General features: G+C 44.4%; 1 protein-coding gene across 1 annotated transcript; it reads left to right on the top strand.

The window, feature by feature from the left end:
- Positions 1-59,468: 59,468 nt before the first annotated feature.
- Positions 59,469-205,150, top strand: INSR (insulin receptor). Its single transcript, XM_073659848.1, has 21 exons — positions 59,469-60,209; positions 128,362-128,913; positions 152,177-152,498; positions 157,250-157,398; positions 165,866-166,010; positions 167,330-167,544; positions 168,859-168,985; positions 171,558-171,811; positions 171,927-172,094; positions 180,919-181,120; positions 185,525-185,799; positions 186,143-186,285; positions 186,371-186,530; positions 186,689-186,788; positions 189,075-189,142; positions 190,370-190,599; positions 192,371-192,481; positions 192,727-192,886; positions 193,620-193,749; positions 194,042-194,176; positions 203,176-205,150. Exons 1-21 carry the CDS (start codon positions 60,080-60,082, stop codon positions 203,501-203,503), a joined length of 4,104 nt encoding a protein of 1,367 aa, XP_073515949.1. The 5' UTR covers positions 59,469-60,079; the 3' UTR covers positions 203,504-205,150.
- The last annotated feature ends 83,208 nt before the right edge of the window (positions 205,151-288,358 follow it).

Below are 288,358 nucleotides of genomic sequence, written 5' to 3'. Positions count from 1 at the left end.
ACAATTTAAATTAAAAAGCTTAGAGCTGCCTCCACCACAGGGGGGCTCGCTCGACCCACCAGCGGACAGGCACCAGTATTGGGAGAGGGGGGCTGGCCGTCAGGGTTCACGGCGGCTCTGGCACAAACCCGGCGACGCGGAGGTGGCACGGGCAGGAGCGGACTGAACGTGTCGGCTTCTCACTTTTTGGATTTTAGAAGGGCATGACATGCCTATATCTGTGTCTCCCCCTCCTTTTACTCCTCCACCTCTTTTCTTTTCGCATGACTATATGTACTTGTCACTTTTCCATGTGTTAGTTGTGTCTTCTGAGCAGTTTGTCAGCTTTTGGACACCTTTGAAGGTGTTTTCTATGTGTTTCTATGTGTTTTTGTTTGCCTGCCATTGGTTTTAACGGTGTTCGAAGGTGTTCGACGAACAGTTCGACGAACAGTTCGGCGAACACACGGGTGTTCGACGAACCGAACCGAACTCGAACACTACGGGGGTGGCTCAACACTACTCTTCATACAGAAAACGATGGGAAAATATTTCTGCCAGGAACCCTTCAATCCATATTAATGAAGATTCTGAGGTATAATGTTTATGCAAGTTTTTCCTGGTAGTGCTACAGCAAGAAACATAATACTAAAAAGCATGTCCGTATCTAAACAATGCAATTGCATGAACTACATATAATTTTTTGTGAGATAATACTCTCTTTAACATTAACCAATAGACATTAAAAAATGAAAGGGGTATCCACATCTTAAACTATTATGATGTATGCACAAAATATGACACAAATGCTTGATAGGTGATGGTCCTGGGATACCTCGTCACATCAGCTGCATAAAAGTCATAGGAGAGAGCACTCTGCTGTCCTTATTTTTTATTATTTTACACATACAGCTCTGGCAAAAATTTAGAGACCACTGCAAAATTTTCATTTTCTCAGATTTTTCTTTTTTATAGGTATATTTTTGAGTAAAATGTACATTGTTGTTTTATTCTATAAACTACTGACAACATGTCTCCGAAATTCAAAGATAAAAATTTTGTATTTATTTGCAGCAAATGATAAATCGTCAAAATAATAAAAAAGAAACAGTGCTTTCAGACCTCAAATAATGCAGAGAAAACAAGTTATTCATTTAGAAACAACAATACTCATGTTTTAACTCAGGAAGAGTTCAGAAATCAATATTTGGTGGAATAACCATGATTTTTAATCACAGCTTTCATGAGTCTTGGCATGCTTTCCACCAGTCTTTCACACTGCTTTTGGGTGACCTTATGCCACTCCTGGCACAAAAGTTTAAGCAGCCCTTCTTTGTTTGATGGCTTGTGACTATCCATCTTCCTCTTGATTACATTCCAGAGGTTTTCAATGGGGTTCAGGTCTGGAGATTGTGCTGGCCATGACAGGGTCTTGATGTGGTGCACCTTCATCCACACATTGATTGACCTAGCTGTGTGGCATGGGGCATTGTCCTGCTGGAAAAAACAGTCCTCAGAGTTGGGGAACATTGACTGTGCAGAAGGAAGCAAGTGTTTTTCAAGGATAACCTTGTATGCGGCTTGATTCATACTGTTATGATCTGCAACATAAACTAAGGAAAGAATGGGAAAAGTTGTCCCTACAGTAAGACTAAGCTGAATCCCTACGATGTAGCGGGAAGCCTGTTCCTTGTGAACAGACCTGCCTTCATCCTTGGCTAGTCTGAACGGAGACCCTTAGAATAAAGAGAGGAGTCCCTAAAAGAACTAAGGACTGGGGCAAAAAATGGGACACCTCCTAACAGAAGTTGTCGCAGAGCAAAAAGACAAACTGACAAAAAGTACTAGAGGTCCCAGAGGACCAAGTAAACTAGACAGAGATAGGCACCGAAGCACCTGGCTAAAGAGACAGGCAAAAAACACTGAAGTCCAGCAAAGCCAGAAGGGCGGAGCTGGAAAATATAGGCAGCTTGTCACGTGACCGCAAAACACAAGATAGCAAAAACTAACAGGAGGGTTCTAACAGTACCCCCTCTTCTATGAGGATCCTCTGGATCCTCCAGGCCCAGGCCTATCAGGAAATCTCCTGTGGAAAGCTTTAACAAGCCTAGGAGCAGAGACATCATCAGTCCTTACCCAGGAGTTGTCTGCAGGACCGAAACCCTTCCAGGAGACAAGATACTGTAATTTCCCTCTATGCCATCTTGAATTCAAAATACGAGAAATATCATATTCACCGTCTTCCACCACAGGAGGAACTGTGACAGTGGCGTCCCTATTAGAAACGTCAGCCTTTTTCAACAAGGAAACATGAAACACAGGATTAATCTTCCAGGAAGTAGAGACATCCAACCTGACAGCAGATGGGTTAACAACCTGAAGCACTTTAAATGGACCCACAAACTTAGGACCCAGTTTTTTAGAGGGAATCCTCAACCGAAAGTTCCTTGAGGACAACCAAACCATGTCACCCACAGTAAACAAATCCTCTTTACGTTTTCTGTCAAAATACTTCTTGGACTTCTTGTTAGCCTCTTGCAGGTTACAACGTTCATTAGTCCAAACTCTCTCCAAATCACCGGAAAAATTCTCCTGCTCCGGCACCGTCGACCCCAATTTGGAGAACGAACCAAAAGACGGATGTTTCCCAGTGCAACAAAAAAAAGGAGAACACCCAGCAGAGGTGGCTGTATGATTGTTAAGAGCAAATTCTGCGAGAGGCGGAAACTCAGACCACACCTCTTGATTGTCTGCCACAAAACAACGCAAAAACTGTTCAACATCCTGGTTCTTTCTTTAAGTCTGTCCATTAGACTCAGGATGATAACCAGACAAAAATGACAAATGGACTCCCAACCTGTCACAAAAAGCACGCCAAAAGCGAGCCACAAACGGAGGTCCTCTATCAGAAACAATATCCGTGGGAACGCCATGGAGCTTGACAATCTCCTTAACAAATGCATTAGCAAGTGTCTTGGCGCAGGGCAACTTAATGAATGGAACCAAATGACACATCTTACTAAAACGGCCTACGACCACCCAGATGACAGTAAAACCCTCAGACACAGGAAGATCAGTAATAAAATCCATAGTGAGATGCGTCCAAGGCGCAATAGGAACCTTCAGACGGCAAAGCATCCCCGCAGCAGGAGTATGTGAAGCCTTTGACCTAGCATACACAGTACACTGACGCACCCACTTGATGACTTCCTTCTGCCATCCAGGCCACCAAAAACTGCGACTGATAAGTCTCTTAGTCTCCGAAACTCCTGGATGACCTGCCAACTGAGACTCATGACACTCCACAAACAAATCTCTCCTAAAGGCTCTAGGCACGAACAACCTCCCATGGGGAGTGTTAGATGGAGCATCATCTGGAGCATTCAGAATCCCATTCTCCAAATCGGAGTCCAATGCCGCCACCACAACTCCTTTCTGCAAAATGCTCTGCTCCTCCTCGGCACCGACCGTAGGAGAGAAGCTGCGAGATAAAGCATCGGCTTTAACGTTCTTAGTACCAGGGATATAGGTAACAGAAAAATGAAACCGAGAAAAAAAAAGTGCCCACCTAGCTTGACGGGCATTCAAGCGCTTGGCAGCATCCAGATAGATCAAATTCTTATGATCTGTGAAAACCTGAATATGAAATCTAGCGCCTTCCAATAAATGACGCCAGTGTTCAAACGCAAGTTTAATAGCCAGCAACTCCTGATTTCCAACATCATAATTCAGTTCGGTTTCCGAAATTTTTTTCGAAAAGAAGGCACAAGATGTACTCCACCCTTGTTCTCCTGAGACAAAACTGCTCCGACCCCCACTGATGAAGCATCGACCTCGACCAAAAAAGGTTTGGTCTCATCAGGCTGTATAAGGATAGGGGCAGAACTGAACCTCTCTTTGAGATACTCAAACGCTTCAATGGCCTCAGTAGTCCACTGGGTCGTATTCGCACCTTACCTGGTGAGATCGGTTAGAGGTTTAACAATTACAGAAAAATTCTTAATGAATTTCCTGTAATAATTGGCAAAACCCCAAAACCTCTGTATAGATTTCAAACCAATAGGCCTAGGCCATTCCTGCACAGCCTGAACCTTCACAGGGTCCATCTCAAAGCCCTCGCTGGAGACAATGTAGCCCAAAAAACTAATTTTCTGCACAGCGAACTCACATTTCTCCAGCTTAGCAAAGAGTGAATTATCACTCAATAACTGCAAAACTTCACGTACACTCAGCCAATGGGACTCTAAATCTGGTGAATAAATCAAAATGTCATCCAAATACACAACCACATTCTTACCAATCAAAGGTCTCAGGATGTCATTAATAAGGTTCTGAAAAAATGCAGGTGCATTGGTAAGACCGAAGGGCATCACCAGATTCTCAAAATGACCTACCGGAGTGTTAAAAGCAGTTTTCCATTCATCACCCTCCTTCACACGTAACAAATTGTATGCCCCTCGGAGATCAATTTTTGAGAACCACTTGGCTCCCACTAACTGGTTAAACAAGTCAGGAATTAACGGCAATGGGTAGGAATTGCGTACTGTAATCTTATTAATTTCACGAAAATCCAGACATGGACGTAAACCGCCATCCTTTTTTTTAACAAAGAAGAATCCGACTGCCACAGGCGACTTAGAAGGTCTAATGTGACCAGCAGCCAGGCTAGTCTGTATGTACTCCTCCAAGGCCTTTCTTTCAGGGATAGTCAGATTAAACAAGCGACTTTTGGGAAGAGTAGCACCTGGAACAAACTCAATGGCGCAATCATAATCCCTATGAGGAGGTAAAACTTGCGACTCCTCCTCCGAAAAAACCCTCCAAAAATCTTGAATAGGTACTGGTAATTCCCCTTTTTCCACAGCCGCAATGCGACCATTACAACATTTATCATAGCACTTCGGACTCCAAGACTTAATCACATTAGTAGACCAGTCCAACAAAGGATTGTGCAGTTTTAACCAAGGCAATCCTAGAACAACTGGAGAGGGCAAATGATCCAAAACAACCAAGTCCAAAATTTCTTGGTGAACACCATTGATAGTGAGAGGAAATGCAGCAGTCTTGTGAGTAATACATTTCAAAGGAGTGTTATCAATTGCAACCACAGAAATAGGAGATGACAAAGGTTTGGATTTCAATTTAAGTTTTTCCAAAAACCCTTTATCAATCACATTAAGTGTTGAACCACAATCCACCAATACCTGAAATTCAATCAAATGTCCCTGCAGAGTAGTACACCCAGAAAGGAACACTCCTGCAGAGCGTAAACAAGCTATACGGGCGTAACTGACCTTTTTTTTTTCTTTACTTAAACGACGCTCACAGTACTTAATCAAATGATCAGCTTTACCACAATAAAGACACAAACCTTCAGCGAATCTCCGATCTCTTTCTTGAGAGCGGAGTGACATCGCCCCAACCTCCATTGGTTCTCCGCTGTCAGAGCAGATTTTCTGGAAACTAGGAACTGAAGTTACAGGAGTTTTTACATCATTGACCCTGGACCTTATTCTCCTGTCCACACGAACAGCTAACTGCATAGCTTCCGGCAGTGTCTCAGGTGCAGGGAATGCAATTAGCAAATCCTTAACCCTTTCACTCAGACCTGCAAGAAATAAACTTTTCAGCGCCGAATCATTCCACTTAACTTCTGAAGCCCACCTTCTAAAGTGTGTGCAATAATTTTCAACATCATCAGACCCCTGATTCAAACGTCTAAGTTCTGATTCAGCAGATGAGATTCGATCAGGATCGTCATATAATAGCCTCATAGCAGAAAAAAATTCTTCAACAGAACTTAAACACAGATCATTAGGCTGGAGAGAAAAGGCCCAACCCTGTGGTTCTTTGCGCAAAAGTGACACAATAAAACCAATGCGCTGTGATTCAAAATATAACAAACAAGCATTTTTAAAGGAAAAAAAATCTTGCTGTTTACCATTAAAAACATCAGGCAGTCCAACCTTCGGTTCCACAAAATGCGCTCCAGGACAGCTACTCACGTGTTGCTGAAGCTCGGCCACCTCCAGAGACAATCTCTGCAGGCGTTGAGCCAGCTCCTGGACGGAGACCATACTGATCCCCGAATTTCTTTCCTTTTAGTTTTTTTTTTTTTGGGCTGGACTTACTGTTATGATCTGCAACATAAACTAAGGAAAGAATGGGAAAAGCTGTCCCTACAGTAAGACTAAGCTGAATCCCTATGATGTAGCGGGCAGCCTGTTCCTTGTGAACAGACCCGCCTTCGTCCTCGGCTAGTCTGAATGGAGACCTATAGAATAAAGGGAGGGGTCCCTAAAATAACTAAGGACTGGGGCAAAAAATGGGACACCTCCTAACAGAAGTTGTTGCAGAGCAAAAAGACAAACTGACAAAAAGTACTAGAGGTCCCAGAGGACCAAGCAAACTAGACAGAGATAGGCACCGAAGCACCTGGCTAGAGAGACAGGCAAAAAACATTGAAGTCCAGCAAAGCCAGAAGGGTGGAGCTGGAAAATATAGGCAGCTGGTCAAGTCACCACAAAACACAAGATAGCAAAAACTAACAGGAGGGTTCTAACACATACGTCCTTCGCAAAGATTAACCTGCCCAATTCCAGCCTTGCTGAAGCATCCCCTGATCATCACCTATCCTCCACCAAATTTCACAGTGGGTGCAAGACACTGTGGCTTGTATGCAGGGCCGGCATCACCACCCGGCGCACCCGGGCAAGTGCCGGGGTCCTGGACTAACAGGGGTTCCCACTGGCCATCTGGGACAATGCTGCTTTCGCTGAGTAGCGTCTAAAATGGAGTTGCTCCCGGGAGGTGATGATGTGATTGGAAGGGACGGCGCCTCCTCCAGTTCAGTGCCCACCAATACCAGGAAGCAGCGTGGTACTGCTGTATATGAGGTGAAGCTTCACTACAGATTCTGGGAGGACTGAGGAGAGCTGCATAAGTGGTCAGTATGGAGACAGGGATTATGTATTTTAGATTTTATGTATAGGACTAAGTGTAAATGGTTTGATACCTTGTTTTGGGGCATAAAATAGTGGATCAGTATATTATTATTATATTATTATTATTATCAGGTTATTACATGGGGGTTGCATGTAGTTGGTCTTGCACACGGAATGTGCACAGTTCTGCAGATTGTGGGGGCTTACATAAGTAAGGCGGTGATGTTGGAGGTCTTGCACACGGAAGGTAGTGATGCACACATGTGCTGCATGTTGTGGGGCCTTTCACAGGGAAGGGGTTGTCCACTACTAGGAAAACCCCTGTTCATAACCCACGTTTGACCCCAATAAAATAAAAAAGCTTATACTCGCCTCTCCTGCTTTCGCCGTTGCAGCGGTGTCGGCACTAGCGGTCTCTGGGCTCCCGTGCAGTTGTACTGACACGTGACCCCGGCGCCCAGTCAGGGCTGGCGTCACTGTCCCCACCTTCGTACAAACTGAACATGAAAAAGAAGTCAGAGATCAGCCACTTCCTCTTGATGTTCGATTTGTCCGAAGGTGGGACAGAGACGCCAGCCCTGACTGGGCGCTGGGGTCACATGTCACAACGACCGCACAAGAGCACAGAGACCACTAGTGCCGACACTGCTGAAATGGCATCAGAGCTGAGTATAAGCTTTTTTTATTTTATCGGGGCCAAGCGTGGGGTATGAGAAGGGGTTGTCCTAGTAGCGGACAACCCCTTCAATGTAGCATGTTGTGGGTCTTGCACAGGGAAGGGGGGGTGATGTTGTATGTCAATGGTCTTGCACATGAAATGTGCTGATGCTTCATGCACAGGGCTGCCTGCATGTTGTGGGGCTTGCACAGTGAAGGAGGTGATGCATGCATGGAACTGCATGTTGTAGGGGATTGCATAGGGAAGTGATGTTGCATGTTGGGGGCTTGCTTATGTAAGAGGGTGATGTTGAGGGTCTAGCACAGGGATTGGGGTGATGCATGCATGTGCTGCACACCATCCATACTGTCAGCGCTTTGAACACAGCATACTTTATGCTGCGTCCAAAGCGCTGCACGCAGGTGAATCCACATGTGTTCATTGAACCATGCGGATTCACCGCAATCAATACATTGCACTGATATAATTTCTCTTGCGGAGACTAACGTCTTCGCAAGAGAAATTGACATGCTGCGGTCTAGAGAGATGCGCTGCATGTCCGTGGGTGATCTGCAGGAGCACGGAGACGCATAGTGGGCATGGGATTTCTTGAAATCCCATCCACTTTGCATGTAATGTTGAACTCTGCGGTTTGCACGCAGCGTAAGTGTGCTGCGTCCAATCTGCAGCGTTTACTAACCGTGTGCACATACCCTTAATGTTGCATGTTGGGGCCTTGCATATGTAAGGGAGTGATGTTGCATTTCATTTCTTTTGCATGTGGAATTTGACTGATGCTGCATGCACAGGGCTGCATGCTTGGGGGCTTACACAGTTAAGGGGTGCATCTTGAATTATAATATCTTATAGGGGCCCACTGAGACTCTTTCGCCCGGGGCCCACAAAAACCTGGAGCCGGCCCTGGCTGAATGTTGGGGGGCTTACACAGTTAAGGGCTGCATCTTGAATCATAATATCTGTTATAGGGGCCCACAAAAACCTGGAGCCGACCCAGCTTGTATGCCTCTTCAGGTCTCCGTCTAACCATTAGATGACCAGGTGTTGGGCAAAGCTGAAAATTAGACTCATCAGAGAAGATTACCTTACTCCAGTCCTCTATGGCTCAATCCTTATGGTCTTTGGCACACTTCAGCCTGGCTCTCCTTTGCTTCTCATTGATGAAAGGCTTTTTTCTAGCTTTACATGACATGAGGCCTGTTGCGAACTGTTCTTGCCGTGCACTTCACCACAGCTGCCATTTGCCATTCCTTTTGTAGGTCACTTGATGTCATCCTGCGGTTGCTGAGTGACATTCGAATAAGATGACGTCATCCCGGCCAGTGGAGAGTCGCTTTCGCCCTCTGCCGGTCTGTACCTTTGTTGTCCCCAATGTCTGATGCTTGACCTTGTTGTAATGGACTGCCGTCTTCGAAATTTTAAGGATGGAGCCAACATGACGCTCAGGCTGCGTGCCCACGATGCATTTTTCAAGCGTTTCCGCAGGGGCAATTCCGCCGAGGAAACACTTAAAAAACGCTTGGCAGAAGGTCTGCCATGTTTCCCAATGAAAATCCGCATGTGCTGTGCACATGTTGGGGAAATTTCCGCTGCGGATTATCATTGCGGAAAAATCCGCAGCACTACCATTCATTTTGCGGAATAGCAGCGTTTTAGCCGCCATTGACTTGCATTGGACCCCATAACATCTGCATGACAACATGTACACATGTGGATATTATGCGGTTCAATGCGCGGATGGTACCCGGGTCTGGAGAGGAGGAGACTCTCCTCAAGACACGGGTACCATAGTACCTGTAGTTAAAAAATAATTAAAATAAAAAATAAACATATACTTACCTTCTGATGGCCCCCTGTCTGCTCCCGGCGGTGCTGCCGGCTCTTTGGCTGCTCGCAGTGGTAAAAGGATCTTCCATGACGTCATTTAGTCATGTGACAGGTCACGCGACCGCCGACGTCAGTGGTCGTGTGACCTGTCACATGACTAAATGACGTCATGGAAGGTCCTTTTACACCACCATGAGCTGCCGAAGACACCGGAGAAGGAGACTGGGGGCTATCGGAAGGTGAGTATAATGGTTTTTTTTTATTTTTCACCATTTTTATTCTTTTTTTTACTATTGATGCTATATTTGCAGCATCGTAACTTGGTTACACCATATAAATCCATGCCGATTGCATGGATTTATATAGTGTGACCAATTTTCAAGCACTTTCCAAGTGATGCTAAAATCGCTTGGAAAAGCGCTTGACAACCTGCATGCAAAATCGCATGTTCAAAACGCTTCACTTACGCTTCTACCTGGCAGAAAAAACGCATGCAAAATCCGCATCCGTTTTTTCTGCCAGGGAGATGCAGAAACGCTCCGCAGCATTTCTGCATCGTGGGCACTTAGCCTCACTGTATCCCTCTGCTAGTAAAGCCAGAATTGAGCCCTTTTTTTCCTCACTCAAGACTTTTCTTTTCAACTTCTTTGCCATGGTTAAAAGTTATTGTTTTCATTTAAATTACTTTTGGGCTATTCCTAGCACTTGTTTTGCCATCCAGCTTGTTTTATTGCAAGAGGATTGTGAAGACCACAGCAGTGTTTTTTTTTCCCTCGTTACATAAGATTTGGTTCAGGTGATCACCTAATCAGAAGCACATTAAGTAGAATGAGGTGTACTTTGGTTGGAATTCAACTGACACTGGAATGGAATGGCTGTCAGACATGTAGAGATGGTGATTTTTCGAAAACTGTGCAGTGGTCTCTTAATTTTTTCCAGAGCTGTATATAGTTAGATATAAAATCCCCCTACTGTTTTTTTCACACCATTTTCACTTTCAATCTCCTGAGAAATTAAAATGCTGGTAACATCTGCCAGAGTCCATAAAATCAAATGATCGTTTCATTTACACAAAATATCCCCTAGAATTTGTGGAGGAACATAGGATGTTAAAAAATATGGAGCACTTTTTAATTATCCACTTAGATGCTGCAGTCAATAGAGACTTGGGCTTTCATGGTTGATGCTGCCAATAGGCTCTCTGCTTCTGGTACCCTATTGGCACCCCTAAACGCAATCACAGAGTGCCAATTGGAAGGCATGGCACCAAGTAGCTTAAAGTAACCAGCCAAGCCTGCTGTCCTAGTACTTTCAAACAGTCAAGGCTTAATAGGAGAATGCTGGAACAACAAAAGCATTACAGTGTATTACACTGAAGATTGAATGATCAGGCATTCAAGTCATATGGTACCAATAAAACAGTTTGCTCTACAAAAAATAACATCCCTTACACACACAGCTCTAGGAAGTTTGATGAAAATAAAAGTAAAACATTATGGGTCTCTAAATATAGGCACACAGACCCAATTTTATTAAGTGTTTGATTTTCAAAAGTAGTAAAACATCAAAAAATTAAATGCGATATCATAGTCATACTGACCTGCAAAATGAACATGTCATGTTTTTTACCCCACAGAAAATGTCGTAAAAATGACACCTAAAAACATAATGGTAAAATTGGTGTTTTTTTTCCATTCCACCACACAAAGATTGCTTTTTATTAATACATTATATTGTAAATTAAATAATGGTGTTAAAATTCTGACAAAAAAATTGTATAGCTGAAAATGGAAGCAAAAAAAAGACTAGCTGAGGCACGAAATATTTTTCTGGCATGTCAACTTTTTTTAAATAAAAGTTGCATACATGGGGACACCAAGGACTACCATGTGGCCAGAGTGACCGTGGGAACAGACTGTGGTGCCCAGTCCCACGAGATAGGGGTGGTCAAGGACCTGATACATCCCGTCATATTGGGATGCGATTTTTCCTTGTTTTGGGACATGTGGGAAAAGAGTCGCTTGGACAAAAGCCAGGTCCGTGGGGAAGAACCCCAGTCGAAATCACAAGTGGATGAGTTCCCCCTGTGTGTTCCTGCTGAGGACGAGACGGTGACTGAGGAGGTCGACCTCCCTGAGTTAGAAGTGTCTGGAGAGAAATTGTGGACTGCTCAAATTCGGGACCTGACCTTAAAGGGGGCATTTGAATAGGTTACTGTCTGTAACGAGGTTGCTCAAGAGCCTGGAGCAGACACCAGGTTCCCACACTTTGCAGTTAATGGGGAGTTATTGTATTGGGTGACCAAACTAAGGGGTAGTGAGATAGTGGAACAGCTGTTAGTTACAGAACCATACCGACGGAGGGTATTAGATATGGCCCATTCGCATGTCCTGGGGGGACACCTGGGGGTCGAAAAAACTCAGGAGAGGATAATGAAGAGGTTCTATTGGCCAGGGTGTTACCGTGAGATCCTAGACTATTGTAGGTCCTGTTCCACCTGCTAGATAACCGCTCCTTCTTCCCACTTCCGTAGCCCCCTAGTCCCACTACCTGTGATAGAGGTCCCCTTTGAGAGGATTGCCATGGACCTAGTGGGTCCCTTAGTTAAATCGGCATGGGGTCACCAATACATCCTGGTGGTCATGGACTATGCGACCCCGTACCCAGAAGCGGTACCACTAAGGAACTCGTTGAGTAGGAGTATAGCCCGGGAACTTGTCCATATATTTGCCAGGACCGGACTGCCAAAGGAGATATTGACCGACCAAGGAACCCCATTCATGAGCAAGGTGATGAAGGAGCTGTGTAAGGTCCTCCAGATTGCCTAGATGCGAACCTCAGTTTACTATCTGCAGACGGGCGGCCTAGTGGAGCGCTTTAATAAAACCTTAAAGGTGATGCTCAATAAAGTCATTGAGAAGGATGGTCGAGACTGGGACTGCCTGCTGACGTTCTTGCTCTTCTCTGTAAGGGAGGTTCCACAAGCCTTTACTGGTTTCTCCCTGTTTGAGCTACTGTATGGCCGACATCCGCTAGGGCTCCTGGATATTGCCAAGGAAACCTGGGAAGCCGAGGTTACGCCCCAACTGGAGCATCATAGAGCATGTCACCCAGGTACAGGAGAGAATGGCGAAAGTGATGACTATTGTGAAAGCGCATCTCCTCCAGGTACAGAAGGCCCAGGCAAGGGTGTATAACCGGTCAGCGAGGCTGAGGTAGTTCCAGCCTGGGGACCGTGTTCTGGTGCTTATCCCCACATTCGAGAGCAAGTTCCTGGCCAAGTGGAAAGGCCCGTATGAGGTGGTGGAGAAACTCGGCGAAGTTAATTATAAAATCCACGAGCCAGGCCGAAGAAAACTGCACCAGATATATCATGTGAAGTTGCTCAAGTCGTGGCGAGATCGGGAACCCGTGGGAGCTCCTTGCCTGGGAGCCAGTCCCGAAGCCAAGGTGGAGGATGTCACAATAGCAGAGACTCTATTGCCGGCCTAGAAGCAACAGTGTCGAGAACTACTTCAGGGAAACCGTGACCTGTTCTCGGAGTTGTCAGGCGTACGCAAGTGGTGGAGCATGATATGTTAACAGAGTCGCATATAAGGGTAAACCTGAAGCCCTATAGGATTCTTGAAGCACGTTGTGAGGTGATCTCAACCGAAGTGAAGAGGATGTTAGACCTCGGCGTGATAGAGGAATCAAAGAGCAGATGTTCGAGTCCCATTGTTCTCGTGCCAAAGCCCGACGGGGAGTGGAGATTTTGCAATTACTACCGCAGGTTGAATGAGGTATCCAAGTGTGACGCATACCCGATGCCCCACGTCGATGAACTCAATGAGAGGCTTGGACCTGCGAGGTACATTACCACCCTCGTCCAGAGGGACAAGGAGAAGACGGCTTTCTTGACACCTGATGGGTGTTTCCAATATACTAGAATGCCTTTTGGGCGTCAGTGGACCCCAGCCACCTTCCAGAGGGCCATGGATCGGATCCTAGCCCCACATAAGAAGTATGCTGCAGCCTACCTTGATGACATTGTGGTCTTTAGCCCAGACTGAGCTAGTCATCTACCAAAGGTACAGGCAATTTTGGATGCTCTGAGGAAGGCGGGGTTTACTATAAATCCAAAAAAATGTGCCATTGGGAAGGAAGAGGCCAAGTACTTTTTTGTTGAGAGAGGTGAAATTAAGTCGCAAGTAAATAAGGTCAAGGCAATCCATAATTGGCTGCAACAGCTCTCCAAGAAGCAAATGAGAGCTTTCTTGGAATTGTGGGATATTACCCTCGGTTTATCCCAAATTTTGCCATGGTGGCCGCACCACTGACAGATCTTCTGAAAGGCACCAAATCTATGATGGCCGAATGGACGGATGAAACGGAGATGGAGTTCCAACAGCTGAAGCTGGCCCTATGTAAGCAGCCGGTCCTGGTCGCACCAGACTTTAATAAAGAATTCATGGTCCACACAGATGCTTCAGAAGTTGGCTTAGGAGCCGTGCTGTCCAAAGACATAAATGGGGAGGAACATCTCATCCTGTATATGAGCCGGAAGCTCTCTTCCTGCGAGAAAAACTACGCTATAGTAGAGAAATAGTGCTTATTCATAAAATGGGCCGTAGATACGCTGAGATATTACCTACTCGGCTGGAAGTTTAAACTTGTGTCAGAAAATGCCCCTTTGAGGTGGCTAAGGGAGAAGAAGGGTAAGAATGCCCGAGTGACTAGGTGGTTCTTAGGTCTCCAGGACTTTAGTTTTCACCTGGAGTATAAGCCCGGGAAGTTACACGGTAACGCGGATGCCTTCTCTAGAATTCCCTGTTTGGTGTCTGAAGGTGCCCAAACCCCCGGGTTTGGGCAGAGATGGGTAATATGTGACAGAGTCACTGGTGATGTATGTGAGGGGAGATATGTGTCACGGGTGTATCAGAGGTGACAGACAGTCGCCCAGCAGTTGGTTGCAGGAGATCTCTACGTTTGGCATTACAGACATCATCTTACATGAGAGGCTGTCTCTAACACCTAGCGACTACCTCCCTCTGGTAATTAGCTCCCTGGCCTCGGTGTATATATACCTGGTGTGTCTGAGAGGGAGGCGCCGGCTATATTAATTTCTACTTGTGAAGGCTTAGCAAGAGCAGTACTTTGTCCTCTCTGGAGCTTGAGGCCGAGTTCACATTTATCTGGAGTCGTCTAAAGCTAAGCATTCTCCCCCTGGTTATCTACCCTTGTTGTCTATAGAGTTTAGTGGAGATCGACTAGTGCTCATCTCCTCCCATCCCTAGCCTTAGCCATATGCCCGGGAAAGACAGGGTGAGGCACGCGTGTGGCAATTGCTGAAGAGGCAATATAGGGACGGTAGTTGGGACAGGGTGACACTAGACCAGACTAGGATAGCAGATCTCCACTTCCCCCTTTCCGTAGTGTTTCCCTCTTCCTTCTGTGTTGCATAAGTCTTTCCCATACCTGGCGTGACAATATGTTTCACTGCGGTTACTAGCTTCAGTGAACTGAAATCTAGAAGTTGTCTCCAGTATGTTCGGTGCTCAAGAGGTTAATCGGTCATTTTGTGGGATGGGTTTTTATGAGGTGTGAGATGGGCGGGACGCCTGCTCACCATATCTCTACCTCAAGGGTGTGGCTGGGGAGTTAAATGCCCAGCCACTGTTTTTTTTTTTATCTAGTGTGGTCTGGAGAAGGGAGTCTCCAGACTGTGTGTGTGGAAGCCAGAGAGCTCCACAGAAGGACTTTCTGATGAAACCTTATTGTGCTACCGAGAGCGGGTGAAACCCCGCTCGCCTATGAACTGTACTATACTTTATCTTTTTGTTTTCCTGTTATCCCGGAGAGGCCATGTTTATTTTGTGGAATTTTTGCTATGTATTAATAAACCAGCAGGAAGTTAACCAAAGAAGTGTTTCCTGTGTCTGCCTCTGTGAGAGCGAAGCAAGTAGCTTTACCACAGTGGGTAAACACATATGGCAAGTAACAGGTGTGGGCAATATGAAAATCACACCTGAAACCAGATAAAAGGGGAGAAGTTACAAAGAGATAAGCAGAGTGCACTACGGATAAATATAGTTCAAATAGTCATTTGCGTGCTATATCTAGTAGTTAACCAAAGATGCAGCATACGAGAGAAGAAGGAAAAAGAACTACATAATGATAAGCACACCTGAAATTTCATAAGGAATTAATTTAATTTTATTGGGAAAAAAATACGACAAACAAAAAACATTTAAAACTGATCACCATGTTAGCACCTGATTCTACGTGAAATATACAATAATCAATTTGATATGCTCTAATTAGTATTATAAGTAATCACCAAGAGAGTCCCATGATTACACAATGGAGTCCCAGCACCACCAATATATAATAATCAAAAAACACTATCAGAGTCAAAGTATATAGACAGTATGATAATACGGACAATATATAGGCTAAAATGCATATATCAATATCATGAATCCATAAGGCTATCCCATAGATGGTATAAAGGACACCAGATAACTCATTTGGTAAAACATAATAAATAAAGCCTGAATAGGTATACCATATGCTAGATATTTTTTTGGGACTAAATATCTAACAAAGGGAAGAAGTTGACTCAATTTTTGCATTGTATGTCTGTGTGTGCCATACTAAGCATGGATAACAGAAAGAGAAGAGAACTGTCTGAGGACTTGAGAACCAAAATTGTTGAAAAATATCAACAATCTCAAGGTTACAACTTCATCTCCAGAGATCTTTAAGTTCCTTTGTTCACAACAAAATCAAGAAGTTTACAACCCATTGCACTGTAGCTAATCTCCCTGGACATGGACAGCAGAGAAAAAATTGATGAAAGATTGCAACTAGTGATGAGCGAACCTGTGGATGTTCGGGTTCAAGAGGTTTGGCTGGACTTTTTAAAAAGTCTGGTTCGGTATTCGAACTGTACCCCGAAGCTCCAACCCCATATAAGTCAATTAGAACCCAAACTTCAATGCTGTAAAATGGCTGTGAAAAGGTCATAGTAAGGAGTAGGGGGGCTCGAAAAGGAAGAAAAATGGGGGTAAGAGCAGGACAATTGCCCTCCAAACAAATGTGGATAGGGAAATGACTTAAAGGTAGTAGCATCGGCGTCTCGCCTCCTGCCGGGCAGAGATGCCGTTCCCCTCACCGCTGCGGCCCCGGTCCGGCGTCTTCCTGCTCTCCTGCTGCTGAGGCGCGCACTGCGCACAGCTTCCCAGGCACTGTGCTTAGGGCGCGCGCGCGCTCCCTCCCTCTTAAAGGGGCCGCGGGCGCCTTCCTAAAGAGTCCCTGGCCAATGGCCGGAGGACTGCCCCTACATTAAGCACCTCCTCCAAAAAGGAGGTGCCTGTGCAAGGTTGTTGTTTGTGTGTTAACACTTTCCTCAGCCCTCAGGTCCTTTGCCTGCCAGTCTGTCTAACAGTCCTGTCTGCCAGTCTGTCTAACAGTCCTGCCCACAAGTCTGTCTAAGAGTCCTGCCCGCCAGTCTGTCTAACAGCCGTGCCCACCAGCCTGTCTACCCGGAGCATCTGCCAGTTACCTGCCGTGCCCGCCAGCCTGCCTACCCGGAGCACCTGCCAGTTACCTGCCATGCCCGCCAGCCGGCCTACCCGGAGCACCTGCCAGTTACCTGCCGTGCCCGCCAGCCGGCCTACCCGGGGCACCTGCAAAGTTATCTGCCATACCCGCCTGCTCGTTTACCCAGAGTACCCGTCTGGCTATCCGCTGTACTCGCCTGCTTGTCTGCCCGGATCACCTGCCAGCCTACCTGCCGTGCTCATCCGCTGTACCGGTCAGCTCCTGTCATCTGACCCGTGGGAGTTGTAAAGATGTGCGGTTGTGGATTTTAATAATCACCTAGGCAGGTTATCGAGGCAAATAGTTTTATTCCTTCCGACATCGGTGAACAGCAATTCCAGGTAAATGTCCAACAGGCAATTCTCTTAGTCCTCGATTTTCCAACCAGGGATCAGTAGTTCCACTGCCCCGTACCAGGTGATACCCACTGTCCCCCAACTTTTGGTTGGCCCACAGCTTTTTGTATCTCCCGCCGATATATTGGCAGTCACAGCATATGCTCCTTTGGATGACGGATATCACGACTGCAGCCCGTGATTCCACCCAGCTCTCCGTCCTACTAGCAATGAATCTTCTCTTTCTCCTGCACAGGGTTCAGCCCCCTGAATCGGCAGAAGAGCTCACCCCTACCTCCCCCAGCTAATTGTGCCTTAGTGGAGATATTTTCTCAGGTGGAACCCATCCCCTGGGTTTGCATGTGAGACTACCTGTGGTGACGGAGAGAACAATGGCCCAAGGTCTTGGAGATATGGTCGGTGAATGGAATAGATACCCGAGGTTGAACTGATGAGCAAACAAATCGCTAACAAGACACAGCAAGCAAATTTCTAACAAAATACAAAAATAAGATCGATGAAAATGGGTGCTCAGTGCTGGAAAAGTATTTAGTAAGTGGCCAGGTCCTCACAGGAGTCACCTGCTCTCACACAAGTCAGTCCCAGAGTGGCACCTGGTTCACCTGCCCGGTCCCTCCCTCGTTCACGGAGTCGACTAAGCCGCCGTGTGACCTGGGTCGGTCTGAGTAGGCACTTAGTTACGCCCCTCTGGTCCCTCCTTACATCAAAGCACAGAGGTTCCACCACCCGGATCCGTAACAGTTTGCACAGGCCATGGAATCCGGTGGCTCCCAGGCTCCTTCGCTTTCTGACTTGTACCAGGAGGTCTCTCGTCAGAGATCCCAACAGGAGACTATCCTGTCCTATCTGCGGACAGTCAACTCCCGCCTGGACACGCTGTCTACTCCGGCGGTGCCCGTCTCTAATCGAGCGGCAGCCACTCCGGCGGCACCCACTCCGGCGGCACCTCTACCCTGTGGCGCTGTGGCACCCGGCTTTGGACCCCGGCTTTCTGCGCCTCCACGTTTCGATGGTGACCCTGTCCTATGGTGGAGCTTCATAAATCAGTGCACGCTGCACTTTGAACTTCTGGCACACCAGTTCATCTCCGACCGGGCCAAGGTGGCATTCATCATGTCTCACCTCACCGGAGAGGCGTTGGCGTGGCTTAACCCTCTGTGGGAGAGAGGGGATCCTTTGGTGTCCGATCTCCAGGCTTTCCTCGCGGCTTTCCGGAAGGTGTTCGATGAACCTAGACGAAGATCTTCTACTGCCTCCTCACTTCTCCGACTCCATCAAGGGAGTCTTTCTGTGGGACGGTATGCCGTGAGTTTCCGCACCCTCGCATCTGAACTGGCCTGCAATAATGAGACACTGGTGTCCACCTTTTGGAAGGGCCTTTCTGGACGGATCAAGGATGAGCTAGCCGGCCGAGACATACCTTCCACCCTGGACGACCTGGTGTCATTAGCTACCCGGATCGACATCCGCTTTCTGGAACGTGCTAAGGAGACGACCCGGGAGAGAAGACTTCCGCGTCTCGCTCCAACCTTATAAAGGCCTGTCTCACAACCAGCAATCCCCCGGGTGTCTTCTCCAGAGCCCATGCAAATTGACCAAGCCAAGATGGTCAAGTCTCGCCAGGAGACACGCCGCGCCGAGGGGAGTTGCTTCTACTGTGGCAGTATAGAGCATCTGATCCATTCCTGCACGGAGAGACCGGGAAACTCCAGTGTCTAGGACCGCTCGGAGAGGTCGTCCTAGGCAAGAGTTCTTCCTCTCCATCCTTGACTCCATCCGTTTCTGTCACCAGTGGTGAGACCCGCTTCTTTGAGACTGCCTTTCTGGATTCTGGAGCCGCAGGGAATCTCATTCAACAGGCCGTTGTGGAGCGTTATCAGATTCCTGCCATACGTCTGGCTGAACCTTTGGCAGTTTCCTCAGTGGATGGGAAGCTTCTTCCGGAAACCATCTTGCTGGTTACTGAGCCTGTAACTCTTCAGGTGGGAATGCTGCACTCGGAGAAGATATCCTTTCATGTGCTGTCCTGTCTCTCATCCCCTCTTGCCTGGTCTGCCCTGGTTACAGAGACATGAGCCCGTCCTGAATTGGAGATCTGGTGAAGTGCTCCGTTGGGGTCAGGAATGCCATGAATCCTGTCTGGTTCCGATTCGTCCTGCTCGACCCCCGTCTACGCCGGCTAACCTACCTGGCCTGCTGGCACCCTACTGGTCCTATGTGGACATCTTTGACAAAAAGGAGGCTGAGACACTACCACCTCATAGACCGTATGATTGCCCCATCGACCTAATACCGGGTGCTTCACCTCCTCGTGGACGAATCTACCCCTTGTCGTTGGCCGAGACCTGTGCTATGTCTGAGTACATTGAGGAGAATCTTGCTAGGGGATTTATCCGGAAATCCACCTCTCCGGCATCCTCTGGAGCAGGATTCTTCTTCGTCAAGAAAAAAGACGGCTCGCTTCGTCCTTGAATTGACTATAGGGGTCTAAACCAGATTACCATCAAAAATAAGTACCCCCTGCCTCTCATCTCGGAGTTGTTAGACCGCCTAAAAGGCGCGAAGATCTCTACCAAGCTCGATCTTTGGTGGGCATACAATCTGGTCCGGATTCGCCAGGAAGACTAGTGGAAGACGGCATTCAACACCCGGGACGGTCACTACGAATACCGCGTGATGCCCTTCGGTCTCTGTAATGCTCCAGCCGTCTTCCAGGAGCTAGTTCACGACATCTTTTGAGATTTCCTGTATTCCTGCGTGGTGGTATACTTGGACGACATCTTGGTGTTCTCCCTGGATCTGCCCTCACACCGGAGGGATGTTCGTCAGGTTCTGCTGAGGCTCCAGAAGAATCGCCTGTATGCTAAATACGAGAAATGCCTTTTTGAGCAGACCTCCTTGCTGTTTCTTGGTTACATCATTTCTGAAACCGGTCTGCGGATGGATCCCGAGAAGGTGTCTGTCGTCTTAAAGTGGCCCCGACCCCGACCGGAGGGATTGAAGGCGATTCAACGGTTTCTGGGTTTCGCGAACTATTACCGCCTCTTCATTCCTCATTTTCCCTCCCGGACTGCTCCCATCTCTGCTCTCATCCGTAAAGGAGCAAATCCCAGGGAGTGGTCTTCTAAGGAGGAGAAAGCCTTCCTCTCCCTAAAACAAGCCTTCTCCTCAACTCCAGTGCTACACCGTCCGGATTGCAACAAGCAGTTCTTCCTGGAGGTCGATGCCTCCTCCTCCGGGGCCGGAGCAGTGCTCACCCAGAAATCCTCGTCCGGGAGAATGGTAACCTGCGGCTTCTTCTCCAAGCTCTTCTCCTCATCCGAGAGCTGCTGGCCATCAAATTAGCGCTGGAGGAGTGGCGCTACTTGCTGGAGGGGGCTCTGCACCCGGTGGTCATCTACACTGACCATAAAAACCTCACTTATTTGCAGAATGCCCAAAGACTAAACCTGCGTCAGGCCAGATGGTCACTATTCTTTGCTCGATTCTGCTTTACTCTTCACTACCGCCCGGCAGACAAGAACATTAAAGCCGATGCATTATGCCGTTCATTTTTGTCTACCGACCAGGAGGAGGAGCCTCTACATATCATTGACCCCTCCAAAATAATGACTGTTGCTCCATTTGACCTGTCTCATCTACCTCCTGGTAAGACCTTTGTAGCGGTTCAGGATCGGAAGAAGGTTTTACTGAGGGGTCATTCATCCAAACTGGCTGGTCACGCCGGCCACAGGAAGACATTTCTGCTCAATGCCCGACATTATTGGTGGCCCACCCTGCGCAAGGATGTTGCGGAATTTGTCACAGCTTGTTCCTCTTGTGCCCGTTACAAGATACCTAGGCACTTCCCAGCCAGCCGTCTTCTTCCTATTCCCGTGCCTTCTGCTCCGTGGCTACATATTGCAATGGACTTCAACACGGATCTCCCTGTTTCTGCCGGTTGTACTGCCTTTTTGTGGTCGCTGACCGCTTTTCTAAGATGGCCCACTTCTTTCCCCTGCCTGGTCTTCCGTCTGCACCCGTGCAGGCTAAGGACTTCATCCATCACATCTTCCATCTTCACGGCTTACCCCTCCACATTGTCTAGGATCGCAGAGTTCAATTCACTTCGCGCTTCTGGAGAGCCACGTGCAAGCTGCTGGATGTCTCCTTGGATTTTTCTTCGGCCTATCATCCTCAGTCCAATGGCCAAGTGGAACGCATCAATCAAATCCTCACCAGCTTTCTTCAACACTTTGTCAACGCTCACCATAGCGATTGGGTTGAGCTCCTGCCATGGGCTGAGTTTTCCTATAACAACCATGAGAGCGAGTCTTCTGCTAAAACTTCGTTTTTTGTGGTCTATGGTCAACACCCCCGGATTCCGTTTCCCGTCTCCTCTTCAGTGGACAATTCTGCCGCGGAGTCTCTTGTCAGTGAATTTTCTGCAATTTGGGAAGACACTAGATCTGCGCTTCTTCAGTCCTCGGAGCGGATGAAGAAGCATGCTGATAAGAGACGTCTGGATCCACCTCTATTCCGTCCGGGAGACAAGGTCTGGCTTTCTTCCAAATATGTTCATCTCAAGATACCTTCCTATAAGTTGGGTCCACGGTTCATCGGTCCGTTCGCGGTTCTGAACCAAATTAATATGGTGGCTTACAAGCTGAAGCTCATGGCCTCCTTATGGATTCCCAACTCCTTTCATGTGTCTCTCCTCAAACCGGTTGCCCTTAATTCTTTCTCTGACGATCCAGGTACTCCAGCTCCAGTCTCCGCTGAGGACGTCTTTGAGGTAGAAAACATTTTGGCCACCAAGAAAAATTTCTCGCGGGCTTAAAGAAGAGGGGGCGTAAAGGGGGAGTACTGTAGCATCGGCGTTTCTTCCTCCTGCCGGGCAGAGACGCCGTTCCCCTCACCGCCGCGGCCCTGGTCCAGCGTCTTCCGGTTCTCCTGGTGCTAAGGCGCGCACTGTACGCAGCTTCCCAGGCATTGTGCTTAGGGTGCGCTCCCTCCCTCTTAAAGGGGCCGCGCGTGCCGTCCTAAAGAGTCCCCGACCAATGGCCGGAGGACTGCCCCTATATTAAGCACCTCCTCCAAAATGGAGGTGCCTGTGCAAGGTTGTTGTTTGTGTGCTAACACTCTCCTCAGCCCTCAGGTCCCTTGCCTGCCAGTCTGTCTAACAGTCCTGCCCGCCAGTCTGTCTAACAGCCGAGCCCCCCAGCCTGCCTACCCGGAGCGCCTGCCAGTTACCTGCCGTGCCCGCCAGCCTGCCTACCCGGAGCACCTGCCAGTTACCTGCCGTGCCCGCCAGCCGGCCTACCCGGAGCACCTGCCAGTTACCTGCCGTGCCCGCCAGCCGGCCTACCTGGACCACCTGCTAAGTTACCTGCCATACCACCTGCTCGTTTACCCGGAGTACCCATCTGGCTATCCGCTGTACCCGCCTGCTTGTCTACCCGGATCACCTGCCAGCCTACCTGCCGTGCTCATCCGCTGTACCGGTCAGCTCCTGTCATCTGACCCGTGGGAGTCACCTGCTCTCACACAAGGTCGGTCCCAGAGTGGCACCTGGTTCACCTGCCCGGTCCCTCCCTGGTTCACGGAGTCGACTAAGCCGCCGTGTGACCTGGGTCGGTCCGAGTAGGCACTTAGTTACGCCCATCTGGTCCCTACTTGCATCAAAGCACAGATGTTCCACCACCCGGATCCATAACAAAGGTGTTGTGTCACCATAGCAATCATGGTAAAATAGGAAGTAAATGTATAACATAAACATTTTAACAGTGCCCTCACTGAGGCTTGCTACTGCCAGGGCACAGTACCCCTACAAAAGCAGCTTACAAATTTCACCCACAGAGCATGGGGTAGAGTACCCTCACTGTTCCAAAATGTCAGGTACAGTAGCGTACATTACAAATGCCGCCGATGAAAAGCTGTTAGTGTGATCTTGTATCGAGCTGGCGGTCCGCCGTTAGGCTTCCTTTTGGCAGTCCAGTTAAAAATTTCACCCACAGAGCATGTTTTCACATTTCCCCCACAGAGCCAAACTTTTATCTTCAGTAGAGCAGCCGCAGATTAAAAGCTCGTAGTTTGATTCTGGATATAGCTGGCAGTCCGCCGCGAGGCTTGCTATTGGTAGTCTCAGCCCCTTTGCGTTGGGACACCTCCCCAATGCTGTTGCCTTAGGGTCCCGGGGGGGGGGGGGGTCCTGCGATGCTCTTCTACGGTATCTAAAAATATAAGAATGTTATCAAAATAAACAACAACAAATCGATCCAAGAAATCTCAAAAAACATCATTAATGAAGTTCTGAAAGGTGGCAGGGGCGTTGCTAAGGCCGAAAGGCATAACTGGGTATTCAAAATGTCCATATCTAGTTCTAAAGGCGGTATTCCACACATCTCCCAGGCAAATTCGTATGAGATTATAAGCCCCTCTTACATTGAGTTTGGTAAAAATCTTGGCAGAAAGTAATCTCTCCAGCAACTCAGGAATTAAGTGGAGTGGGTGGCGATTTTTAACGGTAATCTTATTTATTTCTCTGTAATCAATACATGGCTGCAGGGTTGAGTCCTTTTTTTCTACAAAAAACAAGGGTGCTGCAGCTGGCGAAGAAGAAGGCTGAATGAAGCCTTTCTCTAAGTTTTCATCTAGGTACCCTTTTAGTACCTTCAATTCTGGTTCAGAAAGATTGTAAATTCGTCCAAACGGAATGGATGCTCCAGAAAGCAATTCAATGGGACAGTCGTAAGAACGATGAGGAGACAGTTGATCGGCTTTCTTCTTACCGTAGACCTCACTGAACTGCTGGTACTGGGATAGTAGTTTATCAGAATTTTGATGATAAATCTCGGATACTTGAATTTGTTTGAGAACAGGTAAATTAGCATGGGAATTGTTCTTACAGTACTCAGAGGGAAAGGTAATGGTCCTCAATGCCCAGTTGATAGAAGGGTTATGGGATGAAATCCAGGGAATTCCTAGAATAACTGGAAATTTTGGAGAGGAAATAAGATGAAAACTAACAGCTTCATGATGATTTGGTTCAATACGATTTCAAGTTCAATTGTCTCGTGAGTACCAGGTCCAGAAAATAAAGGTGATCCAGCCACAGTTTCCATATCAATTGGCATGGATTTAGTTCTACTTGCAATGTTATTATCGAGTGTAAATTGTAAGTCCATGAAATTCCCTCCTGCTCCAGAATCTAACATGGCAGAACATTGTATTTTTTGGCTCCTGATTATGACCTGAATGGGAACGACAAAATGAGACAATGGTGATTGCTCTTTGCCTTTATCCTGCATTACGGATGAGATGGTCTGCATAACTGGATCTAGTTGTTCAAAAAGGTCCAGATTGCTTGCAGTTTTGGCATTTGTGAAAGCTATAGTCCTTTTATTAGGACAATTAATGGCAAAATGTCCAGAGCCACCACAATAGAGGCATACATTTTCAGTACGTCACCTCCCCTTCTCTACTGCAGAGAGATGTTTTCGGAGTAAATTTGCATAGGTTCAGGCATACTATCCATTTCCTGTTGTTTTTTTTAATGCTGATTGAGTAATGGAATAGTTAGGGTTATTTTCAAATACCCGCAGTCTTCCCTTTCTTCGTTCAGTGAGTCTCTGATCAATTCGGATGTATAATTGAATAAAGTCCTCTAAATTATCAGGAGTCTCGACCCTTGGAAGTTCATGCTTTATTAGCTCTGATAATCCTCGTTGTAATTGACTCCTCTGGGCAGCTAAATTTCATGTGGGGTCTGCCACCCAGTGGCGGAATTCTGAGGTATATTTAGCTACAGAGCGTGGCTCTTGTCATAGATTATGCAACTTGGTTTCAGTGGTAGCACAACGATTCGGGTCATCAAACACTTGATCCATAGCTGTGATGAAAGAAACTAAGTCATTTATGAGGTCACAATTATTTTCCACATAAGGTGAGGCCAATGTAAGAGCGTCATCAGTCAGGAAATTAATGATGAACAGAACCTTTTTCCTGTCACTGGTAAATGGAGAAGGTTGCATCTGGAAGTAGATACGACATTGATTAAGAAATCCACGGTAATGATAATGATCCCCACTGAACTTTGCGGACAGTGGCATGCGTGCGTTTGATTCTGGACCAGAGTTGCACCAATCCAAAAGTTGCCTATGCAACTCAATAATTTTTTTTTGCTGACCCAACACCTGAGTTTGCAACTTAGAAATTTTTTTTTGGTATGTGGCAACAAATTCCGGAGGTTTGTCAACTTGTTGTCTCAGGGTGGCTGCAACAGACTCCATATTGTGTGCAAGATTATTCTGAGAGGAACTGACCTGGTTTGGAGTAGTGGTATTGCAACCACTAGGAGCAGCACCAGCAGGCAGCGTAGTCAGGAAAAGCGAGGAGTCGATACACAGGAATAGCAATATAGTCTTGAAGGATTTAGCATGTTGCGTAGTCAGGAAAAGCCAGAAGTCTATACACAGGAATAGCAGTATAATCTTGAAGGATTTAGCAGGTTGCGTAGTCAAGAAAAGCCAGGAGTCGATACACAGGGACAGCAGTTTAATCTTGTATGAGGCAGCAGGTGAAGGGAGAGATTGACTAAAGGCTGGGAAGCTCAATAATCTCGCAAGGAAGGAGGTGCCAGGCCAGGTTTAAATAGGGTGTTCAATCAGGATGAAGCTAATCAGGAACAATATAGGGTGGAGTTGCTCAGGAACATCACAGGTACTAGAATCTAGGGTAGCCAGGAACAGTCCAGCAAGAGCTGCTAGGTTCGAGTCCTGACACCCACAGAGCATGTTTTCACATTTCCCCCAAAGAAGCTGATTAAAAATTTCACACCCAGACAATGGGGCACAGTACCCACACAGGCAGGGCTGCACAGTACACACAGCGGCTTTTACCACACAGGCAGGGTTGCGCAGCATACACAGCAGCTTTTACCACAGTACCCCCACAGGCAGGGTTGCACAGTACACACAGCGGCTTTTACGACAGTACACCCACAGGCAGTGTTGCAGAGTACACACGTGTAATGGAGAATCCGGGTTCTATTCCAGAGAGGCAACCTGCTAAACGGGTACCCCATGCAAGGAAGGCAGCAGTCAAGCAAATTAATCACTTCTCAACTGAGTCAGCAGTTGATTTGATGTAGCGAGACAAAATAGCCATCCATGACAATTTAGAGGCTCTGTAATTGGAATGAGTAGTTAAATCATTTAGTGAGCATTAGGCCAGGCCACAAAGTTAGAGTAAAAAAATTTTTAAGCCCACTACAGGCAGGGTTGCAGAGAATACACGTGTAACGGAGAATGAGGGTTCTATTCCAGAGAGGCAGCCTGCTAAACGGGTACCACATACAAAGAGGGCATCAGTCAAGCAAATTAACCACTTCTCAACTGAGTCAGCAGTTGATGTAGAGGGGCACAGTACTTCCACAGATATGGGTTAAAGAATACACACAACGGCTTTTGGCACAGTACTCCCACACATGTGGGTTAAAGAATACACACAGCAGATTTTGGCACAGTAATCCCACAGATATGGGTTAAAGAATACACACAGCAGCTTTTGATACGGTACTATCACAGACATGGGCGCAGAGTACGTGTAGAGAGTGTTTTCTGAAAACTGCACACACGAAAAACCTAATACTGGCCCTCACTACAGCTGTGTCCCTACACTAAGCAGAGCAGAAATCAAAATTAGGAATATTGAACCAGAAGTAACAGGTCCAAGTGGAGGAGGAAGTGGACGTGGCAGTATAGGTGGAAGAGGCAGGGCAGAACAGTGGCTCAGTGGCTATAACTGTAGCTGTGCAGCACTGGGGTCCTGGGTTCAAATACAACCAAGGACAACATCTACAAGGAGTTTGTATGTTCTCCCTGTGTTTGTGTGGGTTTCCTCTGGGTACTCCAAAGACATACTGATAGGAAAATTACATTGTGAGCCCTAATGGGGACAGTGCTGATAATGTCTAGAAAGCGCTGTGGAATTAATGGCGCTATATAAGTGAGTAAAATAAATAAAGAGTCAAGGGAGGAGTAATCCAACACTGTTTTTTTGGCTAAACCAGAAGGCATAGGTTCAAGTGGAAGAAGAGGTGAATGTGGCGGCATGGGTGGAAGAGGCAAGGGAAGAGTAATCCAACTTATTTTTGTATTTTTTTTTCTTTTTTTCATAGTTTTTTTTTATTTATTTTTGTTACGGAACTGACTTAAAACAACCTAGAATCTACAAAACTAAAACTAGCAATCTAGAAGCAGGAGGCATAGATCCAAGTGGAAGAAGAGGTGGATGTGGTGGTAAGGATGGAAGTGGAAGGAAGGAGTAATTCTTTTTTTTTTTTTTGTATTTTTCTTCTTTTTTTCATTTTTTTGTACATTTTTTTTTCATGGAACTGACTTAAAACAACCTAGATTTAACAAAACTAAAACTAGCTATCTAGAACCACAAGGCATAGGTCCAAGTGGAGGAAGAGGTGGACATGGCGGTATCGATGGAAGAGGCAAAGGAGGAGTAATCTAACCTTTTTTTTGTTATTTATTTATTTATTTCAGTTTTTTGTGTGGTTTATTGATATTTTTGTTATGGAACTGACTTAAAACAACCTAGATTTAACCAAACTAAAACTAGCTATCCAGAACCACGAGGCATAGGTCCAAATGGAGGAAGAGGTGGACCTGGCAGTATGGATGGAAGAGGCAAGGGAGTAGTAATCCAACACTCTTTGTTTTTAGGTTATTTAGGGAACTGACTTCAAAGAACATAGAATGAATCCAAAATAAACTAAAAAGCTACAACCAGAGGGCAAAGGTCCAACTTTAGGAGGAAGAGGTAGAGGTGGCAGTGTAGGTGGAAGAGGCGGAGGAGGAGGAGGTAGCCAACACAGTTTTTGGGGTTTTTTATTTGAGGAGAATGCCCTCAAATGAAACGAATGGCAAGCAGAGTTGAAGACTGGCTGGGTGCGGCTGGTATAGTTGTCTAGTCATCCAAAGGTATGGACAAGTCCTGTGGGATCCACACCTGCTTCATTTTAAGGAATGTTAGCTTCCTCACGTTGGATGTGGACAGGCAGATGCGCCTGTCTGTGATGACACCCCCTGTTGTGCGAAACATACGTTAAGACAGTACAATTACCGCAGGGCAGGCCAGCACCTCTAAGGCATAAAGGGCAAGTTCAGGCCATGTGTCCAATTTGGAGACCCAGAAGTTAAATGGGGCAGACCCATCAGTTAGTACATGGAGATGTGTGGACAGGTACTCTTCCACCATGTTGTTATAATGCTGCCTCCTGATAATATGGACCATATCAGATAGTGGTGCCGGATGTTGTGGTGTGCTCATAAAGTTTTGCCACATTTTGCAATGATAACTCTGCCTTCTGAGGTGCTGGCGGTGCACCAGCTGCGTTGGCGACTTCCTCCTCCGCCTCTACCTTGTTGTTCCACTGAGCCCCCGCTGTCAGGTGGAAAAGCCATTAGTAGTTTCTCTACCAGCGTGTGCTTGTACTCATGCCTGTATTCTTGCATCTTGCGATCTCTCTCCAGTGATGCCAATAATGATGGTATGTCATCCTTGTAGCGGGGATCCAGCAGGGTGACCCCGTAATCTGCAATGATAACAATACGGACAACTCGGCGGTCGTTGCGCAGGCACTGCAGCATGTATTGGCTCAAGTATGCCAGGCTGCCCAGGCAACAACAAGCTATCCTCGGTGGGAGGTGTATAGTCTGGGTACTCTGTATCCCCCCAGCCACGCTCCAGTGATGCCCATGAGCTGATCTGAGTGTCAGCTCATGGGCTATTCGTCCTCCTCATCATCATCATCCTCCCAAACTGTCCCCTGACTGGACAGTTTGGTACCTGGCCATTGTTAGGACAGTAACCCACCCTCCGAGCCATGTGTGGATGACAGGCCTGATAACGCTGTGAGTTGGCCCTGCTCCTCTTCCTCCCTTGGCACCACCTCATCCATCATGGCCTGAATTGTTTACTCCCAAAGGCGGGGGGTGCAGAGTACACTCAGCGGCTTAAAGGCACAGTACTCTCATAGGCGGGGTTGCAGAGTACACACACAGTGGCTTTTGACACAGTGCTCCCACACATATGGGTTGCAGAGTACACACAGCGGCTTTTACTATGGTACTCCTACAGATATGAGTTTCAGAGTGCACACACTGGCTTTTAGCACAGTACTTCCACAGATATGGGTTGCAGAATACACACAGCTGCTTAAAGGCACAGTACTCCCACAGATATGGGTTGCAGAGTACACACATCGGCTTTTAGCACAGTACTCCCACAGATATAGATTGCAGAGCACACACAGCGGCTTTTTTGCAGAGTGCACAGTCAGAATCTGTCCCTGACTCCAGCTGCGTCCTATCCCTACACTAATAAGAGCATAAAGGCGGCGGCATTCGTGATCCGGCCTTTATACAGGCCAGGTTACATGATGCGCCGTCCAATCACAGCCATGCAGAGGCGTAGCTATTGATTTGGTTCAGGGGGGGCGAAACTTCTGAGTGGGCCCCTAACCAGGTAACCCCTATTACAAATAACTTTTTTAAATCCAACACTTTGAACACATTTTATAAGTGGTCATAAACTTGTAAATAACTCATGAAAGAATAAAGGTACGTTATTCTTTCATGAGTTATTGTTATTAAAAACAAGCTTCTGTCATTAAAATTGGTGGTAATATAATGAGTCTACAATATTTTATATACTTATATCTTACCTGCTCATTTCAGTCCTAGGGGTGAGATCCTCATATTCAGTCATGGGTGGCGCCGCCCATGCATTTGGCATTTAGTCCGATTGGCTAACCTGTAAACTGGTGCATCCCGATGGGCCCCCGGAACCAGAGAGAGGTGTTTTCTATTAAAAAGTTCCCCTGCAACTCTGCCATAAACTCTGCCCCTCTCCCTGTGTGAGAGCATAGGGGAGAAGATTGCCGGGGCTCCCTGCTCAGGAGAGGATGGAGGCTGCAGCTTCAGCAGCCAATGATAAGAGCAGGCCTGCAGGAGAGGAGGGCAGGGAGAGAAGAGCTCAGGGGACAGCAGGAAGATGGAGGTTGTACAGCTCCACATCCACTGCTTCTGGTTACACAGGACACAGCAGGAGAGGAAGCACAGGAGGGTCTTCTGCAACTTATGAAACAGCAGAGTGGTAATTATCTGTTTATATGTGTATGTGCCTGAATATATGGTATGTGTGTATGTGCATACATAGTATATATGGCTGTGTATATGTGTATGTACATGTGTGTATAGGTAGTATATGTGCCTGTGTATATAGAGTATATATGTGTATGTGCGGTGAACAGGCAGAGCGGAGCAAAACCGCAGGTGCGGTGAACAAGCAGAGCAGAGCGGAACCGCCAGAGCGGTGAACAAGCAGAGCAGAACAGAACCGTAGGTGCGGTAAACAAGCGGAACAGAACGGAACCGCCGGAGTGGTGAACAAGCAGCGCAGAACAGAGCAGAAGGTGAAGGCAGACAGGACAGGGCTCTGTTCACATGGAACAGACTGGAAAATACAGGAAGATAGTTACAACACAGGAGGTAGATACAGAGGCAGGGAAAGGGGACAAGCAGAACCAGATACACACAAGGTACTTGCAATGAAGTAGCGAGTGGACACAAAACTCACAAACAGAAGTGCAGAGACAACGAGTTGGAGTTAGGTGCAGGTTCAGACACTGCAGGAAAAGGGAAGGTACGGACATAGAGAGAAACAAGTAACAGGCTAGGACACTGTTCAGACAGGAACTGAACCGGGAACAAGATACAGGAGCGAGCCTGGGAACTCAGCCCCCAGGGTGGCGGAAACAGACTAGAAGTCAGAGATACAGGTATCGGCCTTGGGTACTCAGCCCCCAGGGTGGCGGAAACAGACAAGAAGTCAGAGATACAGGTAGCGGCCCTGGGTACTCAGTTCCCAGAGTGGCAGAACAGACTAGATACAGGACAGGACCTGGCAACTCAGTTGCAAAAGACAAACTGAGTGAAAGTGTTGCTCAGGCACCTCCTACTGGGTGGAGGGGGTTTAAGTATCCAGTGACTCACAGCAATAGGCTGGGGACGCATTAGGACTGTGCACACAATAACTATAAGAAACTGGCAGAAGCCGCGCCGACGCCCTAAGCAGTCAGACAAGAGACATGAACACAGCAGATACTGAAACAAAATGTGCAGCCTGGACTGACAGGTAAGATTGCGGTCTTGCATGGTGGGAGGTGGTGCACCATGCAAGCACGCCGCCAGGGATGTTACAGTGTGTATGTGCCTGTGTATATATGCAGTATATATGACTGTATATATGTAGTATATGTGTATACAGTGCTGGCCAAAAGTATTGGCACCCCTGAAATTCTGTCAGATAATACTCAGTTTCTTCCTGAAAATGATTGCAATCACAAATTCTTTGGTATTATTCTCTTCATTTAATTTGTCTTCAATGAAAACAACACAAAAAGAATTGTCCTAAAGCCAAATTGGATATAATTCCACACCAAACCTAAAAAAGGGGGTAGACAAAAGTATTGGCACTGTTTGAAAAATCATGTGATGCTTCTCTAATTCGTGCAATTAACAGCACCTGTAACTTACCTGTGGCACCTAACAGGTGTTGGCAATAACTAAATCACACTTGCTGCCAGTTAACATGGATTAAAGTTGACTCAACCTCTGTCCTGTGTCCTTGTGTGTACCACATTGAGCATGGAGAAAAGAAAGAAGACCAAAGAACTGTCTGAGGACTTGAGAAACCAAATTGTGAGGAAGCATGAGCAATCTCAAGGCTACAAGTCCATCTCCAAAGACCTGAATGTTCCTGTGTCTTCCGTGCGCAGTGTCATCAAGAAATTTAAAGCCCATGACACTGTGGCTAACCTCCCTAGATGTGGACGGAAAAGAAAAATTGACGAGAGATTTCAACGCAAGATTGTGCGGATGGTGGATAAAGAACCTCGACTAACATCCAAACAAGTTCAAGCTGCCCTGCAGTCCGAGGGTACAACAGTGTCAACCCGTACTATCCGTCAGCGTCTGAATTAAAAGGGACTGTATGGTAGGATACCCAGGAAGACCCCACTTCTTACCCCAAGACATAAAAAAGCCAGGCTGGAGTTTGCCAAAACTTACCTGAGAAAGCCTAAAACGTTTTGGAAGAATGTTCTCTGGTCAGGTGAGACAAAAGAAGAGCTTTTTGGGAAAAAGCATCAACATTGAGTGTACAGGAAAAAAAAGAGGCATTCAAAGAAAAGAACACGGTCCCTACAGTCAAACATGGCGGAGGTTCCCTGATGTTTTGGGGTTGCTTTGCTGCCTCTGGCACTGGACTGCTTGACTGTGTGCATGGCATTATGAAGTCTGAAGACTACCAACAAATTTTGCAGCATAATGTAGGGCCCAGTGTGAGAAAGCTGGGTCTCCCTCAGAGGTCATGGGTAGTGTTGAGCGATACCTTCCGATATCAGGAAATATCGTATCGGATTGGATCGGGCCGATACCCAAAAAGTATCGGATATCGCCGATTCCGATACCGGAAACCAATGCAAGTCAATGGGACACAAATATCGGAATGAAAATAAACCCTTTCTTTCCTTGTAGGTTAATTCTACATGAAGTAAAACAACTAAGAATAATGTAGAATGACATGAAAAGCCGGCAATTCATCAGCGGCATACACCGGTACCCGACAATTTACAACAGAAAGAATAGAGCTTCACACATAGATTAGATAGATAGAAACATGTCAGTCACATATATATGAAGTACAGTGACAGTGTTGCTTACTGTACTTGTCATTTAGTGTAAAGGATTTATTAAAAAAAATATTAGTGTTTTCGTGCACCGTCTCTTTAAAAAAGCCGGCCGGCAATTCAGCAGCGGTACCCGACAATTTATAACAGACAGAATAGAGCTTCACACATAGATTAGATAGATAGAAACATGTCAGCCACATATATAAGAAGTACAGTGACAGTGTTGCTTACTGTACTTGTCATTTAGTGTAAAGGATTTATTTAAAAAAATAATAGTGTTTTCATGCACCGTCTCTTTAAGAAAGCCGGCCGGCAATTCAGCATCTGTACCCGACAATTTATAACAGACAGAATAGAGAATCACACATAGATTAGATAGATAGAAACATGTCAGTCACATATATATGAAGTACAGTGACAGTGTTGCTTACTGTACTTGTCATTTAGTGTTAAAATAAAGGATTTATTTAAAAAAAAATTGGCGTGGGGTTCCCCTTAATTTTAGGCTCTAGCGGAGGTTAAGCAGACAGCTGGGGCAAATGTTTGAAGCCTGGGAAGGGGGTAATACCCACGGAGCTTCCCAGGCTACTAATATCAGCCCCCAGCTGAATACCTAGCCTTTACTAGCTATTAAAATGGGGGAACCCCCCCAAAAAAATGACGTGGGGTCCCCCCTAATTTAATAGCTAGCAAAGGCTAGGCAGACAGCTGGGGGCTGATATTAATAGCCCAGGAAGGGAGCCATGAATATTGGCCCCCTCCCAGGCTAGAAACACCAGCCGTCAGCCGCCCCAGAAATGGCGCATCCATAGGATGCGCCAATTCTGGTACTTAGCCTCGCTCTTCCACGCTGCCCTGGTGCGGTGGCAGGGGGTAATAGGGTTGGGGTTCATGTCAGCGCCAGCTGCCATGAAGCCCAGGTTAGTAATGATGGGCGTCTATAAGACACCCCCATTACTAACCTACAAAGTGTTAAAAAGAAAAAACACACTACACCCAGAAAAAAATAATTTATTTGAAATAAAACACACAATTTTATTTAATTCTTAGTTTACTAAAAATAATAGTTACCTGTCCACGTTCCTGCGCTGATCTCCCATGCACAGCTGTCACATCTGGAGATGGTGACAGCTGTGCATGGCTGCTGTAAGCTCACGCTGCCGGGAACACGTCCGCTCCCGGCAGCGGGAGCCACTGACTGAGGTCACCGGAGTGCATTCAGGCAGCGCAGCTCCGGAGACCTCCTTTACGGCACTGCTGTACCGTGGGAATTTCTCACGATACAGCAGGGCCGTAAAGGAGCTAACCGGAGCAGTGCTGCCTGAACTCCGGTGAACCCTTACGGCCCCGTCATTCTAGCGGCGGCAGCGGTTCAGAGCGGTCACATTCTATGTGGCTGCTCTGAACTGGAGATCTTCGTGGGACACTCGTGGACTGCTACGGAGGGGTAAGGATAAGGTTGTGGTTTATTATTTTATATTTTATTACAGGAGATCGATGGCTTCGGGGAATTAGGTGTCCTGGTGAGTATAGGTGTAGTTTTTTATTTTTTACTTTATTTTAGGTGGCGATCGGCGGGGACAGGTAATGTATGAACTAATTTATTGTAGGTAACCACTGGCCACCAATGACATGTATTTAACATTTATTGGGGACACAGTAGGGCAATTTAAATAGCAGGATCAGGCTGATGGGAACTACTGCTCCCATCGAGCTGATCCTGCTGGCAGGAGTGGACGGGGGACAGACATAGGCCGATGGGAGTAGTAGTGTCACATCGGCCTATGTCTGCCTGCACGCACACACACCGCACACACCCGCACACATCGCACAGACACCGCGCACACCCGCACAAACATCGCGCACACACACGCACAGACACCCCGCACACACACTAATCATGACGGGCTGATGGTCTGGGAGGTGAGGCTGACCTGTGCGGCCGTGGGAAAGTTCATGTGAGTTCATGCAGTCAAGCATGAACTCACATGAACCCTCTGAGGGCAACGCGGCAACTTCAAATGAACAGCTGATCGGCATCAGCTGATACCTCAGCTGTTCATTTGAAATAACCGGCGGGAAAGCGCAGCACAGAACGGGAAAGCCGGCGGTGAAGTCTTTTCACTGCCGGCTTCCCCGCCCGGGTCCTTCACTCCCCGCTTCTTGGAGCTGCGCTCCCTGCCCGGTCCTAACTTACGATCGGGATGGGAGGTGGCGAGGGGAGCGGAGGATCGGGGTGGGAGGCTGCGGGGAAGCAGTATGGGGCTGTGTGATTGTTTAAAAGCCGGCGGCTTTTTACCGCCCGCCGGCTTTTAAACAATCAGGAGAATTCTCCCCCGCTGGGATGGCATTCTGATGACAGGCTGGATCGCGCTGCCATCCAGCTTGTTATCCTTCACAGACACTGCAGAGCGCAGGCATTATGGGAACTTCCGATTCCGGTATCCGATATTGTAAAAGTATCGGAATTAAGTATCGGAATTCCGATACCGCGAATATCGGCCGATACCCGATATTACAGTATCGGAATGCTCAACACTAGTCATGGGTCTTCCAGCAGGACAATGACCCAAAACTCACTTCCAAAAGCACTATAAAATGGTTTGAGAGAAAGCACTGGAGACTTTTAAGGTGGCCAGCAATGAGTCCAGACCTGAATCCCATAGAACACCTGTGGAGAGATCTCAAAATGGCAGTTTGGAGAAGGCAGCCTTCTAATATCAGGGACCTGGAGCAGTTTGCCAAAGAAGAATGGTCTACAATTCCAGCGGAGCATTGTAAGAAACTCATTGATGGTTACCTGAAGCGGTTGTTCGCAGTTATTTTGGATAAAGGTTGTGCAACCAAGTATTAGGCTGAGGGTGCCAATACTTTTGTCCGGCCCTTTTTTGGAGTTTTGTGTGAAATGATCAATGATTTGATTTTTGCTTCATTCTCTTTTGTGTTTTTTCCTTGTAAGCAAATTAAATGAAGATACTAATAATACTAAAGAATTTGTGATTGCAATCATTTTCAGGAAGAAACTGAGTATTATCTGACAGAATTGCAGGGGTGCCAATACTTTTGGCCAGCACTGTATGTGCCTGTGTGTATATGCCTGTGCGTATATAGTATATGTGTGCGTGTGTATACTGTATATATGGTGTGTGTGCATCTGCCCGTATATATGTGTATATATTCCTGTGTGTATGCGCCTGTATATGTGTGTACTTGCCTGTATATAGTGGGTATTGAAAGTATTCAGACCCCTTTAATTTTTTCACTCTTTGTTTCATTGCAGCCATTTGGTAAATTCTAAAAAGTTAACTTTTTCTCATTAAAGTACACTCTGCACCCCATCTTGACTGAAAAAAAACAGAAATGTAGAAATTTTTGCAAGTTTATTAAAAAAGAAAAACTGAAATATCACATGGTCATAAGTATTCAGACCCTTTGCTCAGACACTCATATTTAAGTCACATGCTGCCCATTGTCTTGTGATCCTCCTTGAGATGGTTCTACTCCTTCATTTGAGTCCAGCTGTGTTTAATTAAACTGATAGGACTTGATTTGGAAAGGCACACACCTGTCTATATAAGACCTCACAGCTCACAGTGCATGTCAGCCCAAATGAGAATCATGAGCTCAAAGGAACTGCCCAAGGAGCTCAGAGACAGAATTGTGGCAAGGCACAGATCTGACCAAGGTTACAAAAGAATATGTGAACTACTCAAGGTTCCTAAGAGCACAGTGGCCTCCATAATCCTTAAATGGAAGAAGTTTGTGACCACAGAAGTCTGGCCCAGCCAGAGCCCTGACCTAAACCCAATTGAGCATCTCTGGAGAGACCTGAAAATGGCTGTCCACCAACGTTCACCATCCATCCTGACGGAAACAGAGAGGATCTGCAAGGAACAATGGCAGAGGATCCCCAAATCCAGGTGTGAAAAACTTATTGCATCATTCCCAAGAAGACTCATGGCTGTACTAGGTCAAAACGGTGCTTCTACTCAATACTGAGCAAAGGGTCTGAATACTTCTGACCATGTGATATTTCAGTTTTTCTTTTTTAATAAATTTGGAAAAATTTCTACATTTCTGTTTTTTTCAGTCAAGATGGGGTGCAGAGTGTACGCTAATGAGAAAAAAAATGAACTTTTTAGAATTTACCAAATGGCTGCAATGAAACAAAGCGTGAAAAATGTAAAGGGGTCTGAATACTTTCCGTACCCACTGTATGTGTGTAACTGCCTGTATAGTTGGTATGTGTGTATCTGCCTGTGATAAATCTTCTTAGCGGTGTGGCTTACTTGTTTATTATGTATTTTGGTCAGTCATAATTGTGTGCATGCTGTATCTGTATATTTTGTCTGATGTATGTGTTCATTGGTGTGTCCTGCACTTCTGTGATGTGTGTGGAGTAGTGATGAGCGAGCGCGTTAGTTTAACCCTTTAAACGAGCATGCTCGGGTACTCGCTGAGTAGTTTCGGCATGCTCGACATTTCAGTTGCAGCCGCCACGGCTCGTTTAAAGGGTTAAACGTGCACGCTCACTTATCACTAGTGTGGAGTACTTGTAAGATGTGTGCGGCTTATTCTTGTGATCTTTGTGACGTGCACTGTGCTTGTGTGACATCTCTCATGTCTGTGCTGTGCTTATGTGATGTGTCTGATGTGTGTGCTGTACTCATGTTACATGTCTGCTGTTTAATTGCATGACATGTGCATTTTTATGTGTGTGTCTAACATGTTTTTATTCTATCAAATAATGTTACTTAAAAGGAATTTCTGTTTTAATTCTTTTAATGCCCTTAGGCTTGCCCTAGGGAAAAATAGGTAAATCAGGGATACTCCTCCTCCTCAGGGTCAGCAATTCCTCTTTGCTACTGCCCTGGTCTTTGTTTTCAGGCTGCAGTCGTAATGTCATGACAAAAACACATGGAGCTAATCATTGGAGCTCAGGACAGAGCAGGAGCAGAGAGAGACATCAATAGACTAGGTGAAAATGAGTAACTCTGATTTTATTATTTTTTTCCCTAGCACATGCCGATGAGTAAAAGCAAAAATTAAAATTAAAGTCCCCTTTAAGAGGGGGGGAGTCCCCTTTAAGAGGGGGGGGACCCATACACAATTCTTGCACAGGGGCCCTTTGGTCTCAGTGTCCGCCCCTGATATAATCACATGCACACTATATAAAAAAAATTCTCCTTCTCCATTCTGTCAGTCCGTGGAAATCGGACTGTAGTCAGATGTCACCCGAGTGCAGTTCGATATTTTCCACAGACTCATTGACTGCATGGCCAAGTGAATATCTGATGAAACTCGGGATGCAGCGATTTTTTTTTTTTTTTTTTTTTTTTTTTTTTTTTTTTTTCTTCCCTCAGTCTATGTCTGAGGAAAAAATTGGACATGTGCATGGCTCCATGGACTAACATTGGTCCGAGTTCGCTCCGATGTTTTGTAGGATCACATTCGTACACCGCAAATACACTCGTCTGCCCATGCCCTAACAGGACTACATCAATTTTAAAAATATTTGGCATTGAGAATATGAACAATCCACCTAGTGGTGGAAATAAAAAAAGATGCCTTCTGGGTAGAGAGGCGTTCTGGATGTTCACATTGGATACAATTTATCCAAAAGGTATGAATTCAGAAGAAAACTGATCCATATTAAGTATCATTGCTATTTCAGTGATGTTTTACTACAAATAATATGGCTTTATTTCTGCTATTTTTGTTTCTGATGAAAAATCTTGTTTTTAAATATCTGTAATCAGAGTATTAATAGGGTTAAGTCCACACCGGTTTTTCATTGTCATAGATGTTAACCCCTGCCTTTACACACTTTTATGCCACGATTAGGTATACTTGCTTGCATCCGAAACTAGTCTGTTTTTTTCTGCTATTTTTTTCACTTGGATTAAGAAGTTTTTAATTATATCAATAAAAAGCATAATTTTAACCATTTGAAGTTGGAACAATCTTTATGGATTAAAATGACACATTTTTTCCATACCTACTTATGTGTTATTAGTTGCAGTTAGTAATATTTGTATCATTTTCAGAAGTGAAGCATTAAGGAAAACAAGTCAAAAGAGGCCAGTTTTTAGTCTCCTAAATATTCAGTTTTTTTTTTTTTGTTTGAAATACAAAACACGATTCCAGAGATATGGTCTTTTTTATTTAGTGCTAAATTTTCTTGTCTTTACAAAGAGGTATTGCTCACAGTGTTCTCTAGGGGCTTGTCTTTATGCCACTCTGCATTATTACCTTTTGAGCAATGCCTCCTTGGTAAAGATCATAAAGATTACCACTAAATAAAAAGGCCAATATCTCTAAAACCATACATCAGATTGAAAAAATAAACTAAACGTAATACTCAGGGAAGCAGCAGGAATAAAAAGAGCAAAAATTAGATACTTTTAAAATGATGAAAGGTCCTCTTTAAATCCGGTAACGTATAGGATAAACCATGCTGAATGTCATATTATAAATGTACTTCCCTAAAGCCCCTTTAGCCATCATGCCCTGTAAAATTCATTAAAAACAAAGAACAAAAAAAACAGGTAGAGCAAAGTCATTGTGACCAGCAATGCCTCAGGATATACAAACAATCGCATTCTGTAAACCTTCGTTTGCTAAACATCAGGAGAACTATTTCACTTTGCAGTAATTGCTTCCTAAGTACAGCTAAAACATCATAAAATTCACTTGTAACTAATGTGCATAAAAAGTCCAGCAAGTGTTCCTGTGCGCTGCTTACACTACCCACTGATTTCACCACCATTCGATACTAATATAATGCAGATGGATGGTAGATACGTCGTTTAGATGGATTAACATAACTGCATTAACAAGTATCAACATTTGTGTCCCATGTTATTCAAATAGTAAAATGCTTTTTAGCACTGTATCTACATGTGGAGATCAAATGCCATAATGTAAGCAATGTAAGTAAAAAAAAAAAAATACCCCCCCCCTTCCAATATTAGTTCTTTCTTTCATTACTGGAAATAGCTGTAGTGACACAATTTATGATTAATATGTACAAGTGACACATTTTTTGAGCAGAAAACATAATTTTGTTTATCTACATGAATGTTCACCACAACATTTATCTCTAATTTTGGTCATTGTTTGGGTCCCATGGATAAAATTTAGCAAGTTTCCTAAGAAATATAAAAAAAATAATAGTAATTAGTTCGCTATTAACTACATGCTGAACTGAAACATAAGGAAACGTGTAGGAATGCATACCCCTTAGCGCAAAATTACATACGAGTGCTGGGTTCCACAAGTGTAGAGCGGGATCAGTAAAAATGTTATGTTAGAAGAAGGGGGGAGGAGTAAAAGAACAAAAATGAAAAATTGGCCAGTCCTTAAGGGGTTAAACATTACTGCTCGAAAAAAAAAAATGATGCTTTATTTCATGTGATTTTACTGTGATTGCTGCAGTTTTTTTTTTGCAAAGTAGCAGATTTAGGGAATGTATCTACAATTGCTCTTATGCCAAAATGTAACATGTCCTAGAATTTTGCTGTAAAGTGGTGCACCTCTATTAGAGGCGTGTGATGGAAAAATAAGGCATAAAAGTCTTGTTGAAAAAAGACAAAATAAAAAATGCAAAAACAATTGATAAATGGGGCATTTATTGATTGAATTCTGGGGCATTTTGAATAGAAAATCTTCCTTCAGTTTCAGCTGACTCACCCAACACTTTACAAAAAGAAGACCGATATCTAGACCTGCTATTTATCATATAGTGTATGTCATTGACCACCAGGTCTCATGCCTAGCTAGTCAACCATTGTATTCACTAGTTTATGGCTTATTACGGGGGTTTTACCATGATCAAAATGTATCACTTATCATCAATAGGTGTCCAATCAGTGAGAGTCCAACCACTGTGACCCCACAGTTGAAGAGAACAAGGGTCCCCAAGTCACCTGTGTAGGTGGAACAGTAGTGCACATGCATGAGACTGCCGAAGATAACCTAGCTCTGTAATTGGCTATCTTCGTCAGTCTCATAGAACGGTGGTCATGCTTGCACACTACATTTACATCATGGACTTTGAGACCCTTATTCTCATGATCTCCATCCTCCTCGATCAGGCACTTATTGCTTATTAAATAGGTGATACGTTTTAATTTTGGGAAAACAAATTTATTGAGTGAGTTCATATATGTGTATGCCCTGTATGAATAAGGTTAAAATCACACGATGAGTTTTTAGGCTATGTGCCCACGATGCAGAAATGCTCAGGATTTTTTCCTGAGCGTTTCTGCATCTCCCTGGCAGAAAAAAACGCATGCGGATTGTACATGTGTTTTCCTGCCAGGGACATGCGGAAATGGAGCGTTATCACTGACATTTCCGCATGCGGATTGACAAGCGCTTTCCAAGCGATTAGCATCACTTGGAAAGTGCTTGTGACAACTAGGTCACACTATATAAATCCATGCAAACGGCATGGATTTATATAGTGTGACCCGAGAGAGTGGTTAAAATAAAAAAAATAAATGTATACTTACCCTCCGATGGCCCCCGGTGTCCTGCTTTACACTCCGTTCTCCCTTGCCGACAGCGGTGGATTGAAAGACCTGCCGACGTCAGCGTCGCGTGACCCGTCACATGACTCTGACGTCAGCGCAGGTCCTTCAATCCACGTCAAAGTGCCGAGAAGCAAGCAGGAGCGCAGCGCGGGCCGCCAGAAGGTAAGTATACATTTATTTTTTATTTTATTCTTTTTTTTACAGATTTTTTAATGGTACCTGGGTGTGGAGGAGACTCTCCTCTCCTCTATACCTGGGTACCATCCGCACATTAGATCGCGTGGATTATGCATCTACATATACAGTGATGCTTAATCCATGCAGTCTACTGCAAGTCAATGGCGGCGAAGACGCAGCACTTCCGCAAAATAATTGGTAGTGCTGCGTTTTTTTCCGCAATGATAATCCGCAGCGGAAATTTCCGCAGCATGTGCACAGCACATGCGGATTATCATTGGGGAACATAGCAGGCCTTCTACCATGCGTTTTTAATGCGTTTCGGCAGCGTTTCCGCAGCTGCAGAAACGCATTAAAAATGCATCGTGGGCACACAGCCTTGAAGAGCTTTTGCCTCTGTGTAAAAAACGCAGTGACTTACAGGTACAGAGAAATGGATGGGATTTATAGAAATCTCATGCCCACTGTGCTTTTTTCACTCTGTGTGGAATAATCAGTGGTGCGTTTTTGAAATCCTCAACATGTAAATTTCACTTGTGGATGCGTTGAGTTTCATGTGCAGATTTACCCCACAGACTTGTATTGGAGGATGAAAATCTGCAGGTAAAAAATCATGTGCATTTTTAGTTAGTTTCCACCGAGGAAACGCACTAAAAATGCATGTAATCCACACATGACTGTATCAATAAAGTTTTTTCAAAGCCAAATACCAGGAGGTATAAAACATCAAAGCAGCTTAATGTAAAACATGCGAAAGAGACAAAAATTGCAGTGTCAAAAAAGGCATTAAGTGTCTGCTGACTCATTAATAATGTGGATGACATATACTTGAGGTGCTATATAAAAAAAAATCCATTTGCATTGTGATGAAGTTAATAACTGTAGCATTTCTGTAACTTTGAGACATGGTCCCATCAGGTCAACTCTTGTCTATATTCTCTAATTAGAGGTGTGTGATCTGTAAAACGACATTGAATGGTTAAACATAGCTTTTTTTGCCAATTGTTGGACAGCTGCAATCTGTGAAGAACAACCTCCCTGAGGGCTCATTCGCATGTCCGATGTTCTCGTTAGAGTGCTATCCATGGTTTTCATAGATAGACCTCACACCTGTGATAGTCTTGGGGCCAGTCACATGTCTGTGATTTTTCCGTCAGTGTTGGATCAAAATCGGCAATGCAAGTCTATGGGTCCGTGAAAAAAATGGGAAAACACTCAGATCATTTTCACATAAGAAGAAGGTGTAGAAACGTTTCCTTTTGCTTCCCTGTACGAGAAAAACTGATGATACTAATTAAGCTTTCTGATCAAACTCTCTGATCAAAAAAATAGTTTTTTCTCCTGTAAAATACTGACGTCTGAATGAGCCCTAGTAATGAGTTAGTGGCAACTTGATCTGCCAGGAACTCAGTCTGACAGATCTTTTCGGACTATTTTTTATGGCATTTGCTCCTTTCTAAGTTGAAAAAATATCTAATGTTAAATTAACACCATGCTTGTGGTGTACTGTCAGCATGAAAGATGGGAACATTTTCCAGAGTAAAAGCCAACATGCCTATAGACTTCAGTGGGCAAAAATATATGCCAAAAAGATATCTTGGCAGAAAATAGCCTAAAGTTTAATGAAAAGTGCTTTGGACTGCACTTTTTTCAATACAACTGTGTGTGTATGTATATATACAGTGTGTGTGTATATATACAGTGTGTGTGTATGTGTATATATATATATATATACAGTACAGACCAAAAGTTTGGACACGCCTTCTCATTTAAAGATTTTTCTGTATTTTCATGACTATGAAAATTGTACATTCACACTGAAGGCATCAAAACTATAAATTAACACATGTGGAATTATATACTTAACAAAAAAGTGTGAAACAACTGAAAATATGTCTTATATTCTATGTTCTTCAAAGTAGCCACCTTTTGCTTTGATGACTGCTTTGCACACTCTTGGCATTCTCTTGATGAGCTTCAAGAGGTAGTCACCGGAAATGGTTTTCACTTCACAGGTGTGCCCTGTCAGGTTTAATAAGTGGGATTTCTTGCCTTATAAATGGGGTTGGGACCATCAGTTGTGTTGTGCAGAACTCTGGTGGATACACAGCTGATAGTCCTACTGAATAAGCTGTTAAAATTTGTATTATGGCAAGAAAAAAGCAGTTAAGTAAAGAAAAACGAGTGGCCATCATTACTTTAAAAAATGAAGGTCAGTCAGTCCGAAAAATTGGGAAAACTTTGAAAGTGTCCGAAAGTGCAGTTGCAAAAACCATCAAGCGCTACAAAGAAACTGTCTCACATGAGGACCGCCCCAGGAAAGGAAGACCAAGAGTCACCTCTGCTTCTGAGGATAAGTTTATCTGAGTCACCAGCCTCAGAAATCGCAGGTTAACAGCAGCTCAGATTAGAGACCAGGTCAATGCCACACAGAGTTCTAGCAGCAGACACATCTCTACAACAACTGTTAAAAGGAGACTTTGTGCAGCAGGTCTTCATGGTAAAATAGCTACTAGGAAACCACTGCTAAGGACAGGCAACAAGCAGAAGAGACTTGTTTGGGCTAAAGAACACAAGAAATGGACATTAGACCAGTGGAAATCTGTGCTTTGGTCTGATGAGTCCAAATTTGAGATCTTTGGTTCCAACCACCGTGTCTTTGTGTGACGCAGAAAAGGTGAACGGATGGACTCTACATGCCTGGTTCCCACTGTGAAGCATGGAGGAGGAGGTGTGATGGTGTGGGGGTGCTTTGCTGGTGACACTGTTGGGGATTTATTGAAATTGAAGGCATACTGAACCAGCATGGCTACCACAGCATCTTGCAGCGGCATGTTATTCCATCCGGTTTGCGTTTAGTTGGACCATCATTTATTTTTCAACAGAACAATGACCCCAAACACACCTCCAGGCTGTGTAAGGGCTATTTGACCAAGAAGGAGAGTGATGGGGTGCTACGCCAGATGACCTGGCCTCTACAGTCACCAGACCTGAACCCAATCGAGATGGTTTGGGGTGAGCTGGACCGCAGAGTGAAGGCAAAAGGGCCAACAAGTGCTAAGCATCTCTGGGAACTCCTTCAAGATTGTTAAAAGACCATTTCCGGTGACTACCTCTTGAAGCTCATCAAGAGAATGCCAAGAGTGTGCAAAGCAGTCATCAAAGCAAAAGGTGGCTACTTTGAAGAACCTAGAATATGACATATTTTCAGTTGTTTCACACTTGTTTGTTAAGTATATAATTCCACATGTGTTAGTTCATAGTTTTGATGCCTTCAGTGTGAATGTACAATTTTCATAGTTATGAAAATACAGAAAAATCTTTAAATGACAAGGTGTGTCCAAACTTTTGGTCTGTACTGTGTGTATATATATATATATATATATATAAATAAATTACGGTACGTTATTTTTCTTATGAAAATAATATTGAACTGTATAATTGCAGATATCTGTATAAAAAAATGTTTCATTCTAACCATTTCATTGGTTTATAGAGGTTCAGTTGTCCATTAGAGAGCATGCTGATATTCCCTCAAAATATATCATACCTAGTAGGAGAACTATCGTGATTTGCATTGCCCCACACTTACTTGTAATGTACTACTAAGAGGTGAGAATCATGTTGGGGTATAAATAATAATTGTACTAAATGAAGAAACATATTTCCATTGCTTGGAATTAATTACAAATTGTTACAATTATTTTTGACAAACATAAGACATGTCTTCTTATTATCCCATTTTTTTCCCATTTGAGGTTTTTAATCCCTACCTTACAATTTGTTGGCTGACATAGCTGTATGAGGGTTTGTTTTTTTTGCGGACAAGTTGTATTTTCAACCAATTGATTCAACATATATTCTAATGATACAGAGAAAACATCTTTGTTGATGGAACTGACATTAGGCCACCAATCTCACATCACCGTTACACAGATAGGAATGCCCCGCATCAAACATGGGTCACTTAACTCTGGCCCAAATGGGTTCTGGGAATCAAAGTGGGCAAATGACCAAGTTTCACAGATTTGAATAAGTAACTTGTCTTTTTAAAGGGTTTAATAGCTTTAGGCCACTGTTCTTACATCAGAGACACACAGATTTGAATGCCCCGCATCTAACATGGGTCACTCCAGCTTGACCCAAACGGGTTTTGGGCAGCAAAGCTGGCATCAAAGTGGCCAAATGACCAGTTTTCACAGATCTGAATAAGTAACTGTAACGGGGCCGGGAGGTGGAACCTCTGAGCTGCAATACAAGGGGGAAGTCCTTGTAAGCAAGCGGGAGACTCCCAGGGAAGGCAAACAGGTAGCCACAGCAAGTGACGGGGACAGTCTCTGGGTAAGCAGGCAGGTGGTCACGCCAAGTGACGGGGACAGTCTCTGTGTAGACAGGCAGGTGGTCACGGCAAGTGACGGGGACAGTCTCTGGGTAGACAGACGAGGCGGATACCTGACAGGTAACTGGCGGGCGCTCCCAGGTGAGCGGGCTGACGGAGACAGCAGGTAACAGGCAGGTAACTGGTGGACGCTCCCAGGTGAGCGGTCTGACAGACGAGGCAGGTGACAGGCAGGTAACTGGTGGACGCTCCCAGGTGAGCGGTCTGACATACGAGGCAGGTAACTGGTGGATAACCGGCTCGCAGGCAGGACGAGAAGTCAGGCTAGCAGCGGGATCTGAGGGCTGAAGCACAGGAAGACACAGTGCAAACAACTTTGCTCGGGCACCTCCATTTTGGAGGAGGTGCCTTATATATGGAAGATCCTCCGGCAATTGGCCGGGGACTCCTTAGGACGGCGCGCGCGGCCCCTTTGAGAGGGAGCGCGCGCGCCCTAAGCACAGTGCCTGGGAAGCAGCGCGTGCTGCCAGCAGCGCGGGAGGAGGACGCCGAGCACGGAGCAGAGAGGTGAGGGGAACGGCGTCTCTGCCTAGCAGGGGGCAGAGACGCCGATGCTACAGTACCCCCCCCTTTAGGCTCCCCCTTTCTTAGGCCAGAGAGAAATTTATCAAGGATGAGCGGGGCATGGATGTTCTCCCAGGGCTCCCATGTTCTCTCCTCAGGACCAAACCCCTTCCAATCCACTAGAAAAAAGGTCTTTCCTCTTACCCTCTTGATGGCCAGAATGCTCTCTACCTCAAACTCGTCTTCAGCGGAGACCGGAGCAGGAGGCGTACCTGTAGACTTGGAAAAAGAGTTAAGTACCACGGGTTTGAGGAGAGATACATGGAAGGAGTTGGGGATCCGCAAGTTGGCCGGGAGTTTCAATTTATAGGCCACCGGGTTGATTTGCTTGATAACTTCCAGTGGGCCGATGAACCGGGGCCCTAACTTGTAGGAAGGAATCTTGAGCCGGACATATTTGGACGAGAGCCAGACTTTATCTCCAGGACGGAATTGGGGCGGATCCAGACGTCTCTTGTCAGCCTGTTTCTTCATCCGCTCGGAGGACTGAAGAAGTGCGGATCAGGTACTCTCCCAAATGGAGGAGAATTTGCTAACAAGAGACTCCGCGGCCGGGTTGTCCACGGAGGTGGAGACGGGAAACGGGATCCGGGGATTTTGACCGTAGACTGTAAAAAACGGGGATTTGGAAGAGGATTCACTCTCGTGATTATTATAGGAGAATTCGGCCCACGGTAAAAGATCCACCCAGTCGGAATGGTGGGCATTAACAAAGTGCCGGAGGTAACTGGTTAAAATTTGGTTGATCCGCTCTACTTGACCATTGGACTGTGGGTGATAAGCAGAAGAGAAGTCCAAGGTGACCCCCAGCAGTTTACACATGGCTCTCCAGAAGCGAGAGGTGAACTGGACCCCTCAATCGGACACGATGTGGAGAGGAAGACCATGGAGACGGAAAATATGATGAATAAAGTCCTTAGCCAACCAACTCAGATGCAGACGGAAGACCCGGCAGGGGAATGAAGTGAGCCATCTTAGAGAAGCGGTCAGCGACCACCCAAATGACCGTACAACCAGCAGAGACAGGGAGATCCGTTATAAAGTCCATGGCTATATGCTGCCACGGGGCAGCAGGTACGGGAAGAGGCAGAAGGCGGCCGGCTGGCAGATGTCTAGGAACCTTGTTGCGAGCGCAGGACGCACAGGCCGAGACAAAGTCTATTACCTCCTTGCGCAGGGTAGGCCACCAGTAATGCCGGGTAATAAGCTGGAGGGTCTTCTTTTGGCCAGCATGGCCGGCTAGCTTAGACAAATGTCCCCAGAGCAGAACCTTCTCACGATCAGGTACTGTCACGAACGTCTTACCGGGTGGAAGACGATTCAGATCCACGGGGGCCACCTGCATTACCTTGGCGGGGTCGATGATGTGCTTTGGCTCCTCCTCAAGATCGGAGGACAGAAAGGATCGGGACAAGGCATCGGCTTTGATATTTTTGTCTGCCGGGCAGAAATGAAGAATGAAATCAAAGCGGGCGAAGAACAAGGACCACCGGGCCTGGTGCGGGTTAAGTCTTTGGGCACTCTGGAGGTAAGCCAAGTTTTTGTGGTCCGTATAAATTATTACCGGATGAAGAGCCCCCTTGAGCAAGTAACGCCACTCCTCCAGTGCCAACTTAACGGCTAACAATTCTCGGTCTCCTATAGAATAATTGCGCTCAGACGAGGAGAAGAGATTGGAGAAGAAGCAGCAGGTTACCATTCTCCCGGATGGCGACTTTTGGGTGAGTACTGCTCCGGCTCCGGAGGAGGAAGCATCTACTTCTAAGAAGAATTGTTTGTTGCAGTCCGGACGGTGCAGCACAGAAGCGGAGGAGAAAGCTTGTTTCAAAGAAAGGAAGGCCTCCTCTGCCTCGGGCGGCCATTCTTTGGGACTAGCGCCCTTAAGGGTGAGCGCGGAGATAGGGGCAGTCCGGGAAGAGAAGTGCGGAATGAAGAGGCGGTAGTAGTTGGCGAAGCCCAGGAAAAGCTGAATAGCCTTCAACCCCTCCGGTCGGGGCCACTTCAGGATGGCAGAAAGTTTCTCAGGATCCATTCGTAGGCCGGTCTGGGAGATGACGTAGCCCAGAAATGGAAGCGAGGTCTGCTCAAAGAGGCACTTCTCAAATTTTGCGTAGAGGTGGTTTTGCCTGAGCCTGAGCAGGACTTGACGAACGTCCCTTCGGTGTGTGGGAAGATCCGGAGAGAAGATCAAGATGTCGTCCATGTACACCACCACGCAGGAGTAGTGAAGGTCACGGAAGATGTCATTGACCAACTCTTGAAAGACGGCGGGAGCATTACAGAGGCCGAAGGGCATTACGAGGTATTCATAGTGGCCGTCCCGGTGTTGAATGCCGTCTTCCATTCATCCCCCTGACGGATACGGACCAGGTTATACGCCCCACGGAGATCCAGCTTGGTGAAGATTCTGGCACCCCTCAGATGGTCAAATAATTCAGGAATGAGCGGAAGGGGGTATTTATTCTTCACCGTGATCCGGTTAAGACCTCTATGGTCAATACAGGGACGGAGTGAACCATCCTTTTTTTTTAACGAAGAAGAAGCCTGCTCCCGCCGGGGAGGTAGATTTCCGGATGATAAATCCCCGGGCCAGATTTTCCTCGATATATTCAGACATGGCCCGGGTCTCGGCAGCGGACAACGGGTAAATACGCCCACGGGGTAGAGTAGCGCCGGGTACCAGGTCGATTGGGCAATCGTATGGTCTATGAGGGGGTAATGTCTCAGCTTCTTTCTTGTTGAAAACATCAGCATAAGGCCAATAAGGGACCGGTAGGCCGGGTAGATTGGCTGGAGAAGGAGAGGGATGAGCAGGATGAACAGGAACTAAACAAGTCTTATGGCAGTCCTGCCCCCAGCATAGGACTTCTCCGGTCTGCCAATTCAGCACGGGTGCATGTCTCTGGAGCCAAGGTAGGCCTAACAAAAGGGCGTGAGAGAGTCCAGGTAGAACATGGAAGAAGATGCTCTCAGAGTGCAGCATTCCCACCTGCAGAGTTATGGGTTCGGTGATGAGTTGGATGGTTTGCGGTAAGAGGCCCCCATCCACGGAGGCGACAGATAAGGGTTCAGCCAGAGGTTTAGTGGGAATGTGGTATTTCTCTACCAGTGACCGAGAAATGAGATTTCCGGCAGCTCCAGAATCAAGTTGAGCTAGTTCAAAGTAACGGTTCTCCCCGCAGATGACAGAGACCGACAGCATCAGAGATGGAGAGGGTTTACTCTTGTCTAGGACGACCTCTCTGAGCGATCCTAGACACAGGCGTTTCCCGGCCTCTCTGGGCAGGCACGGATCCGGTGCTCCTTACTGCCACAGTAGAAACAGCTCCCCTCGGCACGGCGTGACTCTTGACGGGTTTTGACCATCTTGGTCTGGTCGACCTGCATGGGCTCTGGCGAGTGCGCCCGGGGAATTACAGATGAAGAGACGGGTCTCTGGAAAGTAGGAGCAAGGCGGGGAAACTTCCTCTCATGGGTGACCTCTTTGGTACGCTCCTGGAACCGGATGTCAATCCGGGTGGCAAGTGTCACCAAGTCATCCAGGGTGGTTGGAATGTCCCGACCGGCAAGTTCATCTTTAATCCGACCGGATAGGCCCTCCCAGAAGACGGCCACCAGGGCCTCGTTATCCCAGGCAAGCTCGGAAGCAAAGTTACGGAACCGTATGGCATATTGGCCCACGGTGAGACTCCCTTGGCGGAGGCATAGCAGAGAGGAGGCAGAAGAGGTCTTTCGTCCTGGTTCGTCGAAGACTTTCCGGAAAGCCGTGAGAAAGGCTGGCAAGTTGGACACCAGGGGGTCTCCTCTCTCCCATAGAGGATTTAGCCAGGCCAGTGCCTCCCCAGTGAGATGGGACATGATGAAGGCCACCTTGGCCCGGTCGGTGGTGAACTGGTGTGCCAAAAGTTCGAAGTGCAGGGTGCACTGGTTAATGAAGCCCCGTGCCAGGCCGGGGTCTCCACCAAAACGAGGCGGGGTGGAAAGGCGGGGACCGGGAAGGGATGCCATGGTATTGATGGGCAGCGACGCTGCCGGGGTAGTAGTTGTGCAAGTGGAAGCAGCTCCCGATGAGGCAGTCAGTGTGTCCAGGCGGGAGTTAACACTACGCAGGTGACTCAGGATGGACTCCTGTTGGGACCTCTGACGGGATAGTTCATGGCATAGGTCCGAGAGTGAGGGAGCTTGGGTGCCACCGGGTTTCATGGCCCGAGCAAACTGTAACGGGGCCGGGAGGTAGAACCTCTGAGCTGCAATACAAGGGGGAAGTCCTTGTAAGGAAGCGGGTGACTCCCAGGTAAGGCAAGCAGGTAGCCACAGCAAGTGACAGGAACAGTCTCTGGGTAAGCAGGCAGGTGGTCACGCCAAGTGACGGAGACAGTCTCTGGGTAGACAGGCAGGTGGTCACGGCAAGTGACGGGGACAGTCTCTGGGTAGACAGGTAACTGGCGGGCGCTCCCAAGTGAGCGGGTTGACGGAGACAGCAGGTAACAGGCAGGTAACTGGTGGACGCTCCCAGGTGAGCGGTCTGACAGACGAGGCAGGTGACAGGCAGGTAACTGGTGGACGCTCCCAGGCGAGCGGTCTGACAGACAAGGCAGGTGACAGGCAGGTAACTGGTGGACGCTCCCAGGTGAGCGGGCAGACAGACGAGGCGGATACCTGACAGGTAACTGGCGGGCGCTCCCAGGTGAGCGGGCTGACTGAGACAGCAGGTAACAGGCAGGTAACTGGTGGACGTTCCCAGGTGAGCGGTCGACAGACGAGGCAGGTGACAGGCAGGTAACTGGTGGACGCTCCCAGGTGAGCGGGCAGACAGACGAGGCGGATACCTGACAGGCAACTGGCGGGCGCTCCCAGGTGAGCGGGCTGACGGATATAGCAGGTAACAGGCAGGTAACTGGTGGACGCTCCCAGGTGAGCGGTCTGACAGATGAGGCAAGTGACAGGCAGGTAACTGATGGACGCTCCCAGGCGAGCGGTCTGACAAACAAGGCAGGTGACAGGCAGGTAACTGGTGGACGCTCCCAGGTGAGCGGGCAGACAGACGAGGCGGATACCTGACAGGTAACTGGCGGGCGCTCCCAGGTGAGCGGGCTGACGGAGACAGCAGGTAACAGGCAGGTAACTGGTGGACGCTCCCAGGTGAGCGGTCTGACAGACGAGGCAGGTGACAGGCAGGTAACTGGTGGACGCTCCCAGGTGAGCGGGCTGACTGAGACAGCAGGTAACTGGTGGACGCTCCCAGGTGAGCGGTCTGACAGACGAGGCAGGTGACAGGCAGGTAACTGGTGGACGCTCCCAGGTGAGCGGTCTGACAGACGAGGCAGGTGACAGGCAGGTAACTGGCGGATAACAGGCTAGTAGGCAGGACGAGAAGTCAGGCTAGCAGCGGGACCTGAGGGCTGAAGCACAGGAAGACACAGTGCAAACAACTTTGCTCGGGCACCTCCATTTTGGAGGAGGTGCCTTATATATGGGAGATCCTCCGGCAATTGGCCGGGGACTCCTTAGGACGGCGCGCGCGGCCCGTTTAAGAGAGAGGGAGCGCGCGCGCCCTAAGCACAGTGCCTGGGAAGCAGCGCGCGCTGCCAGCAGCGCGGGAGGAGGACGCCGAGCACGGAGCAGAGAGGTGAGGGGAACGGCGTCTCTGCCTAGCAGGGGGCAGAGACGCCGATGCTACAGTAACTAGTGTTTTAAAACTAAAATATGACTCTGGGCTATTAATATAAACTTACCAACATATAGATTCCCTTTATCAAAAACAGTTCAATCCCTGCTGGCCTAAATGAGTTTGTCATTAATCAAAAAGGAAAGCAGTCATTGTTCAGTGATTTGAATATATATATATATATTAAAAGGATTTTAATTCTATTCCTAAAATATTAAGGTTTTCTATATTTATAGAATAGGGGCTAACTTAATTGTTGCTGGGAGTCATACCATTGTGACCCCCACCTGATTCCAAGATTGGGGCTTTGGAAACTGAAAACTGTTATCCACAGTCCAGTATTAGTGGAGGTGCACGTTTGATCTTAACTCCATTAATTGTCTATGGGACTGCCGAAGAAAGTCAAGCATAGCGCACAGTATTTATTGACTCTAAGGCTATGTTCACACATTGTGTTTTTGCAGCATTTTTTATGCAAATTGAAAGTTTCTTTTTACGGTACAATTTTTCATGCATCACTCATATAACATTAGTTCACAGCTGCGCTTCAAACATGAATCCAGCTTTAGTGTTCAGAATAGTCACTATTTTTTCTGACATAAAAAACACCCTTTTTTTAAGTCAATCCTTTTGTTTCTCCTCACTCCAAGGATAGTTTAATTGCATAAGTGATAATTAAAGGACTGGGTACTTTGTACGTTAATAACCGAGCCTCAGTGTTTAATTTTTTTTTTTTGTGAAAATATCTGAAATTTGATTAAACTTTAGAAAAATTATCAAATTGCAAACTTTCAATGCTTATATCCTTAAACCAGATAGTCATACCGCAGAAAATAACTAATAAATAACATTTCCTGTATGTCTACTGTATGTCAGCATCATTTTTCAAACGTCCTATTTTGCTACGATGTTAATAGGGATAAAATTTTGCAGCAATCTTTCATTTTTTTTCAAGGAAATTTACAAATCCAATTTTTTACAGACCTATTCGGTTTTGAAAGGACTTTGAGGGACCTATTTATCCGAAAACCCCTAGAAGTTATACCATCTGCACCCCTCAAGTTATTCTAAATTTCTAGCAATTTGTTAACCCTTCACGTTATATACAGGAATGAAGAAAAAGTGGAATGAATAAATTAAAAATTACATTTTTTTTCCACTGAAATATTGCTTAAGCTGCAAATTTGTTATTTTCACAAGGGATAATAAGAGAAAATGGACCCTAAAATGTATTACACAATTTCTCCTTCAGGTGGCAACATTATATATGTGGTTAAAAACTGCTGTTTGGGTCATGGTCGGTATCGGAAAAGAAGAGGTGCTATTTGGTGTTTGGAGTGTTAATTTGGCTGAAATAGATTACAGACACCATATTGCATTGAAGAGCCCCTGAGGTATCAAAATAGAAAAAAAAAACACTAGTGACACTATTTTGGAAACTCCCCTCAAGGAATTCATCTAAGGATGTGTTGAGCATTTTGCACCCATAGGTGCTTTTCAGAACTTTGTAATATTTGGATGTGGTAACAAAATATTTCATTTTTTTTTTTCACAAAAAAAAATGTTTTAGCCCCGAGTTTGTAATATTCACAAGGGGTAACAGGAGAAAAATAGACCCCAAAAGATGTTGCACAATTACTCTTGAATGTAGAAATATGCCATATGTGGTCAAAAACTGTTCAGAAATGGAAGAGCACTATTTGATTTATGGAGCTTCTGACATACCAAAACAGCTGAATCCTCTCGCAAAAGACCACTGGAAACTAGACCCCTCATGAAAATTATCTAGGGATGTATTGAGATTTTTTAACCCACAGGTGATTCAAGAAACGTTTTGTGAAAACAATAAAAAATTTTCCCACTAAAACACTGTTTTAGCACTAAATTTATAATTTTCATGAGGGTTAATATGAGAAAATGGACAACATAATTTGTTATGCTATTTAATTTTTGGAATGCAAATTTGGACACCATGTTGAATTTGCAGACCCGCTGAGGTACCAAAAGGGCAGAAACATCCACAAGTGACCTCATTTGGCAAACTGAACCCCATAAGGAATTCATCTGCGGGAGTGATGAGCATTTTTATCCCACAAACTACAAAACAGAGTTTTATACGATTGGGCCATGAAAACTAAAAAAAGTATTGTTTTTCACTAAAATGTTATTTAGCCTCAAAGGTTTAATTTACACAGGAGAAAATGGAGAGGTTAATTTGTTATGCAATTTTTACTGAATGTGACAGGACCCTATCTGTGGCTGTACACTGCTGTTTGAGCACACGGCAGGGATCGGATGGGAAGGAGCGATTAGCTATTAGAATGCTGTTTATGTTTGCATAGATTGTGGATGCCATTAGCCAAGCCCCTAGGTGCCAGATCAGTGGAACCCCCCCATGTAACCCCATATTGGAAACTTCACTACTTAAGGAACTCATCTAGGGGTGTAGTGAGCTTTTTTAACCCACTGGTGCCTCACAGAATTTTATAACGTTGAGATGTGTAAACATAACATTTTAGTGGTGAAAATATATTTTTTTAATTAGCTGTAAATTTGTCAGTTACACAAGGGTTAATAGGTGAAACTGGACCCTACAATTTACTGCACAATTTCTCCTGAACGCGGTGATGCCCCATATGTCGTCAGAAACTACAAATTAGGCCACACGTCAGTGCTGATAAGGTAGGAGCGCTGTTTGGCTTTCAGAGTGTAGATTTTCCTGGATTATTTTGCAAGAGTCATTTGCGGAGCCCCGAAGGTGCCAGAACACCAGAAATACACCAAAGTGACCCCAATTTAGAAATTACACCTTTCAGTGAATCCATCTACAGTTGCAGTGACTATTTTAGCCCCACAGCTGTTTTTTCATGCTGTAACATCCACGCCATGCTTTTTTATGGAGAAATGCAAATATGCCAGTTTAGTGCCCATATATTGTGCCCCCATACATTGTGCGCAGCTTGTGCTTCTGGTGTCATACACCCCATAAATTGTTAACTGGGCTCTGCCCACTACAGTAATGCCAAACATGTGGTCACCTACGACAGTTTAGGCACAGTAGGGCTCAGAATGAGGGGGCATTTGGATTTTGGAGAGCAGATTTCACTGGATTGTATATGAGGGGGTGGGAGCTGTGTCGCTTTTCCAGAGCCTTTGTTCTATCAATAAAGTGGGAACCCCCTATATTTCCAATGATGGATGACGGATCTGAGTCCGAGACAGGGGCCAGACAGAGTCCAAAGTGACTTAATTTGCCTCATTACAGTGAATTGCGTTTTTTGGGAATTTACACAGAAACCCCGATGTAAGCTTTCAGCGCAGATCACAGGATAAATGTGAACCGAGCCTTAGGCTATGTGCCCACGATGCAGAAATGAAGCGGAAAATTTCCGCTTCATTTCTGCATGTCCTTGCCTGGGAAAACGCGTGCGGAACTTGACACGCGTTTTTCGCCCGTTTTGCACATGCGGAATTGCCTTGCGTTTTTCTAATGCATTGAGAAGGCAATTCCACATGCGTAAACGCACAAATAATGGTCATGCTGCCGAATTTTCCGCACATCAAAAACGCTGCGGAAAATTTCGCAGCATGGGCAATGAAGTTGTGGATTTACATTGGGGAAGGATTACCAAGCGTTTTACAATCGTTTACGCTGCGAAAATTCCGCAGCAAAAACGCTTGAAAAACGCATCATGGGTATGCACCCTTATTCTGATTTTTTTGGGAGGCAGAATGAACAAATAAACAGCAGTTCAACAAGTGTTTTTATATTTACACGGTTCACAATGTGCTATAAGTGATAACATGGTTTTATTGTTTGGGTTGGTGCAATTATAGCGATACCAGATTTATATTGGTATTTTTTATGTTTTTCTGCTATCACACAATAAAAATGCTTTTTTATTAAAAAAAAAAAAAGTTTCTTCATTGCCATATTCTGAGAGCTGTAACTTTTTATTTTTTTGGCCAACAAGGCTGTATAGGGGCTTATTTTTTGTTTGGACGAGTTGAAGGGTTTTTTTTTATTACCATTATGAGGTAAAGTTTTTTAATTGCTTTTTATTCAGACACAGAATGAACAAAAAACAGCAATTCAGTTATTGTTTTTATATTTTATTTTTTGCGCGGTTCAATGTGTGGTAAAGGTGATAAGACTGAATTGTTCGTCGGGGCGATACGATTACAGCTATACCAGATTTATATTGTTTTTTCATGCTTTTCTGCTTTTGCAGACTAAAAACAGTATTTTACAAAAATGAATTTGTTTTTGCATTGCCATATTCTGAGAGCTGTAACTTTTTTTATTTTTTTTTCCAAAAGAGCCATATTAGGGCTTGATTTTGGGGGACGATTTCACATGTTTATTAATATCATTTTTTTTTACATATTACTTTTGATCCTTTGTTTTAATTTTTTTCTGTCAGTATGCTGAATAAGCGTCATTTTTGGCGTGTTTTTTAATTACGGTAATTGTTTTTATCTCTCCATACGGAATAAATAATGTCACACTTTTATAATTCAGGTCGTTCCGGACGCGACAATACCAATTATGTGTTAGGCTATGTGCCCACGATGCAGAAATGCTCCGGATTTTTCCTGAGCGTTTCTGCATCTCCCTGGCAGAAAAAACGCATGCGGATTGTACATGCGGATTGTCCATGCGGATTGTCCATGCGGATTGTACATGCAGATTGTACATGCGTTTTTCCTGCCAGGGACATATGGATGTGAAGCGTTCTTCACTTGCATTTCTGCATGCGGGTTGTCAAGCGCTTTTCCAAGCGATTTTAGCATCACTTGGAAAGTGCTTGACAACTTGGTCACACTATATAAATCCATGCAACCGGCATGGATTAATATAGTGTGACCGTAAAAGAATGGTAAAAAATAAATCTATACTTACCTTCTGATGGCCCCCGGAGTCTCTATTCAATGCGTCTCTGCTTGCCGGCAGCTCGCGGTAGACTAAAGGACCTGCCGATGTCAATGGTCGCGTGACCCGTCATATGACTAAATGACGTCACCGCAGGTCCTTCAGTCCACCGCGATCTGCCGGCAAGCCAGGACAAAGACACCGTTTATTTTATTCTTTTATTTACAGGTTCTATGGTACCCGGGTCCGGAGGAGAGTCTCCTCTTCTCCAGACGCGGGTACCATCCACACATTGAAACCCATGTAATCCGCATGTACAGATCCAGTAATGCGGATTGCATGCGTTCCAATGCAAGTCAATGGCGGCGAAAACGCTGCGTTTCCGCAAAATAATTGGTAGTGCTGCGTTTTTTTCCGCAATGATAATCCGCAGCGGAAATTTCTGCAGCATGTGCACAGCACATGCGGATTATCAGTGGGGAACATGGCAGGCCTTCTACCAAGCGTTTTTTAAGCGTTTCTGCAGCGGAATTGCCTTAGTCTTTTGTTTATTTTTGTTTTTACACAAAAGCTGCATTTTTAGTGGCGAAACAGCATTTTGTGATTTTTATTCGCTTCTTTTTGTGTACTATTTTTTTTTTTATATATATTTTAGTTAGTAAAAAAATAAGTCCAACTGTGGGACTTGAATATTTTTCATTTTGATCTATGATCTCATACACTGCAGTACTTGTGACTGCAGTGCATGAGACCTGTCAGTTCTTCACTGACTAAGCCTTTTCTAGCAGGATCTAACAGACCACAGTACCCTGAGATCATCACATGACCTTGAGATGCGATAGCAACTATCAGCACCCGTAATAACAATCGCAGGGAACCGATAGTATTAGGCTATGTACCCACAATGCAGAAATGCTCAGGATTTTTTCCTGAGCGTTTCTGCATCTCCCTGGCAGAAAAAAACGCATGCGGATTGTACATGCAGATTGTACATGCGTTTTCCTGCCAGGGACAAGCGGATGTGAAGCATTCTTCACTTGCATTTCTGCATGCGGATTGTACATGCGTTTTCCTGCCAGGGACATGTGGATGTGAAGCGTTTTTCACATGCATTTCCGCATGCGGGTTATCAAGCGCTTTCCAGGCGATTTTAGCATCACTTGGAAAGTGCTTGTCAACTTGGTCACACTATATAAATCCATGCAAACAGCATGGATTTATATAGTGTGACCGAGAGAATGTCAAAAAATAAAAAATTAAAAGTATACTTACCCTCTACCCCTTTTAAACATTTAGATGCCACTGTCACAATTGACCACGGCATCTAAGAGGTTAATCGGACCCTTTGACGCCAGCTATGATGCCCAGAACCCGTTTGGCCCAGGCTAAAATGACCTGTGTTTGATACGATGCATGCCTACCTGTGTAACAGTGATGTGAGATCAGTGACCCAAAGTCATTTAACCCTTTAAAAACACCAGTTATTCAAATCTGTGGAAATTGGTCATCTGTCCACTTTGATGCCAGTTCTGATGCCCAGAACTCATTTGGGTCAAGCTAGAGTGACCTGAATTTGATGTGGGACATCCCTATGTGTGTAATGCTTGTGTGACATCAGTGGCCCAAAGTCATTTAACCCTATTAAAACACCAGTTACTTATTCAAATCTGTGGAAATTGGTCATCTGTCCACTTTGATACCAGTTCTGATGCCCAGAACCCGTTTGGGCCCAGCTGGAGAGACTTGCGTTGGTTGCCTTTTGCACTGGCGTATTGTTGGTAACAATTGTTTACCCTTCTAGTTGTCGTCCGTGCACGGCATCGCCTGTTAAGCGGTTGTCACTGACGTACAACTAGCGCAGAGATTTCTCTGTATAGTGAATAGTTCACTAATACGCGTGTGTGCAGAAGAATATAGCAGTGCCATTAGTAGTCTAGAAGGAGGAGCGCTGGTGTAATTACTATTCAAGTTGACTATTTTATCAATGTGATTTTTCTCCGATCGTTATTAAACCTGTAAAAAAAAAAGAAAAAGCTGCAAATAAGAAAGTGCAGAATAAGGAAGCAAGTGGTGATGTAGCCGAGGCCAGGAGCCATTCCAGCAGGGGCGGCTCCACGCCACATGTTCCACCAGCTCCCCTCCTCTCCCAGCTGACTAACAGCTCTTGTTTACTGGTTGGATACTGGTCGGAAAGGGGGTGAGAGACTTCGCAAGAACTAGTAATACATGTCTGGCTTGTGAGACAATTTCCTCGCCAGGGCGCATTTTGTGGCGTTTGCTGCCGTCGGGCGAGGCCACCTTGCCGGAGCCCAGTGTGGAGCGTCCCGGCTGCCTCCTCCCGGCCGGAGACGCTGCCGGAGCGCACCAGGCCCAGCTAAGAATTCACACGCAGCCCCCGCATTGTTGACCCTCTGACAATTTCAGCCTGGGAGACGAATACTAATAAAAAGCTGCATTTCTCATTCCTGCTCCAGGAAGTTATTTTTCCGCCATATTTTTTTGGATTAAAAACAAACAAAAAAAAAATCCTGTATTTTTCTGGAAGGAAATAAAAGACCGTGAGTGATCGGCTATAAGCCGAGGATCTGGGGACAGGTCCCCACTATAGTCATGCTGCCACATCATGCGGAGAACCGCATTGTAACATAGGGCCGCTGCTGGAGCCATTATCAGGGCGCACAGTGATCGCTGGAGGACACGACCCGTCTGCGGGAGGACCCGAGCTGCACGCAGGGAGAAGGCTTGGCATGGGACAGGATGTCATGGGGGGTGTGGGGCACCCCAATAATAACCCCGCTCCAAGGAGACCAAGCTGCTCCACTCTCTTGGCACTCTTCACCTTCATTCTGATTCTTTGCGGTCAAAGCAGTGGAAAAAGTGAGTACGCTGTGAGCTGTCATGTGCTGTATACTGTTCTGGAAGCGTATGGTATGGCGGGGTTTCTACACGGCTCGTGTGGTAGAGTAATGGCCGAGCCTTACACAATTGCTCTTGCTCTGAGCTTTTATGTCGCTCAGGCCTGGCCTATACTCCGCACACCACGGCCTCGCATACAAAGCCTCGCTGAGGTATCAGCATAGGAGGCGGCGCGGCCAAAATGGAGGCTGCGTGTGAGGTGCTCGGCACCAGGCCGCGCTGCTAGTTTCGGTCGAGATGGTAAACAGCGGGGGAGGGGTCGACGCTGCTGCTGCCGGGGAGGGACACTGCTGCTGCCGGGGAGGGACACTGCTGCTGCCGGGGAGGGACACTGCTACTGCTGCTGCTGCTGCTGCCGGGGAGGGACACTGCTACTGCTACTGCTGCTGCCGGGGAGGGACACTGCTACTGCTACTGCTGCTGCTGCTGCCGGGGAGGGACACTGCTGCTGCCGGGGAGGGACACTGCTACTGCTACTGCTGCTGCCGGGGAGGGACACTGCTACTGCTGCTGCTGCCGGGGAGGGACACTGCTACTGCTGCTGCTGCTGCCGGGGAGGGACGCTGCTGCTGCCGGGGAGGGACACTGCTACTGCTGCTGCCGGGGAGGGACACTGCTACTGCTGCTGCTGCTGCCGGGGAGGGACGCTGCTTCTGCTGCTGCTGCCGCCGCCGCCGCCGCCCCTGACACTATCACTGCGGACGGCCACAGCTTGTTTACGCTCCTGGCCTCGTTAATGTTTACATTGCGCTATGTGCGTGACTGACATGGCTTCCCAATCGGTAACGGAGCTCTGTCGCCGCCAGCCCCGTAGTCGTGCGTGTCGCCGCCAATGTGACGAAGGCCAGTAGTTGATAAAATGAGCCGGTGTGGGGCTCATATAGCCTATAGGAGGCCAGGTGGGGGCTCATACTGTAATCAGGGGGCTGTGTGAGGGCTCATACTGTATATACAGGCTATGTGGGTGCTCACATTGTATACAGGGGACTGTGGGAATCATATGGTATGTAAGGGGGATGTCATGCGGGTGTCTCGTACGGTATGTAAGGGGGATGTCATGCGGGTGTCTCGTACGGTATGTAAGGGGGATGTCATGCGGGTGTCTCGTACGGTATGTAAGGGGGATGTCATGCGGGTGTCTCGTACGGTATGTAAGGGGGATGTCATGCGGGTGTCTCGTACGGTATGTAAGGGGGATGTCACGCGGGTATGTAGTGGGGGGGATGTCGCGCGGGTGTCTCGTACGGTATGCAGTGGGGGGATGTCGCGCGGGTGTCTCGTACGGTATGCAGTGGGGGGATGTCGCGCGGGTGTCTCGTACGGTATGCAGTGGGGGGATGTCGCGCGGGTGTCTCGTACGGTATGCAGTGGGGGGATGTCGCGCGGGTGTCTCGTACGGTATGCAGTGGGGGGATGTCGCGCGGGTGTCTCGTACGGTATGCAGTGGGGGGATGTCGCGCACGGTATGCAAGGGAGGATGTCGCGCACGGTATGCAAGGGAGGATGTCGCGCACGGTATGCAAGGGAGGATGTCGCGCACGGTATGCAAGGGGGGATGGCGCGCGGGTGTCGCGCACGGTATGCAAGGGGGGATGGCGCGCGGGTGTCGCGCACGGTATGCAAGGGGGGATGGCGCGCGGGTGTCTCGCACGGTATGCAAGGGAGGATGTCGCGCACGGTATGCAAGGGAGGATGTCGCGCACGGTATGCAGTGGGGGGGATGTCGCGCGGGTGTCTCGCACGGTATGCAAGGGAGGATGTCGCGCGGGTGTCTCGCACGGTATGCAAGGGAGGATGTCGCGCGGGTGTCTCGCACGGTATGCAAGGGAGGATGTCGCGCGGGTGTCTCGCACGGTATGCAAGGGAGGATGTCGCGCGGGTGTCTCGCACGGTATGCAAGGGAGGATGTCGCGCGGGTGTCTCGCACGGTATGCAAGGGAGGATGTCGCGCGGGTGTCTCGCACGGTATGCAAGGGAGGATGTCGCGCGGGTGTCTCGCACGGTATGCAAGGGAGGATGTCGCGCGGGTGTCTCGCACGGTATGCAAGGGAGGATGTCGCGCGGGTGTCTCGCACGGTATGCAAGGGAGGATGTCGCGCGGGTGTCTCGCACGGTATGCAAGGGAGGATGTCGCGCGGGTGTCTCGCACGGTATGCAAGGGAGGATGTCGCGCGGGTGTCTCGCACGGTATGCAAGGGAGGATGTCGCGCGGGTGTCTCGCACGGTATGCAAGGGAGGATGTCGCGCACGGTATGCAAGGGAGGATGTCGCGCACGGTATGCAAGGGAGGATGTCGCGCGGGTGTCTCGCACGGTATGCAAGGGAGGATGTCGCGCGGGTGTCTCGCACGGTATGCAAGGGAGGATGTCGCGCGGGTGTCTCGCACGGTATGCAAGGGAGGATGTCGCGCGGGTGTCTCGCACGGTATGCAAGGGAGGATGTCGCGCGGGTGTCTCGCACGGTATGCAAGGGAGGATGTCGCGCGGGTGTCTCGCACGGTATGCAAGGGAGGATGTCGCGCGGGTGTCTCGCACGGTATGCAAGGGAGGATGTCGCGCGGGTGTCTCGCACGGTATGCAAGGGAGGATGTCGCGCACGGTATGCAAGGGAGGATGTCTCGCACGGTATGCAAGGGAGGATGTCGCGCGGGTGTCTCGCACGGTATGCAAGGGAGGATGTCGCGCGGGTGTCTCGCACGGTATGCAAGGGAGGATGTCGCGCGGGTGTCTCGCACGGTATGCAAGGGAGGATGTCGCGCGGGTGTCTCGCACGGTATGCAAGGGAGGATGTCGCGCGGGTGTCTCGCACGGTATGCAAGGGAGGATGTCGCGCGGGTGTCTCGCACGGTATGCAGTGGGGGGATGTCGCGCGGGTGTCTCGCACGGTATGCAGTGGGGGGATGTCGCGCACGGTATGCAGTGGGGGGATGTCGCGCGGGTGTCTCGCACGGTATGCAGTGGGGGGATGTCGCGCGGGTGTCTCGCACGGTATGCAGTGGGGGGGATGTCTCGCACGGTATGCAGTGGGGGGGATGTCGCGCGGGTGTCTCGTACGGTATGCAGTGGGGGGGATGTCGCGCGGGTGTCTCGTACGGTATGCAGTGGGGGGGATGTCGCGCGGGTGTCTCGTACGGTATGCAGTGGGGGGGATGTCGCGCGGGTGTCTCGTACGGTATGCAGTGGGGGGATGTCGCGCACGGTATGCAAGGGAGGATGTCGCGCACGGTATGCAAGGGAGGATGTCGCGCACGGTATGCAAGGGGGGATGGCGCGCGGGTGTCGCGCACGGTATGCAAGGGGGGATGGCGCGCGGGTGTCGCGCACGGTATGCAAGGGGGGATGGCGCGCGGGTGTCGCGCACGGTATGCAAGGGGGGATGGCGCGCGGGTGTCGCGCACGGTATGCAAGGGGGGGATGGCGCGCGGGTGTCTCGCACGGTATGTAAGGGGGGGGATGTCGCGCGGGTGTCTCGTACGGTATGTAAGGGGGGGATGTCACGCGGGTGTCTCGTACGGTATGTAAGGGGGATGTCTGCATACTTAATATTGCTCAATATTAAGTGATAAAACTAATATTAATACAAAATAATTATAATTAATATTGAGCACAAATAATTTCAGCCTATTCATTCGGCCTCCACAACAGTCTCTCATGTGGCTCCTTGGGAAAATTTATTGCCCACCCCTGTACTAAAGTCATCATTTGCTTAAAATAAAAAAAATCTTTGTGTATGTCCAGGGCATGGACAGAGTCAGAAAATTCCATGAGTGATTGGTGTTCATGCGCTCCAAACCCTGCCAACAGCCGTGTACAAACAACAAATATAGCAGATATCTGCACAGATGATTTCCCAACTTGTTGATAAATTATTTCAACACATTGTCATATGAGACCAATGTTATTGAGGCAATTGTTTCTTCATTGCCTTATAATTTCTGTAACTTGTGTAAGGCTGGAATCACACATGCACTTTTTCTTGCAGCTTTTTGGGCCAAAGCCAGAAGTAGATATACAAAAATCTTCTTGATGTTTTTTTCCACTCCAGGCTTTGGTTTCAGAATTTTCCCCTAAAATTACATGCGTGATGCCAGCCTAAGTTTATAGTAAGTTATCTGTTCATAATAGCAGGAAATCAAAGAAGATCTGTAACCAGATTTCGAAGTAGATTTCTGTCTGCACTTATTAATTGCTCATTTTGAGATTAGGGAGGTAAATATTCAGCCTTTCTGACAGTTGCATGCAAAGTAAGTACCATACATCAGGATCATCAAGTCCATAGGATCCATTTAAGAATGTATGCGGTCTATATTGTCTGGTGACAGTTCTGCTTTAAAAGGAACCTGTCATCTCCAGAAACCTTATTTACCTGTGGACCTGTCTGCCTGTAAATGGCGTTTAAATCCTGTGTAGCCAACTTACCGGAAGCGCTGTTGATTTTCTGTGTTCACGTATTGTTTTGTTGTAAGCTTGCATCAATAAATAAAAAAAAAATAAATATATATATATATATATATATATATATATATATATATTAAAAAAAATTTGGTTGTTTCCTTGTTGGCTTTGTGATTCCTGTATAACTCCCAATACTTATAGGACCCCTTTAGGTTTACCGGAAGTGTAGTGAGTGGAGACTGTACCAGCCCCCTACATCGCCCTGATAATTTGGAGGCGAGCAGTTGCGTTTTCTCCCTGTAGCCGCTGTTACCGTAAGCCCGCCTTATATGATTAAAATGATATTTACCAGCAAATTACCAATATTTAAAAAAAATTAACTTTTTAAAGGGGTTGTCCACTGCCGTATAGATCAGAGTGTGATTGAAATGTGGTGCATCTACTGGTTGGCAGCTCTCCCGAGCCGAGCGTGACAGCTGCATAGAGATACATGAAGCTGTCACGCTTGGGTCGGGAGAGCTGCCAGCCAGTCCGTACACTGCATTTCAATCCTACTATTTATACGGCAGTCTGACTCTACCCTTAGGCTGCGTGCCCACGTTGCGTATTACAAGCGTATATGCTGCGGAATTTCCGCAGCGTAAACACTTGTAAAACGCATGTATATCCGCACCCCATGGTCCCCAATGGCATTCCGCAATGTCAATGCCCATGCTGCAGATTTTTCCGCAGCGTATATGTTGCGGTCAAAAATCCGCAGCATGTTCATTAATTTTGCGTTTCCGCATGTGGAATCAATGTGCGGATGGTACCCAAGTCTGGATGAGAGGAGACTCTCATCCAGACCTGGGTACCAAAGAACCTGTAAAAAAAAAAAAAAAGAATAAAATAAAGTTTATACTTATCTTCTGATGTTTTCCCTCCGTCGCGCTGTTGTGTGAAGGACCTGCCACGTCATTGAGTCATGTGACCCATCACATGACTCAATGACGTCACCGCAGGTCCTGCACACCACAGCGTGAGCAGCTCAAGACTCCGGACGGGGCAGAGAATGCATCGGAAGGTGAGTATAAACTTTATTTTTTACCATTCTGATTCTTTTTTTTTAACTATTACTTGGTCACACTATATAAATCCATGCCGGTTGCATGGATTTTATATACTGTGAACAAGTTGTCAAGCACTTTTCCAAGTGATGCTTAAATCACTTGGAGAAGTGCTTGATAACCCCCATGCGGAAATGCATGCAAAGACGCTGCAAAGACGCCTCACAAACGCTTCTACCTGGCGGGAAAACCGCATGTAAAATCCTCATGCGATTTTCCCGCCAGGGAGAAGCGTAAAAAATATGCTTCAGTTCCGCAACGTGGGCACATAAGCCTTATACTCCACTGCAGTGCCTGTGCTATTTCAGATGTATCGGCATTGGCTCTCCCTGCCACCAATCTCCTTCAGACAAATCTGACATCGAGTGGATATGAGAGCAGTTACAGCAATTGCTTCCTCTGGGTGTCAATTGGGTCTGAAGGAGGGCACAGTGACTTAACCGCTGATTGCGTGACATAACGATTTCACGTGATCCCTGGGAGAGCCAGTGCTGACACTACTGGAACTGCATCGAAACATACTGATTGAGAAGGGGTTATCTGAGTATTGGAGAACCTCCATTAAAAAGGAAGGTTGTAAAAACTGTTATATTAATAAAAAAAAATTCTTTAATCCCTTCACGTCCTATCTTTAATGCGGCACCACATTCGCAGTGATCGCATTAAGGTGCCTTCTGAATCTTGCAGCAGGGCATTGGGAGTCGTTGTCCCGGTGGGTGGCACCGCTCCTTCCCCCTCCCCAGCCCTTGCAACTACAATCGCTGTGATTGGCTGCTCAATTCTGAACAGCCAATCAGTGTTTCAGGCAATGCAATAGGCGGGACATCAGTGTTTCAGGCAATGATCGGTGCTTTAGCCTAACAACGACTGCGTCACCAGGGCCAGATCTAATCGGTGTGATTGGACTATGACGCCCATCTCGCCAATCAGAGTGCACAGAGGCGATCTGACCTCAGCTTGACCGCACTGCACTTCCTCATTCTAGCTTTGGATGTGTGCAGGGTGGTCATACATCTGTTCTGTCGCGCTGTGCTGGGCATTGTGGTGCCACTGACTTCTTAAAGTCTGTGCCAGCGCTTCTGCTGGTGCTGCTGTTGAAAAAAATATTCCTGATCTTTCCTAATCCACCCCAATCCCCCTTTTTTTCCCCTTCTGCCGCCGAGCGCTGATCAGTACCTGATCACCCAATTTTTTGGCAGTTTTTTTTTTTTTGTGTGTACTGCAGCCGCTGAGCGCTGATCAGCATCCGTGCTCACTGTTTTCCAGAAACTTTTTTTGTTCCTGCATATATACAGTATATACAGTACAGACCAAAAGTTTGGACACACCTCATTTAAAGATTTTTCTGTATTTTCATGACTATGAAAATTGTACATTCACACTGAAGGCATCAAAACCATGAATTAACACATGTGGAATTATATACTTAACAAAAAAGTGTGAAACAACTGAAAATATGTCTTATATTCTATGTTCTTCAAAGTAGCCACCTTTTGCTTTGATGACTGCTTTGTACACTACACTAGCAGTCGAGCACTGGTCGGTGACATACATTATTGATTGTTCTCCAAATTGTTTTCTTTTTTTTTTTTCTGTGTGAAAAAATAATAAAAAAAAAAAAATAATTTAGTTAATAGGAAACTGTTGTAATCGGCGTGTAGTCAGGGTTAGTGTCAGTTGCGGACGCTCAGTAATTATTTATTTTTTTTGAATGACGTCCGTTTAGTAAGTTTGTTTTTTATTTTACCAAATTTTTATATTTTTCTTTTTTTCTTCTGTTTAGATTCTTTTTTCTTTTTTTTTTCTTCTAAATAAATAAATAAAAAAAATAAAAAAAAAATTTACACCAACACTCACACAGACATCCAAATAAAATTTGGTACACACAAACGCCACATACGTGAAAAGATGTCCTAATTGCTGTATTCAGCAGAGTAAGCATCAGGGCTGTGGAGGTGGAGTCAGAGCCCATTTTGGTGGAGTCGATATAAAATGGACCGATTCCAACTTCTAAAATATATAATAAATCGGGTACAGTAGTTCAATTCAGTTTGTGGGGAATATTTTTCCACAAGAATTTGGTAAAGTTATGAAATGTCTTATTCCTGATCTAAGGGTCTAGACTTTTCGCTGAGATTAATCTGTGTTACAGTAAATTTATCACTTAAATATGAGCCATGTATGAGGGAGTTGGTGTCATAGAAATTGAGGAGTCGGAGGTTTGGCTTACCGACTCCACTGCCCTAGGAAGAATACGCCTTGACTCTGACACTGAGGGTATATTCCACCTTCCTTCATTTTTCCTTCTTCGCCTCTGATACTAAACCACCATGAAGACTCCCCAGGACAGAAAATGAACCAGCGCCCACCGTTACCGACCCCGCATGTACTTCCCCACCCCCTCCAAGATTATGAACCACAGATTCCTGATTTTGTGGCGCAATCGGGAATCAAATTTGACACCACCAGCCTCACAGAAAGACTTTTTCAAACTATTTTTCTCTAAGGATTTTGTAAACCTCATGGTGACCCAGACAAATTTGTACTCCCAGCATTTTTTGGCACAAAACTACCCTTCATCATTTTCTAACTGGACCCCTGTAGACGCAGTAGAAGTGATAACGTTTTGGGACCTGGTCCTTCACATGGGATGAGTGAAGAAGCCAAAACTTCAGCATTATTGAAGTGTTGATGTTTTATACAACAGTCCAGTATTCCACATGGAGATGTCCTCCCCGAGACCCCACCTTTGACTGACTTTTCAAAGTTTGGCCGGTCATTGATCACTTCAGCAACAAGTTTGAGGTGTACGTTTCCCAAAGGGACATCTGCGTGGATGAGTCTCTAATACACTTGAAGGGGAGGCTCATGTTTCCGCAATACCTGCCCAGTAAGAGGGCCATGTACGGAATTAAACTCTACAGTCATGGCCAAAAGTATTGAGAATGAGACAAATAGTAATTTTTCCAAAGTTTACTGCTTCATTTTTTGTAATGGCAATTTGCATATACTCCTGAATGTCAAAGAGTGATCAGCTTAACAGCAATTACTGTACTTGCGAAGTCAATATTTGCCCAGAAAATGAACTTTAACCCCCAAAACACATTTCAACATCATTGCAGTCCTGCCTTAAAAGGAGCAGCTAACATCGTTTTAGTGATTGATCCATTAACACAGGTGTGGGTGTTGATGAGGACAGGGCTGGCGATCAATCAGTCATGATTAAGTAAGAATGACATCACTGGACACTTTAAAAGGAGGCTGGTTCTTGGTATCATTGTTTCTCTTCAGTTAACCATGGTTATCTCTAAAGAAACACGTGCAGCCATCATTGCACTGCACAAAAATGGCCTAACAGGGAAGAGTATCGCAGCTACAAAGATTGCACCTCAGTCAACAATCTATTGCATCATCAAGAACTTCAAGGAGAGAGCTTCCATTGTTGTCAAAAAGGCTCCAGGGCGCCCAAGAAAGACCAGCAAACGCCAGGACTGTATCTTAAAACTGTTTCAGCTGCGGGATCGGACTACCAGCAGTGCCGAGCTTGCTCAGGAATGGCAGCAGGCTGGTGTGAGTGCTTCTGCACGCACTGTGAGGCGGAGACTCTTTGAGCAAGGGCTGGTTTCAAGGAGGGCAGCAAAGAAGCCACTTCTCTCCAGAAAAAACATCAGGGACCGACTGATATTCTGCAAAAGGTACAGGGAGTGGACTGCTGAGGACTGGGGCAAAGTCATTTTCTCTGATGAATCCCCTTTTCGATTGTTTGGGACATCTGGAAAACAGCTTATTCGGAGAAGAAGAGGTGAGCGCTACCACCAGTCTTGTCTCATGCCAACTGTAAAGCATCCTGAAACCATTCATGTGTGGGGTTGCTTCTCAGCCAAGGGAATCGGCTCACTCACAGTCTTGACTAAAAACACAGCCATGAATAAAGAATGGTACCAGAATGTCCTCCAAGAGCAACTTCTCCCAACCGTCCAAGAGCAGTTTGGCGCCCAACAATGCCTTTTCCAGCATGATGGAGCATCTTGCCATAAAGCAAAGGTGATAACTAAATGGCTCATGGAACAAAACATAGAGATTTTGGGTCCATGGCCTGGAAACTCCCCAGATCTTAATCCCATTGAGAACTTGTGGTCAATCATCAAGAGACGGGTGGACAAATAAAAACCAACAAATTCTGGCAAAATGCAAGCATTGATTATGCAAGAATGGACTGCTATCAGTCAGAATTTGGTCCAAAAGTTGATTGAGAGCATGCCATGGAGAATTACAGAGGTCTTGAAGAAGAAGGGGCAACACTGCAAATATTGACTTGCTGCATTAACTCATTCTAACTGTCAATATAACCTATTGGTACTCATAATGATTGCAATTATATTTCTGTATGTGATATAAACATCAGACAAACACTAATAAAAACCAGAGGCCAGCAGATCATGTGAAAATATAATTTTGGTGTCATTCTCAAAACTTTTGGCCATGACTGTACTAGCTGTGCAAGAGTACCTCAGGGTACACACACAGGTTTAGAGTTTATGAAGGGAAGAACACCTGGATTGAACCCCCTGAATGTCCCCCTGTCCTGTGAGTGAGTTGGAAAATTGTGTGGGATTTAGTGCACCCACTGTTGGATCAAGGTTATCACCTCTATGTAGATAACTTTTATACCAGCATCACACTCTTCAAGTCCCTCTCTGCACGAGCTACCACAGCATGCTGTACTGTCCGCAAAAATCAGAGAGGCCTCCCTAAGACGCTAATTCGGCAGCTGCTCAGAGAGGGAGATAGCAGAGCCCAATGTAGCAACAACATGCTGGTGGTCAAGTAGAAGGACAAGAGGAATGTCCTTTCCTTGACCACTATAGATGGTGATGGCAGCACCCCACTACTGTATGAAGGACATAGGTCACCAAACCAGACTGTGTTCTGGGGTACAACAAGAACATGGGAGTTGATCTCTGATCAAGTCCTCCAGCTGTACAGTGCCATGAGAAAAGCCAAGCTCTGGTACAAGAAGCTGACCTTGCACATCGTACAGATGGCAATGAACAACGCTTACGTGCTATCATGGTGTGCAGGCCAGTCCGGAACATGTCTTCAGTTACAGGAGGTAGTAATCAAGGCCCTAATCTTTGGAGATCAGGAAGGAGCGAGCGCCATTACTTCTGGAACTGAATGTGCACGTATCGTACCAGGCGAACATTTTCCCGGTGAGGTCCCTCAAACCACAAAGAAAGGAAGGTCGCAAAAGAGGTGCCGAGTGTGTTTATAGAAGGGGGATACGCAAGGACCAGGGCTGTGGAGTTGGTAAGCCAAACCTCCGACTCCCTCATACATGGCTCATTTTTAAGTGATAAATTTACTGTAGCTCAGATTCATCTCAGCTAAAAGTCTAGACCCTTAGATCAGGAATAGGACAGACATTTATAGGACATTTCATAACTTTCCCAAATTCTTATGAAAAAAATATTCCCCACAAACTGCATTGAATTACTGTACCCAATTTATTATATATTTTAGTTGGTCCATTTTATACAGTCTCCATAAAAATGGCTCCAACTCCACCACTCCGACTCCACAGCCCTGAAAAGGACACCACTTATCAATGCGACACCTGCCCCGACAAACCTGGCCTGTGTATAAAAGAATGCTTTAAGCTGTGCCACACATCCATGGACTACTAAAATTAATTTCTGAATTGCACAACTCGCGTATGCCAACCTAATGCAGTGTACACTACATTAGTGTATGCCACTACATTTTAAAATTCACTTTTTAGATCAATTCCAAAATGGGGTCACTTGTGGGGGGTTTCCACTGTTTAGGCACATCAGGGGCTCTCCAATCGTGACATTATGTCAATCACCCAAAAAGTAGTTTTCTCCCACATATGGGATATCAGCGTGCTCAGGAGAAATTGTACAACAAATTTTGGGGTCTATTTTCTCTTGTTAGCCTTGTGAAAATAAAAAAATTTGGGTCTAAAGTAAAATTTTTGTGAAAAAACGGTAAATAATCATTTTTTCTTTCCACATTGCTTCAGTTCCTGTGAAAAACAAGTTTATTAACCCTCCAGGAATGTAATTTTGAGCACCTTGAGGGGTGCAGTTTTTAGAATGGTGTCACTTTTGGGTATTTTCTGTCATATAGACCTCTCAAAGTGACTTTAAATGTGTTGTGGTCCCTAAAAAAATAAAAAAAATGGTTTTGTAAATTTTGTTGAAAAAAATGAGAAATCGCTGGTCAACTTTTAACCCTTTATAACTTCCTATAAAAAAAAAATTATGTTTCAAAAATTGTGCTGTTGTGGTAAATGTTATTTATTAACTATTTTGTGTGACATAACTCTCTGGTTTAAGGGCATAAAAATTTGTCTTTTAAAATTGTGAAATTTTCAAATTTTTGCCAAATTTCCATTTTTTTTTTCCACAAATTAACGCAAGTGATATCGAACAAATGTTCCCACTGTCATGAAGTACAATATGTCACGAAAAAACATTCTCAGAATCACTGGGAACCGTTGAAGCGTTCCAGAGTAATTACCTCATAAAGTGACAGTGGTCAGAATTGTAAAAACTGGCCTGGTCAGGAAGGTGAAAACAGGCTCGGGGGGTGAAGGGGTTAAAAGCAAATTATTTGGCAAAAATAAAAATAAACTGGTGCAAAGTATTTACTGCTTTTTATTGATAGAAATACATTGATATGTGTTAAAGCAGTCTTACTATTTCTCCTAGTCAGACATACCAGGAGCGCACATTCAGATGCTAGTAGCTCAGTTTCTATTATAAAGGGTAGGGCTGCTGCATGTGACATTTGAAACATCGCTGTCACCTGACATATTGTCACTGTCAACTGCTGTGGTGACCTATCACTGAGCTATATGGCAGACTGCTACAGCAACCAGACAAAATTTTGAATAGGAACTTGCCATCACATAGAAAAACCCATAGTGGCAAGCCTGTGAGATTGCTGGACTGATGCCATATGATCTTAATCCCTTGTAGGATTAAATGCATCTCTCCGAGCACTGGTGACCTGTTTGTTTATATGAGCAGAGTAGATCGGTTCCTTTAAAAGATGGCACACAGAATCGACATATAAAAAGCACCGTAAACTATGGAGAATGTGGACAATCTATGGGATTAGGAAAAACTGACCAAGTACTGAACTTGTATATAATCAGCTGTATCATAAGCATGTGTGCTATTATCTATACCTGTGGTCTCTGACTTTTCTTACCTCGAGAGCCACATTTAAGTCAGAAAAATCGCGATGGTCTACATTCAACGGGACCCCTCCCACTTACACTATAGTGAATGATACCAAGAGCCCCACAGTCCCAATATAATGACAAAGCTTCCCCACAGAAAGTATACCAAAACCTTGTGCTCCACTTCCTTAGGCTTTATTCACACACATCAGTATTTTTAATCAGTATTCGTATGCCAAAACTATGAGTGTCTCCAAAACACAGAACAGTTGTCAGCGTTTCAATTATAGTTTTTCTCTGTAAGTTTTGATCCTGATTTTGGCATACAAATGCTGATGCCAAATACTGACGTGTGAATGAGGCTTTATAGGCAGTATGATTTCATCCAAGAGTTCCCACTTTACCCCCTTTCTGTATTCTTGAATCAGCACGTTCACCACACTATTGCACCCAACGTCAAGCAATCCCTCTAAGGCCATGTTCCGTATTTGACCTCAGTATGTGTAAGCCAAAACCAGGAGTGAGTGATAAATACAGAAGTGGTGAGGTGTTTCTATTACACTTTTCCTCTGATTGTTCCACTCCTGATTTTGGCTTACACATGCTGATATAAAAAACTGATCAAATACTCAACGTGCGCACTTGGCTTAAGGGCAGGTAAAGACAAATGCTCTTTTTCGTTCTGACCAAATCAGTCCGATTATGCTAATCACACTGATCAGAGTGAGATCCGATTTTCTCGGAGATGGAGAAACTATTTTGTCTCTCCATCTTCTCAATTCTGTCAGTTCTTGAAAATTGGACCGCACTCAGATGTCTGATATGCTCTCCCCCACCCTTTCCCATGAACCCATAGAAATGAATGTCGAGTGCTATTCGATTCTCAGAGGCAAATCATGCATGCTGCTATTGGCATGTGCACGGCCCCATAGTATAACGTGGGTGCAAGTGCTATCCATCAAAACCACGGCTAGCACTCGTTTGATTAAAATGGTCGTCTGCTCGAGCCCTAACTGTCAGTAAACCTTAGATCGGATGATACTATATTTACTCCCCCTCCACACCAGTATATACACTTCCAGATTTGCTCTTCTGTGTGGAGCAACTAAAAAAAAAGTCACCAACCAGACACATTCTCTTTGGGGTATGTGCACATGGTGTCTCACCGCCTGCGGCCCCGACGCTACAGGGAAGCCGCCAGCAGCTTCCGCTCAATATGCTAATGAGCAGCACCATATATTTTTTTTTTCCACATGCAGACTTTCCCCTTAGAGATTAGGTCTATGGGGAAAGCCTACATGTGGACCCGCAGGAGAAATTGACATGCTGCGGTCTGGAAAGACGCGCCACATGTCAGTGTCCGCAGGTGTGCAGAGACGCATAGTGGACATGGGATTTGTACAAATGCCAACCACTATGCTGTAACATCTGGCGGATTGGACGCAGCACAAGTGCACTGTGTCCAATCCGCAGCAAATACCAATCGTGTGCACGTACCCTAAACCTAGTGCTAGCACACTAAGCTGGCAGATAGCCATGAGCTACACAACATGGACCCGCGAGCCATAGGTAGGGAACCCCTGATCTATACTGTTATGTATCCTGGCGGGACTGATGTTTAGGTTGTCTGGACACTAGTTTCAAGCAATGTCACACAACCCATAATGACTATCAATCTGTGCTGAGTTAGATTATGTTTAACCCCTTTACCCCCATGAGTTGCACGTTAATGACCAGGCCAGTTTTTACAATTCTGACCACTGTCACTTTGAGGTAATTACTCTGGAACGCTTCAACAGATTCCCCTGATTATGAGATTGTTTTTTTGTGACATATTGTACTTCATGATAGTGGTAAAATTTCTTCGATATGAGTTGTGTTTCTTTGTGAAAAAAATGGAAATTTGGCAAAAATGTCTCAATTTTCAAAATTTTAATTTTTATGCCCTTAAATTAGAGAGATATCTTATACAAAATAGTTAATAAATAACATTTCCCACATATCTACTTTACATCAGCACAATTTTGTAACCAAATTTTTTTTTTTTTTATTAGTGAGCTATAAGGGCTAAAAGTTGATCAGAGATTTCTCATTTTAACAACAAAATTTACAAAACCATTTTTTTAGGGACTACATCTTATTTGAAGTGACTTTGAGGGGCCTTTATGACAGAAAATACCCAAAAGTGACACCATTCTAAAAACTGCACCCCTCAAGGTGCTCAAAACCACATTCAAGAAGTTTATTAACCCTTCAGGTGCTTCACAGGAATTTTTGGAATGTGGATTAAAACAATGAACATTTAACTTTTCTTCACAAAAATGTTACCTTAGACCCAATTTTTTTTATTTTAGCAAGGGTAACAAGAAAAAATGGAACCCAAATTTTTTTGTGTAATTTCTCCTGAGTACGCCAATACCCCATATGTGGGGAAGATGCAGTGTTTCGGCGCACGGCAGAGTTCAGAAGGGGAAGGAGAACTGTGTGACTTTTTGAACGCAAAATTGGCTGGAATTGAGAGCGGATGCCATGTCGCGTTAGGGGAGCCCCTGATGTGTCTAAATAGTGGAAACCCCCCACAAGCGACCCCGTTTTGGAAACTAGACTCTTCAAGGATTTTATCAAGGGGTATAGTGAACATTTTGAACCCAGAGGTACAACACAGAATTTGATAACATTAGGTCATCATATTGAATAAGTTGTCATTAGTCTTGAGCACAAGTGTTCACTACTTGTTTGCATCAGGTACTCGGGTATGCACCATGTATCATGGGTGCTTGAGTCCCCTCCCGCATGTTTTACGGTTATTAGACACCCATTAGACATTATAACAGCCGCGAAAGATATGGGGCGGAGACTCGAGCATGTCACTCGAGCACCCGCTATACTCGGTGCATACCCGAGCACACGATGCAAACCCAAGTAGCGAGCACTTGCACTCAACACTAGTCGCCATATTGTCGTCATTTATTTTTTTTTCTTTACTTTACTTTTGAAAAAATGCTAACCCTAACCTTAGCACAACCCTAGCATTTAATTTTTACGCCGTTCCCCGTGTGGTATAAGTGATTAGATTACTTTATTCTTTGGACGTTTTATTGGTACCATTTTCGGGCACGTGACATTTTTTGATCGCTTTCTATTCCGATTTTTGAGAGGCAGAATAAACAAAAAACAGCAATTCTGGAATTGTGTTTTTTTTTATTTTATTTTTTTATGCCGTTCCGCGTGTGGTAAAATTGATAAGGTAGCTTTATTCTTCGGGTCAGTATGTGTACAGCGGTACCACATTTATATAGTTTTTTTTTTGTTTGGTTTTTTGGCTCTTTTACACAGTTAACTATTTTCTAGAAAAAAATATTTTTTCTATCGCTTTATTCTGAGAGCTATAACTTTTTTATTTTTCAGCTGATGGCCTGTTTTTTGCAGGACAAGATGTTTTCAGCGGTACCATTTTTTTTTTTTTTTTTTTTTTACATCCGTCTTTTTTATCACGTTTTATTCCATTGTTTGTTTGGCGGTATCATGATAAAGCATCGTTTTTTTTTGTTTGTTTGTTTTTTACCGCGTTCACTAAAGGGGTTAACTAGTGGGACAGTTATACAGGTCAGGTCGTTCTGGATGCGGTGACACCAAATATGAGTACTTTTAGTGTTTTGGTTTTTTTTAAGAATATTTATTTATGGGTACCGTATATTTTTTTGGATTATTTTCATATATATATATATTTTTTTTTTTAATTTTTACAATTTTCACTTTCTGATACTTTTTTTTTTTTTTTTTTACTTTGACTTTCACTTTTTGCAGTCTGATCACCTGTATAGCACAGAGATGCAGCAGCATCTCTATGCTATCCAGGCTGTCAGCTTCACAGGCAGAAGTTAATTTGATCGTGTACTACGCATGATCAAAGCAACTTCCTGCTGTCTGGTGACCCGGATGTCATCATGATGACATAGGGTCACCATGACAACCATCGGGACGCGGCACAGACAGCATGGGACGCCGGAGAAGTGATAAGTAAGCGGCGCTTACCTCCCCTTGCTCCCGGAAAGCTGTGATCGACTTCAATCGCAGCATTTCGGGGGTTAATGTGCCAGGAGCGGTGCGCCACCGCTCCTTGCACATTGTCACAGCTGACACCTGGCGGCGATCGCGTCTGCACAGCCTCTGTGCGGGCATAATCGCCAGGGTGTATTAATACGTATCTGGCCCAGGGCACAGATACGTATTAATATGCCCCACGTCAGAAAGGGGTTCAACTAGAAAAACGATTGTCTGGAACTAATAATTGTAGTATTCTGCCGTGCACTATACAATTCCTGTGTTTAAAGCTAAAAATAAAAAGTAAAAACCCAGAACATTTAGGCTGTGTGCACACGATGCGTTTTTTATGCGTTTCCGCAGCGTTTCTGCAGCTGCGGAAACGCATTAAAAACACATGGTAGAAGAGCAACAATGTTCCCCAATGATAATCCGCATGTGCTGTGCCCATGATGCGGATTTTTCCGCAGCGTTTATGCTGCGCTCAAAAATCCTCAGCATGTCCATTAATTTTGCGGAAACGCGGCGTTTTCGCCGCCATTGACTTGCATTAGAACGCGCCAATTCCGCAAGACTGCATCTGTACTTGCGTTATTGATGCGTTCTAATGTGCGGATGGTACCCGGGTGTGGAGGAGAGGAGACTCTCCTCCACACCCAGGTACCATTAAAAAGCTGTAAAAACAAGAATAAAATAAAAAATAAAGATATATTCACCTTCTGACGGCCCCCGGTCTCCTTCCCTCTGCTCGCGTGCAAGACTGAAGGACCTTCGGTGACGTCACAGTCATGTGACCGCAGGCCCTTCAGCGCAGTGTCTCGCGATATTCCGGCAGCCAGGAACAAGCCAGGAACGAACGCGGCCGCACACGCCTGGCCATCGGAGGGTATAGCTTTATTTTTTTATTTTTAAACATTCTTATACGGTCACACTATATAAATCCATGCCGGTTGCATGGATTTATATAGTGTGAACTAGTTGTCAAGCACTTTCAAGGTGATGCTAAAATCGCTTGGAAAGTGCTTGACAACCCGCATGCGGAAACGCATGTGAATCCGCATGTATTCCGCAGGAAAAACGCATGTACAATCCCCATGTACAATCCGCATGCGTTTTTCTGCCAGGGAGATGCAGAAATGATGCAGAAATTTTCTGCATCGTGTGCACATACCCTTTCAAATGAATAGGGGAAGAAATGCATGCAAAACTGTGAGTATATAGCAGTAGTTTTCCTTCCAACACCTGTTTTTTTGCAGCAGAAAAATCTGCTGCAAATACTAAAAATATGCACATGGTATATGGCTATGTATTGCTACCAGTGTTGCGCGAACGTGCTCGGATAAGGCGTTATCCGAGCACGCTCGAGTCCTAGCTTGGCATGCTCTGAAAATATGTTCACATCGCCGTGGTTGCATGTCTCGCGGCTGTTAGCTGCAACACATGCAGGGATTGCCTGTTTGTCAGGCAATCTCTGCATGTATCGAGGTTCTAATTAGTCGCGGCGACGCAAACACATTTTCCGAGCACACCTTCTGATACTTGGTTAGGACTTGAGCGTGTTTGGATAACGCCTTCACGCAACACTAACTTATCACCTTTTATGTAGCTATCATATATTCACAGTTCCAACTGCTGAGACCGAGCACCAGAGCAGGTACTTTGTCCGAACAGCACTCTATCTTTGGGAAACCTATTTAACAGTAGAGAATTAACAGGGCAGGAGTTGAGCATGAGCACTAGTGTTCCAGTCAACCAAGGTACTGAAGACCCCTATTTGGGTGTTGCGTGGGGTCTTAATGGTAAAACCCCTACTGATTGAAAAGTTATCATCTACCCTATGGCACATTTCCACAGAAGTAACAGTTTGCACGTTTTTGAAAATGTGTAAAATTAACTAGAAGATCAACTTTGTCTTGGTCTGAGACTATTGTGAGCTAGATCTTTCATAGGGTGTTTGGGCTCTATGGTAAGCCTACATACTTTAGCATTCTCCCAATGTATACTGTTAATGTGTCCAAAGGCTGTCATTAGCCATATATGACAAGCCAGTGTTGTGTTCGACTCTATTGAAAAGTCTTCTACACTTTGAAATTGAAATATAAAAGAAAAATACATTTTTGTTTTTTTTTCCTCCCAAAAAAAGTTTAAGGTATGCATCCAAATTGCATAGGCATACGGTTAAATACTTCTGTGGCTGAGGTCATAATACTGCTTTCACATGGGGGTCATTGATAAGTTTAACTTGTAGTTATTCTTATGTTCTTCTCTGCATTGAACTACTGTACCCAATTTATTATATATTTTAGGAGTTGGAGTCAGGGCTGTGGAATCGGAGTCGGTATAAAATGGACCGACTCCAACAATATATAATAAATTGGGTACAGTAGTTCAATGCAGTTTATGGGGAATATTTTTCTTAAGAATTTGGGAAAGTTATGAAATGTCCTTTAAATGTCTGTCCTATTCCTGATCTAAGGGTCTAGACTTTTATCTGAAATGAATCTGTGCTACAGTAAATTTATCACTTAAACATGAGCCATGTATGAGGGGGTCGGAGTCACGCAGTCACAGCCCTGGTTGGAGTTGGTCCATTTTATACCGACTCCACCAAAATGGAGACTGACTCTGACTCCACCACTCCGACTCCACAGCCCTGGATAGTATAATAACATTTTAAAACGGACAACCCCTTTAATGATCTTTTCCGGAGTTAGAAATGTGTTTTTGGTCTGTGCTACATCTGGATTTTCTTTCTTTTTTTTTTTTTTGCAAAAAAAAACTGGTTAACCTATACCTGGTATAAAAAAAGACCTAGAATTAATGGAAGTGTACACCAGCTATAGAATAAGACATTGCCACCATTCATAGCCAGCATTCACTTTTTCAGCAATTTGTACTGCTTTATCTCCGGTGGGCCTAATTTTACCCCAATGGGCATCAGTAAGCCTTGGCCACCCATGACTGTGTTGCCAGATCAATGGTTGTACTTCATTGAACCGCTTTTGGTAGGTACTAACCGCAGAATTCTGGAAATATCCCACAAGACCTGCAGCTTTTGAATTGCTCTGGTCAAGTTTTCTTGCCATTGTAAGGCTATGTGCCCACGTTACGGAAATGAAGCAGAAAATTTGCGCTTCATTTCCGCATGTCCTTTCCCGGAAAAACGCATGCGGAATTTCGCAAGCGTTTATCACGCGTTTTCGACATGCGGAATTGCCTTGCGTTTTTTATTGCATTGGACTAAGGCAATTCCACATGTGGAAGCGCAAAATTAATTGACATGCTGCGGATTTTTGTGCGCATCAAAAGCGCTGCGAAAAAATCCGCAGCATGGGCATAGAACTTGCGGATTCTCATTGGGGACCATGGGGTGCGGAAAAACAAGCGTTTTACAAGCTTTTCCGCTGCGGAAATTCCACATCAAATACGCTTGTAAAACGCTACGTGGGCACATACCCTGACTTGGTCATTTTGATCCTTACACTTGCCCAATTTTTTCCTACTTACAACACTTCAACTTAAATAACAGACCACTTTTTCTTATATATTCCCCACCTCCTGACATATATATATATATATATTTTTTTTTTACTTACGGTAGTCTTTGCATATAGCTTATCATGTTTTATCTTTTGAGACAGCTATAGATTTAAAGGAATGACCAGTTCCTTGTGTTTTGAGCTATTATTACTTTAATTTAACAAGGGGAAAGTGCCCAAAAAAACAAGTAAAGTTCATCGCAGCTTGAAGTCCAAAGTTCTTCTGTTCCCTGCTGTCAACAAACAGTAGGAAAATGCACATTCACTGTGCTGTTAAGAAGAAGGGGAAAAGCTTGGTAAAATATTAGAAAAAGAAAAAAAAAAGATTAACTGCAAATCTGCAGTTGGGGGTCATGCTGTTTTAGCATTAACGGATTAGGGAGAGGTATCAATTAACACCTTTTGATTTATGACCTCTTGTGGTTTAATGTTTTAGTTTGAGATGTTTGAAAATTGGACTCCTACAAAGGTCGATGAGTTTGTGTATGTGTTAACTCCCTGGAACTGAGCTGTGGGGTGTATGGAGTACAGCGAGTCACAAAAGCCTCACAAGTCACTTCTGGTCAGCGACAAACTGGTTCCCTACTTAATTCTTGTCATCAGAAACCTGCAGCTATCATCTGATCACCAGCTCCAGTATACTTCAGCTTTTTTATGATGCCCTCATTGTCTATTTTTTTTTTTGTTTTCTTGCATATTTTTTCTAGAGAGAGCAGGGAAATTACCATATCTCATGTAATTTTTATTAAAACTACATAAACACATGATCACAGACTGAATCAGTTTTTTAATTTTTTTTTTTATTATTAAACTCCTATTTACTTATTGAATTCACACACTGTACTTTTAGTGGTGTTTTTGGTTGCTAAAAATACAGCAGGCTGATATTTTCCCAATGGTAAATATCATATAGGTTCTCTACGCACAGTGGGGCAGATTTACTAATCTAAATTCTCAAGTTGAGCCTTAAGGGGGGCACACACATGACGTGCCACACATTTATTTAAGGTTTAAAGTTGTGGTCCTGCATCTATAATGTTCGTTTTAAATATCTACCTTTTACACCCTCATCACTTTTTTCATTTGCTTACCCTACCCTTGTCCCTATCTAGCTAATCCCTAAATATGATTTTTTTTTTACCTCCCTTCCTGTGACGTTTCATTTGAGAGGAGTCTCAAACAGGATGTCACAGGAGACTGGAGCTGCACTTATTACAAAAGACATAGCAGGGACACATTTATAGGATTATCTCAACATAGGTTCCAATTGTGGAATTTATTATTCCAAGATCTATTGATTATAATTAGTGATGGGCGAACCTGAACTGTAAAGTTCAGAGTCTATACCAGACATCTAGTGTGAGTTCTCCCGGAAGTCCATGTTACTGTGCTGGTTCGGCAGCCAGAACAAAGCTTGTTGAAAGCTTTTCCGGTGTGGGCACTTCCGGCTCCATCACTGCCATGCTAAGTATTGGCTTGGCTGTGATTCGCCAGCACACTATTGTTTGAAAAAAAACGAGTGACTGCAGACTTATCGGTTTTGACTGGACAACCCCCTTCAAAAATAAATCCAGGAAGTTCCAACAGTACTTTTAATAGTGAAATGTCCCACGATGCCTATTGAATCCTATGGAGTCTTATTGTGTGAAAGTTCTCAGAATGAGACTTCATAGTTCACTTCCTGTCAGCGGCAGGCACGGAAATTCTCACGCTCCTGCCTGCTGCTAACCGCGAGTAACCCTATTGAGCCTCGCTCTGAGAATCTTTAGAGAGCGAGACTTTCCTGTGGATAGCAGTAAAGCTACCGCTATGCAGAGGCGCCAGCTGATGAATACTCTCATCAGCGTCTCCTGCTCTCGCTGCTATCAGCAAGAGCAGGAGACGCTGATGACAGTAGTAGTCATCAGCTGGAGCTTGACTGGCAGTAACCTTGTCACAGCAGGCTCACATGCTTTCCTCTGTGTGGGAAACGTAATAAACAGCGGCTCTGACTGGCAGTGACTTCAGTAAGGTTACCGCCAGTCAGAGCCAGTGTTTCCCACGCTGTCACACAGATGACTGTGTGGGAAACGCCAGATGTTCGGGCACACTATTCACTTGATTGGGGTTCAGGATCAAGTTTGGGTACCCGAACTGAACTTTCTAATAAAGTTAGGCTGAACCCGACGGACCCAGACTTCCACGGGTCTGCCCATCCCTAATTATACTGTATTTTGTCTGTGGTGAAAACCCCTTTAAATGCCAGATTTATTAGTGATGCAATGTAGCATTTTAGTGTGTTGTAAAGTATGCTAGTCTTGAGCTGGCATAGGGAGGAAAAATGTGCCTAACGTTTTTTTTTTAGAAGAACTGAATGATCATACGTACTCTTTCAGTGCATGATGTAAACCAGCCCTGCAATGAAACGATAAGATTGAAAAAAGCTTGTTTGTTGTTGTCTCCCTATATTTTTATACAACCATTGTTGCCAGCACATCCCTTTCTGTCGTGTGAAAGAGATTTGCTGCCAACAATAATGTAAGGATATGTTCCCAAGGTCAGGAACCGCTGCGGGTTTGATGCTGCGTGTTATGCAGCGTCAAGCCCACAGCAGTCAGCTGTTACATCTTAGTGGATGGGATGTGCAGCACCGTGGCTTAGTGGTTAGCACTGCAGCCTTGCAGTGCTGGGGTCCTGGGTTCAAATCCCACCAAGGACAACATCTGCAAGGAGTTTATGTGTTCTCCCTGTGTTTGTGTGGATTTCCTCCGGTTTCCTCCCACACTCCAAAGACATACTGATAGGGAATGTAGATTGTGAGCCCCAATGGGGACAACAATAATAATGTATGTAAAGCGCTGAGGAATATGTTGGCACTATATAAAAATAAAGATTATTATTTGTAGAAATCCCATGTCCACTATGCGTCTCCTTGCACCTGCAGATCACCCACGGACATGCGGCTAGTCTTTCCAGACTGCAGCATATCAATTTCTCTTGTGGGGTCGCTATTCTAGTCGCAAGAGAAATTATATCACTACAATGTGTTCAATGAACACATGCGAATTCACCTGCGTTCAATATCACGCAGTGCTTTGGACGCAGCATAAAGTATGCTGCATTCTAAGCGCTGCCTGTATAGATCGTGTGCACATACCCTTTTTTTCATGTGACCCCTCTCAATAATTGCAACATGTTACTAACATGTTACCAAACAGATGGACTTGCTACGTCGTCAATCAGTGCTCATTTTAGGTAATTTGGCTGCTCCTGTACAAGATGCACCCAAATCTATTGCCGGAGCAGCCAAATTACCTAAAATGAGCACTGATGCCCATACACTTGATTGGGAAATATCTAGGTGTGCTGCCTACCTTGGGATTTTTTCAGTCTTGGGTCGAGATTCCAGTGATTACTATACTATATTGGAACTTGACATTACATTACAATTTCCCCATTACAGAGGATCCTTCCATTGTAATATATGCATTTATGATAAATCGTCAATGCAAATCTCGAAATGACGACCAATGCTAGGACAAAGATGGGACGAAGTCCAAAGTGACTCAGTTAGGTCACGTTCACACGTTCAGTATTTGGTCAGTATTTTAAATCAGTATTTGTAAGCCAAAATCAGGTGAGGAACAATCAGAGGAAAAGTATAATAAATCCAGAAGTGGTGACGTGTTTCTATCACCCACTCCTGGTTTTGGCTTACAAATACTGATGTAAAATACTGAACGTGTGAACGTGGCCTTAGCCTCAAAATTGCCAATGACTTTGTCTGGGTTCTGTTGGAGTTTCTGTCAGATTCCTGTTAATTGGGTTTTTGAGGGAAGCCGTAACATGTTGTGCAACCTTCGAGTATGGTGTGTGTGAACCTAAACTGGCCATGTGTAGACCCCTGACTTGGGCTTGATGAGCAGACCTGAATGTCAACAGTAACTTTCCAAACAAACCTAGATTTTCCCGGATATAAGTTAGGTGCTGCATTCAGGACTGGCCGACCTCCTATACGATTAGTGTAGTCCTACAGTATTTATTTTTAGTTTTTTTTCAATAACTTTGATGAAGGAAATAATGTAAAAACCGTGTATTTAAGCCGCACTAAATATTTGCTGTAAGTCTATGTGCCCAAGATGCAGAAATGCTCCGGATTTTTCCTGAGCGTTTCTGCATCTCCCTGGCAGAAAAAAACGCATGTGGATTGTACATGCGGATTGTACATGCGTTTTCCTGCCAGGGACTTGCTGATATGAAGCGTTCTTCACATCCATTTCCGCATGCGGGTTGTCAAGAGCTTTCCTAGAGATTTTAGCATCACTTGGAAAGTGCTTGACAACTTGGTCACACTATATAAATCCATGCTACCGGCATTGCTTTATATAGTGTGATCCGAGAGAATGTCAAAAAATAAAAAAATAAATCTATGCTTACCTTTCGATGGCCCCCGCAGTCTTGCTTCACCATCCCGGCTGCCGGCAGATTGCGTTACACTGAAGGACCTGCCGACGTCAGCATCGCGTGACCCGTCACATGACTCTGACGTCAGCGCAGGTCCTTCAGTCCATCGCGAACTGCCGGCATGAGAGGAGGAGCGCAGCGCGGGCCGCCAGAAGGTAAGTATATATTTATCTTTTATTTTATTCTTTTTTTTCTTTACAGTTTTCTATGGTACCCAGATCCGGAGGAGAGTCTCCTCTTCTCTAGACCTGGGTACCATCAGCACATTGGAATGCATGGATTCCGCATCTACATATACAGTAATGTGTAATCCATGCGTTCCAATGCAAGTCAATGGCGGCGAAAACGCAGCACTTCCGCAAAATAATTGGTAGTGCTGCGTTTTTTTCCACAATGATAATCCGCAGCGGAAATTTCCGCAGCATGTGCACAGCACATGTGGATTATCATTGGGGAACATGGCAGGCCTTCTACCATGCGTTTTTTAAGCGTTTCTGCAGCGTTTTTACCGCTGCAGAAACGCTTAAAAAACGCAACGTGGGCACATAGCCTTACTGTCTTTTCTTTGTAAGCTGCCATTTCATTATTCTCATCTCCTGGTCCTCTATAGCTGTGGTTTTACATCCACCGCTAGCAGATGCCTGTGCTATGGCGTGATAAGTGTGTATGCGTCACAATTTCATTCATCTACTACCCTACTATATGTTTACAAGACTTTGGAGAGTGACGTTGATGGCACAGCTTGGCCACAAAAGCCATATTGTATATGCCACCACTGATGGTGTTCCTTATATCCCAGAGGCCCTACCTGTCCTATGCTGCTAAACCTCCCAGAGTCTCTGGTCAGCTTCAGAAAACTACAGTAAAATCCAGATACCCAGCGGGCTCTGTACAACAGTAAAGCATGAGTCTTACAGGGCTTTGATTTTAAGAAGTCTGTACTGAATGTTGTGAGTTTTTGGGACCATGGTAATAATATTCATGCAGAAAAGCAGTGGTATGTCTGAAGGCCAGGAATGCACCTTAACCTGTTTGTAATGGGTGTATAACAAAAGGTCACTTATGCAACATCTGAAAAAAACAAAGTATGCTACAAAAAGTCAGCACACCAGGTGGATATATCAAAATATAGCTAATCCTTATTAAAGTCACACACCGTTCATACAAGATTAAAGGAGGCATTAGCGCAGAAGCATTTAGTTGCTTTTAATCTTCTGTATGCCTTTAATAAATATTTCCCGCTGGTGCACTGGCATTTTATGGAGTATAAGTGGATTAGGTTGTGTTCACACTAGATGTAAAAGCCATGGTGGATCTTATAATGTTATATCAATGGGTACCATTTTTTAACTGCTGAGTAATAAACGGCTGGGCTACGACCCGGCAGGCCTTTTAAGTACAGTACTGGCACAGGTTATGGTAGCCTTTCTGTTGTGAACAGTGTGGTAATAGGAAATGACCCCCAGCATATTACCACAGGGGATGTTTTACAATTTCCGCATAGCCCTGCAGGATTAGGCTTTGTAAGTCGTAATAGGGCTCATTTGTCAAAACTGATTGTAACAACCTATAATATTCACATACAGGATGGAAAGCTAACCTGCAGTGGAATCTAGGCATGCTGTAGTGTTCAGATCTGCATTCCAGCCATGAAATTCTCATGTGCTACTCAGCCTAAAGCCTCACGTATACAGTAGTCATGTGCGGGAGGCTATACAGGGGCACACAGAGTGGAGCTGCAGGGTCTCCCTGTGCCTCCATACCCTACTCCTGTAGGGGATATTCCCCTCTGAAAGTGTTGTAGATTAGCACTAAATGAATATGTAATGTTCCATTGATTACACACTGTATTTTTCCTCCAGAGGCAATCTCGGTCTCTGTTACATTGGAATAGGATAGCTGAACTTCCCTTGTGCTTCCCCCACTCGGGCATGGGGGCCAGTAAGACGATCCATGTGCGGTTACGTGTACATGCATCTCGTGTTTGATGCTTGTGTGACTTGTGCGATGAGGTCATGACTTACTGCAACGTGGAATCCAATATGCCGTGGAGAGATTAATATGGGGACCATTCCCTTTTTAGGTTACAGTGTGTGTATGTAAAGGGTGGAAAGTTACCAAGTGGCTACTTGCTGTGCAGAGCGCTTTATAAATACTTGTGTGCTTACTGAGTTGTGCTATCAGAATTTATCAGAATCCATGTCATGTCTCCAAGAGCAATTAAGGCTATGTTCACACCTTGCGTTTTTTCAGCATATTTTGATGCTTTATGCTAATTTTACCTGCGTTTTACAGTACCAGCAAAGTCAATGAGATTTCAGAAATCTCATGCACACAGCTTGGTTTTTTTGTCCTCAGTATTTTGTGGAAAACCTTGGGTCTTGCAAAATGCAATATGTCACTACTTTCAGCATTTTTTAGTGTTTTTCACCATGGGCAGTGGAAAAAATGCTGAAAAAACGCATTCAGGTTTTGCTGCATTTTTGATGCCAAAACCTGAGGAAGTTGAATAGGTTATTTTTTTGGCACTATACTTTATCAGCATACACAAGAGACAAATGTACACTGACAAAAAAGCAGGTTTTCCTGCTTTTTTTGAAGCAGTAACTTCACTGCCAAGGTTTTGTTGCAGCAAAAACACAACGTGTGAACATACCCTTAGAGTGACTATTTCTCTTTTTTAACCCTTTTCCAACATGTGCCGTACTATTATGGTATATGCCCACGATGCGCAAATGAAGCTGAAATTTGCGCTTCATTTCCACATGTCCTTTTCCCGGAAAAACGCATGCGGAATTTGACATGCGTTTTTCGTGCGGAATTCGTGCGTTTTGCACATGCGGAATTGCCTTGCGTATTCTACTGCATTGTAGATGGCAATTCTGCATGTGTAAACGCACAAAGAATTGACATGCTGCGGAATTTTCCGCACATCAAAAACGCTGCGGAAAATTCCGCAGCATGGGCATTACAATTGCGGAATGCCATAGGGGACCATGGGGGAAGGCTAACACGCGTAATTCATGCGTTTACGCTGCGGAAATTTCCGCACAAAATACGCATGAATTGCGCATCGTGGGCACATACCCTTACTCCCTCAGCACTGGAGCCTGCACCTTTCCGAGCACATGACAGCTGATCTGATCAGCTGTCATGTGCCCCTAACAGCCATGGATGGAATCACGATCCACCCGCAGCTGTTAAATGCCGCATAGGCCGGGGTCTCGCTAGCGTATGGGATCTGATGCGAGATCATTGGATGCGATATGCGAATAACACTTGGCTCCTGCTCTGCTGCGAGTGAGAGCCGAGTGTCAGTGCTCTGTGCTCCGATCCTCTCACACAGCTGCGGAGGAGACAGAGAAAGTAATTTCTCCATCTCATCTGTTGCTGGCATCGGCAGGTATCGCACTGCACTCGGGTGATATCCGAGTGCAGTGCGATGTTTCACACGCACCTATAGGCTTATATGGGTGCTTGCAATCTTAATTCAGCATCCTGCGATTTATTATTTTTTTTTTCCCCAGCCCAATCGCAAACCGATCGGCGCTGGGAAAAAAAAAACGCCACTGAGCACACACTCGTGGGATTAAATTGGTCCTAATGCAATCTGACTTTTATCGGATTGCATTCTTCCGATTTAGTCGCAAGTGAGAGCGAGCCCTAACAATCTCACCCGTGTCACATGACTGCAGGTCGCTGATGGGTTGGCATGACAACCCGAGGTCTGCAGGAGACCCCTGCGATTGTCATTACCGGGCTGCTATGAGTGCCGCCCAGCGGTCAGCACTCATAGCAAGTGAGCATTTCTGCTACACAGGCGATCTGATCATCTCCTGTGTCTCCCATGGAGACTATTCAAGCATGCAAAAAGTAAAAAAAAAAAAAAAAAAAAAAAGTTTTAGCAATATGAAAGTTTTCGCCCCATTTAAAATAAAAAAAAATTCAAATATACACATGTTTGGTATCACCGTGTTCAGAATCGCCCGATCTATCAATATAAAAAAATAATGAGATCGGCAGAAAATAAGCCCTCACTCTGCCCCAGATCCCAAAAAGGAAACGCTACGGGTCTCAGAAAATGGCCACTTTTTTTTTTTTTTTTTAACAAACTTGGGATTTTTTTTTCACCACTTAAATAAAAAAGAACCTATAGATGTTTGGTGTCTACAAACTCGTAATGACCTGGAGAATAATAATGGCAGGTCAGTTTTAGCAATCTGTGAACGTGGTAAAAAAAACCCCCAAAAACTATGGAATTACACTTTTTTTGCAATATCACCGCACTTGGAATTTTTTTCCCGTTTTCCAGTACATGATATGGTAAAACCAATGATTTTGTTCAAAAGTACAACTTGTCCTGCAAAATATAAGTCCTTGCATGGCCATATTGACCAAAAAATAAAAAAGTTACGGCTCTGGGAAGAAGGGGAACAAAAAAAACGGAAAATTGCCAGGGGTAAAGGGGTTAATACCCAGCAATAAAAGCCCCCAAGAAACAAATCAAATCCTTATGTCTACATTGGCTACCTGGCTGCTGGGATTTGTTCAGCCTTTAATAGGATCAGTAGATTATATAGCAATCATACTAGAGCTGGAAATATGCTGCAGATTATTGATGAGTGGTTCCAGCAAACACAAGGTGGCTATACACGTTAAATACAAATAGATTGAACTTGTAAACCAATCTTTAACTGTAACACTCAGTTTAACTGGACATACATGCTAAGTTTCATCAAAGAACGATTAGTCTTTCCAGGAACGTTCTTTCACTGAAAGATCATTCGCGGTCTACCAACTAGAGTTGAGCGAAAAGATTCACAGAACTCTGGTGCAACAGCCCCTGCGCTAGTTTGTGGCTGACAAACAGGAGCTCTGCAGACCTCCTCCTATTTGTTGGCATCCCTGGCGCCTCTTCTGATAAGTATGCCCAGCATGATGTCATCATTGCATCTGTCCTGCTGATCAGAGGAGGCGCCAAGGCAAGTAGAAGGAGGTTTGGTTTTGCTGCCACAGACTACTGATGTGGCAGATCTTTTTGTTTCAACTCTACTAGAAACCTTTCCCAAAAAAATGTTAAATGTTGCTCACTGCTTTATAGATTACGACAGTCTTGCTTGTTGCATAACTTTTCATTCTTTAAAGAGGTTGTCTCGGGTGTTTTCAAGAGCCTCACGGCTCCCTGCTTCTGTGGGAATGGTGAGCAAGTGACTATTCGGACCTGTAGCATGACAGCGCCACTGATCCAAACTGTTTGCTCTTGATGTTGCAAGCAGAGGCTGTTTTGCTTTTACATTGAATCTGACCGGTCCACTTTCGCTGGTAAAACATCTGAGTGGGCCCCTAACCAGATAACCCTGATTACAACTATGGTGGCACACTTTTATTACCGCCATTTGGTGACATATAGTGGTAGATACCAGTCCTGCAGAACATATCCTACATTACAGTACAGTTTTACATACAGTGACTTACAGCTGACATTCTTTCTAGTGGAGTCATTCACTTTTCCCATCTTTTCCATCTGGCCCAGACCGACATGACAACTTCTCCAGCCAGAACTCTGCTGCAGAGATTGCAACAAAAACACATCACCGTCTTCATGTACTCCCAACCTGCACAAACCTCTCATCCTGCTGATGCTCCAATGCTGAGCCTCTGCTGTTGAATGTGGCCCTATTACTGCACCTGCTGTTTGGCACAATAACAGCGATCCTCTTACTGCTCACCACTTTGACCCTTACATAATAATGTCTCCATTGTACCCTCTAGATGGTAAAATTTACCACTAGAAAATATAAATGCCCTAGAAAACAGTGTCCACATTATGCCCCTTTGATGGCCGCAATACTCTTGAGTGCCCCTATAACAATAATGCTTGTTAGGTGCACACTTAACATTTTAATAATATCCACTGAGTTCCCCAATGTACAGCTACTCTATTCACAGTATGCTGGCCCCACAGCTCCTCTTTACAGAGTATGATGTCCCCATAACACAGTGTAATGCCCCCCACAGAAGCCCTCACACTGTATAATGTCTCCTGCATTAAAACCACACTGTCTAATGGTCCCTACATTATCCCCCATACTGTATAATAGCTCCTACATTAGCTTCCACGCTGTGTAACGGCCCCCTCATTAGCCTCCAAACTGTATAATGGTCACTGCATTAAAGAGAACCTTTCATCAGGGATATACATATTAAACTAAAGGTATTGCCATAATGACGCTGGTATACTGATTTAATACATACTTTCAGTGAAGAAATCCGTAGCCTGGTTTTTATAAAATCATCATTAAAAGTTTTGGTCTCCATGCATCTGGGTGGGCCTGTTGGGCAGGAGTGTGGGTTGGGTCTTCGGCTCTGCCATGGCCACTCTGCTGTCTGTCTATTGATGGACTACAATAAAATGGCGTAGGTAACGGCGCAATGGCAGATTTGATCTTCTGGCAGTCTTCGGTTAAATGGTGCCGGTGGCACCGCATGCGCAAATTGAGATCTCTGCTCAATGGCCCCCATATTAGCTCCTATACTGAATAATGGGCTCCACATTAGCCCCCAAACTGTATAATTGTTACCTTGTTAGCCCCCAAACTAATAGGTCCTACAGTTTATAAGGACCCCAACAGTACTCCCTTTAATGTATGAGGGCCCCCCACCGTTTCATCAGGGTACCCCATTGTTTTTGATGCTGCCTCAAGTTTTAATTAAAAAAAAAAAAAAAAAGTCATATACTCACCTAATCCAGGATCTTTGAACTCCACCGGCAAGGCTCGGGCGGACCAAAGCGCTGTCATAGCACCGATGCAAGCAAAGGGCACCAGAGTCCAGGCGTTACGCGATGGCCTCACCGTTCTGGGACTTCTGCCGTTCTGTCGACCGCAGGTTTAAAGCAACCAGCGTTCTACAAAACCAAGAGCTGTAGTGCAGGGAGATTTTGTCTCCCTGCACTACTGTGGGGCTTAACTGTATTGGCGTGCTGTGCATGCCGATACAGTTAAGTATAGCGTAGCTCCAGGTGGACCCCTCTGAGCGTGAAGCCAGGGGTGGCCACCGCACCCTCTGACCCCTGTAGCTATGTTACTGCATCTAACACAGTCAATAAGTGATAGTGACCCTGGCATCTAGGTGGTTAGACAGACAGCGGGGGCTCACTTTGTCACCCACTGCCTGCAAGTGATCATGGTATGTTGATGGGTCACTATAGCAGGTCTAACTATGGCCCCTACGACTGACATCTTAGTATTGTTATCAGACAGAATAAGATGATGCATAGAAAAAACTATATTAGAATTGCTGATTTTGCTTGTCCTGCATTCCAAAAATCAGAATACAAAGCAATAACAAAAAATATGTACTCCAAAATGAACCAATAAATCCCTGAGTGAGTTCCATGAAAAGCCAGGCCCTCTCGTAGCCCAGGGAAATGTAAGTATTATTCGGGTCCCGTTCAAATCAGTGAGTTGTTTATGTAATGCAGGGCAGGATGGGTCCTCCATAGCGAGAGTAGTAAATGTTTTCCAATAAGTTAGAGATCGGTATGCTGTAACCACAGGTCGCTCACTTTATGGCAGAAGCAATAAGGAACTTGCCATATAACAATATAAAGACTTTGAAAGATGCATATTTACTTCTCCTTTAACAAGGTGACTCTATTGTAGGCTCCAGGTCTCCAGTCGTGACAAAATGCTACGGGCCCACAATCTGTAATAGCAGCTCACCTGCGCTGCTTCCAAACCGCTGCTTTGCACAGTAGAAGCACAGTGGATGGATTTATAGAAATCCCATGCCTACTGTGCTTCTATTTGACGCTGCGTAAACTCACCAGCGATGCGGTTTTATGAGCTGCAGCATATCCATTTCTGTTGCGGCGATGCTAGTCTCCGCTACAGAAATTTCTGCAATAGAATGTATTGGATGCGGTAAATCCGCATTGTTCAATGAACACATGCAAATTTACCGAAAATACGCTGTGTCCAAAGCGCTGCTATAGAGTGATAGTGGGCACATAGCCTCACACCTAACCCAAGTCTGCGGAAGATTTAAATGTTCATACAGCATCACGTGTCTGCAATTTTTCGTTAATGAAAAACCCCTTCTGATCTTTTTTTTTTTTTTTATGTAAAACCAATTGAGGACCCTCATCGTGTACCTTGCGATTTTGCATGCAACACATCGTCATTGCTAAAAATTGGCATTCTTGGCTACATATGCTTGAAATATTTAATGAACCTATTTATTTTGAAACTATTAGGGTATGTGCACACGATGCAGAAATGAAGCAGAAAATTTCTGCATCATTTCTGCATCTCCCTGGCAGAAAAAACGCATGCAGATTGTGCATGCGTTTTTCCTGCAGAATACATGCGGATCCACATGCAGATTCACATGCGTTTCCGCATGCAGATTGATAAGCGCTTTCCAGGCGATTTTAGCATCACCTGGAAAATGCTTGACAACTAGGTCACACTATATAAATCCATGCAAACTGCATGGATTTATATAGTGTGACCCGAGAGAGTGTATATACTTACCTCTGATGGCCCGCGCTGTCCTGCTTTACAAAGTTCCCGGCTGCCGGCAACTTTGAATTGAAAGACCTGCCGACGTCAGCGTCACGTGACCCGTCACATGACTCTGACGTTAGCGCAGGTCCTACAACTCACTGCAAGTGCCGGAAACCAAGCGGGAGCGCTGCGCGGGCCGCCCGAAGGTGAGAATACATTTATTTTTTATTTTATTCTTTTTTTACAGCTTTTTTAATGGTACCTGGGTGTGGATGAGACTCTCCTCTCCTCCACACTCGGGTACCATCCGCATATTAGAACGCGCCAATAGCGCAAGTACAGATGCTGTCTTGTGGAATTGGCGCGTTCTAATGCAAGTCAATGGCGGCGTTTCCGCAAAATTAATTGACATGCTGCGGATTTTTGACCGCAGCGTTCACGCTGCGGAAAAATCCGCATCATGGGCACAGCACATGCGGATTTCCATTGGGTAACATTGCTGCCCTTCTACCATGCGTTTTTCATGCGTTTCCGCGGCGTTTACGCAACTGCAAAAACGCCGCGGAAACGCATGAAATACGCATCGTGTGAACTCAGCCTTAGAAAAGTTCAAACAAAAACCGTATGTTATCATTCTGTAAAGCAGGACTGTGGAGTCGGTAAGCCAAACCTCCGACTCCTCAATTTCCATGACTCCGACTCCCTCATACATGGCTCATGTCTAAGTGATAAATTTACTGTAGTAAAATGGTAACATCAGGCTTTTAATCACTATTATGATACAATATCAAGTTATTTAGATAGAACATAAATATATTTATTGGAATACAACTTTAGAACAAAAAAAACTTGCATATTTGTCAATTTATTATACACTATGCAATAAGTGGGAAAGAAACACTTTTCAACAAAAACCTACTGAATAGCATTTGTGCAGTCTATGAATTTGTTCTGAGAAATGGTATCGCCCCAAACAGATCCTCCTTCATAGGTGACCTCAAATCTGACCTAATTATTTTAAGGCTATGTGCCCACGATGCGGTTTTTTAAGCGTTTCGGCAGCGGCTGAAACGCTTAAACGCTTGGTAGAAGGGCAGCAATGTTCCCCAATGATAATCCGCATGTGCTGTGCACATGCTGCAGAGATTTCCGCTGCGGATTATCATTGCGGAAAAAAACGCCATTGACTTGCATTGAATCGCTTGGATTCCACATCACTGGATCTGTACATGCGGAATCCAAACGTTTCAATGTGCAGATGGTACCCGGGTCTGGAGAAGAGGAGACTCTCCTCCGGACCCAGGTACCATAGTACCTGTAAAAAAAAAAGAATAAAATAAATATTATATTTACCTTCTGATGGCCCCCGGTCTCCTTGTCTTCGCTTGCCGGCAGATCGCGGTGGACTGAAGGACCTGCGCTGACGTCATTTAGTCATATGACGGCAGGTCCTTTAGTCTACCTCGAACTGCCGGCAAGCCAGGACGGAGCGAATAAAGACTGCGGGGGCCATCAGAAGGTAAGTATAGATTTATTTTTTTACCATTCTTTCGGTCACACTATATAAATCCATGCCGTTTGCATGGATTTATATAGTGTGACCAAGTTGTCAAGCACTTTCCAAGTGATGCTAAAATCTCTTGGAAAGCGCTGGACAGCCCGCATGCGGAAATGCATGTGAACAACGCTTCACATCCGCATGTCCCTGGCAGGAAAAACGCACGTACAATCCGCATGCGTTTTTTCTGCCAGGGAGATGCAGAAATGCTCAGGAAAAAATCCGGAGCATTTCTGCATCGTGGGCACATAGTCTAAAGCTAGAGAACAACCTCTCTACACTAACTTGGGTGGGTGGCAAAAGTGGTAACCACATGGGCAACATTTCTAACAATTTCAGAGTACAAAGGAATTGCCTCTTGCATAGTTAGTTTTGATGAACGATTGAACTCTTCTACTTCTTTGAGAGCAAGTGAAAAATGTTGTAATTCCATAATTGCCCCTTTTCCAGCACGTCTCTTCAAGATGGAATTAATTTTAGGGGTTCTGACAGCAATAGCCAATTTCCTCACTTTACTAATCAGTGTTGCAGCATGTTCCTCTTGCAGACTATCTCTTATTGCCAGCTGCAGCGTGTGCACAACACAGCGCATGTGATGAATAGGAGAGAGGTGTGATGAATAGGAGAGAGGTTTGAAGCAGCTTCAACGAGATCATCTAATTGTAAAGATTCATTTTGCTGTTCTTCTGTAGTAATATCTGTTTGTTCCTCCGTTATGGGAACAGGACTGTGGCCTTCCATCTCCAACATACTGAATCTGAAATGTTCTTCTAGCTGCTGTTCACCTTCATTATTCTAATTCATCAGTTTAATTATACTTATCATGTTTGAAGCATTATCAGTTATAATAAATAGCAAGAACCTGTTCTTTTTTTGTTCTTAATCCTGCTTTCCTGTTCACTCCAGCAGTTCTGAGATGAGTGCAGTCATTCCTTCCCTGTGTTTGTTTTTATTTTCCCCTTATCTGTAGAGGAGGAGCATAAATTGTAGCACAGATTAATCTCAACTAAAAGTCTAGACCCTTAGATCAGGAATAGGACAGACATTTATAGGACATTTCATAACTTTCCCAAATTCTTATGAAAAAATATTCCCCACAAACTGCATTGAACTACTGCACCCAATTTATTATATATTTTAGGTGTCGGGCTCTGCTTTTTTTGTTTGGGGCTTTGTGATTATAAAAACTTTGAACACACAGCATATAGGCAGTTAGGAATGTTCACACATTGCATTTTTGCAGCTTTTTTTTTTTTTTTTTTTTGCTGCATTTTTATGCAAATGAAAAAGCTATGAGATTTCAGAAATCTCATGCGCAATTTGTTTTCCGTACTTCTTTGCTAGCAGATGGGGTAACCTAGACTGAAGCGTTCCTCACTGGCACTGAAGTGTTATTACAAAAAATATGTCACACTCAGGAGCCAGACCGATTTTTAATATACGACTACACTATATATTTACTGAACTTATCTGGAACACTCCTGGGATATTACTGGTAATTTTTTTTTTGTTTATGACTTTTGATATCTAACACATTAAACCTCGAAATGAGCTTTCTCCCAATTTCCCAAGGAGATATCTTAGGTGGTGTGTATATGCTAATTTTGGTACCTAAAGAAAACAATTTATCAAAAAATTAGACGTTTAAAAGGGTTGCCTGGGATTACAAAACATGGCTGTTTTCTTCTAAATCATGTCCATTGGTTGTGGTTTACACTCCTTGGCATTGAAATCGCAACACCGAGAAGGAAAATTCGTAGATTTATGAAAATCAAAGGATGGATAGACATGGTAATGATATGCAAATTATGTAGAAAATGGAAACAAAATTTTGAAAGCCTCTCGATTTATACAGTATCGAGTATCCGCCCCATCTGCACATGCACTTTCACATCTTGGTATATCAGTGAGGTAATTAATTTCTTTGCCACCTTGGGTTTTTGCGTTTTCGTTTTTTTCTCCCCTTTTTTACAGAGCCATAACTTTTTTTTTTAATATTTCCTTCAATATGGCCATGTGAGGGTTTATTTTTTGCGGGACCAGTTGTACCTTTGAACGACACCATTAGTTTTACCATATTGTGTACTGGAAAATGGGGGGAAAAAATTCCAAGGTTAGTGAAATTGCAAAAAAAAAGTGCAATTCCACAATTATTTATTTTTTTTACCATGTTCACTAAATGGTAAAACTAAACTGACCTGTCATTATGATTCTCCAGGTCATTACGAGTTTGTAGATACCAAACATGTATAGGTTCTTTTTTTTTTTTTTTTTGTGGTGAAAAAAAACAAAGTTTTTGTAAAAAATAATTAAAAAATCACACCATTTTCCGAGACCTTTAGCGTCTTCATTTTTCATGATCTGAGGCTGGGTGAGGGCTTATTTTTTGCGTGCTGAGCGTACGTGGTTATTGATACCATTTTGGGGTAGATATAATGTTTTGATCGCCCGTTATTGCATTTTAATGCAATGTTGCGGCGACCAAAAAAACATAATTCTGACTTTTTTTTTTTCTCGTTATACCGTTTACTGATCGGATTAATTATTTTTTTACCTTGATAGATCGGGCGATTCTGAACGCGGTGATACCAAATGTGTGTGTTTTTTATTGTCTTATAATTGTTTTATTTTGAATGAAGCGAAAGGGGGGTGATTTTAATTTTTACATTTTTAAAAACTTTTTTTTTTTACTTTTCATTTGCTTCAATAGTCATGGGAGACTAGAAGCTGCGATCAACCAATCACCTGTACTGCACAAAGCAAGGCCCTGCTATGTGTAACAAAAGTGCTCATAGCAGATCGGCTATGTCAATCACAGGGGTCTCCTGCAGACCCCGGGTTGTCATGCCAGCCCATCAATGACCCGCGATCATGTGACGGGCTGGTGTTATGACTCACTGCTGGCGCATGCATGTTAAATGCCGCTGTCAGAGATTGACAGCGGCATTTAACATGTTAACAGCCGCAGATGTTAGGGGTAAATGACAGCTGATCAGATCGTGTGTCATGTCCCCAGAAAAGTGCGGGCTCATCTCCGGAGCCCGTGCCAAAGAGGGGGATGCGACCTTGGACGTACTCATGCGTTCAAGGTTGTAAAGAGGTTAATGGCTGTCTGAGGACTGTTCTTCGACGCTGAATATTCTTAGGAATGCAAATCATCAAGATCCGCTGCTGGCAGCTCCGTTTATAATTGCTGACCGATCACGTTCTAGATGTGCTCGATGGGAGACAAGTCCGGAGACTATGTAGGCCATGGTAGCACATTTAGGCCAGGCAGACTCCTCACAGTAGCACAAGCAACATGTGGCGTGATGTTTAAAAACAGCTCCTGGGACACTTTGGAGCAATGGCCATTCCTCTGGTTCCACGACCAAATAAATGTAACGCAGAGCTGTTGGTGTACCTGGAATGAAGACTAGAGGGGTCTGGCTATAATACATTATGCCACAGCACACCATAATCCCGGGAGTAGGATTGGTATGACAATTCCCACGTTAAGGCCATTAGGTACAGTTGTCCACATTAGTAAATGTACTGGGTTTTGGCATTAAGCACCTTGATAATCATGACAATCAGGCCCAGATAAATTGTGTGAGTAAATTATTTTTCATCGAAAATAAATCTTACCAGCAGTGCTTCAGTAACTCCCTCATGCAGTGTAGGCCAGATTTAAGCCCCCATTAGCTGCCAGGTATCTAAGGTTCTATCCCATCCACAGGAGGGCTCGTTCTGCCTAGCGTTCCAGTTCTCTATGGCTCATCTCATGAGCGGACAAAACGATCAGCAGTCCGAAATCCTTCACCTTATGGCAGATAAAGCCAGAGTAATGCCAATATTGTGCATGATACTTTGACAAATTAATTGCTAAACTTGTCAACCTTTTCTAATTTTATTTTCCTGTGATGAGATATCTCTGATCTCAGTCATTGCATCATGTGCACGGATGTATATCATGTAATCACTATGATGTATTATTAAAGGGAATCTGTCTGCAGGTTTTTGCTATGGCATCTGAGAGCAGCAATTAATGGTGTGACGACGACCCTGATTCCAATGATGTATCACTTTGAGACCCTGCTTTGTCTGATGTAGATGTAGCAGAGCTAAGACTTCCGGACTGTGTATAACTCTGCCCACACCCCTGATTGGCTTTCTGTGTACACTGTGAATTGCCAGCAAGCTGCCAGATTAGCCTGATTGTTCAGTACCTGAGACCTAGTCCTCTAGTGTTAATCTCCTGCTGATAAAACACTGATTGTATTGAAACTACAACACAACCTAATAATTGACACATCCCTGGAATCAGGCTCTTAGGTCCTATACTATGCTGCTCTCAGATTAAATTGCAAAGACCTGCTGACAGATTCCCTTTAAATCAATTTGCAGGAAACTAAATGAGGAGTTAAGATATTTAATTTATGATATCAAGTTAAAGACAATATTAAGAGGGTCTACTCTACAACCCGATTCCACTCCCTTTCCACCCCCTCTAAAATATAAAAATTAGCATGGCATTGTAATATGCCAACCCCAAATCAGAAGTGGAGCTGATCTCTTGAGATTGGGATGTGAGATGTGCATCGGTTCACCAGAGTGATATAATTGTGTACATCTATATCCACACCATTATAACACTGTACTTGTTGTAAATAGAATTGCTTCTTTACAAAAATGTCGCTGTTGTCTAAGTATTGTTGAAAGACTGTGTATATATTTTGATGTAAGGTTTTAACTCTGTGAATGATTTAAAATTCATTGAATTACATGATTATGTAGGGATGTAAGAATAAGCAGTTCAGGGAGTTCAGTGCATGCTGTTAGAGGGTAGTAACAGTGAAATCCGCCCAACAACCAAAGGAGAGTTGGTAATTGGTCCAGCTCCAGTGTGGGAGGGGCTTAGTTAATGTGCTCAGGGAATTTCCCAGTTGACAGTTGAAAGTACATGACAGGAAGAAGTGGAGAGGCCATCTTGAGAGTAGCCTGGAATAAGGAGAGGACACGCTGGAAGGGAATTCAGCAACATCTGCTTGTGAGAAGACCCCATTGACACCAGAGAAGCGGCATATTGGAGCTGAGCTTGCTCACAACCGGAACCTGTCCAGGTTTGAGGAGATTCCTGTCAGAAATGCTATTAAGAGATAAAGGCCGGGACCTACAGTGAAGAGATGAGGAATTAAGCCACAAGCATCAATGGTACCGCTCACTGGTTGGAGAGGCCCCGCAGTGAGTAGCTGTTTACACATCTCATAATATTTTGGTGCCAAAATATTCAAGGCTAAGATATAGCCTGTAGTTAGTTAGGTATATTAACTGATTCACACAATGTTCGTTGCTAATACCAGCGTCCAGAACTTTCGGATTCATTGCCACAATTTCTGTTTGTTTAACCCCTTTCTAGCCCATGACGTACTAATACGTATCTGCGCCCTGGGACTTAAGAGCCAGATACGTATTAGTACGCACAAGCTGTTCGGGCGAGATCGCCGCCGGGTGTCAACTGATCGTCACAGCTGACACCCGGTACTATGTGCAAGGAGCGGTCCCTCACCGCTCCCTGCACATTAACCCCCGAAATGCTGCGATCGAAGTGGATCACAGCATTCCGGAGGTAAGCACCGGTACTCGCCTCTTTCCCGGCGTCCCACGCTGTCTGAGGCCGGGTCCCGTGGTTGTCATGGTGTCCCTGATGTCGTCATGACAACATCCGGGTCACCAGACAGCAGGAAGATACTTTGATCATGCACTGTGCATGATCAAAGTATCTTCTGCTTGCAGCGCTGACAGGCTGTATATAGCATAGGGATGCTCCTGCATTCCTATGCTATACAGCTGATTAGACTGGAAAAAGTGAAAGTCTCATAGTGGGACAAAGTGTAAAAGTAGGAAAACTGTCAAAAAGTAGAAAAAAAAAAATAATAATCCCCAAAAAATAAAAATATAATGTACCCGTCAATAAATATTATGAAAAATAGTACACATATTTGGTATCGCCGTGTCAGGAACGACCTGACCTATAAAAGTATGACACTAGTTAACCCTTTTAGTGAACACGGTAAAAAATATAAATAAAAAACTATGCTTTATCATACTGCCAAACAAAAAATGCAATAAAACGCGATCAAAAAGACGAATGTAATTAAAACTGGTACCGCTGAAAACGTCATCTTGTCCTGCAAAAAACAAGCCGCCATACAGCTCCATCAGCCGAAAAATAAAAAAGTTATAGCTCTCAGAATAAAGCGATGCAAAAACAATTCTTTTTTCTATAAAATAGCTTTTATTGTGTAAAAGCGCCAAAACATAAAAAAACGACATAAATGTAGTATCACTGTAAACGTACTGACCTGAAGAATAAAGCTGCCTTATCAATTTCACCACATGCAGAACGGCATAAAAAAACAACAATTCCTGAATTGTTGGTTTTTGTTTATTCTGCCTCCCAAAAATCGGAATAGAAAGCGATCAAAAAATGTCACGTGCCTGAAAATGGTACCAATAAAAAAACGTCAACTTGTCCCGCAAAAAACAAGCAGTCACATGACTGTTGGCCAAAATATGGAAAAATTATAGCTCTCAAAATATGGCGATGCAAAAACTAGTTGTTGCAAAAAAAAGCGTATTTTAGTGTGTGACAGCTGTCAATCGTAAAAACCCGATATTAATCTGGTATCGCTGTAATCGCACCGACCCGAAGAATAAAGTCGTCTAATCACTTATGCCGCACGAGGAATGGCGTTAAAAATAAACTTTAGGGTTGGGATTTTTTTCAAAAGTGAAGAAAAAAAAAAATGATGACGATATGGGGACTAGTGTTGAGTGCAAGTGCTCGCTACTTGAGTTTGCATCGGGTGCTCGGGTATGCACTGAGTATCGCGAGTGCTGGAGTGACATGCTCGAGTCTCCGCCCCATATGCTTTGCGGCCAAAAAAAACCTTGCGGGGATTGCCTGCGATGCACAAGTGATCCCCACATGTTGTTAGACACCCAAAAGAAAAAAAACATGCGGAACGGGGACTCGAGCATGTCACTCGAGCACCCATGATACATGGTGCATACCTGAGTACCCGATGCAAACAAGTAGTGACCATTTGCGCTCAAGACTAATGACAACTTATTCAATATGATGACTTAATGTTATCAATTTCTGTGTCGTATCTCTGGGTTAAAAATGTTCACTATATCCCTTGATAAAATGCTTGAAAAGTCTAGTTTCCAAAATGGGTTCACTTGTGGGGGGTTTCCACTATTTAGGCACATCAGGGGCTCCCCTAACGCGACATGGCGTCCGCTCTCCATTCCAGCCAATTTTGCGTTCAAAAAGTCACACAGTGCTCCTTCCCCTTCTGAACCCTGCCGTGCTCCCAAACAGTGTATTTTCTCCACATATGGGGTATCGGCGTACTCAGGAGAAATTGCACAAAAGTTTTTGGGGTCCATTTTCTCATCTTACCATTGTGAAAATAAATTTGGGGCTAAAACATCATTTTTATGGAAATTTCATTTATTTTTTTTATTTTCACAGCTCCATGTTATAAACATCTGCTAAGCACCTAGGGGTTCAGGGTGCTCACCACACATCTAGATAAGTTCCCTGGGGGGCCTAGTTTCCAAAATGGTTTAACTTGTGGGGGTTTCCCCTGGTTAGGTACATCAGGGGCTCTCCAAATGCAACATGGCGTCCGCTAATTATTCAAGCAAATTTTACATTCAAAAAGTCAAATGGTGCTCCTTCCCTTCCGAACTGTGCTGTGCGCCAAAACAGTAGTTTTCCCCAACATATGGGGTATCTATGTGCTCAGGAGGAATTGCCCAACACATTTTATGGTCTATTTTTTCCTGATACCCTTGCGAAAATAAAAAAAATTGGGGTCTAAAGTAAAATTTTTGTGAAGAAAAAAATGTTCATTGTTTTCATCCACGTTCCAAAAATTCCTGTGAAGCACCTGAAGGGTTAATAAACTTCTTGAATGTGGTTTTGAGCACCTTGAGGGGTGCAGTTTTTATAATGGTGTCACTTTTGGGTATTTTCTGTCATAAAGGCCCCTCAAAGTCACTTCAAATGTGTTGTGGTTCCTAAAAAAAAATGGTTTTGTAAATTTTGTTGGAAAAATTAGAAATTCCTGGTCAACTTTTAACCCTTATAGCTCACTAATAAAAAAAAAAAAAAAATTGGTTCCAAAATTGTGCTGATGTAAAGTAGACATGTGGGAAATGTTATTTATTAACTCTTTTGTGTAACATATCTCTCTGATTTAAGGGCATGAAAATTCAAAGTTTGAAAATTGTGAAATTTTCGCCAAATTGACTTTTTTTTTTAACAAATAAACGCAAGTGATATCGAAGAAATTTTACCACTATCATGATGTACAATATGTCACGAAAAAACAATCTCAGAATCAGTGGGATCCGTTGAAGCGTTCCAGAGTAATTACTTCATAAAGTGACAGTGGTCAGAATTGTAAAAATTGGCCTGGTCATTAACGCGCAAACCACTCTCGGGGGTAAAGGGGTTAATTACTAAAAATCCCAATCCACTTTGAGGTGCCGACACGGCACGCAACGGACTCTGGACCACACTTGAACTCCATTTTGTTGCAGGAAAAAGTTTCTGCAGAGTATTTTAGCACTGGACAGTTATTCAACTGCGTAAGACTTTATTTGCGGCTAAACTGCTGTCACCGTAGTTTTTTTTTTTTTTTTTTTTTGGGGGGGGGGGGGGGTTACCTTCGATACAGTTGAGGACGGACTGTTGTTCTGAGTTTGCTGTAGACACCACTGAAAGGGAGAGAGAAATTTGGTTGGGGAAATAGAGGAAATATTTGTAAGATTGTAAACCTCAGTGCTGTTCCGCAGGCTAGCCTTTACGTTACACGCATACAATTAATCCAATTATCAGGATGTAAAACAGTAATAGGCAGCCGGTTTAGACAGGCACGCCAGCAGACAAATCTATAGAAAAATAGTAAATACAGATTGCTTAGGTGCCATGCTATATAGCACTGAGGTTCCAGTCGTTGGCTAATATCTGCATAATGATTAAATGGTTTCTATTGTCCAGATAAAAATATTCCCTTAAATAAGTAAAATGGTTCTTTTGGGAACGAACTGTGTAAGAGTTGGTGTTTTTGCCCATGCCTCCGCCGTGTCCTGAAGAACACTCCCAGTACATGACTTACAGGGACACCGACTGACTACTAGGGTTCTTTTGTTTCAATGGCCATCATTTTAAAGGGGTTGTCCATTTTGTCGATATTGATGACCTATCCTTAGAATAGGTTATCAATGTCAGATCGGTTGAGGTTAATAGTGTTTGGAACCAAACCAGAAAAGCAGCGTACAGTGCTTTGCTGTTCTGGGCCTGTACACTGTTTACATCTGACCTCCAGCAGAGTTCACAACAGATGATCGGTGGACATGTCGGTCCCCCGCCAATCTGATATTGATGACCTTTCTCCATGAAAATAAATTAGTGCAACATGCTAATGCCGGAACTTGTGATGGAGGCTCTGAACCAAGTGTGAACCTAGCCTTAGATGGTTTTTGGCATCAAGTGACTGTAGATGACAAGACAAAGATCTTGCCATAATCAGAAATAATGTAGCGAAGTGGTTTTATAACCTTCCATGTGTGTTTTGTCTAACATTGGCCCGACTTTCATGATTCTAGGTACATTTTAATTGTTTACTCACATGCACATAACTTGTATATGCACCATGCACACATTCTTATCCCTTTATTCACACTGCCTATATGTTCTGCTGAATAGAATTGTGTATTTAAAAGGGGTGGTTCGGTTTTTGAAGAAAAGTCTGGTATCCCTCTGAAATAAGGATTCCTCTGTTTTCCCATGCGGGTGGCCGTTCACATGACCACATACGTGATTTGCATACTAGTGGTCATGAGGACATTTCTCAGCCGGCTTCTCTCAATATAAGGGCTCATGCTCATCTGTGTGAAAAACGGACAAGTGCAATCTGATAAAAAATCGTATTGCACTCTGACCAATGTTATTCTATGAGTTCCAGCTCATCTGTGATTTTTTTTTTCTCAACTGGAATCTGGATGAGAAAAAAATCGCAGCATGCTGCGTATTGCCGCATATATCGGACGTCACATGGACCACTCGTATAGCATCCGATTTTTATGGATACATTACCATTTTGTAGCATAGAACACTGTAAATGGTCCTGTAAATGATTGTACAATAATAGTTGCAGAGAAAAAAAATGCATTATATACGGATGTCATACGCATACTAGGTGTGAAAAAAATTGCATTGTCCTCTCATGACACTCGTCCGACTTTTCAGGAACAACATCGGACTGTTTTTTTTTTCTCACAGATGAGTGTGAGCCCTTAGAGCAGTTTCACATGTCCTGATATTTCTGGTAAAAACCAGTACCAGAGATGTCCGTGTGCACCTGTGTGGCAACCGTGTGCCGCATCTGGGAATCAGCGGTCCAGTTACTGCTGTTCCCAAGTTCCGGGTGCTGAAGGAATCTGTAATCGTAGTCCCTGCTGGCGCTGATCGCAATGTTAACAGTTGTGTTCAGCCCCCGCCGTGTCCTTCAAGTGTAAAAATAGGAATAAAATAAACACTTATACTCCCCTGTCCGTGATGATGTCCCACGCTGTAGTCCATCTGATCAGCAATTCTGCATCGGTGGCTGGAAGCAGCCACACACCCTGAGGACCAGTGGAGAATGACTTGCTCCAGCGCTGAGCTCACTGAGCAGTGTCCGGTCACTCACTCAACGAGGACAATGATGAGAGATTTCTCCAGCACCTGGCGCTTGGGAACAGCAGTAACTGTACCGCTGATTCCCAGGCACCGGTACGTGTCACACTGATGACACTCGGATGTCATCCGTGTGTCATCAGTATGGGACGTTTTGCGGCCCAGCATGTAAAAAACGGACATGTCAGCGTGTTTTGGCCATGGACGCACAATCTGTGGAAACACACTGACGCACCATTCATTTGAATGTATCTACGTGTATGTCTCTGGTACGTGTGGAAACTGTCACCACACATAATGGAGACAGAAGCGTGAAAGAGGCCTCAGAGAGTTGACGGGAGTCTAATTGGCATGTGACCACAAATATGCAAATCACATACATGAGGTCACATGATCATTCATCCACATGGAGAATACAAGGGAATCGTGACCGTGTACACATTGCATATTTATAGAATAAGTACCCATATAGTAGATGTGGCATGTCTGTTTTTTCACGGATTGTGACCTGGGAAAAAAATGTGTTAGGCTATGTGCCCACTATGCAGAAATGCTCAGGATTTTTTCCTGAGCGTTTCTGCATCTTCCTGGCAGAAAAAACGCATGCGGATTGTACATGCGGATTGTACATGCGTTTTCCTGCCAGGGACATGCGGAAATGGAGCGTTATGGCTATGTGCCCACGTTGCGGACCTGAAGCATATTTTTTACGCTTCTCCCTGGCGGGAAAATCGCATGCGGATATTACATGCGGTTTTCCCGCCAGGTAGAAGCGTTTGTGAGGCGTCTTTGCATGCATTTCCGCATGCGGGTTATCAAGCACATCTCCAAGCATCACTTGGAAAAGTGCTTGACAACTTGTTCAGAATGGTAAAAAATAAAAAAATAAACTTTATACTCACCTTCTGATGCATTCTCTGCCCCGTCCGGAGTCTTGAGCTGCTCACGCTGTTGTGTGCAGGACCTGCGGTGACGTCATTGAGTCATGTGGTGGGTCACATGACTCAATGACGTGGCAGGTCCTTCAGACAACAGCGCGACGGAGGGAAAACATCAGAAGATAAGTATAAACTTTATTTTATTCTTTTTTTTACAGGTTCTTTGGTACCCAGGTCTGGATGAGAGTCTCCTCTCCTCCAGACTTGGGTACCATCCGCACATTGATTCTGCTGCGCTTCCGCAAAATTAATGAACATGCTGCGGATTTTTGACTGCAGCATATACGCTGCGGAAAAATCCGCAGCATGGGCATTGACATTGCGGAATGCCATTGGGGACCATGGGGTGCGGATCTACATGCGTTTTTCAAGCGTTTACGCTGCGGAAATTCCGCAGCATATACGCTTGAAAAACGCTACGTGGGCACACAGCCTATCACTGACATTTCCGCATGCGGATTGACAAGCGCTTTCCAAGCGATTAGCATCACTTGGAAAGTGCTTGTGACAACTAGGTCACACTATATAAATCCATGCAAACAGCATGGATTTATATAGTGTGACCTGAGAGAGTGGTAAAAATAAAAAAATAAATATATACTTACCCTCCGATGGCCCCCGGAGTCCCGCTCACTCCGTTCTCCCTTGCCGGCAACAGTGACTTTAAAGACCTGCCGACGTCAGCGTCGCGTGACCCGTCACATGACTCTGACGTCAGCGCAGGTCCTTCATTCCATCGCGAAGTGCCGGGAAGCAAGTAGGAGCGCACTGCGGGCCGCCGGAAGGTAAATATACATTTATTTTTTATTTTATTCTTTTTTTACAGATTTTTTAATGGTACCTGATTGTGGATGAGACTCTCCTCTCCTCTATACCCGGGTACCATCCGCACATTAGATCGCGTGGATTATGCATCTACATATACAGTGATGCGTAATCCATGCGGTCTAATGCAAGTCAGTGGTGGCAAAGACGCAGCACTTCCGCAAAATAATTGGTAGTGCTGCGTTTTTTTCGATAATCCGCAGTGGAAATTTCTGCAGCATGTGTACAGCACATACGGATTATCATTGGGGAACATTGCTGCCCTTCTACCATGCATTTTTAATGCGTTTCCGCAGCTGCAAAAACGCTGCAGAAACGCATTAAAAACGCATCGTGGGCACATAGCCATAGAGTCCCATCACAATCCTCCATAGTTTATTGGTCCATGAAAATCAAGAACAGCACTCTCATGCCATCCGTATGCGTTCTTTTTTTTTTAAAATATATAAAAACTGACACAGATGAAAATTGGACTGTTTTTTGCATAATAGAAAAATCAGTGATGTGTGAATGAGGCCTAAAATGCATTGCAGCTACAAAAATATTTGTATGACCGGCTGCAGACGAGCATATTAATTTTCATTTGAATTCCATCCGTGTGCCAACCATTTGTCAATTTTTTTTTATCCATGTCCGATCTGTTTTCATGCATCTACATTCAAAAAATGTACATGATCAAATGCAGTTTCCTAGGGTTATAACAGAAATGTATCTGTAAAACTGAGATTCCACTCTGATGTTCTGTGTGGGATGCGATCTTTTTTTTTTGCGCACCCATAGACTTTAATAGGCGAGTCTCATTCGATATATGCAAGAACATGGTTCATGCTGCAATTTTTATATATTTCTTTTTCTCTCACTGACATTTGGGCACAGAGAAAAATTGTTCATCTGAACAGCACTATTGAATAACATGGGTCGGTGTGCTCTCCAATCAAAAAATCGGATGTGTTTGATTTATGCGCTTGTCTGCAGGAGCCCTAAGGCTGGATTGACAGCTCTTCGCCACTTGACGTGTCACAGTAACCCATTGCCTACTGCTAGGGATTAAAGTGGGAACATGCTAAGTGTGGAAAGATTTCCTCCTCAATCTGGAACATAACAAAGAAAAAAACATTAATTATAATTACGGATTTTTTTTTAACTACTTCCCCTAAATGAATGACAGCCGCATTTCACCCTCCTCTTCCAGAAGGAAATGGGGTTACATTTTGCTTTATCATTCTGTGTAGCAAACATGTTGTTCTTGGGCTTCTCCACTCCCCTCCCCCTCCCTTCCATCCCCTCCCCCAGCACTCCTGCCATCCACCCACACATTCATTCCCTCCCTATTTACGTAAAGTCCATTCTCTATCGCTTCCTTTCATCTAGTCGCATCTTTTTCCTAATGCACTTGACGCACACGTGTCTGTGTACATTATATTATATGTTTATGTGCATGTGTGTATATGTAGGTGTAATATATTTTACATACATATACACACACACGCACACACAAGCACATAAATATATACTATGATGTAGACAGACATATAAATATATATATAAATATATATATATATATATATATATATATATATATATATATATTATAATTTTTTTTTTTTTAAATAAAATAAAGCTAAAGTTCTAAGCCAAATAACCCCTGGCGGCTCAAAACTAGGGTTTGAGGTATTGTTGCCCTAAGGCTTGGTTCACACGTCATGTTTGGTGGGAATAGCTAAACTTTCACAGCTTGTCGGCTGCTTTTGCTGGAAGAAACCTATCTGGTGCAGATTTTACCCATTCATCTGCAGATTAAACCGCTGGCCTGGAATTATGTTGCATTTTTTGTTTTTGCAATAGAGAATTCACATAAGTTCAGAAAATGTGCAGATTTTAGATGCTGCAGATTTCAGTTTATAAACCAGTGGGCCAAAACACTGGAATTGCATACAGAATATCCAATGTGTAATACAAAAGCAGCATTGTAGGAGAGATTTCTTTAAAGGTGTATTCCCATCTCCAAGATCCTATCCCAATATGTAGTAGGTGTAAGGCTGAGTTCACACGATGCGTTTTTCATGCGTTTCCGCGGCGTTTTTGCAGTTGCGTAAACGCCGCGGAAACGCATGAAAAACGCATGGTAGAAGGGAAGCAATGTTCCCCAATGGAAATCCGCATGTGCTGTGCCCATGATGCGGATTTTTCCGCAGCGTAAACGCTGCGGTCAAAAATCCGCAGCATGTCAATTAATTTTGCGGAAACGCTGCTCTTTTGCCGCCATTGACTTGCATTAGACCGCATGGAATCCGCATCACTGTATATGTTGATGCGCTTTTCATGCGGTCTAATGTGCGGATGGTACCCGGGTGTGGATGAGAGGACTCTCATCCAGACCCAGGTACCATTAAAAAAAAAAAGAATAAAATAAAAAATATATATATTCTCACCTTCTGACGGCCCGCGCTGCGTCCTGCCGGCTTCCCGGGCACTTCGCGGTTGAATGAAGAAGGACCTTCGCTGACGTCAGAGTCATGTGACGGGTCACGTGACGCTGACGTCGGAAGGTCCTAAAGTCTTCACTGCCGGCAGCCGGGACCGATGAAGCAGGACACCGGGGGCCATCAGAGGGTAAAGTATAGATTTATTTTTTATTTTTTGACATTCACACACTATATAAATCCATGCAGGCTGCATGGATTTATATAGTGTGAAGTTGACAAGCACTTTCCAAGTGATGCTAAAATCGCCTGGAAAGCGCTTGTCAACCCGCATGCGGAAATGAAAGTGAAGACCGCTTCATTTCCGCATGTCCCTGGCAGGAAACCGCATGTACAATCCGCATGCGTTTTTTCCTGCCAGAGAGATGCAGAAACGCTCAGGAAAAAATCCTGAGCATTTCTGCATCGTGTGCACATACCCTAATAATAATATTAGTAGTATATTATTTTTGATTCGCTATGTCTCTTTGCTCATGTGCAGGCATTGCAGGACCTTAGGTATCCATGGTTACGTCCACTGATAAAGTGACAGTTAGTTGCTAGTTGTCATAACCATGGATACCTAAGGTCCTGCAATGTCTGCACATGAGGATAGAGACATCGCAAATCAAAAATACTATACTACATTTCTAATTGAAGTTATTTGCTATTAATAATAATAATAATAATATTATTATTACACCTACTACATCTTGGGATAGGATCTTGGAGATGGGAATACCCCTTTAACCCCTTTACCACCTTGGGTTTCTTCATTTTTGTGTTTGTTTTTTGCTCCTCTTCTTCCCAGAGCCATAACTTTTTTATTTTTGGGTCAATATGGCCGTGTGAGGGCTTATTTTGTGCAGGACGAGTTGTACTTTTGAACGCCATCACTGGTTTTACCATATCGCATACTGGAAAACGGGAAACAAATTCCAAGTGCAGTGAAATTCCACAAGGTTTTTTTTTTTTTTTACCATGTTCACTAAATGCTAAAACTGAGCTGTCATTATGAGTTCGTAGATACCAAACATGTATAGGTTCTTTTTTTTTCATGTAAGTGGTGAAAAAAAAAATCCAAAGTTTGTCTAAAAAAAAATTAAAAATAAAAATAAAAAAAATTAAAAAAAATGGCACCACTTTCCGAGACCTACAGCGTCTCCACATTTCGACATCTGGGGCTGGGTGAGGGCTTATTTTTTGAGCGCTGAACTGATGTTTTTATTGATACCATTTGGGGGTGGATCCAATGTTTTGATCGCTCGTTATTGCAATGTTGCGGCTACCAAAAAAAACGTAATTCTGGTGTTTTGTTTTTTTTCCTCTCTTTACGCCGTTTACCGACGTATATTTTTGATCAGGCGATTCTGAACTCGGCGATACCAAATATGTATTTTTTTGAATGGGCCGACAGGGCGGGTGATTTGAACTTGCATATACGTATATATATTTTAAAAATATTTTTTTCACTGGCTTCAATAATCTCCATGGGATACTAGAAACTGCAATCATCCGATTGCCTGTGCTACACATAGCAGTGCTTCAGCCCGCTGGGCGGCGCTCATAGCAGATCGGCTATGACAACCACAGCGGTCTCCTGCAGATCCCGGGTTGTCATGCCAATCCATTGGCGATCCGTAATCATGTGACTGCTGTGCCGATGGGCAAGTCTTGTGACACGCTTCCAGCGCGGCCATGTTAAATGCCGCTGTCGGAGTTTGACAGCGGCGTTTAACATATTAACAGCCACGGGTGGCTCGCGAATCCACCTGCGGCTGTTAGGGGAGCATTACAGCTGAGCTGATCAGGAAAAGATTCGTTCTCTTCGCCAGAGCCCGCCCCAAAGAGGGGGAGGCGACCTTAGACGTACTCATACGTCCAAGGTCGTCAAGGGGTTAAAGAGGTGGTCCACCACAATGTATATTCCGCCCATCGATTTATACCTATCTATACAGTTTCATTAAATTTTGCTAAATTGGATGGGATGCTTTCTTCTCGGGTTTGATAAGTTCATAAGCAAAATATGGCTATGGCTACACGGCAACTGGTGACTGCACATCATAAGGCCTCGATGTCACAACTAATGGTGCTGAATATGAGTGTGGTCACATTGCGACCTGCAGTTTACACCAACAGAATTAATCAGAAATCCAAACCTGGATTTTAGCACGGCCAGATTCACTGTCTTCAGATGCAATTTTATTGTACCAAAAAAATCCACGCAAGCTTCAAATATACATCGTGCACACATAGCCTTAATGTGGAGGCTCAGATCTTTTTTTAAATTGAAGTACTATTTCTTTATATCAGCCGCATTGAGTTGGAGACTGCAGGGAAGCACTGTGGTAGATTTCTAGCTTGGCAGCCAGACTGTTCTGGATGCAGTAAGACCCAGCACACAATGCTGTTGATAAGCTGGTCACATGCCTGCACACACAAATGCAGCCGCCCTTCCCCTTCAGCAGAAATTAACATGCTAAAGTGATCTAATTAATATTGAAATTACTGGATTTGTATTTTGTCCAGAACAGGGCATCCTAGACAGCTTGTGAACCCCATTTGCTACCTGGAAATGGTGCAGTCTGGTGACTTGGAAATACAGTCCTTGTCTGAGTTAAAGGTGACCTGTCATGTGAAAAAACACTATTAACCTGCAGGTATAGGGTTAATCTGCAGGTTAATAGCGTTCTGAACTTGATCGGCACCTGGGGGAATTTGAACTTTTCTGGTGGTGTTTGGGTTTCAGCCATGGGGGTGGCCATAGCTCCCAAGCTTTGGCGGCACTGTCCCGATTTGAAGGCTCAGTCCCGTGTCCAGTCATGTCACAGCTGTTCTCCCGGCTTCTATATCAAGGCCGACATCAGCACCTGGGTAAGTGCTGTATGGAGCATTATATGGAGCTCATTATTCTGTATGGCGCAATATATGGGGGCCAGTATTCTGTATGGAGCATTATATGGGGCCCATTATTCTGTATGGAGCATTATATGGAGCCCATTATTCTGTATGGCGCATTATATGGGGCCCATTATTCGGTATGGAGCACTATATAAGGCCCATTATTCTGTATGGAGCATTATATAGGGCCCATTATTCTGTATGGAGCAATATATGGGGCCCATTATTCTGTGTGGAGCATTATATGGAGCCCATTATTCTGTATGGCGCATTATATGGGGCCCATTATTCTGTATGGCGCATTATATGGGGCCCATTATTCTGTATGGAACTCATTATTCTGTATGCAGCATTATATTGGGCCCATTATTCTGTATGGAGCAATATATGAGGCCCATAATACTGTACGAGGAACTATATAGTGCCCATAATACTGTATGGAGGACTATATTGTCCGGTCTGCACTGTGCGCTGCGAGGATTTGCCGGTTTCTGAGCTATTGTAGAATTTACAATAGATATCACTCATGTAATGTAAGAAGTAAGTGAAATCTTTGGCATTGTACTATATCTATCAGGGCTGTGGCGTCTGTAAGCCAAACCTCCGACTCCTGAATTTCCATGACACCGACTCCACGACTCCGACTCCCTCATACATGGCTCATGTTTAAGTGATAAATTTACTGTACAGATTCATCTCAGCTGAAAGTCCAGACCCTTAGATCAGGAATAGGACAGACATTTATAGGACATTTCATAACTTTCCCAAATTCATATGGAAAAATATTCCCCACATACTGCATTGAACTACTGTACCCAATTTATTATATATTTTAGGAGTCAGAATTGGTCCATTTTATACCAACTCCACCAAAATGGCCACTGACTTCGACTCCACAGCCTTACTATATTTCTCTGCGGTATCTGTGCATCATGAATCGTGGTATGTGTTAAAGGGACCCACTGAGACTTTCTCCCAGGACCCACAAAAACCTGGGAGAAGTAAATGGTAAATGAGTGGATTGGGATGTGGCCAAAATTTGCCGCGGCGCACTACTGGCACCACATGATGTGTCCTTCTTTCTGTTCTTCAAATGTTTTGAGGTATGGGGGTGGCACCTGCGTGTGTTCAGTCACCGCTCTGAGACTAGAGAGCAGCAGCTGTAACCGCTCCCCCGGCCCTGATAGCCAGCCCTGGTACTGATCCTGCTGTCAGTCAGTGCTGGGGGTGCGGTTACAGCCGCTGCTCTATATACACAGAGCAGTGACTGAACCCACACCGGCGTCGCCCCGTGACTGAAACCCAAACACTACCAGGAGGAATAAAGTTAATTTCCTACTGTCAGTGGGGGTCTAAGTGCAGGCGCCGGGCAGGTTCAGAACACCATTAACCTGCAGATTAACCATAAACTCTATTAAATTGCAGATATATTTCCCATGACAGATTCCCTTTAAACTGAAATGAAAGTGTTACATTTCTACAGTGTGATGATCAGGTCAGGGAATGGTGTTTAGTGGCTCATCATTAAAGGGAATCTGTCAGTAGGATTGACCCTTCTATGCCGTCTATATGGGCATGCAGGTCATAGGAAGCTGAATAAAGTGATAAAAGGGGATTAAAGTGCGAGACATGTAGATCAGGAGATTAGATTGTCAGTCATTACATGCAGGGTTGTGGAGTCGGTATAAAATGGACTGACTCCAACTCCTAAAATATATAATAAATTGGGTGCAGTAGTTCAATGCAGTTTGTGGGGAATATTTTTTCATAAGAATTTGGGAAAGTTATGAAATGTCCTATTCCTGATCTAAGGGTCTAGACTTTTAGCTGAGATGAATCTGTGCTACAGTAAATTTATTACTTAAACATGAGCCATGTATGAGTGAGTCGGTGTCATAGAAATTGAGGAGTCGGGGGTTTGGCATACTGACTCCACAGCCCTGATTACATGACTCACACTAGTAATGCGCCCTTTCATTTCAAATAAGCTTTGGAGGCAGATTCTCATGCAGATCAGTGTGTGGCCCAAGTTTCTATGACCTACATGCCCTTGTAGACCGCTTAGGAAGGTTGATCCTACTAACAGATTCTCCTTTAAGGGCTTGCTCACACCAGCGTATACATCGGACGAGTGCTATCCTATCCTATCGGATAGCAATCGGACTAATGTTGTTCATTAGCACTGCTACATTGAATGATTTTTTTCACTGACAGAATCTGTCTGTGAAAACAATCGCATCATGCTGCAATTTCACTTTGAAATTGGATGCCCCTCACCCATTCAAGTCTCTGGGTGCATAGAAAACAATGGACTACACTCGGATGACATCTGAGTGCAGTCCAATTTCCGCGGACTCCCAGAATGGAGAAGATGGAGAAATTTTGTTCTTCATCTTCTCCTCATCCAAGAGAATCAGATCACACTATAGTGCAGGGGTCAGGAACCTTTTTGGCTGAGAGAGCCACGAACGATACATATTTTAAAATGTAATTCCGTGAGAGCCATACAATATTTTTAAAACTAAATACAAGTAAGTGTGTGCATTTTATGCAAGACCAACACTTTTAAAGTACAGTAAGTACCTGCTCTCTCCACAAAGGCAAATTCTTCTGTCCATTCCTGCTGAAAAGTACGATACGTCTCATCTTTTTTTTTTTTTTTTTTTTGCCATCTTCTTCAATAAAAGGGTTTCTGCAATTAGCTAGCTGACTACTTGATTAAAAGGAGGGAAGTTTACTTCCATATGCTGGAGGTGTCCCTGGCTGATTCCATGTGGGGAACAGAGATGGCATATTTGCTCTTAAGGGGAAGGGCAAACTGTACCCCTGCAGGACTGAGTATATAGGTAACTGGCGTCCCCCTAATTGACTGATGGTATGAAGTAAGGGCATTACCTGTATTCAGGCGCTCTCTGACTGACTGATGCAGCTGCTGATTCTTGCCAGTGGAGTTTAAAATGGTGCTGCCGCTTCTAATCCGCACCACAGGAAGCCATCATCCCTATAAGGCGCCCGCTCTACTGATAGCTAGAGCGGAGCTTGAGCGAGCGGAGCTCAGTTGCTGCTACGCTGGGGTGAGGAGAACGATGGCTGACAGTTCGGGAACTCCCTATACCTGCTGGTGAGCTCACCTCCGGTCTGTGCTTAATGAAGACTTGCCCCAGCGTAGCAGCAACTGAGCTCCGCTCTCTGAAGCGCCGCTCTAGCTGTCAGGAGGGCGGGCGCCTTATATCCCGGGTGACGACTTCCTGTGGTGCAAATTAGAAGCGATGGCGCCATTTTAAGCTGTCAGTGGCTGGTAGAGTGGTCACTCGTCTGGAAGCCAGATGCAGCCTTCAAAAGAGCCATAGGTTCCCGACCCCTGCTATACTGACACTCTGATCAGGGTTTTATCAGTGTCATTTGCATAATTAGCCAGAATCTCACATGGAACATGTCTTTGTCCCATGTTCGTTGGTAATGTCGGCCCCTCCCAAAAGTCCTGCCCCGAAGCACGAGAATATCATTATGGCAGAACTAAAAATAAAGATTCTAAAAGAACCACTGGACGGATTTCATCAACGGAGGTATCATTTTACTCAGTGTAACGGCACCCACCTGACAGTGTATGTGGTTTTCTAAGCTCAATCCTGCTGACAGGTGCGCTTTAAATAAAAAATAAAAACTGGTATCTAGTCAGAGAAATCTGGGTGCTTCTGCACATGAGTCGAATCAAGTATTTCTTGTACCACAATCTATACTTTAGGGAATTATTCAAAGACTACACATTTGTTTATATTCTTGTATTGTAATTGAGGGGAGGGTGGAGTTGGAGTTTTACTTCAGAGAACAAAGGGTCCCAGTTTCTGTCCAGAGAGTTGAGTGTCTGTGTTCAGCACTCTGTATAGAAATGAATGGGAGCACCGGAAAAAGCAGAATGCTCTAATGTCTATATTGATGGGATAAAGGACTGTTTAGTACAAATTGTCGTATTTATTTAACCATTGTGAAAAAACTCCTGTATATGCCACGGTGTCTTTGTGTTTGGAGGAACGCTGTGTACTTGTGCACTTTCCTTGTTAGAACAAATAAAGCAGTAGAAAAGTATTCAGCAACGCTGTGTGTAGTGCCAGGCACATCTGAGGGACGGCCTCCTTATGTTCTTAAACATTTCACTTCTATGTTGACGGCTGGTTTTATATTTTGGGCTTATGTGTTAGACGTGCAGGCATTCCATGTGCTGGTGCCTTCAATGTATGGCACCTCCATTTGGCACAGGAAACAATGCATCTAGTGGAGAAAGTCTCAGTAATTGTGTATGCCATGATTTCTTTTCCTGGTGGAAAACTCAAGGAAAAAAACTCCATTTGTGTCAATCTACAGGGTGGGCCATTTATATGGATACACCTAAATTAAATGGGAATGGTTGGCGATATCAACCTCCTGTTTGTGGCATTAGTATATGGGAGGGGGAAAACTTTTCCAGATGGGTGGTGACCATGGCGGCCATTTTGAAGTTGGCCATTTTGGATCAAACTTTATTTTTTCAATGGGAAGAGCATCATGTGACACATCAGACTTATTGAGAATTTCATAAGAAAAACAATGGTGTGCTTGGTTTTAACGTAACTTTATTCTTTCATGAGTTTTTTTTACAAGTTTATGATCACTTATAAAATGCGTTCAAAGTGCTGCCCATTGTGTTGGATTGTCAATGCAACCCTCTTCTCCCACTCTTGATACACTGATAGCAACACCGCAGAAGAAATGCTAGCACAGGCTTCCAGTATCCGTTGTTTCAGATGCTGCACATCTCGTATCTTCACAGCATAGACAATTGCCTTCAGATGACCCCAAAGATAAAAGTCTAAGGGGGTCAGATCGGGAGACCTTGGTGGCCATTCAACTGGCCCACGACGACCAATCCTCTTTCCAGGAAACTGTTCATGTAGGAATGCTCGGACCTGACACCCATAATGTGGTGGTGCAGATAAACTCAGGGAACGTGCCATCTTCAGTGCATAAAGAGGGCAACACATCATCATGTAGCAATTTCAGATATCCAGTGGCATTGATGAAGAATGGCCCCACTATCTTTGTACCCCATATACCACACCATACCATCAATTTTTGTGTTCCAACAGTCTTGGAGGGATCTATCCACTGTGGGTTAGTGTCAGACCAATAGTGATGGTTTTGTTTAACTTCACCATTCACAAAAAAGTTTGTCTCATCACTGAACCTAATGTTCTGTGTAAACTGAGGGTCCTGTTCCAATTTTTGTTTTGCCCATTCTGCAAATTCAGTGCGCCGATCTAGGTCAGTGCGCCGATCTGGGTCATCCTCGTTGAGATGCTGCAGCAGCTGGATTTTGTAAGGGTGCCATTTGTGAGTAGCTAATATCCACTGAAGGGATGTTCGACTGATGCCACTCTCCAGTGTCATGCGGCGAGTGCTACGCTGTGGGCTCTTGCTGAATGAAGCTAGGACAGCCACTGATGTTTCTTCATTAGTGACAGTCTTCTTGCTTCCACATTTTGGCAAATCCAACACTGAACCTGTTTCACGAAATTTGGCAAGCAGTTTGCTAACTGTAGCATGAGAGATGGGTGGTCTTGTAGGGTGTCTTGCATTGAAATCTGCTGCAATGACCTGGGTACTGCGTTCATCAGACATCAACACAATTTCTATCCGCTCCTCACGTGATAACCTCTGTGACATGTCAATGGCTGTAAACAAAGAGAAACTTGTAGATAACTCATGAAAGAATAAAGTTACGTTAAAACCAAGCACACCATTGTTTTTCTTATGAAATTCTCAATAAGTTTGATGTGTCACATGACCCTCTTCCCATTGAAAAAAATAAAGTTGGATCCAAAATGGCTGACTTCAAAATGGCCACCATGGTCACCACCCATCTGGAAAAGTTTTCCCCCTCCCATATACTAATGTGTCACCAACCATTCCCATTTAATTTAGGTGTATCCATATAAATGGCCCTCCCTGTACAGTGTGGGCTAATGGCTGTAACACATATGGCTGAGTGCCTAGGGATATGGAATGTAATAAAAATTACTAAGAGAGGCGCTTCATATTTTATGAACTGATTCTTGAGATACACACATACATGCATGTGTATGTTTTTATTTTCTTATTGTTTATAGGGGTACTAGCAGCCCGAGTTCTGAAACCAGAAAGTTTGGGAAGCTAGAAAAGTGTGCTCTACATAATAAAATCTAACTCAAATTACCCATGCCTATTTACTTTCAGCCTTTTACACGATAAACAACAAAGTTGTCATAATTAATGAATTAGTAAATGGCATTATGGAAAACAAAAATAAAATTTCTAAGATTACAGAGATGTTTCCCAATTCAAAAAGTGAATTGCCCAGGGCAGATCATGTGGAAATCTCTGTATGAAAAACAATTGTATATGTGTTTTATGCTAAAGAATTAATTCGGCTGCTTGGATTTCTAGCACATGCATTACTGTATGATGGAAATCCCTCAATAAAACTTATTTCTGGAACCACTTCCAATTTAAAAAAACAAACAAAACGAATTACATTTCTGCATTCCCCTCATTTCAATACGTATTTCATAAGCAGGTTGATTCTGTGTTGTAACATTAAGTTTTGAGTTAATCAGATAAGAACAAATCAGTAGAAACTGTGTTGGTAATGGCCGAACCAGAGAAAATCGGACTCACCTCAACATTAAGCTCTTTATGTGTTAAGATAGCCAGACATGCCTGTATTGCTACAGATATGTCATGTGGATTTTTCATACCTAAAGCCCAAAGCACTTTACAGTAGAATGCTCAGGATGGAATTTTCAAAACCCAGTTTGAATGTAAAAGACTTTATATTGTTAAACACAGATGGAATTATATTTGTGTGAATGTACATTTATGGGACCACTATTTGTTATGGCCCGTTTAGACGAGCCAATTGGGAATCGAGTGTTCATAGGAATGATTGTTCCCGACTATCAGCATTAACAGGCCAGAAATCACACTACATATGAGCAAAACTCAGATTTGTTGGATGCAATGATTTTTAAACTGGCTTAAAAATCATTATTGGCAACCCATTGCCTCGTGTGAATGTGATGTACTGTCGATATATCATTATATTTTGTGGGAACAGAATAATCGTATTAACAATGTTGGCCAGTGTAAACAGACCATTAAAGGACTGCCAATAGGCATAAATGTAGCAATTGGCAGTCGTTTATAACGGCCTAGTTTGTGCCATGTAAAAGGCATTTCTTGTCTGTAAAATGTTCAAGATGAGTCTCAGCTACTGGAAATAGGAGCCCTGGGTGTCTTTGAACGTGTGTTTTTTTTAAACATTTAATTTATGTTCCCCCAACAAGGTTGGCACAATTCATGGTGGGAAATGGATGCTGGCTGCGCTACCACATTATATAATAAGCTGTTAAATGGCCTATAAAAGCATCACATATAAAGGTGACTTGTAAAATTGGCTTACTTCAACGTAATAACCCTACATAGCTCCTTTTTTGTATTTTAGTTTTTTTTTTTTCAGTTTCGCGAGGTATCCAAATTTCAATAAATGTTCCACACCGCTAGTGTTTTTCTTCTGTTAAAGGGCTCGTCCACTACTCGGACAACCCCTGCTTAGTCCCTATGTTTCCCCCAGTAAAATAACACTTGTACTAGTCTCTGGTGCTGGCCCTGTTCAAGCGGTGTCTGCACTGGTATGCCTGGGGATTGCATGACATTGTCATGTGATCCCTGTGGCCTCTGTGTGCTGGCTTCACTCTCCTCTTCTTCGGTCAAATCACACACCCAGAGGAAGTAGGAGAGATGCCGCAGCTCACACTCCTCCCGATGTCTGATTTGTCCGAAGGAGGCCTGATTGACCACAGGAAAATAACAATGTCACTCCATGCCTGGGAGAGCCAGTGTCAACACCACTATGACTGCGCTGGCACCGGAGGTGAGTATAAGTAATATTTTACTGGTGGGAAACAGGGATTGAGAATGGGTTGTTTGAGTAGTGGACAACCCCTTTGAAGGCCCATATCTCTATAACTGTATGGGGGGATTGAAAAGAAGAACAAAACGGAATACTTAAGGGAGCTGCAAATATAAAGTAGTAAAAATGTTGCTTATTAATGGAAACGTCTCAATCATTTATGTACCTGTTGTAGTGGTTACAAGCACTTGGTGGTTTCTTCCAGATGTGTAACCATGTTCTGCAGGTGTGTTGGAAATACTGTTGTTCTAAGCCATCAGAACTGTTGGTGGAGATGTTGTTTTTCCTTCAGTTTATTCAATCTGAACAAAAAAAAACTAGTTATTTGCTTGTTTGATTATTCATTCTGTGCGAATTCTGCAAATTGGCGACCGGTGACCGAAGAGGGCTGGCAAGAGGTTAAGAAAGGAAAAAAAAACCTGAATGGTAACCTCTGCTGCACAATGACTCCCAGTATGGTCCTCAGCACCTCTTCTTACTGCTGCACGCTGAAAACCCAGACATCCTCACTCTGGACTGGGACTTACAGCCTCGAATAGGCCTGGGATGTCCCTGCGCTTGTCAGCCAAAACGAAGCCCAATCTAAAGTGTGCGTCATGAGGTCACGGCGCATGTCGTGACATCACTTGACTGTAAGTCATGGTCTGAAATTAGTGGCTAGGCCCGGGACATCTCTGCGTGTGTGTTATCAGATTGCAGCGATGTTGATCACAACATGCGCAATGACCTGCACTCTAATGCAGGACTTATGGGTGAGCCTAGGCCCAGAAATGTGCAGGGGTGTCCCTGCCTAGCGTCAAGATGTCCTGGTTTTCATTGCGCGGCAGCAGTAAGAAGAGGTGCCAAAGAGAGAGCGGAGAGGCGAGTATTAGTTATTTATTTTTCCTCCATGTTACATTTATTATGATCTGGGCTCTGTCTAGAACATAACATTCAAAAACCATCACAGCAAAAAGGCAGTCGCATTTATCAACACCAGGTCACAATACTAATGCACTACAGGATGCAGCAGCCCCAGTGCTGGCTTACTGCCTGTTAGCGACACTAATATTATTACATTAGGCGGGCTGCTGAACACTATGTAAGTGCACACCAAGTTCCCCCAGCCAGATCTCAGAGCATAATAGGGGGCATTCAATTTGCAGACAATAAATTCCCTGTGAATTGAATTTCCTGGAAAAATCTGCACATTTTGGCGAATTTGAATCTTGTCAGATATGCTCATCTCCACCGCATGCTGCCGGTGCATCCAATGATTGGATCACGAGCACCCATACTAGTCTGTGAACATCGGACTGCACTCGGATGTCATCGGAGTGCAGTCTGATTACCGCGGACACAGAAAATGGAGAAGATGGAGAAATTAAGTTCTCCATCTTCTCCGCACCTGTATTACTTTTCTCTCATGTGAGAGAATCGGATCACAGTAAGGTGACATTCTGCTCACACTCTGACAGAGTTTGATCCGAGTGACGGTATAATCGGCCTGATTCTCTAGCATGAGAGAATTGATGGCCGTGTCACCTCAGCCTTAGGACAGAACACTGCATAAAGAGAAAAGGGGTTGGGTGAGGCACAATATCTTGTATTTGACGAATAAGCTGGTTTTATATGACTGTTTCCTGGCCATATTCGGAGGACTGTTCAAGGCTTTGGCTGCTGCCATAAAATCCCACTGCAAGTGTAAACCATACTGGTTAGGTTATAGTGGACAACGCTGATGTGGGTGGTGAAGAGTAATACAAAGTGTATTGTCGTGGTGTCATGCAGTAATTGTTGGCAATTCTGTGAATGGGTACACTGTCAAAATCCTTCTGTAGGGTAACCTGATTAGAGGAAGTGACCTTGCCCGGCCTCACCCCAGGTTGCTGCTAGGCACAATGGTTGAGGCTTCTTTGCTTTAGCCAGCATGAGGACATAAGCACAGTCTAGGTTAGGCTCAGTGTGGTCCAGTAACAAGCACCTTTGAACAAGTGTAGTGTTTCAATCCTGGTTTACAAAATAAATCATCTATTTCTCAAAAAGCAGGTAATCTTTGGGATGAAAGGGTGCAGTGGTCACTGAGGGAACACTGAGGTAGAATGAGGTGAGCTGTGTACATTATTTAAGCTGTCAGCCAAACACTAGTTTGGCTGACTACTAATCCTCCATAAACATGCATGCTCGGCTCTATCAAGTGTGTGTATGTGTGCGGTTTTGTTTTGTGTGTGGAAAGAACACCGGAGGTCTTCTTGAAGCTGACCATATACATTAGATAGGTGTCAGCCGACAATCATTCAGCTGACCGCTCTCTCTCGACTCTCCCATATATAGGAACAATGGGCCAAGCTTTCCTGTGATCTCCATGAGATATCCATTCCTGGAATCATCTGGATCAGGTGATTGAATTCCAGCTGCCCAATCTTTGTTGGAGACCCCCACATGCCAAAAATGATTGGTTTGGCTGAATATTATCTAATGTGCATAGGGGCCTCATCTTCTATGAAAACCATTTTTTTTGCATATTGAACTCCTATATGTCTGTCTCTTGTCAGGTAAGAGGTGGGGGGCTCCCATCCACATTAGCTAGTTAGGTTAGACTAAAGCTATTACACTCTTTCATTACCACTGATCGTGTGTTACCGGCCTCCAGCCTTATAATATAATAGATGGGAATGGGAACCAGTTAGCAGATTTATACTGCCGCCCTAAAGTATAAGCCGCTTAAAAACCAGCCCGGCTCCCTCGCTACTCGGTATGGCATTTCAGACACAACAGGTGGTCCGCTGGGTGACTCCCACCAGATTCTCCCTGCCTTATTCAGTTGATTGACAGTTATGGTCCACATTGTTTGAGACTAATGTAATGTGTGTCCTGGCTCTTGCACCACAGCAGATGTCAGGGGAAATAAGGGAGAAAAAACGGATGCGGCCAAGAGTGCATCACATAGTAGTAAACTATAGCACATGGCTCCATGAGGCCAATGCCCACAGGTGGGGTGTACTGTGCATACATGCACCAGAAATAAATGACTCCAGCGGTTTATGGGACAACAGCAAGCGTACTTGCAACCAAATTATCATAAAGATTAAGGAGTCCTTTTCTAATGTTTGTAAGTGTAATACACAACCATAATTTAACATAAAGAAATCTGCAGGCAGACGCCAACTAAGGACTTTAGAAAAGAACATTCCAAAAATGACATGGGCTTGGTTTTAAGACAGGTGTTAAAACATCTACTATATGGTGGTTGGTACGGTAATGTGTGTGACACACAGGTTTGTGGACAAGGTGGTAACAAAGCAAAAAAGTCTGAGAGTACTTGGCAAATGTCTGAAGAATAGACGCCCTTCCACCCGGCCCCCCTCGTTTGTGGGAAGGAAACCCAAGAATTTTCTGTTCTGTTTGTTCCTTTATTCTTGGAATAAAATTCTTGCTTCTGAACCACAACACTTCCAGGTTTTATATGTTTAACGCCAATTGAGTATATTATTGGAGAAATGTTACATGAGTAATATGAATGAGACTTCTCATTGTAATTGGTGTTTTGTGCTAGTATGACTAGCTATGGCTATTGGATCAGCTTTGAACTATTAGTAGGTCATTGTGTCTTATTGTATGTGACAGTCTGCACTGTCCTGTACATAAGCACATACTGAAGTATGTATATCATGTAAGGAAACCCCCAGATAATTTATGTAGCTGATTGATTTTTTATTTCGTTACTTAAAATTTCTTTTATACGTTTCATGGCAGACATTGTAGCAGACTCTTTAGTAAAGGCCTAAATACCGGAGCCGAGGACCTGTAAAGACAGGTAATGTCAGCTGGTTATCATTTAGGTGACTTATACATTGTCTGACCCTTTTTATCGCAATTTAATTTAAGGAATCCTTTGTGTTTAAGTACATAAAGTAATGCATGCATATTTCCTTCTAATTGCTGCAATTTTAAGATGGGGTATTTGGCATTGTGGTTTTGCCAGATGAAACACATTTTTGAAATATGTTTGACTTGTGAATACCGGATGGTAAAACCAAAGCAATTTGCAGCAAAAATAAAAAAATGCATGCATTTGCAGTCTTATATTTATGCACTAAAATCATCATTCATTTTAACAAACTTTGTATAAATCAAAGCAAGATATCTTAGAGAAATCCCCCCCCCCCCTTCCCCTTTATAAGATTTAAGAGCTGGGTTTACAGCAAAGCTGCTCAGTACTTCCGCCATCTTGCTGCTGCCTCTGAACATGTGGTCTTATCCTGAACAGAGAACTAAAACTACAAGTATAAAATAAACCCAGCCTAATTCTGTATGTGCTAAAAATGACCAATGAGAATGTATCTCTACAGAATATGAAAAAAGTTGTGCACTACTTTATATTATTCCCCCTATGTATCCCCTCGGGCCCCTAAGACTTATTGTAAATACCTTCCATTGCAGATACTGCCTGTGAGCGGCGCTACTGGTGGCCGCTCACAGGCATCACGTGACCCTGTCACGACCAAGTGAGGCGTGACTCAGCGCTGTGGTCCCCGCGGTGGATGCTGGGTTGTGGGCGGGGTTACCCGCCGCATCACACCCAGCATCCACCGCGCGCTTTCCCAATCAATGGGGAGAGGCAGATCGCTTGGTGGATGCCGAGTGTGACGCAGGGACGGGGGGTGGGGGTGGGACGGTGAAAACGCCACGATTCCGCAAGATAATTGTTAGTGCTGCAGATTTTTCCGCAATGATAATCCGCAGCGGATTATCATTGGGGAACATGGCAGACCTTCTACCAAGCGTTTCTGCATTTTTTTTATACCCATATTACTTGATCTATATATAGTCATACACACTTAGTTTGGACAGTTGGACGTACATAAGTGAACAAATCCTGTCCCTATCATGAAGTCTTAGAGATATAAACTTTGTTACCTATGAGGCGTAGCTATGATGATTGCCGGAGTTGCTGTTGCACCCAGGCACTAGAGCCTGAGTGGCCCAAAAGGTCCCTTTTGGCCATTATGTGCGGGGCTGTGTCCATTTTGGTGGAATCCAAGTCGGAGTGGGAGTCGGTATAAAATGGACCGACTCCAACTCCTAAAATATATAATAAATTGGGTACAGTAGTATATTATTAGTAGTAGAATATTTTTTCATAAGAATTTGGGAAAGTTATGAAATGTCCTATAAATGTCTGTCCTATTCCTGATCTAAGGGTCTAGACTTTTAGCTGAGATGAATCTGTGCTACAGTAAATTTATCACTTAAAAATGAGCCATGTATGAGGGAGTCGGAGTCATGGAAATTAAGGAGTCTGAGTCGGAGGTTTGGCTTACCGACTCCAGAGCCCTGATTATGTGAAAACCAATACTACTAAAGAACCGTGATAGTTGGGGACCCTGTTGGAGATTTTGTATTGGGGTCCACATGCTTCAAGTTACTCAACCGGTGATTGGATTTCAACATTATGCCTAATTGTTCTAAAAGCTAAAATCCTTTTGGCACCAAGTCGACCTATTTATATTAGACCATATAAAAAAGAAGTAATCGGTGGAGGTCCGAAATCCAATACCCCCACCGATCAGCTGGTTTCAGCTCCGGTGGCTGAATGTGAAAGTGAACTGAGCCAGAAGAACCGCTTTAAGCCCCGAGAGCATTCAGTAGCACCTACCTAATGGCCCCTGAACACCCGTTTGAGAGGTGAACGGATACATGCACTGAACATAAACACAGTGCATCCCTCGTTATAAGAAGAATATACAAAGCTGTTACCATTTCTTTTAAAGCAGCCCTTGAGCGGGTCTTGTATTTCACTAATTAGTCAAGAAGGACGACAACATGTACTTTTGTCCTCTCTTAAAGGGGTTGTCCGGTACTTTTAAAAATATGCCATTGTGTTTTAATGATAAATAGAAGCTTCTTTTTAATTATCCCCTGGCGCTGTTTCTGCCTGTGAGTGGCGCTATCCTTGGCCGCTCACAAGCATCACGTGACCCCGCGCTGATGTCACGACAAGTGAGGCGTGACTCAGCGCTGGGGTCCCCACGTGTTTTCCCAATGAATGGGGACAGGGAGAACGCGCGGTGGATGCCGGGTGTGATGCGCGGGGTATCCCTGCCCACAACCCAGCAGCCACCGGTGGAACGCGGAAGAGGGACCCTCGGCTGCAGCCTGGACTTGTCGTGATGTCAGCGGATGTCAGCCGGCTGCTGCCGGGGGTCACATGATGCCTGTGAGCGGCCAGTGATAGCACCACTCACAGGCAGAAAACAGCACCAGGAGGTAATTAGAAAGAAGCTTCTATTTATCATTAAAACACATTGGGATATTTTTAAAAGTACTGGACAACCCTTTTAAAGTAGAATCAAAATTAAAGAAGCGTTTAATCCAGTTTTTTCCTTCCCTGCACACCCCACCCAATTGTCCATTACACTCTGAACTTGTTATACATGGTGTACTTCCCTGTATTCAGTCTTTTTTTTTTTTCTTTAGCTCCCATCTTTATTCCCAGATTTCACACTTCATTTTATTCCGCTACGCTCTGCTATATATCTCAGGATGTATCAGTATAGCATTACATGACCAGCTAGAGTTATGTCTTTACACTGCAAGATATTCCTGAACAAGCGTTGTTAAAGCTGCTTGTTTCCTGATTATCTTGTTGTGTAAACAGGCTGCTGATTACCTGATGAACGAGCAAACTGTCCGTTCATCAGGTAAAATATTCTTTTGCGCTGTGTAAGAGATGATCGTTCTCAGCAATGCATCGTCCTGTGTAAACAGGACTCGAGCTGTCGAACTCTGGCGGCTTATGTGCACCGAGTCGATCTAGTATAGATAACTTGGTGTGTATTGTTTTGCTTTTGTCTGCCTGTGTAAACAGGCAGTCAAACGACCACCAAACGGCAAAAGTTGAATAATGCCTCCAGTCAGTCCATGTAAATGGATCTGAAGTCTCTGCCTATTGTGATTATCCTTCTCTAAATAAGTTAAAAGATTATAAGTGTACAGTTATACATTTGAAATGTCCTTTTCTACATTACAACTTTGCCACAGGAGCTGTCAAATCATCAGTAGTATCTGTGATGAGAGTTTCTGTCCCCCTTTCTTCACTCCGCTACCACCATATGAAGTGCTTCAGTGGTATAATCCATGCGATTTCACCCTAGTGTTAGTTCCGGGGATTTTAATATGGGACATGTGAAGCTACTTTCAGATTAGCCCATCCATGTGTTCAACTACAGTGGAACTGTACATCTGCTGCAAAAATCCAGGAATCTGCTTTCAATTTCTGTCACAAATACACATTGGATTTTGACACACAAGCATTCTGCTGTGTAAATGTACTCTAACATTTTCTGTTTGGCATTATATTTATTACACCATAGAACCATTTATGTAGTATGGTAAACTGAAAAGAAGGTTGAAATTGTATAATGTATTGAAATTGCATGTACATTTTTTATTTATTTATCTTTCTTTATTCCTTAGTTTGTCCAAGTATGGATATCCGAAATAACTTGACAAGATTTGAAGAGCTAGAAGGCTGCACTGTTATTGAAGGTCATCTACAAATTTTGCTCATGTTCAACACACAACGCGAAAACTTTAAAGGATTGAGTTTTCCCAACCTCACAATGATTACGGACTACCTCCTTCTCTTTCGCGTTTACGGTCTGGAAAGCCTCAAAGACCTCTTTCCAAATCTCACTGTCATCCGAGGTACTCGACTCTTTTTCAACTATGCCCTTGTTATTTTTGAGATGGTTCATATGAAGGAGATTGGGCTACACAGCCTGATGCATATAAACAGAGGCTCTGTAAGAATTGAAAAGAACAATGAACTTTGTTACCTCTCTACTATTGACTGGTCGAAAATCCTTGACTCTGTTGAGGACAACTACATCCAACTCAATAAAGATGACAAGGAAGAATGTGGGGATGCGTGCCCCGGTGCTTTGAAAGGAAAGAACAGTTGCCCGTCTACCGTCATAAATTCTGTTTTTGGTGCACGGTGCTGGACACAGGATCACTGCCAGAAAAGTAAGATTTTCTTTTTTCTAATAGTTGTGAAACTTGTATTGAACATTTGATGTTTTTTTTTTCCAGGCCATGGTTAAAACTGTAGGTAGATTAGTTATTTTTAGTACACTGATGTTTTTCCTCTACTTGTTTAGCATGGCCATTCTGGAACATCCTTTTATGTTTTTAAGAGTGTTCACTTATGTTTTTTTTTTTTTTTTTTTTTTTATATATAGGATCCATTGGGAGACTTTACATTTGACACATTGAAAAAATCTATGTATGGCTGTCATTAGAAATCCCTTAACAGACATTTTTCTATTTTTTTTAAAGCATGCCTAGGCAAAAAGTAAAGATGGTTATCTTCCATTTCTCAGGATTAAAACCTGACTGCATTGTGCTGGCCATCCCTGGCCTGGGATATAATATACCATATTTTTTGGACTATAAGATGCACTTTTTAGCAAGGAAAAATCTTGCTAAAAGTGTATTTGCCTTATAGTCCTAAGACACATTTCTGCGTTCAAGGAGAACGCGGACTCTTTGTCCTTCCCGATCACCGAGAGAGCTCTTCTCTCTCGTCCTGCTGAACAATCATCTATCTGATTGGTGCAGAAAAGGAGAGAAGGTGACCAGGAACTGCACAGATGCTGCACGTAAGTAAGGTGTGTCCTATAGTTAAAAAAAAAAAAAAAAAAAAGATTTAATTCCTTAACCCCTTAATAACATCTGACGTACTAATACGCGTCTGTGCCCTGGGACTTAAGAGCCAGACCCGTATTAGTACGTCATCGCGATCGCGCGCGCACACAGGCTGTGCGGGCGCGATCGCCGCCGGGTGTCAGCTGATTGTCACAGCTGACACCCGGTACTATGTGCAGGGAGCGGTCCTGCACCGCTCCCAGCACATTAACCCCCGCGATGCTGCGATCGAAGTCGATCGCGGCATTGCGGGGGCAAGGGGAGGTGATCGCCGATACTCACCTCCTCTTCCGGCTTCCAGCGCAGTCTGCAAAGGCTTCCCGGGTGTTGCCATGATGACCCGATGTCGTCATGACAACATCCGGGTCACCAGAGAGCAGGAAGATTGCTTGGACATGCGCAGTGCATCTCCAAGCAATCTTCACACTGTGCACTTCTGACAGCCTTCATGGCATAGGGATGGTGCTCCATTCCTGTGCCATTCAGGCGATCAGAAAAAAAAAAGTGAAAGTCCCAGAGTGGGACAAAGTAATAAAGTGTATAAACTGTGTGAAAGTGGAAAAAAAAAAAGTGCAAAAATATTATAAAAAAATAATACACCAAAAATAAAAATATAATGTACCCATCAATAAATATTATTATAAAAAAAAAACAATAAAAGTACACATATTTGGTATCGCCGCGTCCGGAACAACCTGACCTATAAAACTGTTCCACTAGTTAACCCCTTCAGTGAACACGGTAAAAAAAAAAAAAAACCGCAGCAAAAAACAATGCTTTATCACCATACCGCCAAACAAAAAGTGGAATAACACGCGATCAAAAAGACGCATATAAATAAAAATGATACCGCTGAAAAAATCATCTCGTCCCGCAAAAAACAAGCCGCCATACAGCTCCATCAGCCGAAAAATAAAAGTTATAGCTCTCAGAATAAAGCGATACTAAAAAATATTTTTTTCTATAAAATAGCTTTTATTGTGTATAAGCGCCAAAAACATAATGATACAAATGTGGTACCGCTGTAAACGTACTGACCCGAAGAATAAAGCTACCTCATCAATTTTACCACACGCAGAACAGAATAAAAAAAAAAAAAAAAAATTCCTGAATTGTTGGTTTTTGTTTATTCTGCCTCCCAAAAATCGGAATAGAAAGCGATCAAAAAATGTCACGTGCCTGAAAATGGCACCAATAACAACGTCAAGTCATCCCGCAAAAAACGAGCCGTCACATGACTGTCTGCCAAAATCTGGAAAAATTATAGCTCTCAAAATATGGCGATGCAAAAACTAGATTTTACAAAAAATGCGTCTTTTAGTGTGTGTGACAGCTGTCAGTCATAAAAACCCCATATGATTCTGGCATTGCTGTAATCACACCGACCCGAAGAATAAAGTCGTCTAATCACTTATACCGCACAAGGAACGGCGTCAAAAATAAACTCTAGGGTTAGGGCTGGGTTTGGGGCTAGGGTTGTGCTGGGGCTAGGGTTGTGCTGGGGCTAGGGTTGTGCTGGGGCTAGGGTTGTGCTGGGGCTAGGGTTGTGCTGGGGCTAGGGTTGTGCTGGGGCTAGGGCTGGGGTTGGGATTTTTTTCAAAAGTAAGAAAAAAAGATGACGATATGGCGACTAGTGTTGAGAGCAAGTGCTCGCTACTTGAGTTTGCATCGGGTGCTCTGGTATGCATTGAGTATCGTGGGTATTTGAGTGACATGCTCGAGTCTCTGCCCCATATGCTTCGCGGCCAAAAAACTTTACGGGGATTGCCTGCCATGCACGAGCGATCCCCGCATGTTTTTTTTTGGGTGTCTAATAACCGTGAAACATGCGGAGCAGGGACTCGAGCATGTCACTCGAGCACACGCTGTACATGGTGCATACCTGAGTACCCGATGCAAACTCAAGTAGCGAGCACTTGCACTCAAGAATAATGACAACTTATTCAATATGATGACCTAATGTAAACAAATTCTGTGCCGTACCTCTGGGTTCAAAATGTTCACTATACACCTTAATAAAATCCTTGAGGGGTATAGTTTCCAAAATGGGGACACTTGTGGGGGAGCTCCACTGTTTAGGCACATCACGGGCTCTCCAAACGCGACATGGTGTCCGCTAACAAATTGAAAGAAAATCGGCTCAAATTGTTAGCGGACGCCATGTTGCGTTTGGAGAGCCCCTGTGTGCCCAAACATTGGAGCTCCCCCACAAGTGACCCCATTTTGGAAACTAGACCCCCCAAGGCACCTTTCTAGATGCATAGTGAGCACTTGGAACCCCAGGTGCTTCACAAATTGATTCATAAAAATGAAAAAGTGTTTTTTTTTTCACTTTTTCATTATTACGAATCAATTTGTGAAGCACCTGGGGGTTCCAAGTGCTCACTATGCATCTAGAAAGGTGCCTTGGGGGGTCTAGTTTCCAAAATGGGGTCACTTGTGGGGGAGCGCCAATGTTTGGGCACACAGGGACTCTCCAAATGCAACATGATATCCGCTAACAAATTGTCGGCTCAAATTGTTAGCGGATATCATGTTGCATTTGGAGAGTCCCTGTGTGCCCAAACATTGGAGCTCCCCCACAAGTGACCCCATTTTGGAAACTAGACCCCCCAAGGCACCTATCTAGATGCATAGTGAGCACTTGGAACCCCAGGTGCTTCACAAATTGATTCATAAAAATGAAAAAGTGTTTTTTTTTTCACTTTTTCATTATTACGAATCAATTTGTGAAGCACCTGGGGGTTCCAAGTGCTCACTATGCATCTAGAAAGGTGCCTTGGGGGGTCTAGTTTCCAAAATGGGGTCACTTGTGGGGGAGCTCCAAAGTTTGGGCACAGAGGGGCTCTCCAAACGCAATGTGGTGTCCGCTAACAATTTGAGCCGATTTTCCATTCAATTTGTTAGCGGATACCATGTTGCATTTAGAGAGTCCCTGTGTGCCCAAACATTGGAGCTCCCCCACAAGTGACCCCATTTTGGAAACTAGACCCCCCAAGGCACCTATCTAGATGCATAGTGAGCACTTGGAACCCCTAGGTGCTTCACAAATTGATTCGTAAAAATGAAAAAGTGTTTTTTTTTTCACTTTTTCATTATTACGAATCAATTTGTGAAGCACCTGGGGGTTCCAAGTGCTCACTATGCATCTAGAAAGGTGCCTTGGGGGGTCTAGTTTCCAAAATGGGGTCACTTGTGGGGGAGCTCCAATGTTTGGGCACACAGGGACTCTCCAAATGCAACATGATATCCGCTAACAAATTGTCGGCTCAAATTGTTAGCGGATATCATGTTGCATTTGGAGAGTCCCTGTGTGCCCAAACATTGGAGCTCCCCCACAAGTGACCCCATTTTGGAAACTAGACCCCCCAAGGCACCTATCTAGATGCATAGTGAGCACTTGGAACCCCAGGTGCTTCACAAATTGATTCATAAAAATGAAAAAGTGTTTTTTTTTTCACTTTTTCATTATTACGAATCAATTTGTGAAGCACCTGGGGGTTCCAAGTGCTCACTATGCATCTAGAAAGGTGCCTTGGGGGGTCTAGTTTCCAAAATGGGGTCACTTGTGGGGGAGCTCCAAAGTTTGGGCACAGAGGGGCTCTCCAAACGCAATGTGGTGTCCGCTAACAATTTGAGCCGATTTTCCATTCAATTTGTTAGCGGATACCATGTTGCATTTAGAGAGTCCCTGTGTGCCCAAACATTGGAGCTCCCCCACAAGTGACCCCATTTTGGAAACTAGACCCCCCAAGGCACCTTTCTAGATGCATAGTGAGCACTTGGAACCCCTAGGTGCTTCACAAATTGATTCGTAAAAATGAAAAAGTGTTTTTTTTTTCACTTTTTCATTATTACGAATCAATTTGTGAAGCACCTGGGGGTTCCAAGTGCTCACTATGCATCTAGAAAGGTGCCTTGGGGGGTCTAGTTTCCAAAATGGGGTCACTTGTGGGGGAGCTCCAAAGTTTGGGCACAGAGGGGCTCTCCAAACGCAATGTGGTGTCCGCTAACAATTTGAGCCGATTTTCCATTCAATTTGTTAGCGGATACCATGTTGCATTTAGAGAGTCCCTGTGTGCCCAAACATTGGAGCTCCCCCACAAGTGACCCCATTTTGGAAACTAGACCCCCCAAGGCACCTATCTAGATGCATAGTGAGCACTTGGAACCCCCAGGTGCTTCACAAATTGATTCGTAACAATGAAAAAGTGTTTTTTTTTTCACTTTTTCATTTTTACGAATCAATTTGTGAAGCACCTGGGGGTTGCAACTGCTCACTATGCATCTAGATAGGTGCCTTGGGGGGGTCTAGTTTCCAAAATGGGGTCACTTGTGGGGGAGCTCCAATGCTTGGGCACACAGGGGCTCTCTAAACGCAACATGGTGTCCGCTAATTATTCAAGCAAATTTTACAATCAAAAAGTCAAATGGCGCTCCTACCCTTCCGAGCCCTACAGTGCGCCCAAACAGTGTTTTTTCCCCAAATATTGGGTATCTGCGTGCCCAGGGGAAATTGCACAACAAATTTTGCGGTCCATTTTTTCTTGTTACCCCTGTGAAAATAAAAAAAACTGGGTCTAAAGTAACATTTTTGTGAAAAAAGTTAAATGTTCATTTTTTTCTTCCACATTCAAAAAATTCCTATGAAGCACCTGAAGGGTTAATAAAGTTTTTGAATGTGGTTTTGAGCACCTTGAGGGGTGCAGTTTTTAGAATGGTGTCACTTTTGGGTATTTTCTGTCATAAAGACCTCTCAAAGTGACTTCAAATGTGATGTGGTCCCTAAAAAAATGGTTTTGTAAATTTTGTTGGAAAAATGAGAAATCGCTGGTCAACTTTTAACCCTTATAGCTCCCTAACAAAAAAAAATTTTGGTTCCAAAATTGTGCTGATGTAAAGTAGACATGTGGGAAATGTTATTTATTAACTCTTTTGTGTGACATATCGCTCTGATTTCAGGGCTTAAAAATTCAAATTTTGAAAATTGCAAAATTTTCAAAATTTTTGCCAAATTTCCGTTTTTTTCACAAATAAACGCAAGTGATATCGAAGAAATTTGTCCACAATCATGAAGTACAATATGTCACGAAAAAACAGTCTCAGAATCAGGGGGATCCGTTGAAGCGTTCCAGAGTAATTACCTCATAAAGTGACAGTGGTCAGAATTGTAAAAATTGGCCCGGTCATTAACGTGCAAACCACCCGCGGGGCTTAAGGGGTTAATATAATTCAATTCACTATAGGATGCAGACAAAGTTAGAAAACAGAAAATGGTAAAAATATATTTTTGTATTAACTAAATCTTCTCTAATGATCAGCGAAGTGTACTTATGTATATGGTATAGGGATAGAATAGAAACTTGCATATATTGAACAGCTAGTACTCTAGGAATCTGTATGTCAGGGGAAGACAGGACTGGGAAGCTATGAATCACTTTACAGTTCTCTCCATGAGTGTAAACTGTGCAGCTATTCTTACAGCTGTGCTGTGATCAGATAAGTGCTGGGTGGGTGAGGGAGAACTGTGCAACTGTGAACAACTGCATGGTTCCCTCAATAGCTCGGCAGAAGTTTTTTTCATAAACACCCTTCCCAATAGGTAAAGCACTCCAATCCAATTTACAATGAAAATTTCACAATGAATGCATAGTTAAAATTCCTACGTTATGCATTTAGTGGGTATGTCATTGACTTAAAAAAACAATGCCCACCATGGATTCCTGCTGTTCTGGCACGTCAGGGACGCTACAAATGTGACAATCTATTCCAACCAAAATTTCACTCCAAAATACAAAATAACGTTCCTTCTGTTCTGAGCACTGGCGCGCTCTCAAACAGAATTTTCTGACCATATATGGAGTCTTGCGGCTTTCGAAAGAAATATTGTAACAATTATGTTGTCCATTTCTCTCCTGATAACCCTTGTGAAAATTAAATGGTTGAGGCTAAAGCAACCTTTTAGTGGTAAAAACATATTTTTTAAGGCCCACTGTTAAGATTCCATGAACACCAAGCCACTAGATGAATTCCTAGAGGGGTTTAGTTTCCAAAATGGTGTCATTTGTGGGGGCGGTCTCTGTTGTTTAAGCATCGCTGGAGCTCTGCACATGCGATTTCGCTTCCACAATCTCTTCCAGCCAAATTTACACTCCAAAAGTCAAATAGTGCTCTCTCCTCTCCAAGCCCCTGCCATATGTCCAAGCAGTAGTTTCTGAACATCTATGGGATTATAGGCATCTTCAGGAAAAATCGCCAGCAGATTGCGCAGTCCATTTTTCTCCTGGTACCCTTAGATAGATCTATAGAGATATATACCCTTAGGGCGGCACTTCCACAGGTAAAATAAAAGCACTATTTTATTTCTTTTATACCATAAAACCTGACATACAAAGATAACAACCTGACGCGTTTCTGGCATACTAGACCCCCTTAATCATAGTGCGTTTATTTTACCTGTGGAAGTGCCGCTCTTTTCATTTGTCCACTGTTGCTGAGCCACACCAGCCGGAGCCATGGCACACACCGGTTTTCCTCTCATGGATTTCCAACTCACAAAGCGTGGTAGGCTCTGATTCCTTTTTCAACATATATACCCTTAGTTAGATTTAAAAATTACATGTTTTTTCCCTTCTACTTTGCATTTAATTCCTGTAAAGCAACTGAAGGGTTAAATTTCCTGAATGCAGCCTTGAATGCTTTAGAGGTGTGCAGTGTTTAAAATGAGGGTCTTGTTTGAGAGGCCTATAGGTCAGAAAATCCGCTACTTCTTCAAAAGTGAAGAAGGTCCCTAAAATAAATAACAACTGGTTCTTCACATTTAATTGGGAAAAAAAAATTGCAGCGAAAATTTTAACCCTTCTAACAAAAAAATGTTCAAAAGCGATGCTGATGTAATGTAGGCATGCAGTAAATGTTTATTATCTATTTTATGCGGTATGACTAGCTGCACACTGCCTTTTTTAGACGCTGGCTCAGCTGCCAAATTTTTCCCAGGTGAAGCAGCTTCAGGAAAATGCCAGCAGTCATTTTCCTGAAGTGGCTTCACAGGCGATATTGCTGTCATTCTTGCGGCAGCTCCACTGCCATCATCTTTTATTCCTATACTGTGAAGTCTAGATTGGGCAGCTTCCAAGCCACCTGAAGAATGAGCAAGTCACTTCTTTAAACAGCTTCAAGGTCTCTGAACTCTGAAGCAGTTAAAAGACGTGACACCAGATGGAACATGTGCACAGCAGTGTCGTTTTGACATTGCTGTGCAATTATGCTCATTTTATGGGGCTCTTTTTCAGGTTGAATCCACATCGGATTTGAAAAATTTGGTGACAACTGGCATCTGCTGAAAGTGGTGAAACCCCAGTTCACACAGTATGGTGGAAGATCTAGCCAAAGCGAAGTCTGAACAACCCAAATGTTCTATTTCCCAATCCAATAAATCTGTGTTTGCTGGTTTTCCATTAATGTTTCTTATGTAATTGGGATTAATTCACCGCTTATTGTTAACGCAAAAAGTGGAGACCTTGAGACAACTATGACGTCTGAACGCCCCTAAATTAGATGTTTTTCTCAAAAGTAATGGTACAGAAATAACCCTGTACCAAATAGTCTTCCCTGAGGACCTCTGCAATGTGAACATTTGAACTTCCTCTAGGTCATTATTGTGATCACATCTCTATCTGCTCTGGTCTCCAGGAAACTGTAGCCTTTAAATATAGTCGAGTTCAATGGAGCTGCGTAGCATGTGCCGGGTCAGTTTCCTGTTTGGGTTTTGTGATATCCGATTAATGACTTCCTATTTGAGCAGTACACCTTTGGGAACAAAACCTCTTGCACTAAGCAGGGGTTATGCTTTAATTTTTAACAACTGTTAAAATTGCAGCAAGTTTATTTTGTGTGGCTTTTTTTTTTTGTTCGGGGGGAGAGTGGATATTACACAAAAATAAGACCCTAATAAATATAACGGGAATTATGCATTGACAATCCACTGCGTTGTACAATATAATGCAAGTGAGCAGGGTCTGAATATCTGATTGAGGCTAAGTGCCCACGATGCAGAAATGCTGCATATTTTTTCCGCTTCTCCCTGGCAGGAAAAACGCATGCGGATTTTACATGCGTTTTTCCCGCCAGGTAGAAGCGTTTGTCAAGCGTCTTTGCATGCATCTCTGCATGCGGGTTATCAAGCGCTTTTCCAAGCGATTTTAGCATAACTTAGAAAGTGCTTGACAACTTGTTCACACTATATAAATCCATGCAAACGGCATGGATTTATATAGTGTGACCAAGTAATAGTTAAAAAAAAGAATAAAATGGTAAATAATAATAATGAAAAAAAGATTATACTTGCCTTCCGATGGCCCCCGGTATTTTCTCCGCTCCGTTTGGTCTGTTGTATGGGTCGCGGTGGTGTGAAAGGACCTGCGATGACTTCATTGAGTCATGTGACAGGTCACGCGACTGCCGATGTCGGCGGTCACGTGACCTGTCACATGACTCAATGACGTCGTCGCAGGTCCTAAGACCACCACGACCCATACAACAGACCAGATGCATCGCTGAGGAGACCGGGGGACATCGGAAGGTAAGTATAATCTTTATTTTTTATTTTAATTCTTTTTTTTTTACAGGTTCTATGGTACCAGGGTCTGGAGGAGAGTCTCCTCTTCTCCAAACCCGGGTACCATCCGCACATAGAATTTCTTCATATCCGTTTGTGCAAATGTGCTGACACGGATATTAAGTGTTTCAATGCAAGTCAATGGCGGCAATTACGCTGCGTGTCCGCAAAATTAATGGACATGCTGCGTATTTTTCCGCAGTGATAATCCGCAGCGGAAATTTCCGAACCATGTGCACAGCACATGCGGATTATCATTGGGGACCATGGGGCACGTATTACCAAGCGTTTTCGCTGCTTAAATTCCGCGGCAAAAACTTTTGAAAAACGCATAGTGGGCACGCAGCCTTAAGGGCACTCTGTGGATTTTATTGCATGCCCTCAAATCCACACAATTTTTATTTTGAGTGTGTTTCTAAACTCCAATCCCTGCATTATAAAGTACATTATATGTATACTTAGATTTAACTTTGCATGTCTAGTAATCTTTAGTCTACAAAGTAGTACAAACTAAAGTAAAAACCACCTCCTCCAGCCCCTTTTAAAATGTAGATCTTGAATTTGAATAACCTTTCTACTGATTTTCAGTGGGAAAAAACTCCTAATGTGCACATGGTGCTGTTTTTTTCCGTGTGTGTTGTTTTTTTCAGTGTTGAAAATTCTTTAGGGATTTTTTTTCCTGAAGAAAGGTCCAAATTTAATATTTAACCACTGAATCATTTGGAAGCAGAAAAAAAAACTCCCTATACACAAAACCGTATCAAAGTCTGCACCAAAAAAAGTATTTTTTTATTAAACAGATATTTTTCAGCCTGAAAAATCCACTGAAATAGACTTATGTGAACATACCCTTACAGGGGTGGTCTGACGGCAAAGCATTTTTCTCCTAACTCCCTTTCTATTTAGTACCATAATTCTAAGCTATTTTGTAATATTTTTTCTTTAAAAATTCTCTTCCTTTCCCAAACTACACTGTCTAACAGCTATTGTATTTTTTTTCCCTATTTCCGGTCTGATGACAATTTGCTTGAGTATCGCATTGCATGCTGGGATACTCAAAGGAAGCATCATCAGGGGGCAGAGGCTCCCGTCACTGTCACAGCCCCAACCCCACCATGAAACGAAGCATCATCAGGGGGCAGAGGATGCGGTCACTGTCACAGTCCCAACCCCAGCATGAAACGAAGCATCATCAGGGGGCAGAGGATGCAGTCACGGTCACAGCCTCAACCCCACCATGAAACGAAGCATCATCAGGGGGCAGAGGATGCTGTCACGGTCACAGCCCCAACCCCACTATGAAACGAAGCATCATCAGGGGGCAGAGGATGCGGTTGCGGTCACAGCCCCAACCCCACCATGAAACGAAGCATCATCAGAGGGTAGAGGCTCCGGTCACTGTTACAGCCCCAACCCCAGCATGAAACAAAGCATCATCAGGGAGCAGAGGATGCGGTTGCGGTCACAGCCCCAACCCCACCATGAAACGAAGCATCATCAGGGGGCAGAGGATGCGGTTGCGGTCACAGCCCCAACCCCACCATGAAACGAAGCATCATCAGGGGGCAGAGGATGCGGTCACGGTCACAGCCCCAACCCCACCATGAAACGAAGCATCATCAGGGGGCAGAGGATGCGGTCACTGTCACAGCCCCAACCCCACCATGAAACGAAGCATCATCAGGGGGCAGAGGATGCGGTCACTGTCACAGTCCCAACCCCAGCATGAAACGAAGCATCATCAGGGGGCAGAGGATGCGGTCACGGTTACAGCCCCAACCCCACCATGAAACAAAGCATCATCTGGGTACAGAGGCTGCGGTCACTGTCACAGTCCCAACCCCACCATGAAACGAAGCATCAGGGGGCAGAGGCTGCGGTCACTGTCACAGTCCCAACCCCACCATGAAACGAAGCATCAGGGGGCAGAGGCTGCGGTCACTGTGACAGTCCCAACCCCACCATGAAACGAAGCATCAGGGGGCAGAGGATGCGGTTGCGGTCACAACCCCAACCCCACCATGAAACAAAGCATCATCAGGGGGCAGATGCTGTGGTCACTGTCACAGTCCCAACCCCAGCATGAAACGAAGCATCATCAGGGGGCAGAGGCTGCGGTCACTGTCACAGTCCCAACCCCTCCATGAAACGAAGCATCATCAGGGGGCAGAGGCTGCGGTCACTGTCACAGTCCCAACCCCTCCATGAAATGAAATGTCATCAGTGACGCTTGTTTCATGGGCGGTGCTGTCTCTGTGGTGTCACCCCCCCCCCCCCCCCCCCCCCCATGTGCAGTCTCCGCCTGTGCAATGAGTGCAGTGTCCGGTCTTTTCACTATATAGATGAATAGTAATAAGCCGGCAGCAGAGCGCTATCACTATTCCCTGCACTGACCAGTGACATCACTTGCAGGGGTGGCGCTGATCTCCTGCACGCCTGGTATAGTGACACTGCTCTGCTGCCGGCTTATTACTATTCATCTGTACAGAAAACAGACTGGACACCGCACTCATCACACAGGGGAGACACTGCACAAGGGAGACTTGGGGATATTTGTCAGTGCCTTTATCTTAATGGAAAGCCCCCCCCCCCCTTAATATGAGAGAAGTTTGAATTTAAGAATACGTTCAGGCGCCGCCAATTTTTTACTTTCTCATTCTCCCCTGTGAATCTGTACTGAAAGCCTTAGCAGTGGAGCATGGTTTAAGCCACCAGATCCTTCTTTTTCCCTGGGATATGGGTAGTACCGGATGTGCATGTCAGTTGCTTTTATAGCTTTTATATCAGTACAGTTACACATGCTACCAGCTGATGTGTAAACTCATATCTACAGTGTAGGGTAATTCATCTCACAGTTCTCTTAATAGAAGATTTGCGCTCAGCAAACTTCTAATATCATTAACAACTATGTACTGAAATATTTCTGAAGGTGCACATAGCTGTAGATAAAGTAGTGATATTTTTCTCCACTTCCGATCTGTAATGTCACTAACATGGCTGATAACCGGGAACAGGGGATGCATTTAAAGGGCTTGTCCACAACTCTTCTTAAATGTTGTACTCTCCAGTGTAAAATAAAAATAAAAGATACTCTCCTCCCACACCAGCGCCGTTCCAGCAAAGTCGGATTCTTGTTGCTCACTTGACATTGTTATGCCACGTGAGCACTGCAGCCAATCAGTGTCTGCTAATGGGCTACTTCTCTCACACTTTCTACTGGTGAAACTTGGACGACCAAAAGAAGTGTTAAAACTGTAGCCCATTAGCTGACACTGACTGGCTGTAGTGCTCACATGGCATAATTGTCACGCAAGGTGTGGGAAATACTAAGTGCAACATGAAGGGATGAGGGGAAGGGGGAGTGGAGACCTCCTAAGCTGATCTGATATCACCCTGTCTCTCCTAACGTCCCTATATTGGTTCCTCTCCAATCGCCGCACAGGAACCTAAAACCCTGTATTTCCCTAGAGCTAGGCCCTGGCTAGGGAAGGGGGGGGGGGATGAGCACTAGTCAGTCCCCCCCTAACCACTAAAGACAACAAGGTAGACCGATACGGAGGGAAGTAACTTAGCTTGAGCCGATTTCAGAGAGAAAGCACACATGTATTTTTAGCACCAGAGAGGAAGTAAGAACAGCACTTGCTCCAAGCTTTCACAATTAGAGCAGGAAGGAGGTAGCCGGTGGGTCATAGAGTGAAACCGCAAAGAAGGTGTCTGTAATGCCAAACGAAGAGCTCTTCTGCAACCAACTGCAGGGCGACTGTCACATCTGACACACCCATGACAATAATAATGTCATGCGAACGCCGCCAGACCCAGTGCCAACATAGCTGGAACGGCGCTGATGTGGGAGGTAAGTATCTGTTATTTTTACTTTATACTGGGTGCAGCATTTGAGAAGTGCTCGTCGGAGTGGTGAATAACCCCATTACCTCAAAAGGAATAGCAGCTCTGATCTCACTGCAGAAATATTAAAAGTTGAGCACAACAGACAATAGGGCTCATGCAGACGTCCATGGATCTACGTCTTATCCCCGCAGTGCACAGACTGGCCGCGGGTCTCCCGACCTGAGCATGACTACTTCATATATTTCTATGAGGCTGTTATGCTTCTGTTGGGAGACCTGCTGTCAGTCCGTGATCGGACCAAAATCCACATTCGTCTGCGTTAGCCCTTATTCCGCTCTGTAGCCACTATTACATATTGTGTCCAGTTCAAGATGAAAAATTTGATGAAAGGGCCTCTTTGAGCTTTGCTCAGAAAAATGTTGTTTTTTTTGCGCAAATCTGCATCTGCTCAGGTATGGATTTCATTTTTGTGATTCTAGGACAGTTTAAAACATCACCAAATTTAAAAAGAGGTGTGCACCTTTTTAATTTGGTGAAGTTTACTCCAATGATCTTTTATTTAAAAAAAATAAATAAATCTGCCCCAGAATTTTGTTGTAATCCCTTGTACAGTTTACCCTTTGTGCTAGTGCTCGAGGAGTTAAGTGAACAGGAATGCAGAGGTGACTCACAATTTACAACATACTTCTAAGGTATACTCCACCTTTTTTCAACCTTTTCCCACAGCTTACCTAGCACTTGATTAAAAGGGTGCATTTACATTTTGTTGTGTTTATTTTTATTTTTTTTTCATTTATTTTCAATTATTAGAGAACCCTAATATACGGTACACCAATCGGCCTTAGGGCTCTTTCACATGTTCGTGTTTCCAGAATGTGTGGTGACAGTTTCCACATGTACTGGAGACACTGACACATCCAGACCCATTCAAATCTATGGGTCTGCGAACATGTCAGTGTGTTTCCATGGATTGTGTGTCCGTGTGCTCCACACGCTGACATGTCCGTTTTTTTGCGGATGCACTGTCCGCAAAACGTCCCACATGGATGACATTCGGTTGACAAGTACCGGCGCCTGGGAATCAGCGCTACAGTTAGCGCTGTTCCCAAGCGCCGGGTGTTGAACAATTCATTTAAGAAAAGTCTCACACGGGACGTCACAGGAGGCTGCGTCACAGGAGGCTGGGGCTGCACGCACGTCCTTGCAGCGTCTATCAACCATGGCAACCTACTGGAACAGGACACCATCAAGGGAAAGCTACAGTTTCTTGCATTGCAGTCTTGGATCCATGGAGATGAGTGCAGCACCGGCAATCTGCTTCTATCTCTGCTGCCACTGCTTCTAACTGTAAAACAAAATATCGTTGTGGGTGGGGGGATAGAGGCAGTGAGAAACACCAGCACCACCCCACAGCTTCTAGCACCATACTCAAACTAATCGTAATGGCGCTGGTGTCACTCACTACTTCTATCTCTGCACCCAAACGCCTTGTTTCTCAGAAGCAGAGTGCCGACGCTGCACTCACCTCTTCAACAGCTTCTATCACAATAGATCCAGGACACCTTCAGAGGGCGGAGACTACTTAGGGAAAGTATAGAGAAACAATCGCAGTGCAACATACTTGGCTGGATGATAAACATTATTTTGAGATATTTCACTTTCCAACTGTCATCAAGAACATTATAAAGCAGTGTATATGGTATGCTTGACATATACTGTACTTGATGATTTGTAAGAAGGTTAGACAGGTAGTGGTATTGGCCCTATTTGACTTAGATACCCTGTTTTGATTTCTTGGGTACCTTGAATCAGTCATAGCTGTAGTGATTGGTTTCAGTACTTGCTACAGTAACGTACTGTCTTGCTCATTGAGATGAATACTGTTTATTTTAGTGGTATATACAATAAAAGTTACATTTATATGCTTAACCGTAATATTGATACTTGGAAGGAACAGTTCTGTGATTGATATTAAAATCATCAGTCAGCCAGCCCCCTCCATACATTGCTCCATTCACATGCCACCATAGAAAACGCTGTCCCACAGGACGGAAAGGAAACTGACCGTGACGTGACCCGGGTTAGAGAGGTTAGCAGAGGATCTGGGTACCTGAATTAATTGAATTGAATTATTAGGAAGTTCTTTAATTTTTTGGGTGCTCCTCATGCCAGCAGAAAAGTTCAGTCTGAAACGAATCGGTCACCCCCCTGGGACTTTTCAGACCTCTAATATGGGCATACAGGTGATAGAAATGTAAACCTATACTTACCTGTATGGCCTATATTAGAGGTCTACTTGCGTTGATATATCTTTTTATAAAATCCATTTTCCTAGGCTTGGGGACCGGAAGAAGCCAAGAAATGCCCGCCCCTATGACATGCACTCTCGATCTGCACATCCCACGCATGCGCAATGCGCCTATAACTTAGCCTAAACCTTACGGCTTATGTGCCCACGATGCAGAAATGCTGCATATTTTTTACGCTTTTCCCTGGCAGGAGAAACTCATGCGGATTTTACATGCATTTTTCCTGCCAGGTAGAAGCGTTTGTGAAGCGTCTTTGCATGCATTTCTGCATGCGGGTTATCAAGCGCTTTTCTAAGCGATTTTAGCATCACATGGAAAAGTGCTTGACAACTTGGTTACACTATGTAAATCCATGCAACCGGCATGGATTTATATAGTATGACGAAGTTAATAGTTGAAAAAAAGAATGAATAAAAAAAAAAAAAAAAAACTTAAACTCACCTTCTGATGTCCCCCGATCTTTTCTCCGATGCGTCCGGTCTCTTGTGCGGCTCGCGGTCATGTGAAAGGACCTGCGATGACGTCATTGAGTCATGTGACAGGTCACGCGACTGCCGACGTGAGTATATGTTTATTTTTTATTTTAAATTCTTTTTTAACAGGTACCATGGTACCCGGATCTGGAGGAGAGTCTTCTTCTCTTCTCCTGACCCGGGTACCATCCGCACATTGAATCGCTTAATATCTGTGTGCACATGTAGTGATGCGGATATTAAGCGATTCAATGCAAGTCAATGGCGGCGATTACGCTGCGTGTCTGCAAAATTAATGGACATGCTGCGTATTTTTCCGCAATGACAATCCACAGTGGAAATTTCCGCAGCATGTGCACAGCACATGCGGATTATCATTGGGGGGACCATGGGGCACGTATTACCAAGCGTTTAAGCGTTCTTGCTGCGGAAATTCTGCAGCAAAAACGCTTGAAAAACGCATAGTGGGCACGCAGCCTTAAGTTATACAATAAGTTAAACAATAAGGTTTGGTCCCCACTTCCTCCCAGATAGTTGCTAACTATCAGGATGCCGGGAGGAAGTGGAGACCAAACCTCATTTTTGCGTGTGCCGGTCACTGGAGCGGAAGTCATAGTGACTCCCCGGCGCCTGCGCTCTTGAGCACAGCAGTAAAATAGGGCAGGGAGAAAAAAAATGCGGCTTAAGTTATAGGCGCATTGCGAATTTGCGGGATGTGCAGATCGAGAGTGCATGTCATAGGGCCCTGTGACGTGGAGGGGAGGGGGGAAATAGTTAAAATAAAGTAGGTAGGCGGGCATTTCTTGGTGTCTTCCGGTCGCCAAGCCTAGGAAAATGGATTTTATAAAAAGCTATATCAAAGCAAGCAGACCTCGAATATGGGCCATGCAGGTAGGAATAGGTTTACATTTCTATCACCTGTATGCCCATATTAGAGGTCTGATAAGTCCCAGGGGGTGACAGATTCCCCTTAAGGCATGGACTCCACAAGACCTTTGACTGTTTTCTGTGGTATCTGGCAGCAAAACATTAGGAGCAGGCTTTGGGAGTTGGGCCACCATGTCATTATTGTGAGTGCTTCACCCGCTGTCCTACGTTGGACTACTATTTAATAGTACAATACATACTAAGAACTAACAACAACACCCATTTTGCATCTAGGTGCCATCTCTTCTCCAGTTAAGTGATGGATGCACACCCAGCTGTCCACATAATGAAAAAGAACACGATTTATTGGAGCAAGCCATCTTCCATTGCCCTAGAGTCCAATTGCGATACTCCATGTGCCCATCGTAGGGTTGTTTTTTTTAGAGGTGAATAGGGGTCAGTATGGGCTCTCTGGCCCACATTAGCTTTGCCATTAATCTATGCTGCAGTAGCTCTTCTGTGGGCTCAAACCTGGCAGGCTAGACTTCACTACTCATGTGGATCATTGACACCTTTTGAACAGTTGTCTTTTATGGGACGACTTTTGGTAAGGACTAACCAGTTTCTGCTGGAAACACCCCAAGACGTGGTGTTTTGGAGCTGCTCTCCCTTGGTCTTGTAGCCTTTACAGTTTGGTATACTGATTCTTACACTTTTCTGCTTCAGCACATAAACTTCAAGAGTTGACTGTACAATTACTACCAAATACATAGCACCCAGTGACAGGTGCCATAATCCCTTCTTTTAGGCTGGGCTTGCACATTTTCCAGCAGTTTTGGATTGTGGTTATTGACAGAATGCTTTTTACAGCTGAAACGTAACAAAAAGAAAATGTTCCACCCTGCGGCCAATAACCAGGGTCTGGGTTGACAACTGTCCAGAAATTGCAGGACAGTCTGTAAAAATAGGGCACATTTTTTGCCCAGTCTGCAAAAAAAAATGTAAGGTGTTTGTGATTTTTTTTTTGAAGCTGAAGAAACATACAGATAATTTTGACTGTAATTGTCATCATTTTGCAGTTTAATTGAATGCAGTTGATGTCTTTATATCACAATTATGGGTTGTAGACCTGTATCACTGATAATCATAATGATTTATGGTGGTTTTCCAAGGTGTCCATAAAAAGTATTGTCTGTCCGTGATTTTTTTATAAGCTGTCCAGAAAAAAAGGCAAGTTGGCAACCCTGAGCAGGTTGCACAACAGTTTGGCTGTAGGGCACACTGCTGCAATGTGTGTTGCCAGTCTGACTGATCTGGGTACAATGCCTATTTCTACCACTCCCTTAGATCATATATAGCGAGTCATTCTTCAGGCTTTTCTCTGAACTGGGAAAAAAAGTAATGTCCCTATTGTCTACAGTGAGCCTCTCCATCTTCTGAAGTGGCTGATAAAAGGGAGCAAAAGTTTTCGTTTGCCTATACAGTAAATGGAGATCAGCCTTTACTGTAAAACATGCAGTCTTTTCTCTTGACACTGAAAGGGTTACTGACCTTCCAGAAAGCAGCAATTCTAAGCATGGAATGTATGCAGCTGTGATAAGTTCCCTTGCCTCCTCCCTCCATTTCTGGTGTCTCTCCATTACTGAACCTCTGTGCTCTCTGCTTCACCTATTCTCTACCCGCTCTTAGTGATGTCTGCTGTGATGGTACGAGGACTGGACAGGATGAGATTATGGCAGGTCCTGGTAACTTCCCATAGTTACCCACAAGTGAATATTTCTATGGAGAATGCTCCTAAGAGCTGTAGGCCGAGCGATTGCACCGAAAACAAGTTACTGCATGCCTGCAACACGCTAATGCTGGTGTATTCACACTGTGCGTTTTTGTTGTTTTCTGCTAAATTGTCGTATATCACCCAAATGAAAACTTTTTTTTAAAATAAACTGCACCATGTACCTATACCTACATACAGCACTTTACTGTGTTGTATTGATGACAGTGAACACTGAAATTGAACTCCAAAAATCCCGTATCGGCACAGAGTCATCTCGTTAACTCAGAATACCCTACAAGAAGACTCGTTGGGGCTCAAAACAATACCTCAATGCCTCTTTGACAAAAAAACCTGATTCCAAGCCCATGCCAGCTCTCACTCTGGTCACATAGCTTATATAGCACCGAAAAACTATTTAAAGAAAATCTGTCACCATTTCTGAATTGTCTATTTAAAGGGAGTCTGTCATAATGTAGGGACAGATACCCTGATTCCTGCAATGTGTCACTGACTGGGCTACTTTATCTGCTTTAGATCTAGCAGTTCTCTGAATGCTGATCTCTGTATTACCCCGCCCACACCACTGATTGGCAGCTCTCTGTGTACACTCTGCATAGGCAGGTGGTGGGGTGAGGTTATAAAGAGCTTCTGAATATGGAGGACAACATGGCAGCAATTTTATTAATCCTCTAGTACTCATTTCTTGCTGATTTAAAATAAAAAAAAAAATCGCTATTTTAATCAAAACCACAGCCCGTAAGTGACATATTGCTAGAATTAGGGTCTAAGCCCCTATATCATGCTGCGCTCAGATAAGGTGGTGGTAAAAACCTAGTGACCGATTTCCTTTAATTAAATACCTGTTTTTGAAATCGTATAAAAATTCCAAATAATCTTTCATTAAAAATCTGGCTTGTACCACTCTGTTATTCCTCCTGGAAAAGTACAAGTGTTAGGAGTTGGGCTACGAGCCCATGATCAGGAAGAGCAGTGTTTTGGACACAGCGCATTTGCATTCTATATTACAAGCACAGTGGATGGGATTTATAGAAATCCCATGCCCACTGTGCTTCTATTTAATGCTGCGTAAACTCACCAGCGGCGCGGATTTACAAGTCGCCGCATGTTAATTTGCTGTCGATTTTGACCAATTGAATGTCATTTACGTACGTTGGATCCACATGTACTGACAAACAAGTGCGGCAATTAGAACGCAGCGTTTTGGACGCAACAAAAATATACTGCGTCCAATGCGCTGCTATTCCTGATCGTGAGGACGTAGCCTTAGCATTCCTCTTGTCAAAATAAGTGTGTTGCCATGTGGGTTAATACAGATTGGAGAGTCAGACTGTGTAAACTCCCACCCCCAACTAGGAACAATCATGTCTTATAATTTCCAGGAGTAGTGACAGAGGAACAGCACAAGTCCGTTCTAAAGCTAGGTGCACAACTGTCATTCTGCCGCCAGCTGCTGATGGTAAAAGCAGACAACCCTGCAGGTCAGGAGCTGCAGCATTAGGGAACTGCTACTTATGCTTTCCACTACTATAAGGAGGCTTCCTTTTCCTAATTGAGTTGACATTTGTGTAGAATAGTTAGCTTTGGAAACTGCTAAAAGCCAGGTAACAATAACCTACATTTGTAAAATAGCTTTATTTCTTAGATCTTCCGGTCTTGGCTTTTCAGCGAGGGCTCCATTTTGTAATTGACAGTCAGACACCCATGTCTTTGGTATGCAGTATGGCTGGAATTACCGGCCTTGTCAGAGGCCCAGGATCAGATTACTGGAAAAAGAGGGTTTCTGCTTTTTTCCTTCTGCACAAAGGCAGGCCAGCTTAGAGCTGTAGGTCTTTAATAAAGGCTCTTGGGTGCTGTTGCATCTACTCCTCTTCTGGCTTCAGCTATTTCTTCTGTTGTTCCAGTGTTGTCTAATGCCACAGATTTGCCGCAATTTTGGAACACATGACTTTCTTTTGTTTGTTTTTTCTTTTTTTTAACTTTTGTGTAAAATTTATAGTTAACTGCACTTTCAGTGAAGGCTCTGTTCACACTATGATTTGGACTTAAAATCAGAAATAATTGTAAAAGTGTCACACATGTCCAGGGCATTTACCAAATGTAGCCATACAGCCTCATTCACTTGTTAGATGCCACAAGACTCCTTTTGTCCACTGTCGGGGCGGCATACGGTTTTATTTTTTTATCTGGTCTTACCTTTGTGGCTAATGGACAACCTATGGTTTATGGCATTGTCGGAGCTTTATATCCAAGTTTTCTGCTGAGGAACTCTCACAAAGTACAATTGTGACATATAGCCATAACCTTTTTTTATGCTGCTGCGAGATGTTAGTGTAAAGGAGTTGTGCACTACCGTACAACCCAAGCTTAATTCATGAGACTGTTTTTATTTTAATCTATGATAATGTCTGTAAAGTGCTGTGGAATTAATGGTAAAATAAATGACTAAATACTCGCATCCTGCAGCTGCGCCGTTCCAATGATGTTCCCGGAGAGAGACGCGACTTATGGTGTCATGTGCTGGCTGCAGACAGTGAGTGGCCACTCCATAGGCTACCAGAGCGGACTTCCAAAACAGGCTTTCAAAAAATGCATGTCATTTGCTTCCAAGCCCCCAAAAAACACAAAAATGATGTCGTAAGGATGTGGTTTTTTTACTGCAGGCAAAACCTGCTCTCTTGGCAGTAAAGAATTCTGCGTACAAAAAGCAGGTTTTGTGTTGTTGCTGCTGTTTGTGGTGTGGACTATATGCATTTGTCTTAGTTTTATTCATCAGTAAAGCAGGAGGGTTGATTTTTTATCTTTTTTTGCACTGCCCATTGCTTTCTATGGTGAAAAAAACAGTGCAGAAACACTGAAAGAATTGACATGCAGCAATTTTCCAATTCAGTCAGGAAAACAAACCAAGCGTGTGCATGAGATTTCTGAACTCTCATAGCTTTTACTGGTACTATAAAAAGCAGCTTTTAATTTGCATCAAAAAACGCAACATGTGAACATAGTCTAAAGGGTCGTTGCTTCTGCTGTGCGCCCTGAACTTCAAGGACTTGTAGTGTGATAGACTTCTAGACGTGGTGTAAAGTATTGTGTGATCCTTTAATGTGTGCGTCTTGTACATTTTTCTCCTTTTCTAGTAATTACATGCATATTAGGACACTATTGATAAACCCCCCATTGTGTCTCCAGCCCGTTATCTGTGTATGTAGAAATGTGACCAGCTTTTCTCTATGGTAAATGTATCCGATGACGTGTGCTGGGGCTGCATCTGCCATGTGTTGTGCTGTGTACACATGTACTGATTTATTAGTTCTGCTTGTTCATGGTCACCGCTGTCCCCATTAGGCCTCACAATCTCTATTCCTTATCCAGCAGATCTCCTTCCCTTTCCCCATACAGACCAGGCTTCTTTCATGCAGCTCCTTCCTGTATGGCATTGCTTGCTCCTTAATCACCCTGCCTGCAGCAGTGTACACTTTAACATTTGTACTGTGCACTTCCCCATTCACTTGTTAGCCACACCTAGCATTGAAAGGGTTATTCAAGTACTGTAGTTCCTTTTTACACAGCACATCAAGGTTTTAGTGGGTAGGGGGAAGCTTTGGAAGAGAAAAGGGGGTGTTGCGAATAGGAGGGCAGATCCCAGGCTGGGCTGTTTCCAGCAGCCTGGTGATTGGGTAAGTGTAAGGGCGACACTTTGGTGGATGTGGAGTCCTGGAGTGGAGTGTGGCAGGAGCTGGAGGAGATGCACACTGACCTTATCTGCTTATGTGCTCCTTCACATGTGCGCTCTCAGCACTGCCCAGTGTGGAGGCTTTGGCCGTAAACACCTCATTTTCTGCTTAATAACAAGGATGTGGATGTCCTCCATGCCGTCAGCTTGATCCTGCGTCTATAGACTATTTTTTATCTTTTGCATTCCTTATGAAAACCACAGTAGCCACCCATTAGGTATAATTGTTGCTACATAGCGTTGTATAAGAAATGTTTTACAAATCACACGTATGTTCTTAGGCCGTGCTCACATGTCCAGCTGCAATCCGCTGGCAAAAAAGTTCTGCAGACACACCAGTTAGGCCCTTTTTAAGTAACTGATTTCTGCTGAATCCGCTTTTCTAACATTGAAGTCTATGGAAAACTGATCCGAATTAGTCCCCCGTTTTTCTTTCATTTGTAACAGATTTGCTTTTTTGCTTACTGGATCCAGTAATCAACTGGACATGTGAACATACAATAAAATTAAAACCAGCTGTAAAAAGCTAAAACCCCACAGTATTTTGGGCACATATGTGGCATGTAAGATCAGTTCAGACCATGGTGCGTCTATACTGATGGTACATTACCCTCCTCCTGGAATTGTTGTGACTTAATGGAGAGATGGCGACCCTGCAGCAGGGCTCAGCTCCTAGTGGACCCCAGCATGGTTACGATGGATGTGTCTGCCATATGCTGTGATTGTGATACATGCCCCGTATTGTTAGTGCAGTCACTTGCATCCAATTAACCTGATACTTTTATATTCCTAGTTCTGCTTAAGGCCGGATCAGATGGCTGCTCTGCCACACAGAACAGCATCATCAGCTGTCGGTCGCCCTATATGTAGGGAAATTGAATGAAAAGGGGGAAGACAAGGAACTATTTCCTTTCTTTAACATCTTTATTTTCTTTCTTTTGACAGTTTGTCCAGCTGCATGCAAGTACCATGGTTGTACATCCGATGATCGATGTTGTCACAGTGAATGCCTGGGGAGCTGCCTGGAACCAAACGATCCAACGAAGTGTGTGGCATGTCGTAATTTCCTTCACGAGGGAAAATGTATCGAGGCTTGCCCACCAGGCTCATACAGTTTGCAAGGATGGCGTTGCATCAGTTTCAATGAATGCCAGATACTTCGCAATAAATGTCAGAATTCCACAGATAGCTCCTGTCCACGGTATGTCATTCACAAGGGTGAGTGCATAGCGGAGTGCCCGTCTGGGTACACCACCAGCGCTACCAGGTTAGTACCTCATTATCTGCATTGTTTTGGATTGAGAGACGAATTTTAACACTAGGACTACTGGACTCGTGACCCCGCCTAGAACTACTGAAAGGAGTCATTTTGACTCCTTGCTTGTTTTCGTTTATTTTTAGAGTTTCATTTGTGGTTATTTATTAATAATTATATTTTTTGTAATGTATTATTATTGTGAGATCCAACAGTAATGCTTTTGATTGTTTTTTTTCTGCTTTTCTTATTTTTCTACAGAAAATAACAATAATTATAATAGACGTTTTTCAAACATTTTTTTTTATTCAAGTGCACACATATAAACAACAACTGAAGAACAAAAAGCAGAGAAAATGTAGGTGGAGGAGCATAAAAATGAAAATATGGCGCAGAATTCACCTTCTAAACATTTGGTGTTTCGCATTTTAGGCATTGCCTTTGATTTATGGCAGTACATTGCCCACACAAAGACTTACCACAAGTCTTACAATTTCCGACAGATCTATTTTTCTTGCACTTTTCTTTGATCTGGCAAAATTTTGTTTGAACCATCACTTCTGAGCATGTAGAAACTTGGGACGTGGAACCCTTTTCCCTATCTGTGACATAAGGACCACTCAACTCTCTCACAAGCGTTTGCAAAAATGCCTTGCGTGACATTTTTTGGTGGGTAATCTCCTTGAATATTATCCATGCATTTATACCCGCAAAGTCTAAGGCATTTTCAAATGCATGAACAGGCCATCTCCTTGTGCATGTTCGTGTGGTATATTTTCGTGCCATCTGATCCACTACATCTACTCCATATTTTGTTTCATTGTAAAACTTTACCGTTTCTGGAGTTTTTTTAGCGGAATCAGACGCAACAACATCTGGATGGACGGAACTCAAAATGACAACATTTTTGTTGGGCTTTCCTTGATATACTGTAAGTGTAAAATTGTCTTCATTTCTAAACACTTTAGTGTTGTACAATTCCTCTTTCATGGATTTTATTTCTTTAGGCACTTCTCGCCTTATCTTGTTCAGTGTTCCCACGATGGTTGTTCCTTTGCTTTTTAGCTGTTTAGCTAATTTTACTGAAGTAAAATAATTATCGGTTGTAACATTGCGACCTTTTTTCAAAAACGGGTCCAATAACTTCATTACCACATGGTCAGCTAAACGGTCCTCAGCACGGCGTGTGTCATCTTTGCCTAGATAAGGGAAGCCATTTGCCAGATATTTGCTCCTCTTATCAACAGCTAGCCAATATTTGTGGCCATATTTATCTGGTTTGGAAGGCATGTACTGCGTGAATGGACACCTAGTTTTGCTTGGGAAAAGTTGCTCATCCACCATTATGTATGGGCCAGGTTTGTAACACGCAATACAATTTTCAATAAACCTGTCCCACACAGTAGAAAATAGAGCAAACTTGTCCGTTTGCAGTCTCTCCGATCGAGTAGATTTCTCATCAAATCTGAGAAACCTCATAATTTCAACAAAGCGGTCCCTAGACATTGTCGCTTTGCAAAACGGTATTCCCCAGTCATTACACCAAATACTGCTAATCGAGTGACGGTTCGTGCCAGATATTCCACGAGCATAGAATATCGCAATGAATGCATCTAGCTCCTCATCAGATAGAGTAAACTGTAAATTATTGTTCCTGCATGCTTCTGCAAGCGTACAGTTCTTTATATGTGTCAATATATATGAATCAAAAAATAAACGCCATGCGCTCAAAGGACTATCGATAATGATATTTCTTCTGGCGTATCCTGTAGGGCCAGGTGCTTCTCGAAGAATATTTTGGCTGTCACGCCTACCAGGCAAGTGTTCTCCAATTTCAACAGGTTTCCATTGAATACCATCCGCTGAAACTAGTATTCCTTCAGATTCGCCTTCTCTGGTGTTTGTTGTTGCATTACCTTCGCCGCCATCGTTATCTGTTGTTCTTTCATTTCTGGGACGTTTTGCTGATTTTTTCTGTCCACGACCAGGAGGATGGTCACGAGGCAACATAACTGCATGAGCCCGATCCCCAGTTGATGTGCTTGGAATATCTGTAAAAAAGTTGATGAATATTTAGAATTTTTGTTTTGTAAGGGTCCGTGCACACTGGCTGGATTAGCGGCGGAATATCCGACCGGATATTCTCACCACAATCCGGCCCGTACCTGCCCGCTCAGGTACAGAGCGGAGTTTCATACCTGAAGCTCCGCTCCGAACCCCGGGCTGGAGCCGCTGTCTGGGACGGAGCCGTGCTCGCGCGTAAGCAAGCGCTGCTCTGTCCCTGACAGCGGCTCCAGCCCGGGGTTCGGAGCGGAGCTTCAGGCATGAGCGGGCAGGTACGGCCTGTATTGCGGCAAGAATATCCAGATGGCTATTCAGCCAGAATTCTGCTAGTGTGCACAGGCCCTAACTCAGTGTGTGGAAGAACATATAAATACACATAACTACTTACCTTCTGGATTTGTTCCTTCTGAGTCTTCAGATTCACTTGATATGTTCTGAGGAATGAAATCTTCATCACTGTCAGAATCAAATACATGTTCCTGCAATTCGGATTCCGATTCATCCTCCGGTATGGATTGCAAAGTAGCCAGAATATCCTGAGGCTTTATCAAACGTCTTCTCTCCATATTCCTCACAAATTCCATAATTCTATATAGTTCCCTGCTGAAAAATAGAAATGAAATGAAAACTAAAAGAAATAATAACTGTTCTGCCACCTTCAAAAGTAGGTGGGCTGAATCAGTTGACAGACAGCTAAACTATTTCATAACAATTCATACCTGTATGAGTCTTCAGAGCTCGTATGTCTGCGTCTGTTCTCTTTGTCTCTTCAGCTGAACTGAAAGTAAAGTTACTATCCAGAATACTGTCTCCTGCTAGGACCTTAGAAAAACACCACCCTTCATTAGCATAAGATAAGAGCCTAGAGTAAACAAGCTATTTTGTTCAGCATTACACAGTAATACAAGCAGGTAAAACACAAGAAAATGTGAAAAGTTGACATGTAAATTGAACTACATCTATATGAACATCAGGGTAAATAAGACAGAGTGAAAAAATTATGCACAAAACTTTATAGCAACATTTAGTGACAAAAGGACCTCAAAATATAGTAGGGAGTCAAAATGACTCCCTTCAGTAGTTCTTGGTAAATTTTGAAAAAAACGCGCAAATTTTTCACCAAAATTATTTATTCTCACAAAATCTTTTTTCACATCATATTTGAGGAAAAGTCACCGAGTTTCAAGCCGGAATTCTGAAAAATGTAGTCACAGAAGAGAAATAAAAAACGAAAGGAGTCATAATGACTCCATCAGTAGTTCTAGTGTTAATTGATTGATATCTGTAGGATAAATTAACCTCTTCATCCCCGAGCAATTTTTCAGTTTTTCCTCCACTTCTTCCAAGAGTCATAACTTATTTATTTTTCCAGCCATATGAGGGTTTGTTTTTTGCGAAACGAGTTATACTTTTGAATGACACCATTCATTCTGCCACATAGTGTACTGTAAAACGGGGGGAAAAAAATTCCAAATGCGGTGAAAATGCAAAAAAAAGTGCAATTCCGCAATGGTTGTTGTGTTTTGTTTTTTATTTACCGTGTTCACTATATAGTAAAACCGACATGCCAACGCGATTCCCAAGGTCAGTACAAGTACAGAGATACCAAATATGTATTTGTTTGTTGTTAATTTTTTTCACCTTCTTAAATATATAAAAAAAAAACAAGAAATTTGTCAATCAAAAAATATTTTGTTTTGTCTCCATTTTCCAAGACCTGTAAAATTCTCATTTTTCGGGATCTGGGGCCGGGTGAGGGCTTATTTTTTGCGCTTTGAACTGATGTTTTTATTGATACCATTTTGGGGTAGATACAATGTTTTGATCGCCCGTTATTGCATTTTGTTGCAATGTTACGGCGACCAAAATAAGTAATTCTAGAGTTTTGATTGTTTTTTTTCTCGTTACGCTGTTTACCAATCGGATTAATTTTATTTTATATTTTGATAGGTTTGATCTATCTGAACATAGCGATATAAAATGTGTATTTTTTTTAATTGTTTTATTTTTAATGGGGCAAAAAGGCGATTTGAACTTGTGGTGTTTTTTTTTTGTTTACTTTATTTAATAGTCTCCTTAGGAGACTTGAAGCTGCTTGATTGTCCGATCGCCTGGGCTATACATGCTGAAGCACTGTTATGTATAGCAGAAATCACATCGTGATGACAGGCAAGGGGGTCTTCAGAAGACCCCATCTGTTATGACAACTCATAGGCACTCCACAATCACGTGACTGGCGCTGATGGGCGGGATCAATGACGACCTTGGTGTTTGCGCGTGTTAAATACTGGTTATTTAACTGTTAACTGGTTAACAGCCACTGCTGGATCTCCGATCCACTAGCGACTGTTAGACACTTGATGGCTGATTAATTCAGCCATCAAGTGCACGGAATGATGCGGGCTCAGCACCAGAGCCCACATCAAAGGCAGGGACACAGTCAATGACATATATGTCCGTCAATGGTCGTGAAGGGGTTAAATGGTTGCATATGAACCCAATAAGATGTCCCCCAAACAGAGAAGTGTTGGACAGGGTCACATTAATTTACGTTCATTTGTGGTATTGTTGAGATTTGATTTTCAAAAAATATTAATATATGATCGGATTATATATTAATCCATATGGTCAACTTTTGCAAAGCTTTTCTTGTCTCAGACAGATTTCTATGCATAATTCTTATTTTTTTCTTATTGCAGTCTGACTTGTGAACCATGTGAAGGTCCCTGTCCGAAGGTTTGCGTAGTGGAAGAAAAGGAGAAAGTTATAGATTCTGTGACTTCTGCTCAAGATCTCAGAGGATGCACAGTAATCAGTGGGAGTTTAGCCATCAATATCCGGGGTGGCAGTAAGTATTTATTCATGATGTCTAATAGGGTCAGATTTCCCTGGAATTCTCATAGCAAATGTTCTATTATGGAATTGCTGTTGATACGCAGTGTCGTGTATCTAATCCCCATCATGTACAGTGCTGGCCAAAAGTATTGGCACCCCTGCAATTCTGTCAGATAATACTCAGTTTCTTCCTGAAAATTATTGCAATCACAAATTCTTTGGTATTATTCTCTTCATTTAATTTGTCTTCAATGAAAAAACACAAAAAGAATTGTCCTAAAGCCAAATTGGATATAATTCCACACCAAACCTAAAAAAGGGGGTGGACAAAAGTATTGGCACTGTTTGAAAAATCATGTGATGCTTCTCTAATTCGTGCAATTAACAGCACCTGTAACTTACCTGTGGCACCTAACAGGTGTTGGCAATAACTAAATCACACTTGCAGCCAGTTAACATGGATTAAAGTTGACTCAACCTGTGTCCTTGTGTGTACCACATTGAGCATGGAGAAAAGAAAGAAGACCAAAGAACTGTCTGAGGACTTGAGAAACCAAATTGTGAGGAAGCATGAACAATCTCAAGGCTACAAGTCCATCTCCAAAGACCTGAATGTTCCTGTGTCTTCCGTGCGCAGTGTCATCAAGAAGTTTAAAGCCCATGGCACTGTGGCTAACCTCCCTAGATGTGGACGGAAAAGAAAAATTGACGAGAGATTTCAATGCAAGATTGTGCGGATGGTGGATAAAGAACCTCGACTAACATCCAAACAAGTTCAAGCAGCCCTGCAGTCCGAGGGTACAACAGTGTCAACCCATACTATCCGTCAGCATCTGAATGAAAAGGGACTGTATGGTAGGATACCCAGGAAGACCCCACTTCTTACCCCGAGACATAAAAAAGCCAGGCTGGAGTTCGCCAAAACTTACCTGAGAAAGCCTAAAACGTTTTGGAAGAATGTTCTCTGGTCAGATGAGACAAAAGTAGAGCTTTTTGGGAAAAAGCATCAACATAGAGTGTACAGGAAAAAAAGAGGCATTCAAAGAATAGAACATGGTCCCTACAGTCAAACATGGCGGAGGTTCCCTGATGTTTTGGGGTTGCTTTGCTGCCTCTGGCACTGGACTGCTTGACCGTGTGCATGGCATTATGAAGTCTGAAGACTACCAACACAGTGTGAGAAAGCTGGGTCTCCCTCAGAGGTCATGGGTCTTCCAGCAGGACAATGACCCAAAACACACTTCCAAAAGCACTATAAAATGGTTTTAGAGAAAGCACTGGAGACTTCTAAGGTGGCCAGCAATGAGTCCAGACCTGAATCCCATAGAACACCTGTGGAGAGATCTCAAAATGGCAGTTTGGAGAAGGCACCCTTCAAGTATCAGGGACCTGGAGCAGTTTGCCAAAGAAGAATGGTCTACAATTCCAGCAGAGCATTGTAAGGAACTCATTGATGGTTACCGGAAGCGGTTGTTCGCAGTTATTTTGGAAAAAGATTGTGCAACCAAGTATTAGGCTGAGGGTGCCAATACTTTTGTCTGGCCCATTTTTGGAGTTTTGTGTGAAATGATCAATGATTTGATTTTTGCTTCATTCTCTTTTGTGTTTTTTCCTTGCAAGCAAATTTAATGAAGATAATAAGACCAAAGAATTTGTGATTGCAATCATTTTCAGGAAGAAACGGAGTATTATCTGACAGAATTGCAGGGGTGCCAATACTTTTGGCCAGCACTGTATGATGCAACCCACCGAACCACATATCTAATCCCATCATGTGTGATACAGCCTGCAGTGCCGCGTAACTAATCCCCATATCATGTGTGATACAGCCCTTGTGCCACATATCTAATCCACATCATGTGTGGTACAGCCCGCAGTGCCGAGTATCTAATGCTCATCATGTGTGATACAACTCGCAGAGACTTGTATCTAATCCAAGAGTGTGATACACTCCGCTGAGCCCTACGTCTAATTCCAGCGAATGATGTACTCTTTGTATCTAATCCCATCCTGTGTGATACACTATGCTGAGCCCTGTATCTAATCCCATTAGGTGATACACTTCATGTATCTAATCCCAGGTTTTCATGACAAATTTCAGCCGCTGCTTACCCTACTGTTTAAAAATGGAAAATATCAAACTAATAACTAAATCATATTTTATACCATTAAAAAATATATCAATACTTTACATTTTTTAAATTGTTGAAACATTTTTTTCCATGGCACATTGCATTGAAGCAAGACTTGCCCAGGCGCTAGTTATATCGTATTTACCTTTTCTGTTGTATTTTCAACAAATGTTGAGTTTTTAAAAAGCTCTAAAGTCTTTGAATATAAGACCTCATACACATTAGATTAAAGTTGATGAAAATGAACAATTGAAACCAAAGCTATTGTTTGTCAGGTAAGAACGACAAACTTGAAGTTTCCAGTGTTTGATTTTTTTTTCTTTTCTGCCAACAGTAATGTAAAGGTCTTTTGTTCATAGAAAGATCAGTTGTCAATGTACAATCTTCTTTGGTAAGAATATTTCCAGAAAGATTGTTTGTTCTTCGCCCTGTAGGGATTTGTACGCACTGAGCCGCGTTGGAGGTAGGCACGGGTTCACACAGTGATGCAGTCTGCGAGTTCAAACAAACTGGTGGTTTATTTAGTGTCCATACACCAGTGAGGAAACAATAGTAACAGCCTTTTCCTGGCACAAAAAGGAAAAACAGAACAAAGCTCAAAATAACAAGTCCATGCAGCACGGCCTCAGCCGTTTAACCGCTTCCCGACCGCCCACTGTACATAAACCTCTGCGCTGCCTGGGCTCTGTGCAGCGCCGACGTTTATTAACGGTCGGTGGTCCCACAGCCCTCAGGACCCCCAGGGTCCTGCAAGTGCAGCGGGTGCGGAGCAGAGCGACAGCTCTGACAGGGGACATCATCGGGACCTGATTGGATCAGGTCCCAATGATGTTAACCCTTTGCTATCTTCTATATGCCGCTGTCTATAGCGATCGCGGCATTTAGAAGATAGCGAGAGGAGAGGGGGTCGTCCACTTACCTCTCCGACGGCCCCCTGATGTCTGACAGGACCTGCTGTTGTCATGGCAGCCGGGAGGTCACATGACCGCCTCCGGGTCTGCCATGTACGGTGTCCTGCTAGCTGAAGTCTAGCAGGAGACACTGACTGTGAAACTGTCAGCAATGCTCTCATGCAATGCAATACATGTCTATTGCATTGCATGAGAATAGTGATTAGAAAAATAAAAATTAATGTCCCATACAGGACTAAGTAAAAATGTAAAAAAAAGTCTAAAAAATGTTTTCAAACTGTTTAAAAAAAATCACAAAATAAATAAAAATAAAATATTAAACCAATAAATCCTTATATTTATGCAAAAACAAAAAAAGTACACATATTTGGTATCGCCGCGTCCGAAACAACCCGATCTATAAAACTGTCACACTAATTAACCCCTTCTGTGCACACCGTAATAAAAATAAAAAAAGGAGCAAAAAACGATGCTTTTTCATCATATCGCCAAACAAAAGATGGAAAAAATGCGATCAAAAAGCAAAATGGAAATAAAAATGGTACCGCTGAAAACGTCATCTTGTTCCGCAATACAGCTCCATGAGCCGAGAAATAAAGTTATAGCTCTTAGAATAAAGCGATGCAAAAAAAATAGTTTTTCTATAAAATTGTTTTATTGTGTAAAAGCGCCAAAACATAAAAAAATATACGGTAAGTGTAGTATCGCTGTAAACGTACTGACCCGAAGAATAATGCTGCCTTATCACTTTTACCACACGCAGAACGACATAAAAAAAACCTCAAAAAACAATTCCTGAACTGTTGGTTATTGTTAATTTTACCTCCCAAAAAAACTGAATAGAAAGCGATCAAAAAATGTCACATACCCAAAAATGGTACCAATAAAAATGTCAACTCGTCCCGCAAAAAACAAGCCGTCACATGACTGTCGGCCGAAATCTGGAAAAATTATAGCGCTCAAAATATGGCAATGCAAAAACTAGATTTTGCAAAAAAAAGGGTCTTTTAGTGTGTGACAGCTGTCGGTCATAAAAACCCGATATAAATCTGATATCTCTGTAATTGCACCGACCCGAAGAATAAAGTAATCTCATAACTTATACCGCACGAGGAACGGTGTAAAAAATAAATAAAACCAATTCTTCACCTGCTACTGATTTGTTTATTATGTCTCCCAAAAATCGCAGTAAGGCGCAGAGCCTTACATTTACCCCAGAGTTTCTGTGTAAATCTCTGAAATACGTGATTCAGACAGAACCCGTGACGGAAGATTCCCTTTAGAGAGGCAGATATAGGCCACTGTGGATGCCGTCTGGCCTGTGATCCCACGGTGTCAGTTTTTTTAGGCGTGCATAAAAGTGCGGTTGGCCACAGTTTTGTGCACTTCAGAAAAAAAGGACACCGCTAAACGGGCCAGACGGAGTCCAGAGTAACTCTGCTGCCTCATTACAGTGAATGGATCCCGCAGGGGTTTCATCTGAATTACATCACTTGGAAATTTAGATGGAAACCCCGATGTAAGTGCTCAGCCTAGAGCGCCGGATAAATGTTACGTAAAATGTTCCCAATAAAAGCTTCAACTCAGTCCTCAAAAAAAGCTAGTCCCCACTCAGGTCCATCATCTGTTAAAAATATAAGGGACTTCCAAGTTACTGGTAGCAGAAAGGCTCTGGAAAAGCGAAATGGCCCTTGCCCCCCAAAAGAAATTCAGAAAATTTTGTGCTCCCAAATCCAACTGCCTATTCTACAATAATTTGTTCTCCAATTGTCAAATAGGACTCCGTCCCCCCCAGATCTCGCCATATGGCTGAGCGGTACGATACAGCCACATATGGGGTATTGCCACTTTTAGAAGAAATTGTGTGACACATTTCGGCACCATTTTAACCCATTGCCCTGTGTGAAAATGTAAAATCTGAGGGTAAAACATTTTTTTGTGGTAAAAATATAATTATATTTTCTTCACTGCCCAATGGTATAAATTAAAAAATGTAAAAAATACTCACTACTTCCCTAGATGAATTCCTTGAGAGGTGTAGTTTACAAAATGGGGTCACTTGTGGGGGTTTCTGCTGTTTTGGCATGTCAGCGACTCTTCAAATGTGACATGGTGTCTGCTGCCTATCCCAGCCAACATAGCACTCCTTTCTCTTCCGAACCCTGCCGTACACCAAAGCAGTGGTTTTCCCCCACATATGGGGTATCGGCGTGTTCAGGAGAAATTGCACAACAAATTTCTTGGTGCAATTTATCCTGTTACCCTTATAATAATGCAAAATTAGGGGATGAAAAACATTTTTGTGGGAAAAATGTGAAAATTTTATTTTTACAGCTCAATATTATAAACTTCTGTGAAGCACCTGGGGGTGCAAGGTGCTCACCACACATCTAGATAAGTTCCCTAAGGGGTATTGTTTCCAAAATGGTGTCACTTGTGGGGGTTTCCACTGTTTAGGCACATTAGGGGCTCCCCAAATGCATCATGGCGTCTGCTAATTATTCAAACAAATTTTACATTCAAAAAGTCTAATGGCGCTCCTTCCCTTCCGAGCCCTGCAGTGCGCCCAAACAGTGGTTTTCCCTCACATATGGGGTATCAAGCACGCTCATGAGAAATTGCACTACAAATTGTGTAGTCCATTTTTTCCTGTTACCCCTGTGAAAATAAAAAAAATTGGGTCTAAAGTAACATTTTTGTGAAAAAAAGTTAAATGTTCATTGTTTTCTTCCACATTCCAAAAATTCCCTTGAAACACCTGAAGGGTTAATAAAGTTCTTGAATGTGGTTTTGAGCACCTTGAGGGGTGCAGTTTTTAGAATGGTGTCACTTTTGGGTATTTTCTGTCATATAGACCTCTCAAAGTGACTTCAAATGTGATGTGGTCCCTAAAAAAATGGTTTTGTAAATTTTGTTGGAAAAATGAGAAATCGCAGGTCCACTTTTAACCCTTATAGCTCCCTAACAAAAAAAAATTTTGGTTCCAAAATTGTGCTGATGTAAAGTAGAAATGTGGGAAATGTTATTTATTAACTATTTTGTGTGACATATCTCTCTGATTTAAGGGCATGAAAATTCAAAGTTTGAAAATTGCTAAATTTTCGCCAAATTTCCGTTTTTTTCACAAATAAATACAAGTGATATCGAAGAAATTTTACCAAAATCATGAAGTACAATATGTCACGAAAAAACATTCTCAGAATCAGGGGAATCTCTGAAGCGTTCCTGAGTAATTACTTCATAAAGTGACAGTGGTCAGAATTGAAAAAATTGGCCTGGTCACGAAGGCAAAAACAGGCTCTGGCGCGAAGTGGTTAAACAAAATGCTTTTCTCTGCCTCCAGCAGAGTCTGAGAAGCACATGCAAGGTCTGCTCACCTTGCCCAACACACACACACAGATAGACTGAGACAGGCGCAGCTGTCTTAAATTAGCCTTCCAAGACCTGGACTGGAGGTAAGTGAGCTGCTGTTCCACCCAGCTCTTTCAGCTGCTCGTAAAACCCGGCCCTGTAATCCGGGCTAATTAAATTCCTCTCAGCACTATGTGTGCTGGAGCCTGCTTCTCCGGGTCCTACATCACCAAAGCTTGGCACTTCGGGGACACATACCTCCCGTCCACGACCTGTCCGGTAGCCACCTTACAGCCCATTGTCACTGAACGTGTATGGCCTGGTTGAACGACTTTCGGTCATCATGGATTAAGTGTGTATGGTTGTGCCTACATTGGGTCCATAAGTTAAACAAACTTTAATTGAATGTGTATGGGGGCCTTAAACTTGGCCATTACTACATACGTTTTTCCATCATACATTAGGTGTGGGTGTATGGAGGGGGATGCCTTCACTTGCTTTTGAGGCTATGTTCACACAAGCTTTTAAAAATTCATCTGATTTGCATCCAGAAAAAGAATGACCTTTCATCTTGCCGTGCTGTCCATTTGACATCCATAAGATATTTTGTTTATACATCAGTAGTGAATTAAAAAAAAAAACTGTTTCATGTTGTTAATAATGGCAATATGTCCATAAAAACTGATGTCACACAGTTGAGATTCAAGGATTACATTTTTTTAATTTTTGCACTAATAGACTTTTTGAATAGGCAAATATAACCCAAAATACAGAAGAGACTAGGGCATGATGCGGAGAAAACAATCCTCCACACAGGATCACCAATGGAAAAATGAAAAGTTACAAGTTTCAGAAAATGGCAATACAAACCAAATTTAGTTATTGTGTGTGTTTTTTGCCTTTTTTAACAAAGTTCTGCCGTGGTGTGCAGAATTTTACTGTGCAAAAAAGCTTTCTAAGCCAGAGAAATCTGACAAATGTATCTAACGGACCCTGCATTGCTCTTGTGAAGAAGGTTTCCAACTGAAGTAGGATGGAGCCACAAATTACTCTTTTTTTACTGCAACTGTTCTGAAGTTCGTGTGTCCCGTTCATCAAGGGGTTTACATCAGAACTCTGGCATAAAACAGTTGTAAATGTCGCTACGTTTTTGCTCACATTTTGGTATATTTATGCCAAGGTGAGGCATGGCGAAATCCCACCCGGAAAATGTATCAAATTTAAATCCCTTGACTGGCGGAAATTACTAGAATAATATTTCTCATAGAGGCACAGGGCAGTTATAAGATACACTAAAATTTGTGTTTTTTTTCAACTAAAATTAGGTGCATGTTGAGTATTTTGTGTGCAGAAATTTCTGCATCTCTTGGCAGGAAAACGCAGCCTAAAAAACGTTGCATTTTTGCCTGGGTTTTTTCAGTGCATTCAATGGGTGAAAAACGCACACAGAATTGACATGCGGCAGATTATTTTCTGCACCTAATCTGCAAGTCAAAAATACTCAACATGTGCATAACACTTCAGGTTTCTCATTCACTTTGCTGGCATCAGGTTTTGCTAGCAAATCTGCATACTAAATCTGCACCATGTGCAGACAGCCTTAATATCTGTGCACATAACGTCATTTGTTGCCAAGAATCTGCCTGAAAAAGCAACTGAAATCCACCTGTGTGAAGATGCATATTTGGAGCAGTCAGCATTTGATTATTGGGAATTGGTGATGAGTGCGAGTGTTTGTTACTCGAATTCGCCTAGGCTGTTCGGGTACTTACATTATTGCGGGTGCTCGAGTGACATGTTCGCGTCCCGATTGCCGCATGTTTCGTGACTGTTGGACAGCCACAAAACATGGGGGTATTGTCCGCGTTTGTCAGGCAATCCCCGCATGTGTTGTGGCTGTCCAACAGTCCCGAAACATGTGGCTGCGGGGATACGAACATGTCACTCAAGCACCCGCGATACTCTGTAGCTACCCGAACAGTCTAGGCAAACTCGAGTGACGAGCATTTGCACTCATCACTAGTGGGAATGTATCTGTTTTCCTAGTTGTTTAATCCACTTGTTGCTGTTGTTTTTTTTTCTTCAGATAATATTGCTGCTGAACTGGAGGCAAACCTTGGTCTCATAGAAGAGATTACCGGATATCTCAAGATAAGGCGATCTTATGCTTTGGTATCTCTGTCGTTTTTCCGGAAGCTGCGTTTAATTCGTGGAGATGTCCTTGAAGGAAAGTAAGTGTGCACTGAAGATCAGTGGTGTCATTACACGCTCTTTTTCTGAAAAACATATAGACTTATAGGTTAGATGAGATATGCTACGCATCTGTGGTGCTATCCTGACCATGTTCCTCAAGGACCAGTGGTAGTTTTAAAGGTGTTCTCGCAAGCTTGGAAGTTAATACCTATCCATTGGAAAGGGGATAATTTCCCAACCTCTTGAGACATCCATTGATTCCGAAAACCAGGACTCTGAAGAGCCCAATGTGAATGGAGTGGCTGTCATGTGCACAACTGCTCCATTCATTCTTATGGGAGTGCCGAAGACCAGCCAAGCACAGCTCTCTGCTATATGGCGATCTCTTAAGAATGAATGGAATTACATTGCGCATGATCTATTACCACTCAATTCTGAAGAGCCCTGGTTCTCGGGATCAGTGGCATCTTAGCAGTTAGACCCCCAGCAATTGGGGAGTTATACTCTAAACTTCTAAACTTAAGAATACCCCTTTAAGTGCTAGTGATGATTTACTTAACTGCATGTGATTTGTGCTACGCTTTTGCTTGCCAAGTGCAGTAGCTTAACTTTAGTTTCCCATGGTAGTGGACAACTGATGTGTCCCATGTTTGTGGTACTAGTTTTCTCTCCCATAAGATGCCCGGTCACCGTTTTGACCCCCAATAAAAAATGAGAGTATGGCGAATACAACGGTATCCTCTCTACAGTTTGAAGCCCTACATTCTTCAACATTTTAATAAAATGAGAATATTTAAAATGAAAAAAACTGAATACTGGTACACATCATGCAGCGTTCTGTGCCACAGGCTTAAGTACCACTCCTGGGGAATTTTATTCACCACTGGATACTAGTGGTAATGTATGTTCACTGTGCATAGTAAAATACTTCTTGGTCACAGTCTTGTGTTGTTCCCTCTAGTTCTCTTCTGCACCATGTGACCACAGTAGTGACTTGCCGGATCACTCCAGTGATTACTGTGTGGACTGGAAGTCACTTCTCAGTGTAAGTCTATGAGACTCAGAATGAGGCTGTCATAGATGTACATTAACAGAGATAGTAACTCTTAGCAGTGACTTCCATCCAGTCAGAGCTACGATCAGACGATGGTGGATAGAGACCAGAGTGGCGCAGAAAATGGTGGTAGATGGCGACCGGCAAATATTTTACTACACACAGTGAACACACACATTACTGATGCATATCCAGTGGTGAAAAAAAAAGCAACAAAACATTTCTTGGAAGTCATTGCTGTAACCTTGTTAAAAATGCCATATTTTGTATTTTTGGAGAAAAATTATTAATTTTTAATTGCAGTGACTACTCCTTTTATGCTCTGGATAATGCCAATCTGCGCCAACTATGGGACTGGCATAAGCACAATTTAACCGTTGCAAAAGGGAGACTCTTTTTTCATTACAACCCACGGCTTTGCCTGATAGAAATTCGTGAAATGGTGAGGATAGCGGGAGCAGAAAATCGCCAGGACAAAAATGATGTTGCCACCAAGACTAATGGGGACCAGGCATCCTGTAAGTATTATGTATTTGAAGAAAAAATGAACTAATTTAACATGTACAAGGATCACACAGTACACCTATTATCCATAAGTATACCTATCTATTTTACTGCTGCACTGCACTTTAAAGAAGCACTCCCATCAGAATTTTTATCCTCTTAATATATTGCAGTCATCATATTATATGGTACTGTGCACTTACAATTGCTCATTTTTCACTTCTACCCAGATAATTCTTCTCTTTTCCATTGGGTCTATGACCTCACATGATTAAAAACTAAGTAGCTGAATCCTTCTAAGCTCTATATAGAAACAGGAGGTCAATTTTCCCTGCATGAGTCATAAGTCACTGCAAAAATCCCTGGCAGGGGGAGGAGCGGAGCACGAGTTGGTGGGGAATGATATATGCAGGGACAAGAGACTTCCTGTTTCTACATAGAGCAGAGAAAAGAGAAGAATTATCTGGGTAGAAAGGCAAAATGAGCAATTGTAAGTACACAGTGCCATATAATATGATGATTGCAATATACTAGACTAAAAAATTTTGATGGGATTGCTTCTGACCTGACCTATTTAAGAACTGTCAGATATTTCCCAAAATGACAGCAAAAGTATCACACTGATAAAGAATAACTAAACCTTTTACTTTTTTTTTTAAATATATATTTGTGTCATTTTAAATTGCAAGTAGATCGGGGGGGGGGAGTTTTGTAGCTCAAGCGATAGGAGCACACACAGCAGAGTGCAGATACAATAGAAAGTCTGCTCTACCTGCACTCAGGCAGGAGTTCCCGTCTACTGAGCAGCGCACCTCTTGGAGGGGGGGGGGGGTATGTGCTGAGCAATCGTTGGGGAGGGGGTCTCAGGGCACAGACCCTCTTCCATGTGCTTGCAAATGAAATACCAAAGATATATACTGTGTGTATATAAATTTGTCTGGTCCACAGGCAGGCACCTAATTATCTGCTGTCCCGTGGGGTGACGTAACCAACTCTGAGTGTACAGAAATGCTCCTCTCCGGCTACCCAACACGCCATGTCTAGCAGAGCCTCACCAACACCCTGCAGAATAGTGTCGTCAACTGTAGCAGTAAATAAAATGTTGGTGCCACCATAAGTGGTGAATGCAGGTTACCTCTGGTCAGTTGTACATAGCCAGGGCAGTATGGAATTGGTACCTTGCATTTTAGGTGGGTGTGATGAGGGGCCTACGTAGCTGTGGAGGGAATATCATCTTGTGATAGTTATGGTTGTGGCATTGGGAGGCTTGTGCTTCTATAGTAGTTCACCAGTTCTTAGTAGTTCTGAGTTTACCAATCCTTTTACAGGTGAAACTGATATGCTGCGCTTCAACTTTATAAAGTCAAGCTACGATAAGGTGCTGATTAAATGGGACCCATACTGGCCGCCTGACTATCGAGATTTGCTGGGATTCATGTTTCATTACAAGGAAGCGTAAGTCGTGTTTAGTCCTCCTGAAGGTCATTGTTATTTTTCTGAAATCCTAAGTACGTAATTTGCTAACGATTGCAGACAGTTTCCAGCAGCTTTCTGTTTGTTTTTAGGAGGGAACTTAACACTTCTTTGCATCACTGAAGCTGGAACATTGCTATGTACACGTCAATAAGACAGTAAAGTGTGTGATAGGTGACTGGGTAACAAAAAAAGGACTTGTGTAAGACTGCACCTAATGTAGATGATCTCCTACTAGAGTATAGAAAGAGAATATAGCAAGAAATGTTTAATGTGCACGTGCTTCCATTCACTGAGATGGCGAGTGCAGCACTCGGCAGTATTCATCAGTCTCCTAAACAATGAATAGTGTGAAAGTGCACATATGTAACCGCCACTGAATGCAAACTGAAACAGAGGATTACTGTTCCCTTGATCTATGGGGGTCCTAGTTGATGGACTCCACAGATTGCTGTGGATGGCTGCTAAGTTGTAATTTTGGGGACAAACACCTTGTAGAGATGGTAGTAATGAGCGAACATTGCAAACACTAGTTTTGTTTCTTTCTGCCATCTATCTGAGGGAAAACTTCGGAATCCTTATAGCATATACTGTCTGGATTCTCTGGTGTTGCTGCTGATATCAGGGTGAGGAAGTGACAGCAAGTATGCAGTCAAGCACGTCTAGTTGGAATGTGGCTGGAATTATGCAAATCTCATACTTGCAGTTTTGACTGCTCATTCTCTGCAGCAACACTGGAGAATCCTGACACCGTGCAGTGCACACTGCACACGTTGTAAGGATTCAGAAGTCTGCTTAAAATGATTCAAACTTTTAGTAGAAGACCAGACAACCCCTTTAAGAATCCAGACTGTGATGTTCAACCATGTATTCCATAACCTGTAGAGTATATCTGGATTTTTAGGGTGTACATGTATAAAGCTTTTTAAAGGAAGTGTCATGCTCACTTTAGCTATGCATTAAAGGGATTGCCCGAGGGATAAACTAAAAGTGCAATTACAATCCACTACGTATAAAACAATTATTTATTAAACCTTTTAAAAAACATTAACAAACCATTAAAAGGCAAGGTAACCTCAAGGAGAACACAGGACCGGGCAAAATAAAGGTTTCTATAAGACATGGCAATTTCACCTATGGTAATATGACATCAAGGACAATAGTCCATACTATTGTGTACATATAGGAACTGAGACCTAATGATACATAGGGCAGATAATAATTTTAATATTTTAACAATAAATAGCTTGAAAATAATTTTAGCATGTCAAAATGAAAGCACTAGAAATTCTGGCCTTGTAGTAGATGGAAAATAGCTAGCAAATATGCGTATACCAGTATGTCCATGAATCAGTATACACCTAGCCGTTTCACCTATGAGTAATATAGTGTTAAGGACAGTGGTCCATTACTACGTATATTTGTATGTACATGTACAGAGAGGCAGTGAAACGTAATGGTACATGAGGCAAATCTTAATTAAAATAGTATAGGGATTTGTGGCATAAAGGGGTATTCTCATCTCCAAGATTCTATCCCAATATGTAGTAGGTGTAATAATAATAATATTAGCAAATGCCTCCAATTAGAAATGTAGTATAGTATTTCTGATTTGCTATGCCACTTACTTCATGTGCAGGCAATACAGGACCTCCGGTATCCACGGTTACGACTAACAGCAACTAGCGAACTGTCACTTTATCAGTGGACGTAACCATGGATACCTAAGGTCCTGCAATGCCTGCACATGAGCAAAGAGACATGGCGAATCAAAAATATTATACCTACATTTCTTATTGTAGGTATTTACTATTATTTATTATTATTACTACGACTATTACATATTGGAATAGGATCTTGGAGATGGGAATACCCCCTTTAAAGATCATTTTACCATGTGATAGTATTAACCTTATGGAATCCTGACCATATCACAAAAAGTAGAGAAATCAATTTGCAACAAAAGGCACAATAGGCAGATATCATTAATGCTTAAAATAGTAAATGGCAAATGCAAACCTGTAAAGAGATAGCCAGACTAGTCATATCCAGAGATCTGGTTTAAATAATAACATACCGTCCGTGATCCCGCACAGGCCTCATTCCAGGGCTTTCCTGGTCTCACCTCTGACATGCCAAAAGTGTCAGCTGGTGATTGGCTGATTTGGACACTTTAAGCCATGGACAGGACCAGGAAGCACACACCAGTGGGACCAAGTAAGCGCTGTAATGGGACCTCTCTGAGCCCTTTTGTGAATGCATCTTCAGCACCAACTGCTAAATTTGAATTCACCCTATAATATTCTGTAATTAGTTAGAGAGAGGGTTGTACTTGACTCCTACAGATATGATTGCCAATAGCAGCAAACAGACACATACAGAAAGAAGCAAATTATCAAGTTTTCCCTCTACATTTTCTATGAAAGTGTAAATATTATCGATCAATCACTATTTTTCAGTTACTAGATCAGCCCGCACCTGTGTAGTGTAGTAGATTAAGAGCACCAACATTTAAATTGTTTACATATGAATCTGTGCTTCTTCCATTGTCAAGACCCTACCAGAATGTCACAGAGTTTGATGGTCAAGATGCATGTGGATCCAATAGCTGGACAGTGGTGGATGTGGATCCTCCACAACGTACTACAGATGGCAAGACCCCAAGCCCACCAGGACATCTCTTGCGTAATTTGAAGCCTTGGACACAGTATGCTGTATTTGTGAAGACTTTAGTGTCTTCATCAGATGAAAGAGGACGAACGTATGGAGCAAAGAGTGAGATCATCTATATAAGAACCAATGAAACCAGTAAGTACTAGACTGTAGGATATCGATTCTTTTAATTTGCCTTGAAACTCTTTAAAATGTAGCAATATTCTGTTGAGCTATGGGTTGAAGCATATAATGCTTTCTTTAATTTCAGCACCTTCTGTTCCACTCGACCCATTTTCTATATCCAATGCATCATCTCAGATTATACTGAAATGGAAAGCACCATCAGAACCCAATGGAAATGTCACTCATTACTTGGTGTACTGGCAGGAACAACCTGAGGACAGTGAACTGCTTGAACTAGATTACTGCATGAAGGGTAAGTATTGTAAGAACTGGGACAGACCAAAGTGTTGGCCACCCTTTCTATTTCTTATTTATATCAAATAAGTCCTATTGGTATGAAAAAAAACTACATGCATGGGTAACACTTCATAAATAAATAGATTTAACAAAGAACCACCAAGTACAACATTTTTAAGATTATTTATAAAAAAAAAAACAAGATTTTATTGGTATTTATCATATAAAAACAGTTTAAAAACAGAGAGTGCTGAATGAAACGAGGGAAGTAAACTCTAATACTATGCGAGCAGAAAGGTAAGGCTTAACTTAAAAATTGCAATGCACACAATTGTAACTACTATTGTACACAATCTGACAGTTTTAAAGTCCTACAATATGCTTGGCCAGGGTATATAGGTAGGAGTGTAAAACCGGTATTAATGACTAGCATATATAACCATTTATCCTGGCCTCCGCATTCAATAAGGTTACTTAGTGCAAGAAAAGTGCAATGATAACAATAATTTCTCCCAGATAATTAGTCTCAAATGATCCAATTCATTATTACAAGGTCTTTCAACAATTCATGATGTTACTAATTTTTTATTAAATGGAACATAATAAGAGAGATGATTCATTAACATCGCTAATGACTCAGCATTTGATGTGGTGAAATAAAAATAATAGAATGTAGGTATATATAGTGAATATGATGGAGCATATACAATATATGGAATATAATAAAAAAATAAAAAGTTGGTGGTTAGCAAATGACCACAAACAGGTGTACAATCAAGTATAACAGTGCTGGCTGGTTCCTTGTTACTCTAGCCCCAGGTTATAATTTAAAGTATAGGTATGGTTCCCCATATTCCCACCAAAGCCAATCAAAAGTTGATAAAGAAGGCCATTACCTGATAATGTGAACCGCTATTGCAAACAGTCAGAGTAGTTGCATCCCTCTGCCCTGACGCGCGTTTTGCCCAGCTTCTTTGGGGCGCGGGGAACTAGATTACTGTATGAAGGGTAAGTGTTATAAGGGGTGGGACAGACCAGTTTTGGCCATCTTTTCTGTATGCTGATTTATCTATAAAACATAAAGGGATTGTCCGGTCTTAAGCTACAAGTCTGCAGTCACTCTATGTGACCAAGGAGGAGAATCCACTGCACTTCCAAGAGATAACATTGCAAGCGTTTTATTTTATGGTGAAAATGCACGAAAATATAATGTGAGATAAAGGTTGGAAAAGTGACAGAATTTTTGACATTCCGACCGATCCCATGGCTTTATCATAGAATCGCTAAAAAGATAGAGACTAATAAGGGGTGTGCTGTACAATATAATATGTGAAAAACTACATACATAATTTACACAAATAATATATACAGAATATAATCTAAAACCCCCTATAGTATTAAGGGAAGTACATAGTCAACAGAAATGCATCAGATTCAAGAGTGAAGCATGGTGCTAATCAATTGGAAGCGTAGAAAAGGACCATCTATGACATTAGGAGAGATACAATATGTTAAAAAATATATTGAAAAACATAGTCGCAGATAAGTTGTGACGTCAGAAAGTAAAAACATCATAAATACATTAGCAAGAAAATACCTAATGAGACATCATCTGTATGTAATTAAGATATAGGTGCACCAGCTAGAGCGAAGGACGGTGTTCAGCAGGTGTCCGAATACTGTAATATGGAATGATGTTGATAGGGTGAATGAGTAGAAAAAATTAGGTATAGACAAGTATAAGTCAATAGAGGTAAATTGCATGGATGAGCAAAATCAGAAAGATGATGTGAGAAATAGGATGAAATAAAAGTAATACAAGAGAATAGCTGAAAACTAGTTACCTGAATCCGAAAAACCAGAATGGGAAGAATGAGGTATGCAGATAACACCAATGCTGCCACTTAACTGTTGGTGCTTAAAGCTGCATGTACTGACGCACCCATTGCCCACGTGCGTAATAAACTGTGCTCAATGAAAAAAATGATGACATTCGCTAAAATGCCCCTATGGTGAATGCCAATAGACTGATATGCCTTACCTGTCAGTGTAAGTTGTCTGTCTGGATGGCTTTAGAAGTCTTGTGTGGTGAATAGCGGACTGCGGTATGCTTCATCCGGGAGGATGGTAGCCAACACTGATGGGAAAACAAAAAGGGAGAAAATAGTAAGGTATACTATACATAACATATAGTGTAAGGTGAGTAAAATACCCAATACAAAGTATACCTGGATCCAATGGTGCACGTTGTGTCGGTGTAGCAAGCGCTACCAGCACTATTGCAGAGGCAAATGGAGGAGTAAATGATAAGTTTAAATATGGTGTCCCGCAATTACTTCCAACGGCGGGGGTTGCTCCACCAGAAATGACGTCGCAGCTGTGCCTAATTAGTAGTGACGTGAATTGTCATAGTAGGTGTGTATGATGACGCGCTGAGTGTGTGCGTCATAGGACTAGGCAGGGACTATAACATGCGTCTCAATGGGTGTGGAGAGAGTGCGTGTTATCGGAGTAGGCAGGGAATATGACAGAACTAATAATGGATCTCATCCAGGAGACTCTATGACTACAGACTTGTGAATCCTTACATAGCGTGCACTGCGCTGTGTGAGGACTCTCTGGTGCCGGCACCGGGAACGGTGCTCATGTGACTGCAAGTATATAATATACATTGTTCTAGCCACATTCCAGACTAGACTGTTTCTTGCCTCACGCAATACACTTGCACTGAGCGAGGGCGCCCCCATCTAGCCGGTATGTGGCCGAGAGTATGCGTATCGCATACTTGTGGTCACATGACTGCCGTTCCCAGCGCCGGAGAATCCTCACAGCACATAGCGTGCATGATGTGAGGATACGCAATTCTGCAGCAACGTAGAAGTTTAGACCGGACAACTTCTTTAGAGAACCTGTAAGCACGATTTGTAATGTAAAGTAAAGACATGGCTGTAATGGCGCTATAGCACAGATTAAATTGATATCTCTGGTGAAGAAATACACTTGGTGGTTCTTTAATAATCACCATTTATACTTTTCTACTAATCCAATTTCGGTGCACAGGGGCCGGACTGTACACTGGGTGTTCTGTGCTCTGTCTGTGATTCCCCAACCGCTCTGCCTGCCTCCCCTGACAGAGGAGATTTCACACACAATAGGCAGGTCACTGAAAAAGCAGTGATCTGATTCAAAGACCGTAGGCATGCGGAAGGGCCGGGGAATCACAGACAGGGAGAAGACCCAGTGTGCAGTCCGGCTCCTGGGCACCGAAATCTGATTAGCAGAAAACATCAGAGTGATTAAAGAAGAGCAACAAAGTGGATTTCTTCACCTAAGGTATCAATTTAAAGCAAGAACTCACAATTCTGAAGTCACATCGCTTGGTATCTGCCTCTCAACTCCTGAGCCCCCTTCACAACCGATCACCCCTGCGAGCACGTACATGTACGTGATAATACGTTAAGGGGTTAAGACTAGGGTTGAGCGAGTATGTTCTGTCTGAGTATGCTCGGGCAGAGCTCCGAGTATTTACAGCTGCTCGGTGATATGGTTGAATCGCTCCCGTGTGCATGATTTGTGACTGTTTGACAACTTTATTACATGTGAGGAATGTGTGAGAAATAGACAATCCTCACATGTATTAACCCCTTAAGCCCCGCGGGTGGTTTGCACGTTAATGACCGGGCCAATTTTTACAATTCTGACCACTGTCACTTTATGAGGTAATTACTCTGGAACGCTTCAACGGATCCCCCTGATTCTGAGATTGTTTTTTCGTGACATATTGTACTTCATGATTGTGGAAAAATTTCTTCGATATCACTTGCGTTTATTTGTGAAAAAAACGGAAATTTGGCGAAAATTTTGCAATTTTCAAAATTTGAATTTTTAAGCCCTGAAATCAGAGCGATATGTCACACAAAAGAGTTAATAAATAACATTTCCCACATGTCTACTTTACATCAGCACAATTTTGGAACCAAAATTTTTTTTTGTTAGGGAGCTATAAGGGTTAAAAGTTGACCAGCGATTTCTCATTTTTCCAACAAAATTTACAAAACCATTTTTTTAGGGACCACATCACATTTGAAGTCACTTTGAGAGGTCTTTATGACAGAAAATACCCAAAAGTGACACCATTCTAAAAACTGCACCCCTCAAGGTGCTCAAAACCACATTCAAGAACTTTATTAACCCTTCAGGTGCTTCACAGGAATTTTTTGAATGTGGAAGAAAAAAATGAACATTTAACTTTTTTCACAAAAATGTTACTTTAGACCCAATTTTTTTTATTTTCACAGGGGTAACAAGAAAAAATGGACCCCAAAATTTGTTGTGCAATTTCCCCTGGGCACGCAGATACCCAATATTTGGGGAAAAAATACTGTTTGGGCGCACGGCAGGGCTCGGAAGGGAAGGAGCGCCATTTGACTTTTTGATTGTAAAATTTGCTTGAATAATTAGCGGACGCCATGTTGTGTTTGGAGAGCCCATGTGTGCCCAAACTTTGGAGCTCCCCCACAAGTGACCCCATTTTGGAAACTAGACCCCCCAAGGCACCTTTCTAGATGCATAGTGAGCACTTGGAACCCCCAGGTGCTTCACAAATTGATTCGTAACAATGAAAAAGTGAAAAAAAAAAACCACTTTTTCATTTTTATGAATCAATTTGTGAAGCACCTGAGGGTTCCAAGTGCTCACAATGCATCTAGATAGGTGCCTTGGGGGGTCTAGTTTCCAAAATGGGGTCACTTGTGGGGGAGCTCCAATGTTTGGGCACACAGCGGCTCTCCAAACGCAACATGGTGTCGCTAACAATTTGAGCCGATTTTCCGTTAAATTTGTTAGAGGACACCATGTTGCATTTAGAGAGTCCCTGTGTGCCCAAACATTGGAGCTCCCCCACAAGTGACCCCATTTTGGAAACTAGACCCCCAAGGCACCTATCTAGATTCATAGTGAGCACTTGGAACCCCAGGTGCTTCACAAATTGATTCATAAAAATGAAAAAGTGTTTTATTTTCACTTTTTCATTTTTACGAATCAATTTGTGAAGCACCTGGGGGTTCTAAGTGCTCACTATGCATCTAGATAGGTGCCTTGGGGGGTCTAGTTTCCAAAATGGGGTCACTTGTGGGGGAGCTCCAATGTTTGGGCACACAGGGGCTCTCCAAACGCAACATGGCGTCCGCTAACAATTTGAGCCGATTTTCCATTCAGTTTGTTAGCGGACACCATGTCGCGTTTGGAGAGCCCGTGATGTGCCTAAACAGTGGAGCTCCCCCACAAGTGTCCCCATTTTGGAAACTATACCCCTCAAAGATTTTATTAAGGTGTATAGTGAACATTTTGAACCCAGAGGTACGGCACATTATTTGTTTACATTAGGTCATCATATTGAATAAGTTGTCATTATTCTTGAGCGCAAGTGCTCGCTACTTGAGTTTGCATCGGGTACTCAGGTATGCACCATGTACAGCGTGTGCTCGAGTGACATGCTCGAGTCCCTGCTCCGCATGTTTCACGGTTATTATACACCCAAAAAAAAACATGCGGGGATCGCTCGTGCATGGCAGGCAATCCCCGTAAAGTTTTTTGGCCGCGAAGCATATGGGGCAGAGACTCGAGCATGTCACTCAAATACCCACGATACTCAATGCATACCAGAGCACCCGATGCAAACTCAAGTAGCGAGCACTTGCTCTCAACACTAGTCGCCATATCGTCATCTTTTTTTCTTACTTTTGAAAAAAATCCCAACCCCAGCCCTAGCCCTAGCACAACCCTAGCCCCAGCACAACCCTAGCCCCAGCACAACCCTAGCCCCAAACCCAGCCCTAACCCTAGCCCAATCCTAACTCAAGAGTTTATTTTTGACGCCGTTCCTTGTGCGGTATAAGTGATTAGACGACTTTATTCTTCGGGTCGGTGTGATTACAGCAATGCCAGAATCATATGGGGTTTTTATGACTGACAGCTGTCACACACTAAAAGACGCATTTTTTGTAAAATCTAGTTTTTGCATCACCATATTTTGAGAGCTATAATTTTTCCAGATTTTGGCAGACAGTCATGTGATGGCTCGTTTTTTGCGGGATGACTTGACGTTGTTATTGGTGCCATTTTCAGGCACGTGACATTTTTTGATCGCTTTCTATTCCGATTTTTGGGAGGCAGAATAAACAAAAACCAACAATTCAGGAATTGTTTTTTTTTTTTTTTTTTTTTTATTCTGTTCCGCGTGTGGTAAAATTGATGAGGCAGCTTTACTCTTCGGGTCAGTACGTTTACAGCGGTACCACATTTGTATCATTTTTCTATGTTTTGGCGCTTATACACAATAAAAGCTATTTTATAGAAAAAAATATTTTTTAGTATCGCTTTATTCTGAGAGCTATAACTTTTTTATTTTTCGGCTGATGGAGCTATATGGCGGCTTGTTTTTTGCGGGACGAGATGACGTTTTCAGCGGTATCATTTTTATTTATATGCGTCTTTTTGATCGCGTGTTATTCCACTTTTTGTTTGGCGGTATGGTGATAAAGCATTGTTTTTTGCTTGTTTTTTTTTTTTTTTTTTTACCGTGTTCACTGAAGGGGTTAACTAGTGGGACAGTTTTATAGGTCAGGTTGTTCCGGACGCGGCGATACCAAATATGTGTACTTTTATTGTTTTTTTTTATTTTTTTTATAATAATATTTATTGATGGGTACATTATATTTTTATTTTTGGTGTATTATTTTTTTTATTTTTTTATAATATTTTTGCACATTTTTTTTTTTTTTTTTTTTCCACTTTCACACAGTTTATACACTTTATTACTTTGTCCCACTCTGGGACTTTCACTTTTTTTTTTCTGATCGCCTGCATGGCACAGGAATGGAGCACCATCCCTATGCCATGAAGGCTGTCAGAAGTGCACAGTGTGAAGATTGCTTGGAGATGCACTGCGCATGTCCAAGCAATCTTCCTGCTCTCTGGTGACCCGGATGTTGTCATGACGACATCGGGTCGTCATGGCAACACCCGGGAAGCCTTTGCAGACTGCGCTGGAAGCCGGAAGAGGAGGTGAGTATCGCCGATCACCTCCCCTTGCCCCCGCAATGCCGCGATCGACTTCGATCGCAGCATCGCGGGGGTTAATGTGCTGGGAGCGGTGCGTGACCGCTCCCTGCACATAGTACCGGGTGTCAGCTGTGACAATCAGCTGACACCCGGCGGCGATCGCGCCCGCACAGCCTGTGTGCGCGCGCGATCGCGATGACGTACTAATACGGGTCTGGCTCTTAAGTCCCAGGGCACAGACGCGTATTAGTACGTCAGATGTTATTAAGGGGTTAAAACTGTCAAACAGTTGCAAATCATGCACACGGGAGCGATTCAAACACTTCACCGAGCAGCTATAAATACTCGGAGCTCGGCTCGAGCGTACTCGGCGAAAGGGTTAATAGAACATACTCACTCAACACTAGTTAAGACCCAAAATACTAGACTCTGGTATCTAAAGCTAATGAATTTAGTCTTAAGGCTAAGTGCTCACGATGCAGAAATGCTGCATATTTTTTCCGCTTCTCCCTGGCAGGAAGAACTCATGCGGTTTTTACATGCATTTTTCCTGCCAGGCAGAAGCGTTTGTCAAGCATTTCTGCATGCGGGTTATCAAGCGCTTTCCAAACGATTTTAGCATCACTTGGAAAAGTCCTTGACAACTTGGTCACACTATATAAATCCATGCGACCGGCATGAATTTATAGTAGTGTGACCAAGTTAGTTAAAAAAAAAAAAAGATTATACTCGCCTTCCGATGTTCTCCTTGTGTTTTCTCTGCTGCGTCCGGTGTCTTGGACGGCTCGCGGTCGTGTGAAGGACCTGCGGTGACGTAATTGAGTCATGTGACAGGTCACATGACTCAATGACATCATGGCAGGTCCTTCACAACACCGCGACCCAAACAGCAGACCAGACGAAGGGGCGAAAACACCGGGAGGACATCAGAAGGTAAGTATAATCTTTATTTTTTATTTTAAATTCTTTTTTTAACAGTTTCTATGGTACCCAGGTCTGCATGAGAGTCTCCTCTCCTCCAGACCTGGGTACCATCCGCACATTGAACCGTGTGATATCCGCTTGTGCACATGTAGTGATGCGGATGTCACGCGGTCCAATGCAAGTTAATGGTGGCGATTACTCTGCGTGTCCACAGAATTAATGGACATGCTGCGGATTTTTGAGCGCAGCATAAATGCTGCGGAAAAATCCGCAGCATGAGCATTGACATTGCGGCTGGTCATTGGGGACCATGGGGGGCGGATTACCAAACTTTTCCCAAGCGTTTACGCTGCGTAAATTCCGCAGCATAAACGCTTGGAAAATGCTTCGTGGGCACACAGCCTAAGACCCTACTACATAGGTGTTCTTATCTGCACTAGCAGCTGGAGAAGTCGAGCCAGGCTGGTGGTGTTGGGTGGGAATGACGTGATGGGTCCAGCCAGTTTGAAAGACAATTTTCCTTCATTGCTTTCCTTCCTCTTCAATACACTGCATGCTACTGAACGATTTCAGCCATCATAGCCTTGAATAAGGCTTTGGTACTCCCTCATTAATATTTCTCTGAGTTTAGGTGTCAGGGGATGCATTACAATGCAGAGCTAAGGTTAGAAAGTGCGTTCAGACATAATAATTACACTGTTCAGGACAATTTTTTCATAGTAACAGATTTTCTTAAATGTTACTATTAGAAATAGAAATCTAATTTGTGCAAAAAAAAGCATTCCTAATATCTTTGTTGGAACGATGACCTTATAATTCTATGACTGCTTTTCAACTAACCCATGTTTTCACAGGAATAAAGTTGCCCTCCAGGACATGGTCACCTCCACAAGAAGCCGATGATGCTGTGAAACCCAATGGAACAGACACTGAAGATTCTAATGAGGCTTGCTGTTCCTGCCCAAAAAGTGAAGCTCAGATTATGAATGAGCACATTGAGCTGGCATTCCGGAAAACATTTGAGAATTATCTGCACAATGTGGTCTTCATTCCAAGGTAAGAACTGTTAGGAACCAGCTTGGTGTTGGGGTGTACTTACCTGGCTGGGTAGTCTTCCATGAATTCAAAAGCTGTGAGGCAAAAAGGCATGCGATTTTGTGATGTGGATTTCAGCATTGCGGCTTATATTTGTGAAGCACACTTGCCACTTTCAACTAAGCTGTATGTTGTTTTGCCACATTATTTCTGGCTCTGTGGCACACTACCTGCCCATGTGAATAAGCATCCTAAAAATTCATAAATCTCACTGCAGGTGGTGCAAACCTAACAGCAAGCTCCTGCGTGGTTGCTTAGTGAGGAGGGGCTGAGTACTCCTCCTCTAGCAATTGGAGAATGGTCCAACTTACCTTGTGGATAGAGGTTGAATGCATATGTGTTTAACCGGTTCAGGACCGCCCACTGTACATAAACGTCGGCGCTGCCTGGGCTCTGTGCAGCGCCGACGTTTAAAAACGGTGGGTGGTCCCGCGGCCCTCAGGACCACCATTGTCCTGCAAGCGCTGCGGTTCCGGTGCAGAGCGATAGCTCTGACAGGGGACATCATCGGGACCTGATAGGAAAGGGTTAATGTCATTGGTACCTGATCCAATCTTCTATATGCCGCGATCTATAGTGATCGCGGCATATAGAAGATAGTGAGAGGAGAGGGGGTCGTCAACTTACCTCTCCGACGGCCCCTTGATGCCTTCCAGGACCTGCCGTTGTTATGGCAGCTGGAGGTCACATGACCGCCTCCAGATCTGCCACATATGGTGTCCTGCTAGGCTCAGCCTGCAGCTGAACTCTAGCAGGAGACAGACAGTGTAAAACTGTCAGCAAAGATCTCATCCAATTCAGTACATGTCTATTACATTGGATGAGATCAGTGATTAGAAAAATAAAAATTAATGTCCCATACAGGGACTAAGTAAAAATGTAAAAAAAAAAGTCAAAAAAATGTTTTCAAAATCACAAAATAAATAAAAATAAATAAATAAAATATTAAACCAATAAATCCGTATATTTTATGCAAAAACAAAAATAGTACACATATTTGGTATCGCCGCGTCCGAAACAACCCGATCTATAAAACTGTCACACTAATTAACTCCTTCTGTGCACACCGTAATAAAAATAAATAAAAAACGGAGCCAAAAACTATGCTTTTTCATCATATTTCAAAACAAAAAGTGGAAAAAAATGCGATCAAAAAGCAAAATGGAAATAAAAATGGTACCGCTGAAAACGTCATCTTGTTCCGCAAAAAAAAAGCTGCCATACAGCTCCATCAGCCGAAAAAATCAAAAAGTTATAGCTCTCAGAATAAAGCGATGCAAAAAAAATAGTTTTTCTATAAAATTGTTTTATTGTGTAAAAGCGCCAAAACATAAAAAAATATACAGTAAGTGTAGTATCGCTATAAACGTACTGACCCGAAGAATAATGCTGCCTTATCACTTTTACCACACGCAGAACGACATAAAAAAAAACCTCAAAAAACAATTCCTGAATTGTTGGTTTTTGTTAATTTTACCTCACAAAAAACGGAATAGAAAGCGATCAAAAAATGTCACATACCCAAAAATGGTATGAATAAAAATGTCAACTCGTCCCGCAAAAAACAAGCCGTCACATGACTGTCGGCCGAAATATGGAAAAATTATAGCTCTCAAAATATGGCGATGCAAAAACTAGATTTTGCAAAAAAAAGCGTCTTAGTGTGTGACAGCTGTCAGTCATAAAAACCCGATATAAATCTGGTATCTTTGTAATCGCACCGACCCGAAGAATAAAGTAATCTCATCACTTATACCGCACGAGGAACGGCGTAAAAAAATAAATAAAACCAATTCTTCACCTGCTATTTGTTTATTATGTCTCCCAAAGATCCGCAGTAAGGCTCTGCCCACATTTATCCTGCGCTCTGCGCTGAGCACTTACACCAGAGTTTCCGTGTAAATCTCTGAAATATGTGATTCAGATGGAACCCATGACGGAAGATTCCCTGTAATGAGGCAAATATAGTCCACTGAGGATGCCGTCTGGCCTGTGATCCCACGGTGTCAGTTTTTTTAGGCGTGCATAAAAGTGCGGTTGGCCACAGTTTTGTGCACTTCTGAAAAAAAGGACACCGCTAAACAGAGGCCAGACGGAGTCCAGAGTAACTCTGCTGCCTCATTACAGTGAATTACATCACTTGGAAATTTAGATGGACACCCTGATGTAAGTGCTCAGCCTAGAGCGCCGGATAAATGTTACGTAAAATGTTCCCAATAAAAGCTTCAACTCAGTCCTCAAAAAAACCTAGTCCCCACTCAGGTCCGTCATCTGTAAAAAATATAAGGGACTTCCAAGTTACTGGTAGCAGAAAGGCTCTGGAAAAGCGAAATGGCCCTTGCCCCCCAAAAGAAATTCAGAAAATTTTGTGCTCCCAAATCCAAATGCCTATTCTACAATAATTTGTTCTCCAATTGTCAAATAGCGCTCCGTCCCCCCCAGATCTCGCCGTATGGCTGAGCGGTACGATACAGCCACATATGGGGTATTGCCACTTTTAGAAGAAATTGTGTGACACATTTCGGCACCATTTTTACCCATTGCCCTGTGTGAAAATGTGAAATCTGAGGGTAAAACATTTTTTTGTGGTAAAAATATAATTATGCTTTTTTCACTGCCCAATGGTATAAATTTAAAAATTAAAAAATACTCACTACTTCCCTAGATGAATTCCTTGAGAGGTGTAGTTTACAAAATGGGGTCACTTGTGGGGGTTTCTGCTGTTTCAGCATGTCAGCGACTCTTCAAATGTGACATGGTGTCTGCTGCCTATCCCAGCCAACATAGTGCTCCTTTCTCTTCTGAACCCTGCCGTACACTAAAGCAGTGGTTTTCCCCCACATATGGGGTATCGGCGTACTCAGGAGAAATTGCACAACAAATTTCATGGTGCAATTTATCCTATTACCCTTATGATAATGCAAAATTAGGGGATGAAAAACATTTTTTGTGGGAAAAATGTGAAAATTTTATTTTTACGGCTCAATATTATAAACTTCTGTGAAGCACCTGGGGGTGCAAGGTGCTCACCACACATCTAGATAAGTTCCCTAAGGGGTCTAGTTTCCAAAATGGTGTCACTTGTGGGGGGTTTCCACTGTTTAGGCACATCAGGAGCTCTCCAAACGCAACATGGCGTCTGCTAATTATTCAAACAAATTTTACATTCAAAAAGTCTAATGGCGCTCCTTCCCTTCCGAACCCTGCAGTGCGCCCAAACAGTGGTTTTCCCTCACATATGGGGTATCAGCACGCTCAAGAGAAATTGCACAACAAATTTTGGGGTCCATTTTTTCCTGTTACCCTTGAGAAAATAAAAAAATTGGGTCTAAAGTAACATTTTTGTGAAAAAAAGTTAAATGTTCATTGTTTTCTTCCACATTCCAAAAATTCCCGTGAAACACCTGAAGGGTTAATAAACTTCTTGAATGTGGTTTTGAGCACCTTGAGGGGTGCAGTTTTTAGAATGGTGTCACTTTTGGGTATTTTCTGTCACAAAGGCCCCTCAAAGTGACTTCAAATATGATGTGGTCCCTAAAAAAATGTTTTTGTAAATTTTGTTGGAAAAATGAGAAATCGCTGGTCAACTATTAACCCTTATAGCTTCCTAATAAAAAAAAAATGTTGGTTCCAAAATTGTGCTGATGTGAAGTAGACATGTGGGAAATGTTATTTATTAACTATTTTGTGTGACATATCTCTCTAATTTAAGGGCATAAAAATTCAAAGTTTGAAAATGCAAAATTTTCAACATTTTCGCCAAATTTCCGATTTTTTTCACAAACGCAAGTGATATCGAAGAAATTTTACCACTGTCATGAAGTACAATATGTCACGAAAAAACATTCTCAGAATCAGGGGGATCTGTTGAAGCGTTCCAGAGTAATTACTTCATAAAGTGACAGTGGTCAAATTTGAAAAAATTGGCCTGGTCACTAAGGCAAAAACAGGCTCTGGTGCGAAGTAGTTAAACCCCTTGATAAAGCTTTATCTGAAAGCTGTAATGGCCCCCATAAACATTAGGCTAATGCCAGTCGAACCTGTCGATATCAACGGGTTTAGCCGATGGTCTAATGTAGATGGGGGCGCTGGCTGGCTGATGATTGGGAGAAATGTCACTCTCCCGGGCTGCCAATATCATTGTTTTCTTGGAGATAAGCAGCCAGACGAAATGTCAGCCAGCAGCTTTCTCGCAGAGAAACAGGAGCGCTTGGCCGAGCGAGTGCTTCTGTGTATGGGAGTGTCAGCTGAGATGGTTGACGGCCAAACGATTGGCCGACAGTCATCTAATGTGTATGGCAAGCTTAAGATTAGGGAGCAAAATAAATTTGACAGAACTTCTGTTTTTACTTTTTTTTTCTATAGACCTTCTAGAAAACGCAGAGATACATTTGGTGTTGCAAATGGTACAGTGTCAAATCAAGTAACACCCAATCCTTTATCCAATGCGACTTCAACTGGAGCATCTGATGACCTCGAGCCAAAGAAGTTTTCTCAGAAGGTTTGGTTCAAGGAGTCTTTTGTCATTTCTGGCCTGAAGCATTTCACTGCATATCGAATTGAAATCCATGCCTGCAACCATGAAGTTTCACTTGGCTGTAGTGTAGCTGCATATGTCAGTGCCAGAACCATGCCAGAAGGTGAGCCCACCCATACAGGGTACAGTTGTTGTTTGCCAGATTGTACAAATCAAAAAAATGTAATGCTGTTTTTACATAACAAATTACATAGGGCATACAATTACATCTGCATTGCATTTGTTGCATATTTACTAGATAGATGTTAGAAAATTACCATTCAAAGATGGCTGCACATTGCTACCTTCAAGTTACTGAAAATTGCCAATCTTACTCTGTGTGGCCGCACTTCTTAATATTAACTGGCCTCTTTTTCTCTGCAATAGCATGTTTTAACATAAAAAAAAATCACTTTTCAGTATAGTAAACCTAGTTACTGAGTTTACAAATAATTGACTATTCACAGCTAAAGCCGATAATATTGAGGGACTAGTGACGTATGAGTATGAGCCTCCTTACATCATCCACCTCATGTGGAACGAGCCCAATGAACCAAATGGCTTAACTATATTATACGAGGTCCAATACTCCCGGCTTGGAGACACACAGGTAATTGTTCTGTACATTTTTAGATTATTTTCCTGACGACATATTACATCTTGTAGCAAGTGATTATATTGTTATCACTTTCCAGGAGGAAAATGTCTGTGTTTCCCAGAAACAGTATCTCCAGGATAAAGGAGCCAAGCTGCGATCTCTTCCCCCAGGAAACTACAGTGTGCGAGTTCGGGCCACTTCTTTGGCTGGAAATGGTTCTTGGACTCAGACTACTTATTTTTATGTACGAGATGTAGGTGAGTGTTCACTCATTTGTAGGCAAAAAGAGACTTTGCAGTAGTTTTGCAACATCCTGGTAACTTCAAGGTAAAAAATAAACCTTTACACCAGTTTGCTAATTTTAGATGTGCAAAGATCTCTGTTCCTATATAATTCTTTTTATCTGCTTTCTCAGATATCTACCCAAGAAACATCTTGAACATTGTCATAGGTCCAGTCATCCTACTGTTTGCTTTCCTCATCATTTTGATAGTATGCATGATCCAGAAAAAGAAGTGAGTGGTTCTGAAGATTCTAAGTACAGCAATTTTTAAAGGGTTATTCTCATTATTGATCCTCGGGAGCTCACCATTTCTCTCCTGGCTTCATGCTTGCAGCGGTGAGGTTTTGGGGGACTGCCCTAATGAAGATTGACAGTTTGGACTGTTGGCATGGCTGAGCTGAGTGCTTTCTCATGCTGCAACATTAGAAGAGTGCAGGGGCACTAAAGCTAGCAAGATTTGGCACTCTGGACAGCTTCAGAGCAGCGCTAACAAGCTCTAGAGCATGCAAGCAATGCGCACCTTGCCTACGTGACTTGTCATTTCAGGATAATTTGCAACAGAATGTCTGTGTTTGCCTCCTCCCCCTTCTTCTATGTTTAAATTTATGGACAAGACACTGATCTCCCTGGGAATCTGCCTCCATAGCTTATTTTAGATGAAAGGGGACGTTACCAGTGTGAGACGTGTAGATCAGGAGGGCAGACTGTCAGTCATTACTTGTCTCAAATTGGTAACTCCCCCTTGCATTCAAAATAAACTTTGGAGGCAGATTATCAGGGAGATCTATGTCTGGCCCTAGATCTTAACAGCTCATTTACATATTAAGAAAAACATGGATTGCTCGGGAATAAGACATCGCATTGCAGATACCAAGGTGTAACTTTTATTCCGCTTCCTACAACCTTCATGCCCTTATAATCTACTTTAGGGGGGTTGATCTTACTGACAGCTGTTGTCTTGTTGTTCAAAAAGCATTTCCTTCCCCCGACCACACTTTTTTTTGCACTGTATATGAACACTGATGTATTCTGGTGTTCGAGTGTTCAGAGAGCGCATGGAGCCTTTGCCACTTCTCAGTATAAAAAAAATCTTAAAATTACAGCACTGTTTCCTATATTTGCTTATTAAATTATACACCATTTTTTCCAGTACACTTACTAAATTATTAGCACATCAAAGCTTCCACCTATACAATGTGCATTTCTTGAAGGAGAGGTTTCACCTATTGATTAATTATAGCCCATACAAAAACATTTTTTAATTCACAATCTTTGTATGGAGACTATTGCAAATGTTGGACCTCCTAAATCCTAACTGTTACTATCAACATCCTTAAAGGGAACCTGTCACTATGTTAGAGCAGGTGGAGGGCGAGCAGATTGATATATAGTTTTGCAAGAAAAGATTTAGTATAACCTGTGTTTTCACCATTTTTCCATCTGCTTTTTCTGGAATTTCAGGTCCAGTGGGCGGTCCGATCAGTGATTGACAGCTTTCTTTGTACAAGTGTGCATACAGAGATATCACTGATATCTGGTCCACTGGACCAAAAATCCCAGAAAAAGCAGATGTACAATACAATAGCTGGTATTATCGGAAAATAAACTTTTAATGTTCTTTGCCTGTCATATGAAAATACTCTCGACCTTAGGCTATGTGCCCACGTAGCGTTTTTGTAGTGTTTTTACGGCCGTGAAACAGCTTGTAAAATCGTCTGCCATGCAAAGCAATGTGAATTCGGATCTGCTGTGCACATGATGCGCTAATTAGCGCGTCGAATTCGCATTGCTTTGCAAAACGCAGCATGACCATTTCTACCGCGTTTACGCTGCAAATTAGCGGCCATTGAGGAACATTGAAACGCAGCAAACCCAGAGGTATATGTGGATTTGCTGCGTTTCAATTAAATTCAATAGCCGCGAATTTGCAGCGTAATCGCGGTGCATGTGGTACCCGGGATGAAGAGGAGACTACAACTCCTCTTTATCCTGGCTACCACGCGGTGTAAAAAAGTTAAAAATACAAAAAAACTGTATACTCACCTCTCCGGTCTGCTCCCGGCGGCGTCCTCTCTCCTCGGCATACCGCGGTGTACTTGCAGGACCTGCGGTGACGTCATTTAGTCAGCTGATGGTCACGCGACATCAGGTTTTTTTTTTATTTTTTTAACTTTTTAAATCTTTTTTTTCTTTTACTATAGATGCACCATTTAAAGCATCTAAGTTGGTCACACAACATAAATCCATGCCGGTTGCATGGATTTATATTGTGTGACCAACTTGTCAAGCACTTTTCCAAGTGATGCTCAAAATCGCTTGGAAAAGTGCTTGAAAAAACGCTTCTCTCTGGCAGAAAAAATGCATGTAAATCTGCATGTAAATCTGCATGCGTTTTTTTTCTGCCAAAGCAAGGCAAAAATGCTCTGCATCAAATCTGCTACGTGGGCACATAGCCTTATTCAATATGCTATAGATCACTTTCTAAAACACTCTATAATCTGTAATTTTTTTTGCATAGGGAAGCCGAAGGCCCAACAGGACCATTGTATGCATCCTCTAATCCTGAGTATTTAAGTGCTAGTGAAGGTGAGTTGCTCTGATAACAACGTCACCCTGTTAGGGTGCATTTACTCTGCACAATTATCGTGAAAGAAGCATTCCCAGGAACGCTCGTGTCAAGATAAACATGCAGTTCAGTTTAACCAGGCTGCAGATTACCCAAGATCTTTTGGTTTGCACAAAAGATCTACGTTCTCAGCAGTATATCATCCAATGTAAATAGGACCTATACTGCAAACAGGAATGGTAGCCTATGTGCTCTGAGTGATCTACTACAGATGTGAAGAGCGGCCCTCCTGTGCAGGCTGCCTAACTACCACTGATTGGTAAATATCTACTGATCAGCAGACATTGAAAAAGGAGTCTGTCAGCAGGATTTCTCACCCCAAACGATTTGTATGAGCATGTCCAAAGACAAGTCCAGAAGTACCTTTACATGGACAGTCCATTACTGAGGAATCAGCATTATAATTGCTGTGCAAATGAGGCTGAAGGACTATTCCACTGAAGCCTCTTTCAGTGCAGCTCTATTCCCCTCCCAGCGCCGCCGCCTCCTGCCTGACATCACACAGCAAGCAGGAGGAGGTGGCGCTGGGCAGGGAATAGAGCTGGAGTGACAGAGGCTTGAAATCTACTGTCTCATTTGCATATCAAATGAAACGCTCAGTAATAATTTCTCAGTAATGAAGTAACAGACTGGCCATGTAAAGGTTTCCGTGGGCTTGTCTTTGAAATAGCTACATGCTCATACATAAAGCATATGTGGAGTGAAATCCTGCTTAAAGATTCCCTATAATGCCCTCAAGTCGGCTAATGTAAGCACACCTTAAGGAGCCTTATTTGAATGGTAAAAATTTGCAGGCTTGTCCAGTAATCATTTAAAGGGGGATTGCTCACTAAATACATTAATTGCCTATGCACAGATTAGGCATTACATTTATCACCTGGTCTTTGGCTTGGCTAGATGTAGGAAAAGCTTTTTTTTTCTTTCTTTTGTCCTCTTCTTCTTGCTAGTCTATTGAAAAAGGTTTTGTAACCATAAAAACATAAATACAATACTCTGATTCAAGGCTATATTGAAAACTCTTTTTTTTTTTTATTATTATTTATGCATTGGAACAAAATAGAATGGTACAAAGGAGTACCTTTTCAGTTATGACATTTTGGAGAATGATAAACATATGGTTTCCTTTCTTATGTATTAGTGACCTCTAAATCAGTATATGTCGTTTTTTGTTTTTTTTTTTGTTCTAGTGTACATTCCGGATGAGTGGGAAGTACCAAGAGATAAGATCAACTTGCTTCGAGAACTAGGGCAGGGTTCCTTTGGAATGGTTTATGAGGGAATTGCCAAGGACATCATAAAAGGAGAGGCTGAGGTTCGTGTGGCTGTGAAAACTGTCAACGAGTCAGCAAGTCTGCGAGAGAGGATAGAGTTCCTGAACGAGGCTTCCGTCATGAAGGGATTTAGCTGCCACCATGTGGTAGGAATTTATATTAATACACAAAATATTTGTTATTGCTTGATATTAATAATCAATAATATTGGTGCATCATTTTCACTAACTGTGGCCAGAACTTAAAGAGATCTACCTGGATCTTATTTTGTTCCAAAATTAGGCTGAAAACTCACTGCAGTCACATAACATAATGACATTCCATTTGTTGACCTGGTTTTTACCCCCACCACCCTTCCTACTCCCCAAGAGTGAACCTTGATAAGTTCCTTATTTTTTTTTTACTGTAAAGGGTACTTACCATAATTTTTATTCTGTTAGTCTCCTCAAAATTTTGCAGATTGGTACAAGCTCAATAGTAAGGGCTCATGCCGATGTCTGTGGATCTCTGTCTGATCTCATACCGCAATGTGCGGACTGGCCATGGGTCTCACGACCCAAGCGTAACAGCTTCATCAATTTCTATGAGGCTGCCATGCTCAGGTTGGGAGAGCCGCAGCACAGCCTGTGCATTAGCGGTGCATGCTCAGGTTGGGAGAGCCGCAGCACAGCCTGTGCATTAGCGGTCCATGCTCGGGTTGGGAGAGACATGGTACAGTCCGTGCATTAGTGGTCCATGCTCAGGTTGGGAGAGCCACTGCACAGTCCGTGCATTAGCGGTCCATGCTCAGGTTGGGAGAGCCGTGGCACAGTCCGTGCATTAGTGGTCCATGCTCAGGTTGGGAGAGCCGTGGCACAGTCCGTGCATTAGCGGTCCATGCTCAGGTTCGGAGAGCCATGGCACAGTCCGTACATTAGTGGTCCATGCTCAGGTTGGGAGAGCCTAGGCACAGTCTGTGCATTAGGGGTCCATGCTCTGGTTGGGAGAGCCATGGCACAATCCATGCATTAGCGGTCCATGCTCAGGTTGGGAGAGCCACTGCACAGTCCATGCATTAGTGGTCCATGCTCAGGTTGGTAGAGCCGTGGCACAATCCGTGCATTAGTGGTCCATGCTCAGGTTGGTAGAGCCGTGGCACAATCCGTGCATTAGCGGTCCATGCTCGGGTTGGGAGAGCCACTGCACAGTCCGTGCATTAGCGGTCCATGCTCCGGTTGGGAGAGCCGTGGCACAATCCGTGCATTAGCGGTCCATGCTTGGGTTGGTAGAGCCGTGGCACAATCCGTGCATTAGTGGTCCATGCTCAGGTTGGTAGAGCCGTGGCACAATCCGTGCATTAGCGGTCCATGCTCGGGTTGGGAGAGCCACTGCACAGTCCGTGCATTAGCGGTCCATGCTCCGGTTGGGAGAGCCGTGGCACAATCCGTGCATTAGCGGTCCATGCTTGGGTTGGTAGAGCCGTGGCACAATCCGTGCATTAGCGGTCCATGCTCGGGTTGGGAGAGCCACTGCACAGTCCGTGCATTAGCGGTCTATGCTCAGGTTGGGAGAGCCGTGGCACAGTCCGTGCGTTAGCGGTCTATGCTCGGACCTATTTGCCTGGTCGTCTGCATGAGCCCCAAGTCTTTGGATGTGTACACCGCGGTGTCCATGAGCTCATGCAGGTGCGGAGCTCTGCTGCTTGCTGAATTTCTTGTGCACTGCTTTTAATGGGAATAACATATACATGTAAAATCATAGGTACACTTTAAAGTGTCAACTCTTGAAATACTAAAATTGTATTCAATATATCCAATTTAAGAAAATTGTATGGTATCTATGGTATTTTCTGTTAAGCATTTCTGAGCAGTTATTGAAGCAAAGGTATTGTTTCTGCTGTCTGATTGTTGCTAGATCCTATTTTATTGACTCTTTCAGGTTCGGTTGATAGGTGTTGTCTCTAAAGGGCAACCTACATTGGTTATTATGGAGCTAATGGGACATGGTGACCTGAAGAGCTACTTGCGCTCACTGCGACCCGATGCAGAGGTTGGTTTGCTTTTGCTTTACTTGTGAAATTACAGTAAATAAAGTAAGCTTTGCAAAATCTTATCCAGAAAAAAGAAATGTCAACAACAGAAGTATCTTTCCACTGTTAGAACTAATAAAATAAGAGTTTGAATGAATTTCTCCTCCAATTCTCCCCAATCTATTTTTTCCTTTATTCTCAAGATTTATTAAGAATCAATACTATTTGAGAGAATACTGTCTGATTGCACCTTTCTACCTTCCAGAATAATCCTGGTCGGCCAGCCCCAACAATTCAGGAAATGATTCAGATGGCAGCAGAGATTTCTGATGGGATGGCTTACCTCAATGCCAAGAAGTTTGTACACCGTGATTTAGCTGCCCGCAATTGCATGGTTGCTGAGGATTTCACAGTCAAAATTGGAGGTATCTTGTCTATCGTATATAAGGTTTCATGTAATCTTCACTTTGTGAGTGAAGCAAAAGAATTACAAGTGTTATTGCGATCAAGTTTTTAAGCACTAATACATATTGAATGTTTGCATTATTGTGCAATGGGCAAAATTGTAGAGATATTTATTAAAGGGAGCCTGGGCAAAAATAATGTTCTATAAAATGGACCAAATTTGAATGCATAAACGTAGCCAATAATTTTTCTAGTTAATTATATTCTATATGATAGGAATATTAGGGCAGTAGTCCTCTGAACTGTTCCTTATCAGCAATCGCTACTCCATAGTACAAGGTGAGCTGCCTAAAGTTGTCAGATCATGTTGTCAGCTGAAGTTTTGCAACAGCTGGAGCTACTGGTTGGAGCCCACTGTGGTAGAAAGTCCCATTAGAAATTCAAAATCAACTTTGCTTTTATCCACTCATTAAAAAGTATGTTTTCCCTGTGTTTGTGTGGCTTTCCGTCCATGCTCCACTCAAGACATACTGAAAAGGAATTTAGATATTGAGCCCCTGTAGTGACCATGATGGTAATGTCTGTGAAGCGCTGTAGAATATGATAACCTTTATTTATTTTATCTACTTATATAACGCTATTTTAACATTTCTTGACTTTTTTTTTTATTCCTGCTCCTTTTTTTTTCATAATGCAGTTTTGGTTGGTAATTGACTAACTTGCTAATTATTGTCATTTTATTTTTCTTGTTAGATTTTGGTATGACCCGTGATATCTATGAAACTGATTATTACCGTAAAGGAGGAAAGGGTCTGCTACCGGTGAGGTGGATGTCCCCGGAGTCTCTCAAAGACGGTGTATTCACCACATTTTCAGATGTCTGGTATGAGTCTCAGCACTTTATTTCTTCTATTTGTTTTTTCTCTCATATATAGTGCTGTAATGGAAATTTGTATATTTAATACATATTTTAATATTTTACATATTTTTTTTAGTCTTTCTTATATACTTTTACATGGCGATGTGGCCCATATTCATTAAAAGTTAATATTGCTAGTAATGCCCTAGTAAGAAATGTTATTTTTTTGCCTTTATTTCTATATATGTACGGACACTGACACATAGAAAAAAAAAATGTATTTATGACTAATCACAACCATTTTCCTTTCTTTCAGGTCATTTGGTGTAGTACTCTGGGAAATAACAAGTTTGGCTGAGCAGCCATATCAGGGGCTATCCAATGAACAAGTGCTCAAATTTGTTATGGATGGAGGCTCCCTTGAACAGCCAGAAAACTGTCACCCTAGACTGTAAGTTTTAAAAGCACGATGTTAAAGAAACACAAGTACACGTGTGACACATTCACACTTACTATTTGTCAACTTGCAGAATTTTCTGCTTGTTCCTAATACTGTCCTGTTTGGAATCATGCGGAAAATATAGGTTCTCTTGCTGATCTGTTCCCTTTTTGCCTGGTGAACGACTAAGGAGGTGGACCTCGGCCAGGGGGATGGGGCATGACAATCCTGCTATCTTGCTGCTGACAGCAGGTGTTTCTGCTGTAGTTAGTTGTTGTACAGCTAGACACAGGATGTTCAAGAGAAGGAGGACGGATACAGCTGTGGAATTTCACTTGTTTTGTTTATTTGTGGTTTTGCATCAGTTCATGTAAAGCACATACCTACAACTGTAAATATTTGGTTTTCTTTTTATTGTGAAGCAAACAACAAATAGGACAAAGTAACTGAAAACTTCAGTGTGCATAACTATTCACCCCCCACCCCCCCTAAAGCCAGTACTTTGTAGAGCCTCCTTTTGTGGCAAGTTGCTTTGGATAAGTCTCTATGAGCTTTCCACATCTTCCCACTGGGATTTTTGCCCATTCCTCAAGGCAAAACTGCTCCAGCTCCTTCAAGTTAAATGGTTTCCTCTGGTGAACAGCAATCTTCAAGTCTGACCACAGATTCTCAATTGGATTAAGGTCTGGGCTTTGACTAGCACTCTCCAAAACATTTACACGTTTACCGTTAACTCCTTAAACCCTGGTTGGGAAGTACTTCCCGACCTTGGACGTATGGATACGTCCAGGCGATTTTGCACGCACAAGAGCTGTGGTTCAGCTGACATGACACCTGGCATTCACTGCCAGGAGCGGTGCCTGCACTGCTCCCGGCAGTTTAACCCTCTAAGTGCTGCAATCGGCATCGATCACAGCATTTAGAAGTCAGAGAGAATGCGGGGGCTCACTCTGCCCTCCGATCAGTGTCTATGTGACGTGATTGAGAAGGTTCGATCGTTGCCATGGTGACTTGATGTCGTCATGACTACATCCAGGTCACCAGGGCTAGCAAATTAGTTAAATCATGTGCAGTGCATGATCTAACTAACTTGTATCAGTGCAGAACTGACAGTTTTATAAAGCATAGTAATGCTTCTGCATTGCTATGCTTTATAACTGTGAACAGAACTGTGAAAGTCAAAGTCCAATAGTTGGGACTAAGTAAAAATAAAAAAAATGTGTGTGTATATATAATATTTTATAATATAGTACCCATAAATAAATATTTTTATGAAAAAAACACAAAAAAAAGTACACATTTGGTATTGCCGCCTCTGGAACAACCCAACCTATAAAACTGTCCCACTAGTTAACGCCTTCAGTGAACATCTAAGGGGGGAATAAAACACAATCAAAAAGACAGATGCAAATAAAAATGGTATTGCTGAAAACGTCCTACAAAAAACAAGCTGCCATACATCTCATCAGTGGAAAAATAAAAAAGTTATACCTCAGAATAAAGCGATGCAGAACCAATTATTTTTTCTATAAAAGTTTTTGTTGTGTAATAGCGGCAGAACATAAAAAAACAATATAAATACGGTATCACTGACCCGAAGAATAAAGCTGCCTCATCAATTTTACCTTTTGCGGAACGGCATAAAAAAACAATTCCGGAATTGCTGTTTTTTGTTTAGTCTGCCTCCCAAAAATCGGAATAGAAAGCGATTAAAAAATGTCATGTGCCCGAAAATGGTAAAAACGTCAACTCGTCCCGCAATAAACAAGCCCTCGCTTGACTCGGTTAGCAGAAAACTGGAAAAATTATAACTCAAAATATGGGGATGCAAAAACTTGTTTTTGCAACAAAAAAAAGCATCTTTTAGTGTGTGACAGCAGCCAAACTTAAAAAAAAGATATAAATCTGGTATCGCTGTACCCGCATAATAAAGTTGTCTAATCTCTTATACCGCACGAGGAACGGCATAAAAAATAAATAAAACAAATTCTTCACCTGCTGTTGATTTGTTCATTCTGCCTCCCAAAGATCGCAGTAAATCTCGGAAATACGTGATTCGGACGGAACCCCCGACTGAAGATTCCCTATAATGAGGCAGATGGAGGCACTGTGGATGCCGTCTTGCCTATGATCCAGCGGTGTCCATGTTTTTAGGCGTGCATAAAAGTGCAGTCAGCCACAGTTTTGTGCACTTCTGAAAGGAAGGATACAGCTGAACACAGGTCAGACAGTCGGAGATTTAGATGGAAATCCCAATATAAGTGCTCAGCGTAGAACGCCGGATAAATGTGATCCAAAATGTTTTGTAAAATGTTCCCAATAAAAGCTTCAACTCAGTCAACAACAAAAAAGCAAGTCCCCACTCAAGTCCGTCATCTGTTAACGGAAATATAGGGACTTCCACGATACTGGTAGGACAAAGGCTCTGAAAAAGCACTTTGATTCCTCGCCCCCCAAAAGAAATCCAGTGAATTCTGCACTCCCAAATCCAAATGCCCCCTCCCTTCTGAGCCCCACAGTGTGTGTCTAAACCACATTTAGTGTCCACATGTTTGGCATTTCTGTAGTGGTCAGAGCCCGCTTAATTTACGGATGCATGTCTCCAGAAGCACGAGCTGGGCACTACATTGTACGTGCATTACAATAGCAGATTTGCAATTTTCACTCAGCAACATCCACTGCTGCTTGTTACTGGAAAACACCCATGGAATCGAAATCATCACTACACCTGTAGATAAATTCCCAAAGGGGTATAATTTCCAAACTGGGGTCACTTGCAGAGTGTATTCTGCACTTCTAGCACTTAGGAGATGTGTATATGGAGTCTTCATACTATTCTAGGAAAATCTGCTCCGTCCCTCACAAGTCTCACTGTGTGGCTAAGCAGTACTGTACAGCCACATATGGGGTATTTACACATTCAGCAGAAATTGTGTGACAAATTTTGGTGCCATTTTTACCCATTTCCCCTTGTGAAAATGTAAAACCTGGGGCTCAAACTAAATTTTTGTGGAAAAAATTGGATTATTTTTTGTTCACTACCCATTGGTATAACATTCTGTGATACACACGTGGTATCAATATGATCACTGCACCCTTAGATTAATTCTTTGAGAGATGCAGTTTGTAAAATGGGGTCACTTATGAGGGGTTCTGCTGTTCTGGCACTTCAGGGGCTCTCCCAGTCGGTCATGGCACCCGCAAACCATAACAGTAAAGCCTTCACAAAATTATGGCGCGCCTTCCCTTCTGAGTTTTGCACTGTGCCTCAAAAGTAGTTCCCAATTACATGTAGAGTATTGGTGTGCTCAGGAGAAATTGCACAACAAGCTGAGAGGTCCATTTTTACCTGTGGAGCTAAAACAACATTTAGCTGTAAAAATGTAATTATTCCTTCTTCACCGCCCAATAGTATAAATTTCTGTGAGACACCTGTGGTGTCAACATGCTCACTGTCACTGCACCCCTGGATAAATTCATTGTGAGGTGTAGTTTGTAAAATGAGGTCACTTATGGGGGGAGGTTTCTTCTGATCTGGTACCTCAGGGGCTCTGCCAATGTGACATGGCACCCACAAACCATTCCAGCAAAATCTGAACTCCAACATAGCGCTTCTTCCCTTCTGAGCTTTGCACTGTGCCTCAAAAGTAATTTTCGACCATATTGGTGTACTCAGGAGAAATTGCACAACAACCAAATTTTGGGGTCCATTTTCTCATGCTATCCTTGTGAAAATGAAAACGTCTGGGGCTACAACAACATTTTTATGGGAAAAAATATATATTTTTTTCATTTTCACATAACAAAGTTATAAAATTCTGTGAAGCACCTGGGGGTTAAAGGTGCTCACCACATGTCTAGTTATATTCCTTGAAGGGTCTAGTTTTCAAAATGGGGTTTTCAACCACTCAAACACATATGGGGTATAGGTCTACTCGGGTACAATTGCACAATAGATTGTACGGTGCAATTTCTCCTGTTACCCTTGTAAAGATTAAAAAATGGGGCTAAAAGAACATTTTGTGGTAAAAATGTGATTTATTTATTTTTTTCACAGCTCAACATTATAAATTTCTGTGAAGCACCTGGGGGGTTCAAGGTGGTGCTCACCACACAACTAGATACATTCCTTGAGGGGTCTAGTTTGCAAAATGGGGTCACTTGTGGGGGGTTTCCACTGTTTAGGCACATCAGGGGCTCTCCAAATGTGACATGGCGTCTGCTAATGCTTCGAGTAAATTGTGTATTCAAAAAGTCAAATGGAGCGCCTTCCATTCCGTGCACCCAAACAGACGTTTTTTCCCAAATATGGGGTATCGGTGTAATCAGGAGAAATTGCACAACAAATTTTGGGGGCCATTTTCTCCTGTTAGCCTTGTGAAAAAGAATGGGTCTAAAGTAAAATTTTTGTTTAAAAAAGTTAAATGTTAATTGTTTCCTTCCACATTGCTTCAGTTCCTGTGAAGCACCTGAAGAGTTAATAAACTTCTTGAATGTGGTTTTGAGCACCTTGAGGGGTGCAGTTTTTAAAATGGTGTCAATTTGAGGTATTTACTTTCATATAGGCCACTTCTAATGTGATGTGGTCCCAAAAAAAAAAAAAAAATTTGTACATTTTTAACCAAAAATTGTGCTGATGTAAAGTAGACATGTCGGATATGTTATTTAGTAACTATTTTGTGTGTTCTAGTTTGAGGGCATGAAAATTAAAAGTTTGAAAATTGCAAAATTCAAGTTGATCCCAGGGTATGGGTAGCCTGTGAGATCCAGCAATAAGCTGCATCTCACAGGCAGTCAGTGAGTTCAGTGACTCGCTGACAGGTCTCATGCACTGAGACTATGAGATCCATGATCAAAGTGAAAATCACACATGTCCTGCAGTGGGACTTAGTGAAAAAGTAAAAAAAAGTGTAATAAAATATATGTAAAAAAATATAAAAAAACACACAAAAAAGACACACATCACTAAAATCCGTTTAGCCACTCAAAACGCAGCCTTTGTGATAAAACAAAAATAAACTAAAAAACGTACACATAATTGGTATTGCCACATCTGGAACGACCTGCTCTATAAAACTCATGTTATTTAGTCCGTTTGGCGAACGCCGTAAAAAAGTAAATAAAAAACACACCAAAAATGGCGCTTTTTCATCATACTGACTCATAAAAAAGTGAATAAGAAGCAATCAAAAAGTCATATGTAAAAAAAATATATAGATAAGTAAAAACTCCAAACCGTACCGCAAAAAACAAGCCATAATATGGCTCATTCGAAAAAAAAATAAAAAAAAGTTGCAGCTCTCAGAATGCGACGATGCAAAATCAAATTCTTTTTTGTAAAATATTGTTTTTAGGGTGTAAAAATAGCAAAGCATAAAAAAATAAAAGATAAAAATCTGGTATCGCTGTAATCGTACCGACCTGACAAACAAATTGGACTTATCATTTTTACCGCACGGTGAACAGCGCAAAAAATAAAAACAATAACTGAATTACTGTTTTTTGTTCATTCTGTGTCTGAGAAAATCTGAATAAAAAGCGATCAAAAATTACTATCTGCCCCGCAAAAAATAAGCCCTTATACAGCTCTGTTCACCAAAAAATAAAAAAGTTGCAGCTCTCAGAATATGGCGACGAAAATAACTACTTTTTATTAAAAAAAAAAAATCATTTTTACTGTGTGGCAGCAAAACCTAAAAAAACCCATATAAATCTGGTATCGCTGTAATTGCACCAACTCCGCTTTAATCCGCCTTATCACTTATACCGCACGGTGAATGACGCAAAAATAAAAATTAGGACTATTCTTGTACTGCTGTCTATTTATTCATTCTGCCTCCAAAAAAATCGGAATAAGGCTCGGCTCACGTTTGTCTTGTGCTCTCCGCTGAGCGCTTATGTTGAGGTTTGTGTGTAAATTCACCAAAACCGCAATGCAGACAGAAAACTCAGATGGAGCTACTCACTTAGGCCGGTGGAGTCCCTTTGGACTGGTCTCTGTTCTGGCGGTGTACCATCATTTTAGGCTTTTTTTTTTTAAGCGCCCAAGTGTGGGTGACCACAGATCTGTGTCCGCCTAAAAAGATGGAGACCACCAAAGCAGACATCAAACGGGCTCCAAAGTGTCTCCATCTGCCTCTTTGTGGTGGGTGGTTCCATTAGGAGTTTCGTCTGAATCACATTTTTGTGGGATTTACACGGAAACTCCTAGGTAAGTGCTCAGCGTAGACTGTCGATCTAGTCTTATTCTGGAAGCAATCGAAAATTATGTACCTCAAAATGTTACCAATAAAACCCCTAATTTATCCCGCAAAAAAAACAGCCCCTTCTCAGGTCCGTCACTGGAACTATAGGGGTCCCATGTTACTGGTAAAACAAACATTCTGGAAACGCAACAATTCTCCCGCTTCCTCAAATAAAATCCAGTGAATTCTGCGCTCTCAAATCCAAATGCCCCCCTCCTTCTGAGCCCCACTGTGCCTAAACCACAGTAAGCTGCCACATGTTTGGCATTATTGTAGCGAGGAGAGCACTTAATTTACGGGGTGTGTGTCACCAGGAGAAATGTATGGGGGTACTACACTTTATCGGGGCACAATGTATGGACACTAAACTGAGATATTTGGAATTCTCCAGAATAAAGCCTGGCGTGGATGTTGCATAATAGTCACTGCAGCCGTAGATGAATTCATTGAGTTGTATAATTTATACAATGGGGTTTCTTTTGGGGGTTTTTCTGCTGTTCTGGCATTTTTGGGGCTAATGTTGCCCACGAACTAGTCTAACAAAATCTGTGTTCCAAAAGCCAAATAGTGCTCCTTCCTTCTTAGCCCTGAGGAGGGGGTCTAACAGTAATTTCTGATGATATATGGGGCATCATCGCGTTCGGGAGAAATGGCGTAACAAATTATGGGGCCCATTTTCTTCTATTATCCATTGTAAAAATTACAAATTTGGGGCTAAAACTACATTTTAGTGAAAAAAGAAAAAATGAAAATTTTCAATAGGACTACTTAATGTTATCAAATTCTGTGTAGTACCTGTGGGTTAAAAATGCTCACGATACCCCTGGATAAAATCCTTAAGGCTGTGCCCACGATGCAGAAATGAAGCAGAAAATTTCTGCAGTGTTTCTGCATCTCCCTTGCCAGAAAAAACGCATGCAGATTGTGCATGCGTTTTTCCTGCAGAATACACGCGTATTCACATGCGTTTATGCATGCGTTTACGCATGCGGACTACAAGCACTTTCCAGGCGATAGCATCACTTGGAAAGTGCTTGACAACTAGGTCACACTATATAAATCCATGCAAACAGCATGGATTTATATAGTGTGACCGTAAAAAATAAAGCTATACTTACCGATCCCCCGCCGCGTGTGCTGCCGCGTGTGTTGTCGCACTCCTTCCGGGTTGCCGGCATATCGCGAGACAGCCTGCGGTCACATGACCACGACGTCATCTCAGGTCCTGGAAGCGCTGCAGAAACGCTGCGGAAAAATCCGCAGCATGTGCATTGACATTGCGGAATGCCATTGGGGACCATGGGGTGCGGATTACCATGCGTTTTAGATGCGTTTCCGCTGCGGAAATTCCACAGCGGAAACGCATCGTGGGCACGCAGCCTAAAGGTGTAGTTTTCAAAATGGTGTCACTTGTGGGGGGTTTCCACTGTTTAGGCACATCAGGGGCTCCCCAAGCACGACATGGCTCCTCTAATTTGTCAAGAAAATTTTACATTCAAAAAGTCAAATGGCGCTCCTTCCCTTCCGAGCCCTGCCGTGCACCCAAACAGTGATTTTTCCCCCACATATGGGGTATCGGCGTACTCGGAAGTAATTGCACAACAAATGTTATGGGGCAATTTCTCCTGTTTCCCTTATGAAAATTCAAAATTGGGGGCTGAAAAATATTCTTGTGGGAAAAATGTGAAAATTTTATTTTTATGGCTCAATGTTATAAACTTCTGTGAAGCACCTGGTGGGGGTTCAAGGTGCTCACCACACATCTAGATAAGTTCTTTGAGGGGTCTAATTTCCAAAATGGTGTCAGTTGTTGGGGGTTTCCACTGTTTAGGCACATCAGGGACTCCCCAAACGCAACATAGCGTCCGCTAATTTTTCAAGCAAATTTTATATTCAAAAATTCAAATGGCACTCCTTCCCTGCCGTGTGCCCAAACACTGTTTTTCCTCCACATATGGGGTATCTGTGTGCTCAGAAGAAATTGCACAACACATTTTGGGGTCCATTTTCTCTTGTTACCCTTGTGAAAAAAAAAAAAATTGGGTCTGAAGTAAACATTTTGTGAAAAAAAGTTAAATGTTCATTTTTTTCCTTCAACGTTGCTTCAGTTCCTGTGAAGCACCTGAAGGGTTAATAAACTTCTGGACTATGGTTTTGAGCACCTTGAGGGGTGCAGTTTTTAGAATGGTATCACTTTTGGGTATTTTCTGTCATGTAGACCCCTCAAAGTCACTTCAAACTGGCCTTTCAGAAAAGGTGTGTATATACTGACACATATGTATATGTAACACAGGTGAACTTCCTTACAGTAAGCATGTGATTTATGAAGGTAATTGCTTGCACCACAAATTTTAGGGGCTTCATCGCAAAAGGGGTGAATACATATGCACATTCCAATTTTTTGTTATTTGATCCCATAAATGTAATTTATGCCTATATTTTGCTGACTTCACTTCACCAACTTAGACTATTTAGTGCTGATGCATAACACACAAATCGGATTCTAAAAATATTTAAGCACAGGTTGTAATGTAACAAAATAGGTAAAAAGCCAAAGGGGGTGAATACTTTTTAAAGCCACTGTACATAGGTAAAAGTAAACCCTTCAAGTAATGGTCTCTGTAATAAAGCTGAAGGTGTAGATCAGCCATTAGTGAAATGTCTGTCTGCAGGAAGTATCATGTAGAGAATAGACTCTGGTCATATACATGACCTAAACAGAACTCGTGCATGTTTTTCATTTTAAGTCTAACTTCTGTTTTTCAGTCACAGTCTGATGCAGATGTGCTGGCAATATAACCCCAAGATGCGCCCCACATTCTTGGAGATCATTCAAATGCTGAAAGACGACCTTCATGCTAGTTTCCAAGAGGTGTCCTTTTACTACAGTGAAGAGAACAAGCCACCGGAGACAGATGACCTTGAGATTGATTTTGAAAATATGGAAAGCACCCCTCTGGACCCATCTTCATGCTCACTACGGGATGAGGGACAGCGAGGAAACCTCTATGAGGAACACATACCCTACACCCACATGAATGGGAGTAGGAAAAATGGACGCATTCTCTCCCTCCCACGTTCCAGCCCATCCTAACATACAGAGCTCTGCCCTCTGTTAACTACCCTCCATCAAATCTCAGGACAGAACTGTACCCATGGCTAGAACATCAAAACACCAACGCCCTTTTCAGATTTTGAATGTTTCATCATCCCATTGGGTTCTTGACTTTATGGTCTTGTGTGCTTTTTTTTTCCTCTCGATTTTTCTTTAAATCACTTGACAGGCTGACTATTGGGCGAAACCGAAACTGTGAACAGACATAACAGAAGGAAACTCCATTCTTTTCACCTACACTTCATTGCCTATTTATTTCCAGTGGCTTCTCATACAAGCACGGTAAATGTGTGCAATGCTAACAAGTGGGAGAGAAGTAAATGCTTTTGGATGACTAAAGCACACACACCTAACATAATATAACTGATGCTCTAGAAGAAGGCAACGTTTAAGCTCTATCTTTACCTGTTATGGATTAAGTGTAGCTAAACCTCAGTGGAGGTATCTAAACCCAGGTATCCATATTGGGAGTCTCTAATTCAGCTTTCCCATACAAATCAATGGGAAATAACTTGCAGAAAGAAGTGAAGATATTCTGGATATAGACTAGCCAGTTTTACCTCACGTGAAACATCTAATATGGTGAAGTTCATGTACCTTACATGTTACCCCATCTACTCATTTTCCTGACCTGCTGAATTGTCACTACAGTAAACATATCACTTGTACATGAGGTGCATAAACTGTGCCCCTGCACCCATGTTCCTTCTGCTAAGAGCGAGTCTACCTTCTTAGTGTTCACCTTGTGGTCAAGAATCTGGAAGGTGCTGATGGGGCGATTTTTGCTTGTATAGCTGAAACAAACCTTTTTGGGATGGTTGTGATTTGTACGTCAGATATGTTTTTAATCAGACCAAAAAGGGAGCAGTCTCTTACCATCCCTTTTCCTCTGCATCACAGCCTTAATTGTGTGCCACATATTATGCACACACAACAAAGGTTGGGTAAAGTCATTGTGTTAACCCAAAAATAAGAATCAACTTTTTCGTACTCACAATTTTACAAGCCCACTGATCTTCATTTCTTATTGTAAGGATTTTATTCATGCCAGTAAGCAAGGTAACTGGTCACTAACAGCTTCTGTGGTTTGTGTAAAAGCTTCTTAATCAGGTCTTGCCTGATGTGAACTACAAATAATATATAGCAGTTGCTTATTTTCATGTATACGCGATATATATATATTTTTTATATATTACCTCTAATGGTGAAAAAAAATCCCTATTACAAGCTCTAATTATTGGTTACATTTCATGATCAGAATATAAAGTATATATTATTTTTTTTTTTTCTGTCTTTTTTTCAAAGACAAAAATTTAGATCAGAAACTTTTACATAATACATTCTACACTTTTGAGCTGTTCCTGGAGATTTTTTTATTTTAGGCGTTCTGGAATTTATTGGGAATGTTTTTGGCTGAAATATTGCATTTATCGGTAAGAGATGCGCCTTGTATTAATGTGAGACAAAAGGGTAGTTATAATATTCACTCTTTAGCTCTTTTATTGTCATAGCTCCTCAGGTTTACTAATGTCATTATTATGCTGTGTGAAAAATGTGTCTGTACTAGTATTGAGCGAGTATGTTCTGTCCGAGTACGCTCGGGCCGAGCTCCAAGTATTTATAGCTGCTCGGTGATATGGTTAAATCGCTCCCGTGTGCATGATTTGCGACTGTTTGACAGCTTTATTACATATGAGGAATGTGTAAGAAATAGACATTCCTCCCATGTAATAAAACTGTCAAACAGTCGCAAATCATGGACACGGGAGCGATTCAACCATATCACCGAGCAGCTGTAAATACTCGGAGCTCGGCCCCGAGCATACTCGGCGAAAAGGTAAACAGAACATTTCTCGCTCAACACTAGTCTGTACACATTAGAGCAAAGTTGATCGAACACAGCGATTTTGGCAAGACTGTCTGACTCTCAATATGGGAGGCTACTGAGCCTCCCTCTGACAGCTTGTGTCAAGGGAAATAAGGATCAGGCATGTTAAATTGTAATGGCGATCCTTTGCGTTCACGGAAGACAAGCTGCCGATGGAGGTGTCTGGCCATGGCTCACTTCCCTCTACCAGCTGAAAACACATTCACTCTGCCTAACGGAGCGCGTGCATGTGTATTTCGGGGAGGTGGGAGGAAAAGCTTTTGAGGCTGTATGGGCACCTTTTAAGTCACATTTTTAGCAAAAAACACCCAATTTAGAATAATGGGATTGTAGGCATGCCTGTGCTAGCAGTGTAGCACAGTTTATTAGAAAGCCACTTCTCATAGCTTCTTGTATAGTACTAGAGTAGACTCTTTGTATTCGTCCATTCTCACATCACTGTGTATAGTCTTTAGTAGTAGTCATGACGTGCACCTGAATTTTCTGGTGTTCTCTTAATCGTCCATGTATGGCCTTTTGCGCAATTCAACCTTTGTTTTTGTACTATATAGTCCTCTTATTGAGCTCTACTGCATCCTTTTGGATCTTTCTCTTTTCACTTGTATTTAACCTATTCTCTGTATATTTCCGTATTACTGCTACTAATGCTGTCATGTTGAACTTTTGATCTGTGCTGCTTGAAGCATTTACAGGATAACATATGTACATAAAACCCCCTACAGTTTTAGAATACGGTGTTGTGTAAGGCCTTGTTCACACTGTGTTTTGCTGTTCCACATGAATTCCACAAAAAGTGTAATTTAGACAAACCTCCATTGGGGTCATAAGCTACAATTATATGAACAGAGCTCAAATGAACTAAGTTTGTGGATTTTTATTTTTTAAAAAGTGTCTATGTTCAGACAGGCATAGAAATGTAGAAGACCACTTTTCTTCGCCAGTCTGAGCAATCGGACACTTCTAGAAATTGAATTCCGTTCAAGCTGACGCAGTCTGGGACCCTGTTGAGGTTTCTGTTTTTGGATGCAACTGAGTTCAGGTGGAACTCCTGCAGAAAACGCTGCATGAGCAGGGCCTAACCTTACCTTATCCTTTATTTCATATATCTGACTTATAAATGCTAGTACTTCAGTCTATACACAGTCCAATTGTGGAAATCACGTGATACATTTTTAAGGTAAATTGAACAGAACTTCACCATGAGGTTGAACTTGGCACCACCAATTGTTAGGAGTGTTAAGAATTGAGTTGTGTGCCGTTGTTTGGCATACTCTCCTTGGCTACTTTTATTGTAGAACAGGTTTGTACTCATTCCAACAATGGAAGACAAATCTTTCTGTAAGTAGGTGGCAGAGTTATGCTGCTTTCTGTTCAGTTTTATTATGTGTTGTTTTTTTGTTTGTTTTACATCATTGTCTTGTCTTTTGTAGGGACTTTTGTGAGGAATAATGGTATATTTTCCACTAATGTAGTTTGTTCTACAAAAATAAGAAATCCCCAACAGTTCTTTGTAACACTACCACACTTCACCTTGCCGCCGATATACTTAACAGGTCGCCTACTAGACAATCTTACAGTTAATACTCAAGAAATTGTATTCAACTTTGCTAGAGCCGATCGTTAGGCCACTTTAAATTATGCCTTCCGTGAAATCAGTTTGTGTCTACTGATGTCTGCTATTCTTTTATTCTAAAAGTCCCAATATTTCATTGCAACATTCAGCCTATTTTACAGTGCCTATAAATTCAACATTAAACCCTAATTTATGTAAGAGTTCATCCCCTCCCCTATCAAAAATGAAACACAAAAAATCCTTGTAGCAAAAAAATAAATAAATAAATAAAAAAATAAGAGAAAATAAAAATTACAAAAAAAAAATACACTACACGTTTAGTGGAAATGGCAGAAATAGTATGTATTGTCAAGTTCCTTTTTGTAATTCTACAGATTTTTCTTATGAGAAAATTGTATTTATTTTAATATAATGAAGATCACTGTACAGAAATTAATTAGCTTTGATAGTAAAAAAAAATAAATCTTTCTCTCTATACATATATATATATGATAAGCGCATGTACATTTTTTTTATTAATGGATGTGAGAGGCTGGAGGAGTGTAATTTTATTTTTAATCTGTGTTTTATGTTAGCACACTATCTACCTCAATATATTGTACATCGATAAAGTTAACCCCTGTTGTGCTGGAAGACAAGGGTATTTATTAAAGCACCTCAAGTTTTTTTTCGTTTTTTTTTTTCTCCACTTTAACAACCCTGTAGTCAGAGGGACTAAAATGGTTGAAAGAATCAGTCTAGGCTGTGAGCACTCCAGCATGCAACACCTTCTAGGATTTGGCAATCTTGAAGATGTCTCTTTTATGGATGAATAGCTTAAACCTTTCAATGATAAGTTTGTAAATTGCTATTGATTTTGAAAATCTATATATTGATTTGGTTTGATGATAAAAATGTCAAGATGTTATCTCTGTACACAACAAATCCCCCTCAGACAGAAGTTATATATAGTTTATAGCTTGTTTGTTAATTTTTAGGGGGCCGGTGGAGATTACCATGCTTCTTTTCGCCAGGGTGAACCTGTATGTGCGTTAATTTTTGCAAAGGCATTCTACTTTTTTTTTTTTTGCTGAAAATGGCAGATGGGCCCAGTTTTTTTTTATTACTTAAAAATCTTAATGATCAATACGTAAATTGTGTAGTTTTCTGTGACTGAAAACATTACCCAATTCACCTTATAGTCTTGAATAAAAATGTTGGGGGTTTTATCCGTTTTCATATTAGACGGTTGAAAAACTGTATTGGTCCAGCATTGGCTACTTACCAATAATTACCATGCTAATTTGTGCTATTACTATGACCCCCAATGTAAGACAGGTGCTGGACAAAATCCACTTTTTGTAGAATAGTCTTGTGGTTTTGAAAATTTTAGGAAGACTAGTACTTTCACTACTAATCATAAGTTTACTTATGAAGTCTTCACATGACTTATATTTTAGATAACATGGAGACCTGGAACCCAATTCATCATTTGCTGTGTTTTTATTTCTTTACTTGTGGCATTTGTTAACCTTCTTTGCGCCAAATTTTTCAAAATAGTACACGTGGTTCGTGAATTTAGTGCAAAATAAAAATGCTCTTCATTTTTGTAATTTTTTTTTTTTTTTTACTGTGCCTCTTTAGAGCAAAAAGTCACGTGTTCAACTAAAATATTGAAAAATCAGCCTAAACATCTAGAAACCCCAAACTATGTCCATAATGATGAACATAAAAAAAATCAGGTAAACACATTAGATTTGAAAAAAAGGCACAAAGTAAAAGAATAAGGCTCAAAAGAAAAAAATAGTCAAAAAAACACCAAAAACTAGATAAAAAAGGGCATAAATGAATCGGGCCCATAGTGTTTTAAATAAGGTTTTCACCTTGCAGTTGAAAAGCCACCCATAGATGAATGTCACAATTTCACATTCTGACTTACTGGCTGATGGTTTGGCTGTAGCGCTTACAAGTCATAGCAATGTCACAGGAGACCCTGGAGCCAACATTTTTGGAATGGTGCTGGTGGGGAAGACCCAGTGCCATAAACTCTAAAAACAAAAACAAGTACTCGCCTCCCCCTCCGGCACGGTTTTAATTATTATTTTAAAATGAGGAGCAAGCATTTATGAAGGGGTTGTCCAAGAAGTGGACAAACCCTTTTATGGGGTTTAACTGCACTTCAGTGAGCAACTTAGCCCATTTATTCTGGAACTTGGTGGTAATCTGAGCCTACAGATTCTACTGCTGTTATTTTGTCCCCCTTAGCCACCTGCTTACCTGTCTTCAGAGCATAACCTAAGGCATTAGACATTTTTCAAGGTCCTGCATGCTAATATCAGAACCCTCGCACAGCTAAACAGTGTGATCCCTACTAAATTTTCAAGGTTTAACACCAAGTCTACCTTTGTAATCCTAAGTACAGTTTTATTTGAGAGACATGAACTGTCCCATGATGTATTAAATTAGCCATTGTTTTTCACTTAAATCAGATTCATAATAAAGACAAATCTTTTATAGGGTAAAAAAAACTTGTTGGGTTGCAAATACCCCTCTTGAGGGGTATGACAAATGAACAAGAAGGCACTTCTCTTGACCTTTTTTCTATTGCGTATTGTCCTAGAACTTCCCACCCTTTTAGGTAATAAAGTACATCTTACCTTTAACCTCCAACCCCACCCCACCCTCACCCCCTTCCATTAAGTCTCATTTTCCCCAGAGTCTATTCCACTTCTCCTTTCCTTATTACGTGGAAATAAACAGGGAGTACTGCACTTATATCAGCATGGCCACTTTAATTTACAGATTATCTTTTTTGATTATGAATGGATTGGACTCTGCTAGAATTCTGCATGCCTAGCTACAGGTTCTTTTCCACAAAGCAGTCCACATAATTGCCAATGTTCAGATTTTTGACAGATAATTGATATTCAAATATATTTTAATATCTCTTGCACAAGTATTAGCATATATGTATACCAAGTCTGACTCTTCCAAAATGGTCCATTTTGGGGTTAGTTGTGAGATAAATAAGTACTATGGTAATGAGGTCGTATGAGGAATACAGTGCCGATAAACGGTTTATGAGACATATACACTGCAGGCCTATGAATTGGCACTGTGGCAGTATAGCAGCACATGCACCATTAGGGTGATGGGACTATATCAAATAGTTGAAGTGAGTTGTCCATAACAGATTTGAAAAGATTATTATTATTTTTTTTAATAATGACCCTTTAGCTGCTACTGGAGGTCCCAGTGCAGCATAACACAAAACATTAAAGGGAAAGTCAAGTTTTGTTTTTTTTGTTTGCATTTTTTCCTATACTTTCCGAGTATGGTTTTATGTTCATGAGGTGCCTACTCAAACTGAATTGTTCTTGCTGGGGGGAATCTGAAATGCTTTTTGAGCATATAGTTAGCCATATTGTATAAATATGGCAAATACCATGTATAATGTTTCTTGGAAATTGCTACTTTATGGGAGGGCAATTTTCAGTAAGATGCATGCTACATTCCCTCGAACTGTTTCAGTTACAGTTGCTGTGATCAGAAATTGGTTCCTTATTTTTGCTATTGTTTTATTACAAGAATAGTATGGTATTTTTTCCTCCCTTTTTTTCTCATTTTTTTATTAGTATTTATTACATGCTGTGTACTTTTTTTAAGCTCTTCGCCATAAATCTGTAAACACACCGAGCTTTTAGGGTAAGAACAGGAAATAATTTAGGTGTTGCTGAAGGCCAAAATCCTGGGTTTTAATTAGAAGGAATATTCTTTGCCAAGCATCAGTACTGTCACATTATTTTATCATAGTGCAGATAAAAGCTAAAGATTTTAGTTTCTCCTTAAAAAAAAAATGCAAGTGATGACCTAAAACACTCATTTATGGGAATTGGCTATACCAACTTTTATTCGTTTTTCTGTTTGCAAGCCAACCAGGATGAAAAGTTGAGCTAACCAGTGAGCACAGTCTGAATTGTTTAAAGCGTTTGCTGTTTATTTTTATTTTTTTGAATGTCGTACGTTACAATCCACAGTGTTGTGGTATTGGGTGTGAAGAGTTTTTCCTTCGCAGTACTGCAGCTGTTTGATTGCATGTGGTACCCGGGAGCGTCTTTCTTGCAAAGTTATGTTAAGTGCTTTTATTGTTGCAGTATAATTAATGTGAATGTAATTATAATTATTTTTTATGTTTTTTTTCCGCCGGTTGATATTAGCTTATTAGAAAATAAAAATACAGATTACCTCTTGGATCGTTAATTAATTAAAACTTCAACAAGTTGCATTTTTTTTTCTAGTGTTGCCGAAGTCACCTCTACTTCCCGTATGCTCTTGTGAAAGTGAGGCACGTGGCTGATTTCATCTGTTCCCTGCTCACATTATACACGTTAGCAGAGTACGTTAATATTTTACTTTTGTGTTGCCTCCTGAAGTAGGCCTTAACTGTCCTTTCCTAGGACTTCTAACGTGGAAAGATTGGCTTTAGGCTGGGTTTTTTGTCCCCCAAAAGGAGAGCACTGAATATCTGTCTGTGTGATGAAAGCCTTGTTTCTATGTGTATCTATTTTATCTGTTAAAGGAAAACTCTGAGCAAACTGATCGAATGTGTTACTAGTGCAGGGCCGGAGGGGTCGGTGCATGACTCAGGAATTCTCTTTTTTGGTGTCCTCTGAATCCTTCTATTGCTCTGCCCCTCTGGTCTTACCCTGGTCATAAGTAGTGTATCTGTTTCCTTTAAACACCATAATGTCTAATGCAACATTTTGTGTTTTAATTGTATTCCCCTTCCTGCCATGATTCTATGTATTTAATGTTGCACCTTTATGAGAAATGTTCTGCTCTCTCCCTTACACCAATCTTCCACCAGGTGTATAAATTAACTATTTTTCTCTGTCTGTTACTAGAAAGGAGTTACATCATTTAGGGGAGGTGCCGCTAAAACCAAATTTAAACTGTTTGAAAAATGGGCACAGGGATTCCCCACAACCACCCACCCCTATTTCCATGTTATCGGCAGATTGATGATGTTGTTCTTGCTGTATTTGCCCAGATTTTGAGGATAACTAAATTATATTACCCTAGATGCCTTAAAATCTGTAAAACTGCTGGTCCCAAAGGGAAAAACCGTGGACAATTCGGAATAGTGTAAAACTCAGTAGGACGATGTGTGCCCATTGTGCCCTATGAAGCCGAACTCTAGCCAAAATACATTTGTCTTCATAGCCGCCCTTTCTGTTACATGGACAACTGATGTTTGTTCGTTAACATGTATTCTTTAACTAAATTTGATGTTGATTTTTGAATACCATTAAGGATATATACTACCTATTAAATAATCCATTCTATTTCATGCAAAACAGATCATAATCGTATAAGGATCTCTACAGACAGGTTTTTAATTCTGTAACTTTGATTTCCTTTTTTTTTTTTTTTTTTCTTTTTCTCAAATTTTTCCTGAGTACAACTTCCAAGCGACCAAATGTGTGTCTTTTTTGGATATTTTGTGTAACATCACAGATTATGCTCCCCTGTGCAACAAAATGTTCCGATTAAGAGGAGCCTCCAGCATTCTGATTGATAACTGCTAAGGTGCTAAGGTTGAATCCAGTGTATCAAAAAAAAAAAAAGTGTGTGTATATGTGTGTATATATATATATATATATATATATATATACAGCACAGACCAAAAGTTTGGACACACCTTCTCATTTAAAGATTTTTCTGCATTTTCATGACTATGAAAATTGTACATTCACACTGAAGGCATCAAAACTATGAATTAACACATGTGGAATTATATACTTAACAAAAAAAGTGTGAAATAACTGAAAATATGTCTTATATTCTAGGTTCTTCAAAGTAGTCACCTTTTGCTTTGATGACTGCTTTGCACACTCTGGGCATTCTCTTGATGAGCTTCAAGAGGTAGTCACCGGAAATGGTTTTCACTTCACAGATGTGCCCAGTCAGGTTTAATAAGTGAGATTTCTTGCCTTATAAATAGGGTTGGGACCATCAGTTGTGTTGTGTAGAAGTCTGGTGGAAACACAGCTGATAGTCCTACTGAATAGACTGTTAGCTGCTTTTTTCTTGCCATAATACAAATTCTAATTAAAGAAAAATGAGTGGTCATCATTACTTTAAGAAATGAAGGTCAGCCAGTGCGAAAAATTGGGAAAACTTTGAAAGTGTCCCCAAGTGAAGTTCCAAAAACCATCAAGCGCTACAAAGAAACTGGCTCACATGAGGACTGCCCCAGGAAAGGAAGACCAAGAGTCACCTCTGCTTCTGAGGCTAAGTTTATCCGAGTCACCAGCCTCAGAAATCGCAGGTTAACAGCAGCTCAGATGAGAGACCAGGTCAATGCCACACAGAGTTCTAGCAGCAGACACATCTCTTCAACAACTGTTAAGAGGAGACTTTGTGCAGCAGGCCTTCAAGGTAAAATAGCTGCTAGGGGAAACCACTGCTAAGGACAGGCAACAAGCAGAATAGACTTGTTTGGGCTAAAGAACACAAGGAATAGACATTAGACCAGTGGAAATCTGCTTTGGTCTGATGAGTCCAAATTTGAGATCTTTGGTTCCAACCACAGTGTCTTTGGGCGACGCAGAAAAGGTGAACGGATGGACTCTACATGCCTGGTTCCCACCGTGAAGCATGGAAGAGGAAGTGTGATGGTGTGGGGGTGCTTTACTGGTGACAATGTTGGGCATTTATTCAAAATTGAAGGCATACTGAACCAGCATGGCTACCACAGCATCTTGCAGCGGCATGCTATTCCATCTGGTTTGCGTTTAGTTGGACCATCATTTATTTTTCAACAGGACAATGACCCCAAACACACCTCCAGGCTGTGTAAGGGCTATTTGACCAAGAAGGAGAGTGATGGGGTGCTACGCCAGATGACCTGGCCTCCACAGTCACCAGACCTGAACCCAATCAAGATGGTTTGGGGTGAGCTGGACCGCAGAGTGAAGGCAAAAAGGCCAACAAGTGCTAAGCATCTCTGGGAACTCCTTCAAGATTGTTGGAAGACCATTTCCGGTGACTACCTCTTGAAGCTCATCAAGAGAATGCCAAGAGTGTGCAAAGCAGTCATCAAAGCAAAAGGTGGCTACTTTGAAGAACCTAGAATATAAGACATATTTTCAGTTGTTTCACACTTTTTTGTTAACTATATAATTCCACATGTGTTAATTCATAGTTTTGATGCCTTCAGTGTGAATGTACAATTTTTATAGTCCTGAAAATACAGAAAAATCTTTAAATGAGAAGGTGCGTCCAAACTTTTGGTCTGTACTGTATATATTACAGTACAGACCAAAAGTTTGGACGCACCTTCTCATTTAAAGATTTTTCTGTATTTTCATGACTATGAAAATTGTACATTCACACTGAAGGCATCAAAACTATGAATTAACACATGTGGAATTATATACTTAAAGTGTGAAACAACTGAAAATATGTCTTATATTCTAGGTTCTTCAAAGTAGCCACCTTTTCCTTTGATGACTGCTTTGCACACTCTTGGCATTCTCTTGATGAGCTTCAAGAGGTAGTCACCAGAAATGGTTTTCACTTCACAGGTGTGCTCTGTCAGGTTTAATAAGTGGGATTTCTTGCCTTATAAATGGGGTTGGGACCATCAGTTGTGTTGTGCAGAAGTTTGGTGGATACACAGCTGATAGTCCTACTGAATAGACTGTTAGCTGCTTTTTTCTTGCCATAATACAAATTCTAAGTAAAGAAAAACGAGTGGCCATCATTACTTTAAGAAATGAAGGTCAGTCAGTGCGAAAAATTGGGAAAACTTTGAAAGTGTCCCCAAGTGCAGTTGCAAAAACCATCAAGCGCTACAAAGAAACTGGCTCACATGAGGACCGCCCCAGGAAAGGAAGACCAAGAGTCACCTCTGCTTCTGAGGATAAGTTTATCCGAGTCATCAGCCTCAGAAATCGCAGGTTACCAGCAGCTCAGGTTAGAGACCAGGTCATTGCCGCACAGAGTTCTAGCAGCAGACACATCTCTACAACAACTGTTAAGAGGAGACTTTGTGCAGCATGCCTTCATGGTAAAATAGCTGCTAGGAAAAAAGCAGAAGAGACTTGTTTGGGCTAAAGAACCCAAGGAATGGACATTAGACCAGTGGAAATCTGTGCTTTGGTCTGAGAAGTCCAAATTTGAGATCTTTGGTTCCAACCACCGTGTCTTTGTTCGACGCAGAAAAGGTGAACGGATGGACTCTACATGCCTGGTTCCCACCGTGAAGCATGGAGAAGGAGGTGTGATGGTGTGGGGGTGCTTTTCTGGTGACACTGTTGGGGATTTATTCAAAATTGAAGGCATACTGAACCAGCATGGCTACCACAGCATCTTACAGCGGCATGCTATTCCATCCGGTTTGCGTTTGGTTGGACCATCATTTATTTTTCAACAGGACAGTGACCCCAAACACACCTCCAGGCTGTGTAAGGGCTATTTGACCAAGAAGGAGAGTGTTGGGGTGATACGCCAGATGACCTGGCCTCCACAGTCACCAGACCTGAACCCAATCGAGATGGTTTGGGGTGAGCTGGACCGCAGAGTGAAGGCAAAAGGGCCAACAAGTGCTAAGCATCTCTGGGAACTCCTTCAAGATTGTTGGAAAACCATTTCCGGTGACTACCTCTTGAAGCTCATCAAGAGAATGCCAAGAGTGTGCAAAGCAGTCATCAAAGCAAAAGGTGGCTTCTTTGAAGAACCTAGAATATAAAACATATTTTCAGTTGGTTCACACTTTTTTGTTAAGTATATAATTCCACATGTGTTAATTCATAGTTTTGATGCCTTCAGTGTGAATGTACAATTTTCATAGTCATGAAAATACAGCAAAATCTTTAAGAGATGGTGTGTCCAAACTTTTGGTCTGTAATAAATATATATATATATATATATATATATATTTAAACAAATCTCTAAACTTACACCTATACCATTATTGTAACAGCTGGCCCTTTAAAGTAGCCATGGACAATTGATATTTGATAGTAGACTAAGCCAATTTTGGTGAGATTTGGCAATATCTCATCTAATGCCTGTGGGTACTGTAGGGTTCATTAACATTACATTGTTCAAGCATTGTTCCCTTTTTTTATATAAAAAGTTTTTCTTTATTTTTAGCATCATAAAAAAATTTTAACCAGATAGGATTACTTTTACTTTCTCATGAGAACTTTGTGATATTAAAGGGTAAGAAAAGGTCCATTGAATTATTTAATTTTATTGCATTTTCTTTATAATCAATATAACGTTAAAACAAGGGGAACAAAGGTATGAGGCAAAATGACCTAGTGTGGATGTTGCTCTGATCTCCCAATAGTTTCCTTTGGCTCAATTCTCATTGTGCTTCACTGAATCATCACTACTATTTATCTGTGTGCTGCTATCAGTCCAAGTACCCATAAACCGTGGACACTCTGATATTATTTATAATTATCCTTGGATGTTGACTCGAAATCTTGTCTTGTGAATTATTGGCTTTCGGCCTCATCTCACTCACTGCCTTTGCTAATTCTGCATCTTTAATGACTATTAATGTGATCTGTGTAAATTAGGCATCATTTTTTTTTTTTTTTTTACTTAACTATTTTCATGTCAAAGGCTTGTAGCATTTGACTCGGAATTGGTTATTCTAAGACAGGTTTTGCATGGCTGTAATTCTGCTGCATTTTGGCAGTCTTTTAAAGCGCACCTGTCAGCAGGATTGTGCTTAGTAAACCACATACATAGTCAGGCGGGCGCCGTTACACTGAGTAAAATGATACCTTTGATGAAATCCGTCCTGTGGTTCTTCTGTAATCTTTACTTTCATTTCTGACATGATATGCATGTGCTCTGGTGCTCTCATTATGTATTCCTATCTGTGCCTTGTGACAGGTCATTGTGCTTTTAGCTACTGTTTTAAATATTGCCTTTGTAATTTCTGTTCAAAACTGAAAATTTACATCCCACAATATGGCCTCGGTGGTCCGCGCAGTAACATCTGTTGGTTGCCAAGAGATGCTACTGCGCATGCGTGGCGCCATATTGCTGCACCCAAATTCTTTTTCCTGAAGCAAAATGGCGCATGCGCAGTAGCATCTCTCAGCAATCAAAAGAGGATACTGCGCAGGCCGAGGAGGCCATATTGTGGGATGTAAATTTTCAGTTTTGAACAGAAATTACCCAGGCAATATTTAAAACAGTAGGCAGGTCATTGAAAGCACAGTGACCTGTCACAAGGCACAGATAGGAATGCATGAATACATAATGAGAGCACGAGCATATCATTATGGCAGAACTGAAAATAAAGATTACAGAAAAACCCATGGACGGATTTCATCAACAAAGATATTTTAATCAGTGTAATGTCGCCCACCTGACAGTGTATGTGGTTTACTAAGCACAATCCTGCTGACAGGTGCGCTTTAAAGTTGCTTCCCCTGCACCCCTGTGGTTCTAAATGAAATTAATTACCTTGAAATATTTGTTTTTTGGAAACATGATTATTGGATTTGTTATATTACAGATGCCAAATACAACTTATTACAAAAGTGTGAAACCAGCTTGACTCTGCAATGTTCCTCCCAATCACATTTAATGTATTGTCACTTTCCGTTTAGCCTCACTACTTTTGTAGTAAATGGGGTTTTCTTTTGTTTGCTGCTTGTTTGTGCTTAAACCCTGAGATAATGTTATTTTTCCCTTCTATTCCTCCCTACCCACCCTCATCAAATACCTCATTTTAACTCTTCCTAAGTTACAAGAGGAGACGTGTCAGGTCTAACCTTTCTCTCTCTCTGGTAGGGGAGTAGTTAAAATTCGATGTAAGGATCAAAAAATAAAAAATAAAGTGTGTCTATGTGCCATGGTTTATGAAAAGGAAATTGAAAAACAAATTCTAGACATAAAGCATAATATAAGAAAAGTTAAAAAAAATAAAAAAAAGCGGTTTATTTTTTCAATGTTTTCATATTAGAGCTAAAACCGTCATATACAGAAAATATCTTTTGACTATTAAAAGGAAACGTGCGGAGTGTAAATTATTCAACAATTAACTGTTTATATAAAAATTATGAAATAAATTTATCCAAGAGTAACTTCGTCTGATGTGACTTATTTCTTTAGATATTTACTGAATACACATGCTTATAATACTGCCAAGTCAGACAGCTGGACTGGCTAGCGGCTCTCCCGAGCTTGATGGCTGCATAGAAATACATGAAGCTGTCACGCTCAGGACGGGAGAGCCGCCGGCCAGTCTGTGCACTGCTTTCCGATCTTTGTCCAATTCTATAAGGCTATGTGACTATGCCCTTAGGGTCATTTTACAGAGTTGTTTTTGTTTTTTAAACGCCAATACATATGTTATCATTTATTTAAATTTACAATTCCTTTTGAATCCTCTTCTGGTTTTGGCTAAAAAAAATAAAAAAAACAGGACTAGAAAACTGCTATAAAAATTGCATTCTTCTAAAATAAAACTGACCTAAGGGTCTGTGCACACATTGCAGTTTTGACGCGCTTGTCGCATTTTGTTCTGCGCAGATTTGTCACAAAACCTGAAGGGTTTCCTGATGCTAGCTGAGTGAATGAGATGCCTGAAGTCTCGTGCACACGTTGCTTATTTTTTCCTTGCAGAGTAGATTTAAACCTACAGTTTGTACATTTTTTCAGTGTTTTTGCTGTAGATTTCACTCATACTAATGAGTGGGGGTAAAATCCGCAACAAAAACGCACGAAAAAGCTTGCCTATTTCACGCAGTTTTTCCTGCAAAGAGATGCTGAAGTGGTGCAGAAATTTCTGCTGCAAACACTTAACGTGCACATACCCTTAGGCTTCATTCAGACATCTGTGACTTATGTATGTATTTTTTCCTATTCTATTCATTTGAGCTGTTCACATGTCCTTTTTTTTTTTTTTTTGTGGAAAATTAAAACATTAATTTTTTTTTATCAGAGTCATGGAACAAAAATATCCATACAAGCCTATGGGTGCATGATTTTGGATGGCGTCACTGTGCTGTCCGTGACTGTTATAATCTTAGTCGTGAAGTTTTGCGGTTTATTTATTTTTTTTTAAATCCGTGAAAAATCACTGATCAAACACTGGTAAAAACTGACACATGGACCAAACTGTGATTAAAATTTGATCCGAAACACTGATGAACAGTCCGTGTTTTTACATACAAGTAAAATCGCAGACATCTACAGGGTCCCTATACACGTGGCAAATCCGCTATGTACAGTACAGACCAAAAGTTTGGACACACCTTCTCATTTAAAGATTTTTCTGTATTTTCATGACTATGAAAATTGTACATTCACACTGAAGGCATCAAAACTATGAATTAACACATGTGGAATTATATACTTAACAAAAAAGTGTGAAACAACTGAAAATATGTCTTATATTCTAGGCTCTTCAAAGTAGCCACCTTTTGCTTTGATGACTGCTTTGCACACTCTTGGCATTCTCTTCATGAGCTTCAAGAGGTAGTCACCGGAAATGGTCTTCCAACAATCTTGAAGGAGTTCCCAGAGATGCTTAGCACTTGTTGGCCCTTTTGCCTTCACTCTGAGGTCCAGCTCACCCCAAACCATCTCAATTGGGTTCAGGTCTGGTGACTGTGGAGGCCAGGTCATTTGGAGTAGCACCCCATCACTCTCCTTCTTGGTCAAATAGCCCTTACACAGCCTCGAGGTGTGTTTGGGGTCATTGTCCTGTTGAAAAATAAATGATGGTCCAACTAAATGCAAACCGGATGGAATAGCATGCCGCTGCAAGATGCTGTGGTAGCCATGCTGGTTCAGTATGCCTTCAATTTTGAATAAATCCCCAACAGTGTCACCAGCAAAGCACCCCCACAGCATCACACCTGCTCCTCCATGCTTCACGGTGGGAACCAGGCATGTAGAGTCCATCCGTTCACCTTTTCTGCGTCGCACAAAGACACGGTGGTTGAAACCAAAGATCTCAAATTTGGACTCATCAGACCAAAGCACAGATTTCCACTGGTCTAATTTCCATTCCTTGTGTTCTTTAGCCCAAACAAGTCTCTTCTGCTTGTTGCCTGTCCTTAGCAGTGGTTTCCTAGCAGCTATTTTACCATGAAGGCCTGCTGCACAAAGTCTCCTCTTAACAGTTGTTGAAGAGATGTGTCTGGTGCTTGAACTCTGTGTGGCATTGACCTGGTCTCTAATCTGAGCTGCTGTTAACATGTGATTTCTGAGGCTGGTGACTCAGATAATCTCCTCAGAAGCAGAGGTGACTCTTGGTCCTCTTTTCCTGGGGCGGTCCTCAAGTGAGCCAGTTTCTTTGTAGCGATTTATGGTTTTTGCAACTGCACTTGGGGACACTTTCAAAGTTTTCCCAATTTTTCGCATTGACTGACCTTCATTTCTTAAAGTAATGATGGCCTCTTGTTTTTCTTTACTTAGCTGCTTTTTTCTTGCCATAATACAAATTCTAACAGTCTATTCAGGAGGACTATCAGCTGTGTATCCACCAGACTTCTGCACAACACAACTGATGGTCCCAACCCCATTTATAAGGCAAGAAATCCCACTTATTAAACCTGACAGGGCACACCTGTGAAGTGAAAACCATTTCCGGTGACTACCTCTTGAAGCTCATCAAGGGAATGCAGAGTGTGCAAAGCAGTCATCAAAGAAAAAGGTGGATACTTTGAAGAACCTAGAATATAAGACATATTTTCAGTTGTTTCACAATTTTTTGTTAAGTATATAATTCCACATGTGTTAATTCATAGTTTTGATGCCTTCAGTGTGAATGTACAATTTTCAAAGTCATGAAAATACAGAAAATTCTTTAAATGAGGTGTGTCCAAACTTTTGGTCTGTACTGTATTTCTCTAAAATTTTCACTAACTCACGGAAAAATCTGCATGTTAGATGTGGGCAGAGGGGTATCTAGGATTGGGGAGGGGGGCGCAGTCAGGCCACCTAATGGGGTGGTCTGAGGTGTCTCCCCAGACGGCTGCATTCTGTCGCCCCTCCCCCCAGACTGAGAGTCGGCCGTTCTCTGAGACGGCTATCAAACTGACAGCCAGCTCTGAGAAGCTGCAGCCCGCCGGCTCCCAGTGTTCAATTGTACTCGCGTCTGGAAAGATGCGAGTACAATTAAAGCTCTGACCGCTTGGTCAGAGCGACATCAGCAGCGTGATCAAGTCATGTGCAGAGGCGCATATCGCTGGCAAATGGTCTGTGCTCCAGAGCTGAAGACACCGAAGATATATTTGTAGTGGAGGGGAAATTTATTGTATGGCTGGAGGAAGATTTAGTGTGGGGGGAGATTTATTGTATGGCTGGGGAAAGATTGTGTGTGTGGGGGAGATTTATTGTATGGCTGAGGAAAGATTTTGGGGGGAGATTTAGTGTGGGGGGGAATGGGTGCGGACACAGTATGAGGAGCGATGGTGATGGGATGTAGACACAGTATGGGCAGTCAGGGATGTGTGAGGAGGCAGTATGGAGAGGGAGGGGGTAAATATATGAGCAGACAGTATGGGGGAAGGAAAGTGAGTGGGCACAGAATAGAAAGAGTAGTGTGGGGGAGGGTACCATGGGGTGAGTGTTAGGTCACAGCCAGGAGGGGACAGTATGCCAAGGATGGGAAGTGTGATGAGGGGGCACAGTATAGAGACTGGGCCCTATACGGGAGACATAGTATGAGAGGACAGTGTGAAGGGGGCCCGGTATGGAAAGGAGAGGGCAGTGTGGAGGGCATGTACCATAAGAGGGACAGAGTGTGGGTCATAGTTTGTGCAGGGAATATAGTGAGGGGCAATTATTTATTCAGGGGCGCAGCGAAGGGCAGATATTTTTATTCAGGAGCATTATTAGAACACTTGTTTTTAAGGGCATCGTGTGGGAATGTGCTTCAGAAGACCGGAGAAGATGGAAGTCTGCAGAGACTAAATGTGGATGAAAAAAGTCATCATAGAGTCTGGACAAGGTGGAGATGAAAAGAAAGAACGATTCCAGAGACGTACCTGGATCTAAAAAAAAAATTTGTGATACTAATTCTCTTGTTCTTATTTATGGTAGGAGCATTAAAGGGGTTGTCCAAGTTTGTGATGAGTCTGCAGTCAGTCTGTGACTTCAGAATTCTCACAGTGCGCACTGCACGCGGTCAGGATTTTCTGGTGCCAGCGTTTTGCATACATGCGGTCACGTGCTGACTAAACGTGTGGACTCGGTCAATGAAAATGAATTGAGTGAGGCCGGATACGTCTAGTCAGAATGTGGCCAGAAGTATAAAAAACTCATACTTATGGTGACATGACCCTCCACTCTTGCCACTGGCAAGGGAGAATCTTAAAAGTGTGCAGTGCATGCGCTGTGAGCATTCAGAACCCTGTAGTCACACAGAGTGACTTCAGACTTTCATCTCAAACCTAAACAAGCTCTTAATTATACAATGAAGCCCTGTAGCCAATCCTAACAGCACTCACTGAACCTGTAAGCAAAGCTGATCACATGGCCACTTTACTCATATTTTCATACTTATGGTCACATGACAACAAGCATTTTTTTCCTGCTTCTCTCAGTTTTGCACTGAACATTTGAGAGAATTAGGGAGAGTAGCTCGTCGGCACGTGACTAAGCATAGAAATCCCGTGTGTGGGTGTGGATTTTGTTGTGGAATTGTATTGCAAAAGTGAAGTTCACGATGAATTCCGCAAAATTAATTGGTATGTTGCAGACTTGAAAATCCATGTCACGTGCTAGTTTACGTTTGGTAAAGATCTACAATGTCTAGATCACATATGGCAAAATCTCATCTACATTTCTATTTCTGTATGCAACGGCAAAAACGCTGCAGAAACGCTTAAAAAACGCATGGTAGAAGGCCTGCCATGTTCCCCAATGATAACCCGCAGCGGAAATTTCCGCAGCATGTGCATAGCACATGCGGATTATCATTGCGGAAAAATCCGCAGCACTACCAATTATTTTGCGGGAGCACTGCGTTTTCGCCGCCATTGACTTGCATTGAATCGCTTGAATTCCGCATCACTGGATCTGTACATGCGGAATCCAAACGTTTCAATGTACGGATGATACACAGGTGTGGAGTATATATTAATTTTTTACCATTCTTTCGGTCACACTATATAAATCCATGCCATTTTCATGGATTTATATAGTGTGACCAAGTTGTCAAGCACTTTCCAAGTGATGCTAAAATCGCTTGGAAAGCGCTTGACAATCCGCATGTGGAAATGCATGTGAAGAACGCTTCACTTCCACTTGTCCCTGGCAGGAAAACGCATGTAAAATCCACATGTACAATCCGCATGTACAATCCGCATGCGTTTTTTCTGCCATGGAGATGCAGAAACGCTCAGGAAAAAATCCAGTGCATCATGGGCACATAGCCTTACGCTACATATTTCTAGCAAACATGCCATGATCAGAAAAAGAAAATAATAGTCATTAGCACAGAGTAGCTTTATAGGTATGGAGGTAGCATTTTTCTTTGCAAAAGAAAAAGAATTGTTCACGTCGGTAACTCCTTAGCTAGTGCATTAGGGGAGCGTACGTCTGTTTTACTTTTGCAAAAAAAAAAGACTATTTAGCGCCAAATTAATTTTTTAGCTAGTGCATTAGGAGGGCGAACATCGCATGATAGTGACGTACGTTTTTCTTTTGCAAAATAAAGAATAGTTAGCACAGAGTAACTTTATAGGTAGGGCATTGGTGTAGTGAACGTCACTATCGTTTTTTTTTTATACAAACTTTTTTTTACATCTACTGATTTTTCTTTTAAATTTTTACTTTTTTTTCTCTACTTTTTATAATAAATAGTATTCTTTACACAAACCCCACACCATACACATGTAAAAGCACCATTTACACACACACATCCCCAGTGTTTTGAAGAATAAAATAAAAATGGCCTATTTGTCAAGAAGACGATATTCGCCAGAGGAGGCATACGCTTTCCTGGCCTCCGGCATGGATTCAGGCAGTGAGAAAGATCCCACATTCCTCTATTTCTCTTCCTCATCTAGTGAGGAGGGACCACCAGCAAGGCACTCTAGAACCCAGGCAAACCCTACAGTAATCTATCCCATATGAACTCCACCCCCTGAAAATTATCAGCCTGTTCCAGATTTCATGGGCAGCTCAGGAATCCAATTTGACATTGCAGGCCTCACTGAAATTGACTTTCAAATTCTTTTTCAGCGAGGAAATAATAAATCTTACGGTGGCCCAGACAAATTTGTATGCCCATCAATTTTTCACACAAAATCCCACGTCATCATACGCCAACTGGACACCTGTAAAAGAGGCGGAAATTATGACATTTTGGGGCATTATCAGAAAACCAGAGCTTCGGCAATACTGGAGTACTGATATTCTCTACAGCACACCGGTATTTCTTATGGTAATGATAAGGACACGATTTGAAGCGATCCAAAAAATTTTACATTATAGTGATAATGCGCAGTGTCCTCCCTGAGACGATCTTAACTTTGATTGTCTATATAAAATCCAGCCAGTAGTTGAACACTTCAGCAGAAAATTTGCTGAGGCATACAACCCCTTAAAGGGCCACCTGAATAGTTAAGGTAAATCTCTGGTCCATTTCAAAGGGAGGCTAAAATTCCGACAATACTTGCCCAGTAAGAGGACCAGGTATGGAATTAAACTGTACAAGTACCTCAGGGTGCACCCACAGATTTAGGGTCTATGAAGGGAAGGACACCAAAATAGACCCCCTGTCCTGGGGGTGAGTGGGGAAATCATATGGGAATGGTTTGTTGTGCCCACTACTGGATAAGGGTTATCACCTCTACGTAGATAACTTTTACTTTTAAGACCTCAAAAAACAGCTGAGGAATCTGCAGATACCATACTCCATGATGTTTCCCGCCAGGTTACGTGTGATTGCTAACTGAAATATACACCTGTTTGATTCTCCTGATGCTGCACTGACCTGGCTTGACACAAATAAGAAGATTGGGCGCAGGGAAGACACTTGATCCGTATATCCTTCATATTGAAATATGGAACATATGCTCAGTGGTCTTTCACAGCCACTCACAAAGATGGCCACACACTGGACCTCATCTTCACCGGCCTCTGTTCCCTATCTAACCTTTCTAACTCACCTCTCCCTCTATCTGACCACACCCTACTTACATTCTCTTCCCTCTCCTCTCCAGGTCCACAAACCCCACTCCACAAATTTACACACCCTCACAGAAATCTCATACACCTTGACCTACACTCACTCTCTGAATCCCTTCTCCCTCTTATAGACATAAGTTCTTTACACGATGCAGACGCTGCTGCTTTATATAACACCACAACAGCTGCAGCACTCGATTCGATCCCCAGCCGCCACTACTTCTCCCGTTGCGCCGTCCCCGCAATACACGAGCACATGTCCCACAACATTAGCCGTGCCCTCAACAACGCAGTTACTGGAAAAGTCCACCTAACCATGGACACGTGGACAAGTGCTTGTGGGCAGGGACTGTACACCTCGCTGACGGCACACTGGGTTAATATAGAGGAAGCCGGGACCCAGTCGCACCTTGGGACGGAACACGTCCTCCCGACACCGAGGATTGCGGGCCCTGGGTCAATCAGGGTTGCCCCCACATTCTACAGCTCCTGCACCTCCTCCTCTTCAGCCTCCATCTCCGAAATGATCACATCAGTCAGAAGCTGGAAGCACTGCAGCATTGCCTCGGCCAAGTGGCAACAGGCTGTGCTGAAGCTAATATGCTTAGGTGAAAAACTGCACACCGCTGAAGAGATGGGGACAGCTCTGAAAGAGCAGGTAGATCTGTGGCTGACACTGGTGAACCTACAGCCAGGCATGGTCGTGTGTGACAATGGCTGAAACCTGGTGGAGGCTCTGAAGCGAGGCAAGCTCACACACATACCATGCCTGGCCCATGTGCTAACCTCGTGGTTCAGCGGTTTCTCAAAACCTACCCAGATCTGTCGCATTTACTTGTGAAAGTATGCCACGTGTGTGCCCATTTTAGAAAGTCAGCAACAGCTTCCGCTGCCCTTGCCATGCTTCAGCAGCATTTGCAGCTTCCAGCTCACTGACTGGTGTGCGATGTCCCCACGCGTTGGAACTCTATATTGCAGATGTTGGGAAGGATTTGTGAGTGGAAGAGGGCAGTTGTTGACTACCAGCATCAACAAGGCTGTCGGTATTCAGGTCAGACTCCACACATAAGACCTCAGGAGTGGACATGTATGACAGACATCTGTACCATACTCCAAAACTTTGAGGAGTCCACCAAGATGGCGAGCGGCGATGACGCCATAATTAGCGTCACCATCCTGCTTCTCTGTCTTCTGAAACGCTCTCTGCTCACAATTAAAGAGAACGCATTGCAGGCGGAGCACATTGAGATGGAGCAAGGAACCATACAGGGTGATTCCACACAACCCAGCCTCATCTCATCCCATTGGGTGAAAATGAGGAGGAGGAGGAAGAACAAGAGCTAGTTTCCGGCGCTATAGACGGTACTCCCTGCACAACTGTCATACCGTCTATTCAGCATGGATGGCCTGAGTACAGGGAGGAGGAGGAAGAGGAGGAGAATGAGGAGGAGAGCATGGTCAGTCGTCCTCTTGGTGAGGATACAGAAGTCTTGCCTCTTTGCAGTCTGGCACACATGGCTGAGTTTATGTTACGCTGCCTTTCCCGTGACCCTCGCGTTGTCCAAATTTTGGGTGACAGTCATTACTGGTTGGTGACACTTCTAGACCCATGCTACAAGGAGAACTTTCTGTCTCTTATTCTTGCGCAGGACAGGCCTAATAAAATGGGGTAGCACGAGAAGGCCCTTGTTGCGGAATTATTTAAAAAATTCCCATCTTAAAACGCTGGCGGCAGAGGGCACACTTCGTTGGACAACCAAGGAGTACAGGCGAGACAGACACAAATGCAATCCAGCAGAGGCAGGGGAACACTGCCAAAGTTCTGGGACAGTTTTCTCAGACCCTTTCATCGCACAGGCCCTGAGGCGAGTGGTACTCTCACAAGGAGGGAAAAGTTTCAGAAGATGGTGAGGGAGTACCTTGCTGACCGTACCAATGTCCTCCGTGACTCCTCTGTGCCTTATAATTATTGGGTATCCAAGCTGGACACGTGGAATGAACTGGCTCTCTACGCCTTGGATGTCCTGGTCTGCCCTGCTGCTAGCATTTTGTCAGAGCTGGTTTTTAGTGCCGCTGGTGGAATTATAACCGATAGGCGCATCCGCCTGTCAACTGAAAATGCTGACCGGCTGACTCTTATAAAAATGAACAAGGGCTGGATTGGGCCAGATTTCTCAACACCACCAAAAGATAGCAGCATAGCATAAACTCAAATACAGTGTTGTGACGCTGAGTCACTTTTCACGGCCAGGCCATGAGACGGGATAATAAAGGAGTCCGAAGTCAAAGCCAGGATGGTACATCATAAACAGAGGGAAGAAGCAAAGGCGTAGTCAGGTAACGTTCCATAGATCAGACTACCAGGAGGAAAGCAGATCAGAGCAGAAGGGGTTAAACCGACGGATGGTCAGAGCAAGGTCCAAGGTCATGCAACAGAAGATCAATAAACAGAACTTAAGGCACAGAGAACAAACCTCACACTAGCTGAATGTACATCTGGCAGACAGCTGGGGGAAACAGCTCAGTTAAGTAACCAGGCATTCAATTGGAATAATGAACACCTGAAGATAGCCAGTGCCTCCTAGTCTCACTTTGAACAGCCGAGCTGTCATTCACCACACTAACAGCTATTGCAGGCCCCTGTACCAGATTGGATGGTCGAGATGTCAATCACAGTACTGACAGCTCCAGCACGCCCCTGTACAAGATTGGACGGCTGAGCTGTCAGTAACTGCATCCCAGACACAGTGAGGGGTGGAACCGTGACAAGTGTCTTTTTTGGGAGGTCTAACTCTATTCGCATGCACCTCTGTCTTCACACCAAGACATGGGTATAAGCTTCCTGATTTTGTCTATTTGCTCTTGTCCTCCTTTTTCTCCTCATCCTCATCCTCCACCATCATATCACCACAATATCTAACATAACACCACATCTACGTTTCTTGCAAGGGGCATTGGAGTTCCTCCAAATTTTTGGCAGCCGTTGCATTCACTGCATAGGCAAACAGTATGGGAGACCCACTTCCTAATAATGGGAACATTGTTTTCAGGAAGCCCTCCGACCTCTATGACTCTTGCAAGGGACATTGGAGTTCCTCCAAAATTTGGCAGCTGTTGCATTCACTGCATAGGCAAACAGTATGGGAGACCCACTTCCTAATAATGGGAACATTGTTTTCAGGAGGCCCTCCGACCTCTACATCTCTTGCAAGGGACATTGGAGTTCCTCCAAATTTTTGGCAGCTGGCATTCACTGCATAGGCAAACAGTATGGAAGACCCACTCCTTTCTAATGGGAACATGTCGTTACTGTGGCCCAGCTCTATGTGTCTTTAAATTGGTATTGGGTTTTTTCCAAAATTTTGGCAGCCCTTGCAGTCACTGCATGGGCATTACCACTATAGAAGACCCACTCCTTTATAATGGGAACATTTTTTTTACTGAGACCCTCCTCTATGTCTGTTCAAAGGGGTATTGGGGTGCGTCCAAATTTTGGGCAGCCCTTGCAGTCACTGCATATAACAGTATAGGAGACCCACTATTTAATAATGGGAACAACAAAGCATAGCCGACTGCTGGCCGTTTAAGAATAGTATAGGCTGCCTGATGGCCCTATAAAAATAGTGTTTGTGACTTTCAGAGTCCCTCCTTCATAAATGAAACAGGATGTGTCTGATGATGTGTCACACCACATGGCCAGATAAGGTAGTAAAATGTTAACATGACATTTGCTGGTGAATGCATTTTTCACCATTGAAAGCAATGCAAAAGTGCAAAAACACATAAAAAACGCTACGTGTGAACATAGCCCAAGGTGTGGAGGAGCATTTTTGTTTTTGGTTATTTATTTTGCCTTATATACAAGTCATTATCCTGGAAAGGATGTTCCTTAACATTTTTCCCAGGAAAATCTATTTTGGTTTCATTTTTGTATGTTTTATTGTGAGTCCGTAAAAGTGACGTAATATCTCTGACAATGTTGTTGACAGCAGTTGTGAAGAAAATCCAAGGTAAACCCATGTCAATCACTGTGCACTGCTGGCAGGGGGGGGGTTACAGAGCAGCAGGAGTGAGATCCCTCACAGCAGCTGTGAGTGGCACAGGACGGCCAATCCCCCGACCATGTTCTCTCTTTGTTCAAGAAACATAATTCAAGAGTAGTTATGGGAAAATGATATATCCGAGTAATACACAAGATAGATTTTAGGAAACTGTAAGGAAGGGAGAATCCTACCAGCCCTTTCTCCACCGCCCAGCTAGCAAGGATAGGGAGATATGCAGCACAGCCTTTCAGAAGCCCCTAGGGCTGCTGTGTTTGGACTCCACGCGTAGCAGGTAGCTGACTTTAAGTTCTGCTTACTTGTTGTACCATGCTTTTGTATTTGTAACTCTGACCACTGTATATGTATAACCCTTATGTATATAGTAGATTGTTTAGTGAGCCTTTATGGTGATTAAATATATAATTTAACCTTGGGCTGTTCTTTTATCTCAACCCCCAAACCTTACATCTGTTGTTCGGTCCAATGAACATGCTACCAGGCTGGTTTCTAGCCCGATATACGTTTGTTATATCAAATAGGAACTGGTGGCAGCTCTATCCAGGCCGACAAGGCTCTGCTTCACTGGAGTAGTGAAAGAGCCTCTCAGCTCTCAGGGGTGTAAGTGAGTGTGGGGGCCACGTCAGTGTCTGCGTGGACCACCTTTTCTCACTCCCTGGTGCCTCTCTGTATCCGTGTGGACAGGAAGTGATGATGTAGAACTGTACGAATCTGACCTTACGCGTCCTCAAGGGGGGTGCGGAACGTCACGTTGGTGCAAAGGGTAGATTCGTATCACGTGCTCCGTCTGGCATAGTGTGACGTCAGGTGGGTGGCGGGGTGTGGATCAACCGGAAGAAGCGGGATTCTGCGTGGCCCCCCTGGTGCTGTTCCTTCACAGCAGTGACCGGGGAGTCAAAGATGCTTCCAGGGGTCTTCCCCATGCTGTTCCCATGTCATTTGAGCACTGTTCCCATCTATTTGGGCAATTTTTAGGCCCTCTGCAGACCACCGGGGGGGGCGTTGGAAAAATTCTAGAGTTTCCCATAGATTTACATTGAGCACGTTACTCGGACTGAGCACTCGAGCATTCCAATTTGCTCGACCCGAGCAATGAGTAACCAAGCATTTTAGTGCTCGCTCATCATTAGTTACTGCCCTATTTAATGTTTGCCGTCCGCGAGGTACCACAGACTTCCACGGGGTACTCACCCTTTGAGCTACTGTATGGCAGGCATCCTAGGGGTCTGCTGGACATAGCCAAAGAGATGTGCGAAAAGGAGCCTACCCCACATAGGAGTATAATAGAACATGTGGCAAGTATGCAGGACCGGATCGCGGCGGTTGTGCCCATAGTAAAGGAACACTTCCTGGATGCTCGGGCAGCGCATATAATAGAAAGGCCCGGGGTATTAGTGCCCACTGCAGAGAGTAAACTTTTGGCCAAGTGGCAAGGGCCATATGAAGTCCGGGAAAAGGTTGGGGAGGTGAATTACAGAGTTTACCAACCCGGGAAGAGGAAACCCGAACAAATACATCACGTCAATCTGCTTAAAGCCTGGAAAGACCAGGAATGTATGATTACAGATGCAACTCCGGTCGTTTTGTCGGTGGACCCTCCAATGCCGGCCCAGAAGGAGGCTGCAGGAGAGGTAAAGATAAGTGACGCTCTCACTAAGCAGCAGTGGCGGGAGGCTCGGATATTAGTGCAGCAGAATACGGACGTATTCTCCGAACTACCTGGTCGCACCTCTGTCATCCAGCATGATATTGTTACCGAGCCTCGGGTGAGGGTGCGGATGAAACCATACCGTGTGCCAGAGGCCAGAAGGCAAGCCATCGCGGCTGAATTGAAACAAATGCTCCAGTTAGGAGTCATCAAGGAATCCAGGAGTGAGTGGGCTAGCCCCCTTGTGCTGATTTGTGAGTGGGCTAGCCCCATTGTGCTGATTCCGAAGCCAGACGGATCATTACGATTCTGTAATGACTTCCGGAAATTGTTGAGGTGTCAAAATTTGACGTTTATCCAATGCCTCGGGTAGACGAGCTGATCGAGAGACTGGGGCAGGCCCAGTACTTCACCACGCTCGATCTCACCAAGGGTTACTGGCAGGTGTCACTGACAGAATCGGCAAAAGAAAAGACCGCCTTTGTAACACCAGAGGGCCTCTATCACTACAGGTGCATCTCACTAAATTAGAATATCATCAAAAAGTTAATTTATTTCAGTTCTTCAATACAAACAGTGAAACTCATATATTATATAGAGTCATTACAAACGGAGTGATATCTTTCAAGTGTTTATTTCGGTTAATGTTGATGATTATGGCTTACAGCCAATGAAAACACAAAAGTCATTATCTCAGTAAATTAAAATAATTAATAAAAAACACCTGCAAAGGCTTCCTAAGCATTTAAAAAGGTCCCTTAGTCTGTTTCAGTAGGCTCCACAATCATAGGGAAGACTGCTGACTTGACAGATGTCCAGAAGGCAGTCATTGACACACTCCACAAGGTCCCAGAGTTACAATTTTCATTTGGAAATCAAGGTCCCAGAGTGTGGAGGAAGAGTGGAGAGGCACACAATCCAAGCTGCTTGAGGTCTAGTGTGAAGTTTCCACAATCACTGATGGTTTGGGGAGCCATGTCATCTGCTGATGTAGGTCCACTGTGTTCTATCAAGACCAAAGTCAGAACAGCTGTCTACCAGGAAATTTTAGAGCATTTCATGCTTCCCTCTGCCGACAAGCTTTTTGGAGATGGAAATTTCATTCTCTAGCAGGACTTGGCACTTCTCCACACTGCCAAAAGTTCCAATACCTGGTTTAAAAACAACAGTATCATTGTGCTTGATTGGCCAGCAAACTCGCCTGACCTTAACCCCATAGAGAATCTATGGGGTATTGTCCTGAGGAAGATGAGAGACACCAGACCCAACAATGCAGATGAGCTGAAGGCTGCTATCAAAGCAACCTGAGCTTTCATAACACCTCAGCAGTGTCACAGGCTTATCGCCTCCATGCCACACCACATTGATGCAGTAATTGATGCTAAAGGAGCCACGACCAAGTATTGAGTGCATTTACTGAACATACATTTCAGTAGGCCAACATTTCGGATTTCAAAAACATTTTTCAAGCTGTTGTTATAAAGTATTCTAATTTACTGAGATAATGACTTTTGTGTTTTCATTGACTGTAAGCCATAATCATGAACATTAACAGAAATAAACACTTGAAATAGATCACTCTGTTTGTAATGATTGTATATAATATATGAGTTTCACTTTTTGTATTGAAGAACTGAAATTAAGTTTTTGATGATATTCTAATTTTGTGAGATGCACCTGTATGTCGTCTTGCCTTTTGGATTACTTGGGGCCCCGGCCACCTTCCAGAGGTTGATGGACATAGTGTTAGAGCCTGATCAGAAGTATGCATAGGCATATTTAGATGATATCATCATCTTTAGTACCAACTGGCATACTCACCTGTCCCAGGTACAAGCGGTGCTGGATTCACTCAGAGTTGCAGAGTCAACAGCGAACACAAAACAATGGGCGATAGGTCTCGAGGAAGCTACTTAGGGTACGTGATTGGCCGTGGGGTTATCAAAGCCCAAATAAAAAAGATTGAAGCCATTCAAAACTGGCCCAGGCCTTTGACTACTAAACAGGTGAGAGCATTCCTCATCATCGTTGGGTACTACCGCCGGTTTATACCTAATTTTGCTGGGAGATCAGCACCCCTGACCGATCTTCTAAAGGGGAAGACGTCGGTTATGGTTCGGTGGAACCCTCAGGCGGAGAAAGAGTTCCAAACCATGAAGTTGGCATTGTGCGGACAGCCTGTCCTCACCAGCCCCAACTTCAAGAAAGGCCTCATCGTGCAAACAGATGCCTCTGAGCTAGGCCTAGGAGCAGTACTGTCGCAAGAGGTGAATGGAGAGGAACACTTAGTCACCTACTTGAGTAGGAAACTTACCCCGGCAGAGAAGAATTATAGCGTAGTGGAGAAGGAGTGCTTGGCTATTAAATGGGCCTTGGAGTCCCTACGCTATTATTTGCTCGGGCGACAGTTTCGCTTGGTGACGGACCATTCACCCTTGGTATGGATGAGAAATGGCAAGGAGAGGAATGTTCGGGTCACCTAATGGTTCCTGTCACTGCAAAATTTTAGTTTCTCGGTGGAACATCGAGCAGGGAAGTCGCAGGAGAATGCGGATGCCCTGTCACGGGCATCTTGTATGGTGACAAGTGTTCAACCCCACAAGTTTGAACAGAGAGGGGATAGGTGAGGTAGTGAGGGGAGTTATATGTGAGGGACGGTATGTATCCCCTAGGATGCGCATAGAGGCATATTGAACCCGGTGGAGACCATTGCAATCACAGACACACCTGTGGTTGCAGTGCAAAATAAAAGTAAGTTTAGACTTGGTCAAGCTATTTGACCAAGTCTGATTTAAGAAAACCCAGCATGGGCTTTTATTTTTGGAGTGAACTACAGGATGGCAGTGGGGCGGTTCACTCCCTCCAGCCTGGGTCTTGCATGTGCCTCATGTCCACAGTTTTCATTTAAAAACCTGCAGCAAAGGTTTTGGGTGTGTCAGTTTTGTCTTTGCAAGCTCAGCACAGAGCCCAAGAAGGCAAACCTCCTGACGCACCTCAGAGTGATACGACGGCGTACTCGCCCACGGCAACGAGTTTGGAAAAGTACTGTTTTTTGACGACCCGGCTGTGAACCGGAGGATACCGTTTGCCTTTAATTTGTTAGTTTTGAAAAAATAAAGACGTTTAAGTTTAACTTTACTTGGGTCACTGCCTCATTACCTCTCAGTGTGAACACCGCCGCATTACACTATACAGTACAGACCAAAGGTTTGGACACACCTTCTCATTTAAAGATTTTTCTGTATTTTCATGACTATGAAAATTGTACATTCACACTGAAGGCATCAAAACTATAAATTAACACATGTGGAATTATATACTTAACAAAAAAGTGTAAAACAACTGAAAATATGTCTTATATTCTAGGTTCTTCAAAGTAGCCACCTTTTGCTTTGATGACTGTTTTGCACACTCTTGGCATTCTCTTGATGAGCTTCAAGAGGTAGTCACCGGAAATGGTTTTAACTTCACAGGTGTGCCCTGTCAGGTTTAATAAGTTGGGTTTCTTGCCTTATAAATGGGGTTGGGACCGTCAGTTGTGTTGTGCAGAAGTCATTTGGATACACAGCTGATAGTCCTACTAAATAGACTGTTAGAATTTGTATTATGGCAAGAAAAATGCAGCTAAGTAAAGAAAAACGAGTGGCCATCATTACTTTAAGAAATGAAGGTCAGTCAGTCCAAAAAATTGGGCAAACTTTCAAAGTGTCCCCAAGTGCAGTTGCAAAAACCATCAAGCGCTACAAAGAAACTGCTCACATGAGGACCGCCCCAGGAAAGGAAGACCAAGAGTCACCTCTGCTTCTGAGGATAAGTTTATCCGAGTCACCAGCCTCAGAAATCGCAGGTTAACAGCAGCTCAGATTAGAAACCAAGTCAATGCCACACAGAGTTCTAGCAGGAGACACATCTCTACAACAACTGTTAAGAGGAGACTTTGTGCAGCAGGACTTCATGGTAAAATAGCTGCTAGGAAACCGCTGCTAAGGACAGGCAACAGGCAGAAGAGACTTGTTTGGGCTAAAGAACACAAGGAATGGACATTAGACCAGTGGAAATCTGTGCTTTGGTCTGATGAGTCCAAATTTGAGATCTTTGGTTCCAACCACCGTGTCTTTGTGCGACGCAGAAAAGGTGAACGGATGGACTCTACATGCCTGTTTCTCACCGTGAAGCATGGAGGAGGAGGTGTGATGGTGTGGGGGTGCTTTGCTGGTGACACTGTTGGGGATTTATTCAAAATTGAAGGCATACTGAACCAGCATGGCTACCACAGCATCTTGCAGCGGCATGATATTCCATCCGGTTTGCGTTTAGTTGGACCATCATTTATTTTTCAACAGGACAATGACCCCAAACACACCTCCAGGCTGTGTAAGGGCTATTTGACCAAGAGCGAGAGTGATGGAGTGCTACGCCAGATGACCTGGCCTCCACAGTCACCAGACCTGAACCCAATCGAGATGGTTTGGGGTGAGCTGGACCGCAGAGTGAAGGCAAAAGGGCCAACAAATGCTAAGCATCTCTGGGAACTCCTTCAAGATTGTTGGAAGACCATTTCTGGTGACTACCTCTTGAAGCTCATAAAGAGAATGCCAAGAGTGTGCAAAGCAGTCATCAAAGCAAAAGGTGGCTACTTTGAAGAACCTAGAATATAAGACATATTTTCATTTGTTTCACACTTTTTTGTTAAGTATATAATTCCACATGTGTTAATTCATAGTTTTGATGCCTTCAGTGTGAATGTACAATTTTCATAGTCATGTAAATACAGAAAAATCTTTAAATGAGAAGGTGTGTCCAAACTTTTGGTCTGTACTGTATATACACTCGTCTTCTTATTTGTCTAGGGGTGTGTCGGACCGGGTATCTAGAGTCCCTTGGCACCTTAATCCTTTTTGGATCCAGCTAATAGGAGGATCTCTCCAAATGAGTATATTGGAATATTTTAATATAAAAGAGGATAAAGCCCCCTTTCCTATAATATGGGATGCCATGAAGGCGTTTGTACCTGGATTATATATCAAAGAAATTTGCACTAGTGTAAGGGGGTGACCGGAACGGTCATGCGCCTCTTCCCTCCTTATGCACAATGTATTATACTCTGATTGTTATATGTACACAAATATGTATGTGAAAGTTGTTGGACCTGTTAGTTGCAGGGTCAGTTAGGTTTAGATAGGATCTGGGCAGTGCAGAGGTGGGCACTTTAAGATAAGATAGAGTTAAGATAGGAAATAGTTAAAGAATTGGGAGTTGCTCAGAGTGGGAGGAGCAGGACAGTGGAGACTGGGGGAAGTGACTGGTGGCACTGAGGGCACTGGTGAAAGGACCAGGGAAAGGAGCATCAGCACAGTCGGTCCAGCAGTAGAGCATTGTCAGCCTGTAAATCGGACCAAGACTTTCCCATCAGGTTGGGGACCTACGGTCTAGATGAGGTAGCTGTGTGGCTTCCTTTAAGTCCTCCAAGAAGTGGAGGACTATACGGATGGGGATTAGTCCAGAGAAGGCTGTGCTGGACTCACAAGGCTGCAGTGCCTCAGCTATCTTAAGGGCCAAAGCGGCCAGCTAAGAAAAGGGATAGCTTCCCTGAATGCTCTGCTATGCTGAAGTTAAAAGTAAAGTTGTGTTTTTACATAAACATGGAGTGGAAGTCCTTTAATGTTCAAGTGACGGTCCCTGACGGAAATGGACCGTGGATGGAAAAGAACTACAAGCAAACCATAAGTGCAATGCATCACAGTTATCACATGGGAAGTTTGGGACTCTTGTCTTTGTTTGGGAGCCGGGGTGAGGAAGTGCAGCCACCTTAGGTCCCTTACAAAATTGGCGCTGCAAGCAGGGTCGAGTCATGCATCGTGAGATAGATGCTGTGAAGATTGGGATGAAGATTCTAGTGAAAGTCAAGATGGTGAGACTGTGGCCCCTTGTGACAAGTGCCCGCCTGTGGTGGGCACGGCGGAGAAGGAAGAAACCCCGCCCACCAATGAAGATTCCAAAGATAAGAATGGGAGGAATTGCCGGAGGTGGCTCCACCCACGGACGGGCAGAGCCTGGAGGGAGGATCCCTTGTGTCTAGCAGTGCGGCGCCATTGCTGAAGGAGACGGTGAAGCGGCAACAGCTACATATAAAATGTCGTATTGCGGAGGCCTTGGCCCCATGGACTGGGAGCGGCACAGTCAGCGCCAGTAGGAAGAGAAATGACTCAGCGGCCACTGGGGAGTCTGTGATCTGCACGAATATCCGATGGAAGACAGCCTTTTATTCATACCTGGCTGGTCCCCATATGCACACCCGCAGAGGGATATCGTGCCGTTGGGGAAGGCGGTAAAGGCACCCGTGATAACGTTTCAGGTAGCAAGAGAGATGGCGGTACCAAACCGGGCGGCTGGAGGAACAAATACAGCGGCGGTGCCTGCAGATGATAGAGAGCCGGCTCCAGTGACCGTGGCGGCGGTGAGTCTTGACTCGGGTCCCGCACCCAGCCCCCTACTTACCAGGAAGCGGTGAGAGTCCCCATGGAGGAGGAGGCCCGGTGGATCACAGGGGTGATTGCAGAGAAGAAACGGCGGGAGCGCTGCATACGTGAAGAACTGCAGAGCCCGGGGGGAGGAGCTATACGGCCTAGTCAGGCGCTACAATTTCTCCTGTGGCTATGTGTTCCTCCAGGAGGCTGACAACGGCGAGAAGATTTATGTTAATGTCGATCTGTCCACGGCCGCAGACCCCATGCTAGGGGGCAGTCGAGTATCCTTTATCAAGGAGTATGGGCCCCACAGCCCGTATGCAGTGGCCGTCACCATCCTGCCTGAGGCAGAACAGCAGCAGGCCACAAACCGTCCAGTACGGCCGGAAACCACAGCCGCAGTTCAGCAGCTGACCGTGACGCGGACCGGTCGGGAACCGGTGAGGCTACTTAGTGAAAGCCCTGATGTTTCCCTGGATCTCTGCCAGAGCCCCAGTGATATGTCTCCACAGACAGCCGGTCTGTATCCCAGCTGCTGCAGTCCCTGTCCATGGCCCCGAAGCAGGAACAGAGGCTGCTGCCCCCGTGTCGATGGCCTCTGAGGAGCTGTCGGGCCCAACACCAAGTTCAGCCACACGGGAGAGGACCAGGAGGGGAAGTGGATGGTCTCTTCTACTAGATCAGTGGGACAGACGGTCCTGATATTCAACGATATCAGGGTGGTGAATTACGACCACTATGCAGAAGCTGCAGATTAAACTGGCCAATGTTGTGCTAATTGCACTATGAAGCTTACAAAAAGAGACTGTACCGCGTCACTTAAAGGGCAAGGAGCCCTAATGGCACCAAGCAGAATTCGTGCTGGCCGGACGGCCGGAAGATAACTTTGTGTTGTGTAGTCCCCCCCCCCCCCCTCCAAGTTTCTTTGCGCACGTTTGCCGTTTGCGCATTCCCTGCTGGGTTACGGAACTGAACCCTGATAGGGTTAAATACTCCTTGTCACCGGACTGTGTGCAGCTGCTATATGGACTGTCCCCTTTTTACCCACGAGCTGCCCTTGTTTTTACCCTGAACTTCTTTTGCAGAGACTAATGAGCAGCACACGCGTTTTAACAGGGGTTGTACTCAGCAAAAATGAGGGAGGAGGGAAACTGTCAGGTTGACCCGAGGATCATGCCGGGTCACTGCTCCAGGACTGTCGGAGCTGATGGAAGTTGGCCAGTGGACCATTGTGTTCTTAAAAAGGACTTCCTGTGTTTAGTAAACCCGATGCAGGGTTTGTTGGCCAACGGGCCTGTAATAGACATTTTTTTGTGGGTCCCAGGACCAAGGGGACCGGGGTCAGACGGATCCATGTTTAAAGGAACTTGAACACTTGTCTTGAGTCCCTTACAGCTGAGGGACTAGGATCAGTCAGACCCATTTGGTTCTTCAGACGACCCGATGTGCATGGACTCTGCCCTTGCGAATGGGCAACTACTAAACTGGACCAAAATGGCCGGTCTTAAGAAAAAGACGTGAACTCTGTTCCAGGGTCCCAAACGAGTGGGACTGAGGTCAGGGTTGACCAATAGGAGAAGCTACTTGAAGTAGCATATCAATCTTTTGTGTATTTTAGAATAAATAGTGATATTCACTGTTTTAAATGTCTATTAATGTTGTTTTACAGGTGTTGTCATGGCCGGGACTGCCATGTTCTAGGAGGGAGGAATGTAAGGGTGTGTCCGAAACGGTCATGCGCCTCTTCCCTCCTTATGTATTATTATTAGTGATGAGCGAGCACTAAATTGCTCGGGTACTCATTGCTCGGGTCGAGCAAATTGGAATACTCGGGTGCTCGACCCGAGCAATGAGCCCAATGTAAGTCTATGGGAAACTTGAGCATTTTTCAGGTGGCTCCCCCCGGCGGTCTGCAGAGGGCCTAAAAATTGCCCAAATCGATGGGAACAGTGCTCAAATGACATGGGAACAGCATGAGGAAGACCCCTGGAAGCATTTCTGACAACGTTGTCAGAGTATTACGCCACTTTTACGGACTCACAATAAAACATACAAAAACAAAATGGATTTTCCTGGAAAATATATTAAGAAACATCCTTTCCAGGGTAATGACTTGTATATAATGCAAAATAAATAACCAAAACCAAAAATACTCCTCCACACCTTGGGCTATGTTCACAAGTAGCGTTTTTGATGCGTTTTTGCACTTTTGCATTGCTTTCAACAAAGACAAATGCATTCACCAGGAAATGTCATTTTAACATTTTACAACCTTATCTGGCCATGTGGTGTGTGACACATCATCAGACACATGCATACAGTGCTGAAAAGACATGGGAACAGCATGGGGAAGACCTCTGGAAGCATTTCTGACTCCCAGGTCACTGCCTAAAAGTGTGCCCATCATAAGTGATCCTTGGCGCATGCGAAGATGCCTCCCACCATGCACCTGTCGTTGCAGACTTAGAACAATCAACGTCCACGTCCTTGTCCCAGTGCAGCGTTCAGTTGTCCCTACCCCATTCCTTGGAATGCCAGCGCAAACATGCAGCCAGCCACCCACCCACCCACAGGCTGCAATACTATACTGCCAATTTTTTGACAGCTGCTTGCACTTGAAATGTGGCCTTTTAGGCTCATGGAAGCGGAAGCTTTTCATAACCTCATGCCGGCGGCGGCCGGGTGTCCATACTCGGTCCCCAGCCTCCACTGTTTCTCCCAGTGTCGTCTCCACCTTCCACAAGCATGGATCCCACATTAACCATGCCCTCCCCAGTGCACTTACTGGGAAGGACCACCTAACCACAAACACATGGACAGGTGAATGTGGCCAGGGACGCTTGGTGAAAGGACTTGGGAAACCATATCTACCCAGCTGTGATTTCTCCCAGGAAGTCCTCTAAAGCTGCTTTCACTAAAAATGTGGCCTTTAAGGCTCATGGAGGCGAAAGCTTTTCATAACTTCATGCCGGCGGCGGCCGGGTGTCCATACTTGGTCCCTAGCCACCACTATTTCTCCCGGTATCGTCTCCGCCTTCCACAAGCATGGGTCCCACAACATTACCCGTGTCCTCCCCAATGCACTTACTGGGAAGGACCGCCTAACCACAAACACGTGAACAGGTGAATGTGGCCAGGGACGGTATGGAGCCAGTCCACGGCATTTTTGCTGAGAGTTGTATTTAGCTCGGTGAAAGGAGTGGCATAGAGGGAAACCCTATCTACCCTGGGTGTCATTTCTCCCAGGAAGTACTCTAATGCAGCTTGTTGCAGAAGCAATGGCAGCCCGTCCAACATCAACTCGCACTTTTCGGTGGTGCTTTGACACACAAACATCTTTCTTCGCGCATTTAATTTCATGAATACAGAGATGGACAATGGCCTGATTTGCAATGTGGTTTAAGAAATAACATGCATAAGCATGTCCAATCCACATTAAAAAAGCAGCCATAGAGTGTCCGGGAACCTTCCCCCACACTTTTCTTAGCCAGGGCTGGTTTTCGGCAGGGTTGGACGGGCCCACCAGAGAACCGGAGGGCCCTGGCTTCTTCTTCTGAAAAGTTCATAGTGCCGAGATGAGGCCATGATGATGATAGAGGCCACCATCTGCTTAGTTTTCTGTTACTTGGAATGCAAGCTCAAGTATGCAGCCAGAACAGGCCGCAACATTAAACTGCCAGATTTCTGGGCAGCTGCTTGCACTTGAAATATGGCCTTTTAGGCACGTGAAGGCAGAAGCTTTTCACAACCTCATGCCGGCGGCGGCCGGCTGTCCATACTCGGTCCCCAGCCACCACTGTTTCTCCCAGTGTCGTCTTCGCCTTCCACAAGCACGGGTCCCACAACATTACCCATGCCCTCCCCAGTGCACATTTACTGGGAAGGACCGCCTAACCACAAACACGTGGACAGGTGAATGTGGCCAGGGACGGTACGGAGCCAGTCCATAGCTTTTTTTGCTGAGTTGTATTTCACCACAGCCATATTCTTTCGCATGGTGAAAGGACTTGGGAAACCATATCTACCCAGCTGTCATTTCTCCCAGGAAGTCCTCTAAAGCTGCTTTCACTTGAAATGTGGCCTTTTAGGCTCGTGGAGGCAGAAACCTTTTACAACTTCATGCCGGCGGCGGGCGGGAATCCATACTCGGTCCCCAGCCGCCATTATTTTTCCCGGTATCGCCTCCGCATTCCACAAGCACGGGTCCTACAACATTACCCGTGGCCTCCCCAGTGCACTTACTAGGAAGGACCGCCTACCCACAAACACGTGGACAGGTGAATGTGGCCAGCAGTCGGCCCTCGCTATTGTTAGAGAGCCATCAGCCGGCTATGCTTTGTTGTTCCCATTATTAACAAGTGGGTCTCCTATACTGTTATTGCGTATGCAGTGACTGCAAGGGCTGCCAAAAATTTGGATGCAACCAAATACCCCTTTGAAGAGACATAGAGGAGGGTATCAGTAAAAAAAAATGTTCCCATTATAAAGGAGAGGCTCTCCTATAGTGGTAATGCCCATGCTGTGACTGCAAGGGCTGCCAAAATTTGGGAAAAAGCCCACTAAGAATTTAAAGACACACAGAGCAGGGCAACAGTAATAGCAAATTCCCATTAGAAAGGAGAGAGTCTGCTATACAGTTATAGGGTATGCAGTGAGTCCAACGGCTGAACAATTTTAGGAAAAACCCCACTAAGAATTTAAAGACACACAGAGCAGGGCCACAGTAACAAGTATGACATGTTCACATTAGAAAGGAGAGGGTGTGCTATACAGTTATAGGGTATGCAGTGAGTCCAGTGGCTGAACAATTTTAGGAAAAGCCCCACTAAGAATTTAAAGACACATAGAGCAGGGCCACAGTAACGACAAACTCCCATTAGAAAGGAGCGAGTCTGCTATACAGTTATAGGGTATGCAGTGAGTCCAACGGCTGAACAATTTTAGGAAAAGCCCCACTAAGAATTTAAAGACACATAGAGCAGGGCCACAGTAACGACAAATTCCCATTAGAAAGGAGAGAGTCTGCTATACAGTTATAGGGTATGCAGTGAGTCCAACAGCTGACCAATTTTAGGAAAAACCCCACTAAGAATTTAAAGACACATAGAGCAGGGCCACAGTAACGACAAATTCCCATAAGAAAGGAGAGAGTCTGCTATACAGTTATAGGGTATGCAGTGAGTGCAACGGCTGACCAATTTTAGGAAAAACCCCACTAAGAATTTAAAGACACACAGAGCAGGGCCACAGTAACAAGTATGACATGTTCACATTAGAAAGGAGAGGGTGTGCTATACAGTTATAGGGTATGCAGTGAGTCCAATGGCTGAACAATTTTAGGAAAAGCCCCACTAAGAATTTAAAGACACATAGAGCAGGGCCACAGTAACGACAAATTCCCATTAGAAAGGAGCGAGTCTGCTATACAGTTATAGGGTATGCAGTGAGTCCAACGGCTGAACAATTTTAGGAAAAGCCCCACTAAGAATTTAAAGACACATAGAGCAGGGCCACAGTAACGACAAATTCCCATTAGAAAGGAGAGAGTCTGCTATACAGTTATAGGGTATGCAGTGAGTCCAACAGCTGACCAATTTTAGGAAAAACCCCACTAAGAATTTAAAGACACATAGAGCAGGGCCACAGTAACGACAAATTCCCATAAGAAAGGAGAGAGTCTGCTACACAGTTATAGGGTATGCAGTGAGTGCAACGGCTGACCAATTTTAGGAAAAATCCCACTAAGAATTTAAAGACACATAGAGCAGGGCCACAGTAACGACAAATTCCCATAAGAAAGGAGAGAGTCTGCTATACAGTTATAGGGTATGCAGTGAGTGCAACGGCTGACCAATTTTAGGAAAAACCCCACTAAGAATTTAAAGACACATAGAGCAGGGCCACAGTAACGACAAATTCCCATAAGAAAGGAGAGAGTCTGCTATACAGTTATAGGGTATGCAGTGAGTGCAACGGCTGACCAATTTTAGGAAAAACCCCACTAAGAATTTAAAGACACACAGAGCAGGGCCACAGTAACAAGTATGACATGTTCACATTAGAAAGGAGAGGGTGTGCTATACAGTTATAGGGTATGCAGTGAGTCCAATGGCTGAACAATTTTAGGAAAAGCCCCACTAAGAATTTAAAGACACATAGAGCAGGGCCACAGTAACGACAAATTCCCATTAGAAAGGAGAGAGTCTGCTATACAGTTATAGGGTATGCAGTGAGTCCAACGGCTGAACAATTTTAGGAAAAGCCCCACTAAGAATTTAAAGACACATAGAGCAGGGCCACAGTAACGACAAATTCCCATTAGAAAGGAGAGAGTCTGCTATACAGTTATAGGGTATGCAGTGAGTCCAACAGCTGACCAATTTTAGGAAAAACCCCACTAAGAATTTAAAGACACATAGAGCAGGGCCACAGTAACGACAAATTCCCATAAGAAAGGAGAGAGTCTGCTTACACAGTTATAGGGTATGCAGTGAGTGCAACGGCTGACCAATTTTAGGAAAAACCCCACTAAGAATTTAAAGACACAGAGCAGGGCCACAGTAACGACAAATTCCCATAAGAAAGGAGAGAGTCTGCTATACAGTTATAGGGTATGCAGTGAGTGCAACGGCTGACCAATTTTAGGAAAAACCCCACTAAGAATTTAAAGACACAAAGAGCAGGGCCACAATAATGACAAATTACCATAAGAAAGGAGAGAGTCTGTTATACAGTTATAGGGTATTGTGACAGTGTTACTGGTTTTATATGTGAGGGGAGGTATGTGTCACTCAGGATGCTCTCCTGTATGAACTAAGACCTACTTTATTTTTCTGCCAGCATGTTATATGCTGGTAGATTTACTCTGTTAAAGGGTGTGCGGTTTTATGGGAATGGCAAAGAGGGCGGGACGCCATTCCCCCTACCTCCCCTCAGGGTGTGGCTGAGCAATGTGTAAAAGCTCAGTCCTGTTTTTTTTCCTGTGGAGTGCGGTCTGGAGAGGGAAGTCTCCAGACAGTATTGTGGAAGCTGCAGAGCTTTTCACAAGGACTTTAGCAGTGCAGCTTAAGCTACCGAGAGCGGGCGGAACCCGCTCATCTATGGACTGAGTTATACTTTGTTTTTTTTTTTTCCGTTTAACCCAGAGGGGTCATGCTTGTTTTTCCTGCGAAACCTGCATGAGTTTATGGCTGATAATAAACCAGCAGAAAGGAAACCTGGGAACGTGTGTCCTGAGTCTGCCTCCAGGAGAGCAGAGCGAGTCGTCTTGCTACAGGTGGTGTGAGAGTGCGTGCAGGATTCCAGGAACACGTGTACCTGCCACAAAGACCGGTGGATGTCCTGGGTGAAGGCTGCCAGCCAGCCAGAGAAGTCCAGCAGCATGGAGGAGCTCGTTAAGCACCTGGTCCAGGCCCAGCAGAGCATGCAGCAGCAACACCTACAGGCCCAGCAGAGTATGCAGCAGAGCATGCAGCAGCAGCACCAGGAGACGACCAAACTGTTGCTTCAGCAGATCCAGTTGCAGCAAAAGTCGCAACAGCAGCACCAGCAGGAGGCGCAACAGCAGATACAGCTTTTGGCGGATGCCATCCAGAGCAGGGCGGCCGCCCCACCCCCAGGGCCGACTGATGATTCTCTCGTCAGGAAGGCAGAAAGGCGGGCCATGCAGAAGATGACACCTGGGGATGATGTAGAAGCATTTCTGACTGTTTTTGAGAGGGTGGCTGATCGGGAGAGACTTCCACCAGCACAGTGGGCAGAAGTTCTAGCGCCATATTTATCGGGTGAACCCCAGAAGGCGTATTTTGACTTGGCGCTGCAAGATGCTAAGGAGTATCCCCAACTAAAGACAGAGATCTTAGCACGTCTGGGAGTAAATATGGCGGTGAGAGCCCAGCGAGTTCATCACTGGGCGTATGCTAGCAACGAACCCCCTCGCTCGCAGATGTTTGACCTCCTGCATCTTGTTCAGAAGTGGCTACAACCGGAGTCCTCCACTCCGGCCCAGATGGTTGAGCGGGTGGTGATTGACAGGTTCATGCATTCCCTTCCCAAGCCAGTACAGACCTGGGTTGCCCAGGGTGATCCCCAGAACGCAGATGACTTCATCGGCCTGGTAGAGAGGTACCAGGTAGTCGAGAAATCTCTTGGGAAACCGGATGCAGTCACTTCTCCCTACTGGGATACCCAAAAGGGGGCGGGTTCACCACGGAAGGGGTCTAGAGCCACCACTGGGGGACGTCCCACTCCTACTGAAGGTGCCTTTAGAACAGTTGGTAAAGATATAGTTTCCTGGCGGTGTCACAACCCTGGACATGTAGCCGCCAGGTGTCAAATATCCCCTGAGCCCATGGACTGCAGCCTAGGCAGACGGGTCTCCTATTATGCCTATCCAGCCTGTAGCGTGGACTGTCGACCCGGCGAGGGGCCGCAGGAGTGTAAAGTGTCCATTAATGGAATAAAAGTGCTTGGGCTGTTGGACTCCGGGAGTCTGGTGACCTTGATCAGAGCATCCCTTCCCCACCAGTTGATCCCTTCCAAAACCCTGGGCGTTCGGTGCATCCATGGTGACGCCAAGGACTATCCCGTGGCCACAGTAACAGTGGGGACAGACTGTGGTGCCCAGTCCCATGAAGTCGGGGTAGTAAAGGACCTGATACATCCCGTCATATTGGGCCGTGATTTTTCCTTATTCTGGGACTTGTGGGGGAAGGGAACTGGACTAAGTAGCATGAGGAAAAGCCAGGTCCTTGAAGAAGAACCCCCGACGAAGTCTCGGATGGAGTAGTTCCCACTGTGCGTCCTTGTCGGTGATGAAGGGGAGACGGTGACCGAGGAGGCCGACCTCCCTGCGTTAGATATGTCCAGAGAGAACTTTGGGACTGCTCAAGTTTGAGACCTGACTTTAAAAGGGGCATTCGACCAGGTTACTGTATGTAATGGGGTTGCCCAAGAGCCGGGGGCTGACACCAGATTCCCCCACTTTGCAGTGCAGGGGGAGTTGCTATATCGGGTGGCCAAACTGAGGGGCGGTGAGATAGTGGAACAGCTGTTAGTGCCGGGGCCATACAGATGGCGGGTGCTAGATATGGCCCATTCACATGTTCTGGGGGGACACCTAGGGGTCGAGAAAACTCAGGAGAGGATATTGAGAAGGTTTTATTAGCCAGGGTGTTACCAAGAAGTTCAAAACTATTGTAGGTCCTGCCCCACCTGCCAAATAACCGCTCCCTCCTCCCACTTCCGTAGCCCCTTAGTCCCACTACCTGTGATAGAGGTTCCCTTTGAGAGGATTGCCATGGACCTCGTGGGCCCCTTAGTTAAATCAGCTCGGGGCCACCAATATATCCTGGTCATCATGGACTATGCGACTCGGTATCCGGAAGCGGTCCCCCTAAGGAACATGTCCAGTAACATATTTTTGCTCGGACAGGTCTACCAAAAGAGATTCTGACAGACTAAGGAACCCCCTTCATGAGCAAGGTGATGAAGGAGCTTTGCAGAGTCCTTCAGATAACTCAGCTTCGGACCTCGGTTTATTATTCACAGACGGACGGCCTAGTGGAACGCTTCAACAAGACCTTAAAGGCGATGCTCAAGAAGGTCGTTGAAAAGGATGGGCGAGACTGGGACTACCTGCTCCCATTTCTGCTTTTCTCGGTCAGAGAAGTTCCTCAAGCCTCCACTGGCTTCTCTCCATTTGAGCTCCTATATGGGTGGCATCAAAGAGGTCTCCTAGACATCGCCAAGGAAACTTGGGAGGCTCAAGTCACGCCACACCGGAGTATCATCGAACATGTCGCCCAGTTACAGGAGAGAATGTCAAAGGTGATGCCCATCGTGAAGGAACATCTCCTCCAGGCGCAGGAAGCCCAGGCGAGGGTCTATAACCGGTCGGCGAGACTAAGACAGTTCCAGCCCGGGGACCGTGTTTTTGTGCTGATCCCTACCGTCGAGAGCAAGTTCCTCGCCAAATGGCAAGGTCCATACGAGGTGGTGGAGAAAGTCAGCGAGGTTAATTATAAAGTCCACCAGCCTGGCCGAAGAAAGCCGCATCAAATATATCATGTAAATTTGCTCAAGCCGTGGCGGGACCGTGAACCTGTGGAAACTCCTTGTCTGGGAGCCGCACCAGAAGGCAAGGTGGATCACTATTGCAGAGACTCTATCATCGGCCCAGAAGCAACAGTGTCGAGAATTACTACAGCGGAATTGGGAGCTGTTCTCAGAGTTGCCGGGGCATACTCAAGTGGTAGAGCATGATGTGCTGACAGAGCCGCACATACGAGTGAATCTGAAGCCGTATCGGATTCCGGAAGCACGCCGGGAGGTGATCTCGGTCGAGGTGAAGAGGATGTTAGACCTCGGAGTAGTAGAGGAGTCAAAGAGTGGATGGTCGAGCCCAATCGTCCTCGTGCCGAAACCCAATGGAGAGTGGAGGTTTTGTTATGACTACCGCCGGCTGAATGAGGTATCCAAGTGTGATGGGTACCCAATGCCCCGCGTCGACGAACTCATCGAGAGGCTTGGACCGGCGAGGTACATCACCACTCTCGACCTGACGAAGGGCTACTGGCAGATCCCCATGTCCCAGATGGCTAAGGAGAAGACGGCTTTCTCAACACCTGATGGGTGTTTTCAATACACGTGGATGCCGTTCGGACTACAGGGGGCCCCAGCCACTTTCCAGAGGGCTATGGATCGGATCCTAGCCCCACATAAGAAGTATGTCGCAGCCTACCTCGACGACATTGTGGTCTTTAGCCCAGACTGGGCTAGTCACCTACCTAAACTACAGGCCGTTCTGGACGCGCTAAGGAAGGCAGGATTTACCATAAATCCGAGAAAGTGTGCCATCGGAAAAGAGGAGGCCAAGTACCTGGGCTATGTTGTTGGGAGAGGCAAAATAAAGCCGCAAATCAAGAAAGTGGAGGCAATTCAAACCTGGCCGCAACCACTCTCGAAGAAGCAGGTGAGAGCATTCCTAGGAATGGTGGGATACTACCGGCGGTTTATCCCGAATTTCGCCATGATTGCCGCGCCACTAACGGATCTTCTAAAAGGCACCAAATCAACCATGGTGAAATGGACGGAAGAAACAGAGACCGCGTTTCAACAGTTGAAGCTAACACTGCGCAAGCAGCTGGCCCTGGTCGCGCCAGACTTCAAGAAAGAATTTGTGGTCCAGACGGACGCTTCAGAGGTTGGTCTAGGGGCTGTACTCTCCCAAGAGATAAATGGGGAAGAACATTTATCTCTTGGGAAGGCGTTTGTACCTGGATTATATATCAAAGAAATTTGCACTAGTGTAAGGGGGTGACCGGAACGGTCATGCGCCTCTTCCCTCCTTATGCACAATGTATTATACTCTAATTGTTATATGTACACAAATATGTATGTGAAAGTTGTTGGACCTGTTAGTTGCAGGGTCAGTTAGGTTTAGATAGGATCTGGGCAGTGCAGAGGTGGGCACTTTAAGATAAGATAGAGTTAAGATAGGAAATAGTTAAAGAATTGGGAGTTGCTCAGAGTGGGAGGAGCAGGACAGTGGAGACTGGGGGAAGTGACTGGTGGCACTGAGGGCACTGGTGAAAGGACCAGGGAAAGGAGCATCAGCACAGTCGGTCCAGCAGTAGAGCATTGTCAGCCTGTAAATCGGACCAAGACTTTCCCATCAGGTTGGGGACCTACGATCTAGAAGAGGTAGCTGTGTGGCTTCCTTTAAGTCCTCCAAGAAGTGGAGGACTATACGGATGGGGATTAGTCCAGAGAAGGCTGTGCTGGACTCACAAGGCTGCAGTGCCTCAGCTATCTTAAGGGCCAAAGCGGCCAGCTAAGAAAAGGGATAGCTTCCCTGAATGCTCTGCTATGCTGAAGTTAAAAGTAAAGTTGTGTTTTTACATAAACATGGAGTGGAAGTCCTTTAATGTTCAAGTGACGGTCCCTGACAGAAATGGACCGTGGATGGAACAGAACTACAAGCAAACCATAAGTGCAATGCATCACAGTTATCACATGGGAAGTTTGGGACTCTTGTCTTTGTTTGGGAGCCGGGGTGAGGAAGTGCAGCCACCTTAGGTCCCTTACAAAATTGGCGCTGCAAGCAGGGTCGAGTCATGCATCGTGAGATAGATGCTGTGAAGATTGGGATGAAGATTCTAGTGAAAGTCAAGATGGTGTATGATGGCGCGGAGGCTGACGATAGCTCCGCCCATCGTGGGCATCCTGGGCGCAAAGAGCACAAAAAATGACAAATCATGGACACCGAGCGGGGCTGAGACTGTGGCCCCTTGTGACAAGTGCCCGCCTGTGGTGGGCACGGCGGAGAAGGAAGAAACCCCGCCCACCAATGAAGATTCCAAAGATAAGAATGGGAGGAATTGCCGGAGGTGGCTCCACCCACGGACGGGCAGAGCCTGGAGGGAGGATCCCTTGTGTCTAGCAGTGCGGCGCCATTGCTGAAGGAGACGGTGAAGCGGCAACAGCTACATATAAAATGTCGTATTGCGGAGGCCTTGGCCCCATGGACTGGGAGCGGCACAGTCAGCGCCAGTAGGAAGAGAAATGACTCAGCGGCCACTGGGGAGTCTGTGATCTGCACGAATATCCGATGGAAGACAGCCTTTTATTCATACCTGGCTGGTCCCCATATGCACACCCGCAGAGGGATATCGTGCCGTTGGGGAAGGCGGTAAAGGCACCCGTGATAACGTTTCAGGTAGCAAGAGAGATGGCGGTACCAAACCGGGCGGCTGGAGGAACAAATACAGCGGCGGTGCCTGCAGATGATAGAGAGCCGGCTCCAGGGACCGTGGCGGCGGTGAGTCTTGACTCGGGTCCCGCACCCAGCCCCCTACTTACCAGGAAGCGGTGAGAGTCCCCATGGAGGAGGAGGCCCGGTGGATCACAGGGGTGATTGCAGAGAAGAAACGGCGGGAGCGCTGCATACGTTAAGAACTGCAGAGCCCGGGGGGAGGAGCTATACGGCCTAGTCAGGCGCTACAATTTCTCCTGTGGCTATGTGTTCCTCCAGGAGGCTGACAACGGCGAGAAGATTTATGTTAATGTCGATCTGTCCACGGCCGCAGACCCCATGCTAGGGGGCAGTCGAGTATCCTTTATCAAGGAGTATGGGCTCCACAGCCCGTATGCAGTGGCCGTCACCATCCTGCCTGAGGCAGAACAGCAGCAGGCCACAAACCGTCCTGTACGGCCGGAAACCACAGCCGCAGTTCAGCAGCTGACCGTGACGCGGACCGGTCGGGAACCGGTGAGGCTACTTAGTGAAAGCCCTGATGTTTCCCTGGATCTCTGCCAGAGCCCCAGTGATATGTCTCCACAGACAGCCGGTCTGTATCCCAGCTGCTGCAGTCCCTGTCAATGGCCCCGAAGCAGGAGCAGAGGCTGCTGCCCCCGTGTCGATGGCCTCTGAGGAGCTGTCGGGCCCAACACCAAGTTCAGCCACACGGGAGAGGACCAGGAGGGGAAGTGGATGGTCTCTTCTACTAGATCAGTGGGACAGACGGTCCTGATATTCAACGATATCAGGGTGGTGAATTACGACCACTATGCAGAAGCTGCAGATTAAACTGGCCAATGTTGTGCTAATTGCACTATGAAGCTTACAAAAAGAAACTGTACCGCGTCACTTAAAGGGCAAGGAGCCCTAATGGCACCAAGCAGAATTCGTGCTGGCCGGACGGCCGGAAGATAACTTTGTGTTGTGTGTAGTCCCCCCCCCCCTCCAAGTTTCTTTGCGCACGTTTGCCGTTTGCGCATTCCCTGCTGGGTTCGGAACTGAACCCTGATAGGGTTAAATACTCTTTGTCACCGGACTGTGTGCAGCTGCTATATGGACTGTCCCCTTTTTACCCACGAGCTGCCCTTGTTTTTACCCTGAACTTCTTTTGCAGAGACTAATGAGCAGCACACGCGTTTTAACAGGGGTTGTACTCAGCAAAAATGAGGGAGGAGGGAAACTGTCAGGATGACCCGAGGATCATGCCGGGTCACTGCTCCAGGACTGTCGGAGCTGATGGAAGTTGGCCAGTGGACCATTGTGTTCTTAAAAAGGACTTCCTGTGTTTAGTAAACCCGGTGCAGGGTTTTTTGGCCAACGGGCCTGTAATAGACGTTTTTTTGTGGGTCCCAGGACCAAGGGGACCGGGGTCAGACGGATCCATGTTTAAAGGAACTTGAACACTTGTCTTGAGTCCCTTACAGCTGAGGGACTAGGATCAGTCAGACCCATTTGGTTCTTCAGACGACCCGATGTGCATGGACTCTGCCCTTGCGAATGGGCAACTACTAAACTGGACCAAAATGGCCGGTCTTAAGAAAAAGACGTGAACTCTGTTCCAGGGTCCCAAACGAGTGGGACTGAGGTCAGGGTTGACCAATAGGAGAAGCTACTTGAAGTAGCATATCAATCTTTTGTGTATTTTAGAATAAATAGTGATATTCACTGTTTTAAATGTCTATTAATGTTGTTTTACAGGTGTTGTCATGGCCGGGACTGCCATGTTCTAGGAGGGAGGAATGTAAGGGTGTGTCCGAAACGGTCATGCGCCTCTTCCCTCCTTATGTATTATTATTAGTGATGAGCGAGCACTAAATTGCTCGGGTACTCATTGCTCGGGTCGAGCAAATTGGAATACTCGGGTGCTCGACCCGAGCAATGAGCCCAATGTAAGTCTATGGGAAACTTGAGCATTTTTCAGGTGGCTCCCCCCGGCGGTCTGCAGAGGGCCTAAAAATTGCCCAAATCGATGGGAACAGTGCTCAAATGACATGGGAACAGCATGAGGAAGACCCCTGGAAGCATTTCTGACAACGTTGTCAGAGTATTACGCCACTTTTACGGACTCACAATAAAACATACAAAAACAAAATGGATTTTCCTGGGAAATATATTAAGAAACATCCTTTCCAGGGTAATGACTTGTATATAAGGCAAAATAAATAACCAAAACCAAAAATACTCCTCCACACCTTGGGCTATGTTCACAAGTAGCGTTTTTGATGCGTTTTTGCACTTTTGCATTGCTTTCAACAAAGACAAATGCATTCACCAGGAAATGTCATTTTAACATTTTACAACCTTATCTGGCCATGTGGTGTGTGACACATCATCAGACACATGCATACAGTGCTGAAAAGACATGGGAACAGCATGGGGAAGACCTCTGGAAGCATTTCTGACTCCCAGGTCACTGCCTAAAAGTGTGCCCATCATAAGTGATCCTTGGCGCATGCGAAGATGCCTCCCACCATGCACCTGTCGTTGCAGACTTAGAACAATCAACGTCCACGTCCTTGTCCCAGTGCAGCGTTCAGTTGTCCCTACCCCATTCCTTGGAATGCCAGCGCAAACATGCAGCCAGCCACCCACCCACCCACAGGCTGCAATACTATACTGCCAATTTTTTGACAGCTGCTTGCACTTGAAATGTGGCCTTTTAGGCTCATGGAAGCGGAAGCTTTTCATAACCTCATGCCGGCGGCGGCCGGGTGTCCATACTCGGTCCCCCGCCTCCACTGTTTCTCCCAGTGTCGTCTCCACCTTCCACAAGCATGGATCCCACATTAACCATGCCCTCCCCAGTGCACTTACTGGGAAGGACCACCTAACCACAAACACATGGACAGGTGAATGTGGCCAGGGACGCTTGGTGAAAGGACTTGGGAAACCATATCTACCCAGCTGTGATTTCTCCCAGGAAGTCCTCTAAAGCTGCTTTCACTAAAAATGTGGCCTTTAAGGCTCATGGAGGCGAAAGCTTTTCATAACCTCATGCCGGCGGCGGCCGGGTGTCCATACTTGGTCCCCAGCCACCACTATTTCTCCCGGTATCATCTCCGCCTTCCACAAGCATGGGTCCCACAACATTACCCGTGTCCTCCCCAATGCACTTACTGGGAAGGACCGCCTAACCACAAACATGTGAACAGGTGAATGTGGCCAGGGACGGTATGGAGCCAGTCCACGGCATTTTTGCTGAGAGTTGTATTTAGCTCGGTGAAAGGAGTGGCATAGAGGGAAACCCTATCTACCCTGGGTGTCATTTCTCCCAGGAAGTACTCTAATGCAGCTTGTTGCAGAAGCAATGGCAGCCCGTCCAACATCAACTCGCACTTTTCGGTGGTGCTTTGACACACAAACATCTTTCTTCGCGCATTTAATTTCATGAATACAGAGATGGACAATGGCCTGATTTGCAATGTGGTTTAAGAAATAACATGCATAAGCATGTCCAATCCACATTAAAAAAGCAGCCATAGAGTGTCCGGGAACCTTCCCCCACACTTTTCTTAGCCAGGGCTGGTTTTCGGCAGGGTTGGACGGGCCCACCAGAGAACCGGAGGGCCCTGGCTTCTTCTTCTGAAAAGTTCATAGTGCCGAGATGAGGCCATGATGATGATAGAGGCCACCATCTGCTTAGTTTTCTGTTACTTGGAATGCAAGCTCAAGTATGCAGCCAGAACAGGCCGCAACATTAAACTGCCAGATTTCTGGGCAGCTGCTTGCACTTGAAATATGGCCTTTTAGGCACGTGAAGGCAGAAGCTTTTCACAACCTCATGCCGGCGGCGGCCGGCTGTCCATACTCGGTCCCCAGCCACCACTGTTTCTCCCAGTGTCGTCTTCGCCTTCCACAAGCACGGGTCCCACAACATTACCCATGCCCTCCCCAGTGCACATTTACTGGGAAGGACCGCCTAACCACAAACACGTGGACAGGTGAATGTGGCCAGGGACGGTACGGAGCCAGTCCATAGCTTTTTTTGCTGAGTTGTATTTCACCACAGCCATATTCTTTCGCATGGTGAAAGGACTTGGGAAACCATATCTACCCAGCTGTCATTTCTCCCAGGAAGTCCTCTAAAGCTGCTTTCACTTGAAATGTGGCCTTTTAGGCTCGTGGAGGCAGAAACCTTTTACAACTTCATGCCGGCGGCGGGCGGGAATCCATACTCGGTCCCCAGCCGCCATTATTTTTCCCGGTATCGCCTCCGCATTCCACAAGCACGGGTCCTACAACATTACCCGTGCCCTCCCCAGTGCACTTACTAGGAAGGACCGCCTACCCACAAACACGTGGACAGGTGAATGTGGCCAGCAGTCGGCCCTCGCTATTGTTAGAGAGCCATCAGCCGGCTATGCTTTGTTGTTCCCATTATTAACAAGTGGGTCTCCTATACTGTTATTGCGTATGCAGTGACTGCAAGGGCTGCCAAAAATTTGGATGCAACCAAATACCCCTTTGAAGAGACATAGAGGAGGGTATCAGTAAAAAAAAATGTTCCCATTATAAAGGAGAGGCTCTCCTATAGTGGTAATGCCCATGCTGTGACTGCAAGGGCTGCCAAAATTTGGGAAAAAGCCCACTAAGAATTTAAAGACACACAGAGCAGGGCAACAGTAATAGCAAATTCCCATTAGAAAGGAGAGAGTCTGCTATACAGTTATAGGGTATGCAGTGAGTCCAACGGCTGAACAATTTTAGGAAAAACCCCACTAAGAATTTAAAGACACACAGAGCAGGGCCACAGTAACAAGTATGACATGTTCACATTAGAAAGGAGAGGGTGTGCTATACAGTTATAGGGTATGCAGTGAGTCCAATGGCTGAACAATTTTAGGAAAAGCCCCACTAAGAATTTAAAGACACATAGAGCAGGGCCACAGTAACGACAAACTCCCATTAGAAAGGAGCGAGTCTGCTATACAGTTATAGGGTATGCAGTGAGTCCAACGGCTGAACAATTTTAGGAAAAGCCCCACTAAGAATTTAAAGACACATAGAGCAGGGCCACAGTAACGACAAATTCCCATTAGAAAGGAGAGAGTCTGCTATACAGTTATAGGGTATGCAGTGAGTCCAACAGCTGACCAATTTTAGGAAAAACCCCACTAAGAATTTAAAGACACATAGAGCAGGGCCACAGTAACGACAAATTCCCATAAGAAAGGAGAGAGTCTGCTATACAGTTATAGGGTATGCAGTGAGTGCAACGGCTGACCAATTTTAGGAAAAACCCCACTAAGAATTTAAAGACACACAGAGCAGGGCCACAGTAACAAGTATGACATGTTCACATTAGAAAGGAGAGGGTGTGCTATACAGTTATAGGGTATGCAGTGAGTCCAATGGCTGAACAATTTTAGGAAAAGCCCCACTAAGAATTTAAAGACACATAGAGCAGGGCCACAGTAACGACAAATTCCCATTAGAAAGGAGCGAGTCTGCTATACAGTTATAGGGTATGCAGTGAGTCCAACGGCTGAACAATTTTAGGAAAAGCCCCACTAAGAATTTAAAGACACATAGAGCAGGGCCACAGTAACGACAAATTCCCATTAGAAAGGAGAGAGTCTGCTATACAGTTATAGGGTATGCAGTGAGTCCAACAGCTGACCAATTTTAGGAAAAACCCCACTAAGAATTTAAAGACACATAGAGCAGGGCCACAGTAACGACAAATTCCCATAAGAAAGGAGAGAGTCTGCTACACAGTTATAGGGTATGCAGTGAGTGCAACGGCTGACCAATTTTAGGAAAAACCCCACTAAGAATTTAAAGACACATAGAGCAGGGCCACAGTAACGACAAATTCCCATAAGAAAGGAGAGAGTCTGCTATACAGTTATAGGGTATGCAGTGAGTGCAACGGCTGACCAATTTTAGGAAAAACCCCACTAAGAATTTAAAGACACATAGAGCAGGGCCACAGTAACGACAAATTCCCATAAGAAAGGAGAGAGTCTGCTATAGAGTTATAGGGTATGCAGTGAGTGCAACGGCTGACCAATTTTAGGAAAAACCCCACTAAGAATTTAAAGACACACAGAGCAGGGCCACAGTAACAAGTATGACATGTTCACATTAGAAAGGAGAGGGTGTGCTATACAGTTATAGGGTATGCAGTGAGTCCAATGGCTGAACAATTTTAGGAAAAGCCCCACTAAGAATTTAAAGACACATAGAGCAGGGCCACAGTAACGACAAATTCCCATTAGAAAGGAGAGAGTCTGCTATACAGTTATAGGGTATGCAGTGAGTCCAACGGCTGAACAATTTTAGGAAAAGCCCCACTAAGAATTTAAAGACACATAGAGCAGGGCCACAGTAACGACAAATTCCCATTAGAAAGGAGAGAGTCTGCTATACTGTTATAGGGTATGCAGTGAGTCCAACAGCTGACCAATTTTAGGAAAAACCCCACTAAGAATTTAAAGACACATAGAGCAGGGCCACAGTAACGACAAATTCCCATAAGAAAGGAGAGAGTCTGCTTACACAGTTATAGGGTATGCAGTGAGTGCAACGGCTGACCAATTTTAGGAAAAACCCCACTAAGAATTTAAAGACACATAGAGCAGGGCCACAGTAACGACAAATTCCCATAAGAAAGGAGAGAGTCTGCTATACAGTTATAGGGTATGCAGTGAGTGCAACGGCTGACCAATTTTAGGAAAAACCCCACTAAGAATTTAAAGACACATAGAGCAGGGCCACAATAATGACAAATTACCATAAGAAAGGAGAGAGTCTGTTATACAGTTATAGGGTATTGTGACAGTGTTACTGGTTTTATATGTGAGGGGAGGTATGTGTCACTCAGGATGCTCTCCTGTATGAACTAAGACCTACTTTATTTTTCTGCCAGCATGTTATATGCTGGTAGATTTACTCTGTTAAAGGGTGTGCGGTTTTATGGGAATGGCAAAGAGGGCGGGACGCCATTCCCCCTACCTCCCCTCAGGGTGTGGCTGAGCAATGTGTAAAAGCTCAGTCCTGTTTTTTTTCCTGTGGAGTGCGGTCTGGAGAGGGAAGTCTCCAGACAGTATTGTGGAAGCTGCAGAGCTTTTCACAAGGACTTTAGCAGTGCAGCTTAAGCTACCGAGAGCGGGCGGAACCCGCTCATCTATGGACTGAGTTATACTTTGTTTTTTTTTTTTCCGTTTAACCCAGAGGGGTCATGCTTGTTTTTCCTGCGAAACCTGCATGAGTTTATGGCTGATAATAAACCAGCAGAAAGGAAACCTGGGAACGTGTGTCCTGAGTCTGCCTCCAGGAGAACAGAGCGAGTCGTCTTGCTACAGGTGGTGTGAGAGTGCGTGCAGGATTCCAGGAACACGTGTACCTGCCACAAAGACCGGTGGATGTCCTGGGTGAAGGCTGCCAGCCAGCCAGAGAAGTCCAGCAGCATGGAGGAGCTCGTTAAGCACCTGGTCCAGGCCCAGCAGAGCATGCAGCAGCAACACCTACAGGCCCAGCAGAGTATGCAGCAGAGCATGCAGCAGCAGCACCAGGAGACGACCAAACTGTTGCTTCAGCAGATCCAGTTGCAGCAAAAGTCGCAACAGCAGCACCAGCAGGAGGCGCAAGAGCAGATACAGCTTTTGGCGGATGCCATCCAGAGCAGGGCGGCCGCCCCACCCCCAGGGCCGACTGATGATTCTCTCGTCAGGAAGGCAGAAAGGCGGGCCATGCAGAAGATGACACCTGGGGATGATGTAGAAGCATTTCTGACTGTTTTTGAGAGGGTGGCTGATCGGGAGAGACTTTCACCAGCACAGTGGGCAGAAGTTCTAGCGCCATATTTATCGGGTGAACCCCAGAAGGCGTATTTTGACTTGGCGCTGCAAGATGCTAAGGAGTATCCCCAACTAAAGACAGAGATCTTAGCACGTCTGGGAGTAAATATGGCGGTGAGAGCCCAGCGAGTTCATCACTGGGCGTATGCTAGCAACGAACCCCCTCGCTCGCAGATGTTTGACCTCCTGCATCTTGTTCAGAAGTGGCTACAACCGGAGTCCTCCACTCCGGCCCAGATGGTTGAGCGGGTGGTGATTGACAGGTTCATGCATTCCCTTCCCAAGCCAGTACAGACCTGGGTTGCCCAGGGTGATCCCCAGAACGCAGATGACTTCATCGGCCTGGTAGAGAGGTACCAGGTAGTCGAGAAATCTCTTGGGAAACCGGATGCAGTCACTTCTCCCTACTGGGATACCCAAAAGGGGGCGGGTTCACCACGGAAGGGGTCTAGAGCCACCACTGGGGGACGTCCCACTCCTACTGAAGGTGCCTTTAGAACAGTTGGTAAAGATATAGTTTCCTGGCGGTGTCACAACCCTGGACATGTAGCCGCCAGGTGTCAAATATCCCCTGAGCCCATGGACTGCAGCCTAGGCAGACGGGTCTCCTATTATGCCTATCCAGCCTGTAGCGTGGACTGTCGACCCGGCGAGGGGCCGCAGGAGTGTAAAGTGTCCATTAATGGAATAAAAGTGCTTGGGCTGTTGGACTCCGGGAGTCTGGTGCCATTGATCAGAGCATCCCTTCCCCACCAGTTGATCCCTTCCAAAACCCTGGGCGTTCGGTGCATCCATGGTGACGCCAAGGACTATCCCGTGGCCACAGTAACAGTGGGGACAGACTGTGGTGCCCAGTCCCATGAAGTCGGGGTAGTAAAGGACCTGATACATCCCGTCATATTGGGCCGTGATTTTTCCTTATTCTGGGACTTGTGGGGGAAGGGAACTGGACTAAGTAGCATGAGGAAAAGCCAGGTCCTTGAAGAAGAACCCCAGACGAAGTCTCAGATGGAGTAGTTCCCACTGTGCGTCCTTGTCGGTGATGAAGGGGAGACGGTGACCGAGGAGGCCGACCTCCCTGCGTTAGATATGTCCAGAGAGAACTTTGGGACTGCTCAAGTTTGAGACCTGACTTTAAAAGGGGCATTCGACCAGGTTACTGTATGTAATGGGGTTGCCCAAGAGCCGGGGGCCGACACCAGATTCCCCCACTTTGCAGTGCAGGGGGAGTTGCTATATCGGGTGGCCAAACTGAGGGGCGGTGAGATAGTGGAACAGCTGTTAGTGCCGGGGCCATACAGATGGCGGGTGCTAGATATGGCCCATTCACATGTTCTGGGGGGACACCTAGGGGTCGAGAAAACTCAGGAGAGGATATTGAGAAGGTTTTATTAGCCAGGGTGTTACCAAGAAGTTCAAAACTATTGTAGGTCCTGCCCCACCTGCCAAATAACCGCTCCCTCCTCCCACTTCCGTAGCCCCTTAGTCCCACTACCTGTGATAGAGGTTCCCTTTGAGAGGATTGCCATGGACCTCGTGGGCCCCTTAGTTAAATCAGCTCGGGGCCACCAATATATCCTGGTCATCATGGACTATGCGACTCGGTATCCGGAAGCGGTCCCCCTAAGGAACATGTCCAGTAACATATTTTTGCTCGGACAGGTCTACCAAAAGAGATTCTGACAGACCAAGGAACCCCCTTCATGAGCAAGGTGATTGTAACATACCTGGCGGCGTCCTTGCATAGTGGTCCATCTCCCACTGTGCAAGAGCGCGCACTTGATCTCCTGTCCAGAATGTCTCTCTGGCTTCCCTCCATGCTGTCTGTTTGTGTCTGTTTCTGCTGCTTAAGGGCGGCGCCCGATCACTTCCTGCTTTTTGTACCTGCTGTGGGTCACACCCCTTGTGCGTCCTCAGCCTATTGCTGTCTGTCACCTGGTATATAGCCCAGCTGCGGCAATCAATCCCTGCCTAAGCATAGTGTTTCATTCAGTGTGTGCTTGCACTCTGAAGGTGCCAGGTCCCGTTCTTTGTCTCCTGCCTTGCGGTATCAGTTCCCGTGTCTGAACTGAGTCCTGTCTATGTCTCCTGCCTTGCGGTATCAGTTCCCGCGTCTGAACTGAGTCCTGTCTATGTCTCCTGCCTTGCGGTATCAGTTCCCGTGTCTGAACTGAGTCCTGTCCTTGTCTCCTGCCTTGCGGTATCAGTTTCCGTGTCTGAACTGAGTCCTGTCTATGTCTCCTGCCTTGCGGTATCAGTTCCCGTGTCTGAGCTGAGTCCTGTCTATGTCTCCTGCCTTGCGGTATCAGTTCCCGTGTCTGAACTGAGTCCTGTCTATGTCTCCTGCCTTGCGGTATCAGTTCCCGTGTCTGAACTGAGTCCTGTCTATATCTCCTGCCTTACGGTATCAGTTCCCGTGTCTGAACTGAGTCCTGTCTGTGTTCTCTTGTCTGCCTATCCTGGAGGCTGTATTTCCAGGCCTGTCTGAACACGCTCCTAGCCTGTTCCTCCCGCCTTCTAGGGGCCGATTACCTAGACCCGTTCCTGTATCTTGTCTGTACTGTCTGAACACGCTCCTAGCCTGTTCCTCCCGCCTTCTAGGGGCCGATTACCTAGACCTGTTCCTGTATCTTGTCTGTCCTGTCTGAACACGCTCCTTGCCTGTTTGTCCCGCCTCTCTGGGGGCCGTATTCCCAGACCCGCTCCTGTCTCCCGCTGCAGTGTCGGTCTCCTCCGTACACTCAGTTCCAGTCTGAACTCTTTCCTATCCTTTACCTGTTTTGCCTCTATGTCCGTTCCCTTCCTTTTTCTGCAGAGTCTGAACTCGTACCTAACTCCTGCTTGTTGTCTCTGTACTCCCGTTTGTGAGTTTGTGGTCCACTCGCTACTTCACTGCAAGTATCCTGTGAGTATCTGGCTCTGCCTTTCTCTTCCTGCCTGTTCCGTGTGAACAGAGCCCTGTCCCCCCTGCTCTGACTCCTTTACTCACCGCTCCGGCGGTTCTAACCTGCTCTGACTCCTTTGCTCACCGCTCCGGCGGTTCTAGCCTGCTCCTTCTCCTTTGTTCACCGCTCCGGCGGTTCTAGCCTGCTCTGACTCCTTTGCTCACCGCTCCGGCGGTTCTAGCCTGCTCTGACTCCTTTGCTCGCTGCTCCGGCAGCCTTGCTCCGCTCGGACCCTTTTGCTCGCTGCTCCGGCAGTCTCGCTCCGCTCTTATCCTTTCGCTCACTGCTCCGGCAGTCTTGCTTCACTGTTGCTCACCGCTCCAGGCGGCCTCGTCCTGCTTTACTCTTGCTCACTGCTCCGGCAGTCTCGCTCAGCTCTGACCCTTTGTTCACCGCTCCTGGCGGCCTTGTCCTGCTCTACTCTTGCTCACCGCTCCAGGCGGCCTTGTCCTGCCCTGTTCTCGCTCACCTCTCTGGGCGGCCTCACTCTGCTGTGTTTGTCCGCCACATCTGTGGTTCTGTTCCTGAGTCCCAGTGTGTACTGGGTCCTATCCCGCCAGTGTTCCTACCTGCTAGTGCTTCCCTGTCTGCACTCTAGCTGTGCTTGCCTGTACCCCCCTGCCTGCTTACCCGCCTGCCTGCATACCAGTCGTGCCTGCCTATACCCACCAGTCTGTGTGCCAGCCTACCAGTCTGTTCCTGTATTCCCCTGTGTGGGTCAACAGCCGTGTCCGGGGTCTGTCCTGGAGTAGCACCTGGTCCCTCTGCTCGGTTCCTCCTTGGTGCACTGGCGTCGTATGCCGTCATGCGACCCTGGTCGGATCGGGTGAATACCTAGTTACGCCCCTCCAGGCATTCACTCTCCGGCACGGTCCAGTGGAATCACTACAATCACACGCACACGCCGCTCAGCCCGGGCGTGTGCATTACAGCATGCTCAGGCCATGGTTCCCGTTGAGCCCCACGGCCTTCGCTCTCTGAGAAGTTTTCCAGCGAATACATGCATTAAAATAAATAAATAATTTTTTTTTCCCTTTAGCTGAGTTCCAGGCGAATTACGCACCCGTCCAGATGGATCTATCAGCTCTCGTTCCTGCGGATTCGCCACGTTACTATGGGGATCCAAGACAGTGTCGTGCATTTGTGGAGCAATGCATGCTACACTTTAAGGCCTACCCTCTCTATTTTCCTTCCGATTGGGCTAAAGTGGCCTTTATGATTGACTACCTAGCGGGTGATGCCTTGAAATGGGTCACCCCCCTATGGGAAGCATGGGATCCTGTCGTCCTTGACCTGCAGGCCTTCCTGGTGGCCTTTCGTATGGTCTTCGAGGACCCTAACCCTGAAGCCCCTGCTGAAGCTTCACTTCCCAATATCCCGGAGCAGCCCCGACGGGTAATGTGTGTGGGTAGCGCAATAGTCCTCCAGCCCAATGAGACTACTGCCCACCCAGAATCCTCACAGGGTGACTACGCTTTCCGGAATACTTCTCCCAACCTCAAGAGGCAGTCCAGACGTGCTAGACGTAGAGGCAAGCCGTCACGCCAGGGTCTGTCCTCCCTGAGACCTCCTGACCCCAACCTTGAAGTCCCTACTGAAGCTTCATCTCCCTGTATCCCGGAGAAGCCCCAACGGGTAATGTGCGTGGGTAGTGCACCAGTTCTCCTGTCCGAAGAGACTTCTGCCCATCCAGACTCCACACAGGAGAACTTCCTGCACCCGGCATCAGATGCTTCACCCACTTTAACTGGTGTGCATGTCCAAGGATGCTCCAAAGCTGTGGTTATCTCAGAGTCTGTGCACCTCTACTACCTGGTGGAGGACCCCCTGTTGCCTCCTGAATCCTCCGGGATACTACTCGATGACAAATGGAGAGAGACTTCTCTACACCCGGTATTCGATACTTTTTCCGCTTCGTCCTGTGAGCCTGACAATGGGTACCCCAAAGTGGTAGTTACCCCCGAGTCTCTACACCCCTCCGACCAGGCGGAGGACCTCCAGTTGTCTCCTGAACCCTTCGGGGTGCTACCTGGTAGTGAAAGGACAGAGACTCTCCTATACTCTGTACCTGATACCTCGCTCGCTTCGTCCAGTGAGTCCAACCTAGTGTACTCCGAAGCAGAGGTTACTCCCGAGTCTCTACACCCCTCCGACCAGGCGGAGGACCTCCAGTTGTCTCCAGAACCCTTCGGGGTGCTACCTGGTAGCGAAAGGACAGAGACTCTCCTATACTCTGTACCTGATACCTCGCTCGCTTCGTCCACTGAGTCCAACCTAGTGTACTCTGAAGCAGAGGTTACCCATGAGTCTCTACACCCCTCTGACCAGGCGGAGGACCTCCAGTTGTCTCCAGAACCCTTCGGGGTGCCACCTGGTGGTGAATGAACAGAGACTTTCCTATATCCTGGATCTGATACCTCGCTTGCTTCGTCCAGTGAGTCCGACCTAGTGTACTCTGAAGCAGAGGTTACCCGTGAGTCTCTACACCCCTCTGACCAGGCGGAGGACCGCCAGTTGTCTCCAGAACCCTTCGGGGTGCCACCTGGTGGTGAATGGACAGAGACTTTCCTATACTCGGTACCCGATACCTCGCCTGCTTCGTCCAGTGAGTTCGACCTAGTGTACTCTGAAGCAGATGTTTTCTCCGAGCCTCTGCACTCTTCTGACCCGGCGGAGGACCTCCAGTTGTTTCCTGAATCCTCCGGGGTACCACCTGATAACAAAGAGACAGTGACTTTTCCTCATCCTGTACCTGATAACCCGTCTATTTCTTCCTGTGAGTTTGACAAGATGTACCTCGAAGCAGAGATTACCCCCAAGTCTCTGCTCCCCTCCCACCCGGTGGAGGACTTCCAGTTGTCTCCTGTACCCTCTGGGGTGCCACCTGAAAATATGTGGAGAGAGACTTCCTTGTGTGCTGTTCCTGGTACTCCACCCGTTTCGTCTGTTGCTGAGGATGGCTGGATAGGAGGTAGCATCCTAGCTAACCAGATGAGATCAGTTTTTCCTGTGGACAGTGGAAGTGATCTATTCGAAGTGAAGAATTGGCCCTCGAATTCCCTGCGGAAGATTCTGGCAGGCCTGAAGAAGAGGGGGCGTAAGGGGGGGGGTACTGTAACATACCTGGCGGCGTCCTTGCATAGTGGTCCATCTCCCACTGTGCAAGAGCGCGTACTTGATCTCCTGTCCAGAATGTCTCTCTGGCTTCCCTCCATGCTGTCTGTTTGTGTCTGTTTCTGCTGCTTAAGGGCGGCGCCCGATCACTTCCTGCTTTTTGTACCTGCTGTGGGTCACACCCCTTGTGCGTCCTCAGCCTATTGCTGTCTGTCACCTGGTATATAGCCCAGCTGCGGCAATCAATCCCTGCCTAAGCATAGTGTTTCATTCAGTGTGTGCTTGCACTCTGAAGGTGCCAGGTCCCGTTCTTTGTCTCCTGCCTTGCGGTATCAGTTCCCGTGTCTGAACTGAGTCCTGTCTATGTCTCCTGCCTTGCGGTATCAGTTCCCGTGTCTGAGCTGAGTCCTGTCTATGTCTCCTGCCTTGCGGTATCAGTTCCCGTGTCTGAACTGAGTCCTGTCTATGTCTCCTGCCTTGCGGTATCAGTTCCCGTGTCTGAACTGAGTCCTGTCTATATCTCCTGCCTTACGGTATCAGTTCCCGTGTCTGAACTGAGTCCTGTCTGTGTTCTCTTGTCTGCCTATCCTGGAGGCTGTATTTCCAGGCCTGTCTGAACACGCTCCTAGCCTGTTCCTCCCGCCTTCTAGGGGCCGATTACCTAGACCCGTTCCTGTATCTTGTCTGTCCTGTCTGAACACGCTCCTAGCCTGTTCCTCCCGCCTTCTAGGGGCCGATTACCTAGACCTGTTCCTGTATCTTGTCTGTCCTGTCTGAACACGCTCCTTGCCTGTTTGTCCCGCCTCTCTGGGGGCCGTATTCCCAGACCCGCTCCTGTCTCCTGCTGCAGTGTCGGTCTCCTCCGTACACTCAGTTCCAGTCTGAACTCTTTCCTATCCTTTACCTGTTTTGCCTCTATGTCTGTTCCCTTCCTTTTTCTGCAGAGTCTGAACTCGTACCTAACTCCTGCTTGTTGTCTCTGTACTCCCGTTTGTGAGTTTGTGGTCCACTCGCTACTTCACTGCAAGTATCCTGTGAGTATCTGGCTCTGCCTTTCTCTTCCTGCCTGTTCCGTGTGAACAGAGCCCTGTCCCCCCTGCTCTGACTCCTTTGCTCACCGCTCCGGCGGTTCTAACCTGCTCTGACTCCTATGCTCACCGCTCCGGCGGTTCTAGCCTGCTCCTTCTCCTTTGTTCACCGCTCCGGCGGTTCTAGCCTGCTCTGACTCCTTTGCTCACCGCTCCGGCGGTTCTAGCCTGCTCTGACTCCTTTGCTCGCTGCTCCGGCAGCCTTGCTCCGCTCGGACCCTTTTGCTCGCTGCTCCGGCAGTCTCGCTCCGCTCTTATCCTTTTGCTCACTGCTCCGGCAGTCTTGCTCCACTCTTGCTCACCGCTCCAGGCGGCCTCGTCCTGCTTTACTCTTGCTCACTGCTCCGGCAGTCTCGCTCAGCTCTGACCCTTTGTTCACCGCTCCTGGCGGCCTTGTCCTGCTCTACTCTTGCTCACCGCTCCAGGCGGCCTTGTCCTGCCCTGTTCTCGCTCACCTCTCTGGGCGGCCTCACTCTGCTGTGTTTGTCCGCCACATCTGTGGTTCTGTTCCTGAGTCCCAGTGTGTACTGGGTCCTATCCCGCCAGTGTTCCTACCTGCTAGTGCTTCCCTGTCTGCACTCTAGCTGTGCTTGCCTGTACCCCCCTGCCTGCTTACCCGCCTGCCTGCATACCAGTCGTGCCTGCCTATACCCACCAGTCTGTGTGCCAGCCTACCAGTCTGTTCCTGTATTCCCCTGTGTGGGTCAACAGCCGTGTCCGGGGTCTGTCCTGGAGTAGCACCTGGTCCCTCTGCTCGGTTCCTCCTTGGTGCACTGGCGTCGTATGCCGTCGTGCGACCCTGGTCGGATCGGGTGAATACCTAGTTACGCCCCTCCAGGCATTCACTCTCCGGCACGGTCCAGTGGAATCACTACAATCACACGCACACGCCGCTCAGCCCGGGCGTGTGCATTACAGTGATGAAGGAGCATTGCAGAGTCCTTCAGATAACTCAGCTTCGGACCTCGGTTTATTATCCACAGACAGACGGCCTAGTGGAACGCTTCAACAAGACCTTAAAGGCGATGCTCAAGAAGGTCGTTGAAAAGGATGGGCGAGACTGGGACTACCTGCTCGCATTTCTGCTTTTCTCGGTCAGAGAAGTTCCTCAAGCCTCCACTGGCTTCTCTCCATTTGAGCTCCTATATGGGTGGCATCAAAGAGGTCTCCTAGACATCGCCAAGGAAACTTGGGAGGCTCAAGTCACGCCACACCGGAGTATCATCGAACATGTCGCCCAGTTACAGGAGAGAATGTCAAAGGTGATGCCCATCGTGAAGGAACATCTCCTCCAGGCGCAGGAAGCCCAGGCGAGGGTCTATAACCGGTCGGCGAGACTAAGACAGTTCCAGCCCGGGGACCGTGTTTTTGTGCTGATCCCTACCGTCGAGAGCAAGTTCCTCGCCAAATGGCAAGGTCCATACGAGGTGGTGGAGAAAGTCAGCGAGGTTAATTATAAAGTCCACCAGCCTGGCCGAAGAAAGCCGCATCAAATATATCATGTAAATTTGCTCAAGCCGTGGCGGGACCGTGAACCTGTGGAAACTCCTTGTCTGGGAGCCGCACCAGAAGGCAAGGTGGATCACTATTGCAGAGACTCTATCATCGGCCCAGAAGCAACAGTGTCGAGAATTACTACAGCGGAATTGGGAGCTGTTCTCAGAGTTGCCGGGGCATACTCAAGTGGTAGAGCATGATGTGCTGACAGAGCCGCACATACGAGTGAATCTGAAGCCGTATCGGATTCCGGAAGCACGCCGGGAGGTGATCTCGACCGAGGTGAAGAGGATGTTAGACCTCGGAGTAATAGAGGAGTCAAAGAGTGGATGGTCGAGCCCAGTCGTCCTCGTGCCGAAACCCAATGGAGAGTGGAGGTTTTGTAATCACTACCGCCGGCTGAATGAGGTATCCAAGTGTGATGGGTACCCGATGCCCCGCGTCGACGAACTCATCGAGAGGCTTGGACCGGCGAGGTACATCACCACTCTCGACCTGACGAAGGGCTACTGGCAGATCCCCATGTCCCAGATGGCTAAGGAGAAGACGGCTTTCTCAACACCTGATGGGTGTTTTCAATACACGTGGATGCCGTTCGGACTACAGGGGGCCCCAGCCACTTTCCAGAGGGCTATGGATCGGATCCTAGCCCCACATAAGAAGTATGTCGCAGCCTACCTCGACGACATTGTGGTCTTTAGCCCAGACTGGGCTAGTCACCTACCTAAACTACAGGCCGTTCTGGACGCGCTAAGGAAGGCAGGATTTACCATAAATCCGAGAAAGTGTGCCATCGGAAAAGAGGAGGCCAAGTACCTGGGCTATGTTGTTGGGAGAGGCAAAATAAAGCCGCAAATCAAGAAAGTGGAGGCAATTCAAACCTGGCCGCAACCACTCTCGAAGAAGCAGGTGAGAGCATTCCTAGGAATGGTGGGATACTACCGGCGGTTTATCCCGAATTTCGCCATGATTGCCGCGCCACTAACGGATCTTCTAAAAGGCACCAAATCAACCATGGTGAAATGGACGGAAGAAACAGAGACCGCGTTTCAACAGTTGAAGCTAACACTGTGCAAGCAGCCGGTCCTGGACGCGCCAGACTTCAAGAAAGAATTTGTGGTCCAGACGGACGCTTCAGAGGTTGGTCTAGGGGCTGTACTCTCCCAAGAGATAAATGGGGAAGAACATTTATCTCTTGGGAAGGCGTTTGTACCTGGATTATATATCAAAGAAATTTGCACTAGTGTAAGGGGGTGACCGGAACGGTCATGCGCCTCTTCCCTCCTTATGCACAATGTATTATACTCTGATTGTTATATGTACACAAATATGTATGTGAAAGTTGTTGGACCTGTTAGTTGCAGGGTCAGTTAGGTTTAGATAGGATCTGGGCAGTGCAGAGGTGGGCACTTTAAGATAAGATAGAGTTAAGATAGGAAATAGTTAAAGAATTGGGAGTTGCTCAGAGTGGGAGGAGCAGGACAGTGGAGACTGGGGGAAGTGACTGGTGGCACTGAGGGCACTGGTGAAAGGACCAGGGAAAGGAGCATCAGCACAGTCGGTCCAGCAGTAGAGCATTGTCAGCCTGTAAATCGGACCAAGACTTTCCCATCAGGTTGGGGACCTACGGTCTAGAAGAGGTAGCTGTGTGGCTTCCTTTAAGTCCTCCAAGAAGTGGAGGACTATACGGATGGGGATTAGTCCAGAGAAGGCTGTGCTGGACTCACAAGGCTGCAGTGCCTCAGCTATCTTAAGGGCCAAAGCGGCCAGCTAAGAAAAGGGATAGCTTCCCTGAATGCTCTGCTATGCTGAAGTTAAAAGTAAAGTTGTGTTTTTACATAAACATGGAGTGGAAGTCCTTTAATGTTCAAGTGACGGTCCCTGACGGAAATGGACCGTGGATGGAACAGAACTACAAGCAAACCATAAGTGCAATGCATCACAGTTATCACATGGGAAGTTTGGGACTCTTGTCTTTGTTTGGGAGCCGGGGTGAGGAAGTGCAGCCACCTTAGGTCCCTTACAAAATTGGCGCTGCAAGCAGGGTCGAGTCATGCATCGTGAGATAGATGCTGTGAAGATTGGGATGAAGATTCTAGTGAAAGTCAAGATGGTGTATGATGGCGCGGAGGCTGACGATAGCTCCGCCCATCGTGGGCGTCCTGGGCGCAAAGAGCACAAAAAATGACAAATCATGGACACCGAGCGGGGCTGAGACTGTGGCCCCTTGTGACAAGTGCCCGCCTGTGGTGGGCACGGCGGAGAAGGAAGAAACCCCGCCCACCAATGAAGATTCCAAAGATAAGAATGGGAGGAATTGCCGGAGGTGGCTCCACCCACGGACGGGCAGAGCCTGGAGGGAGGATCCCTTGTGTCTAGCAGTGCGGCGCCATTGCTGAAGGAGATGGTGAAGCGGCAACAGCTACATATAAAATGTCGTATTGCGGAGGCCTTGGCCCCATGGACTGGGAGCGGCACAGTCAGCGCCAGTAGGAAGAGAAATGACTCAGCGGCCACTGGGGAGTTTGTGATCTGCACGAATATCCGATGGAAGACAGCCTTTTATTCATACCTGGCTGGTCCCCATATGCACACCCGCAGAGGGATATCGTGCCGTTGGGGAAGGCGGTAAAGGCACCCGTGATAACGTTTCAGGTAGCAAGAGAGATGGCGGTACCAAACCGGGCGGCTGGAGGAACAAATACAGCGGCGGTGCCTGCAGATGATAGAGAGCCGGCTCCAGTGACCGTGGTGGCGGTGAGTCTTGACTCGGGTCCCGCACCCAGCCCCCTACTTACCAGGAAGCGGTGAGAGTCCCCATGGAGGAGGAGGCCCGGTGGATCACAGGGGTGATTGCAGAGAAGAAACGGCGGGAGCGCTGCATACGTGAAGAACTGCAGAGCCCGGGGGGAGGAGCTATACGGCCTAGTCAGGCGCTACAATTTCTCCTGTGGCTATGTGTTCCTCCAGGAGGCTGACAACGGCGAGAAGATTTATGTTAATGTCGATCTGTCCACGGCCGCAGACCCCATGCTAGGGGGCAGTCGAGTATCCTTTATCAAGGAGTATGGGCCCCACAGCCCGTATGCAGTGGCCGTCACCATCCTGCCTGAGGCAGAACAGCAGCAGGCCACAAACCGTCCTGTACGGCCGGAAACCACAGCCGCAGTTCAGCAGCTGACCGTGACGCGGACTGGTCGGGAACCGGTGAGGCTACTTAGTGAAAGCCCTGATGTTTCCCTGGATCTCTGCCAGAGCCCCAGTGATATGTCTCCACAGACAGCCGGTCTGTATCCCAGCTGCTGCAGTCCCTGTCCATGGCCCCGAAGCAGGAGCAGAGGCTGCTGCCCCCGTGTCGATGGCCTCTGAGGAGCTGTCGGACCCAACACCAAGTTCAGCCACACGGGAGAGGACCAGGAGGGGAAGTGGATGGTCTCTTCTACTAGATCAGTGGGACAGACGGTCCTGATATGCAACGATATCAGGGTGGTGAATTACGACCACTATGCAGAAGCTGCAGATTAAACTGGCCAATGTTGTGCTAATTGCACTATGAAGCTTACAAAAAGAGACTGTACCGCGTCACTTAAAGGGCAAGGAGCCCTAATGGCACCAAGCAGAATTCGTGCTGGCCGGACGGCCGGAAGATAACTTTGTGTTGTGTAGTCCCCCCCCCCCCCTCCAAGTTTCTTTGCGCACGTTTGCCGTTTGCGCATTCCCTGCTGGGTTACGGAACTGAACCCTGATAGGGTTAAATACTCCTTGTCACCGGACTGTGTGCAGCTGCTATATGGACTGTCCCCTTTTTACCCACGAGCTGCCCTTGTTTTTACCCTGAACTTCTTTTGCAGAGACTAATGAGCAGCACACGCGTTTTAACAGGGGTTGTACTCAGCAAAAATGAGGGAAGAGGGAAACTGTCAGGATGACCCGAGGATCATGCCGGGTCACTGCTCCAGGACTGTCGGAGCTGATGGAAGTTGGCCAGTGGACCATTGTGTTCTTAAAAAGGACTTCCTGTGTTTAGTAAACCCGGTGCAGGGTTTTTTGGCCAACGGGCCTGTAATAGACATTTTTTTGTGGGTCCCAGGACCAAGGGGACCGGGGTCAGACGGATCCATGTTTAAAGGAACTTGAACACTTGTCTTGAGTCCCTTACAGCTGAGGGACTAGGATCAGTCAGACCCATTTGGTTCTTCAGACGACCCGATGTGCATGGACTCTGCCCTTGCGAATGGGCAACTACTAAACTGGACCAAAATGGCCGGTCTTAAGAAAAAGACGTGAACTCTGTTCCAGGGTCCCAAACAAGTGGGACTGAGGTCAGGGTTGACCAATAGGAGAAGCTACTTGAAGTAGCATATCAATCTTTTGTGTATTTTAGAATAAATAGTGATATTCACTGTTTTAAATGTCTATTAATGTTGTTTTACAGGTGTTGTCATGGCCGGGACTGCCATGTTCTAGGAGGGAGGAATGTAAGGGTGTGTCCGAAACGGTCATGCGCCTCTTCCCTCCTTATGTATTATTATTAGTGATGAGCGAGCACTAAATTGCTCGGGTACTCATTGCTCGGGTCGAGCAAATTGGAATACTCGGGTGCTCGACCCGAGCAATGAGCCCAATGTAAGTCTATGGGAAACTTGAGCATTTTTCAGGTGGCTCCCCCCGGCGGTCTGCAGAGGGCCTAAAAATTGCCCAAATCGATGGGAACAGTGCTCAAATGACATGGGAACAGCATGAGGAAGACCCCTGGAAGCATTTCTGACAACGTTGTCAGAGTATTACGCCACTTTTACGGACTCACAATAAAACATACAAAAACAAAATGGATTTTCCTGGGAAATATTTTAAGAAACATCCTTTCCAGGGTAATGACTTGTATATAAGGCAAAATAAATAACCAAAACCAAAAATACTCCTCCACACCTTGGGCTATGTTCACAAGTAGCGTTTTTGATGCATTTTTGCACTTTTGCATTGCTTTCAACAAAGACAAATGCATTCACCAGGAAATGTCATTTTAACATTTTACAACCTTATCTGGCCATGTGGTGTGTGACACATCATCAGACACATGCATACAGTGCTGAAAAGACATGGGAACAGCATGGGGAAGACCTCTGGAAGCATTTCTGACTCCCAGGTCACTGCCTAAAAGTGTGCCCATCATAAGTGATCCTTGGCGCATGCGAAGATGCCTCCCACCATGCACCTGTCGTTGCAGACTTAGAACAATCAACGTCCACGTCCTTGTCCCAGTGCAGCGTTCAGTTGTCCCTACCCCATTCCTTGGAATGCCAGCGCAAACATGCAGCCAGCCACCCACCCACCCACAGGCTGCAATACTATACTGCCAATTTTTTGACAGCTGCTTGCACTTGAAATGTGGCCTTTTAGGCTCATGGAAGCGGAAGCTTTTCATAACCTCATGCCGGCGGCGGCCGGGTGTCCATACTCGGTCCCCAGCCTCCACTGTTTCTCCCAGTGTCGTCTCCACCTTCCACAAGCATGGATCCCACATTAACCATGCCCTCCCCAGTGCACTTACTGGGAAGGACCACCTAACCACAAACACATGGACAGGTGAATGTGGCCAGGGACGCTTGGTGAAAGGACTTGGGAAACCATATCTACCCAGCTGTGATTTCTCCCAGGAAGTCCTCTAAAGCTGCTTTCACTAAAAATGTGGCCTTTAAGGCTCATGGAGGCGAAAGCTTTTCATAACCGCATGCCGGCGGCGGCCGGGTGTCCATACTTGGTCCCCAGCCACCACTATTTCTCCCGGTATCGTCTCCGCCTTCCACAAGCATGGGTCCCACAACATTACCCGTGTCCTCCCCAATGCACTTACTGGGAAGGACCGCCTAACCACAAACACGTGAACAGGTGAATGTGGCCAGGGACGGTATGGAGCCAGTCCACGGCATTTTTTGCTGAGAGTTGTATTTAGCTCGGTGAAAGGAGTGGCATAGAGGGAAACCCTATCTACCCTGGGTGTCATTTCTCCCAGGAAGTACTCTAATGCAGCTTGTTGCAGAAGCAATGGCAGCCCGTCCAACATCAACTCGCACTTTTCGGTGGTGCTTTGACACACAAACATCTTTCTTCGCGCATTTAATTTCATGAATACAGAGATGGACAATGGCCTGATTTGCAATGTGGTTTAAGAAATAACATGCATAAGCATGTCCAATCCACATTAAAAAAGCAGCCATAGAGTGTCCGGGAACCTTCCCCCACACTTTTCTTAGCCAGGGCTGGTTTTCGGCAGGGTTGGACGGGCCCACCAGAGAACCGGAGGGCCCTGGCTTCTTCTTCTGAAAAGTTCATAGTGCCGAGATGAGGCCATGATGATGATAGAGGCCACCATCTGCTTAGTTTTCTGTTACTTGGAATGCAAGCTCAAGTATGCAGCCAGAACAGGCCGCAACATTAAACTGCCAGATTTCTGGGCAGCTGCTTGCACTTGAAATATGGCCTTTTAGGCACGTGAAGGCAGAAGCTTTTCACAACCTCATGCCGGCGGCGGCCGGCTGTCCATACTCGGTCCCCAGCCACCACTGTTTCTCCCAGTGTCGTCTTCGCCTTCCACAAGCACGGGTCCCACAACATTACCTATGCCCTCCCCAGTGCACATTTACTGGGAAGGACCGCCTAACCACAAACACGTGGACAGGTGAATGTGGCCAGGGACGGTACGGAGCCAGTCCATAGCTTTTTTTGCTGAGTTGTATTTCACCACAGCCATATTCTTTCGCATGGTGAAAGGACTTGGGAAACCATATCTACCCAGCTGTCATTTCTCCCAGGAAGTCCTCTAAAGCTGCTTTCACTTGAAATGTGGCCTTTTACGCTCGTGGAGGCAGAAGCCTTTCACAACTTCATGCCGGCGGCGGGCGGGAATCCATACTCGGTCCCCAGCCGCCATTATTTTTCCCGGTATCGCCTCCGCATTCCACAAGCACGGGTCCTACAACATTACCCGTGCCCTCCCCAGTGCACTTACTGGGAAGGACCGCCTACCCACAAACACGTGGACAGGTGAATGTGGCCAGCAGTCGGCCCTCGCTATTGTTAGAGAGCCATCAGCCGGCTATGCTTTGTTGTTCCCATTATTAACAAGTGGGTCTCCTATACTGTTATTGCGTATGCAGTGACTGCAAGGGCTGCCAAAAATTTGGATGCAACCAAATACCCCTTTAAAGAGACATAGAGGAGGGTATCAGTAAAAAAAAATGTTCCCATTATAAAGGAGAGGCTCTCCTATAGTGGTAATGCCCATGCTGTGACTGCAAGGGCTGCCAAAATTTGGGAAAAAGCCCACTAAGAATTTAAAGACACACAGAGCAGGGCAACAGTAATAGCAAATTCCCATTAGAAAAGAGAGAGTCTGCTATACAGTTATAGGGTATGCAGTGAGTCCAACGGCTGAACAATTTTAGGAAAAACCCCACTAAGAATTTAAAGACACACAGAGCAGGGCCACAGTAACAAGTATGACATGTTTACATTAGAAAGGAGAGGGTGTGCTATACAGTTATAGGGTATGCAGTGAGTCCAATGGCTGAACAATTTTAGGAAAAGCCCCACTAAGAATTTAAAGACACATAGAGCAGGGCCACAGTAACGACAAATTCCCATTAGAAAGGAGAGAGTCTGCTATACAGTTATAGGGTATGCAGTGAGTCCAACGGCTGAACAATTTTAGGAAAAGCCCCACTAAGAATTTAAAGACACATAGAGCAGGGCCACAGTAACGACAAATTCCCATTAGAAAGGAGAGAGTCTGCTATACAGTTATAGGGTATGCAGTGAGTCCAACAGCTGACCAATTTAAGGAAAAACCCCACTAAGAATTTAAAGACACATAGAGCAGGGCCACAGTAACGACAAATTCCCATAAGAAAGGAGAGAGTCTGCTACACAGTTATAGGGTATGCAGTGAGTGCAACGGCTGACCAATTTTAGGAAAAACCCCACTAAGAATTTAAAGACACATAGAGCAGGGCCACAGTAACGACAAATTCCCATAAGAAAGGAGAGAGTCTGCTATACATTTATAGGGTATGCAGTGAGTGCAACGGCTGACCAATTTTAGGAAAAACCCCACTAAGAATTTAAAGACACACAGAGCAGGGCCACAGTAACAAGTATGACATGTTCACATTAGAAAGGAGAGGGTGTGCTATACAGTTATAGGGTATGCAGTGAGTCCAATGGCTGAACAATTTTAGGAAAAGCCCCACTAAGAATTTAAAGACACATAGAGCAGGGCCACAGTAACGACAAATTCCCATTAGAAAGGAGAGAGTCTGCTATACAGTTATAGGGTATGCAGTGAGTCCAACGGCTGAACAATTTTAGGAAAAGCCCCACTAAGAATTTAAAGACACATAGAGCAGGGCCACAGTAACGACAAATTCCCATTAGAAAGGAGAGAGTCTGCTATACAGTTATAGGGTATGCAGTGAGTCCAACAGCTGACCAATTTAAGGAAAAACCCCACTAAGAATTTAAAGACACATAGAGCAGGGCCACAGTAACGACAAATTCCCATAAGAAAGGAGAGAGTCTGCTACACAGTTATAGGGTATGCAGTGAGTGCAACGGCTGACCAATTTTAGGAAAAACCCCACTAAGAATTTAAAGACACATAGAGCAGGGCCACAGTAACGACAAATTCCCATAAGAAAGGAGAGAGTCTGCTATACATTTATAGGGTATGCAGTGAGTGCAACGGCTGACCAATTTTAGGAAAAACCCCACTAAGAATTTAAAGACACACAGAGCAGGGCCACAGTAACAAGTATGACATGTTCACATTAGAAAGGAGAGGGTGTGCTATACAGTTATAAGGTATGCAGTGAGTCCAATGGCTGAACAATTTTAGGAAAAGCCCCACTAAGAATTTAAAGACACATAGAGCAGGGCCACAGTAACGACAAATTCCCATTAGAAAGGAGAGAGTCTGCTATACAGTTATAGGGTATGCAGTGAGTCCAACGGCTGAACAATTTTAGGAAAAGCCCCACTAAGAATTTAAAGACACATAGAGCAGGGCCACAGTAACGACAAATTCCCATTAGAAAGGAGAGAGTCTGCTATACAGTTATAGGGTATGCAGTGAGTCCAACAGCTGACCAATTTTAGGAAAAACCCCACTAAGAATTTAAAGACACATAGAGCAGGGCCACAGTAACGACAAATTCCCATAAGAAAGGAGAGAGTCTGCTACACAGTTATAGGGTATGCAGTGAGTGCAACGGCTGACCAATTTTAGGAAAAACCCCACTAAGAATTTAAAGATACATAGAGCAGGGCCACAGTAACGACAAATTCCCATAAGAAAGGAGAGAGTCTGCTATACAGTTATAGGGTATGCAGTGAGTGCAACGGCTGACCAATTTTAGGAAAAACCCCACTAAGAATTTAAAGACACACAGAGCAGGGCCACAGTAACAAGTATGACATGTTCACATTAGAAAGGAGAGGGTGTGCTATACAGTTATAGGGTATGCAGTGAGTCCAATGGCTGAACAATTTTAGGAAAAGCCCCACTAAGAATTTAAAGACACATAGAGCAGGGCCACAGTAACGACAAATTCCCATTAGAAAGGAGAGAGTCTGCTATACAGTTATAGGGTATGCAGTGAGTCCAACGGCTGAACAATTTTAGGAAAAGCCCCACTAAGAATTTAAAGACACATAGAGCAGGGCCACAGTAACGACAAATTCCCATTAGAAAGGATAGAGTCTGCTATACAGTTATAGGGTATGCAGTGAGTCCAACAGCTGACCAATTTTAGGAAAAACCCCACTAAGAATTTAAAGACACATAGAGCAGGGCCACAGTAACGACAAATTCCCATAAGAAAGGAGAGAGTCTGCTACACAGTTATAGGGTATGCAGTGAGTGCAACGGCTGACCAATTTTAGGAAAAACCCCACTAAGAATTTAAAGACACATAGAGCAGGGCCACAGTAACGACAAATTCCCATAAGAAAGGAGAGAGTCTGCTATACAGTTATAGGGTATGCAGTGAGTGCAACGGCTGACCATTTTTAGGAAAAACCCCACTAAGAATTTAAAGACACACAGAGCAGGGCCACAGTAACAAGTATGACATGTTCACATTAGAAAGGAGAGGGTGTGCTATACAGTTATAGGGTATGCAGTGAGTCCAATGGCTGAACAATTTTAGGAAAAGCCCCACTAAGAATTTAAAGACACATAGAGCAGGGCCACAGTAACGACAAATTCCCATTAGAAAGGAGAGAGTCTGCTATACAGTTATAGGGTATGCAGTGAGTCCAACGGCTGAACAATTTTAGGAAAAGCCCCACTAAGAATTTAAAGACACATAGAGCAGGGCCACAGTAACGACAAATTCCCATTAGAAAGGAGAGAGTCTGCTTTACAGTTATAGGGTATGCAGTGAGTCCAACAGCTGACCAATTTTAGGAAAAACCCCACTAAGAATTTAAAGACACATAGAGCAGGGCCACAGTAACGACAAATTCCCATAAGAAAGGAGAGAGTCTGCTACACAGTTATAGGGTATGCAGTGAGTGCAAAAGCTGACCAATTTTAGGAAAAACCCCACTAAGAATTTAAAGACACATAGAGCAGGGCCACAGTAACGACAAATTCCCATAAGAAAGGAGTCTGCTATACAGTTATAGGGTATGCAGTGAGTGCAACGGCTGACCAATTTTAGGAAAAACCCCACTAAGAATTTAAAGACACATAGAGCAGGGCCACAGTAACGACAAATTCCCAGAAGAAAGGAGAGAGTCTGCTATACAGTTATAGGGTATGCAGTGAGTGCAACGGCTGACCAATTTTAGGAAAAACCCCACTAAGAATTTAAAGACACACAGAGCAGGGCCACAGTAACAAGTATGACATGTTCACATTAGAAAGGAGAGGGTGTGCTATACAGTTATAGGGTATGCAGTGAGTCCAATGGCTGAACAATTTTAGGAAAAGCCCCACTAAGAATTTAAAGACACATAGAGCAGGGCCACAGTAACGACAAATTCCCATTAGAAAGGAGAGAGTCTGCTATACAGTTATAGGGTATGCAGTGAGTCCAACGGCTGAACAATTTTAGGAAAAGCCCCACTAAGAATTTAAAGACACATAGAGCAGGGCCACAGTAACGACAAATTCCCATTAGAAAGGAGAGAGTCTGCTATACAGTTATAGGGTATGCAGTGAGTGCAAAAGCTGACCAATTTTAGGAAAAACCCCACTAAGAATTTAAAGACACATAGAGCAGGGCCACAGTAACGACAAATTCCCATAAGAAAGGAGTCTGCTATACAGTTATAGGGTATGCAGTGAGTGCAACGGCTGACCAATTTTAGGAAAAACCCCACTAAGAATTTAAAGACACATAGAGCAGGGCCACAGTAACGACAAATTCCCAGAAGAAAGGAGAGAGTCTGCTATACAGTTATAGGGTATGCAGTGAGTGCAACGGCTGACCAATTTTAGGAAAAACCCCACTAAGAATTTAAAGACACACAGAGCAGGGCCACAGTAACAAGTATGACATGTTCACATTAGAAAGGAGAGGGTGTGCTATACAGTTATAGGGTATGCAGTGAGTCCAATGGCTGAACAATTTTAGGAAAAGCCCCACTAAGAATTTAAAGACACATAGAGCAGGGCCACAGTAACGACAAATTCCCATTAGAAAGGAGAGAGTCTGCTATACAGTTATAGGGTATGCAGTGAGTCCAACGGCTGAACAATTTTAGGAAAAGCCCCACTAAGAATTTAAAGACACATAGAGCAGGGCCACAGTAACGACAAATTCCCATTAGAAAGGAGAGAGTCTGCTATACAGTTATAGGGTATGCAGTGAGTCCAACAGCTGACCAATTTTAGGAAAAACCCCACTAAGGATTTAAAGACACATAGAGCAGGGCCACAGTAACGACAAATTCCCATAAGAAAGGAGAGAGTCTGCTACACAGTTATAGGGTATGCAGTGAGTGCAACGGCTGACCAATTTTAGGAAAAACCCCACTAAGAATTTAAAGACACATAGAGCAGGGCCACAGTAACGACAAATTCCCATAAGAAAGGAGAGAGTCTGCTATACAGTTATAGGGTATGCAGTGAGTGCAACGGCTGACCAATTTTAGGAAAAACCCCACTAAGAATTTAAAGACACACAGAGCAGGGCCACAGTAACAAGTATGACATGTTCACATTAGAAAGGAGAGGGTGTGCTATACAGTTATAGGGTATGCAGTGAGTCCAATGGCTGAACAATTTTAGGAAAAGCCCCACTAAGAATTTAAAGACACATAGAGCAGGGCCACAGTAACGACAAATTCCCTTTAGAAAGGAGAGAGTCTGCTATACAGTTATAGGATATGCAGTGAGTCCAACGGCTGAACAATTTTAGGAAAAGCCCCACTAAGAATTTAAAGACACATAGAGCAGGGCCACAGTAACGACAAATTCCCATTAGAAAGGAGAGAGTCTGCTATACAGTTATAGGGTATGCAGTGAGTGCAACGGCTGACCAATTTTAGGAAAAACCCCACTAAGAATTTAAAGACACACAGAGCAGGGCCACAGTAACAAGTATGACATGTTCACATTAGAAAGGAGAGGGTGTGCTATACAGTTATAGGGTATGCAGTGAGTCCAATGGCTGAACAATTTTAGGAAAAGCCCCACTAAGAATTTAAAGACACATAGAGCAGGGCCACAGTAACGACAAATTCCCATTAGAAAGGAGAGAGTCTGCTATACAGTTATAGGGTATGCAGTGAGTCCAACGGCTGAACAATTTTAGGAAAAGCCCCACTAAGAATTTAAAGACACATAGAGCAGGGCCACAGTAATGACAAATTCCCATTAGAAAGGAGAGAGTCTGCTATACAGTTATAGGGTATGCAGTGAGTCCAACAGCTGACCAATTTTAGGAAAAACCCCACTAAGAATTTAAAGACACATAGAGCAGGGCCACAGTAACGACAAATTCCCATAAGAAAGGAGAGAGTCTGCTACACAGTTATAGGGTATGCAGTGAGTGCAACGGCTGACCAATTTTAGGAAAAACCCCACTAAGAATTTAAAGACACATAGAGCAGGGACACAGTAACGACAAATTCCCATAAGAAAGGAGAGAGTCTGCTATACAGTTATAGGGTATGCAGTGAGTGCAACGGCTGACCAATTTTAGGAAAAACCCCACTAAGAATTTAAAGACACACAGAGCAGGGCCACAGTAACAAGTATGACATGTTCACATTAGAAAGGAGAGGGTGTGCTATACAGTTATAGGGTATGCAGTGAGTCCAATGGCTGAACAATTTTAGGAAAAGCCCCACTAAGAATTTAAAGACACATAGAGCAGGGCCACAGTAACGACAAATTCCCTTTAGAAAGGAGAGAGTCTGCTATACAGTTATAGGGTATGCAGTGAGTCCAACGGCTGAACAATTTTAGGAAAAGCCCCACTAAGAATTTAAAGACACATAGAGCAGGGCCACAGTAACGACAAATTCCCATTAGAAAGGAGAGAGTCTGCTATACAGTTATAGGGTATGCAGTGAGTCCAACAGCTGACCAATTTTAGGAAAAACCCCACTAAGAATTTAAAGACACATAGAGCAGGGCCACAGTAACGACAAATTCCCATAAGAAAGGAGAGAGTCTGCTACACAGTTATAGGGTATGCAGTGAGTGCAACGGCTGACCAATTTTAGGAAAAACCCCACTAAGAATTTAAAGACACATAGAGCAGGGCCACAGTAACGACAAATTCCCATAAGAAAGGAGAGAGTCTGCTATACAGTTATAGGGTATGCAGTGAGTGCAACGGCTGACCAATTTTAGGAAAAACCCCACTAAGAATTTAAAGACACATAGAGCAGGGCCACAGTAACGACAAATTCCCATAAGAAAGGAGAGAGTCTGCTATACAGTTATAGGGTATGCAGTGAGTGCAACGGCTGACCAATTTTAGGAAAAAACCCACTAAGAATTTAAAGACACACAGAGCAGGGCCACAGTAACAAGTATGACATGTTCACATTAGAAAGGAGAGGGTGTGCTATACAGTTATAGGGTATGCAGTGAGTCCAATGGCTGAACAATTTTAGGAAAAGCCCCACTAAGAATTTAAAGACACATAGAGCAGGGCCACAGTAACGACAAATTCCCATTAGAAAGGAGAGAGTCTGCTATACAGTTACAGGGTATGCAGTGAGTCCAACGGCTGAACAATTTTAGGAAAAGCCCCACTAAGAATTTAAAGACACATAGAGCAGGGCCACAGTAACGACAAATTCCCATTAGAAAGGAGAGAGTCTGCTATACAGTTATAGGGTATGCAGTGAGTCCAACGGCTGAACAATTTTAGGAAAAGCCCCACTAAGAATTTAAAGACACATAGAGCAGGGCCACAGTAACGACAAATTCCCATAAGAAAGGAGAGAGTCTGCTATACAGTTATAGGGTATGCAGTGAGTGCAACGGCTGACCAATTTTAGGAAAAACCCCACTAAGAATTTAAAGACACAAAGAGCAGGGCCACAATAATGACAAATTACCATAAGAAAGGAGAGAGTCTGTTATACAGTTATAGGGTATTGTGACAGTGTCACTGGTTTTATATGTGAGGGGAGGTATGTGTCACTCAGGATGCTCTCCTGTATGAACTAAGACCTACTTTATTTTTCTGCCAGCATGTTATATGCTGGTAGATTTACTCTGTTAAAGGGTGTGCGGTTTTATGGGAATGGCAAAGAGGGCGGGACGCCATTCCCCCTACCTCCCCTCAGGGTGTGGCTGAGCAATGTGTAAAAGCTCAGTCCTGTTTTTTTTCCTGTGGAGTGCGGTCTGGAGAGGGAAGTCTCCAGACAGTATTGTGGAAGCTGCAGAGCTTTTCACAAGGACTTTAGCAGTGCAGCTTAAGCTACCGAGAGCGGGCGGAACCCGCTCATCTATGGACTGAGTTATACTTTGTTTTTGTTTTTTTCCGTTTAACCCAGAGGGGTCATGCTTGTTTTTCCTGCGAAACCTGCATGAGTTTATGGCTGATAATAAACCAGCAGAAAGGAAACCTGGGAACGTGTGTCCTGAGTCTGCCTCCAGGAGAGCAGAGCGAGTCGTCTTGCTACAGGTGGTGTGAGAGTGCGTGCAGGATTCCAGGAACACGTGTACCTGCCACAAAGACCGGTGGATGTCCTGGGTGAAGGCTGCCAGCCAGCCAGAGAAGTCCAGCAGCATGGAGGAGCTCGTTAAGCACCTGGTCCAGGCCCAGCAGAGCATGCAGCAGCAACACCTACAGGCCCAGCAGAGTATGCAGCAGAGCATGCAGCAGCAGCACCAGGAGACGACCAAACTGTTGCTTCAGCAGATCCAGTTGCAGCAAAAGTCGCAACAGCAGCACCAGCAGGAGGCGCAACAGCAGATACAGCTTTTGGCGGATGCCATCCAGAGCAGGGCGGCCGCCCCACCCCCAGGGCCGACTGATGATTCTCTCGTCAGGAAGGCAGAAAGGCGGGCCATGCAGAAGATGACACCTGGGGATGATGTAGAAGCATTTCTGACTGTTTTTGAGAGGGTGGCTGATCGGGAGAGACTTCCACCAGCACAGTGGGCAGAAGTTCTAGCGCCATATTTATCGGGTGAACCCCAGAAGGCGTATTTTGACTTGGCGCTGCAAGATGCTAAGGAGTATCCCCAACTAAAGACAGAGATCTTAGCACGTCTGGGAGTAAATATGGCGGTGAGAGCCCAGCGAGTTCATCACTGGGCGTATGCTAGCAACGAACCCCCTCGCTCGCAGATGTTTGACCTCCTGCATCTTGTTCAGAAGTGGCTACAACCGGAGTCCTCCACTCCGGCCCAGATGGTTGAGCGGGTGGTGATTGACAGGTTCATGCATTCCCTTCCCAAGCCAGTACAGACCTGGGTTGCCCAGGGTGATCCCCAGAACGCAGATGACTTCATCGGCCTGGTAGAGAGGTACCAGGTAGTCGAGAAATCTCTTGGGAAACCGGATGCAGTCACTTCTCCCTACTGGGATACCCAAAAGGGGGCGGGTTCACCACGGAAGGGGTCTAGAGCCACCACTGGGGGACGTCCCACTCCTACTGAAGGTGCCTTTAGAACAGTTGGTAAAGATATAGTTTCCTGGCGGTGTCACAACCCTGGACATGTAGCCGCCAGGTGTCAAATATCCCCTGAGCCCATGGACTGCAGCCTAGGCAGACGGGTCTCCTATTATGCCTATCCAGCCTGTAGCGTGGACTGTCGACCCGGCGAGGGGCCGCAGGAGTGTAAAGTGTCCATTAATGGAATAAAAGTGCTTGGGCTGTTGGACTCCGGGAGTCTGGTGACCTTGATCAGAGCATCCCTTCCCCACCAGTTGATCCCTTCCAAAACCCTGGGCGTTCGGTGCATCCATGGTGACGCCAAGGACTATCCCGTGGCCACAGTAACAGTGGGGACAGACTGTGGTGCCCAGTCCCATGAAGTCGGGGTAGTAAAGGACCTGATACATCCCGTCATATTGGGCCGTGATTTTTCCTTATTCTGGGACTTGTGGGGGAAGGGAACTGGACTAAGTAGCATGAGGAAAAGCCAGGTCCTTGAAGAAGAACCCCCGACGAAGTCTCGGATGGAGTAGTTCCCACTGTGCGTCCTTGTCGGTGATGAAGGGGAGACGGTGACCGAGGAGGCCGACCTCCCTGCGTTAGATATGTCCAGAGAGAACTTTGGGACTGCTCAAGTTTGAGACCTGACCTTAAAAGGGGCGTTCGACCAGGTTACTGTATGTAATGGGGTTGCCCAAGAGCTGGGGGCCGACACCAGATTCCCCCACTTTGCAGTGCAGGGGGAGTTGCTATATCGGGTGGCCAAACTGAGGGGCGGTGAGATAGTGGAACAGCTGTTAGTGCCGGGGCCATACAGATGGCGGGTGCTAGATATGGCCCATGTTCTGGGGGGACACCTAGGGGTCGAGAAAACTCAGGAGAGGATATTGAGAAGGTTTTATTAGCCAGGGTGTTACCAAGAAGTTCAAAACTATTGTAGGTCCTGCCCCACCTGCCAAATAACCGCTCCCTCCTCCCACTTCCGTAGCCCCTTAGTCCCACTACCTGTGATAGAGGTTCCCTTTGAGAGGATTGCCATGGACCTCATGGGCCCCTTAGTTAAATCAGCTCGGGGCCACCAATATATCCTGGTCATCATGGACTATGCGACTCGGTATCCGGAAGCGGTCCCCCTAAGGAACATGTCCAGTAACATATTTTTGCTCGGACAGGTCTACCAAAAGAGATTCTGACAGACCAAGGAACCCCCTTCATGAGCAAGGTGATGAAGGAGCTTTGCAGAGTCCTTCAGATAACTCAGCTTCGGACCTCGGTTTATTATCCACAGACGGACGGCCTAGTGGAACGCTTCAACAAGACCTTAAAGGCGATGCTCAAGAAGGTCGTTGAAAAGGATGGGCGAGACTGGGACTACCTGCTCCCATTTCTGCTTTTCTCGGTCAGAGAAGTTCCTCAAGCCTCCACTGGCTTCTCTCCATTTGAGCTCCTATATGGGTGGCATCAAAGAGGTCTCCTAGACATCGCCAAGGAAACTTGGGAGGCTCAAGTCACGCCACACCGGAGTATCATCGAACATGTCGCCCAGTTACAGGAGAGAATGTCAAAGGTGATGCCCATCGTGAAGGAACATCTCCTCCAGGCGCAGGAAGCCCAGGCGAGGGTCTATAACCGGTCGGCGAGACTAAGACAGTTCCAGCCCGGGGACCGTGTTTTTGTGCTGATCCCTACCGTCGAGAGCAAGTTCCTCGCCAAATGGCAAGGTCCATACGAGGTGGTGGAGAAAGTCAGCGAGGTTAATTATAAAGTCCACCAGCCTGGCCGAAGAAAGCCGCATCAAATATATCATGTAAATTTGCTCAAGCCGTGGCGGGACCGTGAACCTGTGGAAACTCCTTGTCTGGGAGCCGCACCAGAAGGCAAGGTGGATCACTATTGCAGAGACTCTATCATCGGCCCAGAAGCAACAGTGTCGAGAATTACTACAGCGGAATTGGGAGCTGTTCTCAGAGTTGCCGGGGCATACTCAAGTGGTAGAGCATGATGTGCTGACAGAGCCGCACATACGAGTGAATCTGAAGCCGTATCGGATTCCGGAAGCACGCCGGGAGGTGATCTCGGCCGAGGTGAAGAGGATGTTAGACCTCGGAGTAATAGAGGAGTCAAAGAGTGGATGGTCGAGCCCAATCGTCCTCGTGCCGAAACCCAATGGAGAGTGGAGGTTTTGTAATGACTACCGCCGGCTGAATGAGGTATCCAAGTGTGATGGGTACCCGATGCCCCGCGTCGACGAACTCATCGAGAGGCTTGGACCGGCGAGGTACATCACCACTCTCGACCTGACGAAGGGCTACTGGCAGATCCCCATGTCCCAGATGGCTAAGGAGAAGACGGCTTTCTCAACACCTGATGGGTGTTTTCAATACACGTGGATGCCGTTCGGACTACAGGGGGCCCCAGCCACTTTCCAGAGGGCTATGGATCGGATCCTAGCCCCACATAAGAAGTATGTCGCAGCCTACCTCGACGACATTGTGGTCTTTAGCCCAGACTGGGCTAGTCACCTACCTAAACTACAGGCCGTTCTGGACGCGCTAAGGAAGGCAGGATTTACCATAAATCCGAGAAAGTGTTCCATCGGAAAAGAGGAGGCCAAGTACCTGGGCTATGTTGTTGGGAGAGGCAAAATAAAGCCGCAAATCAAGAAAGTGGAGGCAATTCAAACCTGGCCGCAACCACTCTCGAAGAAGCAGGTGAGAGCATTCCTAGGAATGGTGGGATACTACCGGCGGTTTATCCCGAATTTCGCCATGATTGCCGCGCCACTAACGGATCTTCTAAAAGGCACCAAATCAACCATGGTGAAATGGACGGAAGAAACAGAGACCGCGTTTCAACAGTTGAAGCTAACACTGTGCAAGCAGCCGGCCCTGGTCGCGCCAGACTTCAAGAAAGAATTTGTGGTCCAGACGGACGCTTCAGAGGTTGGTCTAGGGGCTGTACTCTCCCAAGAGATAAATGGGGAAGAACATCCCATTCTCTATCTAAGCCGAAAGCTGTCCTCCTGCGAGAAGAACTAAGCCATAGTAGAGAAAGAGTGTTTAGCCATAAAATGGGCCGTGGATACACTGAAATATTACCTACTAGGCCGGAAGTTTAGATTAGTATCAGACCATGCCCCGTTGAGATGGTTGAGGGAGAAGAGGGGTAAAAATGCCAGGGTAACTAGATGGTTCCTAGGGCTTCCAGAGTTTAACTTTCACGTGGAGCATAGGCCCGGGAAGTTACATGGGAATGCAGATGCCCTCTCTAGGATTCCCTGCCTGGTGTCAGAAGGTGCCCAAACCCCCGGCTTTGGGCAGAGGGGGGGGAATATGTGACAGTGTCACTGGTTTTATATGTGAGGGGAGGTATGTGTCACTCAGGATGCTCTCCTGTGTGAACTAAGACCTACTTTATTTTTCTGCCAGCATGTTATATGCTGGTAGATTTACTCTGTTAAAGGGTGTGCGGTTTATGGGAATGGCAAAGAGGGCGGGATGCCATTCCCCCTACCTCCCCTCAGGGTGTGGCTGAGCAATGTCTAAAAGCTCAGTCCTGTTTTTTTTCCTGTGGAGTGTGGTCTGGAGAGGGAAGTCTCCAGACAGTATTGTGGAAGCAAGAGCTTTTCTTCACAAGGACTTTAGCCGTGCAGCTTATGCTACCGAGAGCGGGCGGAACCCACTCATGTATGGACTGAGTTATACTTTGTTTTGTTTTTTTTCCGTTTAACCCAGAGGGGTCATGTTTGTTTTTCCTGCGAGTTTATGGCTGATAATAAACCAGCAGAAAGGAAACCTGGGAACGTGTGTCCTGAGTCTGCCTCCAGGAGAGCCGAGCGAGTCGTCTTGCTACAGTATGCAGTGAGTCCAAAGGCTGACCAATTTTAGGAATAACCCCACTAAGAATTTAAAGACACACAAAGCAGGGCCACAGTAACAAGTACGACATGTTCCCATTAGAAAGGAGAGGGTCTGCTATACAGTTATAGGGTATGCTGTAAGTCCAACGGCTGACCAATTTTAGGAAAAACCCCACTAAGAATTTAAAGACACATAGAGCAGGGCCACAGTAATGACAAATTCCCATTAGAAAGGAGAGAGCCTCCCATAGTGTTGGCCTATGCAATGAATGCCAGGGCTGCCAAAAATTTGGAGGCACTTCAATGCCCTTTGGAAGAGACGTGGAGGAGGGCCTCATAAAAAAATGTTCCCATTAGAAAGGAGCGGGCCTCCTATTCTTGTAATGCCCATGCACTAAGTGTACTGTATAAAAAATTTTTTTACGGGCATCATAAACACCCTTTAAAATAATTATGTGGGTGTTGCATCACGGGCCACGGTCACCCTGGTGATATGGTGGTGGAGGATGAGGAGATGGAGGAGGACAAGAGCAAATAGCCAAAATCAGGAAGTGTATACCCATGTCTAGGTGTGAAAAGGTGCATGGGAATACACCTTCCAAGAAAAGACACTGGATTTGAGTTTATGTTACGCTGCTATCATTCGGTGGTGTTGAGAAGTCTGGCCCAATCCAGCCCTTGTTCATTTTTATAAGAGTCAGCCTGTCAGCATTTTCAGTTGACAGGCGGATGCGCTTATCAGTTATAATTCCACCAGCGGCACTAAAAACCCGCTTTGATAAAACGCTGGCGGCACGGCAGGCCAGGACCTCCAAGGCATAGTTGTTGTGATCTGCTACAAGAACTAAGGAAAGAAAGAGAATCTGTCCCTACAATAAGACTAAGCTGATTCCCTACGTTGCAGCGGGCGACCTGTTCCTTGTGAACAGACCCGCCTTCGTCCTCAGCTAGTCTGAATGCAGACCTATAGAATAAAGGGAGGGGTCCCTAAAAGAACTAAGGACTGAGACAAAATTGGACACCTCCTAGCAGATGTTGTAGCGGAGCAAAAAGACAAACAGACAAAAAGTACTTAGAGGTCCAATGGACCAAACGAACTAGAGAGATAGGCACAAAAGCACCTGGCTAGATAGAGAGTCAAATAACACTGAAGTCCAGCAAAGCCAGAAGGGCGGAGCTGGAATAAATAGGCAGCAGGTCACGTGACCAAAATAGAAAAAACAGGCCCAGGCCTATCAGGAAACCTCCTGTGGAACGCTCTGACAAGTCTAGGGGCAGAGACATCATCCGCCCCTACCCAGAAGTTATCCTCAGGACCGAAACCTTTCCAAGCGACGAGATACTGCAATCTCCCTCTATGTCTTCTGGAATTCAGGATACGAGAAATTTCATATTCGCCGTCTTCCACCACCGGAGGAACTGTGACAGTAGCATCCCTATCCGATACATCAGCCTTTTTCAACAAGGAAACATGAAACACAGGATTAATCTTCCAGGAGGTGGGGACCTCCAACCTAACAGCAAACTGATTAACCACCTGAAGCACCTTAAATGGCCCCACAAACTTCGGACCCAATTTTTTAGAGGGAATCCTCAACCGCAGATTCTTTGAAGACAACCAAACCATGTCACCCACCGTAAACAAAACGTCTACGTTTCCTGTTAAAATACATCTTGGACTTTTTGTTAGCCTCTTGAAGGTTACAATGTACGTCAGTCCAAACTCTCTCTAAATCACCGGAAAAATTCTCCTCTTCCGGCACAGCCGACACCAATTTGGAGAACGAACCAAACGAC

Source organism: Phyllobates terribilis, unplaced genomic scaffold (assembly GCF_046119375.1).
Source record: "Phyllobates terribilis strain yellow unplaced genomic scaffold, ASM4611937v1 Scaffold_1__5_contigs__length_1240528914, whole genome shotgun sequence".
NCBI lineage: Eukaryota > Metazoa > Chordata > Amphibia > Anura > Dendrobatidae > Phyllobates > Phyllobates terribilis.
Note: the sequence above shows the minus strand (reverse complement) of the source record. Positions and strands in the feature narration are given on the sequence as shown.

What these genes read in the sequence shown, in the direction of transcription:
- INSR (XM_073659848.1), top strand. Translation starts at nt 60,080, where the DNA reads ATGGGACAGGATGTCATGGGGGGTGTGGGGCACCCCAATAATAACCCC. An exon ending in CGGTCAAAGCAGTGGAAAAA is followed by an intron (nt 60,210 to 128,361) that starts GTGAGTACGCTG and finishes TTTATTCCTTAG; the next exon opens with TTTGTCCAAGTATGGATATC. An exon ending in TGCATGATCCAGAAAAAGAA is followed by an intron (nt 186,789 to 189,074) that starts GTGAGTGGTTCT and finishes TTTTTTGCATAG; the next exon opens with GGAAGCCGAAGGCCCAACAG.